The 210,874-nt window shown below is 42.7% G+C and overlaps 2 protein-coding genes and 1 long non-coding RNA gene across 6 annotated transcripts; 1 reads left to right on the top strand and 2 right to left on the bottom strand.

The window, feature by feature from the left end:
• Positions 1–452: 452 nt before the first annotated feature.
• Positions 453–10,745, bottom strand: LOC137300985 (uncharacterized). Of its 2 annotated transcripts, none has more exons than XR_010958207.1 (3): positions 10,447–10,745; positions 5,594–5,894; positions 453–893 (listed from the first exon to the last, which is right to left on the bottom strand). It is a non-coding gene; the product is annotated as an uncharacterized lncRNA (long non-coding RNA). The 2 variants fall into 2 exon arrangements; XR_010958208.1 differs by having other exon boundaries at positions 5,607–5,894.
• Positions 10,746–10,833: 88 nt separating this feature from the next.
• ptpn11b (protein tyrosine phosphatase non-receptor type 11b) lies at positions 10,834–166,834 on the top strand. Of its 3 annotated transcripts, none has more exons than XM_067970300.1 (16): positions 10,834–11,095; positions 86,152–86,274; positions 125,150–125,344; positions 134,538–134,730; positions 138,926–139,042; positions 140,851–140,964; positions 141,801–141,897; positions 142,395–142,474; positions 145,002–145,145; positions 148,145–148,276; positions 149,616–149,770; positions 151,407–151,474; positions 154,443–154,594; positions 158,348–158,451; positions 159,469–159,575; positions 161,320–166,834. In XM_067970300.1, exons 1-15 carry the CDS (start codon positions 11,082–11,084, stop codon positions 159,551–159,553), a joined length of 1,773 nt encoding a protein of 590 aa, XP_067826401.1. In that variant the 5' UTR covers positions 10,834–11,081; the 3' UTR covers positions 159,554–159,575; positions 161,320–166,834. The 3 variants fall into 3 exon arrangements, with proteins under 3 accessions (XP_067826401.1, XP_067826400.1, XP_067826402.1); XM_067970299.1 differs by lacking the exon at positions 10,834–11,095 and adding an exon at positions 44,250–44,425; XM_067970301.1 differs by lacking the exon at positions 10,834–11,095 and adding an exon at positions 54,708–54,941.
• A 16,850-nt stretch (positions 166,835–183,684) lies between these two features.
• LOC137300818 (RING finger protein 223-like) lies at positions 183,685–188,636 on the bottom strand. Its single transcript, XM_067970075.1, has 2 exons — positions 188,547–188,636; positions 183,685–186,506 (listed from the first exon to the last, which is right to left on the bottom strand). Exon 2 carries the CDS (start codon positions 186,497–186,499, stop codon positions 185,828–185,830), a length of 672 nt encoding a protein of 223 aa, XP_067826176.1. The 5' UTR covers positions 186,500–186,506; positions 188,547–188,636; the 3' UTR covers positions 183,685–185,827.
• Positions 188,637–210,874: the final 22,238 nt, after the last annotated feature.

Genomic DNA, 210,874 nt, shown 5'->3' with positions numbered 1-210,874 from the left:
TTCTGCCTCTCTATTTCTGTTTTTTTTTTGGTGGTTTGTATATTCGGAGACCTTGTAGATAACACCTGTCTGTCTGCACACTGATTGCCTTGGCACCGGGCAGTTGGAAAGAATGTCTGTCATCACCAGGTATTGTTCTATGATTTATAAATGCGAGAGGTTCAAGGATTTCATTTCCACAGCATTCACCTGAGGAAGGAGGAAGCCTCCGAAAGCTTGTGAATTTCAAATAAAATTGCTGGACTATAACTTGGTGTTGTAAAATTGTTTACAATTGTCAACCCCAGTCCATCACCGGCATCTCCACATCATGAAAATAACAACAGAGGAAAGTCATATGAACACATTAAGAATTGGGCTGCCATCAGTAATTTCAAGGCTTATTTCCATGTACACATAATCATGGATACAGAAATATATCTATGCATATATAGAACAAATGAAATTCTGTGCTTTACCTTTGAAAGATATCTTTGAAACATACAAAATTCTTACAGGGCTCGACGGGGTAGATGCAGGGAGGATGTTTCCCCTGGCTGAGGAGTCTATAACCAGGGGTCACAGTCTCAGAATAAGTGGTAAGCCATTTAGCACTGAGATGAGAAGAAATTTCTTCACTCAGAGGGTGGTGAATCTTTGGAATTCTCTACCTCAGAGGGCTGTGGAAGCTCAGTCATTGAGTACATTCAAAACAGAGATCGATAGATTTCTAGATATTAAAGGCATCAAGGGATATGGGGATAATGCAGGAAAATGGCGTTGAGGTAGAAGATCAGCCATGATCTTGTTGAATGGCGGAGCAGGCTCGAGGGGCCAGATGGCCTACTCCTGCTCCTATTTCTTGTGTTCTTATGTTCTTTTCTTCCCTAGATTGAAATCTGTGATAAGCTAACCTGCAACATTTAGAGAAACAAGAAATTAGCATCAGGTTTCATTTGCTATCGTATCACACTTGGAAAGTGGCATCACGAAACATGATTTTCTTCATGAACAAAATAACAAAAATAAAATTCCTTTCTTTTCTGGTTGAGAACATATAAAAAAGGATAGCATGGAGTCTGGTTTGTGTTCCAATACAGCAACACGAGGTGAGGGTCATATGTCATGAACCATGAAAGCAGCTTATCAGCATCATCCCAACCCAAGCTGTGTCACTCTCTCGACTGTTCTTCAGAGTGTTATTCTTTATAATGTGTTGGAATTAAACAATTACTGTTTCCCATCTTTTGTTTTGCGAACCAATTGTCTTGATGAACAGTTTTCCCTGCCTATGTAGCATGTAATTAAGCCAGAAACAATATTGTGATTTGTTTTACCGTCGTTAAAGGAATAGCATAGTTTCCCCAAACTATCAGGTGGAACGTGAATGCCTTTTTATATGTCATCATAATTTATCTTTGTGTAAGTAAGCTGTCACCAAACACTGGCTTCCCCTTGAAAATGAGCTTCCTGGAAACCATCTGTGCACCCTGCTTGTGAATCTGTAAACATTTGATATGTCTCCTCACTGCCTTTTAATCTCTGTTGTATCATATCAAACTTGATAAGTGACTTTCATTAGCCTCTGCATTCCTATTGAAAATCAATATGCTAGGAACCACACATCTGTGAGTGGTAATGTAAAACTAGCAAGCTAGCAACAAAACAAAGTTGTGCCACATTTCATACAGGCTAACAGATAGCTAATGCTGCGTGTGTTACAGGCAATGAGGAGACTGCATAATTCATGAGTGACAAAGTCACAAGTGCTTTTCCGTTTCAGCAGAATCAATTACCAAATTCAATTGCTTCCCAACACAACAACAACAACTTGCATTTATATAATGCCTTTACCATAGTAAAATGTTCTAAGGTGCTTCACAGGAGTGTTATCAAACAAAATTTGACACCGAGCCACATAAGGAAGTATTAGACAGGTGACTAAAAGCTTGGTCAAAGACGTAGGTTTTAAGGAGCGTCTTAAAGGAGGAGAGAGAAATAGAGAGGTGGAGAAGTTTAGGGAGGGAATTCCAGAGCTTAGGGCCTAGACAGCTGAAGGCACGGCCGCCAATGGTGGAGCGATTAAAATCGGGGATGTGCAAGAGGTAAGAATTGGAGGAACGCAGAGATCTTGGAGGGATGTAGGGCTGGAGGAAGTTACAGAGATAGGGAGGGATTTGAAAACAAGAATGAGAATTTTAAAATCGAGGCATTCCCAGACCGGGAGCCAATGTAGGTCAAATGAGCGCAGGGGTGATGGGAGAACGGGACTTGGTGCGAGTTAGGATATGGGCAGCAGAGTTTTGGATGAGCTCAGGTTTATGGAGGGTGGAAGATGGGAGACCAGCCAGGAGAGCATTGGAATAGTCTAGAGGTTACAAAGGCATGGATGAGGGTTTCAGCTGCAGATGACGGCAGAGATGGGCGATGTTACAGAGGTGGAAGTAGGCGGTCTTGGTGATGGAACGGTTATGTGGTTGGAAGCTCATCTCAGGGTCAAATAGGACACCAAGGTTGCGAACATTCTGGTTCAGCCTCAAACGGTGGCCAGGGAGAGGGATGGAGTCGGTGGCTAGGGAATGGAGTTTGCGGCGGGGACCAAATACAATGGCTTTGATCTTCCCAATATTTAGTTGGAGGAAATTTTTGCTCATCCAGTAGTGGATGTTGGACAAGCAGTGTGCTAATGAGAGATAGTGGAGAGGTGGAGGTGAGGAAGAGCTGGGTGTCATCAGCGTACATGTGAAATTTGACGTCATGTTTTTGGATGATGTCGCCGAGGGGAAGCATGTAGATGAGAAATAGGAGGGGGCAAGGAAAGAACCTTGGGGGACTCCAGAGGTGATGGTGTGGGAGCGGGAAGGGAAGACATTGCAGGTGATTCTCTGCCTGCAACTGGATCGATAAGAATGTAACCAGGTGAACACAGTCCTATCCAGCTGGACGGCGGAGGAGAGGTGTTGGAGAAGGATGGTGTGGTCAACTATGTCAAAGGCTGCAGACAGGACTAGAAGGATGAGGAGGGATAGTTTACCGTGGTCACATGGGATGTCATTTGTGACTTTGATAAGGGTTGTTTCAGTACTGTGGCAGAGGCGGAAACCTGATTGGAGGGATTCAAACATGGAGTTGTGGGAAAGATGGGGACATATTTGGGAGGTGACAACATGTTCAAGGACTTTGGAGAGAAAAGGGAGGTAGTTTGCAAGGGCATGGGAGGGGGGGTGGTCAAGGGTGGGTTTTTTGAGGAGGGGGTGATGATGGCAGATTTGAAGGGGAAGGGGTCAGTATCTGAGGAGAGGGAACCATTAACAATATCAGCTAACATAGGGGCCAGGAAGGGAAGTTGGGTGGTCAGCCGTTTGGTGGGAATAGGTTTGAGGGAGCAGGAGGTTGGTCTCATGGTCAAGATGAGCTTGGAGAGGGCATGAAGGGAGATAGAAGAGAAACTAGAGAAATATGCGAGTTCAGAGCTAGGGCTGGGGGGAACCTTTGGGGAAGTTTGGCTTAGTGGGCTAGGGGAAGGGAGGGAAGCATCAGAGGCAGCTGAAAGGATGGTCTCAATCTTAGTGACAAAGAAGTCCATGAGCTTCTCACACTTTTCATTGGACGTGAGAGTGGAGAGGGCGAGGAAGGGGGGTTTAAGAAGATGGTTAGTAGAGGCGAAGAGAAGCCGGGGGTTAGCTTTGAATTCCAGGATGATCCTGGAATAGTGAGCAGTTTTGGCAGAGGAGAACAGGACCCAGTAGTGCTTTATGGTCCAGCCAGAAGAGAGAGCATGATGAGTTGAGATGAAGGTTGAAGATAGCTCGGTGAGAAATTTGGCATGGTACTTGGTTGGGCAGTAGAGAACAAGGATTTTAAAGGAGAGGTGAGAGGGATGAAACAAGGTGAGACACAAATTATATAGTTTTGAGAGATGAAGAGGGTGCCATGTTCTCCGAAACAAAATTAACACCCCTTGCTAACTGTGAATGGGTTTCATAACCATTATTTTGTTATTTGCATAAAGATTGAGTGGGGGGGGGATATTCTGTTCTATTCCCTACACAATGGGATTAAATCACTATAGTAAATCAGAATAGCTTAATATGGTTTGACACATGAACCACTCCCAAGCCTCTGCATATGCTTCTCATCAGCCATTTTCTGGAAAGTATATAGGAAGGGAACTAGCAGAATTTACAGTATAACTTTCCTTTCATCTCTGTGGAGAAGCAGCTAGTCTTGTCTAACATTTTTTTTATTCGTTCATGGGATGTGGGCGTCGCTGGCAAGGCCAGCATTTATTGCCCATCCCTAATTGCCCTTGAGAAGGTGGTGGTGAGCCGCCTTCTTGAACCGCTGCAGTCCGTGTGGTGAAGGTTCTCCCACAGTGCTGTTAGGAAGGGAGTTCCAGGATTTTGACCCAGTGACGACGAAGGAACGGCGATATATTTCTAAGTTGGGATGGTGTGTGACTTGGAGGGGAACGAGCAGGTGGTGTTGTTCCCATGTGCCTGCTGCTCTTGTCCTTCTAGGTAGTAGAGGTCGCGGGTTTGGGAGGTGCTGTCGAAGAAGCCTTGCCGAGTTGCTGCAGTGCATCCTGTGGATGGTACACACTGCAGCCACAGTGCGCCGGTGGTGAAGGGAGTGAATGTTTAGGGTGGTGGATGGGGTGCCAATCAAGCGGGCTGCTTTGTCCTGGATGGTGTTGAGCTTCTTGAGTGTTGTTGGAGCTGCACTCATCCAGGCAAGTGGAGAGTATTCCATCACATTCCTGACTTGTGCCTTGTAGATGGTGGAAAGGCTTTGGGGAGTCAGGAGGTGAGTCACTCACCACAGAATACCCAGCCTCTGACCTGCTCTTGTAGCCACAGTATTTATGTGGCTGGTCCACTTAAGTTGCTGGTCAATGGTGACCCCCAGGATGTTGATGGTGGGGGATTCGGCAATGGTAATGCCGTTGAATGTCAAGGGGAGGTGTTTAGACTCTCTCTTGTTGGGGATGATCATTGCCTGGCATTTGCGAATGTTACTTGCCACTTATCAGCCCAAGCCTGGATGTTGTCCAGGTCTTGCTGCATGCGGGCACGGACTGCTTCATTATCTGAGGGGTTGCGAATGGAACTGAGCACTGTGGAGCACTGAGCAATCATCAGCGAACATCCCCATTTCTGACCTAATGATGGAGGGAAAGTCATTAATGAAGCAACTGAAGACGGTTGGGCCTAGGACACTGCCCTGAGGAACTCCTGCAGCAATGTCCTGAGGCTGAGATGATTGGCCTCCAACAACCACTACCATCTTCCTTTGTGCTAGGTATGACTCCAGCCACTGGAGAGTTTTCCCCCTGATACCTTCCCTTGATACCAATACCAAGTGCATTTATCACATGGGGAATCACAAATGTGACTTCACTTCCCACCATTCTGTGGTACAGAAGTTTCATGTTTATTTATAAAATGTTGGTTGATAAGTCTGTTGTGTGCATTTCATTATTTGAGAACAATGATGAATTTCCCAAATTTGCTTTCCAAATTCAAAAGTGCTCCAAATTCTATTCCCACTGCATCTTAATTTAGTCAAGGTGAAATGCAAGTTTTGCATGCTTTACTACAACTCTGATACTTACTTCCGCACCTTACCTCAAGATTCTTTCACTGGAGTTAGGTGCAAAGATGTTCTATGGCAATTTGCCACCTCCCTGTGCTTTGCCTTTCATCATCTTTAGATTCCAATGAATTTAGTTGAATCTGCTTTCTTCGTGTCTCAAGGCACTGGTAAGTGCTATCGTTGGGGTGGAGATGATGTGGATTGTGCTTACAGTGATCTTAGTTCTATGGTGGGTGCTGCGTCACTGATGATTCTGATAGATCCTTGAAATGCTTCAGCTGTGGTTGCTGACATTGAATTCCCTGATGGCTTTGACTGCTCTGTAGAGGGACAAAATTATATCCATAAATAATATGTGATGAACTTAGATGTTTGTATTGCTAAAGAATGTTTGTCACATAGTGTATCAGTCATAAAAAATTAGTAAATGCAAATATGGCATCTTATGATATATACAGCATCTTGCTCTTTATATATTTTTATAAAGGAAAGAGTAGCGTCTATCAGAGACTAAAAAGGTAACCTTTGTGTGGAGGCAGAAGATGTTGGTATGGTTCTTAATGAATACTTTGCATCTGTCTTCACAAAAGAGGGACGTTGCAGACGTTGTAGTTAAGGAGGAGGAGTGTGAAATATTGGATGGGATAAACATAGTGAGGGAGGAGCTATCAACGGGATTAGTATCTTTGAAAGTAGATAAATCGCCAGGTCCGGATGAAATGTATCCCAGGCTGTTAAGAGAAGCAAGGGAGGAAATAGTGGAGGCTCTGACCATCATTTTCCAATCCTCTCTGGCTACAGGCGTGGTGCTGGAGGACTGGAGGATTGCTAACGTTGTACCATTGTTTAGAAAGGGAGAAAGGGATAGACCGAGTAATTACAGGCCAGTCAGCCTAACCTCGTGGTGGGAAATTATTGGAAACAATTCTGAGGGACAGTGTTGATCATCATTTAGAAAGGCACGGATTAAAAAAGGACAGTCAGCATAGATTTGTTAAGGGAAGGTCATGTCTGACTAACTTGATTGAATTTTTTGAGGAGGTAACAAGGAGGGTCGATGAGGGTAGAGCATTTAATGTAGTCTACATGGATTTTAGCAAGGCTTTTGACAAGGTCCCACGTGGCAGACTGGTCAGAAAAATAAAAGCCCATGGGATCCAAGGGAAAGTGGCAAGTTGGATCCAAAATTGGCTCAGTGGCAGGAAGCAAAGGGTAATGGTCGACGGGTGTTTTTGTGACTGGAAGGCTGTTTCCAGTGGGGTTCCGCAGGGCTCAGTACTCGATCCCTTGCTTTTTGTGGTATATATCAATGATTTAGACTTAAATGTAGGGGGTATGATTGAGAAGTTTGCAGATGATACAAAAATTGGCCGTGTGGTTGATAATGAGGAGGAAAGCTGTAGACTGTGAAAGATATCAATGGACTGGTCAGGTGGGCAGAAAAGTGGCAAATGGAATTCAATCCGGAGAAGAATGAGGTAATGCAATTGGGGAGGGCAAATAAGGCAAGGGAATACACAATAAAAGGGAGGATACTGAGAGGTGTCGAGGAACAGAGGGACCTTTGAGTGCATGTCCACAGATCCCTGAAGGTAGCAGGACAGGTGGATAAGGTGATTAAGAAGGCATACGGGATACTTGCCTTTATTAGCCAAGGCATAGAATATAAGAGCAGGGAGATTATGCTGGAACTGTATAAAACACTAGTTAGGCCACAGCTTGAGTACCGTGTACAGTTCTGGTCACCACATTACAGGAAAGATGTGATTGCACTCGAGAGGGTACAGAGGAGATTTACAAGAATGTTGCCAGGACTGGAGAATTTTAGCTATGGGGAAAGATTGGATAGGCTGGGGTTATTTTCTTTAGAACAGAGGAGGCTGAGGAGAGATTTAATTGAGGTGTATAAAATTATGAGGGGCCTAGATAGAGTGGCCCTATTTCCTTTAGCAGAGGGATCAATAACCAGGGGGCATAGATTTAAAGTAATTGGTAGAAGGATTAGAGGGGAGCTGAGGAAATATTTTTTCACCCAGAGGGTGGTAGAAGTCTGGAACTCACTGCCTGGAAGGATAGTAGAGGCAGAAATCCTTATTGCATTTAAAAGGTACTTGGCTGTGCACTTGAAGTGCCGTAACCTGCAAGGCTACAGACCAAGAGCTGGAAAGTGGGATTAGGCTGCATGGCTCTTTTTCGGCCGGCACAGACACGATGGGCCAATTGGCCTCCTTCTGTGCCATAAACTTTTATGACTCTCTATTCCTACACAGGATTCTCTTTGACAGCCGAATGGCAACTGATAATGTCAAGAGCACCGTAATGACTACTGCCTTTGAGTATTCTGAGTGACACTGGGTGGTACTTCTGGCCACATAATAAAAAAACCACCATACCAGGCCCATTCATAAAATGTATGTTGCGAGTGAGTTACAGAGGTCTTCTTTATAAGTAGAATAAATATAGTTTAAAGCATTTTGCATACAGCATTCTCTATGTAACAGGCTCATAAAGTGCAAGGAAATTGCTATTTTTTTATCCAAACTACAGACAGGCAAACATCAAATCCAAATTTCAATGATGGCCCCTTAGAGGAGCACACTGGTTGCCAACACATGCCACCATATTTCTGCATGATTCATCATCTTCAGAAAAGGAGGGGTAAAGGGAGAAAATTGAGGGGAAAATGCATTCTAAACTTTTTTACTATTGCAGTTCTGCTACAGCATAATTTATTGCAGTGCAATATATGGAAGATTTTTCAAGCAAAGTATTTTGCATGTTGCGAGAATTTAGCTTGTTTTCAAACTGTTCTATATGGAAAACAATGTTGCTTTAAACCTAAGTACTGAAATAATCCAATCCTGCATGATGTTCTTGTCTTGTGAGATTATGTCCATGAACTAATGTCAGTGAAAAAATCTGAGTTTAAAAAGTATTAAAGGTAAAGATGATTAAAAAGACATGAAAAATCCATTCAGAGAAGTCTCAAAATTTTATCCTGGGAAAGGAATCCTCCCTTATAGTAAAATGATTAAAAAAAGATAGATTACTTACTAATAATTCTCAATTGGTTCCAGTGCAAGAAAACAGTCTAGCAACTAAAATACTGTTATACTGTCATTTTATGAGCAATTTCTGAGTAGTATCTTTAGATCTTAATATTTGGGCAGTAATTGTTACAATTAGTTACTGCCCAGCTATAAGAATTGATTTTAACTTTTTCTCATGGCAATTCTACTGATGGTAAGTTAAGCCAACAAATGGAAATGCTTCCAACAATTGTTTCATGCAGTATAAGGGGCCAAAGATTGGGCGGCTGATCCTCGCAGGTTGCTATGCAGTATTGTTTTGCAAACTAGCAGATGTACCCAAGAGACCTAGGCAGCTCAGGTCTATGGATTTGGAATTGATCATGAATGAGATCTTGAGCAGATAACCCTCTTTGGGTCCACCTTGAATCTATCAAACTCTAGAGTCCTAATACAAACTGTGAAGAGGTTGTTGGGCAGTTGAATGTAATCTGTCATAATAAAATAACATAACAGAATGTCATAAAAAGATTCAGTGAAATAAAAAAGGTTACATTCAATCACTAGGCTTACAGAGGGGCCGGCAAAATATTTCACACCCTGCAGAGGAGGGGTACCAGAACTCTTTACAATGGAGTCTTTGGAAGGAGTTTATGGCGTTGACATAGGTGACAGCACTGATTCTAGTCAGTGTCTATAAAAGTATTTATAAAACATCTTTGGGTTTTCCTTGATTTTACTTGCCAGTATTTTTGCTTTCCTAATTTCCTTTTTCATTTCACCCCTGCACTTTCTATAGGCTTTCTGCAATATTGAGCTCTCGGTATCTGACATAAGCTTCCCTTTTTTGCCTTATCCTACCCTGTTTGCTCCTTGACATCCAGGGGGCTATAGATTTGGCAGTCCCACCCTTTTTCTTTTTGGGAACATATTTGCTCTGAACCCTCACTATCTCCCCCTTGAATGCCTCCCACTGCTCTGACACTGATTTACCTTCAAGTAGCTGTTTCCAGTCCATTTTTGCTAAATCACATCTCAGCTTAGTAAAATTTGCCTTTCCCCAATTGAGAACCTTTATTCTTGTTCTATCTTTGTCCTTTTCCATTACGGTACTAAATCTAACTGAATTATGATCACTACCACCAAACTGGTCTCCCACTGATACTCCTTCCAAATGCCCAGCTTCATTCCCTAAAACTAAATCCAGAACTGCCCCCTCTCTTGTTGGGCTTGCTATGTACGGGCTAAAAAAGTTCTTCTGAATGCATTTTAAGAATTCTGCACCCTCTATACCATTTACACTGATTCTATATGGGTGCATGTGATGATTATTAGGATACAGCTTTAATGGGGAGTTTGGCTTGATTTATTTTATTTACGCTGGGCTTATGTGTTTGTTCTGGGTTGTGTACTTTTTGGGGTCAACTCTGTGGCAAACATTTTTTTTTGCACCAATGTAATTCTCTGGAATGCTGTGGGGCATTTATTGGCAAGGGAGGTCCTCAGGCATGCAACTAGCACTGGTTGGTCACAAGATAAATATGATTAGGAAGGCCATTCAGCCCACTGAAGCTCATCCATCCAGAAAATAGAGGGAGCACGCAGCTGTTTGATTTATTTTTAACCTGACACTAACTTATGGCAAAGTGCTTCTGGTTCAGAAGTGAAAATGTTGGAAATGCACATCATGTCAGGGAGCATCTGAAAGAGAAAGTTAACCTTTCAGATAGAATCCTTCCTCAGATCTGGTTCTGGTTTTGTCATCTCACACAGGTGGAATAAATTCCATTTATTTCCTATATAAAACTAAGATCGAGTACACGTGCCGTTTTTCAATACATACCTTGGGTGCGCTTAAATATCTCATTGCAGCAAGGAAATGTAGATATTGCATTACTTTTTTTTTTGCAAGTATTTCAGCAGAAGATCCATGCCCTGAGCTGAGGGTGCTCAAGTGTGTCTCCATTAGCCTGGTTCTTTTTTTTTTCTTTCCCTTCCTGTACGTATTACTTTAGGGAAGTAGAAGCGGTTGCGGTGTGGGGACCGAAACCTCTTCGTGGTCACTGGCGGCTAACTGAGAGAGAGAGAGAGAGGGGGGTCGAAGCTCGCTCCTTCAAATCGGTCCCGTCAGTGGAGCTCGCGCTCGGTCACTGGGTCAAGTCAGTGGCTCGGGCTCGCGCTCGGGGGGGTTGCTCCCGTCAGTTAGTCCGTCTTGCGGCTCGCGCTCGGGAGCCGTCGGTTGAGTCCGTCTTGCGGCTCGCGCTCGGGAGCTGTCGGTTGAGTCCGTCAGTTGGTCGGCGGCTCGCGCTCGGGAGCTGTCAGTTAGTCCGTCAGTTGGTCGGCGGCTCGCGCTCGGGAGCTGTCAGTCAAGTCCAGTCGCTCGCGCACACTTTTTTAAGCAGGGAGCCGCAGCCCTCGGTCTCCTCACTCACTCACTCAGTCAGTCAGTCAGCAGCCATCCAACTCCCGTCAACAATCATGTCATCCCGGAGGTAAGACAGAGCCATACTTTTCACACACTGTTCCTTATTTATATTTTAAAGTCAGATTAATATTCACAGTGGCATTTTCTTTTTTTTAAAAAAAAAATCCCTGGCCTTCAACTAGTTGGTGGTTTGGGAGCCGTGTCTCAATCCATGGGACTGGAATAGGTTGCAACTCTAGCTCGGTATAATCTTGCAGGCCCTTAGGCTACTGGAAAAAAATGCATTTGATTTGATTTTTTATTTACTGTGGACAAACATGTTTTTTATTCACCTGGACAGTTTTTTTTTTACTTCAGAATTCCCAATGTGCACAGTGTCCAGTTGCACTTGTCTCTTAAAGTTTTTGATATAATATTTTATGACTCGTATGTTCATTCATGAATTTGTTCAAAAAATGTTTGATTTTTAACTCCTGGTTAATGAACTTTCTTGTCATTTATCTTATGTTCTGTTAAGGACAAATTACAAAGCATTTGAATAACGGTAAAAAATGTAATTTACAGTAATGTCCAGCTCACAATTAAGTGCATGTGTTTTTACTTGAATCTGCAACATGGGTACTGATAGAGAAATGCCATTTAAACATCTGGATATTTGGTCGTTTTCTACTGTTCAAATGGTACTGCGGCTTTCCCGTTCTGAAGACAAGCCTCACAACTTAAGCTTCTCCATTAAAGCCACAAAATAATCACATTTATGTATTTTATAGATATATTTAGGAGCACTCTGGTCAGAAGTCTCTAACAAAATATACAAGAGACTCATTTATTCAAATGTATAGAATTGTGATTTGTCATACAGACTTTTGAATAAGCTGCACGTTCCAATTACAGCACTATTTTCTCATCTTTCACTGTTCATTGTAGGTCCTTTTTGCAAATAGTATTTTGTTGCTATCATTTGTGTTAATACTGTATCATAGTATAAAAGCAATATGTAAGCTGTTGAGATAAAAACAGAAAATGTTGGAAATACTCAGGTGATCAAGCAGCATCTGTGGAGAGAGATCAGAGTTAATGTTTCAGGTCAATGACCTTTCATTAGAACTGGAAGAAGTTAGAGATTTAACAGTTTTTAAGCAAGTACGGAGCTGGGGATAGGGGTAGGGGAGGGAGGATCTGTGATGGGCAGGCTGATTAAATGACAAGGCAAAAAAGGGTAGTAATGTTACAAGTAAAGAAACAAAAGATGGGTCTAGAGAAGCTGTAAATGGTAACAGCAGAACCATTACCAGCACTTGCCATCCAAAAAAATGGGAGCAGTGGTTATGATCTGAAGTTATTGAAATCAATGTTGAGTCCAGAAGGTTGTAAAGTGCCTAATCAAAAGATCAGATGCTGTTCCTCAAGCTTCCGTTGAGCTTCATTGGATTGTTGAGATGGTAGCTTTATCTGATTAATCAAATCACTGGCACAAAACACAGTGAGAAGAACCTACACTCCAGAGGGCTTTAACGTGTTGTAAAATTTTATAGAGAATTCATACCGGTGTTTATGTTGTACCTCCATTTTACAGTCGTCTTTTAAAAATTCGCTTCAAATGACTGATTGATTTTTAAATCATACCTCGATACTTAGGGGAAATAAAAATATACATGAATGTGTGACTTTATACCAGGTTTTACAGTTTATTTATGTTTGCTACCTTTTTAAATATAATACAATAAAATGTCAAAAATAGATACAATTCAATAACAAAATTCAGTAATTGAAACATAATAACGTTGAAACAGTATAAAAACAGTTGCAAATACTGTTTTGAAACCCTGATAAACTCATTCAGAATACTAAATTAGAATTTAAATTGTTCTTTTTGTGCAATTCTTGTTTTTGCAGCAATGAACTGACTTTTTTTTAGTTTTAAGTCCCGCTTATTTGTTTATTTTAGTTAGCAACATGATGGAGATGATCTATTGGCAATATTGAAGGAAAAGTATGAATATATTGGGGAGTTTACCAAGGCATGATAAACTCATATAAACAAGCTGCATTGTTCACTTTTGCCTTATCTGGAACATCTTCACATTGTTTAGAAATTGGTGCAATTCTAGCCATCTGGTCAGTAATAGCATTAAAATAACAGTGTCACATTGAATAAGGTGACATCTTCAGTTTTAAGCAAATTGTTTAACAAATTGCAAAGTTGTACAACTGTGAACCAATGTGGTGTAATATGAACCAATATGAGAGATTGTTTTTTTTTATTCGTTCATGGGATGTGGGCATCGCTGGCGAGGCCGGCATTTATTGCCCATCCCTAATTGCCCTTGAGAAGGTGGTGGTGAGCCGCCTTCTTGAACCGCTGCAGTCCGTGTGGTGAAGGTTCTCCCACAGTGCTGTTAGGAAGGGAGTTCCAGGATTTTGACCCAGCGACGATGAAGGAATGGCGATATATTTCCAAGTCGGGATGGTGTGTGACTTGGAGGGGAACGTGCAGGTGGTGGTGTTCCCATTGTACCTGCTGCTCTTGTCCTTCTAAGTGGTAGAGGTCGTGGGTTTGGGAGGTGCTGTCTAAGAAGCCTTGGCGAGTTGCTGCAGTGCATCCTGTGGATGGTACACATTGCAGCCACTGTGCGCCGGTTGTGAAGGGAGTGAATGTTTAGGATGGTGGATGGGGTGCCAATCAAGCGGGCTGCTTTGTCCTGGATGGTGTCGAGCTTCTTGAGTGTTGTTGGAGCTGCACTCATCCAAGCAAGTGGAGTGTATTCCATCACACTCCTGACTTGTGCCTTGTAGATGGTGGAAAGACTTAGGGGAGTCAGGAGGTGAGTCACTCGCTGCAGAATACCCAGCCTCTGACCAGCTCTTGTAACCACAGTATTCATGTGGCTGGTCCAGTTAAGTTTCTGGTCAATGGTAACCCCCAGGATGTTGATGGTGGGGGATTCGGCAATGGTGGGGGATTCGGCAATTGTAATGCCATTGAATGTCAAGGGGAGGTGGTTAGACTCTCTCTTGTTCGAGATGGTCATTGCCTGGCACTTGTCTGGCGCGAATGTTATTTGCCACTTATCAGCCCAAGCCTGGATGTTGTCCAGGTCTTGCCGCATGCGGGCTCGGACTGCTTCATTATTTCAGGGGTTGCGAATGGAACTGAACACTGTGCAATCATCAGCGAACATCCCCATTTCTGACCTTATGATGGAGGGAAGGTCATAGATGAAGCAGCTGAAGATGGTTGGGCCTAGGACACTGCCCTGAGGAACTCCTGCAGCAATGTCCTGGGGCTGAGATGATGGGCCTCCAACAACCACTACCATCTTCCTTTGTGCTTGGTATGACTCCAGCCACTGGAGAGTTTTCCCCCTGATTCCCATTGACTTCAATTTTACTAGGGCTCCTTGGTGCCACACTCGGTCAAATGCTGCCATGATGTCGAGGGCAATCACTCTCACCTCACCTCTGGAATTCAGCTCTTTTGTCCATGTTTGGACCAAGGCTGTAATGAGGCCTGGAGCTGAGTGGTCCTGGCGGAACCCAAACTGAGCATCAGTGAGCAGGTTACTGGTGAGTAAGTGCCGCTTGATAGCACTGTCGACGACACCTTCCATCACTTTGCTAATAATTGATGGGGCGGTAATTGGCTGGATTGGATTTGTCCTGCTTTTTTGTGGACAGGACATACCTGGGCAATTTTCCACATTGTCAGGTAGATGCCAGTGTTGTAGCTGTACTGGAACAGCTTGGCTAGAGGTGCAGCTAGTTCTGGAGCACAAGTCTTCAGCACTACAGCTGGGAATGTTGTCGGGGCCCATAGCCTTTGCTGTATCCAGTGCACTCAGCCGTTTCTTGATATCACGTGGAGTGAATCGAATTGGCTGAAGACTGGCTTCAGTGATGGTGGGGATATCGGGATGAGGCCGAGATGGATCATCCACTCGGCACTTCTGGATGAAGGTGGTTGCAAACGCTTCAGCCTTGTCTTTTACACTCACGTGCTGAACTCCGCCATCATTGAGGATGGGGATGTTTGCAGAGCCTCCTCCTCCCGTTAGTTGTTTAATTGTCCACCACCATTCACGACTGGATGTGGCAGGACTGCAGAGCTTTGATCTGATCCGTTGGTTGTGGAATCGCTTAGCTCTGTCTATAGCACGTTGCTTCCGCTGTTTAGCATGCATGTAGTCCTGAGTTGTAGTTTAACCAGGTTGGCACCTCATTTTTAAGTACGCCTGGTGCTTCTCCTGGCGTGCTCTTCTACACTCCTCATTGAACCAGGGTTGATCCCCTAGCTTGTTGGTAATGGTAAAGTGAGGAATATGCCGGGCCATGAGGTTACAGATTGTGCTGGAATACAATTCTGCTGCTGCTGATGGCCCACAGCACCTCATGGATGCCCAGTTTTGAGCTGCTAGATCCGTTCTGAATCTATCCCATTTAGCACGGTGATAGTGCCACACAACACGTTGGATGGTGTCCTCAGTGCGAAGATGGGACTTTGTCTCCACGAGGACTGTGCGGTGGTCACTCCTACCAATACTGTCATGGACAGGTACATTTGCAACAGGTAGATTGGTGAGGACGAGATCAAGTAAGTTTTTCCCTCGTGTTGCTTCGCTCACCACCTGCCGCAGGCCCAGTCTGGCAGCTATGTCCTTCAGGACTCGTCCAGCTCGGTCAGTAGTGGTGCTACCGAGCCACTCTTGGTGATGGAATTTGAAGTCCCCCACCCAGGCTACCCTCAGTGCTTCCTCCAAGTGGTGTTCAACATGGAGGAGGACTGATTCATCAGCTGAGGGAGGGTGTTAGGTGGTAATCAGCAGGAGGTTTCCTTGCCCATGTTTGACCTGATGCCATGAGATTTCATGGGGTCCAGAGTCAATGTTGAGCACTCCCAGGGCCACTCCCTCCTGACTGTATATCGCTGTACCGCCACCTCTGGTTGGTCTATCCTGCCGGTGGGACAAGACATACCCAGGGATGGTGATGGAAGAGTCGGGGACGTTGGCTGAAAGGTATGATTCTGTGAGTATGGGCTCGATTTTACCGGCGGGTTTCCTGTGCATTTCCAGCAAGGGGGCCCCGAAAATCCCGATATCCAGGCACGTGACCGGATCGCGCCGAGATCCCGGCCACTTCCGGGTGCCGCGCTGACGTGCGGGGCTGCGTGCGCAGGACCCGCTGGTGGGAATCCCGCAGGCAATTAAAGCCAGCGGGGTTCCACTTGAGTGTACTTACCTTGCTTGTTGAGGTCATTAAATGAGCTGAAGCAGCTGTCAAAACAGGAAGTGTGGGATTTTAGCTTCAAGGCAGTGAGTTTCACACACTGGGGGAAACAGTCTCCCTTCAACCGGTTGTGTTCCAGCCAGCAGCCTGTGGCAGCTGCCAAGGTGCACTCCACAGCAGGTGGGAGAGCCCTCACTCACGCAGGAGGCCACCGCGTCACGTAGGGCAACCCCTGCCCTCCACCACCCCCCGCCAAGCCAGAGGACAGACCGACGTGAAACCGCAGCCCTAGTGCGAGGAACCACCTACCTACCCTGCACAACCCCTCAGACCAACACCTGCCAGATGGGTGGTGCGTTGACATCCTCGGAGGATGAACAGCATGACCAGCCCCAGCAGCCTCGCAGTCCACGCCGTCCACCTCTGACACGTGGAGCTCCACAACAGAGTGCTGTGACTCATCCACCTGTACAGCAGGAGGGAGGGCTACCGCAGAGAGAGACGCGTCGCAGAGGGCACTACCCTCCGCACAGGGTCCACAGACCGAGGCGCAGCTCCCCGGACCTCTCTGAGCAGCAGTGCACACGGAGGCGCAGATTCACTCGACATGTAGTCGTGGAGATCTGCAGGCTCTTTCATGCCGAGCTGCTCCTGGCTGGCCCCAGCACCATCAGCTTACCTGTCGCTGCCAAAGTCACCACTGCCCTCCACAACTTCTCCTCCGCATCCTTCCAGGGTGCAGCCGGGTACACCGCCGATGTCTCTCAGTCATCTGCGTGGAAGAGCCCTGCAAATACACCTGCACCTACTCTGCAGTAACACAATGGGTGGCATCAGTGGTGGGTCCTCATAGTGATACCCAGGAGCGGGCATTATTGGACACAACAGACAGGATTCGTGGAGACATGGCAGTGGTGGTGCCAATATAATGTGTGATGTTTGTTGCTCTGAAATTCAATATAGGTAACACCCGTGGCAAACCCTCAGACACCCTTGTGCATCCCCTTCATGCTCACGACACGTTTGCCGTACGCTGCCTACTGCACATATGCGATGCATGCCCTGTGGCTGCAGCACAGGTGGTGGCAGGTTGAGTGAGGCTGGCCGTGAGAGAGATGCATGAGAGGGTGAGTATGGGAAGAGAGCCATGAGATTGTATGAGGATTGGGTTGCCTGTTAGTGGCGGGTGAGTACTGGCGAGGTGAGTAGGTGCAGGTAAGATGAGGATGGGGTTTGAGTGGGTATGAGGGGTGATGTGACAGAGTAGTGTCGCATCACCCCTCGGTGCCGAAGGAGATGTGGGGTGGGGGCAGTGTTGTGGCAGACGGAGTATAGGGGAAAGACTACGTGTTCTCATTGTGGCTGACCTACTGAGGTCATTGGAGCGCCTCCTGCACTGTATGCAGGTGGGCGATATGTTGGTGGTGCAGGTGACCCCCTCTGCCACCTCGAGCCAGGCCTTCTTGGTGGCAGAGGCAGGCCGCTTCCTCCCGCCCGCTGGGTGGAAGATCTCTGTCCTCCCCCTCCTCCTCACCCCATCTGATGATACCTGGGGTGAGGCATCATTAAACTGGGAGCAGCCTTCCCCCTGGGCTGCTCCATGCTGTAATTTGTTCCATTGGTTGCAGCATCTGTCAGTGGAGGACTGCCCCTTTAAGTAGAGAGCCTCCAGCTGACAGATCGTACTGCGCATGCGCAGCCCGCCCGACGCGCAGACCAGCAGCGCGGAGCCCGGAGGAGCAGGTAAGTGATTCCAATTAGTGCATTGCCTGCTACGATCGCGCGGGCAACCCACTAATTTCACCTGGCGCGGAGGCCAGGCACCCGAAACCCAACCCACCGGAAACCCGCAGGCCTGCTAAAATCAGGCCCTATGGCTGTGTCAAGCTGTTGCTTGACTAGTCTGTGGGACAGCTCCCCCAATTTTGGCACAAGTCCTCAGATGTTAGTAGGAGGACTTTGCAGGGTCGACTGGGCTTGGTTCGCCTTTGTCGTGTCCGGTGCCTAGTGGTCCGATGCCGGGTGGTCCGTCCGGTTTTATTCTTATGACTTTTTTTTAGCGAGATTTTACAACTGAGTGGTTTGCTAGGCCATTAAGAATCAACCAGATTGCTGTGCTGTGCGTCTGGAGTCACATAGGCCAGACCGGGTAAGGACGGCAGGTTTCCTTCCCTAAAGGACATTAGTGAACCAGATGGGTTTTTATGACAATCCGGTAGTTTCATGGCCCCCATTACTGATACTTGTATTTTAATTTCAGAATTTATTTAATTAATTGAATTTAAATTCCCCAGCTGCCGTGGCAGGATTTGACTCATGACTCCGGATTATTAGTCCAGGCCTCTGAATTACTAGTCCAGTAACATAACCACTATGCTACCGTACCCTAAGTCAGTAAGTATTTCAGGTGGGTTTTATTTATCTGAGCTGTGACTGACCTGCTTACATGTGGACAGAGAAGCTCAGATAGATATTATAGGTACTCGTGTGCTTTTTTAAGAGACAACAAAGACAGCAATCGTGTTGCTTCACAGTACCCAGGAGCACGTTGATCAATGCTTGAAGCCAGACTAAATAGTTATATCGCTTTTTCTCTTTTTGAAATTTGGAAATAATTAACAATGGAGAGAAAGATGAAGATTGAAATGATGAAGACGACAACAAAAAGAATCAAAACTTTTTTCATGAGGGGACAAAATCTACAGGCCCAATGACACCTTAGGCAATATTTCCACTCATCTTTATAGGCGATGCCTCTCCTACCTGGGTATCTAAGAGGAGACTACCATTCACTGCCCCTACTTCATTGCAGAAATGGTGATCAAGCTCTGTTGTCCCTACTTCATTGCAGAAATGGTGATGAAGCTATCCTGTCTGCTGCAGGCTGACTTATAGACAATCTCAAGGACTTGGACAGTTCCTCCCATAACTGTGAAATTCACAATGACATTAAGCTTCTATGCAACAGGATCCTTCGAGGTCATCGCCAGCAACATCTGCTGGATAAGCCAGTCTGCCATTCATGCTTGTATAAAGCAAGAGACTGACATTATGTTTGTCAGGGAAAACACCTTTACAACTTTCCCAATGGAGAAAAGACACCAATTGGAGAGGGCTCAGAACCTTTACTGGCAAGCTTTCCAGGAGCCCATGGCATTGTAGGTGGAACTTATGTTGCCATTAAGGTTCTACACATCACCCGGAAAGCATACACAAACAGAAAGGGATTTTGGTCCCTTTCTGTTTGTGTATGCATTCCGGGTGATGTGTGGAATCTTAATGGCAACATAAGTTTCACCTACAATGCCATGGGCTCCTGCTCTCTTGAACATCAATGTTCAAGCAGTTTCTGACCACAGAAGTATAATGCTGCACATTAATGATTATTATCCAGGGAGCATCCATGATGATTTCATTATGCAGCAATCCATATAACCTGCATTATTTGAAAGTCCTGAAAGAATGAACAGATGGCTTGTGGGAGACAGAATTATGTCCCCGATTAGAAATCACTACACAGCAGCAGAGCTTTGATACAGTGAAGCCCACACCACTTTCTTAATGCTGCTGAGCAATGTTTCCATTGTTTGTGTCACTCTAGCAGGATGCTGGTATACAATCCAGCCAAAGATTCCAAAATCATCACTGTCTGCTGCATGCTGCAAAATTTTGCTGTTCAAAAAGGAATGGGCATGCAACAGGACAATGAGAAGGCCCATAGGGCTGCAGGTCCATCAGAAGAAGAGGCAGAGGAGGATGGCGACTTGGAGGGAGCTGATGTACAGGTAACGAGATTGTGACTCCCTGCAAGTAGGTTGCCTTCCTGTGTGTGTTTCCATGCACAGAGGGAGCATTTAGAAATGAAGTGGAGGGGCTTACCTCACAAAATCTGGTGACGTCATCTCTCCCCACTGCTAGCACAGGTGCACCCGCACCACAGGCAAGCATAGCCCCAATTTTGTTGATCTTGCAATATTAGGACTATACAGCTATGGCCACTTTTCTTTTTTTGTAGAAAAGCAGTTTTTTATAGTGCAGTGAAACAAACAGCCAAATGAGTTGTACACCAGCAACGTCTTTCAGTTTTGTGACGTCTCACCTTATGACTAAGATAGCACCTAGTCTGGTAGCTTCCTAATGAGCTGTATCCTTTGCAACTCCATCCATTGCCATCCTTTCCCCTTTTCCACTCCAGTCTCCTCTATCCCACTGTTTAAGACCCTATTCCCCTAATAGTGGGTACATTTTAGCTCAATTTACAAGCTTCGAGTTGCAAGTTAAAGAGCACATTGCCTGCCCTCTGATCCTGTTTGTTCTGTCCTTCTACCTGGTTTCAACAGCTAGGACTCTGGTCTAATTTGATTTCCTGAACTCTTCTACCTTCAGGACTGTGCTGCTCTGCTGTTCTGTGCTTTTGCCTCAGCTGCTTTGACTCTGTTCTGCCACTTAAAACTTGCAAGTTTAAGATAATCTGCTCCAGAACACACCTGCTGATGTTACTTGCTGCTATCACCTGTCGAGTCTGTATACCTTGCTTCTACTCAATCACCTGACCAGCTTCTACTGGCTTCAGTGGGAACAGTTTTCTGTTCCTCTGCTGGGACGTCCATTCGCTGTTGGACCAGCTCTGATTTGCTCTTACTGGTTCCCATCCTGCTTCGGATGCTGCCAAATGCTGCTATATGCTTGCTTCCGACGGCTGCTGACACTGCTCATCTCAGGCTGCTTTCAGAACTTCTCCATTACCTTTTGCTGGACTGGGTTGGACCGGCTTCTTAAGATCCCACTCTTGTTTGCTCTTCATCATTTAGCTGTTCCTCAGACCATATTCCTCATCTGCACTGATCTCTTGGATTTAGTTATCACCTTCCCTGGTGCCCTGATCTTTGTTGTTTGTCCTTGGCATCCACTGCCACTTCTACTGGCACTCACTGCCAACATCTGAGGCCACTATGCACTTTCTCTGGACCTCAGGATCAGTCTGGGCTGGATACCAATTGACTTTCCACTCCACCTAAATTGTCCAAATCTACTGAACAACCTCCACCAGCTGCTCTACCGATACTCTGCCCCCTCCAACAGCTCCCTCTTCACTACTATCTCCAGACCTAAACATTGATTGATGCCTATTCCAAGCTGACTCCATAAGGTCAATTTTAACCCTGCCCACTTGGCGGAAACTGGGCAGTTAAATTCGCCCGTGCGACTCACCTACCGATATTCCCACCATTCCTGTCGGCTACGGTTTTAACCTTACGGTTCCTTAAGTATGCAGATCAGGCTCCGATGATGCCATTGGGACCCGATTGCTATTTGAACTAGAGGCCTACGTGGGGAAACTCTTATGACTTTCCCATCAGGCAAACCTAGCGGAAAGAGGAGTTGGGGCAAGGAGATGCCCAAAAGGATGTGCCTTTTTTTACTTTCTTTGTGAGGCCAGAAGGAAAGTTTAGACCTCTCCTGCCGCAGGTTTCCCCCCAAGGAGTGGGTGACTATCGGCAGGGTCAGCAGAGGGAGACTGACTCAGGTGCAGGGAACCCCGAAATTACTGGAACTGTCCAATAGATGCTTAATGTTGGACATGTATGAGGTGGATCATGACAGCAACTCAGAGTAGAGTGATACTGATCATCATTGCAACCATGTAGCAAAGGATTATCCAAAGAGATGAGTGACAGGTAGGTTACAATAAGATGAGAGTGATAGTAGTTGGGGGGGATTTTATAGTCAGGAGTATGGATAGCTTTTTTTGCAGTTGTGACTGCGAGTCCCAAGTGATATGTTGCCTCCTGGGTACCAGGGTAAAGGACATCACAGAATGGATGGAAAACTTCTAGAAAAGGAGGGAGAGTAGCCAAAAAATTGTGGTCTACAGTGGAACCAGTGACATAAACATAAGTACGTTTGAGGCCTTGCATAGAGGGTTTAAGGAGTTATACTAGATTGAAAAAAGCAAGATTTTAAGGGTGGTAATCTATGGATTGCTTCCTGTGCTACGTGCTAAACAGGGTAAGGAGAGGAAGATAAGGAAGGTCAATGTGTGGCTGCAGGCTGACGCAGGAAGAAAGGATTCACATTGTTGGGGTATTGGAGTGATTTCTGGAACAAAGGAAGGCTATACTGAAAGGACAGCCTTCACCTGAATTGTGATAACACTGAATTGTGATGCTCACTATCGATATCACGCTGACACTCTGGGCCCGATTTTAGCACCCGCTCTCGGGTGCGTTCTCGGCGGGGGGGCCTCGAAAATCGCGAAATGGAGGACCCCGACTGGATCCCGCCTCGATCCCGCCCACTTCCGGGTTCCACGCTGATGCGCCGGCGTGCGCGCGCAGACCCCGCAGGTGGGAATCCCGCAGGCAATTAAAGCCAGTGGGGTTCCACTTGAGAGTATTTATGTAGCTATTTCAGGTCATTAACTGACCTGATTGAGATTTTTTTTAGGAAGTGTGGGATTTTACATTGAACTGAGACTGTTTCCCATACTGGGGGAAACACTCTCACTCCAAACGGACGTGTTGCAGCCAGCAGCCTGTGGCAGCTGCCAAGGTGCATTCCACAGGTGGGGGGGGGGGGAGAGCCTTCACCAACGCTGGAGGACACTCCGTAACATAGGGCAACGCTTGCCCTCCACCACCCTCCTCCAAGCAAGAAGATTCACCGACGTGTAACCGCAACCCCTGTGCAAGGACACACTTTTCTACCGTGCACAACCCCTCAGACCTACACCTGCCAGATGGGGGCTGCGTTGACATCCTCGGAGGACGAACAGCATGACCAGCCTCAGCAGCCTTGCAGTCCACGCCGTCCGCCTCAGAGACGTGGATCCCCATAACACGGTGCTGTGGCACATCCACCTACACAGCAGGAGGGAGGGCAACCGCAGAGAGAGATGCGTCGCAGGAGGCACTACCCTCCGCACAGGGTCTACAGACCGAGGCTCAGCTTCATGGACCTCTCTGAGCAGCAGTGCATATGTAGGCTCAGAGTCACTCGCCAGGTAGTCGCCGACATCTGCAGCCTCCTTAATGACGAGCTGCTCCCGGATGGACCAAGCAGCATCTTCTTACCCGTCGCCGTCAAAGTCACCACTGCCCTCAACTTCTTCGCCTCCGGATCCTTCCAGGGTGCCACGGGGGACATCACCGGGGTCTCTCAGTCGTCTGCACACAAGTGCATAAGGCAGGTCACTGATGGGTTGTTCCACAGGGCCTCGAACTACATCAACTTCGCCATGGATGAGCGCAGCCAGACGGAGAGGGCGGTTGGATTCCATGCTGTGGCTGGCTTCCCACGGATGCAGGGTGTAATCAATTGCACCCACATAGCAATACGGGCACCTCCACATGAGCCAGGGCTGTTCATCAACAGGAAGGGGTATCACTCCATGAACGCCCAGCTCATTTGTGACCACCGCCAGAAATTCCTACACGTGTGCGCGAGATACCCTGGCAGCTGCCACGATGCCTTCGTCCTCAGGGAGTCCACCATCCCGCCCCTCTTCCACGCACCCAATACCGGCAACGGCTGGCTCCTCGGCGACAAGGGATATCCCCTGCACACGTGGCTTATGACACCTCTGAGGAACCCCATCATCGAGCCGCAGCGTCGATATAATGACAGCCACATTGCTACCAGGTCTACAATTGAGCAGGCTATAGGGCTGCTCAAGATGCGCTTCAGGTGCCTTGATCGTTCTGGGGGAGCGCTCCAATACACGCCACTCAGAGTGGGACGAATTATAGTTGTCTGCTGTGCCCTGCACAACATGGCACAACAGAGAGGGGTGCCGCTGGAGGAGGCCCCATGCACACCCGCCACCCACATTGAGGACGACGATGAGGAGGACGAGGAGGAGTACGAGCGAGAGGAGGAGGAACGACCCATGGGCCGAACACCGGCTCTCCTGCATGCTCGTCAGGCCAGGGAGGCACTCATATGCCAACGGTTCTCCTAACATCACACTGTGTGAGGCGTTCACATATCATCACGTGCACAGACGAGGGTCCATACAAGCCCCCTCCACAGAAGAGTGGTGCCTGTACTCCTGCACCCACTGTATTATGCCCAATGAGTGGGACCAGGTGTTCGTCGTCATGATGAGGCGCACGGAAGGGACCTATTGCACAAGCCGCAGAAGAATGGACAAGAGGTGGCAGCAGTGGTGATAAAAATTGTGTTTATTCTGTGTGTCCATTCAAGGACTAGAAATAAAAAGATAACAATTCGTCAGACATCCTGGTGCATTCCCTGTGTGTTCACAAAACCTTGGCTTTACGTTTTCGGGAACCCCTACGTGGTGCTACACCTGTGGCTCCAGCAGAGGTAGTGGCAGGTTGCTCCTGTTCGTGCCCTGACCGGGTGGATGCTTTGGGCCGACGCCCCCTGGGTTTCGGTGCCCGTGAGGGCACCTCCACAGACTGCTCCTCCTGCACCTGTGCAGGGGCAGACTCGGCCACCTGGAGAGGAGGCACCATTGCGGGCACTGGTTGAGAGGGGAGCAACGGGTGAGACGTGGGGGCACCTTGAGTAGCGTCCCCACTTCCATGTCCCCGTTCACCATCTTCCCTCTCATGGCCTAGGCCCACATCACCCCTTCCACCCTGCTGGACGGCAGTTTGGATGACGTGTGTGAGACCTTGCAAGGCCACCTCCAATGTATCTGTCAACCTGTTTATGACGGCAGAATGTTGCTCACCCTGAATCCGAACAGCCGTTGTGAGGGCCTGCATGGACTCAATGTCGAGCTGTGCGTGACGCTCGAGAGAGGCTAGCCTGTCCTCCACCGCAGACATTCCCGCACCTACCCGCGACACTATCTCAGAGATGCCTTCACGTCCCTGCGACACTATCTCGGCGATATCCTCCTGCACCTGTGCCACCATTCCCCTCATGCAGGAGTTGGACTCCTCCATCCTCTGTGCGATTGTGGAGAGTGCGCGTGACACCTCTCCCAGTACCTCGGCAATGTGCTGGTGCCCCTCGACGACTCTCCTTTTGACTGGTGGCCCCCTGGGTTCAGCATCTGGGTCCGGCTGAGCAGAGCCTGGAGAAGAGTGCTCCCACAGACGCGGACCCTCCGCGGCTGACCCTGCCACTAGGGTCTGCTCATGCTCACGTGCGCGGTGACTCATCATGTGCAATCCCAACTAATTGAGGGGGGGGACCCACCGAAGTCTGTGTATCTGCGCTGGTGGATGGTTGGCTCATATGTGACGATGCACCCTCAGAGACCGGCATGTCGTCTGAGGAATCGCCCTCAACGGACACGGCGCTCGCAGACGGCCCTGTAAGACAACAGAGGGCAATATCAGGCATGTGGCCAAATGTGGCGGTGTGGCAGATGCCATGTGATGCTAAGATCATTCGCAATCATGAGTGCTGAGTGTCAGCTTTCCCTTACCGGACGTTTCTGCAGACCCAGCCTCGCCATCCGCCACGGACAGGCAATGTACCGTGTGGCTAATCTCCAACGCCTCCACCTCTGCGTCCGTCCGAGCCACCTCGTGTGGCGGGCCCCCTCCGGTGCGTGCCCTTTCCCGGGCGTTCTTGCATCTCTTCTCCTGTGATGGCAAAACACAAAAGCGTAATTGAGTGATGATTGCATTGTGAGACGCTTCAAGCATTGGTGTGGGTGGGTTGAGCGTGTGGCAGATGGATGGGAGGATGCGTGTGCCACATGGCCATCCCATTGTATGGGGATTGGGGTGTGTGGTAGTGGTCGAGTGGGGACAGGGACAGTGGGTACGTGCAGGCACGGTGAGGATGATAGTTGAGTGGCTGTGAGGATTGTTGCAGGAGCGCTGTGGTGTCAGTGCAGATGGGGTTGTGAGGTGTTTGAGGTGATGTGGAAGACGGAGTGTGGCAGAGTGCGTTAGTGTACTCACTTTCCCGGACCTGGTGAGGTCATTGAATCTCTTGCGACACTGTATCCAAGTTCGGGTGGTGTTGCCCCTGTTGCTGACCTCCGACGCCACCTCCTCCCATGCCTTGGTGGCGGAGCCAGGGCACCTCCTTCCGTCACTCGGGAACAGCGTCTCCCTCCTCATCCTGACCCCGTCCAGCAGCACCTGGAGGGCGTGGTCTGTGAAGCGTGGAGCAGCCTTACCCCTGAGTTGATCCATATTGCGATACCTCTTGGTTGTGGCTGGAGGGGCTTTGGTGGACTGCCCCTTTAAATAGAGCTCCACCATCGCTCAGACGTCACTGCGCATGCGCAGCCCGCCGGCGCGCAGCTGAGAAGCGGAGAACCCGTAACTGCCGGCTAATTACCTCAATTATCCTGCGATTGCGCGCGGGACGCACTCAATTCGCACGCCGCGTTTTTCACGCGCCCGAAGGACCACCCGCCGAGAACCCGCATCCCTGGTAAAATCGGGCCCTCTGTATCAGTATCACACTGACACACAATATCCTTGCAGCAAAGGTAAATAGAGCAGTGGGATTAAACTTATACACTATGGGGAGTGGGTAAAGTTTATATTTGAGACTGGAGAGGGAGAACAGTATTAATAAAGCTATTGGAATAGCAGCACAAGGCTTAGCTAAAATAGTGAGAAAATACAATCAGAGGAGTAAGGGAAAGAAACAGAGTAAGAGGTAGTGATAGATAAAAACACTTATAGAAGGGGCTGTGGATATCAACAAATTAAATGAGAAAATCAGGAAAAAGAATAAGGGCCAGTGTTCCAAAATAATTGGGCCTGGATTTTCCGCTCATCCCCTGACGATTTCTTTCAGTAGATCCAGGTTGAAAATTGCTTGGGGATATGTTCTATCACGTCCCTGCCATGCGATATGTCTGGCCAATTTCCCGCTCCCAGGGCCCAGCAGTGTACAATGTGCCCACTCATATATGGGTGAACTTACAGTTATGAGATGCAAGTTGGGGAAATACTTCCTCTGACATATTTCCTTTAATTTTTTCTTATAACACTGGATGCAAGGAATGCTTGTTAGTCCCAGGTCTAGCATTGTAATAGCAGACTTTTGTTTGCTGTCAGGACATTTGCAGTTTCTCAAAGTGATGGATTGCACAGGTTGAAGAGGAGACCTGAAATTTAGAAGAAAATCTGGGCAAATTTGCAAACAGCATGGAAGCAGCTTGCACCCCTATACTGAGGCAAGCTTTCAATACATGCCACAGCAAAGCTCCATCCCCAATCCGGTGCAACATGCCAGCGGAGTTAGGGGAGCCTGACTCTAAAATGTAAATTGGCTGCTGCCAGACAACAATAGTTGAGGCAATAGAGAGGGTACAGCACAGATTCATTAGGATGCTGCCCGGTATGAGGAAATGCAAATCCAAAAAAGGATTTTGTAAAAATTGAGGTGTTTTTGTTGAGATTATGTGGAACTGTTTAAAAATATGAAGGGATGGGACAGAGTAGATAGAAATAGACTGTTTCCAGTGATTGAGGGGTCTGTGGGACAAAAACTTTTCTAAACAGATGGTTGTGGCTCTGAGCATGCACTACATAATTTTAAACATTTCTATCAGATCTTCTGTTAATCTTCTTTGTTCAAGTGAATTTACTGACAAAAATAACCCTGTAACAAACCCTGTTTATATATCCCAAGGTTGAAATTGTTTTCAGGGTAGCTTAAGTTGTATGGAGTAACAGTAATTGGTTAATTTAACTGAATTCTGCAGAACTTGAAGGGATTAAGGTTTAAGGAAGTTTAAGACATTTTTTTCACTTAACATGTTCTGTGGGAAACTACAGATTTTTTTTTATTATGAAAATAAGCCCAGAAAAATAGGACTAATTTTAACTATTGAAAGAATGCTAAGCAGTTTTTTTAGAAACATTCTTAAAGCTTTTACAGTCATTTTGGGGGTGATTTTAAACCCTGAGAACGAGTGGGTTGGGGGCGGGTCGGAGTTGAAAATAGTTGTTTTTTTGGGTCGCAACTGCAAAATTTTCGTACTTCGCATTCCCAGTGGGAAGCCTGTACTTTTATGTGCCCAAGTTACACTTGGAAATAAAGCTGGGTTGCAGTTGAGACCCAAAAAACAACTATTTTCAACTCCCACCTGCCCCTGACCCACCTGCTCTTGGGGGTTAAAATCACCCCTTTTGTGTCTGCGTGTGAACAAATGTTTAGCAATTGTAGGGAGTTGGCTTCCAACAGGGAGGGAAAATCAAAGGGTATGCAACTAACTCTAGGCCAATTTCCTGTACATTGTAGTGACATTGACAGAGCTCAAGGAATTAAAAATAAACTAGTTTCTTTTGCTGGTTTCTTCCACCCTTAAACCATTTTGGGTATTCTAAATGCCCAGTTGCTTTTTGTCTCTTCAGTTTACCTTGCCAAGTTATTTGATACTTCTCTGTGACTTGCTTTCTTCTTCGGGACTAACGGTAAGTTTTCAGATGAAATATTAAACAAAGTAGCAAGCTAATACAAAATTCAGCCTCGTTCTTATAAAATGTAGAAGCATTTAGGAAAAGATTACTGTGGTTAATGTCCCTTGCCTGTGGAACTTTTTTTTGTGGTACTCAAGTATGTCAGTTAACTAGATTGCTTACTCTGAAACACGAACTAGTCAGATCACGTAAATTAGAAGGAAGTGCTGACTGAACTGAAATAGAAAAATGAATAGGCAAGAAGTGAATGGAACTTTTAGAAAACTTCTCACTTAGGTTTTTTTTCCATTTTTATTAGTAACTTTTTTGAGGAGGTTTCTAACGAGGTAGATAAGGGATTGTCTATGGATGTTATTTATTTGGACTTCAAGAAGGTGTTTGATAATTTCCACACAAGAGACTGTTAGCAAAAATGAAAGCGCATGGAATTGGAGGCAACCTATTGACATGGATAGGGAAATGGTTAGGAGGTATGGGACAGAGAATAGGGATAATGGGTATGTACTCCAATTGACAGGATGTGGCTAGCGGTGTCCCCCAGGGGTCTGTACTGGGGCCTCAGCTTTTTACTATTTATCAATAACTTAGATGAAGGAACAGAGAGCCGTATATCCAAGTTTGCTGATGACACTAAGTTAGGTGGCACAGTAAGTTTTTTTTTATTCGTTCACGGGATGTGGGCGTCGCTGGCAAGGCCGGCATTTATTGCCCATCCCTAATTGCCCTAGATGTGAGCACAAAGTTGCATGTCGACATTGATAAATTAAACGAGCGGGCAAATCTGTGGCAGATAGAGTTCAGTGTGAGTAAATGTGAGGTCATCCACTTTGGACCCAAGAAAGATAGATCAGTGTTTTCTAAATGGTAAAAAGCTAGGAACTATGGAGGAGCAGAGAGATTTAGGGGTCCATGTACAGAAATCATTAAAAGCTAGTGGACAAGTACAATAAGTAATTAAAAAGGCTAGTGGAATGTTGGCTTTTATCACAAGGTGTCTGGAATACAAAGGGGTGGAAGTTATGCTAAAATTGTATTAAGCTCTGGTTAGACCACATCTGGAGTACTGCATTCAGTTCTGGGCACTGCACCTCAGGAAGGATGTATTAGCCTTGGAGGGGGTGCAGCATAGATTCACCAGAATGATACCAAGGCTTAGAGGGTTAAATTCTGAGGACAGGTTGCATAGGCTAGGTTTGTATTCCCTTGAGTATAGAAGATTAAGGGGTGATCTAATTGAGGTGTTTAAGATGATTAAAGGTTATGATGGGTAGATAGAGAGAAACTATTTCCTTTGGTGGGGGAGTTCAGAACAACGGAGCATAATAATATTAGAACTAGGCCATTCAGGGGTGATGTTAGGAAGCACTTCTTCACACAAAGGGTGGTGGAAATCTGTTGAGGCCACGTCAGTTTAAAATTTCAAAACTGAAATTGATAGATTTTTGTTCGGTAAGAATATTAAGGAATATGGAACCAAGGCAGGTAAATGTATTTGAGATAGAGATCAGCCATGATCTAATTGAATGGTGGAACAGGCTTGAAGGGCTGAATGGCCTACTCCTATCCCTATGTTCCTATTAAATTCTCAATCTACTTTCGCACATATATTATGAAGCCATTATATTTTGATTGTATAGTGCTTGCAGAATCAGTGCAATGATGCAATGTTCAATTTTTTTTGGCATGTCCTTGTTTGAACTGGGAGCAATGCAGATCAAAGGTTTATGACTCCTTATTGGACTAATATTCATGACCTCTTCCCACCCCGAGGCCTCACAGTTTTATCAGCTGCAAATTCCAAGTTGGATTTCTCCACCTTAGAGCAGCCTGTGATTCAGAACAAAGGGAAGTGACTTCAATTGTGAGTTAACTAATAATTATTTGCTGCTTTAAAATAGGGCGGATGCTCCTTTAGGTAATGTGGACTATATAAGCCAACTGGTTAATGTTCTCTCCTAGTATAATTTTAGGCCTGCCTCTGCAAACAAGGTTTTCTAAACACATTGTCATGAAGAAAATGTCCATTTAATCTTTTCCTTTATGTTCTGTGTAGAAGGGTACTAAAGCTTCCTTGTAACTTAAATATAAAGGCGGCACTGTTTGCATATCTGAGGAATCTTTTCTGTTCTAACCCTAGTTTAAGAAATCTGCGTTCTCCCCAATTCTTTTGGCGTTACTATAGCTGAGGAGAGGACTCCATTAATGCCCCTTTGCATTGGCTACCAGGAGCTGCTTGAGGGCAGCTTTAATTGGTGTCAAAGTCAATCATGATTGCAAAGAAAAAATGTTTAAGGAGTAGCCTGAATTCTTTCACTGTAAACTGTATTAGCGGCCATACAGGATGGTCTTGCAATCTAGTAAAATGCATTTAAATTTAAGCCTTTATTAAGGTTTGCTATATATCAAATAGAAAGGTAAACAAATTTGATTTGTAATGATCAAATTTATTCATCCTTGTTTCTAACCTTAGTTCTTATTCAGTTTATTACTACACCTCAATATTGAATCCTATTCTTAAAGGAACCTGTAAAGCAAGGAGGCATTCATATCATCTCTGGCTATTAACAATGAGTTCATGGCGGCTCTTGCCAGTGCACTAATATAATTGTCTGTGCCCATAAGAAGATTAAGAATGAACAAAATCCTGTCCTTGTCTGAAGAACAATGCAGGTTCTGTCTCTAAGGATAATTAGTGCTGGATCATTTATGGTTTAGAACACTGCTATTGTAGATAATCATGATATACAGTTGAGCTTAAATTATTGCAATTTAGGGCTGGTCAGAAAGCATGAGAGGGACCTTTATTGAAGTATACAACTTATTAAATGGCGTAGATAAAGTAAATCTGGAGCACAAGGACACAGAAGCATAGGTTAAAATTGATGAAGGGACTGTTTATAAAAGATGTTGGCAATAACTTCTTCACACAAAGAGTGATCAACATTTGGAGTTGTCTTGGACAGGATAGTCGAGACAAAAATGTTAGATTCGTCCAAGATACAGATGGATGGTGTGATGGGGATTGTAAGTCTTTTTATTTTAGATGAATGAGCTAAATCGGCCAAATAGTCTTCTGTATCTGTATCTATCTTGTGGCCTTGTAATTAGGTCCCTAGCTCCTTTTTGTTATTTTCAGCACGACTTATCTCCACTCTCCAAACATCTAATGCAGAGGTACTTGTTACAGCAAATAAATAACTTTGTCTGATGTGAATAAAATGTGCATTGCTGCATATTATTTTAGTTTTTGAATTGCCAGTGTTTTAATTGCCACCAATCTATTCCAGAATATTAGAAGCATGTGTTCATCATGTCAGATTCCTGCATGAGTATTCATCCACAGTAAGATGGAGTTCTACTGCACTGTCTCAAATTGAAGCTGGTGTGAAATGCCCTGACAAGCAGCTTTACTGCACTTGGAAGTCTCTTAAGTTATACTGCCACTTTTGTGTTGATACAAATCCAAAACCCACTTTATAACATTGCAAAAGTGGCAACATATCTACAACCTAAGAGACAACACTTCATCCAAGTCTGTCATAAATCTGATCCCTAGGTACTTAATTCCATCCTTAAATAATTTAAAAGGAAGTTTATTGACCACATAAGATAATTTGAAATAATATCCTATATTCTGATACAGTAGAGCTTATCTTTTATCCCAGTGGAACCTGAAGTTGAGCTAAGAATATTAGTTATGCTATAAAATACTATTCTTTGCATTTCTCACAAATTTTAGAATGCAATTTCTCCTTTATGCACAAGCAATTCCATTCCACCTTGAATCAAACAGGCATACTGGGCCCGATTTTACCAGGGGTGCGGGTTCTGGGCGGGTAGGCCAGCGCGCCCGGTGAAATTAGTGCGTTGCCCGCGTGATCGTAGCAGGCAACACACTAATTGGATCCACTTACCTGCTCCTCCGGGTTCCCCGCTGCTGATCTGCGTGTCGGGCGGGCTGCGCATGCGCAGTAAGATCTGTCAGCTGGAGGCGCTCTATTTAAAGGGGCAGTCCTCCACTGACAGATGCTGCCACAAACAGCAAAAATTACAGCATGGAGCAGCCCATGGGGATGGCTGCTCCCAGTTTAATGATGCCTCACCCCAGGTATCATCAGATGGGGTGAGGAGGAGGGGGAGGACAGAGATCTTCCCCCCGGCGGGCGGGAGGAAGCGGCCTGCCTCTGCCATCAGGAAGGCCTGGCTCGAGGTGGCGGAGGAGGCCACCTGCACCACCAACATATCGCCCACCTGCATACAGTGCAGGAGGCGCTCCAATGACCTCAGTAGGTCAGCCACAGTGAGAACACGTAGTCTATCCCCTACACTCCGTCTGCCACAACACTGCCCCTACCCCACATCTCCTTCGGCACTGCCAACACTACTCTGTCACATCACCCCTCATACCCACTCAAACCTCATCCTCATCTTACCTGCACCTACTCACCTCGCGAGTACTCACCCCGCCACTACCACGCAACCCAATCCTCATACAATCTCATGGCTCTATCTCATACTCACCCTCTCGTGCATCTCTCTCACGGCCAGCCACACTCAACCTGCCACCACCTGTGCTGCAGCCACATAGCATGCATCACATATGTGCAGTAGGCAGCGTAAGGCAAACGTGTCGTGAGCATGAAGGGGATGCACGAGGGTGTTTGAGGGTTCGTCATGGTTCTTACTTCTATTGAATTAAAGAACAACTCACATCACACATTATATTGGCACCACTACTGCCATGTCTTCTCGAATCCTGTCCGGTTTGTGCAATAATGCCCGCTCCTGGATATCCCTATGAGGACCCACCACTGATGCCACCCAGTGTGTCACTGCAGAGTGGGTGTAGATGTATTTGCAGGGCTCTTCTGCGCAGACGACTGAGAGACATCGGGGATGTCCCCGGTTGCAGCCTGGAAGGCTGTGGAGCAGAAGTTCGGGAGGGCAGTGGTGACTTTGACAGCGACAGGTAGGAAGATGGTGCACGGGCCAGCCAGGAGCAGCTCGGCATAAAAGAGGCTGCAGATGTCCACGGCTACATGTCGACTGACTCTGAGCCTCCGTGTGCACTGCTGCTCAGAGAGGTCCAGGAGGCTGGGCCTCGGTCTGTGGAACGTGTGGCGAGGGTAGTGCCCTCTGCGACGCATCTCTCTCTGCGGTAGCCCTCCCTCCTGCTGTACAGGTGGATATGTCACAGCACTCTGTTGTGGAGCTCCATGTGTCAGAGGTGGACGGCGTGGATGGCGAGGCTGGTGATGCTGTTCGCCCTCCGAGGAGGTCATGACTGCAGCTACGGCGGCCCCCATCCGCAAGATGTATATCTGAGGGGGTCCGCAAGGTAGGTACATGTCTCCGGACCCCGGGGTAAGTGTGCAGGTTGGTGACTTCGACCGTCAGGAGGAGGGTGGTGGAGGCCAAACTTTGTCCCAAGTGACAGAGCGGCCTCCTGCAATGGCTGAGGGTCTCCCCCCCCCCCCCCCCCCCCCCCCCACCGCCCCCCCCGCCTATCAAATGGACCTTTGCAGCTGCCACAGGCTGACGGCTGCAACACGTCCATTTCAACTGGGAGTGTTTCCCCCAGTGTGTGAAACAGTCCCATGTTTATCCAAAATCACACACAGTCCCTTAATCAGGTCAGTTAATGACCTGAACAAGCAAAGTAAATACACTCAAGTGGCATCCCGCTGGCTTTAATTGCCTGCGGGATTCCCACAAGCGGGGGCTGCGCGCGCACGCCAGCGCGCCATCGGGGAACCCGGAAGTGGGCGGGATCGAGGCGCGATCCGGTCCCGCACCTGGATTTCGGGATTTTCGGGGGCCCCCCCGCCGAGAACGCACCCGATGGCGGGTGCTAAAATCGGGCCCACTGTTCTTGTTTGTTGATTTCCATTTTACCAGTCTTGGGCTGTTGCTCCAAGCTCAATGGCTCCCCCTCCCCCTTGTAAAGGAAATCATCTCTTCCTCACTTGCTCCTTCTTTCTCCTGACCGCTGGTGGTCAGGAGAAAGAAGGAGCAAGTGAGGAAGAGATGTCAATGAATAATAATGAAGTCAGATGCTCATTGCTGGGGAAGAATGAAAAGGGGATTTACCATTTTAATGGAAGTTGAAATTTCTGGCCCTGAAAACCCACAGCCCCGCTCTGCCTTTTGTAACAGTGGTGGAGTGGCACTTGCTTTACTCTTTTGATTTACATGCCTTATCCTGATGGAATTTCCAGGGACAGGCAATTAACATATAGGGCTCGATATTAGGAGGGAGGCGGGTTGGCAGCAGGGGGTCGACTGGGTGCGTGGGTAATGCGCCCAGTGAATTCGGGGTGCTCCGCATGCGATTGCATGCTTCCAGGTTTCCCATTCCAGACCTGCGCAGCGGGCGCACTGCGACCCGCAATACAGGCTGTCAGCAGGAGGAGCCCTATTTAAAGGGGCAGTCCTCCAATGCTCCTCCTGCAGCAAAGAACCAAATTTGGAGCATGGAGCAGGCCAGAGGCAAGGCTGCTCCAAGTTTCTCTGACTCCTCACTCCAGGAGCTGCTCGATGGGGTGAGGAGGAGGAGGGAAATTCTGTTCCCATCTGATGGGAGGAGGTGGCCTCCCTCTGTCACCAAGAAGGCCTGGCTGGAGGTGGTCGAGGAGGTCACCAGCAGCGGCAATGTGTGCTGAATCTGGGTCCAGTGCAGGAAGCGCTTTAATGACCTAACCAGGTCAGCCAAAGTGAGGATACTTACGCATTCTCCTCTACTCCGTCTTCCACATCACCTCCACCACCACACAACTCTTTCTGCACTGCCACCACAATGCTCTCGCATCACTTCTCACATCCACTCAACCATCATCCTCACCTTGCCTGCACTTACTCGCCGCCCCAGTTCCCATTCGAACACCACCACGCAACCCAATCCTCATACAATCTCATGGCTATGTCTCACACGCACCCTCCCACGCATCTCCCTCACGGTCACCCCCACCCACACCAATACATGCAGCGGATCACCATGCAACCATCACTCAATCATGCCTCTGTGTTTTTGCCTTGATAGGAGAAGAGATGCCAGAATGCCCGGGAGAGGGGCCCGCTACGCCAGGTGGTCTTAACATACGCGGAGCAGCAGGCATTGGAAGTAAGCCGGATGCTGGAGTGCCTGTCCGTGGCGGACGCCGAGCCTGGGAGTGCACTAGCGGCTGGTGACAGAAATCTAACAGTCAGCACTCATGACAGCGAATGATCTTATCATCACTTGGCATCTGCAGCACCTCAACATCTGTCCACATGCTTAATATTGCTTTCTGTTCTCTTGCAGGGCCATCTGCAAGCGCCGCGACTGCGCAGGGCGATTCCTCAAAGGACCTGCCGGCCTCTGAGGGTGCATCGTCACATCTGAGCCAGCCATCCACCAGCACAGATGCACACACCTCAGTGGGTCCCCGTCCTCAGTTAGTTAGGGTTGCACATGGTGAGTCAGCATGCACGTGTGAGCACGTGTGGCAGGGGCATCTGTAGAGAGTCCGCGTCGGTGGGAGCGCTCTTCTCCAGGCTCTGCTCAGCTGAACCCTGGGGGCCAGCCGTGAAAAGGAGAGTCATCGAGGGCCAGCAGCACATTGCTGAGGTACTGGAACAGTTGCCACGCGCACTCTCCACAATCGCGCAGAAGATGGAGGAGTCCAACTCCTGCATGAGTGGAATACCGTCACAGGTACGTGAAAGCATCGCTGAGATAGTGTCGCGGGTAGTTGCGGGAATGTCTGCGATGGAGGAAAGGCTAGCCTCCATCGAGCTTCAAGCACGGCTCAACAATGAGTCCATTCAGGCCCTGACAACGGGCGTTCGGATTCAGGGTGAGCAACATTCTGCCGCCTTAAACAGGCTGACACATACCTTACAACTAGCCTTCCGAGGCTTCACACGAGTCCTCCAAACTGTCGTCCAGCAGGGTGGAAGGAGTGATGTGGGCCTGGGCCAGGAGAGGGATGATGGTGAAAGGGGACATGGAAGTCGGGACGCCACTCAAAGTGCTCCCAGGTCTCACCCGTTGCACCCCCTTCAACCAGTACCCGCAATGCTGCCCCCTCTCCAGGTGGCCGAGTCTGCCCCTGCACAGGTGCAGGTGGAGCAGTCTTTGGAGGGGCCCTCACTGGTACTGAAACCCAGAGGGCATCCGTGCAAAGCATCTCATCGGTCAGGGCATGGACAAGAGCAATCTGCCACTACCTTGCTGAAGCCACAGGGGTAGCACCACGTAGGGGTTCCCGTAAACATACGGCGAAGGTTTTGTGAGCACAAAGGGGATGCACAAGGGTGTAAGACAAAATGTCATGTTTTTGATTTACTTTCGTTTGTTTTGCAAAAAGACATAAAAATTTGTTATCACCACTACTGCCACGTTTTTGCAAATCTTGTCTGGTCTGTGCAATAATTCCCTTTCCTGAGGATCACCATGAAGACCCACACCTGATGCCACCCTTTGTGTCACTGCAGAGTGGGTGCAGGTGTATTTGCAGGGATCTTTTGTGCAGACGACTGAGAGACGCCGGCGATGTCCCTGGTGGCACCCTGGAAGGATGCGGAGGAGAAGTTGTTGAGGGCAGTGCTGACTTTGACAGCTACAGGTAAGAAGATGGTGCTCGGGCCAGCCGGGAGCAGCTCAGCATCAAGGAGGCTGCAGATGTCCATGACTACATGTCGAGTGACTCTGAGCCTCCGTATGCACTGCTCCTCAGTGAGGTCCAGGAAGCTGAGCCTCGGTCTGTAGACCCTGTGGCGAGGGTCGTACCTTCTGCGACGCATCTCTCTCTGTGGTTGCCCTCCCTCCTGCTGTGCAGGTGGATGTGTCACAGCACTGTGTTGTGGAGCTCCAAATCAAGTCTCCTAATGACCTGAACTATCAAATTAATTGATTTAAGTGGGAGTCCCGCATGTGAGGGCTGCGCGCGCATCTAAGTGCGTCATTGGGGTACCCGGAAGTGGGCGGGTTGGAGCCGGGCTCCGGACCCGCCCCCAGAATCCCCAATTTTCAGAGCCCCCCCCACCACGAGCGCACCTGCTCAGCCATCCTAAAATCGACCCCATAGAGTGTGGGCATCTATGCAAGTATTTGTGCAGCTGGGATGCCCACTGGGTGGCGGGAGCAAGAATGTGCAACATTGAGCAGCTGCTTGGGACCAGTGCTAGCAGCTCTGGCAGGATTGGCGAAATTTATAAATATGGATCTCTTTCAAGAAAGATTGCTTTCCTTTTAGCAACCGGAAGGAAACTAGCTTTACCCACTTCCACCCTGTTGAAGTACTGTGTGCCTACTTTTTGCAGTGCTATAGTACATTGGGGCACTGGAGGAGAGATTAGTGGGAATTCTGGTGGGTGACGTTATTCTGCCAATCCTGCCTCCATCTGTGACATCAGGCTGCAAGGGATGGACACAAGATCTGCCTGCCCCACCCAACCTCCACTGCATCTTGAATCAGGCGGAGACTGGCGTAGACGGTTCCATCCCAAACTCCCGTCCCATTTGCCCTGATAGTGCTCTCAATCAACCACAGAAATTGTTCATTTTTGAGGCCAGTGCCTTTATGACTAACCAAGTAAAAAATGCAACAATAAAACATTGGACTTTAAAAAAAAACTTAATCTTTAATGATGAAAGCGTCAGTGTTATTCCAAAATTGTGATTACTGTTCTGTGATACTTTGTTGGACAAATTATTAGCAATTTGTTGGACAAATATGTTTGCTTATTACATTGGCGTTGGATTTTTTGTTTTTGTTTGAGAATATGACAGTGTGATCCCATCTTAACACTGTACTCGCATATGGTTGGTCAGAAAGGGATAACTGTGCTATTGGCATATTTTATGCAATGTATTAACAACCTGTATACATTTAATTTGAATATGTGCTCCACAGTACCATTTTTCTCTGAATTTTTCCTAGCCTCTTGATTATGGTGACTCATTCTCATACACAGATCCATGGGTGCCAGCAGCCCTCAAGTACCTCATCCAAGTGTGATCTTAGTCAATGATTATCTGCAATCTATTCAGCTGTAAGGGTATCACAGCTGCACCAGATTGTGTCCCCATCTAAAATCCACATATGTGCACTTTCCAGAAGGGGTGGTTCCTGGTCCATGATCAAGAGTGGGAACTGGCTGATTTATTTTTCTTTCTCTGCCTGTACCCTCACCAGCCCAGATTTGTATAGCTCTTTACCACATTGTGCATTTATCCACTGAGCTATTGAATGAGTCTTACAATATTATTTCATAAGATAAACTAAAGATATTATGACTTTGCCAGTTTTCATACTCTTAATCTTTGACAAAATAAAGTCAACTCAACAAGGATGAGTACTAGCACAAAGGTGTTCATACTAGGCAGGTTAATGTTGCTGGAATTGAGATCCACCATTTTTCATTTTTCTGTTTTGATGATTGTCCTGGCCTTGATGAATGGGTCTGGTGCCTATGCATGAGGAAATGGAGGAAGGAAACTGAAAGTTCCAAAAAATTCACCTTCCTTTACACAGAGAATGAAAAAGTACCAAATATTAACTGATAATGGGCTAACTTTAAGAGTGTTTTCTTCAGGGATGCCTCTGGCTATCCAGACTTGGCTGGTTTAGGCTGAAGAATTATAAAATGTGATTTTTTTTTTTGTTCATTATTCAGTGCTGTAGTTCAGAAGAATTAACACAAAATGATATTGTTTATAATAAAAGTTCACTGGTAGCATTGTGTACTTACATGCAATAATAATACATACTTAATGCTACATGCTAGTTCTTAGCAGTGTAAAACTCCTTTCTTGAGTTTTCAGGAGTATCATTTGCACTTTCAGGGGTCTGATTATCAAACATAACTGCCGATCCTACAAATCTTGTTAAGTATTAATGATGTTTTCTTAATACTTTTGTAAGTTCATTACTATGCTATGCTTAGAAATTTACATGCTGTAACTGATATTTTTGGAATAAATAGTTGTGTGGAAAGGTTTAGCACAACCACATACAAGACCTATCTAGTGATGATTGTTCTCAGGTATCAGAATAGAAATTGGTAGAAATATACAGCATGCCAAGAGGCATCTGAAAAAAGAAAAGATCAGTTAACATTTCGAGTAGAGACACTTCCTCAGAATTAAAAAGGGAAAGAAGGCAAATCCTTTTCTAGGACTGACCAAACAAAGAGGGAAGGGAGAAAACAATGGGCAAAGATCCCAGGTCAAATATATTAAATATTAGTACAAAGAAACCTATGAATGAATTCTTTTTTTAAAAGTCGGGAAGAAGTGAAACATGCTGATTCATATATGAATTATCTTAGGCTGTGAAAAGTATTAGAAAGACATGGGAGTGAAGCAGCTCCAAAAGAAGAAGAGAGCTTAGTGGTTCATGAATGGGACAAGCTGGCAAGAAAGTTGCAGACATTATGGGGGTGATTTTAAACCCCAAGAACGGGTGGGTTGGGTGCGAGTGGGAGTTGAAAATAGTTGTTTTTTGGGTCGCAACCGCAACCCGGCTTTATTTCCGGGTTTAACCTCAGCACGTAAAAGTACAGGCTTCCTACTGGGAATGCAAAGTCCGAAAATGTTGCGGTTGCGACCCAAAAAAACCAACTATTTTCAACTCCCACCTGCTCCCAACCCACCCGTTCTTGGGGTTTAGAATCATCCCCTATAAGAAATTGATTGCGCTCTCTTATTTAATTGTGCTGTACCTTCTGGGTTTCTAGCATCTACTAGTTTCAACTGGTTTAAAAAATATTCCAGGTAATTACTTAAACGTTTTCCTGGCTTCCTAGAAGAAGTTTAGGTGTCACTGAGTAGAGAACAGTAGGTTTTTAAAATCTGATTTTTTTTTAATTTTTAAAAAGTGGCATTTGAATTTTAAATTATTCTCCTGTTTTGCAAATCATTTTTGAATCCAGATTTAAAATAACTTCTTTGTGCTGGAATAAGATGCAAGTGAGCCAAATGGAAGAGCAACAGTATTACAAAATTAAATATTTTCAAAATCCATATATTTTGGGATTATGACAATCATTGCTAATTTTAAAGGTTAAAATATGAATACTTCATTCTTTACTAGGAATTATTGAGTTTCTCAAAGTAAATTTTAGCTGTAATAATTTTGTGAATCTGGGGGGTGGGGGGTTCATTTTTACCCCACAAATACCAAACTTTACAACGTACTGACAATTATGATACTGACAAATGTTATTAATCTTGCCAGTTTCTCAGGGTGTATAGCTATATTCATCAAAGTAGATTCTCAGTTATAATATTTAAAACAGCAAAGATTTTATTTATTTTGTAGTTTGTTCTTGTGAAAACTCTTGGTACCTTATTGCAATGATTTATGGCAAATAAATTACCTACAGTATTCAGACAGTTACTATTTCCCTAAGATTTATACCTACATCCTATTTTTCAACAAGTCATTCAAAGTGGTTCAATAACAGAAATTAGTTGCAAGCTCAAACTGGACAAACTGATTCTTTGAGAAAAATTGACAGCATGGTAGAAAAGATATTTCTAATGTTTCACACACACTAAATCTTTTGGCACTAGATTACTTGTAACTGTGGAATATAGTTTCCATTAATATTAATAGAAAAATTGTTTTAATTTATTTTGTTTTAGTGGCCAGTTTAGTTATCTCATTTCCTCCCCTTCCTGAAACTACATTTTCAGTGACCTAATACTATTACAGTTGCAGATTGGCTCTTCTAACACGTTTTAAGTTATTTTTTCCATATATGTGAATGTTGTGCTTGTATGCAATAACTTGTAATGGAATTGATGGACTAGATGTAATAATGTTACACTATATGTTGTCCTTCACAAATCTCGGTCTCTTTTTCAAGAAAATTTTATGAAAATGTTTTCTTTTGCTGTTTGGTTTGCTACTTTTCACGCTTGTTTCAAAAACATATCAATCCATAAACATTTAAAATAAACAATACACTTGATATTTATAAAATATTGTTTGGGTCTGGTTGGGTAACGTATGTTGTTTGTCCATCTTCAGTCAGCTGTCATTAGGTGAAATGGAGATTGACATCCTTTGTGGTCCTGGATGTCAATCCCAGTTTTACAACATGGTTTAAACCGCCAGTACTGGCATGGACTTAAGTTTAAAAAGCTTGGGTCAACAAACAAGACTGGGAAGGATGCTGTTTTCCTACTCAACCTAATAACATTTGACTTAAAGGCAGACTGCCATATACATCTTTCTGTTTTTTTTATTCGTTCATGGGATGTGGGCGTCGCTGGCGAGGCCAGCATTTATTGCCCATCCCTAATTGCCCTTGAGAAGGTGGTGGTGAGCCGCCTTCTTGAACCGCTGCAGTCCGTGTGGTGAAGGTCCTCCCACAATGCTGTTAGGAAGGGAGTTCCAGGATTTTGACCCAGCGACAATGAAGGAACGGCGATATATTTCCAAGTCGGGATTGTGTGTGACTTGGAGGGGAACGTGCAGGTGGCATTGTTCCCATGTGCCTGCTGCCCTTGTCCTTCTAGGTGGTAGAGGTCGCGGGTTTGGGAGGTTCTGTCGAAGAAGCCTTGGCGAGTTGCTGCAATGCATCCTGTGGATGGCACACACTGCAGCCACAGTGCGCCGGTGGTGAAGGGAGTGAATGTTTAGGGTGGTGGATGGGGTGCCAATCAAGCGGGCTGCTTTGTCCTGGATGGTGTTGAGCTTCTTGAGTGTTGTTGGAGTTGCACTCATCCAGGCAAGTGGAGAGTATTCCATCACACTCCTGACTTGTGCCTTGTAGATGGTGGAAAGGCTTTGGGGAGTCAGGAGGTGAGTCACTCGCCACAGAATACCCAGCCTCTGACCTGCTCTTGTAGTCACAGTATTTATGTGGCTGGTCCAGTTAAGTTTCTGGTCAATGGTGAGCCCCAGGATGTTGATGGTGGGGGATTCGGCGATGGTAATGCTGTTGAATGTCAAGGGGAGGTGGTTAGACTCTCTCTTGTTGGAGATGGTCATTGCCTGGCACTTATCTGGCACGAATGTTACTTGCCATTTATCAGCCCAAGCCTGGATGTTGTCCAGGTTTTGCTGCATTCGGGCACGGACTGCTTCATTATCTGAGGAGTTGTGAATGGAACTGAGTTCTGTGCAATCATGATGGAGGGAAGGTCATTGATGAAGTAGCTGAAGTTGGGAGACTCAATATGAAACATCTCTATCAGGCTGATTTTCTTTGGCAGGTAAATAGAGAACATTACCTCTGTTAGGAAATATTTCCTTTTTTTTTTGCAGTCATTACATGACAGGACGAAGAGAAGTCAATTTTGGATGCCAGGAAGGAGAAGGAAAAGTTTCATTGAATACTTTCAAATTAAAGAGCTTCCTTCTATGTATTACGTAGGAAAATGAAAATGATTTAGTTAATTGCTTTTCCCCAAGTAGCGAACTACTATTTCAAGTCTCTGCTTGCACACTGAATCATTCCAATGAAGCATGCTTAGGGAGTGGCCCATATATGTTCTGTAGTGTCTCCTTTACCATCTATGGAACTTGGTGCTTCAGACCAGCATAGAGGCTGATCTTAAATTGTTGTCATCTGGGTTGCTTTCCAGCTCATTCTACAAGTATTTACTTCTATACAAATCAATGGATCCCCACTACACATTATAGGAGAAGTCCTGGGTACCAGTAGAGATCTGAAATGGTTCGCCTTCACGGAACTGATTCACCACATCAAAATGTATTATTTAAAAGATATCTAAACATGTGGAGGGTACTTTTCTTTCGAAAAGAACTCCCCTAGCCTTTCCCTTTAAAAATAAGACTATTTCATTTAAGCTTCATCAAATAAGAGGTTTCAGTGCCTGGGAATTTGGCTGTCACCCACATAATGTGGTGACAATAATCACAAAACAAGTTGGACATAAATGGAGTAGTAGCCCTTGCGATTCATGCAAGGGGCGTCTTTGGCAGGAGGGCTACATGCGGCTCTATAACTACATGCTGCCCTACACTTTGGAGAATCCTGCCATCCAGAAGAAACCTAGGCCTTGGGCATATACCACCCTGGGTTGCATAGGGATCTTTATGTAGGTGTTTGCTTTTCTGAATAAGGCATTTGTCATTTGGTGAATGTACTGATATACTGCAGATAGCGGAATGACCACGAGACAAAAAGTTTGCAGCAGTGGTCACCCTAAATGTGACTGAGAGGGCCATTCCAGCTCTGAAGTGTGACTGAGCCGTTGGACCATTTCCTTGATGAAGCATAGCTTTTGAAGGCACTGCTCCTCTAATGTTTATAAAAGTACTATGGTGCTGATAGATATGTTCTTTTGGATAATTGGGGGGTGGGTGGGTGTAAGTCTCCTTCTTGCTCCTAATGTATCTAATTTCCGTAGCATCCAAAATTGCCTTCTGTTTGTCCTCTGTCCAAATAGGCCAGGTATAAGGGCATCTCAAATGAGGTCCCCGTTATGCTGAAGGGGATGGTGGTCTCCAAGAACTCCACAGGGCTTCCTTAAACTTCTGGCCCTTGGTGCAACAGTAAACTTTATAATTTAACAGCAGCTTGCAAATATGTCAGAACAAAAGAACTTAAAGTGTGTCCCTTTTAAATTTGACAGCCACTGAAGTGCATTGTTGCAACCAGAAACGCTGAGTATAAATGGGAGCAGCCTATCCCTGACCTGTGAGCACTGGAAATGGAAGAAATGGCGACCTAGTAGTGCCACTTAACCTCTATTTAAATTTGAATGCCTCTTTGAGGTGCATGGAAGCTGAGCTCCAGCAGAACACAAATGGAAGTACGTGGACTGCGCAATTGAGGTAGATACCCACCGTTACAGTTCTTGTGCATTTTTCCTCTGGTTTGTGCCTCAACAAATAGGTGTACTTGAGGTGCACAGCAGAGGAAAATTGTCCTTGGATCTTAATTGAAGTCTTGATGATATGGAAGGAAAAGAATAGTTTTTTAAAAAAAGGTAATAGGCTTGTGCCCATTGGTTTGTGTTATGACAAACAGCTGGTTCATTACAGTTTTCCTCTCTTACTCATCATTCTTTGCACTGCTTGTTCATTTTATCTTGGGAAGGCAGCTGGAACACATTTGGAATGTCAGCAAGCCATGTCTTTTTTCAGCAATTTATTACACCCTGGTGCTGTAGCATGACTAGACAAAATCCTGTCATATGATAGGGTGTGAAAAGGTGAACTGCATTTAGATGTAGGCAAATGTCAAGTTAGACTATAATACTGGATAAACTGAAAATTTGAACACAGGTCAAGTAACTTTTTTTCAAAATGTACCAGTTAAATTGGTAATGTGTTGTCTAATAAATTAGTCAAAAGATAGTTGTTATTTGTGGCTTGGGCATATTATTTCTAGTGGCATCATATTAATTCACTTTATGGACAATGGGAAGAAAACTTTTGAATAAAGAACTAAAAAAGCTCTGAAATTGATAGTTATATAAATCCACTCTGAAAATAATCTGACTTTAATAAGAAGGACCATACATAAAAATATTCAGATGGAATAGATTTTTAAAAATTTCCCATTAATAGAAACATTCCTGAAAACTTGGTGGCCTTTGACTTTCATCTGCCCAAAAAAAAACTTGATCCACTAAGATGATGAAAGGAAAAAAGTGCCGATTCTTCCACTGTTTTTCCAGAAAATATATATTTTTTGCAAGATCTTGCCTCAACCCATCCCTCTTCTGCTACGCGTATGGAGAAGTTGAGTTCTCTACAACTGCAGTAGCCAAAAGTGAGTTTAGCTTGCTAGCTAGCTAAGACTAATAAAGAGGCATTAAAGAAAGGAATTTCCTGTTTATCACTACAATTACATGAGTCCCAAAACACGATTTAGGAAGTAAAATCTTTTACAAAGTAATTTGTACTTTTGTTTAGAAATTTGCAAATAAAATGAACAAATTTAGAAAAAAAAAAGTTATAGTGCATAAGAACCAGTACTACATTATCTATTTTAATTGGATTGCATGCCTTGATTTATACTTTTTCTGAGCCACAGCATGAAATACTAAAAGGACTCTTTGAACTCCTAAGAATACTATCCTTTCTTTATATAATGTTTGTCAGGCTACGTCTAGAATATTGGGTCAAGTTTTGGTCCCCTGCCTTTGTGGGGGATATCGTGCTCTAGAAAAGGTTCAGAGGATGGCCACTATACTGATACCTAGTTCAAAGATCCTTAGTTACCAGACTAAGAGTGCAGGGGTTTTTACTTTGGAGACCTGTTCAAGTCCTTTTAAAATAATGAAAGGATTAGATTCATTCCAAGTGGAAATGCTATTCAAGTTAGAATGGTTAGAGAGGATTGGGGACATAAGTATGAGTTACAAAAGTACAGAGCTAGGTTAGATGCTAGGAGGTACTTCTTTTCACAGAGAGTCTGGAATAAGTGAGTGTGGAATTGCTGCAAGCATTCAAGAAGGAGCTGGACAAGTTCCTGAGTGGCTAATATTTCTACAAATAGAAGGTAAATGGATCATTGGGACTTGTCACCGTCATCATAGTCCCCTAGAACTTGACTGATCACCTTTGAGGGTCAGAGAGGAATTTTACAGAGTTTTACCCTAAATTGGCCTACAGTTTTCCCTTTGTCTTTTTGCCTTTAAAGAGATTGCATGACTGCATGGAGGGGAGGGTGGGGATGGGGGGAAGACGATGAGGAACAGGGGTGGCTGTGTGCCGAGGTTACACTATGCCAGGATGGAACAGGTCCGATGAATCAGCTGGTCTTTTCCTGTGCATACGGAGGCTGAGAGTGAGTCGCCAGGTGGTCGCAGACATCTGCGGCCTCCTTCATGCCGAGCTGCTCCCGGCTGGGCCTCGCGGCATCTCATTACTCGTCACAGTTAAAGTGACCACTGCCCTCAATTTCTTCGCCCCCTGATCATTCCAGGGTGCCTCCTGGGACATCGCCGGGGTGTCTCAGTCATCTGCACACAAGTGCATAAGGCAGGTCACCGATGACTTGTTTCGCAGAGCCTCGCAATACGTCAAGTTCCCCATGGACGACCTCAGCCAGACGGAGAGGGCAGTGGATTCCACTCTGTGGTTGGCTTCCCACGTCTACAGGGTGCAATCAATTACATGCATATAGCAATCCAAGCACCTCCACACGAGCCAGGACTGTTCATCAACAGAAAGAGGTATCGCTCCATCAACGCCCAGTTCGTTTGTGACCACTGCAAAAGATTTCTTCACGTGTGCGCCAGATTCCCTGGCAGCTGCCACGACTCGTTCATTTTGAGGGAATCTAACACCCTGGGCCTCTTCCAAGGACTGAACACCCTTAAGGGCTGACTCTCGGGGGCAAGGGATACCCCCTGCACACCTGACTCATGACACCTCTGAGGAGCCCCATCAGCGAGCGACAGTGTCGATACAACGACAGCCACATCGCCACCAGGTCTATAATTGAATATGCAATAGGACTGCTGAAGATGCGATTTCGGTGCCTCGATCGTTCTGGGGGAGAGCTTCAATACGCAGCAGCGAAATGGGTTGCATTATAGTAGTGTGTGGCACAACAGAGAGGGGTACCGGTTGAGGAGACCCCATGCTCTCATCCACCATCCACATCTGCCATCCGCATTGAGGAGCAGGAGAAGAAAGAGGACAAACCCATGGGCAGAGCTGTGGCTCACCTGATCGTGAGGCCAGGGAGTCACTCATATGTGAACGGTTCTCATAAGATCAGAAAGTGAGAAGAGTCCAGTCCCCACAACACCTGGAAAGACCAGCGCCAACACCAACGCCCGCCCCCCCCCCCCCCCACCCCCGTCACTCACACAATACAGTCCTGCAACTACACATACACCCATTGTAAAATGACCCACTGGGTGGCATCGAGTGTCGCTGTTCATGATGAAGCACATGAAAGGGTTCTATCACAAAAGCCAGTCAAGAATGGGCAAGATGTGGCAGTAGTGGTGAGAATGATAACATTTAATGTGACTTTAACAAAAACCAAATAGAAATGAAAAACATGACCGTCTGTCAGAAACCTTGTGCATACCTTTGTGATCACATCCTTAGCCTTTCTCTTCCCACCACTTCTACATGATGCATCCCCTGTGGCTGCAGCAGAGGTAGTGGCAGGTTGCTCATGTCCATGGCCAGACTGCTTAGATGCTTTCGGCCTATGCCCTCTGGGTTTTGGAGCCTGTGAGGGCCCCTCCAAAGACTCCTCCACCTGCACCTGTGAAGGGGGCTGACTCGGCCACCTGGAGAGGAGGCAGCATTGCAGGTTCTGGTTGAGAGGGGGGCAATGGGTGAGACATGGGAGCGCTTTGAGTGGCGTCCCCACTTCCATGTCCCCTTTCGCCATCATCCCTCTCCTGGACCAAGCCCACATCGCTCCTACTATCCTGCTGGAGAACAGTTTGGAGGACATGTATGATGCCTTGGAGGCCCAGTTGTAAAGTTTCTGTCTGTCTGTTTAAGGCGGCAGAATGTTTTTCACCGTGAATCTGAATGGCCGCTGTCGGGGCCTGAATGGACTCATTTGTGAGCGATACTTGAAGCTCAATGGAGGCTAGCCTTCTCTCCATTGCAGATATTTCCGCAGTTACCTGCAACACCATCTCAGACAGTTGCTTACGTCCTCGTAACACTATCTGAGATTTCCTCCCGTACCTGTGCCATCATTCCACTAATGCAGGAGTTGGACTCCTCCATCCTCTGCGCTATTGTGGAGAGCGGGCGTGGCACCTGTTCCAGTACCTCGCAAATGTGCTGCTGTCCCTCGATCATTCTTCTTTTAAAGGATGGCCCCTGGAGTTCAGCATCTGCGTCCAGCTGAGGAGAGCCTGGAGAGGAGTGCGCCCACCGTCATGACAGGGGCAGCTGTGGACTCTCCACAGCTGACCCTGCCACCAGTGTCTGCTCGTGCTCACTTGTGTGTGTTGACTCACCAGGTGCCAACCCAACTAACTGACTACTAGGACCCAACGAGGTGTGAGTATCTGCACTGGTGGATGGCGCACCAAGATGTGACGGTGCGCCCTCAGAGGCTGGGAGCTCCTCTGAGGAATCACCCTCTACCGTCACCACAGTCATTGAAGAGACTAAGAGAACAGAAGGCAATATTCAGCATCATCACAGATGTGTCATGTTGTGATGAGCACAATAGGTCAATCATTGTTAACATCAATTCATGTTGTGTGTGATGAATGTTAAAGTTGTGTCACCAGACGTTTATGGGGTGCCAGTCTCGGCGTCCCTGACGGACAGGCATTTGAGGGTGGAGCTGATCTGCAGGGCCTCCTCCCCCGCATCTGTGAGGACCACTATTTGTTGTGGACCCCCTCCAGTCCTCGCCCTCTCGCCTGCATTTTGCACTCTCTTCTAGAAGGGGAGAAAGTGAGTGAGTGAATGATGGTGAAGTGGTCTACCGATGAATGCATTGGTTTGGGTGAGGCTGACCATGAAAGACGTGCATCAGAGGGTGAGTATGAGACGGAGACATCACATTAGACCAGGATTGAGGTGAGTGGTAGTGGTCAGGTTACAAATGGGGAGGTGAGGAAGTGCAGGTAAGTTGAGGATGAGCCTTAAGTGGGTGTGAGGAGTCATGTAATGGAGTAGTCTTGGCAGTGCAGAATGAGTTCGGGGGTGGGGGGATGGTGACGTGCACCACGTAATGCAGGAGAATCAGTAAGTGTACTCAGTTTTGCTCACCTAGTTAGGTCATTGAAATGCTTCCTGTACTGGACCCAGGTACGGGATATGTTGCTCTTGTTGGTGGCCTCCTGTGCCACCTAGAGCCAGGCCTTCTTGATGGCAGAGGCAGGGCGCTTCCTCCTGTTGGCTGGGTAAAATAGTTCCCTCCTCCTCACTCCGGCCGGTAGCAGCTGAAGTGAGGCATCGCTGAATCTTGGAGCAGCCTTGCCGCTATGCTGCTCCATTGGGTCTTCTGGCTCTTTGCTCCAGCAAAATCCATTGGAGCAATGGCCCTTTAATTCCAGACATTCCAGCTGACAGCTTGTCATGCGGGTGCACAGTCCGCCCACTGTGCAGCTTTCGGACGGCAAACCCAGAAACAAGGTCAAGGGGCACCAATTAAGTCGCGATTGCGTGGGGAACAGTAAGTTTGTATTATTTGGGTTTGCCGCGCGCCCATTGACCCCCAACAGACTAATTCAGCTATTTTTATTACAATTTTTTTTTTATTCGTTCATGGGACGTGGGCATCGCTGGCGAGGCCAGCATTTATTGCCCATCCCTAATTGCCCTTGAGAAGGTGGTGGTGAGCCGCCTTCTTGAACCGCTGCAGTCCGTGTGGTGAAGGTTCTCCCACAGTGCTGTTAGGAAGGGAGTTCCAGGATTTTGACCCAGCGACGATGAAGGAATGGTGATATATTTCCAATTCGGGATGATGTGTGACTTGGAGGGGAACGTACAGGTGGTGTTGTTCCCATGTGCCTGCTGCCCTTGTCCTTCTAGGTGGTAGAGGTCGCGGGTTTGGGAGGTGCTGTCGAAGAAGCCTTGGCAAGTTGCTGCATTGCATCCTGTGGATGGTACACACTGCAGCCACAGTGCGCCGGTGGTGAAGGGAGTGAATGTTTAAGGTGGTGGATGGGGTGCCAATCAAGCGGGCTGCTTTGTCCTGGATGGTGTCAAGCTTCGAGTGTTTTTGGAGCTGCACTCATCCAGGCAAGTGGAGAATATTCCATCTCTTGACTTGTGCCTTGTAGATGGTGGAAAGGCTTTGTGAAGTCAGGAGGTGAGTCACTCGCCACAGAATACCCAGCCTCTGACCTGCTCTTGTAGCCACAGTATTTATGTGGCTGGTCCAGTTAAGTTTCTGGTCAATGGTGAGCCCCAGGATGTTGATGGTGGGGGATTTGGCGATGGTAATGCCATTGAATGTCAAGGGAAGGTGATTAGACTCTCTTGTTGGAGATGGTCATTGCCTGGCACTTACCTGACCCGAATGTTACTTGCCACTTATCAGCCCAAGCCTGGATGTTGTCCAGGTTTTGCTGCATGCGGGCATGGACTGCTTCATTATCTGAGGGGTTGCGAATGGAACTGAACACAATGCAATCATCAGCGAACATCCCCATTTCTGACCTTATGATGGAGGGAAGGTCATTGATGAAGCAGCTGGAGATAGTTGGGCCTAGGACACTACCCTGAGGAACTCCTGCAGCGTTGTCCTGGAGCTGAGATGATTGGCCTCTAACAACCACTACCATCTTCCTTTGTGCTCGGAAATTTGTAGTTTACAGTTGTGAATGAACATTTCCCCCCCCCGACCCCCCCGCCCCAATTAATGATGACCGAATTTGTTTTAGATGTAAGAGGTGACTATTTTCCCCACTCTGCTGAAGGTGCTGGTTGAGCTAGGATCAACTAATTCAGTACAGATTGGAGATTAAACTTGTTACTTTCTGCTTTGTATAGCTCATGGTTCCACACTGGGCAGTACATTTACTAATTGAGCTACTGGGGGGACAGTTTTGATTTTCTTATGTAAACTGGATGCCAAATATTTTCATGAGATTAGTGCTCTGAAACAAAGTTTGGGTGTCTTGCCAAAAATATTCAGAACTTCGAAGTATTAAGAGTTTTGTGGTGTTGTTTGAGGAAAATATATCAGATGTGGATTTACATGGTGCTAGGGATGTAATTGGATAATACTCCATATCTCCAAATTGTAGTTAGCAATGTCAAGCAACAGAGAATTTCAGGTGAGTCGAAACTACGATCATGTGGTTAAATAAAACCTTTTGTTTTAGCAAAGAAGGCAACTGTGCCATTGTTCTGTAATTCTACTGCCACCACCTGAAGAGATCTCCTAACTGAGAACATACATTAACTGGTCAGTTTTAATTCTGCATATTGGTAGTGCCCATCCTTAGATCCGAACCTGCCAAAGTTATTCAGGTTAGGCTAACCTCAAAAATTCTCCAGGGTCAGCAGCAAAGTTGGACAGATGCAGAAACCTTAGCCAAAGTAGACAACCCTGGCTTATATCTGGGGTAACAATAGTAAACATTAACTGTGAAAGGTCTGTTTTATTTCCAAGCAGAATATTGAAATAAGTTGGTAGCACTCTCGCCTCTGAGTCAGAAAGGTTTAGGGTTAAAGCCCCACTATGGACTTGAACACATTGTCTAGGCTGATGCTTCTGTGCAATACTAAGCATCATTGTCAGACATGTTGAAGATAATTTTGATTTCAATGGGATTATAATTGGATGAGTTCTATAACGGGTTTTGGGGCGTGGGGGCAATCCACTCTGCCCAGTTGATCAAATTGAAAGTTATCCCCATTGTCTTTCAGATGAGATATTGACCCATCTGCCTGCTTAGGTGGACGTAAAAGATCCCATGGTAATGAAGTGAAGATTGACCTGTATTATGCTGTTCACATGTAGAGGTGCTGTGTTATATACATGTACAGAAATCAAATTTCAATGTTCTGCCTGACAAATCTGAATTGCCCATAAAGATATGAATCAACTGAGGGCAGTTTATTTCTGTGTCATATTTTTATTTTCATATATTCCCCTATTATCCTCTCATGTCTACTATGTCACATAAAATCCACAGCAAAAAGCCCTCTGTCGTGACCCATTAAAAGGTGGAGAAATGCCAGATTTCTGTTCAGTATTGATAAGTTTGGAGATATCTCGCTTCCAGGACCTGGATTTAAATCAAATTTAGGCTGATGCGATTAAAGTTTACACCATCTTTGATGTGTTGAAATGAATTTGGTGCAGTATCAACCCAATTTCTGGTGGGCACTTGTCAGAAAATTGCCTACAATTTCAAAACTAAATTCCAACCTCATTTATGTCATGCTTATACTAGCAAAACAAATCTAGATCCTTCGGAAATTGGGTCTCTTTTTGCTACTGTAAACAACTTGAACTCAGTACCTCCAAATCTGTACCACGTTTAGTGATCTCCTCCTTAGTAATAAGTCTTGGCTCCAGGTTGATTTAGGGACACGTTCTTCCTTCCTGCATCCTCACTGTGTTGAAATCAAGACTTATCTGAATCTGACTCACTTTCCTAGGGCCTCAAACCTATTACTTCCCCTCTCTTCCCTTTCTCTATAAGAACATAAGAAATAGGAGCAGGAGTAGGCCAATCGGCCCCTCGAGCCAGCTCCGCCATTCAATAAGACCATGGCCGATCCGATCCCAACCTCAAATCTAAATTCATGTCCAATTTCCTGCCCGCTCCCCGTAACCCCTAACTCCCTTTACTTCTAGGAAACTGTCTATTTCTGTTTTAAACTTATTCGATGATGTAGCCTCCACAGCTTCCCGGGGTAGCATATTATATTATTCAGGTTTTAAAAGCTTAAGCTTGACATCACCTAATCATGATTTCCTGATTTACCGTGTCTTTTACACCTTTTGAACTTGTGGATGTCCTGCCCATGGAACCTGACTCTTTAGTTAGATTTCTCAATAATAAGAATCTGCAGTCATACTGTTTCAGATTAGCATGCTGACTCTGCTATGAATTCACACTACTATATCACTCAGGGGTTTCCTTTCATCCAACATCACTATTATGTTTTCTAAGATAAAAATAGTTATAACTTTCAGCAATCTTTACTACAGTGTTTAGATATTGCTTCAGTAAAGCTGTACAAGAAAAGCACCTCAAAAGACAGGAAATTCCAGGTTCAAACGTGTTTTTTTTATTCGTTCATGGGATGTGGGTGTCGCTGGTGAGGCCGGCATTTATTGCCCATCCCTAATTGCCTTTGAGAAGGTGGTGGTGAGCCGCCTTCTTGAACCGCTGCAGTCCGTGTGGTGACTGTTCTCCCACTGTGCTGTTAGGAAGGAAGTTCCAGGATTTTGACCCAGCGACGATGAAGGAATTATAGCTTATGGGTTCAACATGATCATAGCATCAGAGTGGTTCAAGAATAGCTGTTGTGAGAAATAGTGCATTGAAGGGTTGCTGTTCTGAAGTTGAAGTTAAGGTACATTGTTGAAGCATTGTAGAGGGAGCTTGACCTCTCAACCCTTATCTAACTTAACAAAACTAGATACTGACACTGGGTGTAAAAAGTGGAAAAGTTCTCTGTACTGACTTTACATCTTTTTTATTAAATGATAAAAGAATTTGATCAAAAATGAAAATTGAAATGGCATAAAGGGCAGTAGGGGTGCCCCATTTAAATTGTCCGAGTTTTTTACCTGTTCATGATCATATTTATGTAATTGGAATTTCCATGGAGTGAAAATTTTTTTTTATTTTTCCAGTAGAGTTGAATTGTCAAATAAATAAATTCATTAAAGTTAATTTCAGAGGCACTGGGTGTAATTGACTAAAATGCTCATTTCAGTTATAATCTTTTTGTTTTGGTTTCCAAATTGGTTAGATTGTTCTGTACCGGAAAACTTAACATTATCCATTGACCAACAAATAAAATGAATGCAGAGTAGTTAAATTGTTGAAGTTCCCATGGACTGGCTTTTTCTTGTGCACATGGTCACAATTTTGTTAATCCAAGTTTAGCAAATAAAAGGACATTATTGTAACATTGTGTTAGAGCAGTCATTTGCTAAGATAACATAGCTCATTAGCAGCACCTAGTAGTTAAAGCTGAATATTAAACTTACGAGTAAATCTGTATGGTTTCAGTAATGATTGGAATATTTTGATGCTATTACCTACTAAGTAAGTATGCCTGTGAGGGGACGAGGAAATATTTTACACCCTCCCAATTCAGCTGTCTGCACATGCTCCACTCTGAAAACTATTAGATTGGCGATCAGAAAAATAAAAATGGGTCAGGCGTTCAGACTCAGCTAACGTTATCTGAGAGCTCTTATTACAATCACTAGATGTGAAATGTTGGGCAAAAATGCTCTTCTTCAACATGATTGCTTCAGTAAATACCAAATAGAACATTTTTATGACATATTGAGTAAATCTTTTAAGGAAACCCAAGTGTTAAATGTTATGTTCTAACATGAACTAGCACTAAAGCTAGCAGTGTTTTACTTCCTAAAAATGTCTGCTGATCTGTCTAAGATAGGACTTTGATCCGATTTCCTTTTCCGCTGTACAACCTCATTGAAGCAGCTGTCGGCTCTGCTTGAAAACCTACTGAGGTGCTGTCCTAATGTAACGTTGCAGTAATTCTGAACAAGCGTTGCAATCTGTTCATTACAAAATTCTCTTAACTGCCTGACCACGCTCACCAAATCCTGATTAAGCCCCTTTCCCTTATTTCCCCAAGCTGCTCTGAAGTTATTGACTTCTGTGTACTTAAACTGGATTAACGGCTGTGGGCTTTATTTGTAGGGCTGAAGAGCTTTGGACAGTATGGTGAGGTATGGAAGCCATAAATATTTTTTATTGAAAATGTAGACTGTTTTGTGTTAAAAAGGTTTTTTTTCATAATTGTGTGCGTGGTAGGCCACGGGATCTTGTCTGTTGCTGGATATACAGTAAGAATTGTGAAGATAGAAGAATTATCCAGCTGATACAATGCAGTATAGTGCTTTAAAACATACTCAATATTAATTTGACATTTTGAGGTGCTGTACCCTGTTATAAAGATCCTTTTATGGAATTAAAAATATTCTGCACTCCAGAAATATAAAGGTATATTGGGAGTTTTAATTTTTTTCTTAGTTTTATGTGGGCCAACATTGATTAATTTATAATTTTTTTTAAAGGACATTTCCTCTAGTTTTCATTTTTTTCAATTTAAGAGTTTAGCATTTATTTTAATACTCTAATCACTGCACAGCTTAAAAATAATCAATTCAAGAGTGTCATTACTATATAAAACCTGAAACATACAAGCAGGCCCATTTGGAAAGAAACACCTTTAAGTATATCCAGAATTTTTTCTTTAAATATCAGAAAATTGTTAAATTTAAACATGCTGTAAATAAAGTGGGTAAGATACTGTTGTGGTGAGGTTGTTGATATTTCTGAATGCTCAGCATATTTGTTAGCCTGAAACAACCTATGAAATTTTTAAACTCAAGGTGCGTGTTCCATCAATATACAACTTGGAAATAATGAACGGGAAACCCGGAAGCCAAGGTAAGTGCCTTCAATTAGGCTGCGATCGCGTGCGGAGCACCCCGAAATCACTGGGCGCGTTATCTACGCGCCCAATCGAATCCCGCTGCCAACTCGCCTCCCTCCTAAAATCGACCCCCATATCTCTCAACACCCCGTTGAATTGGTTTACTTTATATCGCCACTGGCTTGATGGTGACCTGCTGTCCACTTTACAGGAGTACTGAAAGCACTGATGTATAGATGCTAGTCCTGCAATTTGTTTGTGGTATTCTTTTAGGGATGATTGAATAGCAATCATTTTTAACCATGTTTATTGCGGCAAAATTTTCAGTATCAGAAATCATTTTAAAATGGTATCTTGATGTTTTTTGATCTAAGTCTCTGTGCCTCAGATGATTCTTAACTCTTTGATCTTTTTGCCATGTAAAAAGATGTACAACTACACCAGAATGTGAACTAGAGTATGTTTTTTCATCAAAAAAAGTTTAACTTAAAGCACAGAATTTGAACAGTTGTTTTTTTTAACATCAACACAAAACTGCAAAGTGGTTCCTTCTTTACCTCTATATTGTATCAGCAGGATTTTGAAAGAAATAGTTAAGGTCAGTTTCCATACTGCTTTATTATATTAGCATTTGGAGACATTAACTATATTTTTGCTTGGTAAAAATGGTGGAATCATGTGCACAATAAGTTGAAAAACACAAAAAATGTTCATGCAACATTATGAACTGTACCTCTAGGTGGTTTTACAAAAGTGCAACTGAAGGTAAATGCAGGGGTCTACAGTTATTGGCTGCCTGACCTACCTCGTTCCAGTAACAGCAAAGATCCACTTTTTTTGCGGGTCTCCTGATTTGCTATCAGAATAGTGATCTCCATTGTTGGTCTGCTAAATGTACTGAGCCGGTTCAATATTTCAACATCGTGTTGCAAATACGCTAACGCATGAAACTGGCTCGGCCTCAAATTCTCTGACCTGCCTGCTATGTGTAATTGCATCATGGCACAATACTCCCAGGCCTGCTACTGAACTGGTCTCTGAGAGTCAGTTTGGAGACTGGAACAAGGTGATGGTATAAATGGAGTAGAATGGCGTGCAGAAGTGTCTTTCTCCAGTCATAAACAATGAGTTAAGTATAAAAGCGCCCTTGATTGGAGAATGATATATTGTGCAGGGGGAAACAGAAAAAAAAATTAAATTAAAAAAAATTGTATATTTGTCCCTCCCTGGTTGAAATCATTCAGACACAAACATCTGAACTGCTGAATACTGTAATGAGAACATCTTAACCATTTTATTTTAAACTTCAAACCCACCAAATGGTTGTGAAACCCACTGAAACACCGATGAACTGCATAATGTCAGTGGTGGGATGCAGGCTTGATTCCCTACACTGCTGAATTCCTGATCTCGGCAGGAAAAGAGGGACAGCTCTACATAGGCCACCTGGCAGCTTCCTTACAGTGACAACAGCAAAGAGCCTTAGAACAAACCACCCACTTGGATGCAAGTTGAGCATATTGACTTACGGTAAATTAGAGGGAATTCACACAGTTACGTAAAAATATAAATTAATCCACAAGTTGCTTGTTGACATATCTAATCACTGTAACAATCTAGAAGTAAAAATTCTGCTTCTTCATATAATAGTGCACAACGGGAGCACATATTGCAAAGTTGTGACCCCCAACCCAATCATTTTTCTGTCGGTTAAAATTAATTGACAGCAAATCGTGGACTGAGGATGTGCAGTTTTGCAGTATGCACTTCCAGTGTGCTGAAGCTTCTAGGAGGCACAGGAATACCTTTACACAATTTCTGTGGGGAAGCAGCTTGTGGAAAAGCAGAAATTTTACCCCCTACTTATAAGTGTACGCTGCTCTTCATTGTTTGAAACCATCCCATTAAGCCTGATGCAAAAGATGGTTTGGGGATGGGATAAGGTATATGCTGCAACCCTTAATTGATGTAGGACTGAGTTTTATTTCTTTTTAATCCATTTCAGTGAGTTGAAGTGTTGACTTATTTCAATTGGCAATACAAACTGGCATTTCAGACTGCAAAATATCAAAAGTAGTTTGAATCTATTTCTGGTGTCCTTGTGTACCAGCAAATTACAACAAAGCAATATTGTTCACATGCCACATAAAAATCCAGGGACCATTACCAATGTGGACCTCTTTTAATCCTTATTTTTTTAATTAAAAAAGGCAGTATCAGGATTCACTCTAGGAAACATTTGCGGCTTAGTTTTAGAATATTTTATGTCACAATAGCTGTGCTCAGTGATCTATCTAAAATTTGATAAAATTCATTTGACAGCATGTCAGGTCAAATAGCATGTAAACACTGTTTGAACTGAAATCTTTGAGGTGCATTGAACATTAAATGTACCAGTGTAAATTAGAAGGGCAGAATATCAGTCAAAATGTATATTATGGCAAAGCAAATAGAATTTAGGCCTTTCAGTGGTATCATGAGTCTATCTCTTATGGACATGTTCTTATGGCCTAAACTAACGTTGAATTGTATACACCTTTAATGATGCATCTCTGATAATCTATTATTTTTTTCTCCTTATATGGAAAATTCAGGGCTCCCACCTTCCCTGTTCAAAGGGATCACCGGTCAAGATCATACTATCTCCTCATCGGGAGTGTGGGATTGCTGAAATTATTCTTACATCTTTAATTTAAAACCGACATCTTTATGTTGAAATACTACATGTAACCAGTGTCAGTATAATGTGACAAATCTTTACTTGTTCCAATATATTCCTATTACTGTGGTTATGTGGCAGTGTTTTGAAGTGGATAAGTTGCAGGTTACAATGCAAATTGCAATTTGCAAATGTGTGATAAAATTAATTTGTGTACTTCAAGCTGACAGAATTGACAGATGGTCAAAAATGTCTCAAGAGCCGGTGAACAAGTCTTGGTATACAGCATTTATGATCAAAATCAGAGAGTTAAATCATTGTGTTGGGGATATCCCTGCAATATTGCATTGCCTCACAATATTCCATAGATTGTGAGACCTTCATTAGATTTACAGCTTCTATTGATGTTTGTCCTTACCCTGGCCTAGTTGTTTGCAGAACTGAGTGGAGGTGATGTACCTAATTGACAGAAGGAATATGAAACAATAGGGATTACAAATCTGGTCTAATTTCAATACCCCTTTCAAGTTGGCCACAGAACAATATCAGCAGAGGGCATTGGGAGAGAGACACACACTCACAAGTTGCTGCTCAAAAGTGTGTAACCTGGGCAATTTCGAAAAGGAGATATTGGAGATAAAGCATTTTAAACAAAAAAAAGAAGTTATTTGTGTATCCAGGAGTATCTTTTATACCATATATTTTATTCAGTATTGTCTCCCTCATTAGGTCTACTGCTATATTTGAGAAGTTATACTAAACTATTTGGGGTAGCGATTGATGCCATGTAATTAAAAAGCAGTGTGGAATAGACTCTGACTGTAATTCTCCAGCATAAAAAATATAGGGTGTATAGTTTTTAATAGAAGGATTTCATTTACACTATGGATGCTAGGATAACTTTGCCACCATAGAAATGGGGAGGAAATGTTATAGCCGTATGCCACACATATACTATTTTGAGATAATACAGGCAGTTATGGCACAGCACTATTCTGGACTCGGACCGCATAATTTAAACGATCTTATTGGTGGCAGTCTGAGAGTCTAGATTTTGGAATTGGTAGTTTATATTAAAATGTTGGTACTACACTCATATTAGTACCATTGTGAAGTCAGCACCAAATTAGCAATTTAACAACAGCATTACACAAAGTAGCTTTTGACCAGACATGCACAATTTTGTCGAGTTTTTCTCCCGAGTTTAGAGTTGTGGCTAGCTGGGTGATGTCATTTAATGATATTACAACATCAAGGAGCTTGTATTTCAAAGCATTGAACGAATTTAGTGATGGCATGAATATCTTGTATATCATGATCCTGTAGAATTAAAAATTGATTGCAATGTTTAATTTCGGACTGTCTGCTGTTATATGTTTACGCAATGATGGAAATTTACAGTGAGACAAAGAGGAAGTGATGTGTCCACAATAGATTTTCCGTGTAAAAATATTTGCTTAAGAATGCATCACCATCACATTGGTAAGCTAATTGTTTCAAAATTAATCAGTTACTTATCTAAAATTGTTGCTGAACTTTGCTGCATGTGCTGGGACTTAGGCAGGGGAGACTATAAGGAGGAAAAAAATAATTTGTAACTACAGAGCTTTTTGTGCTTTGAACCATAAATCATCAAGACAAGAAGACCAGATGCAAATTTAGCATGAGACATAAGGGCTAATTTTAGGAGCCTTGCTCAATGTTAACGCAGGTTGGAGTTAGCCCTATTCTATATACTGCCAATTCTACAACCCGCGTGCGCATCCGTGGAGCTGCTCTCCCAGTGCACAGCACCAATGAATCCATCCTGGTTTGCACGGCACAAAATAACATTAATACCATGGACTGTGACAGTGAGACCGTTTGCATTGGAGTGATTGAAATGTCGTTTAGCTCAGTATGTCCATATTTGGTTGAATGTTATTTATGAAAATGTTCGTAAATTAGAGGATGCAGGGAAAAATATTCTATATTCCTTACATTTTTAACAACCTGTCATTGTGGGGAAGATGTAATACTTCAAGTTTGCTCAGGTAACTTGGGCATCCACATATCCAAGGTTTAGCCTTTGACTGCCAAAGTGTTTAAAGTATCAAGCTGCAATTAACAGGTGTGTTTTGAACTTGATTTTCTTTGTCCCCGATTACATTTTTGTTTGAATAAAAGTTTGTAATAATGATTTTGGGGCCTCAACTTTGGATGACTCCATCATGTAGTTTGACTGCTCCTATCCATCCATTCCCTCGCAACCAAGTTTGCAGGCTATGGTGCAGATTCGACAATAATAACAAGTGACATAGAGAAAATGTTTCCACTTGTGAGTGAGTCCAAAACCAGAGGTCATAAATATAAAATAGTCGCTAATAAATCCAATAGGGAATTCAGGAGAAACTTCTTTACCCAAAGAGTGGTAAGAATGTGAAATGCCCTGCCACAAGGAGTAGTTGAGGCAAATAGCATAGATGCATTTTAGAGGAAGCTAAATAAACATGTGAGGGAGAAAGGAATAGAAGGGTATCCTGATGGGGTTAGATGAAGTAGGGAGGGAGGAGGCTCTTGTGGCACATAAACGCTGGCATAGACCAGTTGGGCCAAATGGCCTGTTTCTGTACTGTAATTTCGATGTAACTTGCATTTATATAGTGCCTGTAACATAGCAAAAGATCACAGCAGTGTAATCAGACAAAAATTGACACCAAGCCAAAGAAGGGGATATTAGGGTGTTAGTTGAAAAGCTTGCTCAAAGAGGCAGGTTTTAAGGAGGGTATTGAAGGAGGAAAGAGAGCTGGAGAAGCAGAGAGGTTTATGGATGCATAATAGGCCAGAGTTGGAGGAATGCAAAGTTCTTGGAGAGTGGTAGGGCTGGAGGAGGTTACAGAGATAGGGAGAGGGTGAGTGGTAGGGCTGGAGGAGGATACAGAGATGGGGAGAGGCAAGGCCATGGAGGGATTTGAACACGAGGTTGAGACATTTAAAATCGAGACATTGGTGGACACGGGAGCCAATGTAGGTAAGCGAGCACAGGGGTGATGGGTGAGTGGGACTTGTTGCGTGTTAGGATACAGGCAGCAGAGTTTTGGATGATCTCAAGTTTATGGAGGGTGGAAGATCGGAATGCCATCCAGAACATTGGAATAGTTGAGTCTAGATGTAACAAAAGCACGGATGAGGGTTTCAGCAGCAGATGGGCTGAAGCGGAGATGGGCGATGTTTCAGAGGTGAAAGTAGGCAGTCTTTCCGATAGAGAGGATATGGAGTTGGAAGCTCAGCTCAGGGTCAAATAGGACGCAAAGGTTGAGAATTGTCTAGTTCAGCCTGAGACAGTGGCCAGGGAGAGGGATGGAATTGGTGGTGAGGGTTTGGAGGTAGTGGTGGGGGCTGAAGACAATTGCATTGGTGCTTCCAAAGTTTAACTGGAAGAAATTGCGGCTCATCCAGGACTGATGTGGGACAAGTAGTCTCATAGCACAGGCAGTGGAGGGGTCGAAAAAGGTGATGGTGAGGTAGAGCTGGGTGTCCTCAGCGTACATTTGGAACCTGACATCACGTATTTGGATGATGTTGCGATTCCTGGGTATGTCCTGAGAGGCAGTGGCAGTGACAGAGTTGTATCAATGCTGCAAGATGACCTACATCGAGCCCCCAAGGCAAGCACTGCACTACCTGAGCATGTAAAGGTCACTGTAACCCTGACCTTTTTTGCCTCATGCTCCTTGCAGACTGCTTTAGGGAACATCATTAACATCAGCCAATCTGCAATCCATACAGGCATAAAGCAGGTGGTTAGCGTCTTGTTTGCTAGAGTAAACAACAGCATAATTTACCCAATGGATGACTGGAAGCAACAGGAAAGGTTCCTGGTCTGGTCAGATTGCAGGTTTTTCCAAATTCCAGGGCCTGATAGTTTCCACACATGAAATCCAGCATGCTTCTGCCCACAATAATGGAGCCTTCATGAACCTGGAACAGCTTCCACTTGGTCAATATGCAGCTAGACCATCTGCATCGGATCATGCAGATGAAATCCAGCTTTCCTTTGCAGTAGTCATGATGCCTTTATTTTATAACCATCCACTATTTCTGCCCCCACCCCCCAATGAATTGGCTGCCCTGGGCAAATGATGCATCTATGACCTGTGTGATGAAACTCTGCACTGCAAGTAGGGAAATTTGGCAGATACATCCTACTCTGGAAAAAATAACAAGGTTGGCTCCTTGGAGACCAGGGCTACATACTGTAACCCTGACATGACATCTGTGCGGCAGCCATGCACACCTACCAAGAGCTATCATGAATACACCAAAAGAATGGTGAAGTAGAGATTTAGGTACCATGACATATCTAGGGGCTTCCTACACTTCAGGCCAGCCAAAGTGTTTTGCATCATTGTGATTTCTTGTACAATGTGGGATAAATAAGAAGTTGCTGTGGGATAAAGTCCCTTAGCCTTCTGAGAATGAAGATGAATGTGAGATTGAAGTACCAAGCATACCATTTTTGTCATTTGATGTTGCAATATGCAATATCATTATAAGAATACCCTCTGCACACAATGGCCTATAAAATCTGCCATGCAGTGTCCATTTTGCAGGCCCTATTTGACCTACTAAGCCCCCAATATGGCAGGCAGGAAGCGAGCACACATTTTTGTCTGGAAGTGCACAGCCCGCTGTATTGGTGAAGGAGAAAAGTTAGGCTCTAATTTGTCATGAGACTTAATTTGGGATGGGGAGGAATAATATTGTGGGAGATAAATATATTCATGCATACGTAAGGCTGCAGGCAGTAGTTTATTTGGCCTGAGTATAGGGCACGTGTGCAGATTGCTTTTGTACATTGGATGTTTCAGACACGTAAGTGATTATGTTTTCTATTAAAGTCTGATTTAACGTTTTGGTGAATGACCACTTGCTTTTGCAGATATAGATTCTGGCTCATGGTCCGGGTAATTTTCTGGTGCTGGTTGCTGTTGCCTGTTTCCCCCTCCTTGCTCCGTAGCAAGGCCCCTTTGAAGGGTGAAGTTGTGATGAATTGGCTGCCCTGGGCAAATGATGCATCTATGACCTGTGTGATGAAACTGTGCACTGCAAGTAGGGAAATTTGGCGGATACATCCTACTGTTTATTGGAACTACCCAGTGGCATCAGAGTTCAGGCAGCAGTTACTTTGACAGTCACTGACAGAGCTGTCCCTGTCCTGTACGTGGTTTCCAGATCAGGCTGCGGAAGTGTGCCCAGGTCTGTGACCATCTTCTCGAGTAATTGTAGTCTACATCTAGTATAATTGTCTGGCAAACAAATAAGGGTGATAGTTTAAGGGCAGGTTCTAAGTGATTCCGTATGGTGCTAAAGCCCCTGTCTGATTAGAGTAGGCATGCCATTCTCGTCCACAAATTGCAAATACAAAGGTATCGCTTATTGCTATCATATAGAAAGCTCAGTTAAATATCCCTGGAGAAATGGGCCAGATAGTGAATGGGGTGGAGATTTAGGAAGTTCGCAGTAAGTTCTTTTGTTTAAAAAACAGGAATGCGGCTCAACAGGTTAACATAAACCAAAATGTAGCATTGAAGCTGATGGAAACAAATATAGCAGCTACTGACAACAAGCCAACCTCCGTAAAGATAAAAGACCCAATATTTTGGATGGCGTTTGTATGGGCACTGGGCATCTGGAATGCTGGAATCAGGCATTATATGGACATCCCATAATTGAAATGAAAATTAGGCATTAATAAGCCTGTGCACCAGGCGCTCCTTAATGGGTTCTGCTGGCAAATACACAGCAGCACTATAAGCATTGAAGATCACATTGTTGGTTGCATTGTATTTGTCATTGAACAACTGTATTTTACAGAAAATTCTCAAGGCTGTCTGATGAGCGCACCAGTTCATTTGAATTCATTCCTGTGTTTCAGTTCCCTCTAGAATATTTATTCACATTTCTTTATGGTAAGCCATCTACTTTACGAATACCATTGGTTTTGTGTTTTGCCCTACAACTGCACATGCACTGTGCACAAGTCACCATGATGATATTTTGTGTGCAGAGCTACACTGCACTGGCTTTTAGGATCACTTCTGATGTCGCTTTCATGTAGCAATTTTCATTGTTTCAGACTATTCTCACTTATAATAGCAAATATAAGGCACTCAGTTTTAAATGTCTATAATTGCATTTATGTCAAAGAGCTAGATTTTGTATTAATAAATGTATCTATTTAACACTTGAAGTGCAATGAAACTGAAGGTAAAGTCAACTGCAGCAAAAAAGCTTGGAGGGAACCGAATAACCAGCTTTTTGACATAGGCACTATGTGTGAAAGTATTTTTCAAATCAAATGAAACAAGATCTTATTTAGCCAGTAATAATCTCCCATGGTGTTGCTCACAGCCAAAATGAAAATATTAGGTTCGATTTACGGACCTCCGAGCTGGCGGGTTCGTGGCGGGGGGGCTCCGAAAATCGGGGATTCCCGGGGCGGGTCCGGAGCCCGGCTCCAACCCGCCCACTTCCGGGTTCCCCAGTGACGCGCTTAGATGCGCGCGCAGCCCCCACATGCAGGACTCCCGCCGGCAATTAAAGCCGGCGGGATGCCACTTAAACTAATTAAGTAGATACTTCAGGTCGTTAGCAAACCTGATTGACATGATATTTTAGGAGGGGTGGGATTTTCAACTCAACTGAGACTGTTTCCCGTACTGGGGGAAACACTCCCAGTTGAAATGGACGTGTTGCAGCCACCAGCCTGTGGCAGCTGCAAAGGTCCATTTGACAGGTTGTGGGGGAGACCCTCGCTCATTGCAGGAGGCCACTCTGTCACTTTGGACAAAGTTTGGCCTCCACCACCCTCCTCCTAACAATAAAATTCACAAACTTGCAACCTCAACCCCGGTATGCAGACACATTTACCTACCTTGTAGACCCCCTCAAACGTACATCTTCCGGATGAGGGCCGCCATAGCTGCAGTTATGACCTCCTCGGAGGACGAACAGCATCACCAGCCTCGCCGTCCACCTCTGACACGTGGAGCTCCTCAACACAGTGCTGTGACACATCCACCTGCACAGCAGGAGGGAGGGCAACCGCAGAGAGAGATGCGTCGCAGAAGGCACTACCCTCGCCACAGGGTCTACAAACTGAGGCTCAGCTTGCTGGACCTCTCTGAGCAGCAGTGCATACGGAGGCTCAGAGTCACTCAACATGTAGTCGTGGACATTTGCAGCCTCCTTCATACCGAGCTGCTCCCGGCTGGCTCAAGCACCATCTTCTTACCTGTTGCTATCAAAGTCACCACTGCCCTCAACAACTTCTCCTCCGCATCCTTCCAGGATGCCACCGGGGACATCGCTGACGTCTCTCAGTCGTCCGCACAAAAGAACCCTGCAAATACACCTACACCCACTCTGCAGTGACACAATGGGTGGCATCAGTTGTGGGTCTTCATGGTGATCCTCAGGAAAGGGCATTATTGCACAAACCAGACAAGATTTGCAAAGACGTGGCAGTAGTGGTGACAATATGTAATGTTCCTATATTCCTATAATATGTAATGTGAATTGATCAGAAATCAAATATAAGTAAAAACCATGACAAACCCTCAAACTCCCTTGTGCATCCCCTTCATGCTCACGACATGTTTGCCTTATGCTTCCTACTGCACATATGTGATGCATGCCCTGTGGTTGCAGCACAGGTAATGGCAGGTTGAATGAGGCTGACTGTGAAAGAGATGCTTGAGAGTGTGAGTCTGAGATAGAGCCATGAGATTCTATGACGATTGGGTTGAGTGGTAGTGGTGGGATGAGTACTGGGGAGGTGAGTAAGTGCAGATAAGATGAGGATGAGCTTTGAGTGGGTGTGAAGAGTGATGTGATAGAGTAGTATTGGCATTGCAGAAGGAGATGTGGGGTCGGGGCGGTGATGTGGCAGACAGTTGAGGGGAATGAGTAAGTGTACTCACTTCGGCTGACCTACTTAGGTCATTGAAGCGCCTCCTGCACTGTATGCAGGTACACGATATGTTGGTGATGCTGGTGACCTCCTCTGACACCTCGAGCCAGGCCTCTGTGGTGGCAGAGGCAGGCCACTTCCTCCCGTCCGCCGGGGAGAAGATCTCTGTCCTCCCCCTCCTCCTCACCTCATCCAATAAGACCCGGAGTGAGGCATCAATAAACCTGGGAGCAGCCTTTCCCCTGGGCTGCTCCATGCTGTAATTTTGCATATTTTCTGCAGCATCAGTCAGTGGAGGACTGACCCTTTAAATAGGGCTCCTCCAGCTGACAGCCTATGATGCGGGTGTGCAGTCCGCCCGCTGCGCAGCTTTCCAGCGCGAAACCCAGAAGCCAAGGTAAGTACCTTCAATCAGGCTGCAATCGAGTGCGGAACACCCTGAATTCACTGGGCGCATTACCCACGTGCCCAGTCGACCCCCCGCTGCCAACCCGCCTCCCTCCTAAAATTGAGCCCATTGTATGTCTCTCTGCTTTCTAATTTTTTCTCTTTTCCTGTCTTTGTCTTGTCCTTTTGTTTCCCACACATTCTTCCTCTCTGTATGGCTCTCACACAATCTCTTGTGGTGAGTGTCTGGAACGAGCTGCCAGAGGCAGTAGTACAGGCGGGTACAATTTTGTCTTTTAAAAAGCATTTGGACAGTTACATGGGTAAGATGGGTATAGAGGGATATGGGCCAAGTGCAGGCAATTGGGACTAGCTTAGTGGTATAAACTGGGCGACATGGACATGTTGGGCCAAAGGGCCTGTTTCCATGTTGTAAACTTCTATGATTCTATCTCTGCACCTTAATCTGACTCTTTTGGCTGGAATTTCCTCAGCTATCCTGCCTGAAATTGGGCACAATAGCTGCAGAAAAGAAGACAATTATTTTTAAAGAGTATCTAGCAAAATTAATGTTAATGTTCCAAGCCAATATTTTGTTTATACTGCAAACCACTGAGATCAGATTGTTGCCCTAAATAACCAGAATTTGACCAGTTAATCCTTGCATTCTATTATGGTGCAAATCATAGGTAGAACAAAACAAAAAAAAATCCCTGTAAATTGGGATTTATATTATATTTATGTTGGGATTGCTAGAGGTATTCAAAATCAGGAAGGGTTTTAATAGAGTAAATAAGGAGAAACTTTTTCTCGTGGCAGAAAGGTTGGTAACAAGAGAACACCGAGTTAAGGTAATTGGCAAAAGAACCAGAGGCGACTTGAGGAAAAAAAAATTAAGCAGCGAGTTGTTATGATCTGGAATGCACTGCCTGAAAGGGTGGTGGAAGCAGATTCAGTAATAACTTTCAAAAAGGAATTGGATAAATACTTGAAGGTGAAAAATTTGCAGGGCTATGGGGAAAGAGAAGGGGAGTGGGACTAATTGGCAAGCTCTTCCAAAGAGCCAGCACAGGCACGATGGGCCGAATGGCCTCCTTCTGTGCTGTATCATTCTATGATTCTATGTTCAAATTGTAATCCTTTTCCTGGTTTTATTTATTTATTTTTGCACTATAACACAGTTGTGAGATATAGGGCCCGATATTAGGAGGGAGGCGGGTTGGCAGCAGGGAGTCGACTGGGCGCTTGGGTAACGCGCCCAGTGCAAACGGTGGGTTTGGCATGTGATCATAAGTAAATTGAAGCCACTTACCGTGGCTTCCGAGTTTCGCGTTGGGAAGCTGCGCAGCGGGCCGACTGAGCACCCGCATCATAGGCTGTCAGCTGGAGGAGCCCTATTTAAAGGGGCAGTCCTCCACTGACTGATGCTGCAGAAAATATGCAAAATTACAGTATGGAGCAGCCCAGGGGGAAGGCAGCTCCCAAGTTTAATGATGCCTCACTCCAGGTCTTACTGGATGGGGTGAGGAGGAGGAGGAGGGAGATCTTCCACCCAGCGGACGGGAGTGAGTACTCTTACTCATTCCCCTACACTCCGTCTGCCACACCACCACCCCCACCCCACATCTCCTTCTGCACTACTCTATCACATCACTCCTCACACCCACTAAACCCTCATCCTCATCTTACCTGCACTTCCTCACATCCCTAGTACTCATCCCACCACTATTACTCAACCCAATCCTCAGAATCTCATGGCTCTGTGTCATATTCACCCTCTCATGCATCTCTTTCACGGTCAGCCTCACCCCACCTGCCACTACCTGTGCTGCAGCCACAGGGCATGCATCATGTATGTGTAGTTGGAAGCGTAAGGCAAACATGTCATGAGCATGAAGGGGATGCACTAGGGTGTTTGAGGGTTTGTCATGGTTTTTACTTACATTTGATTTCTGATCAACTCACATTACATATATTGTCACCACTACTGGCACATCGTGGCCATTCTTGTCTGGCTTGTGCAATAATGCCCTTTCATGAGGTTCTCCATGAACACCCTTGATGCCACCCATTGGGTCACCCTACAGTGGGTGTATGTGTAGTTGCACGACTACTTTGTGCAGGTGCCTGTTGCGCAGCACTGTATTGTGTAGCTCCATGTGGCGGAGGTGGACGGCATGCAATGGAGTGATGAATACAGTTGTGCAACCCCCCCTCCCCCCCATCTTGATGGTGTGAGTGTGAGGGGGTCTGCAAAGTAGGTAAATTTGTTTGGACAGCAGAGTTTAGGGTATGATGTAATAATTTTGAGTGTGGAGACAACGGTATGGCAGGCAAATCTTTGTCTGAGGTGTCAGAGTGCCCTGCTGCAATGAATGAGGTATTCCCCCCAACTGTCAAGGAATCCTCTGCATCTCCCAATGGCTGCTGACTGAAACACGTCTGTAACAACAGGGAGTGTTTCCTACAGCATGGGAAACACGCTGAGGAGAGTCCCAAATCACATCCCTGCTAAAATCTCTTCCCAATGAGGTCTGTCAAGGACCTCAAGTACCTCCCTAACTATCTAAACTGTCATCCCACCGGCTTTAATTGCCTTGTTGCTCTCCTCTGTACTCACTTTAGGGCTCTTATGTCTTGACCACTAGAACTGTATGCAGAAATCTATGTGTGACCTGACCAGGGCAATGTACAGCTTCAGTATGATTTCTGGGCATACAAAATGAAATAATATTGCAAAGTAATCAAGCATCCTGTTTGCTTTGTATATGGCTTTCTCACACTGTTTAGATATGGTGAGCAATGGGTCAGTCAACATTACATCCTTAGGTTTTATTTGACTTTCCTCAAGGCAAGTCCTGTAACCTCATGGACTACATGTGCCTCTATTGTTACTTCCAATATGCAGTACTTGTATTGAATTTCATTTGTCATTGATTAGCCCAAGTGCTTACATTGTCAAACTCTTTTTGAGAGATTTTGGATGCCTCCTCTTTATCCACAGTTCTTCCTAGCTTATTTAAATTATTCATTTAAAAAAAGTGTAGCTTACATTGAGGTTACAAATCCAGGTCATTTATGTATACCAGGAGCAGTAGGGGTCCCAGCACGGATTCCTGGCACACTCCGCTCAATGCCTTCCCCGTTTTGACTTAGCTTCTCTTACGACTCCCCTCTGCTTCCTTTCCTTTAGTAAGTTACTGTTCCATATCTTTGATGCCTTCTGATCTGAATCTGTTAAATGGTACTTTATTGAAAGCTTTTGGAAGTGTAGCTTTGCTAACCTAGGTTTTCTGAACAAAGTTAGAAAATGGGTTGCAGGTCACGATAAGTTTTGTTGCGGATGGTTGGACAGAATAGCGTCATTTCTCTTTATTTGTCTTGTGATCTTATGATTCATCTGATCCCCTTCCCCCAACAAAACTGTCTTTTGGTCAGGATGAGAGCAGGAAAGCAGGCCTAATCAAATAAAGAGAAATAAAGGCCAGTTTAAAATTTATTTTATTTATTACAGTAATGTTTTAGAGCAAAACTAGTAAACGTCTGGCAGGCAATCAATGCAGGTTTTTCTTGTACAGCAGTAGTACATTACACTATTTTACAGTATTTTAAGCTGGAATATATGTTTATCATTGTATTATAATAGCCCCTTACTGTACAGGCCACAACCAATCATATGTTTTTACCATTCCTTCATTCAGAAACCATCTTAAACACTCCACAATTGTAACATGTACCTAACTATTGCAGAACATACCTTATTATGCCATACAAAGTATTACATAGAGGGATTACTCTGTGTTTACAGGGCAACCCATTTCCACAATTCAAATTAAAGCTTCTCATAATTATCCTGAAAATATCTTGCACAGAATACTTATCAGTTAGGCATCCACAGTACTTCTGCACCTTCCAGTATGGCAGTCAGTCGTCTTAATATTTGCCTGAATAATGTGTTATACAGTCTACTCCTCTTAATTCAAAGTTGCTTCATTCAAATGATCTGATAATTCAATTTTTAGCATTAAATTCTCTCTGCAATTATATTTACATTGCTTAATTCAGATTATCAAATAACTCATTTTTTAGCACAAAAAATAACTGAATTATCAGGAGAAAACTGGATAAGGGATCTGTTTGAATGCCCTGCTGGAATGAAGGACCTCTACTGTTCCTCTAAAATGTAATGTGCTGCAGTGATGACTTCACATTGTAGTCTGTGATTGATTTATAAAGAAAAGTTCAATTGACTAAACCTATTTTTATTATAGAAAAGACTGAACGGTGACATGGTACAGTTCTTCAAAATAATGAAAGGCATAGATAAGGTTGAAGTAAGCACTTGTTTTCTTGGATAATGAGCATAAGACTACAAATCATAATTATTGAATTTGCAAGGCACAAACAAGATTAGAGATTTTTCCCCACGTGGTAGTGGCCTTCACAGATGCTAGCCAATTTGGGGTCAGTTGGCACCTTTAAAAGGGAGCTGAATTGATAGCAGTTGGAATATAATGAGGGTTATAGAGCTACTAATAGCAGTACATGATTTTTTTAGAGGAAGCACCGGATTGAACTTAGCGTTCTTTACTATAAGGAATGAACATGTGCCGATGGTGGGGAAGGACTCCATAATAGAATAATTATACATGATACGTTTTAGGAGGAAGAATAAGTAGAGAACAAACATACTAAATAGTAAATTGTTAAAGGGCGCAAAGAAGTAGGAAGATTTAGGAGTTCAGATACACAAATCTTTAAAAGTGGAAGAACAAGTTGAAAATGCTGTTAAAAAGGAAAAGCATTTGGAATCCTAGGTTTTATAAATAAGGGTATAGAATAGAAAAGCAAACATGTAATGCCAAACCTATATAAATCATTGGTTAGCCTGCAGTTGGAATACATTGCTCAATTTTGAGTGTCTTTAGGATAGATATCGAGGTGCAGAAGAGATTCACCAAGATGATACCAGGGATGAGGGGCTTTAATTATGAGAAGAGACAAGAGAAACTTTTCAATAGAAAAAACATTAAGAGGAGACCTAATTGAGATATTCAAAATTATGAGAGGTTTTAGTAAAATAAATTGGAAAAAAAACTTTTTAAACTGATTAGTTAGTTGGCAACTAGAGGGTTTGAATTTATGATCAATGCTAAAAGAACTAAGGGAGAGGTTAGAAGATATTTTTTACTCAGAGGGTTGTTAGGTATAGAATGTAATGATGGAAGGAGAATCCATAATATACCTTTTAAAAAGGGAAATGGAAAGGGAAGTGAGAGTCACCACGCCAAAAATGAAATAGCTTTTTAAATTATGTCCAAGCTGATCTCCCACGGAGTTGCTCATTGGTTGTTTGGAGTCTGGAGCACAGCTGTGATGTTTAGTTGTTAAATTGCCATGTCCCCTAAAGGTTACTTTTTAGGTACTCCCTGTGTGGGAATCGGTCTAAATAGCCACGTCTTGAAGTTAGTTAGGAGCTCATTACAGTTGCCGTTGGAAGTTTCTCTAGAGTGGCAGCTGCTTGGCTCCGCTCCTTGGGGAGAGACCAGTTTATCGCAAGGTCAGGATAAACACCAGGAAATGACTTGTTTTCTTTCTCACTTTGTATTCTTTTTATTAAGATAGCTCAGTTATGATTTGTTGTTGTTAGTAATATGATGGATGCGCTAGACACAAAACATTTATATATAGATAGAGACGTGTTCCATAATAGGAGTGAGTTAAAGCTTTATTCCTTCAGGTCTACAACTCATCTTGACCTTGAGAATGCTGTCCTGTTGTTTTTATCTTCATCTCTATTTTATAATATTGTATCTTAACTTGTATCCTGCTCGAATTTGATTACTGTACAGTTCATTCTGGTTTATAAAACCAACCAGCGCATATTGGCCTTTATTGTACATCTGTTGGAGTCTTTTGTACTGTACAGAGTGTACTACAATTGTACTTGTATTTCTCAGCTTTTCAAATACATTATCTGAAATTACTATTATACTTTTTAATCATCAATTAACACTAACATTAAAAAAAATATTGTTTCGAAACATTATTTTTAAGCCATAAACTATTTAACTCCTACCTACACGTGGGAGGAAATTTACTTTGTGATGCCTTAAAGCACCAAAGATATCAAAGGATCACTTTTAAAATATTTTCTAGAGAAAAAAATACTTGAAGACTATAAATGCTGTCATTCTTGAAACCTCACATGGCTCTACCTCTGTCGGCTTACCTGCAAATAGAGGATGTGTCCTAGCTAGCAACTGGTTATGATAATTATTGTATCTACACATGTATGGCTGACCATGTAACGGAATTTTGATCACTCACTAATGGTGATATTTATTGAATCGTACTTCAGGCTGAGATATTCTGTTTAAAAAAGCTATTGTGTTTCTTGACTGGAAAATCAGCTTTGTGAAATCACCTTTTAATGGTTAAAATAGATTTTTGTTTCCAGTGCAAAATCTGAAGACACGTATTTTTTTAAAAAAATGCTCCCTCTCTGACACAGTCCATATCTTTGTAGCTCTGTAGCAGAATCTTACATTTGTGATTTCAAATGTCTTTTGCCTATGCAAAATAACGGCCCGGCTCCAGCTCCACTCAGTGCCGACAAATTTAACGGAAATGTCCCTAAACAGGCATTAGGCCCTCATTAACATACGCAAGGGGCTTAAAGCCTATTTTAGGCGGCTGCCCAGAACATCTGAAAATCGCCCACGCCAATATGGAGTCGGATGTATTTCAGGTGTCTTTGGGGCTCGGGATGTTTTTGCCCCGAAAAGGACCAATTTCTCCCCCAGTTTTTTGCATTGTAATACAGCCTAACCAGCGGTGGAGGCCACCACCAAAATGGTAAGTCAATCTTTTTAAACTTACCTTTACGTGGTGCAGGGAGAGCACCAGTGCTCCTCCTAGCTCCAGAGCACTCCTAAGGGCCGCTGCTTGCCCACGCTAGCCCCCTTCCCATTCTCCTCCCCTCCCACCCCCCAAGGACTTACCCGAAGTTGATGTCGGTGAGGTAGCCGGCACTAATCGAGCAAAATGACGAGCTGCCTCTGGAAGAGTGACAGGTGCTGGCAGCTCACAGCGATTATTAAGATGAAGACTGAGGACAATAGCGGGAGATCCTCGGGCTGACCTCTTCCGGCACGCGTTGCAGTCACGCTGCTCGTTTTGCGCACGTAGTCGGGTGCTAACTAATTTCTACCCCTGTGTCTTTAATAAAGAATAGCATTTCATTTTGCCCTTTATTCCTCTCCTCTTCTCTCCTCTCCCAACCCTTCCCCTCCACTCAGCAAAGAGGCATGCAGGGTTGTAATTCCATGGACGGCAGTACATTGCTGAAGTGGCCATTAGTTTCTTTTGCTGGTGTAAACCCTTTTGTCAATATAGTGGACCTTTGTAGTTACAAATCTCTTGGCATGAAGGATGGGTTGCACAGGGGTCCCCCTTATTTTTATAGTTGAAGGCATTTGAAGCATAGTCATGCCCTTCTGCCCTTCCCCCCCCCCCCCCTCCAACAAAGGAAACTGGTGGTAGCAGTTTGGTATGATTGGGAGAACATTGGTCAATGCTTTCACACTGTCAAATGGGTAGTGGAAATAGCCTTTGTAATGATGAGTAGAATGCACTTTTAGTCACAATTTACTACGCAATAATCCATTTAACATGTGAAAATCTGATCAACTGATTGAATGATTCTTCAGTACATATGCAGTCAAAAAAAACAAAATCCAGTTGTCGGATTTAAATCTCTCTTATCCGTCAGATTAAGATGCTAGAAGGTATAGTTAATACAGGTTTAGAAAATAGCTGTCACAATGTCTAACTTTGTATATTATTAAGTTATAATATATTCATACAGAACCATGGAAGTTTACTGCATAGAAGGAGGCCCTTTGGCCTATAGGATCTGTGCTGACTCTTTGCTAGAGCAATTCAAAACTAATCCCACTATACTACTTTCTCCCCATAGATCTGTATATTTCTCTGTTTCAAATATTTAACCAGTTTTCTCTTAAAAGATGCATTGGTTTCTGCCTCAACCACACTCTGCGGCAATGCATTCCACGCTCCAACAACAAGTTGCATAAAGACATTTCTTCTAGCCTCTCCCCTCACTCTCTTAATGACAATTTTAAATTGATGTCCCCTTGCCACTGCCTCTCCATATAGAGGAAATAGTTTTTCCCTAATCACTCTAGCAAAACAACAATAACTTGCATTTATATAGTGCCTTCGACATAGAGAAAAGAACCAAGGCACTTCATGGAAACGTAAGGAAAATGAATGCTGAACCAAATAAGGAGATATTAGGAGGGATGACCAAAAGCTTGTTTGAAGAGGTGGGTTTTAAGAAGGGTCTTAAAGAGGGAGGGGCAGAGAGGTTTAGGGAGGGAATTCCAGAGTGTGGGGTTTAGGCAGCTGAAGGCACAGCCGCTAATGGTGGGGCAAAGGTAGGAGGATTGCACAAGGGGCCAGAGTGAGAGGAACAGAGAATTTGAAAACATCTATAAAATCTCCTCTTAGACGTCTCTGCTCCAGTGGAGATAATCCCAGTACCTCAAGTCTCTCCTCATAACTATAATTCCCATTCCTGGAATCATAAGATGTCCTGTAAGTTTTAACAAAATGTTACCTTCAACTTTGATAAAATTCTCTCCATTAGTGTATTTGTCATGATAAAACGGTACTTCCATTTATATAAGTCACTTAAAAATTATGCTTTCTATTGGGTTAACACAATAATCTCACTGAAAAAAATCTCACCGGTCCCATGGGTTGACCCCGTTGCAGAGCCAATTATGCAGCATACAATAAACAGATACTATGGGCTCCTATTACTGGGCTGTATGACAGGAAGCCAGCAGACCTGTCCAGGCCATTGTTTGAGGACTTTAATGGTCTGCTTGATGAGGGCTCTAGTTGACCCATGAGTCTTATTATAGCAGAGTTCCACAGTTGAGTGTGGGTTTCTAAAGAGAGTTGTAAGCCAATTGTTACGGGGATACCCCTTATCCCCAAGCAGCCAGTATTTAACTTGCTCTGCAGGGGCAAACAGTAGGGAATGGACAATGGTTGCAATATAAATGGATCATGGGAGCTGCCAGAAAAACAAGCACAGTCCTGCATAATGCGCTGCTGGTCCATCACACTCCAGTTGCACATTGATAGAGTGGAAGCCCTTGCGATTCGTGAAGGCGTTCACGTTGTTTGAAGGAGCCTGCAGGGCAATATGGTTGCAGTCAGTACTCCTGGACTATCTACAGAAACTTCCTATAACAACTAACCCCTAATTGATTTTAGGATATCCTATTTGGACCACTTCCACGCCAAGAATACTTAAGCATTGCCTCAAAGGGATGTACCAGATTAAAAACTGCTCCATTTTAACACCTAAAATCACAGCCATGCCCCAGTCCCCAGATTACCTATGAGCAATATCACGAGATCTGCTAATGAACGCAGAAGATGTTTTCTTTCTTTGTTCATATAAAATACCATTTGAAAGATTGCATCCAATTCAAGAAATATTTCTAGTAAATATTTACTGCTCAGGTCTAATACATCTTACACTGTTAAAGCTGAAGGAATCATTTCTCAAGTGGTAATGTTGAACACACAAGATAAGCAAAGAAAAACAGAAGTAGCATATCAAATTGCCTTTATGTTGTGGTATCAGCAGATGTTCAGAGGTCAAAGCTGGAAAATGTACTGCTAAACATGTGGTTAACTTAATGTAATGTTTTAGTCAGATAGCACGTGGTTTATAAATAACACTGCAAATTGAACATAAGAAATAGGAGCAGGAGGAAGCCATACGGTCCCTCGAGCCTGCTCTGCCATTCAACATGATCATGGCTGATCTTCTACTTCAACTTCACTTTCCCGCCCTATCCCCATATCACTTGATTCCCTTAATAATATAAATTATTTGAATAATATGATGCAATGATAAAAGTCAGACGCTTGGTTCTCATTAAATGGATGTTCAGTTTTTTTAAAACTGATTTATGTTGGTATTTTTAAAAATCAAATATTTTACCTTAGTCATCATAAAGTTGTGAGCTTCATCAGATTCTCATTACCCCTCCCTATTTTGAAAATACCTTCTATGTCTTTGTGCTATTTCTTTAACAGTTGTTTTGGTCAGTATGAAAAGAAATCTTACTTTAGAGAGAAACATATAATACGCTTGGTAAGCACTTTTTAAAAAATTCGTTCATGGGATGTGGGCATCGCTGGCGAGGCTGGCATTTATTGCCCATCCCTAATTGCCCTTGAGAAGGTGGTGGTGAGCCGCCTTCTTGAACCGCTGCAGTCCGTGTGGTAACTGTTCTCCCACAGTGCTGTTAGGAAGGGAGTTCCAGGATTTTGACCCAGCGACGATGAAGGAACGACGGTATATTTCCAAGTCGGGATGATGTGTGACTTGGAGGGGAACGTGCAGGTGGTGTTGTTCCCATGTACATGCTGCCCTTGTCCTTATAGTTGGTAGAGGTCGCGGGTTTGGGAGGAGCTGTCGAAGAAGCCTTGGCGAGTTGCTGCAATGCATCCTGTGGATGGTACACACTGCAGCCACAGTGCGCCGGTGGTGAAGGGAGTGAATGTTTAAGGTGGTGGATGGGGTGCCAATCAAGCGGGCTACTTTATCTTGGATGCTGTCGAGCTTCTTGAGGGTTGTTGGAGCTGCACTCATCCAAGCAAGTGGAGAGTATTCCATCACACTCCTGACTTGTGCCTTGTAGATGGTAGAAAGGCTTTGGGGAGTCAGGAGGTGAGTCACTCGCCGCAGAATACCCAGCCTCTGACCTGCTCTCGTAGCCACAGTAATTATATGGCTGGTCCAGTTAAGTTTCTGGTCAATGGTGACCCCCAGGATGTTGATGGTGGGGGATTCGGTGATGGTAATGCCGTTGAGTGTCAAGGGGAGGTGGTTAGACTCTCTCTTGTTGGAGATGGTCATTGCCTGGCACTTGTCTGGCGCGAATGTTACTTGCTACTTATCAGCCCAAGCCTGGATGTTGTCCAAGTCTTGCTGCATGCGGGCTCGAACTGCTTCATTATTTGAGGGGTTGCGAATGGAACTGAACACTGTGCAATCATCAGCGAACATCCCCATTTCTGACTTTATGATGGAGGGAAGGTCATTGATGAAGCAGCTGAAGATGGTTGGGCCTAGGTCACTGCCCTGAGGAACTCCTGCGGCAATGTCCCGGTGGTGAGATGATTGGCCTCCAACAACCACTACCATCTTCCTTTGTGCTTGGTATGACTCCAGCCACTGGAGAGTTTTCCCCCTGATTCCCATTGACTTCAATTTTACTAGGGCTCCTTGGTGCCACACTCGGTCAAATGCTGCCTTGATGTCAAGGACAGTCACTCTCACCTCACCTCTGGAATTCAGCTCTTTTGTCCATGTTTGGACCAAGGCTGTAATGAGGTCTGGAGCCGAGTGGTCCTGGCGGAACCCAAACTGAGCATCGGTGAGCAGGTTATTGGTGAGTAAGTGCCGCTTGATAGCACTGTCGACGACACCTTCCATCACTTTGCTGATGATTGAGAGTAGACTGATGGGGCGGTAATTGGCCGGATTGGATTTGTCCTGCTTTTTGTGGACAGGACATACCTGACAATTTTCCACATTGTCGGGTAGATGCCAGTGTTGTAGCTGTACTGGAACAGCTTGGCTAGAGGCGCATCTGGTTCTGGAGCACAAGTCTTCAGCACTACAGCTGGGATATTGTCGGGGCCCATAGCCTTTGCTGTATCCAGTGCACTCAGCTGTTTCTTGATATCACGTGGAGTGAATCGAATTGGCTGAAGACTGGCTTCTGTGATGGTGGGGATATGGGGAGGAGGCCGAGATGGATCATCCACTCGGCACTTCTGGCTGAAGATGGTTGCAAACGCTTCAGCCTTGTCTTTTGCACTCACGTGCTGGACTCTGCCATCATTGAGGATGGGGATGTTTGCAGAGCCCCCTCCTCCCGTTAGTTGTTTAATTGTCCACCACTATTTACGACTGGATGTGGCAGGACTATAGAGCTTTGATGTGATCCGTTGGTTGTGGAATCACTTAGCTCTGTCTATAGCATGTTGCTTCCGCTGTTTAGCATGCATGTAGTCCTGAGTTGTAGCTTCACCAGGTTGGCACCTCATTTTTAAGTACGCCTGGTGCTGCTCCTGGCATGCTCTTCTACACTCCTCATTGAACCAGGGTTGATCCCCTGGCTTGTTGGTAATGGTAGAGTGAGGAATATGCCGGGCCATGAGGTTACAGATTGTGCTGGAATACAATTCTGCTGCTGCTGATGGCCCACAGTGCCTCATGGATGCCCAGTTTTGAGCTGCTAGATCTGTTCTGAATCTATCCCATTTAGCACGGTGGTAGTGCCACACAACGCGTTGGATGGTGTCCTCAATGCGAAGACGGGACTTTGTCTCCATGAGGACTGTGCGGTGGTCACTCCTACCAATACTGTCATGGACAGATGCATTTGCGACAGGTAGATTGGTGAGAACGAGGTCAACCACCATTACAAAATGCTAAGTTTCAAGTTCCGACTCTGGAAAAGAGGAGAAAAGAAGAGCCTAAGAGAATAATTGCCTTATTGCATTCCTAGTTTAATTGTGCTGATGTTAGACAAAAAAAAATCACAATAATTAAAATTCTAAAATTTTAAATTCTAAAATTCTAAATTAAACTGTACCTGATCCACATTTTAAGAATTGGATCCAGTGTACTTTGTTCTAAGTCAGTTGTAGAATATCTAGTCTACGTATTAAATAATTTTGATTAAGAATAATTTAGTAAATAACATGGGGCTGAAATTCCAGGAGTTTCCTCATTGACTTGTAACTTCTGTCCACCTTTTACAAGGCAACTGACGGGGAGGGGACTCCTTAAGACAAGTGTTCCAGCTCCTGCTCCACAGTTGGGAACTGGCATTTGTGTAGTGACCAGTGCACTGAGTGAGTGGAGGTGTAGTGGGCTCCATAACAGTAAATGTGGGGCCCATCGGTCAAGCAGCCTTGTCCCCAGAAGAAGGAATTCCCTTTTATGAAATTGGTGTAGACTGGCCCCTTTGCTCAGGGGTTTGAGAGGAACTTTCCCCGAGATTGGTGGTGGTGGGGGGGGGGATAGCGGTGGTCGGAGGAGATCCGGGCAATCCCCCCAGTGGCGTAAGCAAACCAGAGTTACCACAGTTATGAGGTAGGTGGTGCCACAGATGCATCTTTATTGGTGCTTGTGCCTACCTGTCCTGTGGTAATGAGGTGCTTTCCCACTGACCCTGCAAACTCCGGCAAGTCCAGCACAAGACAGCACCATCGGGCACTATCTTGGTCTTTTTATTGTTATATGAGTTAATATATAAATTCCTGACTGTGCCTTCAATTGTTACATAAACCTACCATGAAAATGGCAGTTCTGTTCAGTATGTGTAATATATGAGCAAAATTCGATTGGAGACTGAAAAGCTGAATTGTAAATTCGGATGTCATAAGGGCTGTGTTCTCTTGAGCAACATAATGCCACACTTTCACAGAACTATTTTTGATGCCATAAGTTAACTGCTAAATTATATAATCTGATTTCACACTGTAGTAACCATGCGGTTAAAACAATTAAAACAAGTATTGAAATTTAATTTTAAAAATGGGGAACAAACACTTGAAACTCAAGATGTAACTATACTATCATGCAAATAGTTTAGCTCCATTAAGCTTATGAAATTATTTATATAAAAGTCTTGAAAGCATCCGTCACACTCCAGCTCTCACATGGCATATAAAACACCAACAAATCACATCTGAACAATATTACAAAAAAGAAAGAAATCCAATTGTTTTCAGCTATTTTTTCAAACCTTGATATAATGTGGGGAGGCTGCTGAGATAAGCAGAGGAGCCAAGCAGCTGCCAATCTAGAGAAGATTCCAACAACAACAACAACAATAATTAGCCTCTAATTGACCTAAGGAAGTATTTATATCACTTCCCCACAGTGGTCACAAGCAGTGCCGTTAAAGCAATTAAACATTATAGTTGTGCTCCAGAGCCAGAGTACCTATCAACAGTGTCATGGGAAATCAGCTAGTACATAGTAGCTAGTACATACAGATAAAAATATTTTCACCACACCATATGAAACTGTGTTATAAACCTGATTCTAACTCCATGCTCCATGGTATTCACTATAGGCAAATGAGTTTGCTCATCTTTGCAACCTTTGTAGTGGGATGCTGTGTTGGGGCATTGTAGGTTTCTCTCAAAGGATGAGCTAGATAAACTGAACATCCTCCCTCATATTTTTTATCAATGCATGCAAATCAGAAAGAGCCAACACTTACAACTTCACTTAATGTACCTTCAATGACAATGTGTAAATAAGATGCAGATACCAAAATGAATTAAATTTTTCCTTAGAAGCTCATTTTAATAAGAAAAAATAAAGTTACATCAAACAATGTAACCTCATAGAAGTAAACATTTGTACACTCTTAGGGCCAACCAGACATAACAATACTTTATAAGTTACATATGAGTCTATTATTTCATTACCATTTTGCTAGTCTGATGTCATTAAATTTGAGATTTTTTCATTCTGGTAGGGGGTAAACATTCCATTGAGCTTTTGTCACCAGAGACACGAGGCTCAATTTTAAGGCCTTCCGCCTGCTGGAAACAGGGCGTTAGGGCCCCGAAAACAGTGGAGAAGAATTTACTTCCTCGTTACGGTGGTTGCTCCATTTTGCTCGAGTTCTCTGAATAGGCAGCCTGGGTGGTTGCCTGAAGAGTGCAAACAGCTCATTTAAATATTTAAATATAGGTCCTATGATGTCACTAGGACCCCAAAGCCATTTTTGCACGCTTGCATGCTCCGCCCAGTATCAGCTGGTGGCCCGGCCGAAGAGGAGCCCAAAGATAAGTATTTCTTAATTTTTGTCGGGCCAGGAGGAGCAAGATTGTTCCTACAGGTTCCACAAAACCAGCATGGCCCACTGCTGCGCCGATTCCCCCTCTGCGGAGATTGGAGCACCCCCACAGACCTACCTACCTTCCAGAATACAGGCCAGTCCACCTAATGTTGCAGTGGCCTGGAGCCGGTGGGTCCTCAGTGCTTGATCTCTAGCTTCAGTCTGCTGGCTGCCCAAATCTACCCCGTGAATTCATGTAAACAGTAGCATTGAACTTTGAGATGTAAATACCTATTGTGGCAATAATGGTGTGGATGAACAGAGAAACCAAAGGATTCAAATAAATAATACCCTCAAAGTGTGAGCGGCTAGATAAAGCCATAAAAAAGGTCAACAGCATTTTAGATTTTATAAATGGGAGCATTTTTTTTTAAAGAGTAAAAAAGTAATGATATATTTGTACAAAACATTGGTTATAATACTGTGCAATTTTGGGCACTCCATTATATGAAGAGCATTAAAACCATAGAGATCATGCAGCATATATTCACCAGGATGATTTCCTGGGAGGGAAACTGTAGTTATGAGGAGAGACTTGAGATAACGTGACTATTTCCACTGGGGTTGACATAGCATCTCCACATCATATTTCCACCGGAGCAGAGAAGGCTAAGAGGAGGTTTAATGAAGGTTTAAAAAAATGAAAGGTGTTGGTAGGATGAATAGGGAAAGACTTTTTCCTCTGGTTGAGTAGCCAATGATGAGAGGTCACCAATTTAAAATTATCACTAATAGAGTGAGGAGAGAAGTTAAGAGAAGTTTCTTTATTAATAGGGTTGTTGAACCATGGACTGCTTTACCACGGGGAGGGTTGAAGCAGAGACTATTAAGGGAATATTGAGAAATGTTTGAAGCAGAGGAAGAAATAGGCTATGATGAAGGAGTGGGACCATGAAATTAATTTTAGATTATCGTAACAGAGAGCCTGTACAATGGCCTTCTTCTATGCTGTGAACTTCTAAAATGCAAGGGAAGTTGTTAGTTAGTGGGATTGTATTGAAGGTTAGAGCTATTTCAACAACCATTTAGACTGTTATTTTCTGAAGAGTTATCTCCATTATTCACAGCCTATAACTTCTTCATAATTCTTTTATTTTTTACACCTGCATTATTGCATGTTATGTAAATTGTACATTCTGTAAATAAGAGAGCAATAGAGTGTTCATATATGTATGAAGTATTGAAACATGCTTTAGTGAACCCACTAAAAATAAGTTAGTTCCAGTTGGACCAGATTCTAATAGCTTTCTCCAAATACCATTATTTTCTCTATTGGCAGCTGTGGGATTGCATACTGCATCCCTTTAACTGACATGCCCTGTCCAACCTTTTGGTGTATGCCAAAATGCACCAATTTTTGTTTCCACCTGACTGCATTACCCCAACCTAAAACTGCATTCATTTGGGGTGCTATTGGTTAAAAAGAACATTCTCAAACAGCTAGTTTCCAGAGAGGAGACACCGGGTCAGGATGGGGAAGAGAGGCTGAGTCTGGGTACTACCCCTTTATCGTTGTTTAAAAGCAAAAGACTCTCAATACGTCATCGGCGATGGTTTTCATTTCTTCACAGGTGTCTGACGCGATATTGGAAATCCTCTTTTTAGTTACCTGTAATTTGTATATTTTATCACAGCTGATAATTTTTTTAAAAGCCCATTCATAACTCCACTAATTGAAACATTGTCAAAATATGCTTTTTCCTTTTAGGTTTAAAAGATTGGCTGATTATTATTATTATTATTAGTGTTGAATCACAGACTCGATAATGATGTATAATTTGATAATCGTTATCCTATAATTTTGTTCTTCTAACTTAATAATATAATGAATATTGTAATTATAAAGTTGATGAAATTTATGTTTTGTTCAATTAAAAGGCTCATTTGTTTGTCATAATCTCTATCATAATGAGAAGATGGTTGATCTGATTAACGTGAGTTTTGCTTGTTGAAAAATACTGTTACATCAAAGTACGATGTGAGAATCAATGGAAAGGGGAAGTGGAACAGCGAGCAAGAGGTACGACTTTGTGCGGTGGTTCATCAGATGTGAAGGGTAACTTGTCACTGGGATATGTAGAAGAATCCATAGAAAAGGGGAAAACTACAACACAATGAAATCCACTTACAACCATGTGCAAATATTTGGCACATTTTTTCCTGGGTACTAGTATGTATGACTCAGTACTGCAATGTGCAGTTTATTTGTCCACTACGCCTCTGGGGGGGAACTGTATTTACATGTTTCTACTCAGTACCATAAATATGGCAATTCTGGTTAGATCTAGGTCAGGTCGTAAGCAATCTTTTTGATTCTCTCAACCTAATGTGGATACTGTAATTGTATTCCAGTATTATTAAAAGAGTAAACAAAGCCCAAGAAGCCAAAAAGATTGGTCTTGGTTTGTTTTTAATATTGGTGTTAGTTGCTTCTGATATGGTTTTGTTAATGTTCTAACATTACATTTTATCTTGCTGGGTGTAACAATTGCGAAGTGGAAATATCTGAGTTTCCTTATGGCCCAATTTTGTATTATGGAAACATATTGGCTGTCTGTTGAAAGTGTCTGCATGTTGGTAAATTTTGTTTCTGGTGAACGGAACATTGGATGGGTTTTAGATGGAAAATATGGTTAGCCACAAAGAACTGTCAAAGTGAGTGTGAAGATGTGATGTTTAATTTCAGCTGTCAGTTCATACTTGAAATGTGGCTGCCTTGTGCATTTTATAGATTAAATATTTGGCTTTTACTCCTAATCTGGTCAAAACCCTTAATTAAGATACGGAACATTTTCAACCGACTTGACTCTACTCATGAGTCTGCTCAGTTTTTATTTTAGGGCTCGTATAATGAAGTGTTCCATTTCAAAGATAGGACTTTTTAATAGAAATGGTCAAGGTGGAGTAATGCATATCACAAAAATTATTACTTTGTGAAAAGTGTGATTAAGGCTATATATTGCTGACAAGCATCATGAAACAGTAATTTTCTTTTTTATGCAAAATAAAATGATTTTTGCAAATGATTTTTTGAAATTATGAATTACTATATGATATGCATGAATTGACTGGAAATTTCATTGCAACGGATGTCATATTAATGTCTGTTGAACTAAGCAAGTGACTAGCCTTCTGCTATTAAAGCCTACGTTACAGCCTATGTGAGACTTTTTTAAAATGTTAGCTGAATGTCATGGAAATGCAGAGTATGTTTGTCCAGCCCATGGTCAACATTTTAGTTGCCAGGAGTTAATGAACAGTGCTAACGTTAGTAGTGACAGATTTCTGGAAGTTATCTCAGCTGTGTGCACAGAACTACTATGAACCATATATGTTAAAATGGTTATGGCAATAGATGATATCGTAAATATTACAAATCAAAAATGAACCATCAATAGCCTGACCTTTTAATAATGAGTTAATGTTGATATCATTGACAACAGTAATTAGTATTAATAACTATTCCCAGAGAATAGTGGACCTGAGGAACAGGTTGCCGGCTCGTGCGGTGAATGCTGATTTACTGTATTCCTTCAAACGAGGGCTGGACTTGTTTCTAGCTGGGGCAGAGATCACCCTGTCCAAGAGGTAGGTTATCCTGTAAGGTAAATCAGGGCCAATGTGATCTCCTGGATTAGTTTTGATTGCCTAAGGGGGTCGGAGATGAATTTTCCAGTTTTTTTTCTCCCTAAATGGTCTGCATTTTTTATCTGGTTTTTGCCTGTCAGGAAATTACCTGGTGGGTGGGGAGTGTCTGTATTGTAATGCATAAGGCAGCACAACTGTGTGGGAGAGGCTGGATTGACCAGTAGGTCTTTTCCAGTCCATCATTTTTGTATGTTTGTATATTAATTGTTTTTATATATTTTACATTTTAACTTTGTTAGAAAGGAATTTTTAGTATCTACATAGAAGTGTGAATCCTGGTATTGTACTGTAAACCATTAACTCCTGGTAACCCTAATGTGCATTGTACTTGCCACACTGCATTTACCTCTGTCACCTTGCTTATCACACTTTGCTTGTCTCTGACATATTGCCCGTCTCGCCCACTCCATCCTCTTGGCAGTGAGAGCAAATGACAACTCAAGCCGCATAACTCAGCCACAGTATAGGAAGGTAAACACCTGAATAACGAGAACAAAATGCAAGTGCCTGAATGGGAAAATTTGACCAGTATCGCAGACACTACTTTTTAAAGTATGCCTGAAAAGGTAGTTCTGTAAATGTAAATATAAGCTTGTGCAATGGAAAAGCTGTGAAAGAGAAAACTGTGCTTCATCACTTTGGCATGGAATTCATATTTAAAAGGGTGACTCTTCAGACTGTATTACAATGCCCAACATTACCCAATCTTAAAGAAATATGTAGTCTTCTCTGCACAATTCCAAGTTGCTTAACCAACATTATTGGATAATTCTAATTTTATCACAAAAAGTGACTGAATTATCAAGATTGTATTTAGATTTTATTTTATTACCATATAAAAGTTTTGTTTTATTCTGTTGTACAGGTGGTTCCATCCCAATATCACTGGGATTGAAGCGGAGCAGCTCTTATTGACCAGAGGGGTTCATGGGAGTTTCCTAGCTCGACCCAGCAAAAGTAACCCCGGGGACTTCACTTTATCAGTTAGGTAAGACATGGTTAACGACATAAATGAAATGATACTTGCAAAGAAAGAATTATGACAAATATTTCAAGGGGTAGCCAGGTAATTTAAATGGTTAAGAATTTGACTCCCAATTTAAAAGTTTCAATTTTGGATCCCACTGTACTTTGGTGTCTTCGGTCTGTTTGTAGGTATACCACTCAGTAAGGAAACATATTGGAATGAGGAGTTTTATCAATTGCAAAATAAAAAAGAGAAAGACTGGTGGGAGGAGGATAGGAGGCCGGGGGAAGCGGTGGTCGAGATCGGAGGCCGGGGGCACGAGAGTGGCCGCGATCAGTTGGGGTTGGGAGCGCTAGCAAGCTTTCTTTTAAATGTGGGGTCGATAGGAGCACTCCTGCTCCTCCGGGCTCCGCATTTAGGAAAGTAAATTTGAAAAGCTTACCTTTTTGGTAGCAGGCCATCCTAAGGTTTGGTTTTACTGGCGCTGGCTGCCTCAGGGCAAACCAATCTTGAAATGAGGGCCTCAAACAGGCGTTAGGCACCTTACTTGTATATGGAACGGGTCTAATGTCTATTTCAGGCTTGGGCCCTGGACACTTTTTTTGCTTCACTAATATGGCGAACGGTGCACTTCCGGCCCGATTGTGCATGCGCTTCCTGCCCACCATATTGGTGGCTTAGTAGACCAGTTAGCGCCTGAAAAACGTGCGCTGCGCAGCCGAATTTATAACTCCCCAAAGCCTATACCTGTAGCTAGGTTGTGTCTTGTAAGTATTCATAATTTAAAGGGGAAATGACTAAATAGGTTTACCATTTTGTTTAGGCTGCAGTGAGGATTTCCGTGGGGTTTTTTTCTTAGCATTTTTAAAGTATACTGTAGCTCTAAAGTATTCATGTCAAGGGTTTTGGCACTTCCATTTTTATTTGGTGTCCTTAGTGCGTGAGTGGATTTGCGTCAGAACAGGATTGAACTTGATTGTTGTATTTTCCATGGTTAAGTAGTCAAATTCGAAATAAAAATCGGGAGAGATGTAAAACAGGCTGCCTATTCACTATCACTCATCTTACGCTATCGCAGGAAGTCAAAATTACTCCCAAGTAATTTAATAATATAGACATAAGGAATTGAGCAACCTTTTTTGTCAAACCAGGTGAATAACAAATGTTCACTACCATTTGACAGATTTTGGAGCCAGCAGAGTATTTTGAGCAGCGATATATATTGTATGCAATGAGCTATGCTGGCTTAAGCTAACCTGAACTTGTGTTCTTTAGATGGTTCTCGTTTCTGAAGCTAATTCTTATTCTTGAAGGTAACTGAAATGCAATGGAGCAGCAACCTACAGCTCCATGGAGTAGAGTGTGTAGGTTTGAGTTCCATTCTGCTAATCGTCTGATCTCAACGGTATTGTGTAGAAAAGTGTTCAGCAAATGCCAGGTATTTTCTCGTGACGATGAGGTAAAATCAAATAGGATAACTAAACCTGGCTGCTCACATGAGCAATTTGGATACTGATTGAGAGTAATATTGCTGGTGGTATAGGAATTAGGCAGGCTACCCCTCTTGATTTTGAAAGTTGTGCGGCTCAGGAGGGAGAAAATATGGAGGCAAAATATTACCCTCACTGGAGAGCTTGCTCCAACCCCCCCTCACCAAAGAGCCTGCTCCAAACCCCCTCTTGGGACTTACCCGAGGGCTGCTGCCAGCGACACAAGCAGCCCGAAATTGTTTCTTCTCGTCGGACGAGCTGCCTGTGGAGGTGTGACCAACACTGGCAGCTTGCCACGTATATACAGATGAGGCCCAAGGAACAATTTCTATCAATCCTTGGGCTTCTTGGTTCGGGCATGCGCTTCTTGCTCATGGCCGAGTCTGGGCCCAAAAATGGGAAAACGTGTTTTTAAAAACTTGCAGCTTGGTAAGTCAGACATTATTCCTTTGAACTTGCTGAAACTAACTTTGTCTTTGCACCTACTAAAATTATTATTTAAACCTTAACCAAAAGAAATTAAACTTAAAATGGAGTAAAATATAATTTTCTCGCAACTATTGAGGACGTAGTTAATGAAATAATGAAAAGCTACAACAGGATATCTCAGCTCAGAAACAGTAGTAAAACTGAGACTGAAAGGATGGATTGATGTTGCAGGAATAAATATAATGGCCCTGAGTATCCACCATGGGATATTCACATACAAAGCCTAACCAGCTCGTTTGAAATTCCTCTCTCAGCTATTTTAGTGGAGGTGTTAACATGTTTAAAATAAATAGTTTAATGCCCTGCTAAAATAGGAGAACACCTTAAGTGTTGTTATGCTGGTGTCCTATGGTGTGGTTTCAGGGCCAGTGATGTTATTTCCAAGTTTCTTTACTTTCCAGCATGGCCAGAGCTGGTTTAAACTTAGACTTTGTGGAGCTCTGCAATTATGACTGAAGTTTCTGGCCAGAGTAAGGAATCCTCTTGAGAAAGAAATGACTTGCTACTTGGTTCTCTGAGTTGCTTTAACAGGTATTGAACTATCGTGATTGTGTTATAATAAATATTAAAACTAGTTGGCAAAATATTTTGCCAAGAAATGTCTTTACTGCTGGAATTACACATTAACAGGCCATTGTATGATTCCAGCTTTAAAATCATTTGTTTCACATTACTGTACAATGTGCTGATTATAGCATGATTTATTTAACCTTCTCATGATCATAAAAAATTATTCGGAAGACAAAACAGGTAAAGAACTTTACATTAATATTACTTCATACAATATATACCAAATTGTTTATTTGTGTTTGTTGGGAAGCGCACAACACTCTTTAGTAAAGTAACTATACTTTCAGGGCTATGTCACTGTTGTTTTCTGCACTGCAGTGCACTCAGTGCACCTGCCACACAAAGAAATTGATTGTGGTTTTCATTCTTTCCAGTTGCTCTATGTATATTTCAGACAGTAGACTTTATTATTTATTTTTCTCACTGCGTTATGCTGGTTGTCTACTGCAAACCCTATCAAAGTATATTTACCCTACATTCCCTGCTAATCAAAATGTGCTACTTATTTTTCTTTCTAACTCATTTTCAAAAGGTTCTGTAATACTAAAACTCTATTATAATAAAATCAATGACTGCAGAACAACTTGTAAACAGTAATTTCCCAGCAATGTTGTTTCTGACTCAACCCTTTTAATTTTGTATGTGCAGCTGTTAAAAATCAAGCTGAAATTTGAAACAGATTTTTCTAAATGTGACTAGAGCCCTAGGATTGAACTACAGCCTTAAACTAAACTGCCAAACATTTGCTACTGTACTAGTGCAGGCCACTGGTTAAAATAACAGTTGGGCCCCAATGACATTATTGGAACCTGATCTGCATATTTAAAGAAAGACCCCACTGTTTTCCATTGGGTGTCCCTTTAGCCTCCAAATTAAAATTGGAAGCCGTGGGGGGAAGAAAGCGGGACCTCGGCAGGTAAGTCCCACAGGCAATTTTAACTGTCTGGCTGCTCAGTTTCTGCTAGACGGGCAGGGTTAAAATCACCCCTTATGTTTCATATGTTTTAAAGATCTAGATAATTTCTCCCCTCAATTTTCCTTTCGGAAGACCAGTCTGATTGGAGTTTGCATAGGATGATTTTAGCACCACTTTTTCTGAACAGAGTGGTGAGAAGTTTATTTTTGCCATGCAATCTCAGAATGAAGGTCAGACTTTTTTTTAATCTGCTTACTAGCATGCGCAAGCATGGAAGACTGGCTCCCTGCATTTACTTTTACAAGGACTTGGCACTGACATCCCTCGCCAAATCACCAAATATAAGAAATTGTATATAACTTTAGTTGTAGGCCAGATCAAAAAGGGGTAGAAATTCTGTGGTGGTTCCCCCAATATTGATGGAAGATCAGCGGGAACCTCGGAGAATGGCGGAAATAGAGCATCTTTGAATTATTATTCTAACAAATATTGCAGCAAATGAGTGATCACAGTAGTTGTGTTTTTCCAAGAGACGGATGATACTATTAAATGTATTTTGAGGTAAGGACAGTTAGTTTAAATTTCTAGACATCCATTGCTCAGAATAAGCAGCATTGCATAGTAATTTTTACCACTTTTTTAAAATTATGATGCTGTTTTTCATTTCCCACTGACTCCCATTATTTTCTTATACAATGAAGGTGTTCTTATAATCAATGCAATATCGTATCTCAGTGGGTCACATTGAATCTTAGCAGCCTACTATAACAACAGTATATATTTGGTATTGCTCCACTTCCAGGTACAGTACTGACTTTATAGTACATATTTTATGAAAAAAAACTATAACAAGTACAAAAAATTCTCAAACCATCTTTGTAGAAATTTCCTCAAGCTGCCCCTAGCTGGTCGGGACAGGATTTCCGACCCTGACATGATCCCAACACATTTTCCTGGGTCTGAAGTCATTAGTTATACAAGGCAAGATCCCTGCCACTGAGAGAGATCCCGCCTCTGCTGAGGAGAAAAATACTGGCAGTGGTGCTACGGGAACGCTGCTGTATCACCTGAAGAAGAAAGGACCATGTAAAGGGGGCATATATATACTGCAAAATTCACAAGTTGCTTCAGGTGCTTGATGGCACAAATAGCACATAAAAGCATGTTGCACAGAATTAAAGGGTTATCACAACTTTTCTTTCAATAGACCATTATGGGAAATGTAAACAGATGGTTTAACTTTTGTGTGTTTATGTCAAATAATTGAGTTAAATATTCATATTAGTTCCTCTCTTAACAAGCTAATACAGTATTTATAATTAGAAGGCTCCTATAAATGTAGTAATTGATCCCTATTTAGGTTATTTTCAAGGTAGTGGACAATTGTTGTCTGTTATTGGTCTGATGTAGTGTAAAGTATTGACATGTTTTCCATGCTTATAGTAATTACCATTAAAATAAATGAATGGTTGAGATCCGTCAACAGCTTTTAAGGAGTGTTGGTGAATGTCTTTAGTTACCTGGAATGATTCTGCTATTCTTGGCTCAAGAAGCTCAGTTTCAGCAGTTAGGTTAGTTTACATAGAAAGTAATGTGAAATTCTTAATTTCTAGGACGAAGAGAATCAGTGAGCTTTTTAAACTTTAATCAATATAGTTTGGCAAAACTGCAAATTAATCCTGCAAGTAGGCATTCTCAACTTCTATGATTTTCCTTTCATAGACATTTTTTAAGCTCCACAAATTGCGCTAATAAACTTGTACTGGTGTTCACTGCTCCTTTCAAATTCAAAATAAGAAGGACTATAAATTGGGCCGTGTAGCGCCCGTTGTAAAGGCGCCACATAGCATCCTAAGGACCCAAAATGGCGTCCGGAATGCGCGCACGACATGAGCCCGATGCCATCTTGGTAAAGGCGTTTACACACGCGCAGATAACGAATGCGGCAGCATGTAAAGTAAGGAGAATATGCTTTAGATCAGTGTGCAACGCTGATTTAAAGGGACAGATGCAATTTTGGAACGCAACACTCCAGCCAATGCACCATTTTAACCTCGCACAGCTGAACAGGTCGTAAACAGCAAGGTCGACCCCCACCAGTGCTATTTAAAGGGATCATGCAGGATTTACAGGTTGGTTGCCGGATTATTGCTTTTGGCTGCTGATGCATTTGTACCTGTTTTTGGAGGTCTCCTATATTTGAATACTAGAACTAGGGTATATAGCCTAAAAATTGGAACCAGGACTTGCAGGAGTGAAGTTAGGAAACGCTTCTACGCGCAAAGGGTGGTAGAAGTTTGGAACCCTCTTGCAAACGACAGTTGATGCTAGCTCAACTGTTAATTTTAAATCTGAGATTGATAGAGTTTTGTTAACCAAAGGTATTAAGGGATATGAGGCTAAGGCAGGTATATGGAGTTGGGTCACAGATCAACCATGATCTCACTGAATGGTGGAACAGGCTTGAGGGGCTAAATGGCCTATTCCTGTTCCCATCTTCCTTTGTTCCTATAATAAAGTTTCAGTACTCTATGGGGAGTGGGCTGGCTAGCTGACAGGCAACAGCAGGGGCACTGGCAGAGTGGCAGGGGTGGGACAGGAATGCTGTCATCCGAGAGGACAGCAGGTTCATGTTCCACGGAGCCACTGCCACTCACTGCCTCCTGTTATGTACCACCTTCTCCTGCAAGAAAGCAGGACGTGTATTGGTGAGTGTCCTGCAAGATGTTTGGGTGATATGCCTGTCATGGTTGAATAACTGCCAATGTGTGTGACCTGTGAGTTGTGGGTGGGTGGCTTGCAACAGTGGTAATGTGTGAGGGTGAGAGGAAGCATCTGATTGAAAGATTTTGTTGGTATGTGGGTGATGGGGGGTGTAGAGCGAGGAGCAGTGGATGCGTTAGTGGTGCAGTTGGTAGGAGATGCCACTTGATAGTTGACCTCACTCACCTTGACCACTCATGTCAAAGCATTGAACTTCTTCCTGCACTACATCCATGTTAGTGGTGCGATGTGCCTGGCATTGACTTCGCCCCCTACTGCTCCCCACTGCCTCTTGATCTTATGTCAGGAGGGCCTCTCACCCCCCTGCGGATTTAGGATGCCCTTTCTTCTGTTCACCTCTTGCACCAAGGCCTTTAGTGCATCAGCAGAGAACCTTGGTACGCCTTCTCTCGCAGGCCTGGTACAAACTCAGATCGGCAGATTGGTGAGGTCTGGCATGCAGATTGGAAGATGTGGGATTTGGTAGTGCGCAATCTTTATTCAATGTTTTAACACAACTCAACAGTTTGTAAACATAGGGATGGCTCCTGCATCTGCGTTTTACGTGTGCGATGTCTGATCTCTGTGTGGACCCATATCTTATATTTTGCAAATAAGAGGTGCAGGCTGCCTTTCTGTGATGCTAGCCATTCGCGCAATATCAGGACCCCTTGCTGGTGAGCAGTCAGTCAACAACGCAGCTAGGCCTGGCTGCTCGCAGATATCAGGTAAAAAACCAGGCAGCACGAATGTTACTGGTGCTGTCTGCATCTCAACGACCAGGCATGGGTTAATTGCGCATTGTGACCCCCACGCCCGATTTCGGGGGTTATCCAATTTAACCCCCAAAATGTTTCTTCTACAGTTCATAAGCATTGCTATAAAACTGAAAGGAAAAATAGCTTGACTGTTTAGGCAGTTTTGAAAAGTGCTACTGACAGTAAAAAAGACTATTGAAAATGAGAAACAGCAGCACTTTTGAATAATATGTGTGAAAAAATAGTTTGAAAGTGGGTCCAGTACACATATAAGGCAACGTCATCAAACAGGAAGCAATGAAAGAAAGCTTACTCAGATGGAAAATTCATTGACGCCCTGCAATCTTTTTACAGCTCACAATCAGATAATGAAACCGAATAACGATAAAGTAAAGGTAGCTAACGGGGGTTTTAAATTTCCCAGTTGGTGAGAATTCAATTGAAGTAAGCCAATTTTCTGTTTTTTAATAAAAAGAGTGGCTCATGGATCAAACTCCCTGGGAGTTTGTTTGGTACATTTAGTGACTTATATTGTTTTGGTCTTGTGACTTTCTTCTGCATGCAGAGGCTGTGAATGTTTGTCATCAGAATTCTCTCCGTTCTCTTTTGTAAATAATTGCGTGTGTATGCGCATACATACACAACTAAATTAAATTCCAAAATATTTTTTGCAGCAGGTGTTGCGATTATGTTATTTTTCTATAAAGTCCTTTTTCGGTCTTCTAAGTGAATAAAACCCACAAGTGCAATTCCCTGAGCTGATCTGGCAGACCATTTATAGGAATAAGCAGCAGTGAGCGCTTGAAATTTGAGACTTGTTCACTGAGTACATCTACTTAGGTTAAGAGCTGACACCAACTATTGACTAGTCAGTAAGAGCATTTGCAAACTGAATAACTTCTCAGGCTTATCACTATAAGTTGGAGAGACAGGACTTTCCCCTTCTGAATCCATGTTGACTATACAATAATTATTGAGTTTTGATTCATGCATTTTTCAAAATTAATTGCGACTGATAATTCCATCAAAACATCAGTAGAGTATTGAAGGCCATAGGTACTGACTTGAGTACAACATTGGTAGAGTAGGATTGAAGCACAGGGTTCAAACACTTTCAGATTCAATGGGGTAGATTTTGATTTTGTGCAGAGTGTAAAATGGATGATAGCGAATAGGCAGCCCGTTTTACGTGTCTCCTGATCTTTATTTTCATTGCAGTCAATGTTGGCAAGTTAATGTTGTTTCTCTCTACACCTATTTTTATATTCTTTCAAAGTGAAGACCGCCAGAGGCATTTTTACTCTTGGACCCTTCATGATGCTGGTATTAAGGTGGTCTGCCAATACAGGAGGAGCTTCAAACAGGGAAATGTAATAGTTGGTGTCCAGCTTTTTTTAAGATGACACTTGTGCATAGCCATGTAAAGAAAGAGAACAAACAGCTCCACCCTTAACTTCTAACCCTTCTTAACCCCAGTGACCCATCAGCTAGATCATGCAGCATAAGCAGTTAGGACTTCCATGTGCTCACCAGATGTACTTTCTCGCCCTGCCTTGTGACATAAGGCTGTGAATCAATGAATCAAAAAATCAACCAACAACTTCCCTCCTACTGACATTCCACTTTTGAGGCAGCAAATACCCCTGTGCACAGCAGGAGTCCTTGGGGGCATGGAACCCCGTGATATTGGTCCCTTTTGCCCACATTTTCTGCCCAGAAAACAGCTCAACAAAGACCAATTTCTTCTCCAGTATGTCTGAGGCAATTATCATGACAGATCCCAGATTGGGGTGCATTGTTCCCCGACACCTCCACCAGCTGACGTGGAAGGCTCTTAGTGAAGTAAGTTAAAGACTAATCCACATGCACTATATCCGTCATTTCTGAAAGGAAGGAATCTTACAAGAATATACCATGTTAAATGTCCAGCAGCAAATGCACGCTGTTGCACGTGTTGGTGCATTACAGGCACTTTACCACAAATGAAAAAGATCTTTTGCGTGAAATTCGGTGATGTAACATACTCTGTAAATATGTTTTGGTCTCTTGCCACTGTTCCCTCTAAACTGCGTGCGTGCATGGCTGTGTAGTAATTTGTTATGTGCCACGCACGTCATCATTCCGTCCGCACACCAAACCAATGCTGTCTGGTGGAGATGCTGCTGAGGTGATGTCAGCTACCAATCACTTTGCAGCAATGGCGGGCGATAAAGTTAGGTTGGACGAGAGCGTTGTACTGCGGATGTCGGTATTTTCTGGTGCGGTTCATTGGTACAGCTGTTCAGAGACCAGTGACCACAAATAGTATACTGTCCGAAGAATGGATATGTATGTGTGTATGTTGGACAAATAGTGTAAATGTATATATATATAAAACATACTAAAGAAATAGTGTATAGGTTTATACATATATATAGAAGAAATAATGTAAAAGTTTATATATATTATATAAAAGTATATACTATTTGACAAAGTGTAAAAGTTTATATATTTATTTATATATATAGGACAAATAGTGTAAAAAATGATGATATATATAAACATGCACATATACATTTCCATGCCTTCATGATATAACTGATTTGAGTTTCCAATCAGAAAACTTCAGCACACGAGGATTCAGTAAAGATTCAGTGAAAAGATGCGTTCAATTAAATGAAAGCTTTTCACCTCTGGTGCGAATTGTGGAGAATTGTTACTTTAGTCTAAAGACAAACATATTTAAGGGATTGGTAGCAAATAACATTGGAGGGAGTCTACGATTAGTGCAATTAACAGTTTTTGTCACCATCCTATTCACGTTAGCTTCTGAAGTAAACTACAAATGAACCCAAATTACCCAGCATATTGTAATAATCGTTTATCAATTTCCATATTTCATATTTACAAATTAAGTAATTCTGACACAGATCATGTGTAATACTGTTGTTAAAAATCCTTCTACAAGTGTGCTAAAATATACTTTCCAATCACATTGGTATATTGTAATCAAAATAATGAAGTTGATTTAAATTGTTTTATACAACTGCTATCCAAAAGCCCTCAGTTGCCCCAAGGATTGTCTCTCTTTATCTTTGTCCGTTGCCTCCCTCAGTTCAGGTTCTTCATGACTAATTGGCTCCCTGCCTTATATTAGAGGCAGCCAAAACCAATGAGACCAGCAAGATGTACAATTGTAAAACAATAATTTTTTAAACCCTGCTGAGGATTCAATGATGTGGAGATGCCGGTGATGGACTGGGGTTGACAAATGTAAGGAATCTTACAACACCAGGTTATAGTCCAACTGTTTTATTTGAAAATCACAAGCTTTCGGAGGCTTTCTCCTTCGTCAGGTGAGTGTGGGATTCGGATTCCATGGAAGGTTGCCGCATTTATGAGGATTCAATGGTGGGGTGGGGGGTGGTGAGCTTTAATTAAACTGTTCCCTATTGACAGCTGTTTTGTATTTTTGACTCAATTTAAAAATTCTGATTGTACACAATTTATTTCTGTTTGAATCAGAGTCATTAAGCTGATTCATCAAAAAGCTGATTGGAATTGTGTTCATCAGATAATTTTTAATAAAATATAACAAGACTGATCTGCTCAATCCTAGTGCAATTTAAGAAACCCATTTCATAAATTATATAAATTTATCAGCCAATATTACATTAAATTATTACAATTATGCATTATTTTGTATATTTGTTCTATTTGTTATATACCCTGAATAATGTTTTCTAAAAAGATGTTCTTTTCAAAGTTCTGATTTTTTTTTTATGGTGGCGTACACAGCCTTTATATCGATGCACAAACCCAAATTCATTCCGCACATGGCCGAAAAAAATCAGGGGGAACATTGTCTCGTGCCATCTTTTCCCTCACAATCATGCAGTCATCAGAATAGCCAGATAGTCTAATCACCTGATTTTCTGGTGAATCCCTACCCCTCAGTAAACTAATTTCTTTTCCCATCTGAGACAATTCAAGATCCAGGTGAGATTGACAGATATAACTTTCTGGGAAAGTATGAATTTAAAAGTCAGAAGAAACTAGGGTTCATACTTGGATCCCCATGTCAAGTCCACCACATGTGCTTTATAGCTGTTAATGCAATGTTTGAGTGTATTTTGGAAGACATTGTACAGTGTGGACCATTAAATGGTTAAAGGCAATATAAATGCAGTTAATTGTTAAGTCCTTGGGATATGGACTTATAACTAAGACCCAGACAATAAATAATTGTTCAACCTTCTATTACACTTTGTTTAAATTCTGTTTCAAGCAAGTCGCTCAGTCTTATGATTACATGTGTTCAGCTTTCTGTATTTCGTATGACTACACTAGGGGTAGATAATGATACAACTGGGGCAGTTTAGATTTACGGAACTATGTGGTTTTTCAGGTACTTAGTGCAAAATTACATGCAACAGATAATTCTTGGAAAAGCTGATTACTTTAAAAACTGATGTAAATGTTGTCATAGCAGCATTGACGTTCGAAGGAGTATGTTGCTACATTAGTGGGGTTAGAATATCGTGCAGATTTGTGCTTGCTTGGAGTACAGTATTTGGATTCAGTAAGTTGTGTGGTTTGTGGTTTCAGTGGTAGGAATATCAATAGTGAAGGTTTGTTTTAAAGAGATCTCATGCCATGTAAATTTTTCGGTTGTGGCACTTGGCTCCTGAGCATAGATTCAATTTGCAAATTTATATGTATCATAATTTTTAAAAAAATATTAGATTTAATTGGATTTCATTACGCCATCAAAAAAAATTACTTCAGTTCTAGCTACCCTCCTTGTATTATATGAAATTACGTGAGTTGGATTGATACCACTTTTGGCCTAGTTTTACAGTGTTGGTTAGACTAGGTAGAAAAATTGGAAAATTAAAGTTTAAAAAATAAAAATAGGACAGAGAGAATGGAAAAGGGAAATTAAGGGACAAGTGGATAAGATGTACATCGTAAACATAGCAGAAAGATTTCCACTATTTGCAACAAAATCATAAACATGTTCTTTAAGAGTGCGTCTACAATTTTGCTAGAAATAGCAAACATAGGAAATAAGGCAACTATGTTTACATCACTGCAAATAATGACCAGATGAAATTTTCCCCAAGGTTGAACAGAATTAGTGTTCAAATTTTATTTTTAATTAAGATTTTTAAGTTTATATTTTGTAATTTAGAATCAATACTATACTAGTAAAGCAACTTCAGTCATTTGAATAGCTTTATTACTTTGAAATTAGTATTTATTTCAGCACTACAATGCATGAGCTGAAAATTTAGTATATTGAGAAACTTATTTCCATGTACCTGTTGGTTAAGTCTTCAGTTTGAGCATGTTCAAATATAGATGATGGACTTTGCAACTTCTAACCATGAAAGTAAGCTATTTATAGCTGTTAACAATTAGTTACAAACACCTGCACTGAAATAGATATTGTTCCAGTAAGCCTATTTATGCTTCAATGAAAGGTAACTTTGCAGCAGTAGTTATTTGATAATGGAGGACTATTATCATTTATTTTCTTTTTAAAAAAATTGTTCAGCCACACTTTCAGGTCTTTTTGTTTCCACATTGTCCTTCCTCAGTTTTGCTGTAGATTTTCCCATGGCCAGTATTATTCAAAAGTGTGTTAACCAGGGTTCAGGGTAAGCACATTCCTTATAAAGTGAAGGGCAAGGCTGGTAGAATTAGGGAACCTTGGATGACTCAGGAGATTGAGGCCCTAGTCAAAAAGAAGAAGGAGGCATATGACATGCATAGGCAGCTGGGATCAAGTGGATCCCTTGAAGAGTATAGAGATTGCCGGAGTAGAGTTAAGAGAGAAATCAGGAGGGCAAAAAGGGGACATGAGATTGCTTTGGCAGATAAGGCAAAGGAGAATCCAAAGAGCTTCTACAAATACATAAAGGGCAAAAGAGTAACTAGGGAGAGAGTAGGGCCTCTTAAGGATCAACAAGGTCATCTATGTGTGGAACCACAAGAGATGGGTGAGATCCTGAATGAATATTTCACATCGGTATTTACGGTTGAGAAAGGCATGGATGTTAGGGAACTTGGGGAAATAAATAGTGATGTCTTGAGGAGTGTACATATTACAGAGAGGGAGGTGCTGGAAGTCTTAACGCGCATCAAGGTAGATAAATCTCCGGGACCTGATGAAATGTATCCCAGGACGTTATGGGAGATTAGGGAGGAAATTGCGGGTCCCCTAGCAGAGATATTTGAATCATCCACCGCTACAGGTGAGGTGCCTGAAGATTGGAGGGTAGCAAATGTTGTGCCTTTGTTTAAGAAGGGCGGCAGGGAAAAGCCTGGGAACTACAGACCAGTGAGCCTGACATCTGTAGTGGGTAAGTTGTTAGAGGGTATTCTGAGGGACAGGATCTACAGGCATTTGGAGAGGCAGGGACTAATTAGGAACAGTCAGCATGGTTTTGTGAGAGGAAAATCATGTCTCACGAATTTGATTGAGTTTTTTGAAGGGGTAACCAAGAAGATAGACGAGGGCTGTGCAGTAGACGTGGTCTACATGGACTTCAGCAAAGCCTTTGACAAGGTACCGCATGGTAGGTTGTTACATAAGGTTAAATCTCATGGGATCCAAGGTGAGGTAGCCAATTGGATACAAAATTGGATTGACGACAGAAGACAGAGGGTGGTTGTAGAGGGTTGTTTTTCAAACTGGATGCCTGTGACCAGCGGTGTGCCTCAGGGATCGGTGCTGGGTCCGCTGTTATTTGTTATTTATATTAATGATTTGGATGAGAATTTAGGAGGCATGGTTAGTAAGTTTGCAGATGACACCAAGATTGGTGGCATTGTGGACAGTGAAGAAGGTTATCTAGGATTGCAACGGGATCTTGATAAATTGGGCCAGTGGGCCGATGAATGGCAGATGGAGTTTAATTTAGATAAATGTGAGGTGATGCATTTTGGTAGATCGAATCGGGCCAGGACCTACTCCGTTAATGGTAGGGCGTTGGGGAGAGTTATAGAACAAAGAGATCTAGGAGTACAGGTTCATAGCTCCTTGAAAGTGGAGTCACAGGTGGATAGGGTGGTGAAGAAGGCATTCGGCATGCTTGGTTTCATTGGTCAGAACATTGAATGCAGGAGTTGGGATGTCTTGTTGAAGTTGTACAGGGCATTGGTGAGGCCACACTTGGAATACTGTGTACAGTTCTGGTCACCCTATTATAGAAAGGATATTATTAAACTAGAAAGAGTGCTACCGGGACTTGATGGTTTGACTTATAGGGAGAGGTTAGACAGACTGGGACTTTTTTCCCTGGAGAGTAGGAGGTTTCGGGGTGATCTTATAGAAGTCTATAAAATAATGAGGGGCATAGATAAGGTAGATAGTCAAAATCTTTTCCCAAAGGTAGGGGAGTCTATAACGAGGGGGCATAGATTTAAGGTGAGAGGGGAGAGATACAAAAGGGTCCAGAGGGGCAATTTTTTCCACTCAAAGGGTGGTGAGTGTCTGGAACGAGCTGCCAGAGGCAGTAGTAGAGGCGGGTACAATTTTGTCTTTTAAAAAGCATTTGGACAGTTACATGGGTAAGATGGGTATAGAGGGATGTGGGCCAAGTGCAGGAAATTGGGACTAGCTTAGTGGTATAAACTGGGCGACATGGACATGTTGGGCCGAAGGGCCTGTTTCCATGTTGTAACTTCTATGATTCTATTGCCGTTCTCTATCGGCTATTGGGCAGAAGGCGGTGTGGGGACTGGACTCTTGTGCCAACTTTGTTTCTTCCTATCAAACAGCCCAACTGAGAATTAGGGAGCTGAGTTCAAATAGTTATCTAGTGTTTGGGCTCAGGCCTCCTTGAATCAGAGGCCTAGGCTTTCCGTGACCTGCTAGATTGATGCACATCTCTGGCAGAGCAGACGTCCACTCATCCTGGAGATGCCTCACTGACCCTGGCCATATTTCTGACGGTGGGTTAATTTATATATGGGAGACTGGCTCCCTGCACTGCTCCAGATAGTTGCATTAGTATAGGGGCAAAGATTTGCTGCAGCCGGCCTGGAGGACCTGCCAAAGTGTGAGAAAGGTATAGGAAGTGAGCTGCTTGATTTTTAAAAAAGTGATTGAAAAATTTGGTTTAAGTTAATGGGGCATGTGCACAGCTACACTCTGAGGGCATTCTTATAGGTCCTTCCTCTCTGCAAACACAGCATCGGCCATTCTTCCCTCATTTGCATGGATCTTGCATATGCTCAGCAGAGGGTGTCTCCATCTTGGTTTCTGCTTCCACCCACCCCAAATATAAGAACATAAGAAATAGGAGTAGGAGTAGGCCATACAGCCCCTCGAGCCTATTCCGCCATTCATTAAGATCATGGCTGATCTTTGACCTCAACTCCACTTTCCCGCCCAGTCCCCATATCCTTTGATTCCCTTAGAGTCCAAAAATCTATTGATCTCATTCTTGAATATACTCAACAACTGAGCATCCACAGCCCTCTGGGGTAGAGAATTTCAAAGATTCACAACCCTCTGAGAGAAGAAATTCCTCCTCATCTCAGTCCTAAATGTCCAATTCCTTATCCTGAGACTATGGCCCCTAATTCTAGACTCTCCAACCAGGGGAAACAGCCTCTCAGCATCTGCTGTTTCTAGCCCTCTCAGAATCTTATAGATTTCAATGAGATCACCTCTCATTCTTCTAAACTCCAGAGAGTTCAGGCCCATTCTACTCAATCTCTCCTCATAGGACAACCCTGTCATCCCAGGAATCAATCTAGTGAACCTTAGTTGCACTGCCTCTAAGGCAAGTATATCCTTCCGTAGGTAAGGAGACCAAAACTCTACACAAAACTCCAGGTGTGGTCTCACCAAAGCCCTGTACAATTGAAGCAAGACTTCCTTACTCATGCACTCCAACCTCCTCGCAATAAAGGCCAACATACCATTTGCCTTCCTAATTGCTTGCTGTAACTGCATGTTAACTTTCTGTGTTTTGTGTACAAGGACACCAAAATCCCTCTGAACACCAACATTTAATAGTATCTCACCGTTTAAAAAATATTCTGTTTTTCTATTCTTCCTTCCAAAGTGAATAACCTCACATTTCCCCACATTATACTGCACCTGCCACCTTCTTGCCCTCTCACTTAACCTGTCTATATCCCTTTGCAGACTCTTTGTATCTTCCTCACAGCTTACTTTCCCACCTAGCTTTGTATTGTCATCAAACTTGGATACATTACACTCGGTCTGTTCATCTAAGACATTCATATAGATTGTAAATAGCCGAGGCCCAAGCACTGATCCTTGCGGCACCCCACTAGTTACAGCCTGCCAACCTGAGAATGACCCATTTATTCCTACACTATGTTTTCTGTCCATTAACCAATCCTCTATCCATGCTAATATATTACCTCCAACCCCATGAGCCCTTATCTTGCCTAACAACCTTTTGTGTGGCACCTTATCGAATGCCTTTTGAAAAAACAAATATATATTTGAAAGATATGCTGAATAATTGGTGGGAGGGCATGAGGCAGAAGGCCTAGACCAAAATATCTGGCTGCATCTACCATATACCTTCATTTGTTGATTGTTACTAACTCTCAAAAGGATTGTAAAGCGAATTCTAATCACATTATTGATAACTGACAATTTGCTATATTTGAAGTAAAAGCACCATATCTCTTGTGGAAAGCTGAGCCCTGTGAGTTCCTCATGATAGACCCTACCATAGCAGTGATCCTGCAAGGTTCCCTGCCACTGACCCTTTTTTTGTAATGCTTGCTTACCACCACTACAGACAAAGGTTTCACACTGAAAAGTTGTTGATGCTTAAAAGTGTTTATATGTGCAATAATTTTCATCAGTTCTCTCACAGACTGGTCTGCAGTTGTTAGTGGTTTTTCTTTGAAGGACACTTCCTATTTGAATCAAAGTTCAGTGGTTTCAGAAATTAACCTGCACGTCCACATCTAGGAGTAGTGTCTGAAATGTTTATGCAGGAAAATTAGAGGGATGGTCACCTTGAACAGCTCTCATGTACTTCTAATGAGCAGTGCAGAATGGCATTGGCAGATGGTTGGCAACAGGTTGTCACCTTGCTCTTTTAGCCAAAGAATAGTGAATGGCATTGTAGGAAAATAAAAGAACAGAAGTTTTTTGAAGGGTAATTTAAAAAGTATAATAAAATACCTATATAAAATTTGACCAAGCCTTTGTAATTTGTTCCCTCCCCCCGCCCCGCCCCACCCCACCCCATTTTCCTGTCGTTTTGCAACAGAAAGTGAGAAAAACTTTCAAAATAGGCTTAATCTCAAAATAAATAATTCTCTTTGAGATTGGTTGGTATATTGGTTTGGTGGTATATTAAATCTCCTATAAACAAGGGTTTGTTTTCCTCGATATTCCTCAGTATTTTGCTGTGTCAGTGAAATGATCAAAATTTTGTAAGCATTACATTTTACTAAGGACTGAGTTCCCTTGGCAGGCGAACAATTGCTCATAAAATCAGGGAAAGGATCAAGTAGTGTCAGAGGCCACAGCCTCTACTAATCCAAAGGTCACGCCATGCAAGAGGGCCTAACTTTATGCAGTTTTGTTAAGCTCAGGTGGTACATGAAGTAACCTGAACTGGTATTTAAGTACTTGATGGATTTGGGCATCTGATAACCAACTTAAGAAATTGCCATATATTTCTGCTATCTCAAAAATATCAGAGGCATAAGAAATAGTCTTCTACAGATTCTACAGTACCTGGACTATTATTTTGTATAAATTGGAGGTTTGTTTTCAACACAAAATACTTTTTTTGTATTTGAGGAAATATTGTGACCTTGCCCATTCTTTTCCACCAATACCATTCATCTTTAAAAGTTAAAAAGAGATTGCTATTAATTTGAGGTATTTCTAGATGAGTCCGCTGTAAAAGCAGCCTTGACAGGTGCTAGGAAACAGATCTCAATAAAGTAGACACTGCCTGGACAATACTGCAAGCTTAATTCCATTGGGCCTCAAATTGCTGAGAAGTCATGCCATAATAATGAAGCATTAATGTTGTACGCCATTATTTATTTATAAAAATCCAACAATTTGCGGAGCAACTGAGATACGCCATGTGTTGCGATCCTTCACAATTTGCTGGGGCATTTGTGCTGCTCCACCGATAGGCTCGCCATAGCCGTTAAAATTTATTTCATGCCACTCAGGCCACTGTTCAAGTCAATAGCGATCATGAATTTGCTAGATGTACGCTATTAGTCCGCATTAATCGCGCCGCAGCAACTTAGTGATATTAATTTAGGAAATGAATGTGGTAGGTGACCTGTTAATGATGTGATTTATGGTCCTTACATGACTCTCAACCTGGAAGGCCAACAAAGGGACCATTGCAGCTCTTTTTTTTTCTGTTTTGGCAGTATTTTCTTGCTAATATTGCCATCTAGAGTCTTGTTAGGTTGGAAGGCAATAATTTTCAGAACCCAAAGCTCTTTCTACACTCATAAGAAGGTGAAAGCATTGGAATGACCTATCCACTGGGTAATCCACTGTTTTTGATCATAATGGACGACCTGGAAGAGGAGCAGAGGGACTAGGTGCATTGAGTGAGGCAGAATGGGCAAAGGCTGAGCAGATCTCAATACAGTCCCCTCACCCCCAGAATCTCTACAGGGAACAAATGTCTTTTGACGCAATGTCGGGGGAACTCTGCATGCGCAGACTGTGCTTCAGCAAGGAAGCAATCGGCCACCTGTGCAAGATGCTTCATGAGGACTTGTAGCTGCGGTCTGCCTCCTGCAGGGCCTTGTCCATGACTATGAAGCTGATGACAGCCCTCAATTTCTATGGAAGTGGTTCTTCCACGCAGGCACCGGAGATGTCTGTAATATTAGCCAAGACGCCATGAGGACCTGCATTCAACAAGTCATGAATACCTATTCCGTAGGGCATCCGACCTCATCAAATACATGTCCCCAGTGAAGAGAGGAGACAGATCCATCAATTTCCATGGGTTTCCGGTGTCCCCAGGGTGCAGGGGGCCATTGATGGAACCCACATGCCACTAAAGGCTCCATTGATGAACCTGTCACCTTTATCGTTAGGAAAGGTTACCATTCCCTAAATGCTCTAATTGTCTGCGATGCCCAACTGTGCATCCTGCATGTTATGGCTGAGCATCGGTGAAGCACTTAAGATGCCTTTGTTCTTCGCCACTCCAGCATCCATGCCTTGTTCAGCAGAGAGATACAATGAGGTGGATGGATTATAGAGGGCAAAGCTTACCCACTGCATCCTTCCGCATCACCAACAACGCAGCACAGGAAAGGTACAACAGTGCCCACGTGTTCACCTGGCAAGTAGTGGAGAGAACAATCGGGGTGCTTAATCATGCTTCCGGTGCCTGGACAGGCTGTTGGGGTTGGGGGGGGGGGGGTCGGAGAGTTGTTCTACTGTATTCCCCAAGCAAAGTGGCAAAGATTGTAATGGCCTGGTTCACACTACACAATTTTACCCTGCAGGAACACCTGGTCCTTAAATGGCAGACAAAATGTCCGTGGAGCTGGAGGATCCCGACCCGGCAGTCCCTAGACCCAAGGGCAGTGGCCTCCCATGGGAAGGAACGCCTGCAGTGGGCAGGGTAACTGGGAAGCAGATGGTGGCTCAGGTGTTTGATCAATGATAACAGCCTCAGACAACATGGTTAAAAGCAAAACCAATTAATTCCAGTAGAAAATGGAGGGAGATACTTTGTTGAGGCTATTATTGAATGGGTGGGAGGTATAGTTAATACTGAGGAAGACTGTGACAAATTACAAGAAGATATTAAAAAACTTGCAGAATGGGCTTGTAATTGGCAAGTGAATTTCAATATAGATAAGTGTGAGGTGGTGCATTTTAGTAGGAAGAATAAGGCCACAGACTAAATGGGATAGAGGAACAAAGGGATCTAGGGGTGCAGATACACAAATTACTAAAAATAGCGACCCATGTTAATAAAGCCATAAAAAAGCAAACAAAGCACTGGGGTTCATTTCTAGAGGGATAGAATTGAAAAGCAGAGAAGTTATGTTAAACTTATATAGAACCTTGGTTGGACCACACTTAGAGTACTGTGCACATATTATAAAAAGGATATAGAGGCACTGGAGAAGATTCAAAAAAATTTACAAGGGTGATACCAGAACTAAGAGGTTATACCTATCATGAAAGACTGAACAGGCTGGGGGACTCTTCTCTAGACAGCACAGGAGGAGGCTACTTGGCCCATTGTGCCTCTTTGGAAGAGCTATCCAATTGGTCCCATTCTCCTGCTCTTTCCCCATAGCCCTGTATTTATCTAATTCTCTTTTGAAAGTGCAATGTAAATTATAGAGATCTAGAAGTTCATAATGAATAGTTACTGTTGAGTATATTACAGAATTTGCAAATTTTTTTGGGTGGAAATTCTTATACATTGCGCCCATTTTTCGGGCGTAAAATGGGCACAGAGACCACCAATTTAGCAATGGGAGGGCCTGCATCACGGATGGATGCCTCATTTACATATTCAAGAGGTCTAACGCCTGTTGAGGACCCCTTTTAGAAATTTCTCTTCGATATGCAGGCAGGCAGCCGCCAACCAAAGGTACGTAGTGACATTTTTAAAATTTAAAATAAAACATTCCTGTGGAACCAGAGGAACAGGAGTGCTCCCTCGACTCTAAGGAGTTGCGATCGGAAACCCCCATAGCCTGCTCAAATCCCCCCCACCCAGGACTTATCTGAGGACCGCCTTGGCAGGTGGCCTGAAATTGAAGTCTTCGTTCGGGTGACCTGCCTGTGGATGCGCAACCAGCGCTCGCAGCTCAGGCCAAATATGCTGATGAGGCTTGAGGATCAATTTCTATCGATCCTTAGGCCGCTTGCTTTGAGCACGCACTAGTCTTGCAGCACAAGTCTGGACTTGAAAATGGGTCCAGACTAATTTTTACCCCTTTGTGTTTTTGCAGTCCCAGATTGACAAGAAGGCAAGAAGGTTACGTTAAAAATCAAAGCAAGCCGGTGCATCAGTTTAAATTCCATTGTGTCAGCTCGGCTATTAGACCAGAGCTGACACATTGCAATGTCTTCGGATCACCACTTTGGCAGTGACTGTATGGTAGGATTTTTGTTCCATATTCATACTGCAGCAATCATTCTAGGGTAACAAAGGGATCAGAATGATGGAAAGCCAAGAAGTACATAGACAAAAAGTGCTGGGAAAGCTCAGCAAGTGAGGCAGCATCTGTGGAGGAAGAAACAGAGTTAATGTTTCAGGTTGAAGACCTTTCGTCAGAACTGGAAGATATTAAAGAGTTAAAGTTTTTAAGCAAGTAGAGAGGCAAGAAAGGGGGGGGGGTGGAAAGAACAAAAGGGAAGGCCTGTGATAGGGTAGAGGGCAAGAGTGATTAAATGACAATGTTTCCAGGTGAAACAGCAGTTTACTTGTACTTCTTTCAATTTAGTATACTGTATTCGCTGTTCACAATGTGGTCTCCTGTACTTTGGGGAGATCAAACACAGATTGGGTGATCGCTTTGCTGAACACCTCCGCTCTGTCCGCAAGCGTGACCCTGACTGCCGGTCGCTTGCCATTTTAATTCCCCGTCCCACTCCCACTCTGACCTCTTTGTCCTCAGCCTCTTACACGGTTCCAATGAAGCTCACCGTAAGCTCAAGGAACAGCACCTCATCTTTCGTTTAGGCACTTTACTAACTTCCGGACTTGACATTGATTTCAATCACTTTAGATCATAATCACTGCTCCCATTTTTTCGGACAGCAAGAGCTGGTAATGGTTCTGCTGTTGGCAATTACAGCTACTCTTGACCAATCTTTTGTTTCTTAACTTGTCCCATCACCACCTTCCTTGCCTTGCACCATCATCCCTTTTGTCATTCAATCACTCTTGCCCTCTACCCTAGCACAGACCTTCCCTTTTGTTCTTTCCTCCTCTCCCCTCCCCTCCCTCCCCCACCCCCCTTTCCCGCTCTGTACTTGCTTAAAGACGTTAACTCTTTAACATCTTCCAGTTCTGACAAAAGATCTTCAACCTGAAATGTTAACTCTGTTTCTTTCTCCACGGATGCTGCCTCACTTGCTGAGCTTTTCCAGCATTTTCTGTTTTTATTTCAGATTTCCAGCATCCGCAGTATTTTGCTTTTGAAGAAGTACAATGAAACCACCTCACGTTGTCAGTTTAAAGCACTTTAATTTTGATTAATTGGAAATAGCAGAAACTTTTTTGTTATTCAGCTAAAAGTGTTATTAAACTAAAAGAAGAATTAATGGGAATCTAGGTACAATTATAAGGTAGTATGCATCATTCATAGATCTTTAACTTCATTCTCATTTGTAAATGATTCACTGTTTGGATAAGAGATTTAAATGATGCATATTTCATGGCAAAGTGAATTGGAACACCAATATGCTGTGCAGTACAGTGTAAGATGCAATTCAGCATTCTCTACTACTGAGTTGGAAATTTCATGCTGTTGTGGGAAAGCCTTGCGTGGAGGGCAGATACCTTCCTCTGATGGGAAATAGAAACATAATGGGAGGCTTATTAAGATTATCTATCAGAAAACGTAATTTAAATAGGATTTAGTTGCAGATGACTTTTTTATATTCATTTCATTTCTCCCCCCAAAGTCTCAGCAAGAAAAATCAAAACAAAAATGCTAATTATGAATTTCCAACCCTGTAATGGAACAAAAAGTTATTTTGAATGCTCACTCTGATATGTTAATAAAGTATTAATCCCTACATAATACAAAGTCATTTTTCTTCACTCTGTGAATAGGAGTATTTTTAGTTTTGGCAATACTTTTCAGTGACTAAAGTTGTACAGATCAAATTATAAGCTGAGTCTCTTCAGATAAAACAAAAAACTGGCAGGATGACTATCTAGTATGAAATTGTCATTGTATTGGAACAAAGACACTGTTCTGGTGAAACTTCATGTTAAGATGATGATATGATTGTGGAATGTGTACCAGGATGCCATCTAATTCATTAACTCTTTAGAACCCATCAAAGAGGTCAGAGACCAGATTAAATTTAGCATTCTTTGTATAAATGGTGCAGTTACTTCTTTCTTCTCATTCAGGGCAATTTTGAATCATGGAAAGGCATTATTAAATTGTACTTGGTTTGCCTGCTTGGATGGGGGGAGTAGTGAAGCAACTGGCAGCTGTGCACTTGAGGGGGAACTACTCTTCATTGAACCTCTCTCTGTAGGGAAGTAGAATGTAAATGAGCATTTCACGCAAAGGAAGATAAGCATGTGCCAAGCCTCTACAACCCAGTTCCAGCCTGGCATTATATGTGGAGTAACAGGATGTATGACAGTTGTCAGCAGATACTATTTATAGCTCTTTACAGGACAAATTATGTTGAGCCTAAAATATATGCGAAGTTTAAAAGTACACAATAATCTCAAGTCATCCGTGAATTAAGTGAAATAAAACATCCGTTCACAGCTAAACTGGCCACTTTATTATGGCATGACAAAGACTCTAGTGATTAAAACTGTCCAAAATCTTATCAATATAGCCTTAGTTTGCACTTACTTTTGCTGTTTCACAGTGCTTAATTCTAATATTTTAACTCTTCAACCCATAAAGTTCTTTAGTAAATTTACTTAATCTACAGGGATATCTTTGGTATGACCTTGTTCAGTTTATACCAGTATTTACAGCCTTGAAATAAGAGCTGTAACTAAATTGCAGTTTTAAACTATACATTGGAGTTTATCATTTTCAAATTTTCATTGACGTGTTATGAAAATAAAATATAAGTAATTTGGAACAAAGTAGTATCTTGGACTTTTCAGTTGAAGTTTGACTGCCCAACATTAGTCTCCAGACACATCCTTTGATATAGGAGGCAGATGGTTTCTCACCCCTAACCAGAATTTCCTGGACTTCTTGCATGGGACAGAGTCCCTGCAAAACGAGGTTCCACCCCAAATTCTGGCCCCCCGGTTGGTGATGCGCCTGCTCTAAGCTCTCTCCATTACCGGAATTTTGAAGCCTGCATGTTTTTGTAAAAAAAAGTCCAACAACTGCTGTCCTGGCTGTGATCACCTAACTCAGCACAGGCTGGAAATTGGTCCTGGAATCATCCTGGTCTTTATGGCTCAACTACTCACTGGGCAAACTTCCTGAGACATCAGGGAATCTCTAAACACCCTGCCTTGAAATTCCATGAGTCCCGCTCCGCTGCCAGAAGTGTGGCGGGGTAGGACTTCCAACCACCAGTCTGACCTGAACCATTACCCTGTCCCAAATCTCGTAGATATAGTGTTTTGCATAAATGGGGTGGACATCGCTCCGTGGGGGTGGGGAAGGGAGCCAGGAATTTTGGAGCAACACCTTGCCATTTTCTGCTCTTGCATGCCGCATGTATATATAGCACGACTAGAGGTTCATGGGCATCTGCTAAATAAAATGTTTAATATCTTAAGTACAGTTAGCTACAGGTCCTTTAGGGAAACATGTTTCCTATTCCTTTGTTGTTAGGCGAGCAGTATGGAGATACAGTTACACTGCAGTAAGAAAAGCTTATACTGCTACACTGGTGTCCCAAACAGATCAGCTCTCCTTACACCTATTGGATGCAGCAGCATCTCCATTCAGTAGTCTCAGTCAGTACATTTCATTCCCACAAACATCTGGATGGAATCAATTATTTTGTATTACACTTCTGGGCAGTAAACTATACCCAACAATAACTATAATTGGATATGTGAGAAAATGCCAAAAAGGTACCATTTAATGGTGAACTTGAGAGTACTTTGGACACGTGCAATAGGAACTTGGAGTTTGAAGGCAGACTACCAAGCCTTTTTGAGCTGAATGTAACCATAGGTAGCGAAAGTATAATATCCACAACTTTTTGGAAAAATTGAAACTGATTGAAACTAATGTGTTTGAAAAGGAAGCAAATTATTTATAGTTTTTACACCAGTGATTACAATATAATAATATGAACAGTTAATACGGTTGGACATTAATATTTGTAATAATGCTTTTATTTTGAAAGAATGTGGAACAAATGATCTTCATTAAATTACAGCATCTATTAAAAAAGATTGTGGTTGCCTAAAATGTATACCAAGTGCAGACAAAAAAAGACATTTGCTTAGTCACAAAACGTTTGTGGCTCAAGGATAACTAAAGAAGCAATAAAACCAGTAACCAGTTCTGTAATAATAGTAACGAGGATCAATATTTATATCATGCCAGTTTCAGTATACCAGTACTAACAGATAATGCTTGCCATAAAGCAAGTGATGTAATAGAATACACATTAAAAACACATGACTACCTTTATTATTACAAAATTAAATATAATCATACGCACTTTGAGGATTCAACTACAAAGTACAAACACAAAATGCATTAATTATGGTTGGAAGTGCTATGATTATTATTGTGACTAATCACTTACATTCAAAAAAAGAAAATAAGCTCTCATCCATTGCTATTTATGAAAACAGCAGACTAGTAAAGAACTCTAACTGTTGATCCAGACCTGTGACTGGAGCTTTTTGATATGTTTTTCACTGATTTGTGTTAGTGTTTATAAATACATATATACATGGATTTTAGTAAGGCATTTGACAAGGTCCCACATGTAGACTGGTGAGAAAGGTAAAAGCCCATGGGATACAGGGAAATGTGGTGAATTGGATCCAAAATTGGCTCAGTAACAGGAAACAAAGGGTAAAAGTCGATGGATGTCTTTGCGAATGAATCATAGAATCATAGAAGTTTACAACATGGAAACAGGCCCTTCGGCCCAACATGTCCATGTCGCCCAGTTTATACCACTAAGCTAGTCCCAATTGCCTGCACTTGGCCCATATCCCTCTATACCCATCTTACCCATGTAACTGTCCAAATGCTTTTTAAAAGACAAAATTGTACCCGCCTCTACTACTGCCTCTGGCAGCTCGTTCCAGACACTCACCACCCTTTGAGTGGAAAAAATTGCCCCTCTGGACCCTTTTGTATCTCTCCCCTCTCACCTTAAATCTATGCCCCCTCGTTATAGACTCCCCTACCTTTGGGAAAAGATTTTGACTATCTACCTTATCTATGCCCCTCATTATTTTATAGACTTCTATAAGATCACCCCTAAACCTCCTACTCTCCAGGGAAAAAAGTCTCAGTCTATCCAACCTCTCCCTATAAGTCAAACCATCAAGTCCCAGTAGCATCCTAGTAAATCTTTTCTGCACTCTTTCTAGTTTAATAATATCCTTTCTATAATAGGGTGACCAGAACTGTACACAGTATTCCAAGTGTGGCCTTACTAATGTCTTGTACAACTTCAACAAGACATCCCAACTCCTGTATTCAATGTTCTCACCAATGAAACCAAGCATGCTGAATGCCTTCTTCACCACCCTATCCACCTGTGACTCCACTTTCAAGGAGCTATGAACCTGTACTCCTAGATCTCTTTGTTCTATAACTCTCCCCAACGCCCTACCATTAACGGAGTAGATCCTGGCCCGATTCGATCTACCAAAATGCATCACCTCACATTTATCTAAATTAAACTCCATCTGCCATTCATCGGCCCACTGGCCCAATTTATTAAGATCCCATTGCAATCCTAGATAACCTTCTTCACTGTCCACAATGCCACCAATCTTGGTGTCATCTGCAAACTTACTAACCATGCCTCCTAAATTCTCATCCAAATCATTAATATAAATAACAAATAACAGCAGACCCAGCACCGATCCCTGAGGCACACCGCTGGTCACAGGCCTCCAGTTTGAAAAACAACCCTCTACAACCACCCTCTGTCTTCTGTCGTCAATCCAATTTTGTATCCGAAATACAGAATTATGGAAATCCGTTTCCAGTGGTGTGCCACAGGGCTCAGTGTTGGGTCCCTTGCTGTTTGTGGTATATATTAATGAGTTGGACTTGAATGTAGGGGGCATGATTGGCAAGTTTGCAGATGACACAAAATTTGGCCATGTAGTTGATAGTGAAGAGGATAGCTGTAGACTCCAAGAATGGATTGGTGGAGTGGGCGGAAAAGTGGCAAATGGAGTTCAACCCGGAGAAGTGTGAGGTAATGCACTTCGGGAGGGCAAACAGTAAAAGGGAATACGCAGTAAACGGGAATATGTGTAATGAGTCAGGATTAATTAATAATGTCCTAGTTAAGGATCCCCTTGGAACGAGCGACCACAACATGGTTGAATTCCATATCCAATTAGAGGGTGAGAAGGTTGATTCTCAAACAAGCGTACTGAGCTTGAATAAAGGAGACTATGATGGTATGAGAGCGGAATTGATTAAAGTGGACTGGGAAAATAGATTAAAGGGTAAGACGGTACATGAGCAGTGGTGTTCATTTAGGGAGTTATTTTACAACTTTCAAAATAAATATATTCCACTGAGGAAAAAAGGGTGTAAAAGAAATGACAGCCATCCGTGGCTAAGTAAAGAAATCAAGGATAGTATCCGACTAAAAACAAGGACATATAAGGTAGCCAAACTTAGTGGGAGGATAGAAGATTGGGAATTCTTCAAAAGACAGCAAAAAGTAACTAAAGGATTGATTAAGAAAGGGAAGTTAGATTATGAAAAGAAATTAGCAAAAAATATAAAAACAGATAGCAAGAGTTTCTATAGTTATATAAAAAGAAAAAGGGTGGCTAAGGCAAACATAGGTCCCTTAGAGGATGAGACCGGGAAATTAATGGTGGGAAACATGGAGATGGCAAAAATGCTGAACAAATATTTTGTTTCAGTCTTTACAGTAGAGGACACTAAGAATATCCCAACACTGGACAAACAGGGGACTCTCGGGGGGGAGGAGCTAAATATGATTAAAATCACTCAGGAGATGGTACTCAGTAAAATAATGGGACTCAAGGCGGATAAATCCCCTGGACCTGATGGCTTCCATCCTAGGGTCTTGAGGGAAGTGGCAGTAGGGATTGTGGATGCTTTGGTGATAGTTTTCCAAAATTCCCTGGACTCAGGAGAGGTCCCGGCAGATTGGAAAACTGCTAATGTAACACCGTTATTTAAAAAGGGTAGTAGGCAGAAGGCTGGAAATTATAGGCCAGTTAGCTTAACATCTGTGGTGGGTAAAATTTTGGAGTCTATTATTAAGGAGACAGTAACGGAACATTTAGATAAGCATAATTTAATAGGACAAAGTCAGCATGGCTTTATGAAGGGGAAGTCATGTCTGACAAATTTGCTTGAGTTCTTCGAGGATATAACGTATAGGGTGGATAAAGGGGAACCAGTGGACATAGTGTATTTAGACTTCCAGAAGGCATTCGACAAGGTGCCACATAAAAGATTATTACTTAAGATAAAAAATCACGGGATTGGGGGTAATATTCTGGCATGGGTGGAGGATTGGTTATCGAACAGGAAGCAGAGAGTTGGGATAAATGGTTCATTTTCGGACTGGCAACCAGTAACCAGTGGTGTTCCACAGGGGTCGGTGCTGGGTCCCCAACTCTTTACAATCTATATTAACGATTTGGAGGAGGGGACCGAGTGCAACATATCAAAATTTGCAGATGATACAAAGATGGGAGGGAAAGTAGAGAGTGAGGAGGACATAAAAAACCTGCAAGGGGATATAGACAGGCTGGGTGAGTGGGCGGAGATTTGGCAGATGCAATATAATATTGGAAAATGTGAGGTTATGCACTTTGGCAGGAAAAATCAGAGAGCAAGTTATTTTCTTAATGGCGAGAGACTGGAAAGTACTGCAGTACAAAGGGATCTGGGGGTCCTAGTGCAAGAAAATCAAAAAGTTGGTATGCAGGTGCAGCAGGTGATCAAGAAAGCCAACGGAATGTTGGCTTTTATTGCTAGGGGGATAGAATATAAAAACAAGGAGGTATTGCTGCAGTTATATAAGGTATTGGTGAGACCGCACCTGGAATACTGCATACAGTTTTGGTCTCCATACTTAAGAAAAGACATACTTGCTCTCGAGGCAGTACAAAGAAGGTTCACTCGGTTAATCCCGGGGATGAGGGGGCGGACATATGAGGAGAGGTTGAGTAGATTGGGACTCTACTCATTGGAGTTCAGAAGAATGAGAGGCGATCTTATTGAAACATATAAAATTGTGAAGGGTCTTGATCGGGTGGATGCAGTAAGGATGTTCCCAAAGATGGGTGAAACTAGAACTAGGGGGCATAATCTTAGAATAAGGGGCTGCTCTTTCAAAACTGAGATGAGGAGAAACTTCTTCACTCAGAGGGTGGTAGGTCTGTGGAATTTGCTGCCCCAGGAAGCTGTGGAAGCTACATCATTAGATAAATTTAAAACAGAAATAGACAGTTTCCTAGAAGTAAAGGGAATTAGGGGTTATGGGGAGCAGGCAGGAAATTGGACATGAAGCTGAGTTCGGATAGGTCAATGCCCTGTGGGTGGCGGAGAGGGCCCAGGGGCTATGTGGCCGGGTCCTGCTCCGACTTCTTGTGTTCTTTCGATTTGTGGTTGGGATCAGATCAGCCATGATCTTATTGAATGGCGGAGCAGGCTCGAGGGGCCGATTGGCCTACTCCTGCTCCAATTTCTTATGTTCTTATGTTCTTATATTAAGAGGGGTAGAGGAAATGAGAGACCTTGGAGTGCATGTGCACAGGTCCTTGAAGGTAGCAGTACAGGTAGATAAGGTTGTGAAGAAGGCATACGGAATGCTCTCCATTATTAGCTGAGGTATAGAATACAAAAGCAGGGATGTAATGATGGAACTGTATAAAACGCTGGTAAGGCCACAACTGGAGTATTGTGCGCGGTTCTGGTCACCACATTACAGAAAGGACATAATTGCTCTGGAGAGAGTGCAGAGAAGATTTACAAGAATGTTGCCAGGGCTTGAAAATTGCAGCTATGAGGAGAGATTGGATAGGCTGGGGTTGTTTTCCTTGGAGCAGAGGAGACTGAGGGAAGACTTGATTGAGGTGCACAAAATTATGAGGGGCCTAGATAGAGTAGACAGGAAGTACCCGTTTCCCCTAGCGGAGAGTTCAAGAACTAGAGGACATAGATTTAAGCTGATTGGCGGAAGGATTAGAGGGGACATGAGGAAAACTTTTTTACCCAGAGGGTGGTGGGTGTATGGAATTCGCTGCCCGAATTGGTGGTGGAGGCAGGGACCCTCAACTCTTTTAAAAAGTACCTGGACCTGCACCTAAAGTGCTGTAAGCTGCAAGGCTACGGACCGGTGGGATTAGAATGGGCACCTGGTTGTTCTTCGAACCGGCGCAGACACGGTGGGCCAAATGGCCCCCTTCTATGCTGTATCTTTTCTATGGTTCTGTATATATATATATATATATATATATATATTTAGAAAAAATGACCTTATCTAGGCTTGAAAACCATGTAGTATGTGGATGTTCAAGCAGCAGCGTAGCGAGGTTACCAATTCTAATTTTAAAGATATTGCAACCACTAAGATGTGAGAAGACAGCTAGATCACGCATTGAAACTTAGGTGAGCATGCTCACTTTTTATGCACATGTATTAACAATAGCAATGCTTTTTTCAATGGTTTTATATAATTGCAGCATTCTCTTAGGAACTTCACAAATGGAAAGCAAACCCTACCTATATTTGTAAACTGACTATAAGATTGCTGTCCATTATCATTATTTTCTGTAATCATACATGCCAACCTTGAAAATGTGAAAAAGCTGAAAACTCAAGAACAGCCTCAATGATCAGCCCCTAACATGAATGCCGGAAATTTCCTCATCCTACAAAGATACCATTTTACAGGGCAGTTCTTGTAGTCGGCCACCGGAAATTCAACAGAAACCCCGTTTACACATTTATCCGGGATTCCCATTGTTCTTCCGCCAAAGTCCTGGCAGAAAACAAGTAGTTATCCGGGCGTTGTAACTTAAGCCATAGGAAAACTCAGCATTATCCCTTCACTTGTATTAGAGAATAAAATATACTTTCCTGAATGTGGAGCTGAAAGGAGCAGGAATGCTCCATCAGGCCCCACATTAAAAGAATGTAAGCTGCTGCTGGCTGCTCCCTCCGCCTCCTCCCTCTCCCCTTCCACTCCCCTCCATCCCCTCCCCCAGTTCTTCTAATAGCTCAGCATATTATTAATGACGGACTGAATCATACTGACTGGGAAAGCCACAGTCAGTGCTGAATTAGCTGATCTCAACTAAGGTGATTGTAGAGATGCTACTGGAATACGGAGGGGAAATTGTTCTGTATTCCTACTCCTGATTGCTGTGCAGGAACTCCTGCTGGAAATTAGGACAAGGTTGGGCTCGTCTGTGATGCTACCTGCGATTGCTTGTCCTGCTGACGCTCTCAGTATAGGCTCATATACGAAGAATGGCCATTTGGGCAAAGCATCAAAAAGCAACTGGTGTCTATGCAATCATACACTGCAAGGGGTCAGTGGTTTCAGATATGGAAGAAGGGGAGAAATTGGTGGAAAGTGAAAGAAGAAAAAATATATTTTTATGTATTATCTGAAAACAACAATCTCCAGCTGTTGCGATCCTCTTAATTATTAGACCGGAGAATAACGTTGAGAGATTAATTTTAATCATATACCAAGGTTCATGACAATTTTGACCTATTTATGGGATTAAATGAAACAGATATCATCTGATTCATTTAATACCACAAATAATCAGCATAAATAATATAAACGACCCGGAAAGTCAGATATTCTCTTTTAATAACTTTGTACTCACAAATTTTACTCCTTTTTTAAAAATGTTAAAATTTCCCCTCTCCTTATTCAGATCTATCTGAGCCATGCACCTTTTGTGATTGACATGATTGGTCAGAAACCTGGCGCTACCATCACTGCTGAAAAGCTGTTGTGCTCAGAGATATATAAGACTGGGTGACTGATTGTTTTTCCCCAAACTTCTTGCGGGTTTAATGCCTGGGTTTCATTTGGCATCTCCCTGTGGTGATACAGCTGAAAATGGAAAAATCACCATTAGGGAAATTGTGAGTTCAAACCCATTTTCTACTATTCTGCATTGTCCTGTAGTCACTTTATTGCTTAAAAAAATCTCCTTGCTTCAGTATTTATTTTTCTTTTACTATTAAAGAAGGAAATGCTGATGAAGATATCTGTCTTTTTGTTCCTACCACCTCTTGTAGCTCAACTTCATGAGTGGGTGGCGGAAATGTGTAAATGACAAACACAATTTAAAAAGCAAAAAAAAATTACATTTTGTATAATTTGTGATAAATAAGATTCCTCAGTTGATATAGTCTCCAATTGATCAGTAAATATTTTTACTGATCAATTGGAGACTATATCCTAAAAAATAGATTGCATTAAGTTAGAATTGAATACAATTGAAACATATTTCTACCAACTTGCCAGATCCATTTTAATTTGAAATTATTTTAGTTAAATACATCATGCAGATATATTTTTGTATTTAAAGATAAGTACAGAATACTTAAAGCTAATGCACAACTGCAATTTTTTTAAAAATAGTGCTTTGTTGGTTTATATATAATATAAAACTAATAGAATTGAATCTATTCAGTATGTGTTCAAAATTTCCACTCTTTGCTCTCTGATTCAAATTCAGATTTTAAGATAGTTATTGAAATTGATGACAGTTACTTGTTTTTTCTCTTATCCCGCTTCACTAAATTTACTTAAAATCGTGGAAAGCATGTTAATAATGCAAAATTAATAACAGCAACTGAGGACTATGATGGTTAAACCCATGTGTTATGAAGCATTTACCAGTTAATGCCTCCATACTAAGGTCAACATGTTTATTGTATCCTTGAGCGAAAATTATTGTTTTTAAAAAGGAAAAAACTTAAATAAGCTTGTTGTTCATGATGCCAACAGGTAACAGACTATCGCCTAGTGGGGATTAGTGAAAGTTGTTTTCTTGTATCAGTTCTTCATCCGATAGTAGTGAGGTTTTCAGATCATAAGCCTAATAAAACTGAATGTTGTGAAGATTATTTTGAATATACGTTTATCAAGACCAATAAGCAATTTTGTTTAATTTAATTGACATACAGCCTACACAAGTTGTTTGTACAGCTTACACAGTTTGTGGGTTTTAGCAAAGGTCATGTTACAAAGAGGGCGTATTATATCTTTTTTTGTCGTTGGTGATGGAGCCACAAACAACACATTGGGGGTGAAATTGGATCTTGTTACACTCATTTTACGGGTGGAAAACGGGGGCACAGGTCCAATTTAGGGGGCCAAACTCCCTTGCCCAAACAGCATTGGAAACATGTCTGACACCATATTGGGACGAGCGCTGTAAAGGCGTTTGGCTCCTTGAATATGCTAATAAGGGGCCTAACACCTGTTTTAGGACCTATCCCAGAAATGAATTTGCCCTGAGCTTTTGCCCTGGAGCGCTCAGGACTACCTGGTGTACATGCGGCCTAATCAGCGATCAGGGACCACTGGAGACCACCACCAAAAAGGTAAGATTTTTAAAAATACTTCCCTTAACTCCTGCACCTCCCAGCTCCTTAGCACTACTGTAGGTGAGGCAAGCAGCCCAAAATTGAAGGGGACCAGAGTGGCGAGCTTTCTCTGGAGGCACGAGAGACGCCGGAAGCTCACCCAGAATATTGAGATGAGACACGAGAAACAATTTCGGGTGGTCCTCGAGCCGGCCTCTTCTGGCATGTGCAGCGTGCTTGCCACTCGGTTCGCACCCAAACCAATTTATCCTCCATTATATCAGAAGCTATGCTGGACTGGACAATATCTATAAGGCTCTATTTGGCATCCATATAAAAATGTTTTAATCAAGAGTGTCTTAAGGAGAAGGTATCATTATGTGGTTTCTCTGTTCAAAAGGGAGTCATGTGCAGTAATTTTCTTTCATAAGCTGCAGTGTGTCAAAGAATGTTTTGCTGAGGAACCTCTGCAGTACAAATACTAATACATGCACGTTGTGTACTGCCAGTTTTCTTTCATGTTTATAATCTGTTTGGACTATAGGATATATTTAAGGTAAATATTTGGATGCCTTGGCAACCATATTGAAATATGCAGCTGTGTTTCGGGCATGTAGATACCATGGTATAAAGGAGATTTCTAGAAGTTGGGACAAAACATGTATAAATGTTTACAGTAGCTCATGGGGTATATTTTCCTCTATGTTAATGTTAATGCAAAATTAATTTACTAAACTGATATTGTAAACAAATGACAGATGAGTAAAAGATTTTTTCATTTGTAAGAAGATACTGTTGGACTCATACAAAATCTTAGTTAGGTCACTTCTGGAGTATTGTGTACAGTTTTAGGCACCCTGTTATAAGAAGGATATAAAAGTAATGGGAAAGATGCACTGTAGATTCACTAGGTTGTTACCAAGGATTAGGAGTTACAGTAATGAAGAGAGACTTGAGAAGTTGGAGCTTTTTTCACTGGTGATAAACTGATAAAGATTGTCAAGATTATGAAGGGTTATGATAATATAAATAGTGATTGTTTCCACTGGTCATTGAGATGAAACAAGAGGGCACAAATTTAAGATAATCACAAAGAATTAAAGAGGAAGTTAGAAAGAATTTCTTTACACAGGGTGGTTTGAATGTGATAGTATGGTGAACAAAGAAGTGAATTGGATTAGACTAGATGGCTCATGAAGAGAGAAACACTGGCAAGTCTTCATGTGCTGAATGGCCTGAAGGAATTTTAAACCACGCTGTCCGGTGGGAACAGGGTGGGTGTGCAATTAAATTATCTGTGCTAAGAGTTACTGCCCTGTTTCCACTTGATTGCTGCCCGCTGTCATCTTTACTGGGCCCTTTTCTTAGGCGGCCGAGGCGCTCGCCGTGCACTCGCCATTATTTTCCCAGAAATTCTGGGCCATTAAAATCCAAAATAAAGACTACTACATGACCACCAGGGGCAGAATTCCTCATGCTAAACAGTGAGTACTGGCATTGTTTTTAGGGATATTACTGAGCCAAGTGTTAAAGTGCTGAATTATCGTTAGTAGAGAGTATCGTCAACCTGGAGACAATTCAACATCAATTATCAGTAATCATTGAAATGGATTGAGAAAAACTAAAAGAGATTGTTGATCATAATTCTTTCCCATTGCTTTATTTGTTTTATTTAAAAAATAATCCTGATAAATTTATCTTTAAAGTGGTATTTGAATATCTATTAGGGTTGCCCTGATTTGATCTTAAATCATATTCCGTAGTGTGTTTAATGCCCTAAACTAATCTGTAATGTACTAGGTTTGGTCCAGTAAATGAACTTTTCTCCTATATTGTTCAGCCCTATATGCCATTCTCGGGACAGACATTTCTGCAAATGCAACCTCTCTAGATTCATTGCATATTTAACTTTAAGTGTTTCAGATGCCAAAGCCCTGATTTTGGTAGAAGTACTGTTAGGTAAATGAGATGATGCAGCCTCCAGAAGCACCAAACCACCTAAAGGAGTGGATTTCCCCGACGACTCCAGAGGAAGCACAGAGCTAGCAGTGTAGATCACCAGCCACCAATTTTTCAGGTCAATAATACAAGCCAGTGTCAAAGTCTGGCAGCCAGAAAATAAAGTTTCAAATAATGACTTTTAAACAAGGACCTATACTCAAGCTTGTGCATGTACTGTTGATTGTTTGTTGCTGCAAATGCTGTGGAATACACTCTGCAATATGAATAGGATGGATTCCATAATATCAGAAGCCCAAGGTATTACACATCTTGAAATGATGCTATAATACAAAAGGCAGCACTAATTACTCATTAGGAAAACAAAATTAAAGCATGAAATGATGTCTGATAATGGGGCACCCCCTAAAAATGATTATTCGGTTTGTATTTCAATACTTCTAAAATGCCTGTGCCTTACTTCTACAAAAGTAATGGTATGGTGAGTAATACCATTTACTGATATAACATTACTGAGGGAACAATACATGATGCAGATCATTATTAAAAGTTGGTTTCGCATTAAAGACAAAGGAAAATTTAGGAGGAGTAATTTTCCCTCTACACTAGGCTGCTTAATAACATCACCAATGGGAAGCTGCCCCATGTATTCCAGAGTGACTACATTATAAACAATTGGGGCACAACTTTGAACTGGCTTGAGAACTATCTGATTCTGAGAAAACATGCTACTGGTTAAGAACAGAGTTAGTAGCATGCTTTCCTTGGGCTAGGTGCTTTTGAGGGTCTCTCTGCAGGTCATAAAATTGACATATTTTAAAACACATCAAACCAGACTTTGGTAAGTTCCTTTTAAACTGTACATTTTTTGGTGTGTACATAGTGGCTGCTCAGAGTTTAGTTCCATGATTAGGCTTTGTCGGGCAGATTTTAATGGCTGAAATTGACATTAATGGGGCAGTAAAGGTCTCAAAATGAAGTCAGTAAACTTACTGCCCCATTAATGCCGACGCGTCAGCCACTGCCATTTTGAAGGGGGCCTTCCCTCGGGCGGCTGGAGCACCCGTCCATTTCATGTGGTAGGTCTCTTAATTATGCAAATCTGACACTGACAATGGGCATTAAAAGCACAAAAAGGGAAGCAAGAGTTGCTTGTTTCTGTTTAGATGATGTGTAATTCAATCAGAAAAGCTCTAATTGGATACCTAAATTAATTCCAGTTGAAAAATGTACAGCAGTTAACTGGGAAAGAAAATGAAGTGAAAGTTCTTTTTTCCAATTTAAAAAAAAATGAAAAAATAAGTTTGAATGCAAGACCCTAGAATTTGAAATAAAATTCAAAAAGTGCTGCTGTAGATTCAAGAACAAATAACGCTGAGCATATCCGGCCATCTTCAAGCTTCTCTGGAGTGTTTGCAATTTTTGTAATTAGACAAGATCTGTAAAAAAAAAAAAGCCCCCTTTTTATTTTTACCCTGAAAATGGTTAATACAAAATTGATTTTAAAAAAGTTTAGGTTAAATTACCTTTTTCCTCTACAGTAGTGCTGTTTTTATCAAAAACAAATTGTTTCATAGGTAATGAGTAGTGAATGAATACTGTCAGTTTCATTAGATCAGAAAATATTTCATTTCAGTATTCTAAACAAAGTAAATGACGGCCAAAATTTCCAGTGCAATCCCTATAATTTCATCAGTTTAACTATAGGGATTGTTTTACGAATGTGTGCTGCCAACACAGAGCTTTGCATGCCGGGAGTACAAATCGGGAATTCAGGCATATATTCCCCATGGGTTCATATCCCAATGGATGGAATATCGTGGAAACACATGCCTGAATTTCCAATATGTGCCCCCAGCAGGCAAAGCTCCTCCCTGATTCTATGGGAAAGTGAATTTGTAAAATTACCTAATTGTTGTAATTATTTGCAGAAGTGCATAACTTCAGAAAGGCAGTTAAATTGAGGCAGTGCTGTTAAATAAGTATACTCAAGTAATGTTTGAGTATGAGAAACCTAACGTAGATTTGTGAAGCACATGTCTTAGTGACCAAAAGATGTTCTGAAGAAAGCTGAGCCCTAGAATACGAGACACACAGAGGACGTGTGGGGGCGAGTTGTTGGATTTGAAAAGAAATGACACAACCACAAATATGATGATCCGATCTTGAGTTAAATATTTGCCCTGTTTACCACTTCATTTGAGACACCAGATGATGTAACGTGATATGATGGGGTTCTGAGCTCTTACTGTGGAACGTTACCGGGCCTCAGGTTCGAAAGTATTTAGAGATTGTATTCAGCATATGGCCAGTCTGCTTTTGTACTGTAAAACATAATTTGTATTAGTTTGACTACAAGTCTGTTGGTTTTGATTCTGAAAAGCAAAAGTCAATCGTCAAGACATAATTAGGGAGCATGATGATGAAAGTAGGGATCTTCAGACGTTTGAATTGGTCATCCAGAATGAGCATTGAATGAGCAACCATGATTGGCCTTCTTTCTATACTTTCATTAAAATGTGCTGGTTGCAGAAGTATGAAACTGGTGCTGTGTTCTTTTTCTTATACAGAGATGGCTTGACATGGTTTTGGCAAACCAGCCAATGAACTCATTTTCACTGAGTTCAGACACTTTAAAGAGTTGTACCTGAGCACTTCTCAACACAAGTGAATTATTTGCTTGTTCTATTTAGGAGCAACTATCTTAAAAAAAATACTTTTAATATGATTGCCTGCATCACAATATCACCTGCACAAAATTTATACTCTTTTGAGTATCCATTTTTACTCTAACATATTCAAATATGACCTATTCACACAGTGATTTTATAAATGCTTTACAGGATGCTCCTGAAAAAAATGTTTTATGTTGGTCACTGAGATTTCATGTAGTCATTATTTCCGGCTCCATCTTATTATTACACCACCTAATATACAATAGTGCCTTAACCCTTTGCATGTTCCTCATAGAATAATGATTGCCACTTATACGCACAGCTGTACATTTTGCACAAAAGGCATTTTTTCAGTCTTCAAAACTCTACCTAGTCAGGGAAACCTGATATATTCCATAGAAGTGTTCTATAGTCTCTAAAAGATATTGGGTACCTCGAACTTCATGGAACTTCAGAGAATTTGCAGAAAAATGCTCTTTGTACAAAATACACAGTCCTACTTCTATATTTGTTTAATAGACACAACAAAGCTGAACTATGGGAATTTAGGTTGCAGTAAGCAATCTAAACTAGAAGCTCAGTGATTAAGAAAACTTTATGATGTGTTCATCTTCATGACTATTCCATATACAACATGAACCCCTTTTAAGATGGACCAATACATTTTGAAATTAATTTTGGCAATTTTACAGTATTGACCTGATAAGGTGTTGAATGACCTTATTAATCCAATAAGTAGTTTACTGCTTATTAAATGGATTGTACTTGTTTTCTCAGTTGTAGTTTTATTTTGTTTTCCTCTGTATTTATCTACTTTTCATTCCTCAGGCGAAATGAAGAAGTGACGCATATCAAGATCCAGAATACAGGAGACTATTATGACCTGTATGGAGGAGAAAAGTTTGCAACATTGGCAGAATTGGTTCAGTATTACACAGAGCAGCAAGGTCTCCTACGAGAGAAGAATGGAGATGTAATTGAACTGAAGTATCCTCTGAATTGCCAGGATCCAACATCTGAAAGGTATTTTTTTTCTCCCTGTGCCTCTCAGCTTTTCTGGCTGATAGAATGGGCAGGCAACCCAGTTAAGACTTTTGCCCTTGTTCTTCTTAAAGAACTGTGGTGAGCAGTCAATAATAACTCATCGTTTTATTTCAAATCTATTTTTGTTTCTGAGGGTATGAGGTAGAAGCAAAAGAATTTCACCACCAACTGGGGTCTGAAATCAGCACCCTAAGTGATCATGGGTGATATTGGTGAATTTTATGATTATCTGAACCAAGGGGTCAGGGAAACAAAACATGTGAGTGCAAGAAACATAAATCACCTGGGAACACCTGCCAAAGAATATATATCTAGAATCAATACACAGTCTAGCAAAGATCAGGAAAGTAGTTAAGAATAGTTAATAGTTTTCTCTTGGAGATGATTGTGTCCTTGCCTATACTTAACAATGAGAATATATTTCAAAACCTGGCCACTACCTGAAACATTGGGACCATGCAGGGGGAGATTCTAATCAATTGCCTTCAAAACCTCCCCCCCCCGCCCCAGTCATTGGCCCAGAAAGGCAGGAATGGTTGGCATCTGATGCCTCATGTGGCATGATCTTGCTGTGTGTGCAGATGATGCTGTGCCCATTTTTCAGGTGCTAAATGGGCACCTAAGCCTCCCATATGGTGGGCAAGAACCACACGCTCATTATGAGCCAGAAGTGCGCTGCCCGCCAGATTGGTATAGACAAAAAAATAGACATCTATGGCCCGCGTATGAAACGGATGTTAATTTCTTTGCGTATGCAAATAAGGGGCCCAGCACCTGTTTGAGGCCTCCTCAGCTCTGGCTGCATTCAGGAAAATCAGGTCTACATGAGACCATTGCAGGCTGCCTCCAAAAAGATAAGTTGTAAAAAAAAAATACATTTGGAAAGATGTGGAGCCTGGAGGAGCAGGAGTACTCCTCCCGACCCCACATTAAAACTGCGGGCCACTACCAGCCACCGTTCAGATCATGATTGCGACCTCAAACCCCGCCCCCCCCCCGGATCGGCGCGACTACCCTCCCCCCTTACCCAGCCACCGCTACCCTCCCTCCTGATTGCCCCCTTCTGGTTGCCTCCCTCTCCCGATCACACCTCTCCTGGTCGCTCCCATCGACGTAGTGGCCCACTCTCCGAGGCCGCTTCCGCAGCAAGCTGCCTGGGGTCACCCATTAGGCGTCCGTTTTTGGGCTCAAACAAATTTTCCCCCACCTACTTTTTATATACAAAATTAATGAGATGACCAGGATACAGTTAAATGCATTGATACCTATCAGCGGGATTGAAATTAAAGTACAGAGGGACATAGAATTTGAAATTCCAAAATTTAGGGCTTGCGTTAACACTGAAATTGGAACAGTTGAGAGCTAGGAAGAAATAATACTTGGTCAGAATTATCCACAAGATGGATAACGGTAAAAGGAGTGCAGGAACCTTCAACCTGCTTCTGACTGCCTGTTGGGAGTGTGAGACCACTGGGAGATTTTACCCCCCACAGTAAGAGTTTCTCAAGAGCCAGTGTGGCATTCCCCATGGGCGTACCTACAGGCAACACAGGTCCTATGAAGACCTTGGTGAGGAGATACATCTGAACATACATACGAAAATGACAGATAGGAACTGCCTACTTGTCCATCCAGCTGGTTCCATTCGCCACCCCTCAGATAATGAAGAAGTCCGTGCCTGCATGCAGCAAGATCTGGACAACATCCAGGCTTGGGCTGATAAGTGGCAAGTAACATTCGCGCCAGACAAGTGCCAGGCAATGACCATCTCCAACAAGGAAGAGTCTAACCGCCTCCCCTTGGCATTCAACAGCATTACCATTGCTGAATCCCCCACCATCCACATCCTGGAGGTCACCATTGACCAGAAACTTAACTGGACCAACCACATAAATACTGTGGCTACAAGAGCAGGTCAGAGGCTGGGTATTCTGTGGCGAGTGACTCACCTCCTGACTCCCCAAAGCCTTTCCACCATCTACAAGGCACAAGACACTTGCCTGGATGAGTGCAGCTCCAACAACACTCGAGAAGCTCAACACCATCCAGGACAAAGCAGCCCGTTTGATTGGCACCCCATCCACCACCATAAACATTCACTCCCTTCACCACTGGCGCAGCGGGGCTGCAGTGTGTACCATCCACAGGATGCACAGCAGCAACTCGCCAAGGTTTCTTCGACAGCACCCCCCAAGCCCGCAACCTCTACCATCTGGAAGGACAAGGGCAGCAGGCACATGAGAACAACACCACCAGCACGTTCCCCTCCAAGTCACACACCATCCTAACTTGGAAATATATCGCCGTTCCTTCATCATCGCTGGGTCAAAATCCTGAAACTCCCTACCTAACAGCAGTGTGGGGGAACCTTCACCACACGGACTGCAGAGGTTCAAGAAGGCGGCTCACCACCACCTTCTCAAGGGCAATTAGGGATGGACATTAAATGCTGGCCTTGCCAGTTACGCCCTCATCCCATGAACGAATTTTTTAAAAAGCCTATCCCACATTGTTGTGGTGCCTTATGCAACATAATAATACACTCCCCACCCACCCAGAGCCATGTAATCTCCTGAGAGAGGCGAAAAACTAGATTAAAAACCCAGACGTGTATTAGAAGAGTGCACTTCATCAAAGAAGCACTGGGAAGATCTGCCACCTACTGCCGCAATCATCTATCCACATTGCTCTATCTATAGCTATGAAGGTGATGACCACACACAACTTTTATGGCACTGGGTCATTTCAGGTAACCACAGAGAATCTCTGTAATATGAGGATGCAGTAAGGGCATGTTTTTATCAGGTGACTGACGCATTTTACAGGAGAGCCAGGGACATCATTGACTTCAGCATCACAGAAAAGCAGCAGCGAGATAGGGCCATCCAGTTGTAATGGTTTGCTGAATTTCCCAAGGAACGGGGTGCAATAGGTGGCACCTACATTGCTTTGTGAGCTCTTACAGTCAGTACCCTTAACTTCCACAACAGAAAAGGCTTCTACTACTGCATGTACAGATTGTGTCTGACATCATGCAAAGGAGCCTGCACATCAACGCAAGATTTTTTGGAAGTTGTCATGATACCTTGTTTCAAAATTCAGGCCTCCATGAATTCTTCAAGGAAGAAAATCATGTCAGCTGATGGCTTGAACACAAGATGCATTCCTTGCTCTGAAACTCCATGCAGAGATCACTGAAGAAAAAGCTTCTGTGATGTTGCTGCAGATGAGGGTTGTGGACTCGAGACTCGTATCTGTCAGTTGTCTTATATCCATGGCAACTGTGTAGGTGTATAGCCACGAACCTGGTCTGGAGGTTAGTGACTGAACACCTACACAGTTGTCATGGCATTTCTTTGAAGAAGCACACAGCCACCTTATAGGAAGTAAGCTCCTTGATATCCGGTGCCCTTCCTCTCGTGGCATTGTGAGCAAATTTCTCCTGCAACAAGATTGACTGAATCATGTAAAGGGTTGCAATTAAAGACTGTCTCCCAAGTGGCGTTGGACAGCTGATGTAAAAGAACTCATGGTATCACCCTGTTAAAATGAAGGAACAGATTTGAAGGTTGTGCATCCAAGTAAATGCTGTAAGGGAAGATGATTACATATACTGTAGAATCCCTAGTTACTGCCACCGTTAACCAGAGTGCAGCGTAAAGGGTTGTTGTACAGTTCCTAATTTTTGAGGGTGAAGAGTGTACTGGTGCCCAGGGTGCTCAAGAAAGAAAAGGGAGTGTAGCAATATGTTACCTTGCCTGCCCTGGTCAGGTCAGTGAATTTCTTGCACCGTTGGTAAGCAGTTCTGGGGGTGAGAGAGTTGGCACTCAGTGCCAGTGTTGCCTCCCTTTGCATGGTCCGAGACACTTTTTTGGAAGTTTCCACACATGCTGACCCACCATTCTATCTCTCCTCTGTTCTATCTCCTCAAGGAGGGTTTGCAGGTTAGTCTTACTGAAATTGTGATCTCTTTTGTTCCTCCTATACATGCCCTTGTCGCCTTTTACAGATGTTTAGACCAGATGGTCCATTGGTAGACATTCTAGAAAAGTGGGACAAAAATACAAATGAACCATCAAGTGCAGCTACCTGACAGTGAACTAAATGATCCAAACATACCTGCTGCTGCCTCAACCTGTCGCTACAACCTCACAGCCAAGCCTGGCTTTTTTAAAGGCTGCACTCTAATTTCCCAGGAGTTGGTCTGGAGATCCTCCAATGGATATACAAATAAGATAACCCAGGAAATTTGGTGGATTCAGCTGTGTAGAGCATCAGCAGGTGCAACTCCTGATTCGTCGCCACAAATCGGGCAAACTCACTGCACGGAATTTTGGGGCTCAGGTGCATAAAATGCAATTGAACGTGGAGGGGTTGCCATAAGAGCGGGAAAAGTTTTGTTATATCTACTGAGTTTCCAAGATCTTACTAGAACTAAGGCAGATTTATTGGGATGTTGTACTTTTTGATTATTATTATTTCCCAATCAGACAGGTTTCACATGATCAGAATTGCAGGAAAGTAGCTAGATTATACATGTTTGCACAGGAAACACACCTTTCCACATTAGATCATGATCTTAGACGTGGCTTGTGAGATTGAGTTCAGTTCTCACAGCCGAAATCAGTAATAAGAAAAAGTGACAGCTTGCACAGAGAACGCATAAAGGGAATGTGAAAATCAGCTAGTCTAAGATAAATAAGCCTTGCCATATATGTAAATCTCTAGGTCCACCATTCTACTGCAAGAATAAATTAGATCACATCAAAATGATGGCTAATCTAATATGAATCCAGCCAACGCTTATATGCAAAATTTAGAGTCTGGGAATTTCCTTAGAGCTGCTCCTGCTCTGCTGCCGTAACTTCACCAGAAGTGCAGTGGAAACCCTGTTTATGTACGTAAATGAGCTTCCGGCTAAGTAATAGTGGCAAAGTGGGAGAAGCTCCAAAGCAATTGCCAGCCATATAATATACAACTTTTAAATAAAATATTAATTATAATTTACAGAATGACACACAGAAATCCTGTTCCATAATTTAATTCCTTATACAATTTATTCCTTTTAGATAACACTCTATATACATTGTAACCAATGACAAGTTAAGAATAAATGGTGATGGATGAGCTACTAGACAGGAAGTTAAGTGAACATCATGCATGATGAAAAGCAGTGAATTGTTGGGTGGGTAACAGTCCCATGACCATCATCTCTTATTACCATCATCTGAACTGAAGATAAGATAGCAATCTTAACTTTATATAAAAATACAGAATGTATCACTTTAAAATGGGAACTGAAATATGTCTGCGTGTCCTGTTCCAATTATTCCCTGCCCTCTAACCCCCACTTCACTTGAAGACTACATTTTGCTTTGACTTTCTGTGGAATCGGCCTCCCATTTTACAGCCCGCCCGTTTTTACTTTCTTTTGACTTCAGTGGAAAGTAAAATTGGCTGGGGTAACAGCCAACTTGCGACATAGGTATGGCACTGCTAGTGGCAGTCAGTGTCAACACTGCCCTCAACATTTATGTTTCCAGCTCATTCCAGTTTCACACAGCACTGTCAGATAATGTATTGGCCACACACGTATCCAACAGTGTAACATTGGTCGGCATAGCCAGCACTTTCAGGAGCACGACACCGTTTGTCAATTTCACCGCACTGCTGTTTTTGAGAAAATACAGGGGGCAGACCTATTGCCAACTGTCCAGTAGGTTCCTGCATCTCCTCTACCAAGCACTTACTCCTCCTCAGCTCTGCACTCACCCTCAATTGTTGCTATCTCCTCGGGCTCACTAACTGCATCCTCTGGGATGTAAGTAGCCATGTTGGTGCTTGCAAATATTATTGAGACATACTGAAATTCAACTTCAGTGAAGGAGCAAAATGGGTGGTAATGGATTGGTCATCCGTTATACACCCTGCCCGACTTTCCTTTCCAATATCTTTAATGGGAAGGAAAATCAAAAGGGATGTGTAACGAGCGGCTGATCCGCTATCGCCTATTTTGCACGCCCGCCAAAGGTGAATTTTACCCCTCCTGTATGCAACATCATGGGAAATTGACTAGTATGTATAAATCATGCAAGTTATTATGCAATCACGGATTCATAATCATCCTGTAGCTGATTTTTACAAGGCATTGAGCAAAGAAAGTGAATAAATTGTGATTTATAGCCATGTGTACAGTCATGAATCATTTTGTAAATAATTATTATAGAGTAAAGTTTACAATATAGCTCGCTGACAATACCGGCAAGCATAGTATGAGTGGAGGCAGAAAATTTGCTAATAGACCTTAAGCCTACCATGTGCTCGATGGCAACATGCCACAATTTTCCGTTGGCGTATATTAATGCCGCAAAAGGGCTCTCACTTATTTTGAGTCAGGGCTTCACTACCAAGTCAAACTACTGCAGACGCATTGAGACTTCATAATATGATTTCCTGTTTTTTCAGCCGAGGATTGTGCTGTCAGCTATGTAGTGAACTCAAGGGAAGCACTGAGGCAGATCTTAAAAAGGAACTGACTTTGCCTTCTGTTTCTTTTCTTCCATCTCTTTCCTTATGCATTTGCTTACTATTAAGGTTTTTAGTGTTGGAATTTTGGCAGATGAAAATATGTATTTATAGACACTTTTTTATGTTCACCTATCATTAACTATTTGTTTTGTGTCTTGAACAAAATATTCTCATTATTGTTCACCGAGTCAGCAGACTGTGGACAATATATGTGGGGGAGGATAATTTTAACCTAACCCAACTGACTGGATCAGATCGGCCTCCCATTTTACACCCCACCCGTTTTTACATTCTGTTGACTTCAATGGAAAGTAAAATTGGCTGGGGTAACAGCCAACTTGCAACATAGGTATGGCACTGCTAGTGGCAGTCAGTGTCAACACTGCCCTCAACATTTATGTTTCCAGCTCATTCCAGTTTCACACAGCACTGTCAGATAATGTATTGGCCACACACGTATCCAACAGTGTAACATTGGTCGGCATAGCCAGCACTTTCAGGAGCACGGCACCGTTTGTCAATTTCACCGCACTGCTGTTTTTGAGAAAATACAGGGGGCAGACCTATTGCCAACTGTCCAGTAGGTTCCTGCATCTCCTCTACCAAGCACTTACTCCTCCTCAGCTCTGCACTCAGCCTCAATCGTCGCTATCTCCTCGGGTTCACTAACTGCATCCTCTGGGATGTAAGTAGCCATGTTGGTGCTTGCAAATATTAATGAGACACACTGGATGCTGTATGATGCTGCCTTGCTCTGGGCCACTGGCAGCACTGACCAGAGCTTTTCCAGGCCTAGAATGACAGAAAAAGGACAAATATTAGAATGCTGACTCCCTGAAATGCTTTCAAACAGATCTTCCATTGCAAGATACTGTGTGTAATATTTTGGTGGTTATGTATACCTTTGACTGATTGAGAAGGGAGACAAGACATAACAGCAGAATGATAGTAGTTTCACCTTTCACTGCATCCTTGGTGCTCTGATATGCCAGGAAATCCAGGTTGGCCTCTTCCATGATTCAAGGGTGATTTATGAGTCTTTCTTTAGTTGGAACTTATTTCCTTGAATTTTCCTTGTCACAAAAGCTGAAAAGTAGTCTTGAAAAGCTGTAAGTTGAAGGAGGGTCCTTTTTATACTCAGAGAGGGCCTCAGAATTTTCAAACTACACGAAAGTTAATATATTCAGTAATCACGAGGTACTCAGCACTGTTAACTTTCAGTATATAATGGGAAGTTGAAAATAGAAGCTTTCAAACTCAAAAGGGAACTGATCATATGAAATAACCAGATGGAGAAAATAAATTCTATTTTTATTTCAGAGTTAAATGGAACACAAATGTACGTAATTTTAAGATAATTTTAGCCTTGATTTTAACTCCTGGTGACTACCAAGAACGGGGCATGCGTAGGGTGGTGTACGGGGTAAAATAGAGGCATAACACTTACTCCTCATTTACGCCATGCTCCTACCCGCCACCAATTTAACTCCCGGATTTCGTGAGGCATTGGAGGTAATCACTATACGCAGCCGAGGGCTTCATAATTATGCAAAAGTTGGGGTCCTATGATCAGGGCCAGAAGAGGCCCAGGAAGGTAATGTTAAAACAAAATGTATCCTTGTGGGCTAGGAATCCTTCGGCTTCCTTCCCTCTATTCATTTTCCTTAGTGCTGGGGATCATTCCCACGGATCCCCGGCGATGGCCTCCTGTCGCCCGAAATCCTGCTCACACCCGCCTGTTGGCCAGGTAGTGATTCCTGCTGAGCTTGGGCAGGAGACACACCTCCAACATTGAAATGAGGCCTGGGATTTAAAATGGCTCAGGCCTCATGCCAGTGCAGCTATGCAAGCTTGATGCTTGCCCTGCAAACCCCCATGCTGCACTCATGCTCAGAGTTAAAATCGGGGCACTGTAGCGTCATGATGCATTGTTTTCACTGACTACTACAAAAGATTCTTCAATGAGGGAACATTAATTTAAAGCAAAGGACTCAAGATAAATTTATTATACAAAATGTTTTTAGATCATGGGATACTTTGCCACAGGGAGTCATTGAGGCAGACACCATTACACCTTTTAAGGGAAGAGTAGATAAACATTGAAGCAGGGGAAGATACAGGGCTTTGGAGAAAGAACAGAACAGTGGGATTAGTTTTGGATTGCAGTAGCAAAGAGCTGGCACAGTCACTGTGGGTTGAATGGCCTCCTGTGTTTTATGATTCTGTTTTCTCCTGTTATTCTAAGGACAAATATTTTTTAAAGGTGCTTTTACACTGACATTTATTTTCAGGGGTCTATGATTTTGCCACTGAGAAAAGGGAGACAGTTGTAGCATTGTAAACACAGGGAACAGGTGCATGTTTTTGAGGAATGTTTAGAACAGATTCAGTTCCAAGAACATTAAAGAACAGCTTGCTCCAAAAATTCTGTTTCTTGATCGTCATGTTGGCTGCCACAAGAACTACAATTGCTGCTTTTCATCATTTTTAAAGATTTGCAGCCACAACCAGTGGTGCATTGTCACAGGTGTCACTAATAGAGTCATGTGCATTAGTGCTTATACTTAGTGTTTACAAGCAATTAACTTATAGTGAATGGGAAAGATGCAGGAAGCCTGTTGTAATTGTTAATATCTGTTTTCAGGTGGTATCATGGGCATCTATCAGGTAAAGATGCTGAAAAACTTCTGACAGATAAAGGAAAACCTGGAAGTTTCCTTGTGCGTGAAAGTCTCAGTAAACCAGGGGATTTTGTTCTATCAGTGTTAACTAATGAAGAAAAGGTTGAAAATGGAGATCGCAAAGCAAGAGTAACACATGTGATGATTCGGTATCAGGTGGGCTAATCAGATTGGTCACAATTTTTTTTATTATTATGGATTCTTTTTAATTTGCTATTTGTTTTAGCTAGCAAAGAAGTGCTTGTAAATTTTGTTTCTTTATGTTGAAAATTACCTGTCAGTTGGAGTCTACTACTTACTAATGTAAAATTCAACTTTCGGAGCTTGATAATACTATGATAACAACAAAGCAAATAGTCAATGAAGACTAAAAGCACAACATAAATAAAGATTTCTCATGGCTCTTCTAATTCCTCCATTTGTTAGTGCACTAACCAGTGTGGAAGTGACCAGGAAAATCCCAGATTTAATCCCTGGTTTATGCTGAGTTAGTTGATTGGAGTAGGGAGTGGAAACAAATCAGACAGGACTGTTGCTACTGATCACTATACAGTGGCCTCTGATGGAAAATGTTTGTGTAATGAAAAGATTGGGCACAGCTCTAATGCCCCTATTGTCAAATAGCCTGCTGACACTTTCCAGGTTCACACAAGAAGAATGGATATACGGGTAATATATCACAAGGTAATATAACAACAGTTATCCTCTCAGGAGAGAAGGGGAGAAAACGGAACAAAAAAAACTGATCAAATTCACATCATACAGAAGTGCTCCATAGGTATCGCCTTCGTTATGTCACCTCGGTTTATCTATAACAGCATTTAGCAGCAAAAATGGAGTATATACAAGAGTGTGTGGAGGAAACTTTTAGAAAGGAAGTTATAATTGAAAATATCAAAAAGCAAAGTTCCTGGACTAACCTAGCAAGCAGTAAGTATTCCTATCAATTATTCTTTTACACATGCTTTCCTTTGTAACAATTTAGATTTAGATCAGAAGGCTGCAAAAGTGTTAATCGCAATATGTAGATTTCTAAGTAAATTTGTGCATGTTATAGAGGGAGAGGAGTGGAGTTAGAGAGAATGAACATTTACTTAGGGATTATGAATTACTATAAGGCACTACTCGATTAAGGAGAATATTAGTCATTATAGTTATAATGAAAAAAGTCTGCAGAATAATAGCTGTGCTGTAACACAATAAAGGGTTTCTGGTTGAAGGTCATGATGACAAACTCTGAAACTGTGAGAGTAAGTTTCCAAGCAATTCATGTAAGTTATCAGCACCCTGAAATTGTTTTACTGTCCATCATTCGCCTTCCCGCAACCGTTACAGTCTACAGAAATTATAGAATCTAAGGTATTCCCCTGTTTCAACCAGTAAAATAAATTTGGATATCACTGATGGTCGAATCACATGGTTCAGAAATGAAAACCAACTGTCTGACAGTGGGCCGGAAATTGCTCTGAGTGGCGAACACATGTCACCTGCCACTGGTAAGTAACTAACTCACCCACAAATTTTTTGCGCTCTTCTGAGCATCAACTTGCTTTAATTGAGAGCTGCAAGAAGTGCAGCGGTGGGTCACTGCTTCTCTGAGCTGTGAGAGGAGGAAAGGAGCGCTATGTCCCCTCCACCAATCAGCTTGAAGCAAGCCACGATGTGCGAACCAGGAAGTGCAGTTCATTAACAAACTGCGCAAACTAACAACCAGGAAGTGCCAGGCAAGATTAGTAAATGTACAATAAAATGAGATCGAGAAAGTAAAATAAAGAGAGGGTAAGATTAAAAGATTCAGATAAAAGAGACAGAAAGAAAAAGTAAAAAAAAATATTTTTTTTAAATTAAAAATGTTGTTTTCTTTAAGTGTCCAAAACTATTAAAATCAGGAGTAATGAGACTCCACATTTTAAAAAGTTAATTTTTAGTGCCAGGAAGGTTGTTTGGCAGACATCAATACTTAACCACGCTGTTAAAACTTAATTTAGACCTAAAAAATGCAGCATACCTCTTTTGGGGTGAGATTAGTTTGTTTCCAGCTGGGCAGGAGAGCAAGTTGGCACTGGTCCATTGATTGCAACCAGCAAGGTCCCTTTAAGGAGATCACCGGCGAACCAGGAAGAGCAAGTTCTGGATTTCTGAGTTTGATTGTGCATATGCGGTCACCGGAACTTGTTCTTCGATTTCCCCACCAATAACGGTGAGCGCTGTTAGGCTCACCGTTATATTGAAAGCAATTTCCGGCCCATTATCTATGTCGACCTCCAATAAAAAAAACTGAAAGCATTAAACCAAAAAAGTAAGAAATCATTATCATTCTAGGCGCCATAAATATAAGGTACTCACTAAACAATCCAATAAGGAATTCAGAAGAAACTTCTTTACTCAGAGTGCTGAGAATGTAGAACTCGTTACCACATGGAATGGTTGAGGTGACTAGCATAAATGCATTTAAGGGAAAACTAGATAATTACATGAGGGAGAAAGGAATAGAAAGATATGTTAATAGGGTGAGATGAAATAGGTGGGAGGAGGCTCTTGTAGAGCATAAACACCAGCATAGACCTGTTGGGCCGAATGACCTATTTCTGTGCTGTAAAATTCTATGTAATTCTCTTTACTGTATGTCATACTGTAGAATGTATTCCAAGGTATTGACGTACTTCAGGATTCTAATGATGTTGACAGTCTTCACTGAGTTTCACTGTTAAGGTTTATGGCATCATTTCAGCCTCTTGGAGGGCATTCTAGACTGTGTGTTATCATGGATATAATAAGTATTATGGCCTCGGGGTTAGTGGCAGGACATCAAATTTGCATGGGCAAGGTGGCCACCTGTGCCTCTGCGGGCACATCTCCAGTACCCACCTGCCCCACATAACCGGAAAATCTGGAGTCTGCCCACAATGGGAGAAAGTTGCTCAGACCCCCAACCCCAGCCATGTTCCCTTTGGCCCCTGTATAATCAAGAAAATTTAAGAAAAACATTTTTTCCATTGTTTGGGGGTCCAGTCTACTTGCCTGCCCTGAATACCCTCTCCCCCAATGAGGCTCACTTGGAATACCAGCCTCCCGTAGCAACGTGGGTCTCAAATAAGCTTGGGAAGCAAGAACTCCCTCTTTTTCCATCCACCTGACAACATTTTCCTTGTATGGGGCAGGCCGGAAAATCCCAGAAATGGGGGCAACCCCGCACAACCGCATCCCTGCCATTTTCCGGTGGGTTCTACTGATCTCCCACCAGACAATGGCCAGAGTCTTGCAGAACCCCTGAGAAAATTCGGGCCTGTGTGTGTGTCTAACTCTGAGTTATAGATTACCTCTTGTTCTATTAAGGGTGTGAACTGGCCTTATAGCTATTCTTCCATTGTATGTTATTTAGTTTTCATTGCATTTATTAATCCTCTTAGAAGTATGATATTGTGCTATACAATGGTAAGTTGTTATTGGTGGTTTGCTCCATATGACAAGAAAGAGTACAATATAGCTGATGACTTGAGTCCTCTTGAATAGCGAGTCACATGGCAGGAAGCACAGGAATATTTTAAAATGTCAAAAACTGATCACTTAAATAGCTGGGTGATACATTGAGTTAGAACACTGTCCTTTCACTTCTAAAGCCTGATTTCAAATCCAGCCAGGTTGATAGGATGGAAATATCCTTAATTTCTCAACTAGTAAGCCTACTAATGTGAAATGAATTTGACACTTTGCCATCCAAGAGGATGATTTCCACTGGTCACTTTATAAAACAAAATTATAAATGGGCAAAATTTCACTATAATTAGTGAACAGCGGAAATCTTCCCCCAAATTTCTAGTGAACAAACGTGCACAGCACAAATCTTCCCATAATTTAGCAGTCTCATTCAGAGAGGCCATCATAATAGCTAGTGTGGAAAATTAAAAATTCTTACTTTTGCACTAGGTTGGAAGGGTTCTGAGTTTAGGATTAAGATTTTTTTTTGGGCCAGAGATGGGGAGTTTTACTCTTCATCTGACCTATGCTCTGCCTGACTTGGGAGTACATGATGCTGATAATGACATTAATATGTTGTATGAAATCAGAACACTCTGCATCCTAGTACACAATGGACAAAGTATAGCGTAGGACATTATTTTGTCTGGATGATGACCGAAGAATTAATACATCTGCAGCAAACCTAAACATCTTTCCCTGCATTTAGGGCCCATGTACATGCAACCAACTCTACAATATTAAAGTTACAATAAGCCCCTCTTTAAAATCTCAGCTTAAGAGGATAGTAGGCTCCAAATCTCTTTGCAGGCGGATATTCTATATTACAAGTCATTTGTGCATTTTAATCAGTCTGTTTTTTATTTTGATGCAGGTTGGAAAGTATGACGTTGGTGGAGGTGAAAGATTTGACACACTTACAGACCTAGTGGAACACTACAAGAAAAACCCAATGGTAGAAGTTTCTGGAATTGTCGTTCACCTTAAACAGGTACAGTATTTGTCCTTCTAAGGGGTAGGTCTATGTACTTCTGGATAATTTTCCAGCGTGGTAAATTATTTTTGGAAAAAGTGAATCTGACAAATGCACCATTATATTTTAACATTTTTCATCTGTAGAACTAGAACCAGGGGTGGGGGCTTCATATTATTATATCAATGCTTGAGTGTGTATCTATTATAAACCTTGACTTGTCCTATCGGTAACTTAATCCTTTATAAGATTTTCCACAAACTTGATAAGCGACTATTCTCATCACATTCTTTTTACCAGCTAAAAATGAGCTTCCTGGAACTGTCGTTCATTACAAATGTGACTGAGTTCCTAGTAGCGCGTTTAATGAAAATTTCTAGAGGCTTGTAACAGCCAAAAAAGTGAAATCGGTAATACTCCTTTTAAAAAATACTGCTAAGTATATGGGGATAATAACCATGTGTTTCAGGGAAGGCTAGCAAATGTGACTTTGGTAGCAACACTTAATTTACAACAATCACTTATCGTTTTGATTGGTGTGTTTTTAAAATGACTGACTTTTTAAAAATTAAACCTGGATGGAAGTGGCATGCATAATTTTTACATTTTTATACATTGGGCTTGGAAGGAAGGCATAAAACCATAAGGATTTTTAGAAATAGGAAAAGGTCTAGAGAATCAACAAGCCCATCCTGTTTTGATACATTTCAACTCCCTTCTATCTATCTTCTCATCATGTTCCTCAGTTCCTTTTGTGCATAAATGCATATAAATAACTCAGTGCACAGCACCAATTACAGCAACTGTATAACCTCTTTTAATTTACTAATATAACCCACCATTTTATAGTACTTACCCTTTTTTTTTACTGCAGCCAGATACAGGGCTGACAGTTACACAGATATGTCCACGGTGATCCCTAGATCTTTTCTTGATCAGCACACTGTATGACTATTGAACGTAATACAAGCTCCTTTTGGCCCTTTGTTCATATACAAATTATTTAAACCGATCAACATTGACCTGCATCTCACACCTATTCGCCTAAAACATCTAAATCCTTTAGAAACTGGTTGTATAGCTTCTCATTATTTTCTCTGTCCCCTAATTAAGCATCGGCTGTAAACTTGGAGACTTTGCCAAGGATGCCCTCATCCAAATCATTAATATACATATAAAAGAACAAGGGTACCAAGACAATACAATTTCTTTACTTTGTGTACAATGGCTAGGGTGCTGTCTCATCAGTATATCAGAAATTCTACTGCCTACAATTAAATTTTAGAAGGATGCCTTTTTTAAAATAGTAATATAGGGGTAAAAAAAACAGCTGTACTGCTTCTTGGAGTGTGCCAGGAGCATATATAAAATTGTGCACTTTCACCCCATAAAATTTCCATCCATTAATGTTGGTGGACAGAAAATCACGGGCTGGAAGTGTTCAGTTTTACAGTATTTTCTGCTAGCATGCACCAAAGAACAGCACAGTGAAACTTTTACCTCTTAATAGCCACAGTTTAAAAGAAAATATTTGTAAATTCTAACATACAGCTCTCATTAAAAGTCGCCCGAGTCAATATATATTCCATTGCAATTCCAGCCTAGTTCAGGCGTGGCAGACGCAAAATTCAGAGGTTGATTTTACTCTGGAAAAATGGGTGGCTGTGAGTTGAATTTCTCCCCTAAAGTAAAATAAGGAACCACCACTGTTTTAATTAGCTATTCAGTGGACTTGATGCATTTTAATTTAACTGTTTCACTATTAAATTGAATTAACTGAAAAAAGTTATGTCATTTTAATGAAACAACCTTTGTTTTTTTCACAGCCATTTAATGCCACAAGAATAAATGCTGCAAACATAGAGAATCGAGTGAAGGAACTCAATAAAACAGCAGACAACACAGAAAAGGCCAAGCAAGGCTTTTGGGAAGAGTTTGAGGTAAGTGGGATTATATATTTATATATTTTTTAATACACAGAATAGAATCTTGCAAGTCGACCTCCCCATGTAATCTATAACCTGACCACTCCATTAAGAGAAATGGGTTTTTTTTTTAGTTAACTACATTTTGTCTCACTTACTCAACTTTGTTTAGTCCCAGGTCTCATTTTAACCCCTCTAAAGGTACTTTGATGCTTCTTTAGTTTGGGTTGCAAAAGATAGATGTCAATGCACCAGCACCTGGTCTTTACATTTCTAAAACCAGCTCCCTTAACCTGACAGCAAGGTCGTAGATGCTCAACAAGGTGGGTCTAAAATTTTAGCAAGGTATGTAAAGGCAGCATTCTTCCTTGACCCGAACTATAGAAGTGACAAATATAAAAGTGCCTTAAATCAGCCACTTTGCAGAACTTGCCTTGACCTCTTGATTAGATTTCACAAAAAAATTGTATTGCAGTACCTTTTTCAAAAGACTGTTAACACCTCTTTGAATACTGCTGTAGTATCTGGATTCCCTGTTCTGCAAAACATTTGCAAGAATTCTTGCCCACAGCAGTGATTCAATCCCCTCTAGCAGGAGATCAGAATAGAATTGCACTCATTTCGCCTTCCCACAAAATTAAAAAGTGCACACCAGTCTACATGATTACTTGATTATAATTAAATCACTATCCTCATATCACAGAACAAAAGGTAGCTGAGGTCCTATGCATTGTAAAAAAAAATTCTCATAATCCGTTCATTCCATCAAAGGAAAGTCCAGCTAACTGGATTTAATTGCTAAAAGTTAATTCAAGCATATAATACGCACCTTGTGTGTTTTTCTTTAACAGCTTCTCCAGCAACAAGAATATAAACTACTATATAGCAGAAAGGAGGGACAGAGAATAGAAAACAAAAGCAAGAACAGATACAAAAATATTTTACCATGTAAGTGGACTTTACTTCTAGGTTTGTGTCAGCATTGTCATATTCTCAGTGATCCATAGGAAGCCAAGCCTTCAGTTAAAGTTCAATTCAATGAAAAGATGGACATATTCATCAAACCTGCTGTTCTAAATTGATGCTGTGCTTCTATTCATGGATGATCATTGCTGATTTGTCTTTTTTGCAGTTTTGTACAGATGACAGTTAAAATATAGAGGTTGAGTTAATGCTTCCAAATTTTATTACTGCCTGACAATACCAACTGTACTGAAATGTTGCAGGGTGCACAGTAACAATGGACTGTATCCTGTGAGTTGGCATGGATTGAGTGACCATCTCAACAGAGTTTTTCCATGTCTAACTAACTTGTACAAATCGTAGTAAATGCCATTGTCAGAATGCAAATTTGCCATTGCAAACATAACTGTGTACACATATATTACAGGTATAGGTCCAAGGACTTTATACTAATGATACTAATTATTACCTTCTTGTTGTAGTTGATAATACCAGAGTTACCCTGAAGGAAGTGGATGAAACGATATTGGGATCAGATTATATCAATGCTAATTATATCACAGTAAGTGTCTATTCTTCTCCAAGATGGTTTGTAATGACTTTATTAGACCTGGCCTTATGTATTTTGTACATCACTAAAAACACTATAACTACATGCATTTTACTACATGTTGGGTTTTAATGGATTGTGGGGGGGTGGGTGTTGTACGGAGTTGCAGAGGGGTGCCGAATGTTCTTGGTGCCCAGGGCCCCAAGAATTCTTAAGTTGTCTGATGCTACTCCATAATTTTCCACATGCAAAATTCCCAGTCTCAGCTGTTGCATCAGAAAGGGATGCTTGGCACAGGTCAGTTATTTACCCACAGGGACAGAAGGTCGGAGCATCATTTACATGGGGCTACTCTCCAGCAGCTCCAACTCTCCCATTACAGGGCAGCAGTGGCAGAGGTCTAAGAAATTGCTTGCCCAACCTTTTGGTCTGGGAATAGTGGGGGAGACAAGCAACTTTAAATGGGACAAACATATTGGGGGGGAAAAAAATTGAATAAGGCCTATTTTAGGGCATAGGTAGCATGACTATTAACCCGCACCCAATGGCCCCTGCGCAGGCAGGACGAGACTTTCGTCTGGCCTCAGTATTCACCTTCAAGCAGCATTGTATTTGACACGAGGATTCAATGCAATTCACACTTTCCACCAGCAGGGGAAGCCCCAATCTCTTAAAGGGAGGATGCCTCCTAAAATCTCTTAAAGGTAGCTGCTATTTGCTAAAAATTGAAGTCTGCTGTCTGCACGGAGATCAGACACCGCACACGTAAAACACAAATGCAGGTCCCGTCCCTATGTTTACATACTGTTGAGTTATGTTAAAGCACTGAATAAAGATTGCGCACTTCTAAATCCCACATGCTCCAATCTGCATGCCAGACCTCACCAATCTGCCGATCTGAGTTTGTACCAAGCCTGCGAGAGTGCGTGCACCAAGGTTCTCTGATGATGCACTAGAGGCCTTGGTACAAGAGGTGGACAGAAGGATGGACATCCTATATCCGCGGTGGGGATGGAGGCAAGAGGCCCTCCAGGGATATGCCCAAAAGGCAGTGGGGGACGAAGTCGATACCAGGCGCACAGCACCATCAACATGGATGCAGTGCAGGAAGAAGTTCAATGCTCTGACATGAGTGGTCAAGGTGAGTGAGGTCAACTGTCAAGTGGCATCTCCTACCAACTGCACCACTAATGCATCCAGTGCTCCACGCACTACACCCCCCCCCATCACCTACATACCAACAAACTCTTTCAATCAGTACTCAACTCTTCCAATCAGATGTTTCCTCTCACCCTTACACATTACCACTGTTGCAAGCCGCCCACCCACAACTCACAGGCCACACACACTGACAGCTATTCAACCGAGACAAGCACATCACCCAGACACATGTCCAGCTTTCTTGCAGGAGAAGGTGGCGCATATCAGGAGGCAGTAAGTGGCAGTGACGTTGAGCCACACGAGCCTGTTCCGCCACTCAATGAGATCCTGGCGCACCTGTGACCTAACTCCATATACTCGCCTTAGTCCCATATCCCTTAATACCCTTGTTTCACAGAAATCTATCAATCTCAGATTTAGAATTCACAATAGAGCTAGCATCAACTGCCGTTTGCAGAAGAGCGTTCCAAACTTCTACCACCCTTTGCTTGTAGAAGCATTTCCTAACTTCACTCCTGCACTTCCTGGTTCCAAATGTTAGTCTATGTCCCCGCGTCCTAGTATTCAAGTATAGCAGACAAAACAGTTACAAATGTATCTGCAGCCGGAAGCAATAACCCAGCAACTAACCTGTAAATCCTGCATGATCCCTTTAAATAGCATTGGTGGGGGGTCCTCCAGGCATTCTAAGACACGTTCAAATGGTCGTGGTTAAGACTGCGCGTTGAATTGAGCGTTAGACACCATTTTGGAACTTATCATTTTAAATCAGCTTTGCCCACTGATTGTATACATTTTCTCCTTACTTTACATGCTGCCGGCGTTCGGAATTTGCGCATGCACGCCACTCTGGAAACGTGCATGCGCAGCCAAGACGCCATCTTGGCACTTCGGGAGGCCGCGTAGCACCAAAACAACGGGCGCTACACGGCCCAATTTCTTGCCCATTTTGTTTTTTTCAAGAGAAGGGCATCTTATCATTTTCAAATGAACAAAACCCATTTTTTTACGAGAAGTATTCGACTCCATGTTAAGCAAAATCACAAAAATGGTTTAAAATATTTCCTGTGGTGGTTTTGGAAATTTTGAGCAGATGATGGAACTTCGCTGCACTTAGTTGTAAGTATGCAATCTGACTTTGTCTCAAAACAGTAAACAATGTAAAAGTATTTATGTTGGGATGGTAAAGAATAATGTGAATCAATTAATATTTTTTAATTTTACAGGGCATAACCAAATTCATAGTTTGAAAAAAATCCCTCTTGTATGTATTGGTCTAGGTGGTAATCAATAAAACTTATCATATTTAAACTCCTTCAATAAAATGAAAAGGTAGACATTGGAACAATGGTTTTCTTTATTCCACATGAAACTGAAGAATGGAAAAAGTGGAGATGATTCCAAAAACTACATTGCAACACAAGGCTGTCTTCAGAATACAATCAATGATTTTTGGAAAATGGTTTATCAAGAAAATGCCCACGTCATTGTCATGACAACCAAAGAAGTAGAAAGAGGAAGGGTGAGTATGTTCTTATTTATGGATAAAATATTTATATTTGGCACAGGCAAAAAGAAGTTTATAATTTTTAAGAAAAAAAACTTTTTTAAAAAATGGATTGGCTAAAATTACAGTTAATTGGAATTTCATAAGATTTTTTAAAATTGAAAATCTTAGCAGAAGGGCCAAGGGCTATACTATAGGGTAAACCCAGATTCAAAAAATTAAAAACAAGCTTAAGTGTTCCCTGTGGAAACTACACATGTGAGGATAGAATCAGGCTTGGCTGTGAGGCCCTCCAGAGTTAAATAGCCTGCTGACTCTCACTGTCAAGCTCACACGTGAGTAATGTCCATTTGAAAAGTTCTCCTAAAACTGTACCGCAGGAAGGAATCAGTTTTCTCTCCTCCCTCTCTTTAGCAGGAAATAAAAAAACAAAGAAATGCGAATCTTAGATATCATATGCAAATCATACATAGCTTAGATATGTATGAGTATGTTATACATAATAACCATGAAAATCCATAGGTTGTTGGGATCATGCCTGCCGGTTCCCTCCTGTGCTAACCCCAGTGAAATACGCGGGATAAGTGAGTCATCACCTCGTTTGTGTGAGGCGGGCAGGTGCTCACTCCATTACAGACGCATCTTGGATTCCACACCCGCGTCATACTTCTGAATCCTCCAGCGAATGGCCGCCATAGGGATAGGGGAGATGTCCAGTTTTCTCCCCGAGACCCCATACAGTTTTCCCTCCTATGTAAGAGGCCAATACTAACATTTTTTAAATGTTACCCATTTTCAGGGATTTACGCCACTTTTCTGGCCTGGACTTGGCTCTTTCTGGAAGCCGCTGGTACAGCACACCTCACTGGGGATACCAGCCTCCAGTCTTATGCCAGGTCCCTCATGGGTCAGGAAACTGTAAACTCCCAGATTAGGGAGTCCTAGTCCTTGGTCCTGCCACGTCGTGAGTTCTGATGTTACTGGCTCTGTTGTGCATTTCCAGCACTTCTGTTTTTATTTCGGATTTCCAGCATTGACAGTTCTATTTAATTTCTTTTGTAGCCTTAGCCCATTGCGCATCCAAGCGTCCTTTTACCAAATTCATTATAGTTTAATATCCTGAGAAAAGTTGTTGATTTAAAGAGGAAGGAACGTTTGCATGTCTGTCCGGAAGATATTCCATCATTGCATGAATTGAAACAGCCATGTTCTGCTGAAGCCACAGGGGACTCCTATGAAGCTTGCTCTCTACTAAGTACTGAAATTCAGAGATCATAAATAATTGCAAAGAATTGAGGAGATACTTCTAAGAAACATTCCTTGATGAGCTTTTGCTAAATAGGCTGAATGTGCTTTAATGTTTTATCAGTCTGGTTTCCTACAGCACATGGGCATCTTCTCATATCAACGGAGAAATAAATATATATGGGTAAATTATTGTAAGGGGATGCATCAGTCATGCAAGTGTATTACCGGTTGTAGGGCGGTGAAATCCCAGGAGTCAGTCTGCACTGGAATTGTGCTGCCTGTGTTTTTTTTTTACAGCTCTGCTGATGCACATTAGGGGTTTGAAAATTATTTTAATGAGGACAGAGCTTCCCTACTGTGCATTTTGTGTAGTTTGCCCCAGAAATGCAGCATCATCGCTGAGGGCCTGAATAAAACATACATTCCTGGCCTTTGAGAGTCACTTTCTTAAAGATGTGTTTAGCTTGTTTGTGAGTGTGAGATGATACTATTTTTTGGCCTTTAAGTTACTTTTGTTGCATTTAGTTTGGTGCATTTTTTCCAACATTTTGTACTTTATGTTTGCATTGTTCTCTTTTTCACCTCCTACCATTGAAGGAGGTTTACAGTCTATTGATAATTCAAAGTGGTTTATTTCGATAATACATTGAATGATCGAATAATTTTAATAAAGCAATGTAAATAACATAGTAAAGTGGGAATTTACTTGTTAAAAAAAAATTGAATTACTAAATAATTTGAAATATTCAATTTTAAATGAAGAGTTTTTCTTGGCATGAATAATGAAATCTGCCTTCACTATCTATGCTTCACCAAGGATGCAGTCTTGAAACTTTGCCATCTCCTGCAGTCCCTCCTGCAATTTTGTCTGGGACTGGGATGATTCTGACATTGATGGTGAAAGTCACCATACCTTGAACTTCTATGCCATTAGCTCTTCTCCAGCTGCCTCAGATGACATCGCTCAGATCAGCTAGTCTGCAGTGTATTGCTGCATACGTCAGATCCCTGATGCTTTGTTTTCCAGGGCTAATGACTTTACAAATGGAAGATATTTGTGTCCATGATCTCCTCACATGTGAAACAGCACCTACCTGCTCTGTCAATTCTTCTCAGGCTGCCCCTGGATGGCATATTTCTGAGAAGGATGCCCCCCTGCTGCAATAACGATAATTCTCTTTCATTGCACCTCTCTCAGCATCTTCTTTAGGGCTTTCTCTGTAATTGGGAGTCCTCCCTCCTCCTTGGGGTCTTGCACTGCCCTCAGCGATGCAGTTCCTTCTGTTGCAAACTCACATTGCTGTAATGGTTTGTCTGCCCCTTTAAGGCGCAACAGGAGCTCTTTAAATCTATTGCCATACTGGATATCGCACCCAGCTCCACACACTCCAAGCACGTAGACCAATGTGCACTGGGAACTTAGGACAATTATTTTAATGTGTCTAGTGTACCTTGCAAACTCTTGAGGTCCACTCTATGTGCTCCTGACAATAGATGTGTTTGCACACTTCCACATATGCCACTGCAGTACCCCATCACAAAATTGGCCCTACGGTTTTAAAATGAATGATGTTACTTGAAGAAATGACCACACAGAATACCACTAGGAGAAAGCACTATCCCTAAAGTTTGCTTATCCCTTTGAAAAGATAGATTTTTATTTTATTTTATCTAAAATAAAATTGCACATCATGAATATTTCTGTTGGATTACAGTCTCTGAATTGGAATATTCTACTATTATTGTTCACTTTCTGTTTCTTCCAGAACAAATGTTTCCGCTATTGGCCAGATTCAGAAGCATCAAAAGAGTATGGTATGATTTCTGTGCGACATCTGGAAGAACGCATGGCACAAGATTACATTGTACGAGAACTGGAGGTTATACGAACAGACCGGGTAACTATACACTTGATCAGAAATGTTCATCTGCATCATATTGGCTTGGTCTTTTTCAGAGAAAATAGAGAAAATAAAAAATGGAGAATGATAGGTATCTATAGAGAGCTCTAGGTACTGTAATCCAGTTAAGATTTCTTCAACGAGTACTGAGGGAATGCTGCATTGTCGGAGGTGCCATCTTTCAGATGTGACATTAAACCAACGCCATGTTGCAAAAGATCCCACAACACTATTCAAAGAAGAGCAAGGATTTCTCCCAGTGTCTGAGCCAACTACCATCACCAAAAACAGATTAACTGGTCACTTAATTCATTGCTGTTTGTGGGACCTTGTGAACAAATTGGCTGCCTTGTATGTCTACACAACAGTGACTACATTTCAAAAGTAATTCATTATCTGTGAAGAACTTTGTGACAAACTGAGGAGGTGCAAGGCACCTTTAAGAGAGAAAGTTGATGTCATAGGTTATTAGAGGACAGTGATCTGACTCCCCCCTCCTAAGATTGATGCTATCATCAATTTACTTACAATACATTTTATACCAGATAGTGAATTTTGACTTTAAATGTTTCTCTGACCATGTTCGAGTATATTTTATGAATTTGAATGTGGTGCTACTTGGAATGGGACAACAAAGATTATAGTCAGTTTTGTGGCTAAGGGCCTGAAGGAATATTAGGGCACAACACAGACCATACAGGTTTACCAACTTGTTGCTTTTTTAACTCCCACAGTACCAAACACAATCTAGTATAATAATATTTTAACATTCAGTATTGGTGACTTCTGGATGCAGTCTGGTGCTTATCAATGTAACCCATACAATTCTTTTGTTGTGGGGAGGGAGAACAAGAAGTATAGGCAGAAAATAACTTTTAAAATACAGACAGAATACAAACACAGTGCTTTCTGTGTACTGAAAGCAAACAAAAGGGATTAAAAGTAGATCATTATTGGACCAAGAAAATATACATTATTTTCATTGCACTTATATAAAACTTGTATTATGGTTACCTATATTTTACACTACTAGCTGAAAAGGAAGCATTTTCTTTAATGCATTTGATTACTGAGTAGACTTAGTAGAATTAAAGGAAAACCAAAAAAAAACTAGCACCAATTTAAGAATGACTTTTATAATTATTCATTCCTGTTGAGATTTATTGAGCATTTTTTTTTGGCAAAATAGAATTGCCATACGGACTCTGCTGTATTTCATGTTAATAGTGCAGGATTGCTTGTTTGAAAATGTGTAACAATTGCTACAGTCCCTGTTGCCACTCTTCAGGCAATTGAAAATATGCTGACAAGCATTTTATGGTTTTATTTCACACAGAATGAACCACCTAGGCACATATGGCACTATCTGTACCTCAGCTGGCCAGACCACGGGGTGCCCAATGAACCAGGAGGAGTACTGAGTTTCCTGGACCAAGTAAACAGAGCACAGCAAAGCATTCCAGATACTGGCCCTATTATAGTGCACTGCAGGTACTTGGACGATTTGCAAATCTGACATTGGATCACAGTAAACTGGCCACCATATGCTGCCCCTCCTCAAAACATATACAGTAAGAGTTTCAAGGTTAATGGAGGATTCAATAACTGGTTGAAAACTGGAGCATTATTCCATTAACTGTTTCATTATATTGAGAGTGAACTGATAACATTTGCCTTTAAATATGGCTAGATCCTTTTGACACCTACTTAAATTTACACTTAGATTTATAATGGTGCCAAAATGACCTTTTAATGGAGTAACTAACCAAGTGTTGTTTGTGATTAGTTTAGAAACTGCCAATTGCATTTTGACTAACATTCAGGGCACTAATATGTGTGGTTATCCACTTGAAAGCCAAATCTAACCTTTCAGTGACTTCTTTGTTAACTGCACAAGGTCGTATTAGTGATACCTCTGTTAGGGAGTACCCTGTCTGTCCTGGAGTGGCTGCATGGGAAATGCACAAGCTGACTCTGGGCTGGCTTGAGTGTCACTCTGGAGTCAGTCTGTAGTATGGGTTTACATGGTCCCACAGACCTGGAGTAGTTCTGCAGTCCTGCTCCTGCTGTTTCATATGGAGCTGCTCTACGATGCATAAAAACACACACACCATTAATGATATTACCAGAGCAGCCTAGCAGGCAGAAAGACTCAATTTGAGGTTCTCTGTGCAGGTAACAAAATTGATGTTATTACAAAAATGTCAAAGAAAATTCTTGAGTATACTAGGGCTGAAAATCCTCTGCATTTCCAGCACACCCATGCTGCAACTCCAATAGGAGTGCAGCATAAGGGCCAGAAATTAGGCCAAGATCCAAATACACAAGGTCCTGACCTTGCCCAGAAATTCACCGTGTCCTTTGTTTGGGATGGAGCCTCCATGCTGCCCAAACAAGGCCACTGATGTAGGGGGCTAGGGATTGATTCCCTATGTTTGGAGTTCCTATGCCCCCAGGTCTAGGAGCAAGTCGGGCCAAATTCAATGACCAGAATTCCCTGTGAGAACCTTCACCACATTGGCTGCAGCGGTTCAAGAAGGCAGCTCACCACCACCTTCTCAAGGGCAATTAGAGATGGGCAATAAATGCTGGCCTCGTCAGCGAAGCCCACATCCCATGAACGAATTTTTAAAAAGTAAGATGTGGTGTACTGGCCTGCCAGTTGGTGAATGTGGGCCTACCTGGGGGGTACAGGCCTCTATAGTGACCTGGACCCCTAAAGAGAAAAGATGAGGTTTTTTTTTAAAACTTGCTTTAAATGTGGATCACGTGAGGACCGGCAAAGTATTTTGTTACTGGGAATTCATCTTACAGAGCCCTGAGATCCTCAACCGATTCAAATGGATTTTCCAGCCCCAAAACTGTCAGTATTTCAGACAGGGCCTAAAATGGGTAGAACCCTGTTGGAACCTGGATGTCCCCTCCCCTTGGACATTACAGTTCAGAAATGATCTCCCTGATGCCTGGAATTTTGTGGGCCTTACAGTTTATTACCAATCTTAATCTCAACCCTCAACCTGCATTCTGCACTCTGATATTCTCAGTGCTAGAACTCCAAACAAAAGCTGCCAATCTGTTAATCTCCATACAATTTACTTTCCTACTAACAGAATTTTTCATTCTTCAGTGCTGGAATTGGAAGAACAGGAACTATAATTGTTATAGACATGTTGGTAGATGACATTAACAGGCAAGGTAAGAAACAATAAAGCCAAATAAAAGTACGATTCATAACCAGAGTATTGATTAATTTACTTCAGATAGATTTTAGACTATCTATTATGCATGAAAGAAAATACACAATTTTTCCAGATTGTTATGTATAATGTTTCTGAGTGGACTTACTTTTTTCCATCGATTTTGTTCTGTCAATCTTCTCCCCTTCCTTTCCTCTTCTGAATACATAAGTTACCATTTTAACTGCAGCTGCCTGGCGTAAACAGGGCAATAGTAGCCTAAAGATGGCATTGGGTCACTTACCTCCCTGTTTGTGCTAGCACTCTGGCCACCGCCATCTTGGTAGGGGGCTTTAGATGTGTGCCTGGTGCACCAACCTGTTTCATATGCAAATCCGGGTCCTATGATGTACATAGAATCTCAATTGCAATTTTGAGGTATAAATGGACCCAACCCGCCGGGTCGATACGAATGAGGCTGAGGCCTCAAAATGGCTCACACCTCATACAGCAACAACAGCTGTGGGGCAGGCGCATTCCACTCGCCAACTGCCCAGTTTGCGCCGTGTTAAAATCAACCCATTGATGAGTGTTGGTTGCTGCTTGATACATTATTCCAGTGTCTATTATCCATGGTTGAATCTTGACAATGAGTGAATGGCAAACCAACAATCACAAGAAACATGAGAGGAATCTGGTGGATTCTTTTCTTCCTGAACTAGAGGAGTTGTGTCCGATTTAGCACCCCTACCATTGCCTTAGCTGAGATGGCTAACTCGCACAGAAGTGGGACCTATCTGATCTAATTGGCTCAGTTGCCCACTAATCCACTGGAGAAGAATAGCTTTTAGTTTCAAATTGCAATTAGGGGTTGTTGGGGGAGGAATTGCTATATAGTATAATAGAGCAGGCACTATTTTATTTAATGTGTCTATATAAAATGTAAGAAATAGGTAGGCCATACGGCCCCTCGAGCCTGCTCCGCCATTCAATAAGATCATGGCTGATCTTCGACCTCAACTCCACTTTCCCGCCTGATCCCCATATCCCTTCATTCTCCTAGAGTCCAAAAATCTATCTATCTTAGTTTTGAATATACTCAGCAACTCAGCATCCACAGCTCTCTGGGGTAGAGAATTCCAAAGATTCACAACCCTCTGAGTGAAGAAATTCCTCCTCATCTCAGTCTTAAATGGCCGACCCCTTATCCTGAGACTATGCCCCCTAGTTCTAGACTCTCCAGCCAGGGGAAACAACCTCTCAGCATCTACCCTGTCAAGCCCCCTCAGAATCTTGTATGTTTCAATGAGACCACCTTTCATTCTTCTAAATTCCAGAGAGTATAAGCCCATTCTACTCAATCTCTCCTCATAAGACAACCCTCTCATCCCAGGAATCAATCTAGTAGGGGAGATGAATTTAATTCTTATCCTTTTCACTTCTTTTGTCTGTTCTTTCCCTACAACAATTTTCCATTTCTGCGTAAAGGCAAGTTATCTGTTTCTAGGCTTCTATCACTGTCACACTGTAACTGACAGTGAGAGTGACCCAGAGTCGACTAATTTTGTTTCATCTGTCTATCCCTCCCTATGCTACTCATCTGCCTGTGATAGTTCACCTGAAATGGGAATATGTCATATCTGAACATACGGTGGATTTTAAAACTGCCTGGCCAATTATGTTGCTCTGTGCCTAGACTATAATTCAAGCGTGATTTTATTTTTATTCTGGTGTTTAATTATTGCTGTTACCTTCAACACTTCCTTTCCCCATCTTTCTTACCTTTCATCTTCTCTCCCTTTCCATGTGCTTTTCCTGTGCCTTTCCACTTATTTAATTTTTCTTTTATTCTTTTCTTTCATCTTTTGATGTCAGTAATTCCAATCTATCTCTGGCTGCATGCAGAATCTTGCAGTTCAGTGCACCTGAGGGAGCAGATGGTAGAGCAAAAAAGAGACAGTGTAAAGGAACGTACAAAGAAAATGAGATTTAAGAAAATAAATCATAGTAACGTACAGGAAAGAAGGAGGCCATTCGGTCCATTATGCCTGTGCTGGACAAGAATATAGGACATGACTAGGAAAGGCAGACATTGAGAAAAGAAATACATCTCACATCTTCAACAAGAATTTAATACCAGTGGTCAGAAATATGTAAACAGAGAGAAATCGCTCAGGGCCTACTCCGACACAAAGTAAGAGAAAAGCAATTGTATTATTTACACATATGAAGTATGAGGCACAATAAGGGAGCAAGAACTTAAGACACTTTTGTTTTTGACACTTCTGCAATTTAGGGTTCTGGGAAAACAATGCCCGTGCATCACCCCTGCGCATTTACATTACTGAAACAGTTTTTCTTATCCCAATAGCAAAATCATGAATTATACATTTTAACAATGTAACCAGAGGGAGCTGTAATTCTGCTATACAAACTACAAAACCGTCAAATGTAATAGTACCTTAAATGTTTGCTTCTATGGAAATAAATATGAAACTCGCTATCACAAGGAGTAGTTGAAGCGAATAGCATAGATGCATTTAAGGGGAAGCTGGATAAACACATGAGAGAGAAAGGAATACAAGGATAAGTTGATGGGTTAGATGAAGAAGGGTGTGTGAAGGCTTGTGTGGAGCATAAACAGCGGCATGGACCAGTTGGGCCGAATGGCCTGTTTCTGTGCTGTGCATTCTATGTAATCTATGTAAAAATATCCAAGAGGAGAATTTGACTGTTTTTAGCTGTTTACTCCATTTCTCCAGGAGTTTCACTGATCTTCACCGAAGTTGCGGCAAAAGATCGGGAGAACCCGGTGGAAATTCCAGGTGCTAATTTCAAAGGCTGATAAGCATAAACTTACAATATTAGGCAAGAATCCTGTGGTGATTGTGTACATGCTCAAAAATGTGTCTTTTGTAAACCTTTAGTGGAGCTTTATTTTAATCAAAATGAAAATATGGAACATTCATATTCTTTTACCTCAATAGGTTTGGATTGTGATATAGACATCCCTAAAACTATTCAAATAGTACGAAAACAAAGATCAGGAATGGTACAGACAGAGGCTCAGTATAAGTTCATATACATGGCTGTACAGCAGTACATTGAGACGGTTCAGAAAAGACTACTGGAAGAACAGGTAATTATGTCACTCATTACCCACTTTGAGAGAGTTTAAAAACCTACAATGGAAGAGATAGAATCCTTTCTTATTGGCTGGAAAAACCTTTGTACCCTACTCATCATAAAATACACAGAAAAAAGAATGTTTTTTTGCTTGAAGAAGTATTGAAGCAAAACTGCTACTTCAAAAGATTTAAAGCTTAAATTTATAACAAAACTTACAACATTTTGAAAGTACAAATCTTATTTAAAGCCAGGATGGATTAGCTGAAAACTCATGTTCTATTATATTTGTCTTTTGTCTAAAATTAGATTTATGTTATTAACTGCTTTTGTTTTTTGCCTTCAAAACAGCTATTGGTAATGTAACTTGGATCTATAAATATTTCAGCACTGTGTAGCAGCAGTGAACTAAGCAGTTGGAAGTGTCAACAGATGTATCATTCTGATCTGTGCTGTGCTCATTCTATGCCTGTGTTATATGTGTTTGCTGCCCTTGGGCAAGAGTCAGATTTAAACACGCTTTGAAGCTTAACTGGGATATCCTGTATCTTTTGTAAATTGAACAATTTCTACCCTGTCACACAGTAACCTTTCAGAAGCTATAGTCATGTCTACATGCCACTGAATACAAATAAAAGTTTTCAGTATTTCAGGTTTAAAACACATATAGATAATAAAATATATATTTGTAGTTATGAAAGTCTTTGAGGAAAATATTACATTTCATTGAAAGGAGTAACCGGCATACCTTGCAGCAGCCAGTGTAAGGATTGGCAAGCTAGCGGTTCATGGCAATTAATTACCTTGTTTTCCCTGCAGACTTCAAAATAAGATAAAGAATGACCTTTGGAGCTTTTTTTTAAAGCAAATTTTGATAGGGAAACTATTTTCAAAGGGTTATTTTTACAGCAACAAAAAGGGAGGAAAAAAAGAGGGAGAGAGAGATAAGGGGGAGATTTTGAGGCCATCTGCCTGGAGGAAATGTAATAAAATGCCAGAAAATGGTGGGGTATGACTTACCATCCTGTTCCCACTGATGGTGTGGCTGACGCTATATTCCCAAGGGCCTGCCGTCAAAGCCCATCTGATTCAGGTGGTATGCTCTTTCAATATGCCAAATGGGGTCTAATGACATACATAGAACTCCGATTGCCATCTTAGGATTCAACTGGGCAGAGCATGCACCATGCACACTCTGCACAGTTTCAGCTGATAGTCCAGCCAAAAAGGATCCCGGCAGGAAAGTTTTTATTTATTTTTGAGGGACCGAAAGGAGCAAGAATGCTCCTCCAGGGTCCACAAAAACATTGTGGTCACTGCCGCACCAGGCCTCTTGTCCCTCCCAAGAACGGATTCCCTCCCCAGTCCCGGACCCCTCTTTTTCTGGGCCTGGAGGCCAGCTGGGCTGCCTGATAATACAATGGCTCGGAACCCCAGGGCTCTCATTTTCCGGCCATATGTTATTGAGGCCCAGCCTTCAAACTGGGCTGGGTCTCACGCTAGCACTGTCAGGAGGCCGGACGGCATGCTCCGCTGGCTACCTGCCCGAGAATCGCATGCTCATTATGAGCTGGAAGTGCGTCACCCACCATATTGGTATAGGCAAAAAAATTGGCGTCCGAGGCCCACGAAGTAGGCATCAGTCTCTTTGCATATTCAAATAAGTCGTCTAAAGCCCCCTCTGCAATATTGCAGTTGGTGCTGGGCTGGTTGCATTCAGGAAACCTAGTTGTACAAGTGGCTTAACAGGCAGTCCTTAGACAGACCACCTGTTAGGCCGCAACCAACAAGATAAGATTTAAAATACACTTAATTGAACATGGTGCCGAGAGGAGCAGAAGTGTTCCTCTCAACCCCACATACAAAGCACACGGGCTGCAGACGGCCACTGCTCCAGCCCCCCAATCGCCACAGGTAGCACTCCTCCCCACCCCCATACCCTGCAATCGCCACTGCTGCCGCCCCTCCCGGCCACCGCTCCCAACCCAATCGCCTTCCGTCCTGACACAGTCACCCTCTTCCTGGTAGCACCCCCCTTTCCTGGTTGCCCCCCCCCCACTTTTCAATTGCCCACTTCCCGAACGTCCTCATCCCAGTTGCCCACCTTCCCAGTATCCCCTTTCCCAGTTGACCCATCCCTTTCCCAGTCGATCCACCCCCTTCCCAATTACCCCGCTCTCCCCCCTTTAACCACTGCTGGTGTCACAGTGACCTGACCTTCCATTCCTTTCGCTGGCGAGCTGCCTGGGGACACCTGTTAGGATGCGCCTCGGGTCTATACATTCAGATGCAGAGATCGCTCTCTGTCCACTCTAAATGGGCACATTCGAATTCCTAGGCTAGAGACTGCAAGTGAGGGAGTAAAAGACATACAGAAAGAAAGGGAGAGAAAGTGTGCAAGAATATGAGACATAATAGAAAAGGCGAGGAGGACAGATATACATATACACATACGGAGAGAAAGAAACTGTGAGAGACATTCAAAAGACAGGAGATAGAATCAAGGAGTGACGTAACTAAAGGGAGAGAAAATCGAAGACACTCCTAATTATAACCAGCAATATGTTTTGAAATGTCCATGTTCTGTTTCTCTCAGCTTATCTAACATTGAAGAGAATAACCTGGTTAATATAACAGTTGCCTGTACAGTCAGCATGCACTCAGCTCACCAGAACTGTTTAAAAATAGAGTTTAGATTAATTTGTCACAGTATGAGCAACTGTTACAGTAACCAGCCAGTAATTTCCTTCACTCTTCAGGGTGAGAGAGACTTGTGCTATTATAAGATAGAGGGGGAGAACTTCACCCTCGGTTCACCCATTTTTTGGACGAAAAATTTAGGTTGAGTGGCAATCTCTTGTGCCCAATCTTCACCGGAAGTGCAACGGCTACCAAATTAGAAACTGGCGAATTCCAGGTGTGCTGGGAGTTCGCCTGGAACAGGCGTAGATGCCCTGCAAATGCAAAGGCTTGGGATAAGGTCTTCAGATGGGAATTCACATCGTGCCACCCATTTCATGCCAGAAATCAGTGCCACTCGAATTTCTCCCCCAGAGGATCCTCTGGCTTACCATTAGCATATGCCACGGAAGACCTGCTAGTATATATAAAACTGGTAGTCCTAGTGCACATTTTCTCCATTGCATTACACTTTGGACCTCACACTTTTGTATATGCACATATTTTGTAGCTGATTGTCTCAAATTCTATATTAATAAAACAACCACAAATCATCCCTGAACAGGCAAGTAACGTACCAATCAACAAATAGTGAGCAGAAATGATGATGTTCCAAACAACTATCAATCAAAATGGGCAGTCAACAACAGATATCAATTTTTAAAAAGGAACCGGTGAAATTAGGTTGTCCAGCTCCTGTTGGAAATACATCTTTTAAGTTTATCTCCCTGAGTCTAGTCTCTGTCAGAGGCTGTAGCTCGCCTAAATTGCTGTGCACCTTTCCTGGTCCAGGCTGCTCTGTTCAGGCCCACTCCAATCCCAGCAGTCAAGCCATTTTCACATGGTCCCCACCCATTCTCAGCCCTTCAATCCCATAGCCAGCTTAAAGCAGTAGAAGGCAAAAAAAATAAGCACCCAGGAAAATGAGCTTATAAGTAATCAAAGCCACTGATTTACAGCTTTCAGGAAAACCTAAGAAAAAATCATGCAACTCATCCTTAAAACACAGGTAAAAATCCCAGAAAACCATCTAAATACATAGCTACAATACGGCTTCTTTAAAGTATCTAAATATCGTTTCTTGCAGAAAAACAAAAGTAAGGAACGAGAGTATTCAAATATCCGATATCTACCTATGGAGAAGGTTAACAAAACCAAAAGACACACTGGTACATCTCGAGTTCTTTCTGCGTAAGTAATTCTGTGTTAAAGAGGTACTGTGCTATGTTTTTATACACTATAGGCCTGGAAATTACACTGTATGATATTCCTTATTTACACTAAGAGGATTTAAATGGGTTACCATCTCTGATAAAGTGGCGGACAGATGAATTAACACAAACGTGTTAAGCCTTTGTACAACAATGTTGCACAATGTAAGTTCCAGGAGTTAATTTTCATTCTTTATCAGGACTGCAAGATGGCATTTTGTTTCTTTATTTTGTTTGGTCATTGGGGTGAATTTTGTGGTCATTTTCCTCTTTTTGGCCCCAATTTTTATCCACCACAAGCAGTACCAAATTAGGTACAGTATATTAGGTGTGGGGTTAACCTCCTACTGCAACTTCACTTTCACTTTCTGCACTATTTATCCAGTGGCATATCTGAGTGAGATTTGAATTAATGCTGAATTTTGATCAATTTTATGGTATGGACGTGGGCCATTATATGTATTTTCTGATGTTTAATGTTGGCAGTCTACAAAGTTTTACAGCGTCTACGTAAAGAAGATGAATGTAAGAGGACTGCAAACCCAAATTCTGAATGATTGAGTCATATACAGTCACTGATAGATAGCATACAGAGTTATAGGTTCAAACATTTCTTGTGAATTTTTGTGCTTGCGATGTGAGGGTATTACACTACTGAATCCAGCATTCCCTGTGGGGCATTGAGGGACAGCAGAATCAGATTTAAAGAAAAGCTTTCTCAGTAATGTGCTTTAACCCCAAGCACAGACGAGCATCCTTTACTTCACCAGTGTCTAATGGTTTCTTTGAGTGAGATTGTCAGTTTAGTGCTGCATTATGAGCAATTCTGAATTATGGGACCACGCCTACAAGGAAATATGCTGTCACTGTTCAAATATAGAGAGAGGGAGAGAATGACTCACAAACCCTAAGTCCTCTTGTGTTGGTCGATTTATAGATACGTTCATGAAACCATGCAAAAATTAAGAGTCATCGTTGTTTTACTCCTATTCTGAAGGTTGAAAGAAGAACCATCCTGTCTTTATGAAAATTTAAACATCAAAAATCCCAAATCATCAGGAAGCAGCAACTCAAAGAGATAAAAGCACCAAGAGTGGAGCGGTTGTATGTATAATAAGCACACCAGCAATACAAATAACTTAAAAACTTTCTTATTTACAATGTGCACACTCCTATTTTATCACTTGGCATTACGAGATAAGTGCTGTTGCTCATGTCGTTGTAAAATGCATCTTATCTACTTGCATTCATGTTTTGGATACTGCCTTCAGATCTGAGCTGTAAATCTCTATCCCTCCTATCCCTGACACATCTGCTGTCCACCTCATCTTGTGGTTTTACTCTCCTAGTATCTTCCTCACTGCCTCCTTCATTCTGCATTACACAATGCTCATTTAGATCTCCCTGACTTTACTCCACTACTTTCCTGCTGAGCTCCTATGTTGCCTCTATGTTGGATTGATCTATGGCCTCCGTGCACCATGATCTGGGCACCTTCTACCATTCTCGCTGTAGTATTCGACACTGGCTTACACCAAGCAGTCTCTCAAATTCTGCCCTCTTCTTCACTCCTGACATTCAACCACCTGCCATGCTCCCCAGAGGTCAATTTCTCCAGCTTGCTCTCCATCCCTTTTCTCCTCCCCACACACCAAACCAACCCTGGTCCTTCAGACCTCTTCCCCAACCCAGTTCAGTGAGATTATAGCTATTTGGCTCCTCTGCATTGCTGTGTAGAATATCTGCTCCCTCACCAACAAGGCTCTTCCAACTCCATGCTGGAGGTGAGCATCAACATCATGGCCCTGACTGAGATCTGCCTTGCTGCTGACGACTCTTTCCCTCTTGACAAGGCTCACTGCCTGGCTATTCGTTCCACCACATCCCCCACCCAAACCACTATGGAGGGCAGTCATCACCAAATCCTATCTCGGTCTATGTCTTTACTCCACCAGCTCTTCATTTGAGCAACTCATCCTTTACCATCCCTACCATTCCACTCACCACTCCTTTAAGATTCTCATTGTCCACAACCCCATTCATGTTCCTCACTGAAATCTCCCTCTGGGCCTGACTCAATCTCTAAACTGGCTTTTTTTTTTGCAGACTTCAACCTCCACATACAATCACCCTGCTCTGCCTCCTCCTAATTCTCTGCTATCCTCTCCTTCATTGACCTCACTCTTCACATAAACTCCCCCACCCACACACATGGCCTCCTCCTTGACCGTGCAGTTTCATTACCTCTCAAGCCTTCATTACTGACTGGGCCATTTCCGCAGTCCACACCCTCTGTTCCTCTGGCTTACTTCCCCCCACTCCCTCTACCCTATAAACAGTGGTTGATCCTTTGTTCATTATCGCCCTGCTCTCTCGAACACTCTCCTGAAACCACTCTATCTCACTACTTTTATCACTTCCTTCAAATGTATCTCTGTCTTCCACTGTGATTTTGGTCTCCCCTCTCCACTATAATCTCTGTCATTCCTACTTGTTATCTCCTTTACCTTCATTGTTAAGCACCTTGAAATCTTCACATATTTAAGTGGCACTTTACAAATGTAAGTTATTGTTGCTATCAGCTTTTCTTTTGTGTTATAAATGAACGTTCAATTAATTTGGGATTTTCATAACAGAATTTGTAATTATTTATATCAGATGTGATGTGTACCATGTATAATGATGAAGTATTTAGTCATATGATAAGAATTATCAATAATGATGGTCTGACATCAGATTTGTTGTTTAATATGTTTTCCTACAATCTAATTCCTCCTGCCCACCTTTGAACTTCAGCAGTAACAAGAATGATACTGTTACCTTAATGTCCTATTTTTGTTCTCTCTAGAATTACTTCTGTTTGCATAAAGCTTCTGCCTGCATCTGACATGAGAATTGACCTGTCCAAGCTTGCCTCTGGATCCCTGTGCAGTGCAATTTTATGAACCAAATGTCTACAGAAAACCGCCTTATAAAGACTGTTTAATTTATTAACAAGACAAAATAATTTTAAGAAATGACTGTTATTTGTCAGCTTGTATTTATGTATGTACTTTTAAGTGCCTCTTCTTGGAACTGATAAACGGATGAGTTTAATTTTCTTTTGTTTTGATTTAATGATTATCCAGACGATGTATTAAGATGCATTTAGAAAAAGAGAACAGAAATATATGACTTGGTATACCGTAAGCCTGTTAATTTTATCATCTGTTTGTACTGCATGTTCTTAAGATGAAAAGATAAATTGTGACCATTACATTTTGCAAATGTGTTTTAAATGCACGTTACAAACAGCTGAAGTACTGCTACAAGTGCTGATGGCGCTGCTGAGTTTACAGCAATTCTGGTGGTGAAGGATTCTATAAATTCAGCAGCAGCACCACCAGCAGAAATGATGTGGTACTGCAACTCTGATATGCAGTGTAGAAGTTCAAAACCATCATATTTTTTATTCCTATTTATTTTTGCACGGCAATAATATTATTGCAACAATTTTATAAATTCAAAAATTGCAGAACCTTTGAGGTTCTATTATACTGGGGTTTGCCTATGTTTTCACCGGCATAACTCATGTACATTGAGTAAATTTTGATAGAATGGCACTTCTAGTATGAAGTGTTTAAAATTAATGGATGCATCTGCTATAGCCAAAGGTATGAGGGTTTACGTGTTTTATTAAATTTAAGAGTTTGTTGATCACAACATTAATATGGCATTTCTGCATTCAATGCTGAATAAAGACAATTTTCTTATAAGCCATTGCTAATGTAGCAAAGGAATAGTGTAGCTTTGCTTTGTAAGATCTAATATGAATTGCAAGTTCACTTACAATTTTAATATGTTTTCAGTGTTAACTATAAAGTGATAATTGCCTCAGAAAGTAAATTAAATGGGATGTTCTCCAACAAGCCACCAGTTACAACCACAGCTCACCCTGTATATGTCAATATTTATTTTTTTATACCAGCATTTGTTAAATTGTGAATTCTAACATGTAGAAAATAGTGTATTTGGAAAAGTGGTGAAATGGACAGAAACTTTTTCATCAATGAACTGACCCGATAGCTCATTATTTGCTGTATGCAGCTGATTATTGGCTATCTGGCTAGTGAATCCAGGTCAGTCCTTTGGTGAAAATAGTTTTCATATTTAACCCAATGTAGTACTCTGTTTGCAACTACAAGTTTATTATTTTGTTAAGTAAATTGTATTTTATATATGTTTTTTAATTATAATAATTGGGACTATTATGAGAGCAGAGGAACCCTTTGGTACTTGGCTAACATTTTTCAATCTCCTTCATGGGGAGTTACAGTAGAAAATCTCAGCAGCAAGTAAAACCCCAATAATAGATTGTAGACCAATTTACCATGAAGCCTGGCTGTTACCCCTCTGGATTTAAAAAGCTATATTTCTATGAGTAAATGAAATTAATGATTATGGGATTGTGACCTTACTAGCATTGCAGCATCTTAGCTCAATTAATATAACAGAACAAATTTATAGCTCCAACTCCTTTAAAGTTTTTGTGTATTAAAGATTGCATAATTGTGATCTATCAGTATTGCCACTCCCATTAACAATATTGGTAAGATTGCAATTCCATAATCCATTAACTTAAAATATATATATACAAACAAAAATACTTTTGGGGACATCTCTGTACTTGTACATTTTAGGGTTTGTAAAACTTTTTAAAAGTACAAAGTGCATGTCTTTTAAGAATTTTCAGGCCATGTTTAGTTCAGCTCAGTTTAAGTCAGAATTCATATATCCCAGCAATTATTTCGGAATCCCTGCCAAGACAAATCAAGTGTAAAAGATAAAGTTTGACTGTTGGTCCGTTTTTGTGTAACAGTTATTTTAAATAATACTTTTTCTATCTTTCCCCTTCCCAAGCCTGTGCTATGAGTAATTCCACGATCAGTAGGGTGGGAAGGTAACCTGTCCTTGCCTCTGTCTACAGCACTCTTGTTTTTATTTTTTAAATGTGTGGTGCTTATGGTTTAGGGTCCATTGTACTGCAGAATAAACATTTTCCTTTTTTCACTTGCTCTGTATATTGATTATTCCTAGAGGGAAGATATGATTTCATACATCAGGCCAGTTGCACAATCCCGTTTCCAATGCTATTCCAGAATTAATAACATTACCTAAGCTGGATCATCCTTTTACTGTGTTGTGAATTCTGAAAGAACTGGATGGCTGTGGATGCAGAACCCATGCATGAAAGCTACATTATTATTTTAAATAACATACAAAAACTGTTCAGTTACAATTCTAAACTTGAAATAGGAAGGTCCACTATGTGTTTGCTAGGAGAGACCTGCTGTCAGTAAGGAACTCAGTCTCGCTGGGTATGGTAGTGTGCTGGTTATGTTACTGGACTGGTAATCCAGAGAATATGAGTTCATAATCCCACCATGGCAGTTTGAGACTTTGAATTCAGTTTTAAAAATCTGAAAATAAAAAGCTGGTATTGAAGCTGTCGGATTGTCATAAAAACCCAATTGTTGACCAGGGGAAGGAAACCATCTGTCCTTACCCAGCCTGGCCTACATCTGACTTCAGTCCCACACCAGTGTGACACTTATCTTTCCTCTGAAGTGGTCTAGTAAGCCACTCAGTTATCAAACTGATAAGAAGGTGGTCCACGATTACCTTCTCAGGGCAACTAGGGATGGGCAATACGTGCCAGCGATGCCCACATCCTGAGAATAAAAATGAAAGCTCCATATTGAGATCTTTAAAATAACCTTTAATTATTATTCCCCTGTATATTTTTCATAAGGCAGACCTTTGTTATGCCATCTTCCTTGTATCAGGAGAATAGGATGGTAGTCATCATTTGCCATTCTTTGATTGACCCAGAGTATGCTCATGGTCAGCTGCACTACCTCTTTTCTTTCCACCCTTTCCTGGAAGAAGAACATCCTATCACAATTATGCTGCCTCTCTAATAGCCACAGCCAAATACAGTCTAAGTTTGTACCTAAGCAATTTGGGTTAGAGTAAGGGAGCAACCCTGGAACTCAGATTTTGTGATCTTCTGGATAGGCAGCAGACGCTCTTGTCACCTATGCACATGATATGCCTCACACTTAATGGAGTATGTGCTGCATTCTATCTGTTGGACATAAAATAACAGTGACTCTCTAACTTTGACTTCCCCATGCTGTTCCATTGGTCAACTGGCAAGAAATGTACATATCCTCACAGTAAAATGGACAGTTTGTCATTTTATCCATGTGGCTGAACTGAAAATTGACCAAACCCAATATTCCTATTTATTAGAGTATCAGCTTTCTTGGGGCTTTACTATAGAAATTAACCCAATAATAGCTACACTGTCAGGCCATTCAGAATCAATGCTTGGGTGCTTTATATTAGTTTTGTGTTGTGCAAGTGCAGCTGGATTCTGATATATAGATTTCATGCAACTGCAGCAATCACAAAATAATAGCCACTAGGAACACCTGTTTTACTACTGATCTTACTAGCAACCAGAATTAGTAAATCCAACATGTCTACTTTGGGATTGCTAGGCTACATGAGAATTGTGTGTCCCCAAGCCAGTGGTAGTGGCAGTACAATATAAAAGCAACTTTTTTCTTATTTATTCACTAAGTTTTATCTTCACAAAAAGTTAGTCTCTGAATTGGCACCATTTTAATTTGGATTCTGGGGGACTGAGCTAGCCTCCAGTGTTTACATTGCTATATCTGGCTCCCTCATCCCAGCGGCAGACTCATACATCCAATTTCCCATCGGTCTCTGAGTCTCCAGGCAGGATAAGGGAGTCAGAGTTAGTAGTTTAAACACTAGGAATGTCCTGAAATCTGATCTAAAGAGGTGCCAAAATAAAAGCAGCTTAAACTTTACTGGGCAGGTACTGCAGTGAAACAGATATAAATGACAAGCTCACTAAACTCTTTTTACTATATAATTTTACTTGAACTTAACACTTCTGTTACATTGTGAATAATGTCGCTGTTTGCAATTATACATGTATTATTTTTTATTTACTTGGCATGTGCACTTTCTACAATGTAATTTCAATCAGAAGCCAACAGTGCACAGTTTTCTCAGCGCTAGTTAACTGCATGGATCAGGCTCTTGGCATTCTCAGCATTTAAACTTGCAGATATTATATAGCATGCTTTAAAGGAACCTTAATATATATTTTTAACAAAAACTATAGGTTAACATTTAGGGCTGAGACAAAGACATTTCCTTTGAGTCATCTTTTTATGTCGTTAAAAGAATAATTCTTCTCTCAAAAAAATCTCTCAGAACAAAACCTGTATACGAGTGTGGGAGTGTCACAGAGTTACCATAACATCTAGGCCAAAGAAACAGATATGAACTTAATGATGTTATGTTTATCTTTCTAGCCTTCCCAACAGGATAACATTGAGACATTTGTTTCACGATCCCTTTATGGCTTTGAGGTTCAAGGGCTGCCTTTTCCTCAAATGCACAAAGAATGTTGTTGGCCCTTGAATAAGCTTGTCAGTGGAGGACACCTTGTAATAATGTCTTTAGGGCACTGTCAACACGGCACCTTACGCCGGCTGCTATGCAGGCATTCCCTTTTGTGGCCTGAGTACATTGCAAAATAACATAAAAGTCATTGAGAACCTTGAAAGAATGTTGTAAGGCCAAAACTCAAAGGGAAAAATGGAGAGAGTGGCAGCAGTTAGAGGAAAAATAAATAAAATGAACTGTTGTCAAAGCCAGCACTTCCTAAACCCAGATACAAAGCTTCCATCCCTTTGTCATGATCCTAATAGTTGTACAACTTTTATTTTTATGTGTGTGGGGGAGAATGTGCCAGTTAAAAGTAAAATTTTCTATGGAAATATCTACTGAATTTTATAATCTCGTTCAAGAGCCTACCTTTGAATGCTGATTCTGCCCAGAACGTGGCAATAAATGCAAGTAACAACTCATATTACTTGTTTCCGGTTTCTGCTTTATCTTAAGGGAATAGCCATGTTGTACAGCAGTTTAAAAATATATATTTTTGGGGGGGGGGGGAATGGGGAAGAAACTTTTTTTAATGATATGCCTATGCTGTGCTAATAACGAGCACTAGACTAGTTGCCATAGTTTCTCATGTCGCGCACCTTGTATGATGTGTTATTGTAAGGTTAATGCTTTTTCTTTCGCCTCTTGAAACTGGACAATATGCTGGAAGGCAGTAGATGAACCACTGGTTGTTGATCTGTGAGGAGATGAATACTCTCCAGTTGTACTTGAATTTTTCAGAAGCAGCAGTAGAACTGCAAGTGCTATGCATTTGTTATTAATGAAAGGAAGACATTTTTAAATAAAAGTACGTTTCAGATTTCTCACTAAAATTCTACTCTTTATTTCTTTTTTTGTAAGTCCTTTTAGTGCGGTAATCAAAACTGACTGACTGGGTGGGGATACATTCCAAACAGCTTGAGAGAATTGGGTATATTTTACAAATTTGTACTCCCGAAATGGAGCTTCACCTGCTGGGAGAGCAGACTAGGAATTAATGCTTGGAAGTTAGAGGCACCGCAGAATCTTCTCTCCATTATTTTTAGTAGCAGTAGCATAATGAGTGCATATCCCAATGAACTGTCAGTGCTACACTGTGACTACACTTCAAAAGTAATTCATTGTTTGTGAAGCAGTTTGGGATATCCTGAGGAGCTGATAATGCACAGTGTGTAAATGCACAGTATATAAATTCTTTCTTACTGCTTTGCAAGCGGAGTCAAAACGCCATAGTTTGAAGTTGGACCCGGGTTAAAATGCTTATTTATCTAATGTAAATGCTATTACAGAAGTAGTGTTTATGTCCCAAGCTCCTCACTGCTTTTTTTTATCATCTCTTCCCCCCTGCTTTCCAACTTTCTCCCCTCCTCTCCTGAGATGCTCACTCCTGCCGAGGTACAGTTCCACAGACGCCAGTGTCCTCAGGTAGCACACATAAGCAAGTAGCCATTCTTCATGAGTGTTTTCAGGTCATTCAACTATAGGAACACCACAACTGAGCCCAGTCTTGTCCTCAGAGGATGCCCACATGTGTACTTTCCAGAAGTGACTAGATAGTGATCAAGAGCAGGAACCCAAACTGAACTTTTTCCTTCGTAGCCCAAATGTACTGAGTACCACTTGTACACACCTTTTGCTGCCTCAGCTGTTCTTTTTTATAATTTATTTTCCAGCATCCCAGTGCAACCGTCAAGTGATATAATATGAATGTGTAAGCAATGATGCACTTGCAGTTACAACTAGTGAACTAACTGCATAACCACGAATGGAGAATAGAGAGGGTACAGTACAGCGTCTTTATTGTGGACAAGGCCAGCTGAAATATAAAGTGAATCCAAAACATATTCCAGACATAGCAGCAACTGGGTATCGGGCTGCTCAGAGGTTTTAACACAAGTACCACCCCATGCTTAGCTAATGGGTTTCTTGAGCTGGAGAAAATATTTATTTGAATCAAAAGATTAATAAGTTAGAACCTTATACATGTATTTGCAGATGTAAAGGTACTTTGGGTGATGTGGCTATCAACAGCAATCACCACAGATATGCTATCACCCAATATTCGGGTATGCTGTTTCATAATTTTCTGCCAGGTATATGTTAAGCTATCCAGTGGAATGTTAGTTGAATTAAAATGTACCAGTCTAACAAGCCGAAATTAACACTTGGCATAAGATTGGGTCGAAAAGTTACCAACACTCCTAATATATGGCCATAAGAATCAATTGATAAATCTACCTATTTTCTTTGTACAATATACGTTGTGTCCGCATTGATGGTTCACTTGAAGTGGTTTACTGAGCTCTGCAGGAACTATTTTTTTCTTCAAACCACGAGATGAAAGTGGTTTGATTTTTTTTTTGTAAGCCAGCTGCTTTTAACGTGCACCTCTTCCTGAAAGTTTTTTAAAAAGATTTTAATGTGGCGGTGATGCTAGTAGTGGGTTTTCTCATTTTTGTATTACTTCAACACCACAATGTTATTATGCACTGGCAGGCTGCAGTTAGTAAGAAGTTAAGTAAAATAGCTTCACTGAGGTTACTGTTGGTAAATGCAGTATATAGCTGATCCATGCAGACCAGATGGTCCCACATTCAATTCCTGGTCTCTATCGAGTTACCTGGTCTCAGTGGGGTGGCACTAGGGATGCTACAATTGACCACATCACTCCTGGATTAGGGAAAGCAAAATCAGAGCCAGGCTTCGCGCTGCTGATCACTATCCAGTGACCCCTGCTGGAAACTGCACATGTGTGGGCATTGGATAAGGGCAAAATCAAGCATGGCCATCAACAGCCTGCCAACACTAACTGTCCAGGCTCACATTGGACGAAGTACCAGAAGGTAACCTGCATCCATAGAACTGTATTCCAGCAGGAGTCAACACTTTCAGGAGAGGACAGGGGAGAAATTGGCAAAAGAAAAGCAAAAGAAAAATTCATTGAAATTATTTCATTAAAAAATCTATAAGTAGAATGTATATTAGGGGCAATGAATAAACTTCTTGGGCTCAATTTTGAAATGGTGGTGGGCTGGCAGCGGGGGGGTGAAGGTGCGCGTGGCAAACCCAAATTTTAAAAAAACTTACCTTTTCCAACACGATCGCGATGTAATTGATGGTGATTAAAGTTCTTTCCAGGTTTCGTGCCAGGCAGCCCCTGATTGACAGGCTGGCTGCTGACGGGAGTTGCAACGCCGGGGGTGGTGGGGGGGGGCGGGAAGAGAGAGAGAGAGAGAGACATCATCCCGCGCTGGAACAGAAGACCTCGGGGGGGGCGAGGGGAGAGTGGAAGATCGGGTGGGGGGAGAGGGGAAGATCGGAAAGTGACATCGGGGGGCTGAGAGGGGCATCCGCGAGGGAGACATCGGACATCGGAGCAAGGTGGAAAGGTAGGTTTATTTTGTTTTTTTAACTTTGTGCAATGGTCTTTTTTGTAATTTATTTTATTTATTTTTGCCTGATCTGGACCTTTACGCCTGATTTCACCAAGCGTGAATCGGAAGCTGTGGGAAAGCCTCCCAGGTAAGTTTAAAATTGTTTTATCTATATGCTACATCAGAAATAAAGTACCTTAAGTACCTCAATGAGGTACATTTAGTTCTTTATCATCCCGCCAGCTTTAATTGCCAGCGGGACTTCCGGATTCGGGAAGGGCGCGCACACAGGCGTGTCTGTGGGAAACTCGGAAGTCGGGAGGTTGGAGCCAGCTTCCAAACCCGCTGGGGATTTTGCCATTGTCGCAGCCCCCCCGCCCCCAATGCACCTGCAATTTAATTTTAAAATTGAGCCCCAGTGTCACAGCTGGCATAGTGCTCAAAAGATTTGGGGCCAATGCCATTCATTGGTTCCTGGTATTGAATCATTTATTTACAGACTTTTAATCTCACCATATTGAGGATCAAAGCCTAATTTCTGAACAATCTCCCCACCGTTAAAACTTTCCTCCTCGTTTTTATGATTTTATCCTACCTCCCTCACTGCGTAGTTTACTGGAATATTTTGTACCAGCCAGGCTAAATGATGAGAAAATTAAAACAGACAATGCTGGAAACACTCAGCAGGTCAGGCAGCATCCGCGGGGAGAGGAGGGGAGAGTTAACATTTCAGGTTGATGACTTGATCGAGCTGAAACATTAACCCTACTTTCCTTTCTCCACAGCTGCTGCCTGACCTGCTGAGTGTTTCCAACGTTTTGTGTTTTTATTTCAAATTTCCAGCATCTGCAGTATTTTGCTTTTAATCTCATAAAATAAATGATTGGTTTGTAACAATCCCAACAAAATCCTGATCCCCAACAAACAGGCCTTAAAGCTGGCCGAGATGTCATCCTTATGAATTTTCCTAAGGTTGAAAAGACTATACCCAAGTTCCGTCATTGATTCTAACATTGAATTAATGGGATGTAGACCATGTTCCTTCCAATTCTAACTCATGTCCACTAGAGGGCAGAACCACTTAGCAATCTATTATCCACAATCAGCCAAGAAAATGTTTCCTTGTGCAATTAGATTAATTGTATTATTTATTTTCCGGATTTTACTCTACCAGGTCATCAAAGATCACAAATTAAAACAGAAGTGGTCCTGTTTGAGACATAGAAGTTTATGAAATCCCAATTTTATGCTCGGGACCTCAGAATCCTGACATATTGCAAGGCCAATTTCTGTGGCATAAGATTCAAGATGCTGTGGCATTACTGCCGAGGGTTTGCATATCAATTTTCAATGGGATGGGTAAAGACTATAAGGCTCGGACAAGCCCTCCCCATCCAAATATGGTGCAACCATATGTACTATGTAGCTATAAGGGAGTGGTAAAAAGAAACAAAAAAAAAACCCGCAACACATTCAGGAAATACCCTGGAAAATTCCCCTCCAACTCCCTCAGGTAATCCAGCAAGGCTTGACATCACTGCACTGGCCCATAGTCATCATCGCCACAGCTAATTAATAATTTACCGCTATGGCCTCTTCACTCAGGAACTTACCAAGTTCCCTTTTAAAGGACTACAGTGAGTCCATACCTACCACATGTTTCAGAGGGCAATGGCTCTCTGTAAAAAGAAATATTTCCTGGTATGAACAGACGAAAATGATCTAACTTAAATCTTTGCATATGGAAATTAAAAACATGGCCTCTAGTCCAATCATCCCTGCCCATTGTAGAAACATTGGGATCAATATTCTGACGAGAATGTTCATCAAGGGCATCAGACAAATCCTTAACCTCTTCATCTTAACGCTAGTCAAAGGGCCATTTGGGTTTACCATCTAGTCCATTCCTATTAGTTAATAATGCCTAAATTTGGCTCACTGAACTGTCTTACATCAACCAGTTCAGATTATATTAGCATTTACATATATTTTTCAATCATTCTTGGGATGTGGGCATCGCTAGCAATGCCAACATTTATTGCCCATCACTAGTTGCCCTTGAGAAGGTGCTGATGGGCCTTCTTCTTGAACCACTGCAATCCATGTGATGAAAGTGGTCTCATAATGCTGTTAGGTAGAGAGTTCCAGGATTCTGACCCAGCCTCTCATCAGGATCAGCACAACCTACCGAGTGAATGAATTAACCCTTTTCTTTACATGGAATTTACAGCACAGAAACAGGTCATTCGGCCCAACTGGTCTGTGCCAGTGTTTACACTTCACACGAGCCTCCTCCCACCCCTACTTCATCTAACCCCATCCCCTTTATACTAGAGGACCACAATTCCCCACCCCCTTTATGTCCAGTGCTCTTGTGTTTACTAAAAACAGGCACGGTGCAGGAGGAAGAACACTAGGATATCGGCTTGTGGGCCTCATTTCGCCTACATTTAGCTCCCGCCTGAACAACATTGCTGAGAATTACCGAGTGAATGCAAGAGAATCAGCACTGGGGATCGCATATCCCTGAGCAGGAAGCTTTAACAGGCTGGCTGCCCTCTTACCCAGTGTATGGTGTGGAACAAGCCAAGAGAAAAATGGAAGGAGTCTATTGGGGGCAGGGAGGAGGAAGAGGAGAGAAATGAAGAATGCAGTTTAGGGAGGATATAGATCTCTTCTTTGCAGTTATCAAAGAAAAAGTCAGCAACAAAGTCATGAACTAACAATTGTTTATTAATCTTAGAATTATAGTTAGCAGCACTTAAACTTTAACATTGAGTATGCAAATAATTAGTAGATAAGGTTATTTGATGAAATAACAGAGGTTACAAAGGCACTTCAGATATGTCGCAGTCATTTAGCATTAACTGCTTGCAAAGTTGGGATCAGTGTCTGAGATTGATATAAATTGGTGAGATTAATTTAGGATTAGACTCCTTAAAAAGCTGACAAGTTAACCGCATTAAATAGCCAGTCTAATGAATAGATTCAAGTGTATATGCTTGTAGTTAACAGTGTTTCCAGAATTTATACAACCTTATCCTCGTGCACTGGTGTGGATGAGCTGGTGGACGGTGTTAGCCTTCTGAGACGTCAGAATGATGAACCTCTGTGGAGGTGATATCCATTCCTCCTGGGTACATTCCTCTTCCACCCTGTATCTAGATGAGCTGGCTTAAATCTCACCTCCTTTGTTCTCAGGGAAACTTACGCATCTATGTGACACACTTATATCTGGTTGGTATAGCCGTACAATCTTAACTTCTGTAATCTTTGTGTCTCTCTCTGTCGTAGATGCTCTTTCCAATTTTACAGAGACACCCTTCTACACAAATTAAGCAAAGAACTCTTACACCGTCTGTTACAAAGACTATTACAAGAACTACCAAGAGATCTAGGACTAAACTAAGAACAAAGTCCTTTGTGTCAAAAATACCATTTTATATATCCTTAATTTCTGAAGCAACCCCTCAATTCTACATTCAGGAAAACCAGGTCTACATGCGGCCTAAGAGAGTCCTCAAAGGTAAGTTTGTTAAAAATACTTACTTGACTGTGGAGCCAGGAGAAGCTGTATCCACGGGCCACAGCCATCCGCCGCTCCTCCGATCGTGACCTCGACCTCCCCCCACCCCACCGCCTCCGATCTAAGCAGCCAGCCTCCCTCTCCGCCATCCGATCGCCACCTAGTGAGTGGGGATTCCTTCTCCAGTTTTCCCCATTATAAATGAGCTGGAATCATTAACAAAAAAGGGGTGCAGTAGTTATGTTGCTGGGTCTGGACTAATAATCCAGAGAACGCAAGTTCAAATCTGGTATCGGTAAAAATGACCTTGAAGCTATCGGATTGTCGTAAAAATCCAACTGATTCACTAATGTCCTTTAGGGAAAGAAACCTGTCGTTCTTACCCAGTCTGGCCTATATTTGACTCCAGTCCCACACCAATGTGATTGACTCTTAACTGCCCTCTGAAGTGGCCTAGCAAACCATTCAGTTGTATCAAACCAATAAACAGAGTTGTGAGAGCACCTTCGCCACACAGAACTGCAGTGGTTCAAGAAAAAAGCCCACCTCCACCGTCTCAGGGCAACTTGGGATGGACGATAAACGCCGCCTTGCCAGCGACACCCACATGCCGAGAATGAAAAATAAAAAAAACTGATTTCTGAGACCAGATAGTGTCAACTGATATCAGTTGCCGAATCTCCATTGAATTGCACTGTGTTAATCGCCCTGTAGTCCACACCTTACATGTTTGACCTACTAAACTAGAGTCGGGCTTCCTGCAACGTCAACTTCCATCGTCGATGCCCTGTTGCTGCAGGATGTATGATCTACAGGATGCACTGCAGCAACTCAACAAGGTTAATTCAACATCACCTTTGTACAATCAATTAAAAATTTCCTGAGAAATGTACATAATCAAGTGGTACTGCTGGTATCCATTTCCTGCACATTAATATGAGCGTGAAGTTTGAGTTTGTGGAGTTGATTCCTGGTTCAATGTGGAGAGTGTGGGTTGCTGACTCACTACGGCAGCTCCCCGAGGAGGTCACACTCAGACAGTTGCTGTATTCGAGAGACAAATTATTTCTTTTGAGGGGGGGGGGGGGGCGGGGGAGGTGGGACGGAAGGGGGAAGTGAGTGTGGAGATTGAAAGCTGATGTGCTTTTGGAAAAGTATGTAATTGGCAACAAGGGCTGGGGAGTCAGAAAATTGTGATTTTTGTTGTGGCTATTTATGTGGATGGTACTGAACAGGAATCCACTTGGATCAAAACTGATACCATTCCATGTGGTGTGGATCTGAGAACAGAAAGGCCCCACATTTTGCTTGTATTGAGAGTTCTTCCACCCCCCACCCCCCACCCCCACCCTTTCCACATTCACAGCCTAGCAAGATTCTCATAGACCCAAATCAGATCGAAAACTAGAGCAACATGTCTAGAACTTCCAGACTAGAACTTGCTAGAAAGATGGTCATCAATAGTGACACCATCTCTGCACACTCAAATAATCTGTAAAAAACCATTGGAAAGTAACGTAATTATTGGAGAAATTAGTGCTTCATCTGGGGAGGACATCACTGCTCAATCCTCTCATCATCTGGCATCAATACATGCAGATGTTGCTGAACGTAGCCTCGCCTCTCCCTATCTCTGTAACCTTCTCCTGCCCTACAACCCTCCGACATCTCTGCTCTCCTCCAATTCTGGCCTCTTGCGCATCCCCGATTTTAATCGCACCACCATTGGCGGCCGTGCCTTCAGCTACCTAGGCCCTAAGTTCTGGAATTCCCTCTCTAAACCGCTCCACCTCTTTGCCTCTCTCTTCTCCTTTAAGACGTTCCTTAAAACCTACCTCTCTGACTAAGCTTCCTGTCCTAATATCTCCTTATGTGGCTCAGTGTCAAATTTTGTCTGATAATCACTCCTGCGAAGCGCCTTGGGATGTTTTACTATGTTAAAGGCGCTATATAAATGCAAGTAGTTGTTGTTGTTGAACACGAATCAGTGGGATCACTGCCCGATTTTCCCTGCCTGAACTTAGAGCTTTGCAACTTCTTCAACTACATGCAAAACAGTTAAATGTATGATAACTGTTGTTGATAATATACTTGTGGCTTAATTACAGTATGATTGTGCCAGTGTGGTTTGTTGCTCACTATGCTGTGGTAGCAGGGATCTCCATGATAATATAAAAGCAGCTTGAAGTCCAGATGGTTGGTAATGAGGCTGGAAAGTTAACAGCATCTGTTTGGTTTTCCAGGGCCAGATTCTCTGCTCATTCACAATAAATGGGCAGAAAACCTTGTCCGTTAACAAATAAAAGTGGGAAGTGCATTTAGCACTGCCAGAAAATTAGAGCTATGGTGAAGGGGCAATTTGAACGAGACTGATGCACTCAATGGTGCTGACATCTAATGATAAATTGACTTCAAACATTTCTAGGTATTGCCCACGTTTAACAGAACACTTCTTGTGATACCTTACAGAAATTAACAATTAGGAATGTGGCAGTGAAGAAAGGGAAAGAAATCTCAGAGAAGATAAAGACAGGGAAATGAAGCAGAAAAGGAAAAGGTTTTAAAGCCACTTTTACAACACACTGAAGTTTACGACGTCGGTTTTTACTCTCTCAGTGAAGTGGATGACAGTGACGCACCTGCTCACGTTGTTGCAATGTCGGGTAAGTCAGGTCTAAAACACAAGTATGCAGCAACGCTCATTGGTCTCCCAATGTTAGTACCTTAAAGTGACTGCAGCAGTGGAGCAGGATAGTTAACTGGGATTAGAGCACGTCCCCTGCGACCTAACCCGACAGGCACAGCTTAACCACCTTTAACCACATTTATGTGAGATAATACCTTAAGCCCATAGCTCATGACTGAAAATCTCAAACATGTCATTTGCTCCTCGTTGACAGCTCTGAGAATACTCAGTGTGTTATGGCATCTAAGTGGTGGGACCAACGAGAAAGAGCACATTCAGTTTCATCTTTCATGTGGCATACACAGGCAGGTGCAATCAACTGTGCACGAGAGAAAGCTAGAAAGAAAAAAATAAAGACTTTCATTTATATAAAGTCCCAAAGCGCTTTACAGTCACTTATAATGTAGGAAACATGGCAACCAATTTGCGTACAGCAAGCTCCCACAAACGGCAATGTGATAATGAGCAGATAATCCGTTTTAGTGATGTTGGTTGAGGGACAAATATTGGCCAGGACGTCGGGGAGAACTCCCCTGCTCTTAATCTGGGTTTTCCCTCCTACCTGGGAGGGGAGGGTACCTCAGACTATATTATTAGTTTAAAAAAAGGCAATGAATTGAGCAGGTTTTCCCAATTTATACTCACAGCAACGTTTTTTGCTAACATCAGTAAACAGAGGAAACATACTTCACAATGTGGCATGTGGGAGCGTCAAGCTGTTGAAGATTCACAAGGATGAGACCAGAATTGAGAGATTATACTTATCAGGAAAGACTGAACAGGCTGGGGCTCTTTTCTCGAGAAAAGAGACGGCTGAGAGGTGACCTGACAGAGGTCTTTAAGACGATGAAAGGGTTTGATAGGGTAGGCGTAGAGAAAATGTTTCCACTTGTGGGGGGTCCAAAACTAGAGGTCATCAATATAAAATAGTCATTAATAAATCCAATCGGGATTTCTGGATGAAATTTCTTTACCCAAAGAGTGGTAAGAATGTGGAACTCGCTACCACAAGGAGTAGTTGAGGTGAATAGTATAGATGCATTTAAGGGGAAACTAGATAATCATGTGAGGGAGAAAGGAATAGAAGGATATGCTAATAGGGTTAGATGAAGAGAGGTGGGAGGAGGCTCGTGTGGAGCACAAAAGCCGGAATAGACAAGTTGGGCTGAATGGCCTGTTTCTGTGCTGTAGACTCTATGTAGCTCTAGGTAACCATCATTGCAAGCGCAATCTGAAAGCTACATTGCCACAATTCACATTGCAGCAGATATAGTTTCTCCTGCAGCGTGAATGTTCTCCAGTCGGGGAACGAGCATGAACAGAGTTTGCAAAACTAGCTGTTCCTGTAACTGAGCCTGGCTGAAAACTCCAATACATGACAGGAACAGAACCATCTGTGGTGACCTCACACCCTCTGATACGCTGCAGCATCTTGCTGTTGTTAGTGCTTGAAGAAAATATATTTTTGCCAGTAGCTCACCACGATCTGAACCACAGGAATCCATATTTGAGAAATGAATTGATTAGAAAATACGGTGGTTTCTTAGCAGATGCCATTTCCTTACATTTTTGACTTAACACCAAAAAAAGCATTTTATTCACACATGCCCACCACTGAATTATTAATTTTTCTGTGGGATTTCAGTTGGCTCCCAAGTACATTTTACAACCTAATCTGGAACGTAATGCAAATATAGTGTGAAGGGATCCTCAGGTGACTTGAAGGACTGGGACTGTTTCTTACTGGAGCGGAGAGGCTAAGAGGAAATTTAATAAAGGTCTTTAAAAATTATGAAAGGTTTTGATAGCGTGAATGAGGAAAGACTATTGCCTGTGGTTGAGGAGCCAGTGATGAGCAGTCATCAATTCAAAATCATCACTCAGAGAATGAGGAGAAGTTTAGGAGGAAATTCTTTATGCAGAGAATTATTAGAGCATGGAATGCTTTGCCACAGGGAATAGTAGAGGCAGAAACCATTTTATCTTTTATGGGAGGTGCAGATAAACAGGACCAATTCAAATGTGCAAGATTTCTACACTGATTGTTGCTTACAAGTTGCAAGAGCAACTGCAATCCGGCACTAAAAAAGAACTTGCAATTGTTATAGCGCCTTGTCATCTCAAAACACTTCACATACAAGGAATCCCTTTTTCTTTGAAGTATAGGCACTGTTGTCATGTGGGGACATGAGTTGCTTTTGTAGCTCTGCCATTCTGGTCAGGATCTCCCCCGATGTCAGGGGAAGGTACATGCAGCCAGATCCAAGATGGCAGACCCAATGCAAGTGGCATCCAGAGAGGCGCACTCCCAAGTGGTACCCGGCCATTTACACTACATGGTTGAAGCTTTTGACATTAGTTACATGAATCACAAGGTGACATAATAAAAATAACAAAGTAAAGATGATGAGGAAGGCCACTTGACTTACATAAGAACATAAGGAATAGGAGCAGGAGTAGGCCAATCGGCTCCTCGAGCCTGCTCCGCCATTCAATAAGATCATGGCTGATCTGATCCCAACCTCAAATCTAAAGAACACAAGAAGTAGGAGCAGGACCCGGCCACTCAGCCCCTGGGCCCTCTCCGCCACCCACAGGGCCTTGACCGATCCGAACTCAGCTTCATGTCCAATTTCCTGCCCACTCCCCATAACCCCTAATTCCCTTTACTTCTAGGAAACTGTCTATTTCTGTTTTAAATTTATCTAATGATGTAGCTAACTTGTCTTAGTTCATCCTATCAGAAAGATCTTACAGTCCCCCCCACCATGGCATCTAATTGTTTCTTAAACCATTCCTGGCTTTTCACCTCCCCTACTCTGTGCGAACATCCATACCATGTGTTAATCGCTCCATGTGAAGATGAACCCCCTGACAGCAGTGCTAAGTTTGCCTTTACTAGTTTGAACCAATGTCTCCTTGTCTTACTCGCGTGGTTCAGTTTGAAGTAATTTTTCTAAATCTACCTTTTCCATTCCCTTAACTATCTTATATACCTCTGAGATCACATCTCACTCACCTCCTTTTAAGTCTTCCTCATAGGTCTGCACTCTAATGCTAGGATTCAGTCTTGTTGCTTTTCACTGAACTCCCTCCAGGGCCCAAATATCTCCCTTGTGTTTTGATGACCAGAACTGGATAGAGCCCTCAAAGTTGTGGTTTGACCCAAACCATACAGTTTGAGTAGGACTTCCTCTGGCTTGTATGTTGCTGTATAGCTCAGCGTCCTACTGGATCTGCTCACTGGTGCGCTGCAGTGATTTGATGTGTTGCACCCTCTGTCGACTAAAACCTCTAGATATCTTTCAGCTTCATCCTTAGCTATTTCAACACCATTCATGTGTTATATTGTGAGAAACAATACTTTGAATGACACACTGCAACATTAAACTGTGAGCTGGTTCAATGTGGTAAGGCCCCATATAATGCATTGAATTTAAAATTCTCATCCTCAACAAAAATACTTACATAGCCTCTCTCTAAAACCCTCTCCAGCCTTACATCTGTTGATTTTGTCTGCCTGTGCCCATATCCCACTCTCCTGAACCCCCTGTGCTGCTACCACTGGCAGAGACTTCAGCTGTCTCAGCCCTACTCTCTGGAACTCCCTTCTCAAACCCCTCTGCATCAGACAGCAGTTGGAGGAGGACGGTCGACCACGTCAAAGTCTGCAGAAAGGTCGAGCAGGACAAGGAGGGATAATTCATCGTGATCGCAGTCATACAGGATGCCTTGTGACTTTGGCTCAGCCCGTTTTGGTGCTGTGGGAGAGACAGAAACGCAATTGGAGAGTTTCGAACACGGAGTTGTGGGAAAGATGGGCACGGATTTGGGAGGTGACAACATGTTCCAAGGAATTTGGACTGGAAAGAGAAATTGGAGATAGGATGGTAGTTTGCAACAGAGGGGTCGAAGATAGATTTTTTTTGAAGGGGGGGCGGGGGGGGGGTGGTGGCGGTGATGACTCCAGTTTCGAATGGGAGGGGACAGTACCTGAAGAAAGAGAACCATGCTGTACCTCCTATGATATTATAACGTCAACTAGCACGGGGGCCAGGAAAGGAAGTCGGTGCTTGGTGTTGCAGTGGGAATGAGGTCAAGGAAGTAAAAGGTGGGTCTCATGGACGAGATGAGTTCAGAGAGGGCATGAGGGGAAATGGGAGAGAAATCAGAGAGAGATGAAGATTCTAGGCTAAGGCAGGGTGAGTCGGAAGGGCAGGGAAGACAGAGGTAGCTGAACAGATGGCCTCAGTCATAGGTTATATTTCTTCATTACAGGCACCATATAAATGCAACTTGTTGTCACGTTTGCAAGTATAAGCGTAACTATCAAATACCTTCATTTTTAACCTTGCACTCCAATCATTCTTATTCTGGGTTTTATTTTTAAGGTCATTAATCCTTAAAACCCACCCAATGTTTTTGAGTGTGAATCTCAGTATTGTTTTGAAGCCCCAGAAGTAAAAATGAAACCAGACTTTGGAAGTATAATGATGCAATTTCTCCAGCCACGTTTAATAAACACTTTGACTGTCTCTTGTGGCTTTCAGAATAGGTCTTTTAACGATAAAATTGAAATGGATAAAGGATTTTGTTGATCGTGTTCATGAAAGTGAGATTTTCGGTGCCTGAAGTTCGTAAAGATACAGCATGTAATAGATATTCTGTACGGTCTGATGGTTTTAAATACAAGTAAAAATGAAGAGCAACGTTATCACAAACAGCACAGTGTGGGATTAGCTCCCAGTTGCCATACGCAGCAGGAGTTTTAAAACAGCTTTCAATATTTCTACCTTATTTTAAAATAAAACATTACCACACTCCAAAGCTGTGCCAACAGGCACGAAATACTCTGTCTCCAAGAGCAGGTAAACATCCTGCACCCGGGCGTCTGCTGCCCTCGAACCAAACGGGGGGGGGGGGGGGGGGGCACAAGGGTGACCCTGGGCACACCCTCCTCCAATAACTCTGTCACGGTCAAGGACTTACTGTATGTGAGGAACAAGCCTCGGAGTTGGGAGAGGCGCGGAGTCCCACACCACACGGAAAGCAGATCGGAGAACCAAGTGTGGTGACCCCTTTGCCCAGTTCTCAGATAGGCGCCTGCATTGAGTGCGAGTCCAAACCAAGAACACAGTCTCGCAATTTCGGGGTTACAGCGTGACTGAGCCTGTGCGTTTCTGGTCTACGGCACAACCCCAGTACATTTACGATTCACCTTGACCACCTGGGTTAATTTTGTCCAATATTTTTGTGCTAAACGTCCACACGCTGTAAGTACAGTGATGTTAAAAAAAACACAGGAAATGCTGCAAAAACAATCAGGTCAGGCAGCATCTGTGGCGAGAGAAACAGAGTTAACGTTTCAGGTCAATGACCTTTCGTCAGAACTGGAAGAAGTTGGAGATTTAACAGTTTTTAAGCCAGTACAGAGCCAGGGAAAAGGGGTGGGGGGTGGGGGGAAAGAGAACAAAAGGGAAGGTCTGTGATAGGGTGGAGGGCAGGAGTGATTAAATGACAAAAGGGATGATGGTGCAAGGCAAGGAAGGTGGTGATGGGACAAGAAACAAAAGATGGGTCTAGAGGAGGTGTAAATGGTAACAGCAGAACCATTACCAGCACTTACTGTACGAGAAAATGGGACTGGTGGTTGTGATCTGAAGCTGTTGAACTCGATGTTGAGGCTGGAAGGTTGTAAAGTGCTTAATTGAAAGATGAGGTGCTGTTCCTCAAGCGTCCATTAAGCTTCATTGGAAAAGTGTAAGAGGCCGAGGAAAGAGAGGTCAGAGTGGGAGTGGGATGGAGAAGTAAATTGATGCATCCGTTCAAATCGGATTCTGTGTAAAGGTGGTCTAGGAATTAGCATTGCTTTAAAAGGGAATGAATAGTACAGTGGGCTACACACTGACCTCTCACCCCTGGGAGCTAGGTTTGAATCTCGCCCAGAAATTATGTGAAGCAGCTGTTGGATTGGATCTTAGACAGATGTGAGTTTGATTGCTCAAATACACACAAACAAAACTGTCGATGGTTTCTAATATGCACGAACAAACAGCACAAAACGACCTCCAATTTGGCCAATCTCACACAAGCCTCCTGTGAAACATGGGGAAAAAGAGAATATATTCAAAACATCATTGGTGGCAGTCGCGTGTGCCTCTTGCAAGATTGGGACCTTCATAAAGCTGCATGGAATACAAACGTTCTTGCAGGAGCTGCCTGTCTTCTATCGATCAGAGTCTGGAACATGGGTCGCCTCCAGCAGGAGCTCTTCCCCGAGAGGGGCTGCAGCCATCCTGACAGAGCCGCTGTTTTGGATTCCACACCTCTGCGTGGTCGGATTTGGCAACACGCGGCCGGAGAGGAGAATCCTGGCTGCGAAGGTAACCAGAGTCAGGAACTGACTGGACATCGGCAGAGTGAGCTGGGAGCCCAGATGTCCTGGCGCTACGTCTGGCCTGCAGTCAAGGCCATCCAGGCATTGAAGGTCGCACTCAGCCCTGACTCCATTAGATACATCGAGGCGGCTCGACGTGGAGCAATCCCATCCGATCTTGCCTCAGTTCAGGTGCAATGTCTCATCGTGGCGAGGCCCCATAACCTTCCTCGGGAACCTCCGCCTCATAACTTGAGCCGTCCCACAGAAATTTCCTCCATGCCATTCCACTCTGGGCAGAGGGATTCCTTGTACAGGCTGCTCCCGCACACTCTCCATTTCCTCAGGACACACCCTGGCGTTCCATCTCAATGTCAGGACACGCCCTGGCGTTCCACCTCACCGTCTGGTGGAGACAGGGATCCCATTGTAAGACTTTCTATGCAGGAATCCTCCCCTACACCTTTGGGGATCTGGGGTAGAGAGTGTTGCACAGAGCAGTGATGGCCATGGTGAGGGAACATGGAATGTGCACCTAATGAACATGCAGGGAAGAGTGTGCCTGGTAGCCAAAGACAATAATATGATTTAGATTATAAATTTCCTCTTGATTTGTTCAAATTAGACTTTGGCTAAATTATTCTATTAGTTACGCCTCCTCACAAGGGGACACTTGTAATTTTTTTTTTCCTGTCAATAGCACTGGGGCATCTAGCATCACTTATTGGTAAATCAAAAATAGGCAAGATTGGGGCCAAGTTATATTTCTGCAGCAAAGTAGAGGCAGTTTAACTCTGTAATGACAACAGACACCAGATCTAGGAATCTTTGCTACACGGGATACCTGCAATGGGAAAGTTTCAATTCCCAACTATGCTAATGCCCACCACCTGGAGCATTGCATTTACAAGAGGGGGGGGGGGGGGGGGAAACAGGCACGGGAGGGAATGTGGGTATCTGAAAGCAAATGCTTTTATCCCAAAATCTTTTTAATCGCATGTCACAATTTGAAACCTTATATGGGAAGGGATTAATAAAATATTGTTTTAACAATAGACAATTAGGAATACAATTGAAGTATTATTTCTCTCCTCCCTCTCCCCCCCCCCCCACCTTTCAATTTGGAAATTTGAGATTTTTTTTTAAATCAATTACTAATTGGTTTGCTTTTTATTTGAGCTAGACTTCACCTAAGCAAACAATCCTGTTATGCACAAGAAAGAACTTGCATTGATAATAGCACCAGAAATTTTAAGTGCTTTGCATACATCGAATTAATTCGAAGTGCAGCCACTGCTACATAAACACACATGGCAGCTATTTGGCACAAGTAGCAGCAAGATGACTGATCAGTTAATCATTTTGCTGGCTTCAGTTCAGTAGGAAGAGCTGTGCATTCGAGAACCATCATTTCAATTCAAGCTGGCTTTAAATTTACACATCCTGTGAGAAGCTCAAAGAATTTTTTTTTAAATTTAAATTGAACTGGGGAGGTTTACAATTCGAGAAATGTTTCTTGAATTTTACATAGCAAAATATATGTACCCCAAAGATGTTTACTCCTACTTTCCAGTCCCATAACCTGCATGGATCCATTGGTTTGAGAAAATACATAGTGTGAATTGGCAGAGTTTATCTTTGGGTTATGTATTGGCATATTGTAAAAGACCCCTTTTAAGTGATGCAGATATTACGATGCAAAAAGACAATAGTGCCAAAACTTCAACTATAAAAAAGTTTATTATAAATCATTTGTACACAAACTCCTCAACACTGAGAAGTTAGAATACTTATAAAAATAATTTAAAACCAGAATTCAAGTAAGCCCTAAATTGGCTGCAATGCAATAAAATCACAGTTAGGAGATCGTTCAGCCTGTTAACACATTTGAAAAATCTTGCTGGCAACAGAAGACAGCTCACTCAACTGATCCCAGATCTGGGCGTGTACAGACATTGCATTACAAATTAATTCCTCCTTCAGGCCCCTCAAATATGTAGACATCTGAACAATCATTTTCACAGTCCCAATTTTTTTTCCCCTTAATATAAAGTTGTTAAAAAAAAACATCCTATTTTAGGCACAAGATCATTCGATTCTAGAGCTTCACCATGTGAACCCGGGTTCTAAAAAGGTCAATAATCTCACGTTTTGAAAAAAAGGGTCAGTGCTCCACTAGTAATAATAAATATTGCATCAGTAGCCACGCAAGAAAGAGGTTTCTTGCAGGAGTGAGAAGGACTATATCACTCATACCCAAGGCATTTGATGGGCCTATTCCTGGCGAGACAAGTCCCATAATACACTGCTACGTTATAGAAGATTTTTTTTTGGCAAGATGCTTCACAATGTGGATTGATAGTTAGCCACTGTTCCAAGGGACAATGGTTAAAATGTACGCGCAGACTTCAACAAGTAACAACATATGGCTTGTGCTTTAAGCACTCAATAAGCTGAATACTACTGCTTTTGTACAGAGGAACCCCACACAGCTATAAGATTCCACTCAGCAGAATATCCACCGCGGAGACTGTCCTGCAGCAGTAAGAGAAGCAAACACTTGCTGTATAAAGCCAGCGAAATAGGAGACCAGATTTTAGTTGAAGAAAAACAAGCCGCCTCCTCCTCTTCTGTCCACAGTTGGACAAGCAGCTTTTATATAAAAAAAGGGGCTGATCTAAAACACTATTGGAAATGCAAAAGGTCAGTCAGCATCTAAAAAGACAGAAATGAGGAAGAGCTAATCTTCATTTGGGGCATTAGCTGCATCTTGGGAGAAGAGAGATTTCTGGTTACGTTTTGGGAAAAATAAGAGATGGACATGAATTAGAAGAATTGTAAAAGGGCAAGAAAATGGAGTTAAGGCAATAGAAATTGGGCTATCCCCCAAAACAGATTTACTAAATACTTGTTTAGCCAAAAAGTGCAAAATATGCATATTGCTGGACTTAGTCCAGGAGACAACGTGTGTAAAGTGGCAGCCCCCTGCCCCAATGAATCGGTTTCCCCATTGCCGGAGAGGAATGAGAGTGAAATAGTAAGTTATTTTTTCAGAAAGCAGAACAAGTGATCAGTGACCTTGCTCAGGTGCTACAAACTGGTCATTCACTTTGCTTGTTCGGCAGCACCAATGAATTGCCACGTTGGCACGGCATCGCGTGCTTTGGGCTAACGTTTCTGCAGCCCTTTACCATAGTGCGGTTCCTGCTCTACTGATCGGGAGTGATGGTGCTGGTGGAAATACAAAGATTTACACTTTTTAAACTACTTAATGATCAAGTGCGATAAAGGGAGTATTTTAAATAATCACATGAGAGGAGGTTCCAACATACCCCTGCCCCAAGAGTATTAAAAACTTAACTGCAATTTACATTGAACATTAGGGTTCTTTCCAGCAAGTTCTCTGGACTGTGAAGATTATGAACCAAACTGTAATTTTTTTTTTACAAGTTAGTGCAGACATAAGTGAAGTGAATTAAACCCAGTCAATTTGTGGCAACAGAACATCAAGCCAGCTGATGTCCTATTTGACCCTCAAGTCCTTATTTGGCTTGACTGCTATTCAATACATGATTTATTTTGTTAACTGCATTTCTGTGCATGTGATGGTTAAGATTTAACTTACAGCAAAGCCACAGCTTGTCCCAATACAGGAAACTTTTTTTGAAAAAAATCAGTAATTGTTGTATTTGTTCTTGTTGTGATTAGTCCCATAAAATGTGGCAGAAATACATTTAGAAGGTTTTTGTTTTAGAAAGTTTTATGGAGAGTCTTTTGGTTCTCTATTCGTGAATCTTCCAAGTTCGACCAACAGACATCAGAATGTCCACATGCCGTAAAATACACAGGCTCTTCCTTCCAAATCTACACGTCCCAGATCGGCGATTGTAAAGTAGTGCCGATCGGGGCAAGTGTTGGTCCTGGCCTAGTGCCAGCACAGCTCAGACTTCTTGTGGCAATCATACACTGGAGTGGCCACAACACGACTCCAACGAAAATGGTCATTACCAGCACAAACAGAACCAGTCTCTTCCAGTCACCCAACAAGCCAAAGCAATTCAGTACATTATTGTTCCTCTCTGTGGCAGGAGGAGATGAATTTTCCGGTTTAGTTTCACCAATATCAATACAGATACAAAAGTCAGAATTACCACTACCAGGCTCCATGGGGCTCTTGTAGCACAGCTTCTTGCCCTCCACCCACACTGGCTCTTCGAGTTGCAGCTGAGGAGGGAGTTTGGCGAGGAGTTCCTGGCTCGTTCTTAAGGCAGGGGTCCCATTATCAGGCATTGCCGTTTGGCTCCTGCATAGTGGGCAGATGATAGTGGTGGTCTGGTCTGCAGGCATGGTAGCCACTAGCCTGGCCAGGCATTCCAAACAGAAGGCGTGCTGGCATTCTAGCAACTTGGGAGTCTTGAAGATGTTGTCATAGGAGCTGAAGCAGATGGTGCATTCCAGCCCTTCCACAGAGTTCCCATCAGGGCTTTCCACAGCAGAAGAGGCTTCGGTGTGCCACACCTGGGTTGAGACAGACATTGCCCAACTGAGGGGGAGGAAAAATTAAAACACAACATTGAGAAGGTGTTTAACTTTTCTAAAAGGCTTTGAATACATGCAAGGGTGTGTGTGCTTTACTGAGGCAGATGGCTACAGTCACATATTGAGAGAGAGTCTCAATTAAGATTAAAACTGCTTGGAAAATGTTAAACAAGTACTGGCATCAATCTTGGGGAAACAGATTTGGAGAAGTCAGACCTTGCCCACGAGGAAACTAAAAATTAATACCGAGCAAGTTGCCTGGTCATTAAGATAACGAATCAGGAGTTGTCAATGCCGAGGCCTCATCATTACAGAGTTAAATGCATTGTACAATGGTGAAAAAAGGTGCACTGCCCAGGTTTACAGTTAGAGATACAGAATCTGTTGCAGCGCAATAAAAAGTTCAGAGCATTACTGTTCTAGAAAAAGTGTTCGTTTTTTTTTTAAATTGGTTCTGGGATGAACTGTGCTAGGTTTAGTGTTCCCAAAGAACGGTAGATTTGTATATTGGTCAGTTTGCTGAATCGTTTTGGAAAATAAAAAAACTCAATGAGTTTGATTTCAGTTTCCCCACCAAGAAAAGTTCCATCCTCATGGCACAGTAGCCAAGATGACTTTGGGAAAAGGAGTGGAGAATAGACATTACACAACAGTGGATCTTTTTAAGCCTGTTGTACCTGGCAGCATTGGACAACAAGAAGCCACCTAAATAGGTGCATTCAGTCACCATCAGGTACAAAGACACTGAATTAACAAGTGAAACCAACAATCTTCCTGGAACTAAATGAGACACCGAGTAGTCATGGAAACGGGAAATCCCAGATAACAGGGCTTCCTGTAATAAACCTTAACAGATTGACGTGACACGATAGAAATTGGCCATAGGTGGTTGCAACGACAGATTTTTGAAAAGGTCGAGAAAGATACACCAAATAGGAAGGCGAGGGAGTAAACATAATGGAGCCTTGGCTTTCCAGAAAAATTCCAAGCCAGCTTCCAGAAGTGAAAGGATAGTATGTCACCAGACCATCGTCCCAACATTACTTAAAACAATGCCATAGATACAAGTTCAAATAAATTGAAAATTGGGAGTAATCAGGTTGACATCTAACGTGTTTGTTTAAACACTTAAAAACCCAACATGTCTACTCTTAATTAAGTGACAATTCAAATGATCTGAATTCAATTAGTCACCCAATTGAAATTATCTGATCATTTGATTTTTTATTAAAGTACTGAATTCTTAGTTTAACTGCAAAAACAATAAATGTGGGTCATTAGTAGCGTGTTCTTTGCATCTCCAGCATCCCGTGCTGTTTAGCAGTTAGGCAAGACAGACTTTTTCAGTAGGGATATTGCTTTTCCCATCCGAACCCAGAACAGTGGGGTGAATAGTGACTCTTAACGCTGCACGGTTGAGTTTTAGCTAACAGATGGGAGATTGAAGAGGTCCCAGGGTCTGTGTAGCTCAGTTATTGGTTTGATGGAGGCGGCCTCCAGGACCTTTTTTTTGATTCAATAATAAATAGAAAACCAAACGAATCTTTGACAGGGGCAAAATTTTTTGCTTATTATTTTTTTTTAAAAAGTGAAATCGACCACGAGACTAGACATTACACTCCACAAAAAACTGATTTACGAAAGTGAAATTGCACTGAATGGTAAATATGGATGTTGAAAAGTAACAGCTTACACAGAGATAGAATTAAATTCTGAGCAAGGAATCGAGGGAAGTTTCAACAGTTGCCTAACGCTCGCTTATAGCGGTGAAGAAAAGGAAGCGAGGAATTTTTAAAATCAGTCTTGCAGATTTTTTTTTTGAAGTTTTACTTTTGTAAACACTTAAACATTGTTCGAAAAACATTAAACCATCTACAACCACTAGACTATCAAACTGCTCCCTATTTAAAACACAATTCAGGGCTAAAATTCAAAACAAAACAACCCCCCCAAACTTAATATAAATTGAATTCAGTTAATAAATTCCCCGCTGACAATACATTAATGGAAGGACAATCTGAATTAAAAAGCGATTTTGTAATACCTTGTTTTGGGTGTTCAGAGCGAGGAGCCGACGTCCTGAAACTTACTGTAATTGGGGGTTTGATGGGACAAACTCCTGCAGCCGCTGCGGTTTTTATAGAAGTCTGGCTGAAGTTTACTTCCTTATTCCAATCTGATCAGGTTGGGACTGCTACCGTGACTGGTTACTGTGTGGGCTGGAGCATGACGAGTGCTCGTCAGTCAAACCCCCCAATTTGTTTACTTTTTACATTTATTCCGCGCCTCGAACTCAGTCTCGAAGTTTGATGCATATTTCCCGCAATCCGGGTAACGATAGAGTGGGACCGGGAATGTATTTGGAAAACAATGTGGAACCGCATCCCGAAAGGAGTAGAGGAGAAAATTTATAGGAATAAGGGGAAACAAGGAAAAGTCATTGAGCGGCATTAATGTGGAATCTCTTTCCCATAATGTGACTTAACATTTGCAATGTTAAGTGATTTTATTTTCTACCAGAAGAGAAATACTTGTCTGCCCTCTTGATATTTGGATTTCAATTGAACGAGATGATTAAGCTCCCAAAACCTAAACTTTATTGAACCCTGGATATCAGAGTGTGAATACTTAACCCATTTAACTGAGACGTTTAAAGTAACACCTCTGTTCAATTAAGAGTTTCAGGTGGATACATTTAGTGTTCCTACCCATTATCCCACAGTGCAATTTCAGGACTTGGATATTTTGCTTTCTGGTGATCAATGGTTATCAATTGATTAATTAATTTATTTAATTAATTTATGTGTGACTGGCCACAATCCTTCAGTGGAAATTCTCATTTTATTGGTTCCTAAGATGTGAGTGAGCCTGGCAATGGCAAGACCAGCGTTTATTACCCATCGCCCGTTGCCCAGAGGAGGATAGTTGGCCGCCTCCTTGAACCGCTGCAGCCCTTGTGGAGATAGTTCTCCCACAATGGTGTTCTTTAGAGAATTGCAGGATGTTAACCCAGTGACGATGAAAGAACGGCGATTATGCGTCCAGGTCAGGATAAGGTGTGACCAAAGCATCCTGTAGATCGTACATACTGCAGTCACAGCGCACCAGGGATAGCGGAGGTGGAAAATGAGTCTAGTGCACAGGGGCACTGACCAAACAAAGTCCTGGATGGTGTCGAGCTTGAGTGTTGATATAACCGCACCCATGCGGGCAAGTGGTGAATATTCCCTCATGCCCCTGCCTTGATGGTGGAGAGGCTTTGAAGGGCCAAGGGGTGAGCCACTGGTCGTAGAGTAGGCAGCCTCTGCCCTACTCTAATGAATGATACAGAATGCACTGGCCGTCGGGATCCATGTGACAGCCCTTCTGGGCTAAAATATAATAAAACTACAAATAAAATGATTCTTCACCTTCTCTCTGCCCCTTATGCACATGTGCAATGCATAGGGCAGGTGACTTGCCATTGGAAAAAGTTGGAAAGGAAATGCTACAAACCACAGGTGCTTGCAAAAATATCTAGGAGATCTTTTTCTCCTAGTTTGAGTCAGTCCCTGTCTGATTAGGCCCTCATCAGCACACGCCACGGATTGAAAATAAAGTGCTGCTATTTTTCTGTCCTCTTCCTGCTTAACACTGAAATAATTTTCGAGATGGTTACAGTGAAATCTGTTCTTGTAATCAGCATGTGTTCAGTTTAACAGCACTTTTTTTTGAAAAAAAAAGAGTCTGCATGTAGTGACCCACCTCTCGCAGTGACCACCCATCCTTAAAAAATTAGCACCCGCTCAGCGTAGCTCACCAACACTTTTATTGAGTCTAATTTTAAACATCGCATGTGGAGCTCGGCTCTTATTAACTGTAAGACCAGCTGCTCCTGTAATCAGCTAATAACAGCGTTAGGTGGTCAGAGAACGGCAGAGTGCCAGCGTGTTAACACACAACTAATTAAAATAAAAGTGCAGGTAAGAGGAGAAACTTACCGGGGAAGTTGCTCTCCCAACAACAACAACAACTTGCATTTATATTGTGCCTTTATCGTAGTAAAACGTAATACTCCAAGTGTGGTCCAACCAAAGTTCTATTTAACATTATCTTCCTGCTTTTGTAATCTATTCCTCATTAAAAACAAGCTCCAGTACTTTGTTTGCACTCTTTGTGGCCTTATCAACTTGCGTTGCCAATTTTAGCAAATTAAGTATCTATATTCCCTGATCTCTTTCCTCCTCTACCCCATTTAGTTTCTTACCTTCCGAGGAATAAGTAGCCCCCTTTTTCCTTCTCCCAAAATGAACCCCCTCACACTTTGCTGTATTGAATTTAATTTGCCGTTTATCTGCCGACTCTGCAAGCCTGTTCATGTCTTCCTCTATGTGAGACTGTCTAAACTCATCTCCCAATGGATGGGACCCTCACAGCCAGCAGACAGAAGAGACTGATCCCATCAGTCTGGGCTGCACTTGAACCGAGTTAACAAATCTTTTCACTTTTAATTTCCTTCCTTTTGCGAAGTCTAAAAGCTCAGGCAACTGTAGCAATATGGAAGCCACATCAAAGTGAGCACCATCTTTTACTTGAAGCACCTGGATTCTGGTAAATAACTGTCTTATTTAACAAGATAGTTCAGTGGGAACTGTACGTACCCCTCGCTGGGGTATGTGGACATGAGAGGGAACAGATTGAGGCCCAGCACGAGTTAAACTCGCAGAATCTCTGATCAAATATTTGGTTTTTTGACCATGATCATGAACTATATGATCCAGCATACTAGAATCACAATGAAGGCTTCCAACCCTGGACTTTAGCTAAAACTGCTCCTTTACAATGGATGGCTGAGTTTAAGATTAAAGATGTTTTTTGAAGGTTAGCAGATTGCACATTCTGATCAGGGTCAGTTACAGGTGCTGGAACTGTAATGGACCAGTTTTAATTTTGGAATTTAAACAGACGGTCTATTTTGATCAATTATTAACAAGCAATTGTGTAATCCCTTCACCCCACAAAAATCCACTTTATTAATTGCCTACAAACGGCTTCCCACCCTCCCCATTTCACCCACTCTGCTGTCCCATTAGCAACTCTCCAAACAAGAAAGAAAGAACTTACATTCCTATAGTGATTTTCACATCCTCGAATGTCCCAAAGCACTTACACACCAATCAAGTACTTTTGAGGTGTAGCCACTTCTGTAATGGGGGTAAACACACACACAGAGGGGAGGGGAGAAGAGAAGGCAGGGGGAGGGTTGAAAGAAAGGAAAGGGGGAGGAGAGATGATGTGGAGGCATTACCCTTTAAATTAAAAGGTAATATCTACTGGATTTCCTAAATTCCACCAGGCTGAGAGTGAGTAGTATGCTACATTAGTAATATACTCACTGTATCGGGCCTTTAATCGTCCATTGTGTTCTGCCACAATCCTGACTTCAATACAGTGACTCAGTGCCTGTTAGAAATGAATGCCAACGATGTTTATTCCTGTAATTTGCCCACGGCAAACTATTTAAAATAATAATGGCTATTTAAAGTTGGTATTTACAACTAATTACAGGTTGCGAAGGTTTTTTTGATGATGGGGACGGCTATGAAATGTGACAATACAATGTTTTTTTTAATGGTTTTAACCTTGAGGCATGTTAAGTCACGTGACCAGAACGGCACGTGATGTGTTATATTTTCATTGCTGTGATATCTGAGTCGTGGCACAGTTACTATATATTTATATTAATGTCTACACTTGGGTCTAGTTAGACTCGTTTGTGAACCCTTGCACTAGTCTATATTTTGCTTTTCACGAAATGTCTACCTTCCTTCTCTCTGGTCGAGACTCCTTGCTGGGGTAGAATTCAATTGGCACTAACTAGGCATCCTCTTGTACTTCACTCAAGTGGTCATTATTCACGTGTGAGTGTCAGGAGGCCACTCTACCATTGAGCCCTCTAACTCGACGTCCACATATGAGCATTTCCAGCATAGGTAGCTGCGTGGTGGTCAGGAAGTGAGAGAGAAGCAGAGCTGTCATGTCCCAAAGTAGGAACATTTCTGTATTTTTTGTTTAAGAAGGATAGGCCAATGTAATTTAGAGATTGGCTTTGGGTAGCTATATTCTTAATGTCTTTCTGGGGAAAATCCATTTACAAAAACAACCTAGAGTTTTATTCGTTTTTAAGGGAGGTGGCTAGCCATTGCCTGTAATTAGAATCTAATCAGATCAAATTTGCTTGGCCTTTTTTGAAATGATTACATGTATTAAATTGTAGACTCAGATATTTCAAATTGTTTTCACTGGAGGTCAAGTGCCAACAGCAAACACCTCTACAGAGAACCAAAAGTCTGCTTTCATACCTTATCTACTTGTGTGGTTGAAATAATTAATATTCCGATTACCTCGCTATCGGGAGAGAGCCTATTTGATCTTCAAAGGAAACCCGCCCTTTAAAGGCCCAGAAGAATTGTATAAAAGGCACAAGTTTTCTCATATCTCCAGTTCCTTGCTGTGACTGCTCATTTCCACATTGAGGCGGCAGATGGGGGCATTGTGGTGTCAATTTCTTATGTTTCAGAGACCCTGTTTAAGTTATTGGAGTGAACTTCTAAAGATTCAGCACTGTTTTTTGGTTTTGAAGCAATTTGTGTAGTCAATGGATTATTATACCGTTAGTTTCTTGCTGCATGTTTCTGCTCCTATGTAATTAATTTGTTTGTAAATAAATCTGAATATTAATTTTAGCCTGTAATGGTAATGGTCTGACAGTGTTTTGATTTGCACATTTGAAAGGAGACAAGAGAGTGTATAATGGGCAGCGCACATGGGCTCCAATATTCATGGGGAGGCGGGGAGGGAGTGGGGGAGAGCAATTTCGGGGGAAGGGTGGAACCCGGAAATCCCAGCGATGCGTTTCCCGCCTGGCAGCTGGCCAGATTGACAGGCTGGCCGGCAGGAGGCCGCAGCCGGGGACCATTGGGGACGGTAGCCAGCAATTGGGAGGGGGGAGGGAGCGAGAGATTGGGGCTTGGTGGGGGGGGGGGAGGGGGGTCAGAGCCTGGCAATTAGGAGAGAGGGAGGGAAAGATCGGGACTTGCGGGGGGGGGGGTCGCCGATCACGGCAGCGAGGAGAGGTTGCCATTGGCAGAAGGGAGGCCAAAGGCTTCCTTGAGGGGCTGGGGGGGGGGGGAAACACTCCTGCTCCTCCTGGCCCACAAGGAATCCCCTAAAAAGCACTAACCTGCGTGAGCCGGCAGCTCCCGTCTCCATTTCGCTACCGGGTTTCCCGAGCCCTGGCCGGCAACTGTTAAATTGGCCGGGACAACTAATTAATGCCATTTCTCCAGAGTTTGCACAGATCTTCCGCCAAAGTCACGGCGGTAGATTGGGAGAACCCGTGTGGAAATTCCGGCCCTAGGTGTACATCAGAGCTCTACAAGCCATGACGCAGCCTCTGGATTCATCTAAGAATCAAACTGATATCAAATCGCGAGTGACGTGATGTTCTGACCCCCGACCTTGAACATCAGCTTTGATGATTTTTTTTCTTTTTCAACCAGTTGAATCGCAGCAAAGATCCACTGACAGTTGAAAGGTGAGGAGCAGCGTTCTACGCACACACTTACGTCCTGGAGCACAGAGGAGAGATTGTAAAGTTTATTTCAAGACAGTTACTGTCTTGAACTCTTTGCAGTTTAGTTTGGTGAAGTTTTTACCTGTGGCTGTTGTAAAATTCCTGGACTCTGACTGATAACCAGAGCTGTCTGAAATATATGAACATTTGTATAAATAGATCGTGATCATCAAAATTAATTAATGAGCTTTTTCCCTAATGGGATATTATTTATAAAGGATGTTCTGCGATACAGGGTGTGTACAATGTTTAGGTGACTGGTGCGTGCATTACATATACATATAACATATGCTCACATATTAGAGACAGCTCTGGTTACCATTCAGAGTCCAGGAATTGACAACATCCTTTCCCAATCAACAGAGGAACAATACAACTCAAACATTTTTCTTGCTGGGAGGGAAGAGGGAGATGAAATGCAGGACTGATTATTTTGTTGCACTCCCAGAAACAGGTCTCATTGACTTTTAAGATTTGTGCTCATTTTGTCTGCTTTAATAAGTCAGAGCATGTCGGCCAGTTTCACCAGTGAAATCTCCACCAAAGACTCCACCGTTTAAAGCTAAAAACTCACTGATAGAACCAGAGGACACAGCCTGAGCTTAGAGGGGGGGTAAATCTACAGAAAGAATGGGGATAATTTTAACCCCCCAGGACAGGTGGGGGAGGAAGCAGGGGGGAGGAGGGTTAAAAATCCAAAAATGGGAAACTCCACCCCAACTCGCCTCCAACCCACCCACTTCTGGTTATAACGGAGGCTGATTGGGGGGCGGGTGACTAACCTGCTCTCCGGAGGCGGGTCCCCCAATTTAAATATTTTAATGAGGCAGGGTGGCTCAGATTCTAGCTGTGTTTCAGATTTAAAGCTGGCCGGCCGGGTTTCCCAGACCTCAGGAAACCGATCAGCTGAAGGGAGGCAAGAACTGCCGGATCCAACAGGGAAGAGTCTTTCCAGTGCTGCTTGTGGACCAGGAAGAGCAGGCGTGCTTCCCCCCGGCCCCCCCAAGCAAACCTGTTAATCTCCCCATGATCGGATCCCCACGATCGCCCTTCCCCCATGATCGGCACCCCCCCCCCCCACCCACGATCGATTGGACCCCCGCCCCACCCGTGATCCCTTCGATCCCCGACCCACCCCCCCGATCTCTCCGATCCCCAACCGATCTCTCTGCCAGCCCCCATCTCTCCTCCTCCCCACCCACCCCTGCCGATGTCCCCCCTCTTAAGTGCAGGCTGTGTCCTCTGGTTAAAAATCCAAAAATGGAAAACTCCACCCCCAACTTCTGCCTCCAATGCGCCCACTTCCGGTTATAGCAGAGACGGGTTGGTGGGTGGGCGACTGACTGCTCAGGCAGGTCTCTCTGGGCCTCCCCCCCCATCATCTTTCGTGGCCCCCTCCCCCTCCAATACTCCTCCTCCGACCGATCTCTCCGGGTCACCCCCAGATATCCCCCTCCCAATGGATCACTCCCGTCTCCCCTGATATCCTCCCTGATGGATCTCTCCGGCCCCCCCGTCCGATGCGGTGAGTGCAGCATGCTTGGGAGGAGCTTTGAACCTGTGGTTTCCCACCACTGGGGATTTTCTCACCTGTGTCTGAGTCTGTTGTAAACTAATCGATAAATTGATTGCTGTGATTAGTCAACTACTGCATTATCGTTGTTTCATGAGACTACCGGGGTGGTAGAAGGCGAACTAGATGGTCTTTCTTCGTCTCGCTATTCCTATGTCATAAGACAAACCAGCTAAGGGGTGGTTATTACTGAATGCAAACCAGCCTGACAAGAGCTTGATCAAGTGCTCTATTTTCCAGATTGATCTGCAGAGTAAGACAAAGCTACGTTGATAGACAATGAGAATTGGGTATAAGAAATTGCAGCAGCTGTCACTGCCAAAATTAGACCCTGTGGGAGCCATATCTTCAGTATAGCACGAGAGATTCAGGCAGCACAATCAAAAACTTTGGGAAGATTTTCTTTACAAAGTTAAATACAAGAGGAGCCTTGAGAGACTGTATCAGGCACAAGGCAGTGAATGGAGTTTTAAACAGGTCAGCATTAGGATATGAAAGGTGCTAGACAAGTGAAAGTCCGTTCTTTTCTTCAACTTTTATTGTTAAAATATGGGTCAGAGTAATTTCTATCTGAATGAGACTACTTGTTACTGATATCACATAGCACAATGTCAACCCCTTAGCGAATAAGGATGAAGGATTCAAAACAGCACTGAGTGAATTAGAACAGGCTGGCAGTGTTAGAACGACAGTATGGGAGAACTCGACACAAGGAATGAAATTAATATCATAGTGGGATGTAACAGAAGATGACTTTAGCCAGAGGACACAGAAAGACAAACTAAACTTGAATAAGGAAATTAAGATTATTGGAATGAAAATTAAACAAAAGGCAACAGAAACTGTGAATAGTGAATAAATGAAACAAACTTTCACTGGGAAAAAAATCTTGCCCGTTAGTATCTAGCCCCAATATTTATCCCTCAACCAACATCAAAAACAGATTATCTGGTCATTACCTCAATGCTATTTGTGGGATCTTGCTGTGCGCAAATTGGCTGCTGCATTTCCCATATTACAACAGTGACTACCCTTCAAAAGTACCTCATTGGCTGTAAAGCACTTTGAGGTGTCCCGGGGTCGTGAAAGGTGCTATATAAATGCAAGTCTTTCTTTCTTTTAAATTGATATTGCAATAAAACAAGAGAAATAAAGTCTGACGCTGTGTCTCCTGCTCCACAGCTGCATCCTCCTCTTACAAAAGGATCATTCTGGAGGGTGGAGACAATCCCGGACTCCCCCAATGTCGAGCTGCTCCCATTGGCCCCCACTCCCACCCCGTTGCCTCCTAGCCCCCGACACCAAGTGCGAGGAGCTTGTGGATTTCTTGGTCTCTAGATTTGGACTGTCTCTGTAGCTGCTTCAGTTGCCTTTCCCTCTTTTCCACAACACCAATCTTCACCCGGCCTCTCCTGGATCCCAATCCTGACCCTGTACAATTTACAAATTCTCCCCCATCTCCTCTCCCCCGAGGCTTATCCTCTCTGTAAGGCCTCATGATGCCCCCTCCCGCCTGGCTTCTGAATCCTCGGCTGTTTCTCCCTGCGCCAATGCTTGCCAACATCATGGTGGACTTCCTTTGCTCAGATACTGTCTCTTTGCTGGCAAACCCTCAGCCATTGTCTTCAACCGTCATCTCCGCTGCATTGTCCTCCTCAGTCTCTCCATGGTATTTAGCGTGGTCCATGGTCCTAGGTTGAGGCTCGGGGACAATTGAAAATTTCAAAACTGAGATTGATAGATTTTTGTTCGGTAAGAATATTATGGGACATGGAACCAAGGCGGGTAAATGGAGTTGAGGTACAGATCAGTCATGATCTAATTGAATGGCGGAACAGGCTCGAGCGGCTGAATGGGCTACTTCTGTTCCTATGTTCGTATGTTCCATCACTCTGTGGTCCTCCACAGTCTTATCTATGGCCCTGCTTTGGGGCATTGCCTTTGTTCCATTCCTCTTATTCTGTTGGAACCATGTATCCAGCACCAGCTTCTCCCGCCCCATCACTTCTGGGGTGCTCCAGGGTTTTATCCTTGGTCCCCTCCTTTTCCTCACTTGTACGCTGCACCTTTTGACAATCATCCATAAGCATGAAGTCAGTTTCTATATGTATGCCAGTGACTCCACCACCCTCTATTCCATGACCACCTCTGTACTATCGGACTGCTATCTGACATAAAGTCATGATTGGACCAATGCTTCCTCCAGATGAATGTTGGGAGAGATTAGGCCTATTTGGTTCCCATCTGAAGGCTTGCTCTTGAATGTATCCCTCTCCACAGCTGCTCACTCTGGCTCAATCAGATGGTGGGGATGCTCAATATCCTGTTCAATCCTGAGCTGAGCTTCGGGCCCTCTGCCTTGTCTGTCACCAAGACAGCGTACTTTCAACTCTGCAACACTCCTCGCTTTCTCCCCACTCCCCCCATCTCCACTGCTGAGGCCCTTGTCCATGCTTTTATTACCTCAAGACTTAACTTCTCAAATGCCCTCCTCACCAATGTTCGGAACTCCTTTCTATCAAAACTCTAACTTATCTAAAGTTCCTGCTACCTCCATTAGGTCTCACTTACCCATCAGCCCAGTCCTCACTGACTGTTCCACTTGTTCTCTGTCTTTGAAAGTATGAATTCAAATTCCTTGTCCTTTTAGGGTCCTTCTATGCCTTTACCCTAGACTGTTTCTACAACCACTTCCAGCCTTATGTTCCAGCCTGTATACAACCTGCTCTCTGACTCTAGACCTCTTCATTTGGTGAGCAGATGTAGGAGGACACAGTATCAGGCCTATCATGCGTGTCGCTGCAAGGGGGAAAGTGAAGGCAACAGCCAAGACTGAATTAATGATTGAAGATCTCATTTGTATTGTTTCACGGGTGGAAAAATCAGCAACCGCAAACAGTTCAAATATGGGAGGACAAAAATCCAACAGATAATCTTGGGGGGAGATAAGATTCATTCTGTGTTTGAGGAAAATGTGAGAAATTATTGCAAATAAAGGTGTCGATGGTAGCCATGATGTGGAGATGCCGGTGATGGACTGGGGTTGACAATTGTAAACAATTTTACAACACCAAGTTATAGTCCAACAAATTTATTTTAAATTCCACAAGCTTTCGGAGGCTTCCTCCTTCCTCAGGTGAACTGTGTTGAAAAAGATTTTTTCCACACCGTTCACCTGAGGAAGGAGGAAGCCTCCGAAAGCTTGTGGAATTTAAAATAAATTTGTTGGACTATAACTTGGTGTTGTAAAATTGTTTACAATTGCAAATAAAAGCTTCAACAAGCAGACAATGAGGATGCTAATGAATGTTGTTTGTTGGCAAACAACTGGATACATGTTGGCTTGCAGACATAGACATGAAACAGTCTACATTAAAAGGATTTGTGATCTGAAAAATACCCAATTTATGACGACATTTCAATGTTAATATTACTGTTAAATAGTGTAACTATTAAATATAGATTAATGTTAATGTGAAATACATTACTGTATAGATACAGTAATATTAAATATTGGCATTAATGTATAATTGACTTTTAATACCAACATGATTGCCTTTTCAATAAAAGAAGGATGCCTTTTCAGACAATCTGACTGTACAAGGCAGTCACCTGTACATTAAAACCAATTGGGTTCTTCCCTTGGATGACTAGAAAAGGCAGGTTTGACTAATTTCTTCTTACGATTAATTGGGGATTATTTAGCTATTTAAATTCTTCTGGTACTGATTAACAGAAAGCTTACTAATAGCATTATGGGTATTGCCACACTGTATTGAAAATGGTCCCGTGAACAATTGAAGCTTTTAAATAATGTTTTCTCTGTCAATGGTTGGGCTTGACTTTCTGTCTTCAAGTGTGCTTCTTATAAGCTTTGGCCCAGGATTAACAATCGCACTTAATTGCAGTAAGCAGTACACCGAGCTTTACGTAAGCACATTCCACCTCTTCAGTCTCCATTAAATAGTAGAAACACCAAACACAAAGATCATGGTAAAACAATTGTGATATTTATTTACAAATTAAACAACAGAGATATTAATTTTCAAATAAACCAATGGAGTACAAGTCACTATTCCCATATATATGGCACAAAAAGTCCAGTAAAACATCAAACCACTATGCCCACTCTTCTCCAACACAACTGTATTTTTGTACCTCTTAAAACATATTTTGCAAACTTCTCCTGCAGCAACCATACAGTTTCTTGGAGTCTGCCCTCTTCTAAGACTGAGCAGCATTTCTAAGCGGTCTTCCCTTAGCCACAAAAACCCCCAGTTTTTAACCATGATGTCCCTTGATGTGGGATCCCAAAGGAATCTTAATCAAACTGCCCACAAACAGCACAATGACTGCATTGAGTAATCTCTTTATCCAAACTTCATAGCATGCTGTTTAGCAAATGACAAAAAAATGCAATACAAATATAGATATGATCTGATGCAAATCCTCGTTTAAGATACATCGAGCGGGAGGAGGTATTGGCGGTTTTAGCAGGCCTAAAAATGGATAAATCCCCAGGCCCGGACAAAATGTATCCCAGGCTACTGTGTGAGGCAAAGGAGGAGATTGCAGGGGCTCTGACACATATATTCAGAACCTCTCTGGCCACGGGGGATGTGCCAGAGGACTGGAGAACCGCTAGTGTAGTACCATTATTCAAGAAGGGGAGTAGGGAAAAACCGGGGAACTACAGGCCAGTGAGCCTAACATCAGTGGTAGGAAAATTATTGGAAAAAATTCTGAAGGACAAAATTGGTCTCCACTTGGAGAAGCAAGGATTAATCAGGGATAGTCAATATGGCTTTGTCAAGGGAAGATCATGTCTGACTAATTTGATTGAATTTTTTGAGGGGGTGACTAGGCGTGTGGATGAGGGTAACGCAGTGGATGTGGTATACGTGGATTTCAGTAAGGCCTTCGATAAAGTCCCGCACAGGAGACTGGTCAAGAAGGTACAAGCCCATGGAATCCAGGGTGCCTTGGCACTTTGGATACAAAACTGGCTTAGTGGCAGAAGGCAGAGAGTGATGGTCGAAGGTTGTTTTTGTGACTGGAGGCCTGTGGCCAGTGGGGTACCACAGGGATCGGTGCTGGGTCCCTTGCTGTTTGTGGTCTACATTAATGACTTGGATATGAATGTAAAAGGTATGATCAGTAAGTTCGCTGATGATACAAAAATTGGTAGGGTGGTAAATAGCGAGGAGGATAGCCTCAGTCTGCAGGACGATATAGATGGGTTGGTCAGATGGGCGGAACAGTGGCAAATGGAATTTAACCCGGAAAAGTGCGAGGTGATGCACTTTGGAGGGACTAACAAGGCAAGGGAATACACAATGAATGGGAGGACCCTAGGCAAGACAGAGGGTCAGAGGGATCTTGGTGTGCAAGTTCACAGATCCCTGAAGGCGGCGGAACAGGTAGATAAGGTGGTAAAGAAGGCATATGGGATACTTGCCTTTATTAGCCGAGGCATAGAATATAAGAGCAAGGAGGTTATGATGGAGCTGTATAAAGCACTGGTTAGGCCACAGCTGGAGTACTGTGTGCAGTTCTGGTCGCCACACTACAGGAAGGATGTGATCGCTTTGGAGAGGGTGCAGAGGAGATTCACCAGGATGTTACCAGGGCTGGAGCGCTTCAGCTATGAAGAGAGACTGGGAAGATTGGGTTTGTTTTCCTTGGAGCAGAGGAGGCTGAGGGGGGACATGATTGAGGTGTACAAAATTATGAGGGGCACAGATAGGATGGATACTAAGGAGCTTTTTCCCTTCGTTGAGGGTACTATAACAAGGGGACATAGATTCAAGGTAAAAGGCGGGAGGTTTAGAGGGGATTTGAGAAAGAACTTTTTCACCCAGAGGGTGGTTGGAGTCTGGAACTCACTGCCTGAAAGGGTTGTGGAGGCAGGAACCCTCACAACATTCAAGAAGCATTTGGATGAGCACTTGAAATGCCATAGCATACAAGGCTACGGACCAAATGCTGGAATATGGGATTAGAGTAGACAGGGCTTGATGGCCGGCGCGGACACGATGGGCCGAAGGGCCTCTATCCGTGCTGTATAACTCTATGACTCTATGATATGAGATTCCTAGAGATGTAACTATTTTAAAATACCACATGTGTAAAAAAGGATAATTATGTTAATTAGATTCAAGATAACAATATTTTTGCAATGGTTTAAATACTTACTTCATACAGATTTTGAAACCTATGCCTCGATTTTCACGAGGGAGTGGGAAGGGTGCGGGGTAGCCTGGTAATGACAGGTCCTCATTCAACTCTGCACAGTCCTGTCTGACACCTGGCCAGATTGACTGCCTGGCGGGTTGGCGGGAGTGGTAATCCGCAGCAGGAGGCCACAGCCAGGGACCCACACAGTTAGTGGGTGGGCGGGCGCGGTGGGAAAGGCTCCAGCAAACATCGGGAGGGGAGGGAGCCTGGTGCAAGGAAGGCCTGAGGCTTCCTTGTGAAGCCAGGAGGAGCAGGAGTGCCCAAAATAAAACTTTTAAGCTTACCTTCTGGGCCTCTTCCGGCCCAGGATCTGGCTCCCGACAGGCGGGGAAGCCGACACTGCCTCCACCGCTCAGGTTTCAGGTTGAAATTGCACAACGGGTCCTGAAGAAATAATCGGATCCGATCTGCATATTTAAAGTAGGACCCCACATCCCTCCTGGGGTCCTCGGATAGCCTGCTCAAAAGAGAAGGTTAATATCGGGACACGACAGGAAGGATCAGAGGGGGTAGGGCGACTCACCTTATCTTAACTGCACACCACCACCCCCCCAAACCAGGTGCAGGCAGTTAAAATCGGGGCCCTTGTGCCAATTGCACAGAACTCACATTGGCGTTGGCAGATTTTAAACATATACACACAACTTTAATTTTTGTCACGCACATGGTAAACCTTCCAGCGGAAAGACGGATGGGAACAAAACGTTTTGCTGAGCGCTGGTTAAAATCTGAACCAGCTCAGACATGTTTGCTCTGTTATCCTATTGCCCACTTCAATCCATGACTATAACGTTCCCATCCGTTATAGTGGTCCATCAGAATCATATGTATCAATACTCCAGGTAGACCAATGGGATTCCCACCTGTAGCAGAAACACACACGCTACCAGTTTCACCTGGAACGATGAGGTGGCAGATTAGCATCAGGTCAGTGTGAATACCTGAGGGTGAATCTCCCTCTGACTTAAGCAGCTAATTATAATACAGTGACTGTAACTGGTTTGAGGCAATCTCTCGTGTGAAAATAAACAAAGTTTGAATGCAGTTTTGAGTCATCTTCCTGACCTTGACTGAATATAACTCAGAGCCGCAGACTTTTAGCTTGCACTGTATTTGAATACGACCTTGTATTGTCCAAGGGGGTCGTCTGTCACTCCTGGCAATATCCACATGGTTTTTGTGACAGTCAAAAAACTGACTAAATGATCTTTGTTCTTGGGACTGTCTGCTGGCATTAATTTTGACTATGTGCAGATTGATATATAGCTGACAGTAAAATTTATTCAGACTCATTTCAACAGAAATAGATTGTGCACCAGTAGTTAAAGTGAGGCAAAAAAAGCCAGGGGGAAGATGAGGAGAATTTTTTTTTTTACACAGTGAGCTGTTCTGATCTGGAATGCACTGCCTGAAAGGATGGTAGAAGCAGATTCAATAGTAAGTTTCAAAAGGGAACTGGAGATATACTTAAAAAGGTAAAATTTGTAGGGCTATGGGGAAAGAGCAGGGGAGTGGGACTAATTGGATAGCTCTTTCAGAGAGCTGGCACAGGCATGATGGGCCAAATGGCCTCCTTCTGTGCTGTATGATTCTATGATTCTATGAAAATGCCCAGTCAGATTTTCTGCCACTATCCACTAAGGGAAGCATTAAAAGAATACAGGCTAACATCTCCGTTAAGATGGCATGGAGAGGAATTTGACACAGGCGTTTGTACAGTAACATCACTCAATAATTTCTTGCATCGTGCCGGAGGTGAAGCCCCTCCCCCACTCTGTCAAAATGTCTGCTGAAAGGAGACGTAGGCGATATCCTCCGAGACAGTAAACTAAGTGTTTTTAATTTAGAAACTTGTGTACACGATGACTGTGACTAGAAAAACACTTTTCTAAAGGGATGGATGAAGTAAATTCGATAGAGGTACAAGAAAGAAAGACTTGCATTTATATAGTGCCTTTCATGACCTCAGGATGTCCCAAAGCGCTTTACAGCCAATTAAGTACTTTGAAGTGTAGTCACTGTTGTAATGTAGGAAATGCAGCAGCCAATTTGCACACAGCAAGATCCCACAAACAGCAATGAGATAATGACCAGATCATCTGTTTTAGGTGTTGGTTGAGGGATAAATATCGGCCAGGACACCGGGGAGAACTCCCCCGCTCTTCGCTGAAATAGTGCCATGGGATCTTTTACGTCCACCGGAGAGGGCAGACGGGGCCTCAGTTTAATGTCCTACCTGAAAGACAGCACCTCTAAATAGAGAAATAGATAAAAAGAGAGCGAGAGATGTGTTTCATGCTAGGGGTTTAAACTGAAGAGAAATTTTAAAAACATAAAGCCAACAGATCCAATTGTAAAACTAGACAGCTTGAAACACTTTGTTTAAGGCCTGTTTGAATGGGCCCTCTTGGACCAACTTTATCAGGTAACTGTTGTGCAACAATATATGATGCATCAGTAAAGTAAAACGATTCTGTACAAGCCAGCTTTGGATTAATTGGAGTAGATTTTCGTCTCTACTACCTGGGCAGAGGAATAATCGGCAATGGAGGAGCCTACATCCCTTACCAAACCAACTGAACTTTCCTTCCATTTAATTGAATAGAAGGGAACTCTGGCAGGTCCTGCTAGTGGTGTGCAATTCTCCCCGCCAGACTTCCCTCTCTCCGCTCTGCCCAGTTGATGCTTAACACCCAGAGACTAAAGAGGAGAAACTACCCAAGATCAGTGTTAGATTTTGCAATGGTTCCCTGACCATTCGATAATAATTTTTTTTTGGGGGGGGAGGGGAATTATTTTTTTCACTTCCGATCTGCTTTTTTAATAAGCTCTAAGATTTGTTTCTGTTTTCTCTGATTTAGCAAGTCAATAAATACATCATGTCAACTTGGCTCGTTTGTCAGCAATCTCATTTTGTGGGTCAGAAGGTTGTTGGTTTGAAGCCTTACACTAGAATTTGAGCTCATTATCTAGCCCGACAATCTAGTGCAGTACTGGGGGAAGCGCTGCATTGTCAGAAGCATCAGTCTCTGGGGTCCCAGCTCCGTGTTCAAGTGGGCATTTAAGATCCCAGGACACTATTCTTTTTCTGCTCCCCATCATAATCTACACTCCCTTGCCAATGACTCCATGCACCTCCCCAGCCCCTTCCTCAGGCTGAAACAAGTCATACGGAACCTTGCCGTCCTGTTCAACTCAGAGCACGTCCCACATCATGTCTGTCACCAAGACCACTTACTTCCACCCTCATCACTCACCTCGCCCAGTACCTCAACCTCATTGCTGTCCAAACCCTTATCTGCACTTTAGTCATCTCCAGATTTTATTTCTTCAATGTCCTCTTTGCCAGCCTCCCGTTTCCATCCTGCGTAAATTCCAACTCATCCAAAATTTGTACTCTGGCAACTAAGTTCCATACGTCCATAACCTCTGTCCTTGCTGATCTACTCTGGTCCTGATGTATTGAATATAAAATCCTCTCGGTCCTCTTCAAACCCCTCCGCCCCATCCTACCATTACAAAGTCCCCCAGCTTCATGTCCCCTTCTGAACCCTTTGGTTCTCTGACATTAGCCTTTTATGTATCTATTCTCTTCGTCCCGTTATTAGTGACAAAGCCTTTACCTGCCTCACCTCTAATCTCTGGGACTCTTTTATCTCAATCCCTTCACCGCTTTACCTTTTCAAAACTTTCTCAAAATCCAACTTTTCAATGAAATTTTTGGTCACCTCTCCTAACTCTCCCATCGTGGCTCAATGCCTGTTCCTATATTCCTTTCCCCTCTTTTTTCTTCTCACCCCCCCACCCTCCTTGAAAAACAATTTGGAATGTTTTCTATCATGGAGGTGCTATTTCAGTGCAAACTGAGGTTGGAGAGTAGGGAGTTCTCTCAGTGTCCTTGTTAATATTCCTCCCTCGGCCAAAAATGCCCAGGTTAACAGGGACATTCATCTCATTGCTGGTTCCGAGATGCTGCTGTGCTGAATGATTGCGTTTCACTGCAGGACTACAGTTCAATCAGTAATTCATTATGCAAAGAGCTTTGAGATATTTTAATGCTGGAATAAGGCATTACATAAATGCAAATATTTCTTTGTCCTTCTATGCGGTTAGGTTACAGCAGTTAAATTACGATGACCCAATTCTAACCCTGGTTCTGCTATCTAGTGTTTATTGGTTAGGATCTGAGCTCAAACAAGCCCAGACAGGCTTTCTCTGGTAACCAATTATCTGGGCCGATCTGCAGGATGTAAAGAAATAAAACATTCTGCATAGACCAATGGGACGCTGACCTGAACCAAACCAACTTCTATTACCAGTTTTAGCTGGAGCTGTAATTTGCCAGATTAGCATCAGGTTATCGCCTGAAGTAAATCTCCCATAGTCTTCAGCAGTCAATCATGATACAGGGCAGATGCTGGTAGGTAGTTCAGAACTGGTTTCCACACAAACACTTTTCCAAAGGTTGAACTCGGTCCAGGTTATCTCCTCATGTTCATTACTGAGAGGTGTTGAAGTTGACAGAATTTTCTGATGTCACTGTCCCTCCCAATTTAGTTCATGCACAGCCTTCCATGCTGGCAGATAGGCAAACAAGTCCTTCATTTCACCTGCCACTTCTGTTCATCACATTGCCGGTTTTACACGCCGCACGCTGGCAACATGTCTTCTTAAAGCCCTCAGTCACCTCGTTTTGCGGACTCCTTCCCCAAGTCTCTTCGGGGGTGAAGTTGGTTTTGGAATATACTGAATCAGCCGCTCATTTTACTCCCTGCCCGAGTTTCTTTCGCATTGGAAGTAAATAATCGGGCGGGGTCTAAAACGGGCGGCCAATTCGCTATCGTCCGTTTCGGGTTACCAGCCAAGACCAATTTCATCTCCTTTGCCTCTCCACGGGCAGGAATTTAGCTCAGAGCCAGGAATGCAGAGTGTCGGGAGATTGTCACGTGGGGAACCCCCCAAGCCCAGTGAATGCTGCGCAATCTGCGATCGCAACTCAATCTGCTTCCGGGTTTCCCATGCGTCAGGCAACCAGATTGACAGGCGGGCTGCCTGTTGGCAGAGAATGGAGTTGCAAATTGGAGAGGGGGGACGGGGGTAAAGAAAGTTTGTTGGCCATGGAACAACCCGGGGGGAGAGAGGGTGAGGTTGGGGGAATGTGGACAACATCGGGGGGGCCTTGAAGATCGGGGGGGGGGTGGCGGGTCCACCATTGGATTGGGAGGGTCCAGCATCAGATCATGGGGGTCCAGCATCAGATTGGGGGGTGTTCAGTATCAGATCGAGGGGGTCCGGCATCAGATCGGGGTGGGGGGGGGAGTCCAGCATCGGAAGATCGGGGAGGGGTCCAGCATCAGATCAATGGCATAGATGGGGGGGGTGGCGGGGGGGTGCAGCCGGTCGCCGGGATCCTGTCGGCCAAGTGAGCTTGTTGGGCCTGGATGAAGCACTCCTGCTTCTCAGGGCCCACAAGCAGCGCAATAAAGTCCCTTCCCTCATGGATCCGGCCCTTCCCGCCTCTTTTTCACCTGACGTGATTCGGAAGTGATGGAAAACCTGAACAGGTAAGGTTAAATCCATTTTACTTTTGTAATATACAAAAAATTAAGTACCTCAAGTATTTCAATGAGGTACACTGCCCCTTTAAGAATCGGCCCGCCGGCTTTAAGTGGGGGTGGGACTTCCGGGTGTCTGTTGTGCACACGAATACAACCCTGCCTGGGTCAAACCCAGAAGTGGGCACGTTGGAGACGGGATGCAGTCCCCCCGCTCCAAATAGCTCTTATTTTATCCTCTCACCCGCCCCCAACCCGCCCGTCTTTGGGGTTTAAAACCCCCGCTTCTCTATCTCCACTTCTGAAAGCCTCCTCAGACCCCACCTCTTTGACCAAGCTTTCAGTCACCCCTCCTAATCGCTCCCTTTCTGGCTCGGTGCCCATTTTCTTTACACCTACCTGTGGAGATGGGGCTTTGTGGCCTCTCCTTACAGTGAAGGTGCTGTATAAAAGTGCAAGTTGTTGCTGTTATGACCCTTGATGTGGGAGGGCCGGCTAAAAATTGTGTTTTTAAAAAAAAAAGATGGGAAAAGTCTCCATGGATATTCAAGCGTTGTGCACACAGGCACAAACAGCACATGATATGATGCAGGTCCCCATCACATCTTGAAAGGATACCTGTTTATTTAGTGCGTACATCAAGGTTGTATGAGGACCAAGAAATACTGCACTGGTTTTGTTCTTTCACTGCAATTCCATCTTTTATAAACGTTAGAGTTCGGTTTGTTCCTATTTTCTCCGGCGTTCCGAGTCAAAAAGATCCTTGTGATTAAATTCCACCAAATAAACCATGATCTGGTTCTATTCAGAGCCCTGCTATCTAAATTGGGATATTGCATTAAAACATAGTAAAATAATTTAGCTGAAGGGAGTGAGCGCTGCTGAAGGCTGAACAGAATTCAGGCCTGAACCAGCTCAGACAAGTTCGCACGAGTAATGTTACCCAGACCGGCCTGTGGGATGTGAATGTAAGTCTGTGACAGAGGCAGAAATTGTAATCAGGCCGATCTGAATCACGTGTGTAAACATTCCACTAAAGCCCAATGGGACCCTCACCTGTAGCAACACCACTCACAGGATCGGTTTCATCCGGAGCTATGATATCAGTCACAGATTGCTCTAAATACCTAAGACTTCCATGACCCACCAACATTCAATGCAGACACCAGGCAGTAAAGTAAAAGCAACTGGCTTGAGGCAGTTCTCCACTCGAATCCTTTCAGGGAGTTTGAATTTAGTTCAAGACATCTTCTTGTGTTAACGAATGTTGAATCTGACACAATTTGAAATGGTCACATGCTGTGACTGTGGTTTGTTCAGTGTGTGTGGGGTTTCTATGGTGGCGAGACCATGGCTGTCAGTTCTTCAGCCCCCTTCTGTCCACCCTGCAGTTGGCCTACTTCCCCACACGGTATCTTTTTATCCACTCACCGTCATTATGTGTGTGTGCGTGGAGGGTGGGAGAGGAGGGAGAGACTGACTAAAAAGTGTGCTTAAAAATAACATTACAAAAAACATCACCGTGTGTGTACAAATATCAGGTATGCATGAACATACAACACTGGTATATGTGCATTGGTATATGTGCACTAATATGTGTACACTGGTATGTGTTTTTAAACCCACATTTCCTCAGTTGGCCCAAAGCAGCTGCCAAAGTAAGTAGAACAAAAAGGGGTCCACAGTGTTTGATCTAGATTTGGGAGGCAGGGTAGGAAGGTGCCAGTGTGTCTAGTCGCACTGGATTTGAGAGTGACCACTATGTGCTAACAAAGTCTGAGTTGCCTCTGGTTTCAGACTAGGGTTTGAGGTAGTTGTTGGCTGGCGCAGAGTCCAGGTGCATCTGGCTAATTCATGTTTACTATTCCAAAACGCAACTGGAATGTCTTCTGCCAATGTTAAGTGTGGCATTCACAGGAAGAACTAAAAGATCAAACAGAGGAAGGGAAGAAACTGATATGGGAAGCAAAGGTGAACATGAGAGGAATATAGCAGAAAATATAAAGGATAAAGTATGTCCTTTAAGTATGTCAGGAGGAAGCGAAGGTTACAGAGATCATTGGATCACTAGCGGGGATGTAATGTCTGGAAACAGGGAAGTGGTGAAATTACTAACTCATTACTTTGTGATTGTTTTACCATTGGGATATTCCTGAGTTGAGAGAGCATTATAAGGGGACAGCAAGCTGGAACTCAGTATCAGAAGGAAAGGCACAGGACAAGGGATTACTAAGCTGAAGGTAAAAACGGTTCCTGCCCCTGACAGTTTCCATCAAAGGGTGCTGATGGAGTTGGCTGAGAAGATTGCATATCCCCTCACTGATAGCTTTTTAAGCTCATTTGGATCGAGTAATGTCCCAAAAGTAGTAAATGTGACGCCCATCAGAGGATAATAGATGAACCCTCAGAATTCCAGAACTGTGAGCCTGACCTCAATCATGGGCAAAGCATTTGAGAGGGATAGGATAAGGAATGGTCTTGAACGTCAGGGTAATTTTAGAGAGAACCAGTGTGGGTTCAGAAGGAGCAGGACGTGTCTGTCTAATTTACAGGGGTTACTGGTCTGGTGGGTAAGGGGTAGGAAATAGGAACTGGATTTCAGGAAAGCATTTGTCCCACATAAGACTGATTCACATGGGATGGGAAAGTATTAAGCTGGATTGATGTGTGGCTGAAAGGTAGACAACAAAGAACAGTAATATATGGGGAGATACCAGAGTGGAAACTGCTTGCCGGTGGAGTCCCACAGGGGTCAGTATTAGGGCTGCTATTGTTTATGAGTTTTAGAAATGACTTACAGGATGGAATATTATCCAAGGTGCCTAAGTTTACAGATGACATCTAATTGGGTGCAGTGGCCAATGATGCTACCCAATGTACAAAGAGTTCTGGACAGACTATGTCAATGGCAGATGGAGTTCAAAATGGATAAGGGTAAAGTCATGGGAAAGTAAAAGAAGTGTATCTCCAGAGAAAAATCCCTTCAAATGTCCAAAATGAAGTTTGAAACACAGTAAAGACTTTAAAAATATTACATATTTCACACTAACAGCAAATAAGCTTGGCTATAAAGTTTGTGCCTTTGAGTAACTTCATTAAAGTTTTTACTTGAAGGCCTTTCTGCAATGCCTGGGCTTTTGCTAGTTTCCCCACAGCTATCCTTCTGTCAGCTGACAGGAGATGCTGCATTATGTGTGTAATTTTTCAGTATGATTCTTGGTGCAGACTGAAGAATATAATCCCTCATGATGTTAAGAAGGTTTCTGATTGTCATTTTGAGTTTTTCCAAATGATTTGAAAAGAAGCTGCAGATTGATTTTATTTGATGAAGTTTCACATTTGTTGTCAACTGATTAATTTTTAGTGAGCACAACAATTAACCAGCCAGAGAG

The sequence above is a fragment of the Heptranchias perlo genome, chromosome 32 (genome assembly GCF_035084215.1).
Source record: "Heptranchias perlo isolate sHepPer1 chromosome 32, sHepPer1.hap1, whole genome shotgun sequence".
Taxonomy (NCBI): Eukaryota; Metazoa; Chordata; class Chondrichthyes; order Hexanchiformes; family Hexanchidae; genus Heptranchias; species Heptranchias perlo.
This window is presented reverse-complemented; position numbering and strand designations above follow the sequence as displayed.

Excerpts from the sequence above, each read along its gene's own strand:
- ptpn11b (XM_067970299.1), top strand. The coding sequence starts at position 44,370 with ATGGAAGCTGAGCTCCAGCAGAACACAAATGGAAGTACGTGGACTGCG. Across the intron at positions 125,345-134,537 it reads CAGGATCCAACATCTGAAAG|GTGGTATCATGGGCATCTAT; the intron begins GTATTTTTTTTC and ends ATCTGTTTTCAG. Across the intron at positions 151,475-154,442 it reads AGATGACATTAACAGGCAAG|GTTTGGATTGTGATATAGAC; the intron begins GTAAGAAACAAT and ends TTACCTCAATAG.
- LOC137300818 (XM_067970075.1), bottom strand. The coding sequence starts at position 186,499 with ATGTCTGTCTCAACCCAGGTGTGGCACACCGAAGCCTCTTCTGCTGTG.